At 38.2% G+C, this 288,358-nt stretch overlaps 5 protein-coding genes across 20 annotated transcripts; 3 read left to right on the top strand and 2 right to left on the bottom strand.

Annotated features, from left to right (window-relative positions):
* The first annotated feature begins 33,148 nt into the window (after nucleotides 1-33,148).
* CCT8 (chaperonin containing TCP1 subunit 8) lies at nucleotides 33,149-48,549 on the top strand. 2 transcript variants are annotated; one of them, XM_060010421.1, is made up of 16 exons: nucleotides 33,149-33,288; nucleotides 35,672-35,762; nucleotides 36,494-36,573; nucleotides 38,023-38,172; nucleotides 38,640-38,820; nucleotides 38,933-38,994; nucleotides 39,898-40,035; nucleotides 41,192-41,370; nucleotides 42,092-42,158; nucleotides 42,236-42,323; nucleotides 42,413-42,528; nucleotides 43,306-43,377; nucleotides 43,458-43,622; nucleotides 43,939-44,058; nucleotides 46,767-46,871; nucleotides 47,185-48,549. In XM_060010421.1, exons 1-15 carry the CDS (start codon nucleotides 33,229-33,231, stop codon nucleotides 46,857-46,859), a joined length of 1,662 nt encoding a protein of 553 aa, XP_059866404.1. In that variant the 5' UTR covers nucleotides 33,149-33,228; the 3' UTR covers nucleotides 46,860-46,871; nucleotides 47,185-48,549. The 2 variants fall into 2 exon arrangements, with proteins under 2 accessions (XP_059866404.1, XP_059866405.1); XM_060010422.1 differs by lacking the exon at nucleotides 46,767-46,871.
* Nucleotides 48,549-78,739, bottom strand: USP16 (ubiquitin specific peptidase 16). 8 transcript variants are annotated; one of them, XM_060010414.1, is made up of 19 exons: nucleotides 78,588-78,668; nucleotides 75,445-75,559; nucleotides 71,787-71,888; nucleotides 69,953-70,131; nucleotides 66,713-66,816; nucleotides 65,850-65,953; nucleotides 64,771-64,955; nucleotides 64,111-64,206; nucleotides 63,396-63,526; nucleotides 62,998-63,085; nucleotides 61,871-61,949; nucleotides 60,428-60,519; nucleotides 60,019-60,075; nucleotides 58,921-59,097; nucleotides 56,076-56,736; nucleotides 54,337-54,431; nucleotides 53,074-53,160; nucleotides 49,085-49,241; nucleotides 48,549-48,968 (listed from the first exon to the last, which is right to left on the bottom strand). In XM_060010414.1, the coding sequence occupies exons 3-19, from the start codon at nucleotides 71,845-71,847 to the stop codon at nucleotides 48,844-48,846; spliced, it is 2,478 nt and encodes an 825-aa protein (XP_059866397.1). In that variant the 5' UTR covers nucleotides 71,848-71,888; nucleotides 75,445-75,559; nucleotides 78,588-78,668; the 3' UTR covers nucleotides 48,549-48,843. The 8 variants fall into 8 exon arrangements, with proteins under 8 accessions (XP_059866397.1, XP_059866395.1, XP_059866396.1 ...); XM_060010412.1 differs by having other exon boundaries at nucleotides 64,771-64,958; XM_060010413.1 differs by lacking the exon at nucleotides 75,445-75,559 and having other exon boundaries at nucleotides 64,771-64,958; nucleotides 78,588-78,739.
* A 55-nt stretch (nucleotides 78,740-78,794) lies between these two features.
* Nucleotides 78,795-90,123, top strand: RWDD2B (RWD domain containing 2B). Of its 5 annotated transcripts, none has more exons than XM_060010427.1 (7): nucleotides 78,897-79,016; nucleotides 83,332-83,506; nucleotides 86,926-87,010; nucleotides 88,242-88,468; nucleotides 88,582-88,649; nucleotides 88,775-89,137; nucleotides 89,709-90,123. In XM_060010427.1, the coding sequence occupies exons 4-7, from the start codon at nucleotides 88,262-88,264 to the stop codon at nucleotides 89,953-89,955; spliced, it is 885 nt and encodes a 294-aa protein (XP_059866410.1). In that variant the 5' UTR covers nucleotides 78,897-79,016; nucleotides 83,332-83,506; nucleotides 86,926-87,010; nucleotides 88,242-88,261; the 3' UTR covers nucleotides 89,956-90,123. The 5 variants fall into 5 exon arrangements, with proteins under 5 accessions (XP_059866406.1, XP_059866410.1, XP_059866409.1 ...); XM_060010426.1 differs by having other exon boundaries at nucleotides 86,929-87,010; XM_060010423.1 differs by lacking the exon at nucleotides 83,332-83,506 and having other exon boundaries at nucleotides 78,795-79,016; nucleotides 86,929-87,010.
* Nucleotides 90,124-99,276: 9,153 nt separating this feature from the next.
* Nucleotides 99,277-164,505, top strand: LTN1 (listerin E3 ubiquitin protein ligase 1). Its single transcript, XM_060010428.1, has 30 exons — nucleotides 99,277-99,411; nucleotides 104,473-104,676; nucleotides 105,198-105,296; nucleotides 105,803-106,033; nucleotides 108,417-108,469; nucleotides 109,174-109,354; nucleotides 124,483-124,656; nucleotides 125,656-125,846; nucleotides 126,578-126,713; nucleotides 127,559-128,368; nucleotides 128,887-128,928; nucleotides 131,472-131,661; nucleotides 132,188-132,427; nucleotides 133,267-133,420; nucleotides 134,437-134,581; nucleotides 135,044-135,230; nucleotides 137,085-137,244; nucleotides 138,181-138,285; nucleotides 143,169-143,311; nucleotides 147,143-147,278; nucleotides 147,479-147,623; nucleotides 148,539-148,752; nucleotides 149,236-149,473; nucleotides 149,807-149,881; nucleotides 152,854-153,040; nucleotides 156,507-156,678; nucleotides 157,551-157,771; nucleotides 159,462-159,656; nucleotides 160,929-161,096; nucleotides 161,690-164,505. The coding sequence occupies exons 1-30, from the start codon at nucleotides 99,277-99,279 to the stop codon at nucleotides 161,750-161,752; spliced, it is 5,394 nt and encodes a 1,797-aa protein (XP_059866411.1). The 3' UTR covers nucleotides 161,753-164,505.
* Nucleotides 164,506-169,669: 5,164 nt separating this feature from the next.
* Nucleotides 169,670-207,482, bottom strand: N6AMT1 (N-6 adenine-specific DNA methyltransferase 1). 4 transcript variants are annotated; one of them, XM_060010430.1, is made up of 6 exons: nucleotides 207,086-207,482; nucleotides 204,795-204,881; nucleotides 202,735-202,825; nucleotides 198,951-199,034; nucleotides 194,374-194,515; nucleotides 192,323-193,297 (listed from the first exon to the last, which is right to left on the bottom strand). In XM_060010430.1, exons 1-6 carry the CDS (start codon nucleotides 207,256-207,258, stop codon nucleotides 193,191-193,193), a joined length of 684 nt encoding a protein of 227 aa, XP_059866413.1. In that variant the 5' UTR covers nucleotides 207,259-207,482; the 3' UTR covers nucleotides 192,323-193,190. The 4 variants fall into 4 exon arrangements, with proteins under 4 accessions (XP_059866415.1, XP_059866414.1, XP_059866413.1 ...); XM_060010432.1 differs by lacking the exons at nucleotides 192,323-193,297; nucleotides 194,374-194,515 and adding an exon at nucleotides 169,670-170,956; XM_060010431.1 differs by lacking the exons at nucleotides 192,323-193,297; nucleotides 194,374-194,515 and adding an exon at nucleotides 190,080-190,566.
* Between the last annotated feature and the right edge of the window lie 80,876 nt (nucleotides 207,483-288,358).

Genomic DNA, 288,358 nt, shown 5'->3' on the forward strand with positions numbered 1-288,358 from the left:
TGAAGTTGCAAATAACTTGAGCATTTCAGGAACCTCCTCAAAAAATTCATTTATCCAAGCACTAGACCTTTCACTGGTCCTCTTCAGAGCAAATATCCCCTTCTCAGAGCAACAGTTCCCTTAACCAGGTTTATCAGATGAATGTTTATGCTTCCTGACTGTTTTCACAACTCTCTTTATGTCTCCCAAGTCTCAGTTACTATATTACAAACTTTGCCCAAGCCCAGTCAACCCCTGCCGCATGGAAAGACCCACTTTACCCCAGACCCCCTAAATATCCCACCTTTACCATCTTACCCCCAGGAAGCTTCTTAGACTCTGCTTTGCTTTATCCACATTTTTGGAGGCTCCTTTCAGGGAGTCAGTCATCAATATTCCCTTCCCTTCCACTACCAACTCCAACCCGTTTTTCTCCCCTGCTCACACAATGCCGAGTAATAAGCAACCCAAGGAAAGCCTTGGGCTCTGTGGGGGGTTGCAGAGGAGAGAAGTGGTGCAGGGCTTTCTTCCTGTGGGTTGGAAGAGGACTTGGCAATCAGAGCTGGAGAACCCAGCTTGGCCTGCAGGGATCTATGGACCCCAGGGAGACCGTCTCCCTGGCCCTCGAGAGATGAGCTAAGCACTCACAGATCACAAAGCTGGGAAAGCATGAGACAGGAGGAAACGAGACTGTCCCAGGTGTCTCAGCAATGGGCCAGTGGTTTGCCTGCATTTATTCTGCTTTCCTAGGAGGCTTGGCTGCTGCCATTTGGAGACCTCCACAAGCCGAACTACGCCACAGCGGGTAATGAAGAAAAACTGACACACGTAAGAGGCTTAGTGGTCAGAGAAAGAGAGAGCAATCAATTGGATTGTTCCGATTCAGCACAGGCCAGGAGAAATAGAGGTGGAGGAGAATGCCTAGGGGAAAGAAATGAAAAGTCCCAAATCAGGTTCAAAAACAATCTGAAGCTAAAAATGATCATTTCCAGCTGACATTTCATGAGACGAGTTGGAGGAAAAGAAAGCCATGTTGAGATTCAAAATAGTGGTATAAAATATCTAATGGAATAAAAATCTTAAAGCACAAAGCAAAAACATAAATAGGTGGAACTCATGAAAGAAAAATAAAGAATTTGGAGAGAAAATGGCTACAATCCAAGAATTCTATAATCAAATATCCTGCCAGTAAAAACAATAACAGAGGTTCCAAGATACAGAGGGAGACAAAAAGAGGAAAAACAAATGAGTAATAAACTATGAATATATACATACATACATACATAATATAGATAGGTTAATATAAGCACTAAAACATTATATATATGTATCTGTATATATATATATATATATATATATACACACACACACGTAGTTACATACATATATATCTTGATAGTATATATGTAAATGAACAATGATTTAATATCTAAGAATGAGTTAAAAGTATTAATAAGTTAACATTGGGCTTCCCTGGTGGCACAGTGGTTAAGAATCCACCTGCCAATGCAGGGGATATGGGTTTGAGTCCAGGTCTGGGAAGATCCCACATGCCACAGAGCCACCAAGCCCGTGTGCTGCAACTACTGAAGCCTGTGCTCCTAGAGCCTGTGCTCTGCAACAAGAGAAGCCACCGCAATGAGAAGCCTGTGCACCTCAACAAAGAGTAGCCCCCGCTTGCTGAAACCAGAGAAAAGCCCGTGGGCAGCAACAAAGACCCAGCACAGCCAAAAATAAATAAATAAATAAAATAAATTTATTTTAAAATATAGGTTAACATTTACTTAACTATGAAAGAGGTGCTGTTTTAAGTTCTTGTCACGCAGTAACTAAACATTTGCAAAGTCCCTTATGAGGACAGCACTAGTATCACCCCCACTTCACCAAGGAAGAAACTGAGGCACAGAGTGATTAAGTTTACTTAACTTGTGACTTTTACCACAGTCACAAAACAAGGAAGGGGCAGAACCAGGATTCAGGCTCCGGATCCCAATGTTTTTAAACACAACAACCCTGCATCATTCTCAAAAAGGGACACTTGAAGAAGAAATATATGGCAAGGAGAAATTCTAACAGGAGTGTAAAATCAAAAGTTCTCAACTATTTCACCCCAAAGTAGTGGAGTTGAGAATTAAAGCTGGGAGGTAGGGAGGATTTACAGTAAAACTTCCAGAGGTCTCATTTGCTGGGCTGGAAGGTGGAAGGAAGAGTAAAATATTCCGGAGGAGTCGGCTAATCAAGATGGGAGGGATGTATGGTAAAGTATAAAGAACAACTTGATAAGAGAAATAAGTGATATCTTGTTTCCAGCAATGGTAAAGAAGTACATATATAATTATGAGGACCACATAGAGAAGATACAATGGAAAAGTATAGTCATTATCAAAGAAAAAGGAATGAATTGCAATATGATCAGATCTAACAAAGAAACAAAAAAGAAAAAAATAGAAATCTAAAATAAATAAAAAATATAAAATTAGGTGTGGAATAAATAGAATGCCTCGATCATTAAACTACAAAGCAGAGATTGTCAGATTGGGTTAAAAAAGAAATCCTAGCTGTATACTAATTATAAGAAAGACACACAAAGCAAAGTGATTAAGAAAGGTTTGCCTCTATAAGGATAGAGGATTGCATCTAATTTCAATTCTTCCAAAACTACAGCAAAAGGTCTTGTAATGAATGAGCACAGAACCTTAAGGAGATGGAGAATTGGAGAGGCAGCAACACAAAGTTTGGGTTTGGAAGTATCCAGATGTGAGAAAAACAGATGGCTTGGCTCACCGGAAGTGGTAAGCCATCAGCAGAGAAGGTCAGGAACCAACTTGAGGACTTTCCTGTTGGCACAGTGGTTAAGAATCCAGTCGCTGGGGCTTCCCTGGTGGCGCAGTGGTTGAGAGTCTGCCTGCTAATGCAGGGGACACAGGTTCGAGCCCTGGTCTGGGAGGATCCCACATGCCACGGAGCAACTAGGCCCGTGAGCCACAACTACTGAGCCTGCGCGTCTGGAGCCTGTGCTCCGCAGCAAGAGAGGCCGCGATAAGTGAGAGGCCCGCGCACCGCGATGAAGAGTAGCCCCCGCTTGCCACAACTAGAGAAAGCCCTCGCACAGAAATGAAGACCCAGCACAGCCAAAATAAATAAATTAATTTAAAAAAAGAAAAGAAAAAGAAAGAAACTCAATGGACGGGATATAGGTTCGAGCCCTGGTCCAGGAAGATCCCACGGAGCAACTAAGCCCGTGCGCCACAACTACTGAAGCCCGCATGCCTAGAGCCGGTGCTCTGTAACAATCACAGCAAGAGAAGCCACCGTAGTGAGAAGCCCGTACACCGCAACAAAGAGTAGCCCCCGCACGCCGCAACCAGAGAAAGCCCGCGCGCAGCAACGAAGACCCAACGCAGCCAAAAATAAATAAATTTATTTTTAAAAAAAGAACCAACCTGATACAATGCAGAATCCTCCAAAGGCTCAGGAATTGGTGGCAGCAGGTACCTCTGGAAGTGGGGACAAAGCAAGAAACTAAAATAAGAGGATGTGTTGAAATCTGCTTGAGACACAGGCAGGCCCTGAAGTCCCTTTTCTACTCCACACTCCTATCCCTCACCCCCCCCACCAGTGGAAGAGTGGGGCTTTGTTCTCTGGAGAAGGGGGAAGAGAGGCTATGTGGGTGCACGAACTGGAAACGGAGGGATTAAGTCAAAGTACACAGTGTTCCTGCCCTTCTCAACTTCCACAATGCTGATGAGCCCTTGCTCTCCAGACAGGCAGGAGACTGGAAGAGTCTTCTCAGGGGAACCTGACGGGCCCAAGAAGACAGATCTAAAGATACTGATATAGGAGGAGGGAGAGTTCCCAACAAATTCCACAGCTAGATCACCTCCAGCCTGCCAGCCTGAGAGTGCACTCGGAGCTGCCCTCCAGGATTTCAGCTCCCCACTTTTAAACAGGGGCAGACCATGGAGGATTACCAGATACCGGAGGAACATCTCTAATGTGGAAGACAAAGATCAAATATGGATATGTATAACTGATACACTTTGCTGTACAGCAGAAACTAATGCAACATTGTAAATCAACTATACTCTAAAAAAAAAAAAAAAAATCCCACAAAGAAGGCATCTTGGAAGAAACAGAGACTGATGAGTGATGAGAGAGGAAAAAATACTTTAAAATATACATATATATATATATATATATATATATATATATATACACACACACATTCAGGTTATATTTATAGAGAGAGAATATTCTCTCTATATATATATTCAGATTTAAAAGAAGATAATCCATCCATGAAACAAAATGGATAGCATAAAAAAAGAAACATTCAGAGAGGAAAAGAAGTTCTTTGAAATTAAGAACATGAAAGTAGAAATGAAAAAACTATGTAGAAAGGGTAGAATAGAAAGTTTAAGGCCTACCAGCAAATAGAGGAAAAAGACACAGAGAAGAAAAATGAAAAGCAGAGGTGGGGGACATAAGAAAATCTGAGAACTAGTGCCACCAACTTTGAATAAAGGAGTTTCAGAAGGTGAAAAAGTAGAAAATGTACCTCAAAATTAATGACTTTAGTTAAAATTTGTAATTAATATGGGTGATTGAAGTATATAATTGCAGAGAAATATGAATATATGTTCATATAATGAATGTGGTTTTTTATGAAGGAAAAACTAGATTAATTTTGTATTTAAAGTAAAATGTCTCATCCCATAATTTAATGGAAGGTAGCAAAAGAAAAAAAAAACTTGAATGGATACAAGTTGTAGAAGGTTTGAAGTAAAGTAAAAATATGCTCAAATTTACTGAGTCAAGGAAATGCAAATTAAATGCACAATACAATACCACTCTATACATCACTGGACTGATAACCTCTGAAAACAGATAACATCTCTTGTTAGCAGGGTTACAAGGAAAACACACAGTTATGCATTGACAGATTAATGTCTTCTTGGAGAGCAGTCTGACAACATCAATTAAAATTTAATTCTCCATACCCTTTGGCCCAGAAACCTCACTCCTGGGAGTCTGAATTATAAAATCAGAAAGCTGCAGTACAGAGGATTTATGTGAAAGATAGCTTATTGGACCACAGCACATGATGGCAAAAATAGAAACAAAGTGAATGCCCATCAGTAACAGAACGGTAGATTCACTCATATTATTTTTATATGAGGGAATGGTCTATAGCCATTTGAAAGAATGGATCCAAGCCATGGAAACTGGCTTGGAGGGACCAGTACCTGGAGCTGTTGAGTGAAAAGCATGTATAGTATGATTGCTTTGTATAAAATACATGCATAGAGATATGTGGGCTTCTGCATGTATATATTTGAGTAGGACCGTGTGAGGTTGGAGGAAAATGTGAAAGGACACTTGTTAACATGGATTGGGAGAAGTGGGTAATGTGGGGATACTAGTGAGGGGGAGAGGGGAAACTAAGCAAAAAAGAAAAGAAATTCACTTAAAAACAGAAGCAATCTTTGATCACCTTTATACATTTATGCACAGGTGTATACATTTTTTTAATTTATAGGAAAAAAAACTGCTTTATTTTCAAGAAAGGGAGAGACTGATTCGATAAGATGAATTCACTGTCACTTTGTGAAGCACAGAGAATCTCATGATTTGACATCCTGACTTGGTAAGTTTCGATTGTGAGGGCAAAGGTTGAGGATTTGGTTTAAGTGTCATGTCTCAGATGACATTTTAATATTGGGATCTAGAGGATTCCCTGGGCATTGTGCAGAAGAGGAATTATGAGTAACAGAAGAGGTGTAGAAAAGACAAGGAGAAAACTAAAGCTGAAGGAGTTTACCATTTTGCATAGGGCCAGCTTGAGGCACAACTGTTTATAAAGTTGGCTCTTCAACAACAGGAGCTGTTGAGGGTCCACTGTGCAGGTCCACTTATACGCAGGTTTTTCTCAATAGTAAATACTACATTAGTATATATGATCCGTGGTTTGTTGAATTTGCAGATGCAGGACCTCAGATACAGAGAAATCTCAGATACAGAGGGCCAACAGCGAACTTTCAACTGTGCAGAGGGTTGACCACCCTAACCCCGGCATTGTTCAAGGGCCAACTGTATAAATTGCAGTTTATCCGCAAATTCAGGGTACTATCACTTATAAACACACATGATTACTATACTAATTCTGTGTGTAAAGGAAAATTGCGTTATTTAAGTTAGATATGCAATTTGTAAATCAAGAAATGGATTTCAGTAAAGTGAGAGTCTTATGGAATCACCAGTCAAAATCCATTCCTAAATTTATGTCTACACCCATTGACCAAGAGAGAACAATTGGTAAGACCTTTGACCAAGGTCTCACACATATGAAAACCTTTACACCTCCTGGCCAAACATTTTTTTAAATTTGTAAGATTTCTCTAATTTCAAGGGAAAATAGACTTAGCCTACCTTTCTATTACTAATCAAAATTAAATTAATTACTAGAGGAAATAGTAATAATGACATTAATTAAATGGGTGTAAAATAAGCATTACTCAAATGTGCACTGTCATTGTGTGTAACGGGATTTCTTCTTTCTTGGAATTCACAGCACTTAATACTCATCCAGACCCCTTCCTAGGTCCACAGAGCTTTCTCTAGGAAAGGTCTAGAGCAAAAGAGGTTAGAAAAGAGGAGGGAATAAGCATCCTCTCCCAGTCCCAGTGGTGGTTGTAATTTGGAGATGGGATGACAGATGAAGCTTCTCGGATGGGGTCCATGGAGGGTAAGAATGTCAGCCTCGAAGGAAGATACAAACTAGCAGCACAGGAATATAATTCTTCAATGAAGAAAGGGAAGTTCTTGGACTCTTGAGCTACACTTCTGGAATCAGAAAATGGTTTGGGCCAGCCTACATTGAATTCAGATTCATCTTGAACTTTGGGACTTACCTAAGTATCTTTTCATGTTTCATTTTGACTAAATTTCACACAATTTGAGTCAATTAAACACTGCAGTATTATTTCAGACTGTTTTGTTTGACCTCCAAAACATTCTGTGGTTTGTTTACTGAGGCAGTAAGATGAATTAATACAACCACTATCACAGGTGTTTTACTTTACAGTTTACAAAATGTCTTCTCATTCTTTCTCTTGTTTACAGTTTACAAAATGTCTTCTCATTCTTTCTCTTGTTGGCACTCTCAATGGGCCTGTGAGATGGCACTAATAAAGCTGGGATAATTATCGTTATGTTAATTTGACAAATGGGAATACTGGGACTCAGAGGGGAAAGTGACTTGCCCAAGCATACCCAGGTGCTGGAAGGTTGACTGCCATTCAAATTCAGGTCTTCTAAGATTACATGCAGTATTGGTATAAGTACAGGGAATGTGTATTTTTGTATGTTACTGATGTGGCTGCCAATTGCTACAATGTTTCTGGAGGACAATTTGGCAATAGGTATCAACATCCTTAAAATGGGTGTCTAGGGAATTCCCTGGTGGTCCAGTGGTTAGGACTCTGAGCTTTCACTGCGGGGGCCTGGGTTCCATCCCTGGTCAGGGAACTAAGATCCTGAAAGTCATGCAGCAAGGCCAAAAAAAAAAAAAAATTGGTGTCTTAACTAGAACTGTCATAACAAAATACCATAGACTGAGGGGCTTAAACAACAGAAATTCAGTGTTGTTGGGAAAAACACATTATATTTCTGAACTTCATATCCAAAAGGAGAGATAATAGCAGTACATACTGCTTAGAGTTGTTATGAATATTATGAAGCTCTAGTACAGTACCTGGCAAGTCATAGTTTCCTTATCAGATATTTTCACTAGCCATTAACAGAACACTCAACAAAAATGGTTTAATCAATGGACATTTATTCTCTCAAATAACAAGAAGTCCAGAAACAGGATTAGTTAGTTTAGCATCTCAGTAAAGTCAAGGCTCTTTATTAGCTTTGCTGCTGTTTTTAATAACTTTATTTCTTCATGGCCTCAAGATGGCTGCTGCAGCTCTATAGCCCACATCCCCACATGACAACTTCCAAAGTTAGGTGGTGAGGGAGGAAAATCCTCCCCAGAAGCCCTCAGCAGATTTCCCCAGAATTGGGTCACACACCTACCCTAAATCCTAGTGCAAAATCCTGCTCAAAGCTGGGGCATCAGACTAGAAGGGAACTAGTGGGAGGGGTGATTCGATTACAAACAAGTCTTACAATTCTGGACTCTCCACCATAGATCATGCTTCAGAGCTGCCTCTTGTAGTTGTGCAGACTGTGATCAGTACAAGGGCCCTAGACCAAAAGAAGTGGATAGGGACCAAAACCCAGCTCAGCTCTGCTCTCTAAGCCATGACCCCACTGCTGAGCTCCTTCTACCTGAAGAAGGGAGCATCTTCTTCTTCAGAAGGGCCACCTTTTGGTGCTCACAAAGAAGGCTTAGGCTTGCTAAGCCCTGGACCACCCACAGGAAAGTGCTTCTTTCTAATACTAGTGGAGATTCCATATGGGCTACCTGTAGCCCTGTCTGGCTTGATCCTAGAGACTGGGGACTGGCATGTGCCTACCAATGGGAAGACAGAGAGATTCAAGGGACCCCAGCAGTGGGAAGAAAAGGTCAGGAGGCAGGCAAGGACTGTCTAGAGCCTACTTTCAGAGAGCTACCTTCAGCAATATTTTAAGGAAAAAAATTTCTTTCTGTGCTACCATAAAACAGAAACTCCCTCCATGTAGCCTCCTTCCTCCAACAAAGCTAGAGTGCAGGGCCATATGCCTTCCAGCCAAGGGGTAACTCTGGACAGGACACACCCTCAGTCCTAGGCAGCATGCGTAGGTGGTTTAAAGCACTCTTGAACGTCACCACCCCTATTCCTCCGCTGGCCCATCTACACTGAACTTCCAGAATAAGATCTATGAAAAGAATGTCCCTGTCAGGGAATTTCTTATAGCTTTCCTGAGTGTACCATGTGTTTTTGTGCCCCTGTACCTCTATATGTGATGTTTATCCCCATGGCCTGGAATCTCCCCCTACCCCACTTCTCCAGGTAAACAATTACTTGCTCCTTCCTTAAGGATTCAACTTGAATGTCCTTTAGCTCATTAATCAGATTTCACTGGGATTATGAGTTTACAGGTATGACTCAGCAACCAAGCAGGCCCTCCTCCCGGCCAAAGACCTCATCCTTATCATTTCAACTTTCAGCTCAGAGCACAAGAAGCTCCATGGATTGAGCCAGGATCAGAATGAAGGGCAGCACCTGACCTGTTGAAGGTTAATAAATTAGCATGGTGCGGGGGGAGGGGTGGAAGAGAAGCTACAAACCACCTACAGGAGGATTGAGAAGGATCAGAGAGAAAGGCCTCTTAAACCTAAAATCCTCCAGGGCAAGCTCTACTTCCAGTGTTGGGATCCTAGAGGCAAAGCAGAAGATCAGGATTGGCCCAGAAGTTAATCAGACTCTAATCCCACTGGACCTGGATACCTGGGTGGAAACCAAACGGCTACAGGTTAGCTTCTTCCCTCCCCCTCTGAACACATTTTTCTCAGTGTGACAAATCATACCTGGGGCTCTCTAGGGCCCTGTGCATGGCACTTCAATGGGACCCAGTGTTTGACTAAGGAGAGCTGGTTATTCACAAAAGCTATCGAATAACTATTGAATGTATCTGATCGGGGCAAAGCTAGGCCCATGTGCCCCAGAGGATGGCCAGTGAGTCTCCAAGGCATGAAAAAAGACTGCAGGAAGGATATGGTTTAGAAGACAATACAGGCAGAAAGAGAATCTCCACCTCAGTTAATGAGGATGAACCGGAGTTCATAGCAGTCGTACTTTGGGGGTGATGCTTCCTGGAGGGCTGTAATTAGAGACGGCCACACACACATTCTGTCATGCAGGCAGGTCAACAAATACACAGCCCTTTCCTGTGTGTGATTCCAAATACTGCCGGCCCGGGACAGTGTCAGGTTTCTACACAGGACTTTTCTAATCCAGACAAGCTTTCCCTTTGAGCAAAGGAGGTTCTCAAATTAGCATATGTGGGTAAGTCTGGTCAGCGCAGAGTGGAAAACAGCAAAGCTCGCCTCCATGTGGAGAATTTGCTTATGGGTCAGTCTGCGGTGCCGTTGGAAATGCAATGACTACTGTGAGCTTCCCAACTCACGCTTCTTATGACGGGGTGGGGAATAGTGAACACATTTAAGGGAGTGCAAAGGGGTTTTTCTACTGGGACAGCAATAGTTTAAATGTAAACCATAGCTCTGGTTGAGAGGAGACGTGGAGAATGTTTCTGAAAGTAGAACAGAAGGAAACTTGACAGGAAAAAAAGTTTTGGTTTTTTTTTAATTGAGATGTAATTGACATATAACATGATATTAGTTTCAGGTAGACAACATGATTCGATATTAGTATATGTTTTGGAATGGTTACCACAGTAAGTCTAATTAACATCCATCACCACACACAGTTACAATTTTGTGTGTATGAGGAGAACCTTTAAGACCCACTCGCTTACCAACTTTCAAATATACAGCACAGTATTATTAACTACAGTCACTATGATGTACATTACATCCCCAGGACTTCTTTCTTTTTTTTTTAATTTATTTATTTTATTTATTATTTTTGGCTGCATTGCGTCTTCGTTGCTGTGGTGGGCTTTCTCTAGTTGCGGTGAACAGGGGCTACTCTTGGTTGTGGTGCATGGGCTTCTCATTGCGGCGGCTTCTCTTGTGGAGCACGGGCTCTAGGCACACGGGCTTCTGTAGTTGTGGCACGTGGGCTCAGTAGTTGTGGCTCACAGGCTTAGTTGCTCCACGGCACGTGGGATCTTCCTGGACCAGAGCTCGAACCCATGTCCCCTGCATTGGCAGGCGGATTCTTAACCACTGTGCCACCAGGGAAGCCCCCCAGGACTTATTTCTTTTGTAACTGGAAGTTTGTACCTTTGACCACCTTCACCCATTTCACCCACCCCTCTCCTTCTGCCTCTGGCAACCACCAATCTGTTCCCTGTATCTATGAACTCAATTGTTTTTTTGTTTTTTGTTTTTCGTTTTAGATTCCACATATAAGTGAGATCATACAGTATTTGTCTTTCTCTGTCTAACTTAGTTCATTTAGCATAATGCCCTTAAGGTCCATCCATGTTGTCACAAATGGCAAGATTTCTTTTTTTTCTATGGCTGAATAATATTCCATTATATGTATCACATTTTCTTTATCCATTCACCCATCAATGAACACCTAGGTTGTTTCTATGTCTTGACTATTGTAAATAATGCTGCAATGAACTTGGGGGTACAGATATCTTTTTGAATGAGTGTTTTCATTTCCTTCTAATAAATACCCAGAGTGGAATTATCTGTTGTTTTTACAGGATCATTTGACTTGATGTTGACACTCACCCTCTGAGTAGCATGCCCTTGGGGGATACAAGGTCTGAGACTGGTTTGCGGGGGGAAATGTGTATCAAGAAGGAAAAAAAAATGTAAACAGCTTCATGGCAAGAGTTTGTGCTGATGGGAACGCTCCACATAAATTAGAACCGCTGCATGGCCAGACGGTTGGAAACCTGGGAAGGATGAGGACCTGTGTAATACAGAGGAATTTGGCAAAGGGGCCTAAGAGAGACATACAGAAATATCCTCTGATATCCTTAATATCCTCTGATATTCATGTATCATATGACCCCTGGAACTCAGGGTTTCTTACTGGGAAAACAAGCAAGAGATGTCTTTTGTAAGAGAAAGAGCCACAGAGCTGTTTTGAGTTAAAATCCAACCCAAGACATGAAGTCCAAGACCACTGAGTCTTGGGAATCTCCATTGTTTAAGAAGCTGATGCAGACAGCTTCCCGTACATCCCAACGTTGCCACTCAGAGGATAAAATGGGGGTGAAGTCTGTTTCTTAGGAGAAAACAAAGAGCCTCCTACTCTGACCAACTGCTGTGTTGCAGTCTCTTCACAGCAACAGCAAAGATCCCCCAGCAACAACAAAGATAGTAAAAGTAATAAGACTTACTCTTGCTGTGGCATGCATACTCTGAACACAGTGATGTGACAGATGGAACACGTAGTCCAACGCAGAGAAAGAGGTGGCATAGTGTCAAAGAGGGACACCATGACTGACAGTGTGATAGTTGTGGTTGTACTTACATATATTGAGATGTTTTACTTTATTATGCTCCATTATCATTTTTACTGGCTTTCTGTGTGTATGTTGTTTTTAATCTCTCAACTTCTTTTTGTATGCTTTCAAAAATTCTAGTATACCTCAAACCCAGAAAAGTGGAGAGCCACTGCTTTAAACCCTAGGATGATGTCAGGGAGAGAACCCTTTCAGTATAAGTCATGTCAAAACTCTGCCGGTCACTTTGGCATATTTGGAAGTTAAAGGAATAGAGACCTTCAATTCTAATCTGATCAAGAGACTGGTGTTCTCAACTAAAGATGCAAAGTCCAGATAAATAAAGATATACAGTAGATAAAGATACAAAGAGTCCCTCTCTTCCTCAAAAGAAAGAAGCTCAATAACAAATCTCCTTTAGGGTTTAACAACGTTTGGCAAGTCAGTCTCATTGGAAGCTTGTGGACTTTGCTGTCTGATCATTCACTCATTTCTTCAACAGCTCTGCCACTTACCAGCCAGGTAAACACACACAAGTTATTTGCCTTCTCTGAACCTTAACATCCACCTTTGCAAGAAGAAAGAAATATCTCCCTCATGTATTATTGTAAAGATTAAAGAAGATAGTTTACTTAAAAGAACAGCGCACAGTGGTGCAAATAATGGTAATTCAATAAATGTTCAATTTCCTTCTTTTGCATTCCTTTTTTTAAAAAAAAATTACATTTGATCTTTTTTTTTTTTTGCCGTACGCGGGCCTCTCACTGTTGTGGGCTCTCCCGTTGCAGAGCACAGGCTCCGGACGCGTAGGCTCAGTGGCCATGGCTCACAGGCCCAGCCGCTCGGCGGCATGTGGGATCTTCCTGGACCGGGGCATGAACCCGTGTCCCCTACATCAGCAGGCGGACTCTCAACCACTGCACCACGAGGGAAGCCCAGCCCTGATCTATTTTTAAAAAATCACCCTGCTGGTCTATGGTGACCACATATAAATGGAATGAATGGAAACCAGGTGAGTTCAGGAGGCAACAGCAGTTGTGCAAATGGGAGTTAATAATGATTTGGACTCAGAGGATAGCAGCAGAAGAGGAGAGAAGAGACTTCCCTGGTGGTCCAGTGGTTAAGAATCTGCCTTCCAGTGCAGGGGACATGGGTTCAATCCCTGGTTGGGGAACTACGATCCCACATGCCGCAGGGCAACTAAGCCTGCACGCTGCAACTACTGAGCGCGTGTGATCTGGAGCTCACGTGCCACAATGAAGACCCAGTGCAGCTAAAAGAAAATTTTTTTAATTAAAAAAAAAAGGAGCGAAGAGGTTAGATCTGGGAGTGTGTTTTAAGGTGGAGCTGACAGAACTTACTTTGGGGCACGAACAGAGAGAAAAATCCCTTTTAAAATTTGTATTTGGCTTATTTCATCCCAAAGAAAGGGAACTTGACCCATTGATGGTGTCGAGATTAGTGTTGTCCAGTAGAACTTTCCATGAAGATAGGAATGTTCTTTACAGGTGTTGTCCAATATGTTAGACAGTAGCCACATATGCCTATTAAGCACTTGAAGTGTGTCTAATGTGACTAAGGAACTGAATTTTTGATATTATTTAATATTACTTAATTTAAATTTATATAGTTACCATATTGGACAGCACAAATCTAGGTAATAGACCCACTAGATTATGTTTTCCTCCATAATCCCTTCAAGTTACACAGACACAATTTACAGAACCTACAATTTGTTTTCGTATACATTTTTATGATCTTATCTAATCTTAACTGCTTGACCAGTTTCTGTTGACTGAGCTAAAACCTGAAAAACACTAGCAAGACTCTTCTGCTTATGGGACTTCCTTGGTGGTGCAGTGGTTAAGAATCCGCCTGCCAATGCAGGGTACATGGGTTTGATCCCTGGTCTGGGAGGACCCCACGTGCCATAGAGCAACTAAGCCAGTGCACCACAACTACTGAAGCCCACGTACCTAGAGCCCGTGCTCCACAACAAGAGAAGTCACCGCAATGAGAAGCCCACGCACCGCAATGAAAAGTAGCCCCCGCTCACTGCAACTAGAGAAAGCCCGGGCGCAGGAACGAAGACCCAACACAGCCAAAAATAAATAAATAAAATAAATAAATTTTAAAAAAAAGACAATTCTGCTTCTATTAATCCCAATATTATAACATTAATGGGTAATCCATTTTGACATCATCATATAAATTATATCCTTGCATGTTTTAATTAAGTTGGAATATTGCTCCCCTGCCTAATTCATGTGAACTCAGTTGCTGTGGTAACTACATATCATGTGGTTGACCATATGCCTATAGGAGAAACGATTAATTTCAAAACGATTCAGAAGGAAGGCTATGACCTAAACAAACGGGTACTAAATCTGACTGTTTTCTAGCCTAAGAACTGGAGTTGTCATCAAACCACAGGTACTTAGTGAACATCTCAAGGTCAACGTAAGGGGATTGCAGTGGTGTTATTAAAATTGAAAGCAAATTTTAATTTTGTTCTATCTCATATTTTGTGTGCAATAGTAATATTTTCAATTTATTTGAAAATCTTTTCTTTTTCTTTTCTTCCTTTCTCTTCTTTTCCCATTCTCCTTAGGTGAGCTCCAAATATCTGCTGGCTACCATACAGTTCACATACAGTTCAACAATGTATTCAAAACTAAACTTTTCATCTAAGCTACCTTTAGGGAAAAGTTCAAGGTCTTATTGTGCTATGTATACTCCCTCCATATTCCTACTAGATATTTCTAGTGAATATCTTTTGGTTCTGTCTGCTCAGCCTCCCCTTGTCCTTTTTTTCTAGATAAAAGCAACTCTTTTCTCCCTAAGGTAATATCCCCTTCCCAGTACCTGTGCTTTTGGTGGACAGACAATCACAGTAAGCCTTCCATCCCCAGCCACAGTCATTGGCTAGAATGGCATATGTTGCAAATAGAGTTCTTATCTGGGATTTTATACATATTCTGGAAGAAAGAAGACCTCCCTTTCCTTTTTAGTAGCTAAACTGGGATGCTGTAAACCTTGAGCTGCCTCTAATCATGCCCTGCCATTTCCCATCCATATGAAGGACATACCTCTGAAATGGAGGAGAGTAAGACTAACACACAGAGGAAAGTAGAGTAAGAGAGCAAAGAAACAGACCTGATGGTCTCATTTCACTGCCCTTGAGGCCAGCTCCACTCATGGACTTCAACCAGCCAACAATTTCCCTTTCATACTTCAACTCCTTAAGTTGGGCTTCTACTGCCTGTAACCAAATGAGTCCTGAATATAGTACCTGTCCAGATTCATAAGAATTCACACTTTCCTCCACTCTCCAGGCTCCAGCCATACTCAAACATTCTGTTTGAGTTTCCATGCTAAAAATTATAAGCTCCTCAAATGCACCTGGGTTGAGCACCACTGTTCTAAAATCACCTCATTTTTTAATATTAGAAACAGCTGATACCACTGAGTGGCATCACTGTCGTTGTTTTGTATGTCTGTGTATTTATGGTAATTCTCTTAATGAAAGCATTACTTCCTTGAAACTTTAGTCTTGCCACTCAAAGTGTGGTCCCTGGACCAGCAGAATTGACATCACTTTGGAGCTTTGCAGAAATGCAGAATCTCAAGCCCCACCTCAGACCTACTGAGTTAGAAACTGCATTTTAATAAGATCCCCAGGTCATATCAATGTACAGCCAAGGTTGAGAATTGCTTCTCTGGAGTAGGCAGTGACACCACATATTTTTACTATAACATTTGTATTGACAGCACATGGGTTGAGGGGAGACTACAGGTAAAGGAAAATACTTAATACTTACTGTTGAACAATCAGGTTTCAAGGGGGTCGATTAGGACGATGAGTCAAACTGAGAGTAACAATCAAGGCTTTATTCACTTACTATGACAGTGCAAGTAAGAGGCAAAAGAGAAAAGCTTCAGCTCCCCTCTGTTCCATTTTCCGCCAGGAAACAACACAGGTGAGGCTCATACGACATGCAGGACAGTCAGAGAAATCAACTCACAAGCAAAAGAAGCCCTAAACCAAAGGCTCCTCCCTCTTTATGGACCCCATAAGCTGGAGAAAGGGGGAAGGGGAAAGGCTAGGAATGGAAAGGTGAGTCGAGGGGAGAAGTGTCTTAGCCAAGACCCTCAGTAAAGAGGCAGTAGAATGGAGGCACCTGGGCTAGGAAGGCAGCTATGTCTATGATCATGGAGAGGTGGGGGGACCTGAGTCCTTGCATGCAACTCTCTCCAGAAAACTGTCATGCACCAAGTCTGGAGTGGGGAGGGCAGCTTCCCTCCATGAGGCCTGCCAAGCAAAGCTTTGTAATTGCTTCTAGTCACACAGAGATCACACAAGGGATTTGGACCTGAAGCCAGACTCCTCCACTAGCTGGTACAAATTTTGTACCTTTTAACAAGGAAAAACACTAGCTTACTTGGTAGGCTCAGCAAAGCAGCCTCTGAAATCAACCAGTGCATATTGATAGAATCATCTCCAGCAGTGGTTCTCAGGGTGTGGCTCCTGGACCAGAGACATCATCATCACCTGGGAACATCTTAGAAATGCAAATTCTTGGACCCCACCCTGGACCCTCTGAATCAGAAAATGTAGGGATAGAGTCCAGCAATTTGTGTTGTAACGAGCTTCCCAGGTGACACTGATGGATGCTAAAGTTTGAGAAGCAATGCCCTAAAGGAGGGTTTCTCAAACAGATAATTCTTTGTTGTGGGAGCTAACCTGTGCATTGTAGGATACATTTAGATGAGTCTCAGGCCTCTACCTACTAAACTTCTACACCATCTCCCTAAAGTGACACTCTAAAATATCTCCAGACATTGCTAGATATCCCCTGGGATACAAAATTGCCCCCAGTTGAGAACCACTGCCCTAGAGTGATAACTATGACCTGGACTGGTCCAAGTCTACATCATGACATATAAACAATCATGTCCACAACATATATGTATTCACATGTTCACAGATACATGAAAATGTGACATAAACTAAGGTTTGAATAGTTTGTACTTTACAAAGCACTTTCATATGTGTCATTTGTTCTTCATATTAATCCTATGAGGAAGGTAATTATCATCAGTCTCATATTACTGGTAAGGAAACTGAAACTCATAGAGGTTACTCGATGTGCCCAAGGTCATTGCCTGCTAAGTGGCAGAGCTGGAACTTAAACCCAGATCATCCTTTTTCATAAAGATAAAGAGAATTATCTAATTAAACAGGTTACGGATGGGATATTTCTAGCCTTGAATAATATCGTCACTCTTGGAACAAATTCAATATTAGCTGAGAAGTAATAGTTGGAGGAATACTTAAATATACTGTTTAATATGAAAAATGTGTTGTATATCCAAGATTAGAGGAAGCCTATTTATACATGTTGGCATGAACTATTACTTGGAAACAAAATCTTTATGAGAGCTATCATGAGCCTTTGGCAAGATGTTGGGGAGATCTGTACTCAAATCAGAGAAGAAAAAAAAATAGCACAATTAACAAATTCAGGAATAGTCTTTCTCCTCTAGACCACAGCCCCTGATGAGAAAGTGAAAGAGAATCAGAATCATTGACTGAATGAGAGAGAAGGAGGATGCCCAGAACACCAGAGAGCCATCCACCTGCCGCGACCCAGGTCCCAGCAGGATGAAGTGCTGATGGCCAGCGTCAGGCTCCCAGGGAGCAGGGTGCGAAAAGCCTGCAATGCCCACAACTTCCAGAGAGTGGACACAATACTCCTGCAGAGGTGAGCTGGGGATTTCCACGGCACAGTTATAGACTTTGGCTTCTGAGGGAGCATCCAATCGTCAGCAGCCAGCTCTCTGACCTTTGGACGGTCCTCCGACATGGCCAAACTTGTCGCAGAGCATAAAACTGAAATGCTAAATAAAGACCAAGGCCAAATCAAAGTCATGATGAAACAAATGACCCCAAACAAATCTTTTGATGTCAGTTCTGTTTTGCCCTGAGAAGAATTTGAAACCTCTTGCCTCATTTTTAGAGAGGACTGTTAATGGTCCTATAAACTGGAGTCCAAATCTGGAAACATTTCTAATCAGAGGAAAGAGCGCTGGGCTTGGAATCAGAAGGCCTGGGTTCTAGACCTGAATATTCAAAGGAGAAACTACTCAGCCTCCCTCAGCCTCAGGTTTGGTTTTGTGTGTGTGTGTGTGTGTGTGTTTCCTATAAAACAGAAAGGTGTGATTACAGGAACTTTAGGATTACTTCCATTTGCAGAATTCTACTCTTTACTGACATCCTAAACTTGCAGTTAATATACTCACAACTTGGGAAAATACCATGCATAAAGTTAAAGAAGCTGGGATTTGGAGCCCTGCAGACCCAGCATGAAAGCTTTCCTCTGCTGTGTTCTAGCTGGGTCACATTGGACAATTCCCTAGCCCTTCCCCTCCTCAGTTTCCTCATCTTTAAAATAGAAGTGATAATAATAGTAACTAACACAAAGGGCTATTGTGACAATTAAATGGAATCATCTGGGTAAATAATTAGCACACAGTCCTCGGCATATAGGAAATACACAGTAGATTGTAATTATTATCACGTATTTGAAAACAAAGTCAGAAAAATAAAATTGAAAGTTTTGAGTCAAATCTACACCTCCTATTGTGCTAGAGAGAATTAGAGCCACTTAAAAATCAACAGGCTAAAAAATATTATTACATTCTATTAAAAGATCTCAAAACTGGTAGATGACAGTCTCTCAAAGCAATGCAGGTCATTTGTCATGTTTCCTTCATGATCCAAATTAGTAGATAATTAGACCTAAAGAGTCCCTGCACACATAGCATCATTTTGTAATACACTGATTTCTGCCAGTTTAGGTAGAGATGGGGAAATGATGAAAGAAAGGGGGGAGGTGTAGAGCTGACTGTCCAATACTGTAGCCATTGGTCACATGTAATTATTGAGCAGTTGAAAGTGACAGGCCAAGTTGAGTTGTGCCATTAACTTGTGCCATAAAATACACATCAAATTTCAAAGACTCAGTACCCAGAAAACCCCGGAAAATTTCTTATTAATATTTTTATTTTGGCTATACATTAAAATGATGAAAACTAGATACACTGGAGTAAATAAAATATATTTAAAATTAATTTCACCTGTTTCATTTTACTTTTCTAATGTGACTACGAAAAACTTAAATTACACGTGCAGATTGCATTATATCTCTATTGGACAACGTTGGTATAGAAAGAAAGGAAGAATACAAACACACACACACAAATTGAGGAAAAAAGGAATCTTCAAGAATGTAGCAAACTGAAAAAAACATCAGTTCATGAAGGAGGATACAGGCTTGATAATCCTAGCTCCACTAAAGAAAGGAAGGCATCAAGATTAGATTTTACTATTAGCAAAAAAAGCTGAAAGAGACTGCATCCCCTATGCCTTTTACATATTCCGTTTTGTAACATTTGGAAGAGGAAAGAAAAGAGAGGTTACAGGTCCTTCAGCTCTTTTCACTGGATAACAGTTTTTGATCTCATAAAAACAGCTTGTTCCCTTTTGGGAAGTGGTTGGAAAGACTTAAATTAAGGAAAGAGCACCCTCTGCTGGCTACTTAGTAACATTTTAAGAGAAAAATAGGCACAGAGGGGTCTCTAAAAATAATACAGAATAAACAAATGAATGAATGAGTTACATTTCACATTGTTGAACTTACAGCTTTCACCATGAATGCCGTGATATGGAAATTAGGGCAAGGAAACAGGTTTAATAATGTGAAAACTATTATTAGGCCATGTCCAACTCTTTCTTTTTTTCTTCCCTCCAACTGTCTTTTTCTTCCTTCCTTCCTTCGGTCTTTCCCTCCCTCCTCCCTTCCATCTTTTTTTTTCTTTCACCCTTTGAATAGCTCAGACCCTTTTTGTAAGTCCCTTTTTGTAAATCCTATGTAAAGACAGAAAGTATGAGGTTTCACCTTAGAAATCTATGCTGCTTATTTCAATACGATTTCTTTATGAGGTTAATACTTTGTTCCTGTGTCTAAGACCAACCTGGCAGACAAGGCCAAGAAATTAGAAGACCACTTAGGACTTCCCTGGTGATCCAGTGGTTAAGACTCCACGCCCCCAATGCAGGGGACCCGGGTTCAATCCCTGGTCAGGGAACTAGATCCTGCATGCTGCAACTAAGACCCGGCGCAACCAAATAAATAGTTAAAAAAAAAAAAAAAGAAATTATAAGACCACAAACATTCACCAGCTACAAACTTAATGGTGTCAAGTGCAGAATGACAAGCAGCCATCAACTTAGGAAAGGGTTATCTTCCCAGAGGAAGTTTATATGCTGGTTGTTTAGAATTAGACATCTTTTTCTCATTTGTTCCTGGGCCAGTTTGCAAATATACAAATACACATTAACCTAGAATGTATTTGAGGCAGATTACTAACACCATTATTTCTACTCTCTCAAAATAATATACAACAGTATTTTTATGGCAAAATAAAAGTCCCAACGTGGGATCTAAGGAGCCCATCCTACTTTCCCCAAGCAGTATGAGCAGCCGTCCACAGCTTCTTCATTTAGGGAGGAGAGGTATCTCTGGGAGACATACGCCCAATACTCCAATATCTTGTTAGTTCCCTCTGCACCAGCACCAGTTTCTTGTTGGTTCTCTCTGTTGCAAAAAAAGGTAGCTAACTCACTGGGACAGTTGCACCCCAAGATTCCAAGTTGAAGAACAAGGAAACAAAGGAAAGTTCACATCATCATGAGATCAGAGAAAGCAGGACCACAAAAGGTGGACTGTCCCTACCTTCCTCAACACACACACACACACACACACACACACACATACACACACACATGCTTTCCTCTGTGTCACCAAAACTCATTTCCTAAGTTGATCAATTGTAGGCTAAGATTGCCTGTAATGATAATAATAACTGGGCTTCAGCAGCCTCAAGAAATATAGCGTTAGTGTTATGGAATACATTTCCTATTAGCATTTATATTATTTGCAGCATAATTTATTTTAAAACTAATTTAATTCCTTTTAACCTATCAAATAAAACTAGCATGCTTAAATTAAACTTTGCAGGGTGTGAAATAACTTAAGGAGAGCTTATGACAGGGCACTTACAGGAACCCAGAAATTACATTTATTCCCTACACATAATTCAAAACAAATTATTTTCAATGACACAAATGTAATGCAAGCCTGCAAACTTGTGTGCTTTTTGTCAAAAATGGATTACATATTTTAAAATAAACACTTGCAGGAAAACATAACAAAAAGTGACAGTATTTGTTATTTGCTGTTTATGCTTATGCTTAAACTTCTTAATCATATTTAGAACAGCCTAAATTGTGTGTCTATTTAAGCTTCACTCTTCTTTTTCTTTTTTTTTTTTTTTTTGCAGTACGCGGCCTCTCACTGCTGTGGCCTCTCCCGTTGCGGAGCACAGGCTCCAGAAGCACAGGCTCAGCGGCCATGGCTCACGGGCCCAGCCGCTCCGTGGCATGTGGGATCTTCACGGACCGGGACACGAACCCGTGTCCCCTGCATTGGCAGGCGGACTCTCAACCACTGCGCCACCTGGGAAGCCCCAAGCTTCACTTTTCATAGTTAAACTGCTGAAGAAGATAAAAGCATCTATGTTGATCAAAAGTATTAGAACAAAATTGAAATATTTTTCCAGCTCTGCTCTTTCCTGAGTGCATAGTCTTGAAATTCAGCACTTTTGAGAAATATGGGCACTATTTAATGCATAGTGGTTCAATAAAGTGGTTCAATAAGTTAACTAATTAACTTAGTAGATTACAACACAACCAGAATCCCTCTCCTGGGCATCTAAGTTTAGTTTTCAGCTATTACCTCTACATGAGTCCAGGTTTGATGTAAAGAGATCTCTTAATCAGTGTCTTAAAGCATGGTGGTTAAGAAAATGAGCTTTGGGATTAAGCCTGAATAAATACTGCATAAGCCTTTAGAAGCTGGGTGGCCTAAAATAGGTAACCTCTCTGTGCTTCAGCTTCCTGATCCAAACATTGGGGTTCATTGATTTATTGATTGAATACCTTCTGTGTGCCAAGCACTGTTCTAAGAGCTGGAAACATAAAAACAAAGAACATGTTTGGTCCAAATTCTCAGGAAGATTACATGCCTGAGAAAGTAATTCTTACATTACATTGGTAGAGATAGTTTTAATTAAGCAACATGAAAATTTTCAGGGACCATTAGGTGTTGTGATGAAAATAAAACAGAGTGATGTGAAGGAGGTATAGAGGAGATGCTTTAGATTGGAGTTGTCAAGGAAACACTTTCTGGGAGGTAAGATTTAATCTGGGACCTGAATGACAAGTGGAGTCATCCATGCTTAGGTCTAGGAGAAGAGACGTCCAGGCGGAGGGAACAGCTGGTAGAAAAGCCCTAAGGAGGGAAGGAGTTCGCATGTTCCAAGAACAAAACAGAGGCCTATGTGTCTGTGGCAGAGTGAGTGAAAAAGAAGCAGGACGGGGCTTCCCTGGTGGCGCAGTGGTTGGGAGTCCGTCTGCCGATGAAGGGGACACGGGTTCGTGCCCTGGTCCGGGAGGATCCCACATGCCGCGGAGCGGCTGGACCCGTGAGCCATGGCCGCTGAGCCTGCGCGTCCGGAGCCTGTGCTCTGCAGCGGGAGAGGCCACAACGGTGAGAGGCCCGCGTACCGCAAAAAAAAAAAAAAAGAAGCAGCAGCAGGACAAGCAGTAGATGGGGACCAATCATGCTGGGCCTTAGAAGCCCTGGTGTAAACCGTGGTTTTTATTTTAAGTCCAATGTGAAGTCATTAGAGGCTTTCCATCAGGCTGGCTGTGAAGATTAAACGAGACAACAAACATGAAGGGCTCAGTACAAGGAACGCATGGCACAGAGTAAACACGCAACAAGAGGTGACCTCATCATCATCACCCTTAAACCCTGACATATAATATTGGAAGGTCCAAAATATTCATTCTTATAAAATTCAGAGTCAAGATATAGGAAGATTAATGTAGCAAGAACAGGGCTCAAGCAGGGGATAGGACTCCATTGCCAATCACCATAAAGCCAAATTCTCATCACTGTGGGGCGTGTTTTACTGTACTATCTTTCTTGTCATCATTATCATCAACCAAACTGAAGTCAAATCTTAGGCCAGCACTCTCCACCATTCTTGATTTTTGCCATCTGCCTATGGCAAAAGGAATATGAAGGAACAATCCCAAACACAGTGGTCACTATGAAATGACACAACCATTTCTTAATTTCTCCTACCACCTCATCGGGTAAGTGGAATTTCTATTTCCCAGGCTTGGTGAGAATTCTTCCACCCACTTCCCAAAGCAGGTGGGCAGCAAACACTAGGCTGGGAATTTTCAGAAATCCATGTCAAGTTGGAACTCACATGGGTGCGTCAAGGATTTTTTTCCTGGTCACACTCGATCCTCTGTGCCTTCTGTTTCTGTGAGAACACCATATAAAGCAATCCTTACTCCGTGGATCACTCTGTTTACTAAATCATGGTTTATTTTTTCCTCAGGATATCACATGCTATTCTAGAGTCAGTTTTCAAAAGGTCTTAAATGGCTTGGCTCAAAATTGGTTTTGTATTAAGGGAAAGAACCAGTCCCAGAGTTTCAATCAGCACATCAACAAATAGGCGACTGACCTGCCCCAGATGGCCCAGAGGTTGCCAACAGCAGCAGTTGACTCAGAGACTTCCAAGGTTCATTTCCCTCTGCTACTTTTCTACATTTTCCTTACCCTATTTCTGATGAAATACAGTTGTCAGTCTTATAGGAAGAGGTTGGAGCAGGGCATGGGGTAAAATCTGTCGCCACCTCCCACATAACTACTGAATACAAGTAACTGAAATGTTCGGTTACCTTGCAAGGAAGCGATTTAACTACCTGAGGTGTCTTTCACAGAGAGTGATAAAGAGTTATGATTCTGCATCAAAACCATCACGACATTGCTTCGAACAACACACTAACCGTGTCACTAGCACTCAATTAATGTTAAATATAATGGCCTTTCAGTCGTAAATAATATCGGAGGAATGAGTTGTTTTTATAAATGAATTTTCCAGACAACTGAAGCTCCCCCATCAAGAACCAAAAGAGATGTTCAAATTTTGCCATCATTTTTGATAGAACTTAAATATGTTTCACATATTCAATGACCACTTAAACAAGATGCAAGCATCATTATTTATTTTGCTTACTTATAGCCAATGATCACCATTTTTAAATGCAAAACACTGATACACACAGTGGCTTCTCTTAACAGCACCGATTATGTTGCTCTAGTTCTTCAAGTCTCCTTTAAGTATTTCAGGCCCTTTTTCTGTCTGGCTATTATCTGTTGGTCTGACTGTTCTTAGGTTGTGCTTTCTCACACCTGTTCCCATTTGCTCTATCTGAGAAATCAGATGATAAAGTTTATGGCAATGAGCTGCATTATTTCGCAATTCTCAGTCCAAAGGCCCCAGGTAAGGGCCTAAGAGTCATTCCATATTTCAAATAAGGAGAAAGTGCATGGGCTTGGAGACAGGTATTTTCCTTGCTAATTTTTTTTTTCCTTTTTCCTTTATAATTTTTTGCAAAGTTTGAGAGTCATCTTGAGATAAGTGATTGCGTATTTTCACATTTTCTAAATTGTGCTAATGTTTTTTTCCTTTTTCCTTTGTAATTTTTTGCAAAGTTTGAGAGTCATCGTGAGATAAGTGATTGCATATTTTCACATTTTCTAAATTTTGCCTTGTATTTTCTAACATATTGCCTTGTATCTCTTCTTTCTAAATAAATTTTCTTATTCATCTCAGGAAGTTAATTTCTAACTGTTGTTCGACTGTTTTCCTAAGTTGTCAAAAGCCCTGTTATGATGATATATGGGGATAAAAAGATCTCTTGGAAGGGATTTTTGGTAGCCATTCCCCTCTTTCTTCATCAGGATTCCTGAGGTAGCTTAACTTTCACCTCTGCAGTGCAGTTTGGAACAGAGTCAGAAAAGTGAATATCTGTTAAGGAACAGAAAACAGCTCAGATAGCAATGAGAAAACATAATTGCTCTAGCCAACCATTACATAAATAGACATGAAGATCCTTCTTAATTTAATTCCCCTGAGACTAATGACTGACCCTATTGAAAATCCTAGTAGAAATCATTGTAACAAAAATAGCCAAAACATTAAGAATAGGACAAGTGAGAATGACAATGGCTGATAAACATTTGAACCATCAAGCATCCTTGCTAATCCAACCACAAAAATAAGTACTAGCTCATGGGCTAAATAACTAAAAGAAATCGGGGACCATCTTACCTGAATCAGTTAATGTGTGTACCTTAAGGAAAAAATTTCTACAACAATCTTTGATTCCCCTTACTGTTTTTAATGGAATCAATGTATAGTAATATAATAAGGTCTCAGACTTTTTTTTTTTTTTTTTGCCGTACGCGGGTCTCTCACTGTTGTGGCCTCTCCGGTTGCAGAGCACAGGCTCCGGACGCGCAGGGTCAGTGGCCATGGCTCACAGGCCCAGCCGCTTTGCGCACGTGGATCCTCCCGGATCGGGGCACGAACCTGTGTCCTCTGCATCGGCAGGCGGATTCCCAACCACTGCGCTACCAGGGAAGCCCTCAGACTTGTTTTATACTTTGGTTTTGTGTTACTTTCAGTGTGGTTGTGTTTCTAGCAAAAATGTAAACTCCTCAGTTTAAATTAGTAAGAAAAGAAAGAATGAAAGAGAAAGAAAGAAGGAGATAAAGAAAGGGAGAGAGAGAGAAAGGAAGGAAGGAAGGAAGGAAGGAAAAGAGAGGGAGGGAGGGAAGGAGGATGGAAGGGAGGGAGGGAGGGGAAAGGTCACTCTACAGAAAAGCTTCTAACCCCTTTAATTATCCCCAAACCATCTGTAAATCCACAAATTAGCACTTAAAAAATATATTTATACCCCATCTCATTCCATAAAGAATTTGATGTGACTTATAAAACAAATAAAATTGATAAAAAAATTTTTTAAGTTGAGATGGTCTGGACAAAATAAGAAAGAAGAAGCAAGAAAATAAAACAAACTAGTGAGTAGTACACAGAAATGTCACACCATAGTCATATAGGTGGTAGAGCTGGGCTACACATTGGCTCAAAGTTTCTAGTAATTTAAGAGAGAAACAAAGAAGTTGTAAGATTCATAGAGATCACAAAATAAAGACAATTGTTGGATGGTAAGTTTTCCCCACAGGTCATATAAAAAGGATACTGTGTAACGAAATGTTTGACATCCACAAAAACAGGCCTAGAGTAAAGATAAGAGTCCCTTACCTCTGGCCATTCCTTTAATATTCCTTGTTATAAGACAATGGTAAGGTATCAAAATGCGTTTTTTCAAACTCAGTTCTCCAAAGAACTAGAATGTTGATGCTCTGGCTTGATCCAAGGGCAAAATTTATTATCTAAATGAGAGTGCATGGAATTTAGGGAATTTCCCTCAAATGTTAATTTTTGCAGTTAGGCTTTTGATAAGAACTTGATAAGAGATGGTTAAAAGTTATATTCTCAAACTAGAATCCAGGGTGCAGATATTCTGTAAAGTCGAGAAAGTTGAGGAACTAACTGAGGCAAACACCTAAATATCTTTAGAAAGTACCAATTTGTGCCTTCCCAAAAGTTCTTCATTTATTTCAAAATACAAATAAAAGGAAAAGTAAGACACCAAAGCTCTACAACGCAAAGAACAACCACACTGATTTTTAGCCTGAATCTTTTCAATATAGATATTACCAGCCATTCACTGTGGCTCAAGGATTAAAAAAAGAAAATCTCAGTAGCACACCAAAAGAAAATTTTAATTTAAGTAATGTTGCTTCCTAGTGAATCCTACAAGGTAAATTGGTTCTGATATTTTCCTAAGATAACTTTCTGAGTGGAATTGTTGAATACAAAGAAAATCAATATTGGAAAACTTGCAAAAAGGATAGTTGGGGTTGAATAGCTATGGTAGATTGACTGCACTATTGTCCTCAATTTTCATGCTCCTTGTGCCTGCACTCTTTGATACTGCCCTCCTACACTGACTCTGGGCTTGGCCTTATGACCTACTTTGGCCAACGGGATAGTAGCAAATTTGACAAGGTACTTGCACATTTCTGCTTGCTTTCTTGGAACCCTCATTTCCATCAGCACCAGTCGAGGTAGCCTGCTGAAGCATGAGGACTGTCCCAGTTGAGGCCTCCTAACCTACCAATGCTCAGTCCACCTGCCAGCTGACTGCAGATACATAAGCAATCCCCACCTAATACAGCAATATCTGGTCCAGATCAGCCAAAGTGTCCAACCAGTCCTAGGTTTGTGAGGAATAATTAGTGGCTGTTGCTTTAAGCCACTAAGTTGTGGAGTGGTTTGTTTTTGCTAACTGATACAGCAGTTGCTAACAGCTACAGTGCCTGAACTTAAGCTAATCCTTTAGGTAATGGGAAAGAGAATCAAGAGCTGGTAAAGTCATTTCTAGAGCTTGATGATATTAGCAGATAATATGTATTACTTTTACTCTCAGGGGGAGTAGGGAGGGATTCAACTGGTTTATCTAAAAGTAATACTGAATCTTAAGAAACAAGTAAAAGGAAAGGGGGTAGTCAAAAATCTCTATTTTACTCATCTTGAAATAATTACTTTTCAGGAGACTGTCCTTCCAAACCCAGATCTTTGCACTGGTGTTAAAGATGTAAATTCTACATAAGAATCAGGACTAAAAGCTCAATATTACACAGTTTAGGCTACACCTGGTTCCTAACCACAGAGTCAAATACTGAGTAAAGAGCAATAAAAGCTATAAACAATCTTATCTTGTTCTTGAAAATTTCTGCATAAAACATACAGAAAGGAAAAAGTAGTTTACTGTGGAATAGCCTTGTCAAAATCTTGCTCCTTGCTTAAAATACTAGCTTGAGAAATCCGGTTTGCAATTTGTCATGGGAAACTGGCTAAAATGTAAAAAAAAAAAAAAAAAAAAAAGTGATCTGATAAAGCCATAATTCAGATAATAAATAATCTATTTTTTCCAGAAGGGGGAAAGGTGGGGAGTGATATGCTATACTTTGATCCATTAGAACAAAGTTAGAAAGGCTAGTTACTAGCAGACCATAAACAATTTTAATAACAGAAAATCTTCACTGGGTAGCATATTTAATTTAACCTTTTTAATCAGTAAGACTATGAAAAGAAATGTTTTCTGCATGTACTAGAGAGAAGCAATTTATTTCAAATTATAAACGTGAGAAAAAGGGTGGTCTCTCATATCACTTGATATTGGGCCTTCTTCAGTCTTCCTCGATATTGAGCCTTCCTCAATCTTCCTCATCAGGTTCATCTCAAAATCTTTTCTGACTCTCAGTTCTGGGCCAGCCAAAAAGAATTGATTTTTAAAAACCATTTTTTTTTTTAAATCAAGAGTAAAAATTAGTTTTGGCAAGATCCTGAATGACTTCTGAATTTCATCTCACATGTTAGCTCACAAGCCTGGCCGTGACTGTTTTTAGCTTCCTAACAATCATAAACACAGGAATTGTCTCAATCAGCATCCCGTGTAGGAAACAGAAACCACTCTAGGTTTTAGAAGCAGAAAGGGTTTTCATACAAGGAATCAGATGCTTCAGAAATCTACCATGGGGGCTTCCCTGGTGGTGCAGTGGTTGAGAATCTGCCTGCTAATGCAGGGGACACGGGTTCAAGCCCTGGTCTGGGAGGATCCCACATGCCGCGGAGCAACTAGGCCTGTGAGCCACAACTACTGAGTCTGCGCGTCTGGAGCCTGTGCTCTGCAATAAGAGAGGCCGCGATAATGAGAGGCCCACGCACCGCGATGAAGAGTGGCCCCCGCTTGCCACAACTAGAGAAAGCCCTCACACAGAAATGAAGACCCAACACAGCAAAAATAAATAAATTAATTAATAAACTCCTACCCCCAACATCTTCTAAGAAAAACAAAAAAATCTACCATGGATGGATGGAGAAACAAGTTCTCAGGTGGGCCTCCAAGAATAAACCCCAGATGTCACAGAACTGACCCACCTTGGGAGCCATACTTTCTGTATGATCAGAAAGGTGGGAATGAGGAATCACCACTGGACAGCCTGAGATCAAGAACACACCACCACAGCTGTGATGCAGAGAGCAGGAAGACAGGATAAGAAGCCTTCGCTATCACCACAGCTGCCCCTCCACACAGAGTAACTACTGGAATAGTAATGCCAAAACAGCATCCTCTCATAATTCTGCTTGCTGGAAGAACTACCAGAGCAGCTTGAAAATAGACTTTGTCTCCCTACCACCTTCAAACCCTCACATGAAGGTATCTTACTGGTGGAGACTTATTTCTATCCTGAACCATAACAGCAAGGGAAACTGGGAAATAATTTCAGCTCTCTGGCCTCTGCAATACAGGACTGCACAAGTGTGCCAGTCTAGCACATCCATCAGAGGAACTAAGGCAGTAACTTCTAATTTTACTAAAAGAGGGACTGATAAACACAGTTTTAGTTTATCGACAATCCATTCATAACAGCTGAAGGGAAACTTCTCTCTGAAGTCCTCTATGAGATTTCATCAATCTTCAGAGATCTAAGGCATCACTAATAGAATTTAAATGCACTGTCTCACTCCATTTCACCTTTCTCATCCCCATAACCTAACCAGCTCAATCATGGCCAGGCACCAATAGTCACTGGGACAACTAAGCCAACATTTAAAGTGAGGGGGAAATGATCACTTTCATCCTGTCCAAGATCTCCATCCTCAGAATGGTAATAACCAGGGAGTAATTAGCTAACTATACAGTTCATTACTTTTTACTTTGCCCTAATCCAGAAAGCTTTAGGAGAGCTACTAACTACAGCATAGCCTTGGACAGACTGACTAGACTACTGATGAAACTCTGAATGTTGGCCACGTGTACAGCTCATTTTCATACAAAACAGCCACAAGGCATTCCTTACACTAAGGTCACAGATGATCCTGGCCCCCTGGTCAACATTAAGTGCACCAGGAATTCTTGCTTCATGCAAGGCAGCCATAGAGATTTGTAGTATCCTTGATGAGAATTTGACAGGACCTGGGGGCTTTTTGTTAGATGGCAATAAATTGAATGAACCAGATCTTTTTTCTTGGTATGTTTAAGTATGAAACACACTGAGGCCCACCTGAAGGGGGTCAGGAAACTAAGAGACACAGAGAAAAGGATGCCAGCCAAAGCTAAGATGTAGAAAGAAGAAAAAGCAGTTGAAAGAGGTAGAGAATCAGGTGCCACCTTGGTGGAAGCCATAGAAACAGAGATAAACTAAGATATGAAAATGGTAACTTAGAGACACCCAACCTATGGCCATATACATGAAAAGTCATCTGGCTCTAGGATAGTTGTGCAATTTTGTACTTTTTTTGTGATCCTTAATAAACCACACCCTCTAAAGTGATCTCAGCATTTCTTTTCCTTGCAACCTCAATGATCCTAACTCATATACCACTATTCCCAGAGTAGAGGGAAGTGACCTCTCCAGGTTTATCCCATTCGAATGAGCAGTCTCTGTATGCAAATGAAGTTGGTGAGGAATTTACCATTCAACAAATCCCCATAGAAGTGGCTCATGGGAAGGTAAATCTGTCATTTGGTACTTTGAGGTTTAAGGAAAGTCTTCATCTGTTCTTTAACAGACCAGGTGTTTAAATGTTCTTCTTGCTATGGGATTCACAGAATAAATTCCCCAAAAGACAGAAATGTGGTCCAACACCTAAGCAGACAGTGGGTGATCGGATAAGGGTAATATATTCATCAAGGCAGATCTCATCGATTTATCAGATAAATTAATCAGGACAAAAAAGCTACTATGAGCATGTAGAATACGAGGGATGAACTGTGTCTCCTTGGCCTTTTGCAAACTCCTGGGCAAATCATCTTGATTGCTTTGTGTTGTTCCCTGATTTTATAGCAAGTACATCTGGAAGGGATGAATAGAGACCTCATCTCCCAGTTCTTTGGTCTTCTTTTCTGACACCCATTTTGTCATCCGTTAAGTCTCCACTTCATGCAATGCCCAGTGATAGATGCTGGCAATACAGCACCTACCTACCAGCTGGGAAAGATTGCAACTAATTTTGTCATTATAACTATGGTAAGTGCTCTGAAGGAGGAGCACAGAAGCTGTGAGGATGACTAACAGGGAATGTCTTGGGAGTCATCAAAGGTTTTCTAACCTAAGTGTTTGTTTACTGGAGTAGAACTAACTCAGCCAAAAGGGACCAGAAGAGCTTTCTAGGTAGACAACAGCAGAGGCTAAGACCCTGAAGCAGAAGAGGTAAAGCAGACAGGATGAACTATTCAGGCTATTGCAGCCAGAAGACAGAGAGGAAGGCCAAGAGGGCAAAGATACATGTGCTGAAAACAGGGACCAGAACCTAGTCCTTGAAGCCACATTGAGGATTTGTGTTTATTTTCTATTCTGGGTGAGGAATATTTGACCTACTATTTGGAGCCAGTGGAAATTTTGCCCTTGATGTTTTGATTCTGTAATTATGAATACACCATCTAACCCAAATAATACAAAATAAATGAATTTTTATCTAAAAAGCAGTCTTCTTAGCAATTAAATCAATTTAATTCTTGATAAATTACCATACAGATTTCCATTTCCTTTTTAATTTACTAAAATTAAGATCCATTTTTTATTATAAATTTTCCATGGAAACTCGATTCACCAATAGTTTTATCTTCAATGGTCCTTATCAAGACTTGAGACAATCATTTTTATTAAAATTTCATCAAGTGTCATCTTTAATCCCTTTCAGTTTTTGTTGTTATTGTTGTTGGTTATATTTATAAGCAATGCTCTCTTTGAGTTAGATGAATGAGTTTTTATTTATTTCTTAGCTAATCCATGAGAAAATCTTGTATTGTCCCTTTGAGAATCACTGATCTCTTGCATTGTTTCCCAACAGGTGGTTCACATACCAGTTGCTTTGAGGTGGCAAAAGTATTTTTTTAATAATTATGTATTTTAAGTGCTCATTAGAATGTTATAATACATTTGACACGTGATTATTCCTTAAGACACATTAAATCTGTCCCAAGTTAAGGAAAATAAGTCATTTGCAAGTGTCCAATCAAAGAACAAAAGACAAGTCAAACGTTCTGCTCAAGTTTTCCATATTTTCTACAAGGAGAGTGGATTACTTTCACCGTGTGAAATTATTCTTTAAAGTATTCTATTACCATTCAATTCTTTTGAAATCAGTCACGTGCTGATGTGGGATGACATAGAGGTCAGGTTTCAAAGGATTCTGGGAGAGTAAAAGGGAGTTATATTTCCAGGAAAGAGGAAGGTAGTTGGTTAACAACGTGCATTTTGCAGTCGATCTGATCTGGGTAGGAATCCTAGCTTTAACATTACTAGCGCTGTGATCTTGTACAAATTACCGTTTGTAAATTGCAAATTCCCCTTCTACCAAATGTAAATAATAAGAATTAACTCGTAAGATTGACCATTAGCTAAGATACCGCACATAAAACAAATAACAGATTCTGGCACATAGGAGTACTCAGTATACAGTTATCCTTACAGATTTTAATTATCACCTTCAAGTCCCCAGAGCTGCTACAGCACCCAAGTCAGAGCACACGCTCAACGAATAGATTTTGGGGATGAAGGCAGGTGCCCTGCCTTGGTTAAAAAAAAAGGGGGGGGGGGCGGCGCACACCTGCCCCAATGTTATGCGAGGGTCTGCAAGATTACAAGTAAGGTAATCTTGGAAGGTGTGGCTTCCAGGTCAGAACCAGCAGAATTCAAACGTCCAGGGCACCGAGCCTAGTCAAAGGGAAAAATCGCCAGCGTGCCACAACGGCCCGGCTGGCTGCGCGTGCGTCGGCCGGAAGACAGATGGCGCGCTCCGCGACCCGCCCGATCGATCGACCAGATCGAGGATCGTCAAGTCAGTTCTGACTGCTCAAAGTGCTCCTTCTCGCGAGGCTTCAGTCCAGGCGGCTGGGGGAAGGGGCGGACTCGGCTGGAGAGAGAGGAGGAGCGTGAAGCCGCCGCACGCTGCGTTCCCAGGAGGCTGTGCGCGCTCCTCGCTTTCTCCCGGATAGTCTGAGCGGGCGCGTGAACTGCTCCGTGCGTAGTGGTCATGGCTCTCCACGTCCCCAAGGCCCCGGGCTTTGCCCAGATGCTCAAGGAGGGAGCGAAGGTAAGGAAAGGAGAAAGGAGGAGTGAGGTGGGAGAGTCGGCGTAGGGCAGCGGCGGCCGCGGCGAAGGAGAAGGGTGTACTAACGGGCCGGGCGTGCTCCCCCGACACTGCGGTCGGAGGGAGAGAAGATTCCAGAAAGGGAGGTGTTCTCGGGAGGGCTCTGCCGCGGAGGCCCGCGGGCATTTTGGTTCTTTACGGACGCCGGGGAGGGTCGAGCGGGCAGAGACGGCGAGTGGGGGACGAGGCCGCAGACACCGCGTTCTGTACTTGGTTGTCGGACAGATGTAAGGCCGCTCCTGCATTTTATCTCCATCCGTAAAACGGGGGTGATGAGTCTCTCCTTTAGAAGGCGACACAGGTGAAACAACGTAGGTGAAATTGCTTTGGGAACTGCGAAGCTGATTGCCACAGTTCGGGGAGTGGGTGGTGCGGTTAAGAGAGGGACAAAGGCCTGTCTTGGCAACTTTTTTCTAAATGAGAAATAGCAGGCTCCCCATTTAGTTCGCAGAAGCAGTGCGTTATAGTAGGATAAACAGTGGTTACAATGCGGATGGATTCTGGTCGCAACTTAGGTTAGCTAGCTTGATGTAAAACTTACCCCTCTGGGTCTTGCTTTTCTCATTATTAAATTGAGCAGATTGGACAAAAAGGGTTGTAACGATCACAGTTGTAACCCACAAGGTAAGTGACACCCTGGCCTAAATAAAACTGCTTTGTTTTATGGCGAGATCTTGGACGTAATTTCAGAAGCTTAGTTTTTTAAAAATATCTTAAAGCACTACTGATAAATGTGTCTCTTGTGTTCAAATGGTAGTGTTCGTTTATTTGTCCCCCATATTTTCTGTGCTTAGTTAAAGGTATGTAGATAGTGTGGTTCCATTTATGGTAACAGGTTTAGGGAACTAGGTTCTTGTTGGCATGATGCACTTTTGGGATGTTGTGAATATAGTAAATATCAAGGTTTAATGTAAATATTGGTGAAAGAGCTTCGCTGAAAATGACATTGCTCACTTTTTTAAAAGGCTGAAGAACGTCCATGGTTTTTATTTTTCTGAGGCAGAAATAATAAATGGCCAAAGGATAATTTCAAATAATGATAAAGGAAATAAAATCTGCCTCGGAAAAAAAAATTAAAAAGCAAGGGTTGGGGTAGATAGAACAATTAAGATGTTCAGGAAAGAACTCTCAGCTCTGTGCTTAGTGGCGAAGATTAAAGGCAGAAGTGTTCCAGGCTGAGGGACCAGTGAGTACAAAGGCCCTGAGGATGGAATGAGTGTCACCTGCTAAAAGAAAGCAAGAAAGGTAATAGGGCTGAAGCTTACCAACGGAACGATAAGAGATGAATTGAGAAGAGTTGTAGGCAAGGGTTAGAATGTGCCTACACATTTATCCCTGACAGGGGCTTTACATTTTTTCCTAAGTGATGGGAAGTCATTAAAGGGTTTGACAGGATCTAATTTATGATCAGAGATGACTGTTCCTCAGAGAATGGGGATGGGGGAAAAACAATGTAAGGCAGGAGATCTTTAGAACAGTATTGTCTGTCTGCTGTGATGGAAGTGTTCTATATCAGGACTGTCCAGTATGGTACCCACTAGTCACAAGTAGCTACTGGGCACTTGAGTTGTGCCTAGTGCAACTGAGGGACTGAATTTTTAATTAATTACTTAAAATTTAAATAGCCACTTGTGGCAAGTGGCTACTCTCTTGGGCAAAGCAGCTCTAGAAAAATGTTCACATGAACAGTAGGCTCTTGAAATTTATCTGAGACCACGGGTAAATTCTAAGTCTAAAAGAAGTCCAGTGTAAAACTTGAGAATTTTAGTACTGTGACCAATTCAGTAGTTTTCAGTGTGTGCATGTTGGAATTATATTGCAGTTCAAATGAGCATTCAAAATCTGTATGCTTTGGTTCCTAAAAATTTATGAGGCAGATATGTTAATTCCCAGTGAACATAGAACTGCTGGATTTACAGTGCTCAGGTTTTAACACAATAAATATTCATGACTACATTTCAACTTTTAGAAAGTACTGATAAACTCTGAAAAGGTATTTTTATCTGCAAGAGCTCATTTGCTTTCTCTAATCAATCTTAGCACTCTTCCCTGCACTTTTCACTACATTTTTAAAAAATTACAGGTTTTATGTTTTGATGTGTAAGTAGGTACCTGTGGTCCCTAAAAATGTCTTGCTTTATTCATTCAACTAGTGGACAAATCTATGGATCATTTGTGAATACCAGGCATCATACTTTACATATATAAATCTTGCTTGATAGTTTTAACAATCCTCTGAAACAGGTACTATTATATTACCCCATTTTACAGATGAAGAAATTATTGAGATTCACTGTCCTGCCTAATCAGAAGTTTTTTTTGACAGCATTTTTCAGGGTTGGAAGAGGCTGTGTACAGGAACATACAGGCTTGCAAGGAGCTTGCCCAGACAACTCGTACAGCATATGGACCAAATGGTAATTTCTAAATTCATGTTTTAAAAGATACAGTACTGTAATAGAATTTTGTGCACTAGCTCTTTCAAACTTGTTCTGAGGATATTATATGTAAATTGAGAGTTTTCGCCATAATATAGTATGGCATTGAAATTTATTTCATAGCGCAGTGACACCAGTACAGTGTTTCTAATCTTTAGTCAGCAATTCATATCTTTTTAGAAAAGTTGGAATCCAAATGTTACGTTTTGTCCTATTGAGAGGATAGAAAAGTTATAGTGCTTTCACCATTGAGGCAGTACCTAGTGTTCACGGTTGTAGATGTGGAACAGATCTTTTACATAGAGCGACATTGTAATTTAAGGGAGAAAAATTCTCTCTTGTCTCCTACCATCGACTGAATTAATTGATACAGATTTATGGAATAAGCAAAAAAATAAGTGTACTTTTAAATAGATTATTTTAGTCTTTTTACATGTTAATATGCTGTGTTGATTGAATAAAAATATGACAAAATTGGCATCCTCGCTAATAAACATTATCAGAGATTAAAAAGGAAAGAGTACAGGTGTGCAGTCAGGCAAAGCCATAGGGCTATGAGATAACCTTAAAGAATAGATAATATGTTTTGAGTTCTTACAAAGTTATTTTTAGGAATGGATATAAATTTATATTTCTTGACTAGATTTTCCCAGTATTTGGAGAAGGGTTTGAGTAATAATGGATTTCTTTTTCTAATTGTTATTTTTGAGGAATGAACAAAATGATTATCAACCACCTGGAGAAGTTGTTTGTGACAAATGATGCAGCAACTGTTTTAAGAGAGCTAGAAGTAAGTTATTTCTTTAAAAAAGCCAAGAAATGTTTTGGTGACATCAAAAATTCAGTATATTTTAATGTAAAAGAACCTTTATTTCAAATTGAATAATAAGGGATTTTTTTATTCCCAACTTGAAAATTCATTATACAGATTTTCCTAATTATAAAGAGTCCTCTTTATGTTTAACATCTTAGCAACTCAAATTTTAAATCTCCTAAATTATTAATTTATGGAATGATTGGTTGTGATAAAAAATATATTTGCTCATAATCATATCAAATTGAATATGTTGTCTTGTTCTGTAGAGTGTTACACTGAAGTGAATTATTCCATAATGTAGAAACATCTGATACTTGAAAATAGTGGTGTGTTTTTTTTTTAATTGTCTTTGTGAAGATAAAACAATCAGTTTGTGGAATTTTGCTTTGTTCACCTGCAGTTTTGATGTTATAGAATCTGTAGAATAGATACTGCCAGCCGAGGTATGAGGACAGCCTGGCACCTGAACACATAGAGCACCATTCCTCAGCCAGCTGCTAATTGAAGCATATGTTCAATCTCAGGGAATTTTCTTGAACTTAGCTCTTAAAGCACCAGAGCTTAATGCTTTTAGACAGAACTCCATAGATAAGTTAACATTTCTTCAACTTCTTAAATAACAGTATAGTCTTGAAGTAATAATATTGAACAAAACAAATTTAATTCCACAAGATATTTATAGAGGGGCTTATTGTGAATGTGAATGTTGTACTCTGTGATGTTCTCAGGAGTTCAAGTGTGACGGGGATACTGTCCTCATAATAAACTATAATGTCAGCTTTTTAGTTTTCTCAGTGCTATCAGCTGTTACTCTGATTATTTCTTAGAAAGCATGTAAATCCTAAGAAACGATCACTTAAAATTTTGATATGCTGTTTTTAAGAAATGTTTTATATTCCCCTCCTTTTAAACCATAATTGATAACCCCTTACAAAAAGAATACATAAAAATTGAGACTTGTGATGAAGTTAAATGACATCTATTTTAGCACTTCTGAAGCCTTTTTTAAAAGTGCCTGAGGTTTAGTGGTTGGAATTACTTTGTTTTTTAATTTAGTGAATATGTAATAAAGTTATGAACCTTATGTATGCAGGTGTACATACTGGGTGACTGACCATTAAAAGAAAGTGCCTGTGAAGTTATTGTCATTTATGGTGATGCATTCGTGTTCATAGGCCTAGGTGGACTTGGATTGTCTTCTTGTGACCACACTATAAGTAGTGTGTAGCAGTGTGATCACATGAGTTACCTGTCTGACAGGTAACTGTTACTAGTCAGACAGTTACCTGTCTGTCTGACAGGTATCACCCATAGGGAGATTGGAGTCTATTAATTTAAGAAGAAATGGAAATGAACAATTTTATTTTGCTTTAAGGATCAAATGTTTTAGCTTGATATTCAAATTCAAACCCCTTCTGTCAGGTACAGCATCCTGCTGCAAAAATGATTGTAATGGCCTCTCACATGCAAGAGCAAGAGGTTGGAGATGGCACAAACTTTGTTCTGGTTTTTGCTGGAGCTCTTCTAGAATTAGCTGAAGAGCTTCTGAGACTCGGCCTGTCAGTTTCAGAGGTGAGTGTTCATTTTATAATCTACCCCTGTTTCATATTTGCTTATGTATATATACCTACTAAATAAAAGTCATTAGTAATAGCTGATTTTGAGCAGTTTTCTCTGTGCCAGGCATTGTAGTACATATGCTTCACATGCAGTATCTCATTCTATCCTTACAAGAACCCTATGAGTGGGGCCTATTAGAAGTAATCCTGTTTTGTTTCAGATAAGGAAAGTGAGCCTTAAGTTAGAAAAACCTTGCGCAAGTAGCTAGTGATGGCAGTTAGGATTCAAATTTGGGCTCTCACCAAAGCCTGCACCCTTAAATAGTAGGCTGTGCCGTGAATGTTATTCTGGAAGTGTGCTTTGTTTTTTTCTATTGAAAATAAAGATTGGTATTCATTGGGTTACCAAAATAAGCTACCTTATTAAGTCATGTCAAAATTACATCTTTTGAAGAAACATTTTTGCTTTTTACATTTAAGGTCATAGAAGGTTATGAAATAGCCTGCAAAAAAGCCCATGAGATTCTTCCTGACTTGGTGTGTTGTTCTGCAAAAAATCTTCGGGATGTTGATGAAGTGTCATCTCTACTTCATACCTCCATAATGAGTAAACAATATGGTAATGAAGCATTTCTGGCCAAACTTATTGCTCAGGCATGTGGTGAGTAAATATCAGTAAATGAAAAGATCCAAAATTAAAATGTCTTAATGTGATTAAGATATTTTCTCTGTTGTCCCAACATATCTTTTGATATGTCTCGTTTTCTTAACAGTATCTATTTTTCCTGACTCTGGCCACTTCAATGTTGATAATATCAGAGTTTGTAAGATTCTGGTAAGTTTAGAAAATGCATTAATGTTATCTAGATAGATCAGATTTTTTTTTGCAAAAAAAAAAAATTTCTGTTAATCTAAATTTTATCTTGTGGGTTTTAGGCACTTAGGACTTCCTGCCTTTGTTGTAGCATTTGGATATTGCTAGATTGTAATACACCACTTGTTAAATTTAAAAGGATATCAACATATTATCTTCTTAAGTCATCATTTTTCCATGATAGCTGGAAGGTTGAGAATAGTGCATAAACAAAATATTATTTGCAATCTTGATATATGCTGACTTATAAAAATGAGCTTAGAAGGCAATTTTGAATGAGGTTCAAGTTTTTCTGTTGCTCTATAATAATAAAATTCATACTTTTAATATTTAAAGAGTATGTATTTGATAAAAATATGGTGCTTGATGCAGTAAAACCTATAACTGCAGTGATTTTACACATGTGATTGTTAATGTAGCTGAGTTTAGCTTACATTAGTACATGTGTTAGCTGTAAATGTGTGTGTATTAATATACGTGCTGGGTGTTTTCTGACTTTATGCATGCACTGCCTTCCCCTTCGCCATTACATGGTAAGCTTGTGAAATCAGAAACTTGGCTTTGATCCCTATTCTGCCTGGTACATTGGTACAGAGTGAGTGAATGGCTTAGAGCAGTTGTTCTTTGATTCTTCCCAGTACACTGAAGGACCCCCGTCCATAACAGTGGCTCGTTGCCACAGTGATTCCTGCATTGAGCAGACTGGTATGCTTTATGTCCACCACCCTACTCATCCCCAGGAGTCACTGCCTTTGTATATTATATTATTTAGAAATGAATATTTTTGGTGCATGCAGAATCAACAAATTAGCCCTGATGTTATTTTCATGAAATCACTGGTGATTTTGATATCCAACTCCTTAGGGCTCTGGTATCCATTCCTCTTCAGTATTGCATGGCATGGTTTTTAAGAAGGAAACTGAAGGTGATGTAACATCTGTCAAAGATGCAAAAATAGCAGTGTACTCTTGTCCTTTTGATGGAATGATAACAGAAACTAAGGTATGTAGATTTCAGAACCTTAAAGGTAAAAATTTGCGGTTATCCTTTCAGATAGTTTTAATGATTCTAAAATTTTGAGGTAGAGTTTCCTCTTAATCCAGTGAATACTGCATAATTATTGAAAATTGCCGGGTCATGTTTATTTTTTAATCAGACTTATATTTGAATATCTAATTCAAATACTAAGTACAAAACTTGGAACATTAGATGATGACAGTATTGTTTATATTCTAATAAACAGCTCTTGACTTCTAGTAGAACTTACACAATTCAGCAGGTTAAATGTTCAGTGAAGAAAATGAGTGTGTGCTGTTCATTAAAATTTTTTTAATAACAAATTTATTTTTATTTTTGGCTGTGTTGGGTCTTCATTGCCGCGTGCGGCCTTTCTCTACTTGCGGCGAGCGGGGGCTACTCTTCATTGTGGTGCACAGGCCTCTCATTGCGGTGGCTTCCCTCGTTGCGGAGCATGGGCTCTAGGTGCGTGGGCTCAGTAGTTGCGGCTCCCGGGCTCTAGAGCGCAGGCTCAGTAGTTGTGGTTCACGGGCTTAGTTGCTCCTTGGCATGTGGGATCTTCCCGGACCAGGGCTCGAACCCGTGTCCCCTGCATTGGCAGGCGGATTCTTAACCCTTGCGCCACCAGGGAAGTCCCTGAAGTTTGTTTTTAAAAACACATGTTAAGAAGTTTGAAGCATATGTTTATAGGTCACTGTTGATTGCATCCCTAGAATTCTTGAAATCTGAGTTGTGGACGGTTTTTGAAGTTTTGCAGGGGTGGGGTGGGGTGGGGCTGGTCACTTAGTCCACGTTTTAGAAAAAGTTTGAGAACCACAACATTCTTTTGGTTGACATTCATCAGAAGACAGATGTCAGGATACCTGTCTAACATCTAAAAGTACAGTGTATTTCTCCAGTTTTTCCATCAAAGTGCCTGTCAAAGAGCAAATGCATCAGTGTTGGGGGCAGGGGCATTGGTCTAGGAACAAGCTGAATTTGTTAATTTCATACAAATTTTGTATTCTGCTTCATGTTTATATTTATCTTCATATTTTTCTCCCAAATCTTTAAATTATTTCTTCAATAAAGTATTATTCTGTGACTTTGAACAGCAACGTGGTGAAATGGTTTTAAAGAAAATCCTTACTTATTTTGCTAGGGAACGGTATTGATAAAGACTGCTGAAGAATTGATGAATTTTAGTAAGGGAGAAGAAAACCTCATGGATACGCAAGTCAGAGCTATTGCTGGTAGTGGTGCAAATGTCGTCGTAACAGGTGGCAAAGTGGCAGACATGGCTCTTCATTATGCAAACAAATACAATATCATGTTGGTGAGGTAAGAGGGGACTGCATTCTATTAACCTGGATTGTAAATGGCTTTGAGTGGTGAAACACCAAGCAGATAAATTCCACACAACATGAAGACTGTTAAAAGGGGGAAAGTATGAGGTATTAGATTGCATGGCAAGAGGACTTAACTTGATCTAGGGGAACAGGAAGCAGATCTGAGAAAACTTACCTTTAGGCCGAGAGCTGAAGGACCAGTTAGCAGATGTTAATTGAAGAGGGAGGGGGAGGAGCTTAAGAGACCAGACACAGACCTGGTACACACTGCCAGCTGGAGCGTGGGGTCAGGAACATAGCTTTAAATTTATGAACACGTTTGTGGCTTACACTAGACAGTTCACCCACCCGTTCCCACCTCTCCGAGCACATAATATAACGTGCAGAGTAAATCACTCTTCTCCTCACGGAACGTGCAGTTGCCCAAAGTAAAGCAAAAGTTTTCTGTGTACCAGGGCTTCCTTAGTATTTCAGAACTATGAACCCTTGACATCCTAAGGAGACTGGAACTCTCCCAGTTCTAGAATAATGCCCTAAACACCTGTGACTGGATTGCACAGTGCAGTCCAGACCCATTCTGAGCTTGAACCTTCAGGGTCAAAAGAAGGTGACCTGAGGCCCAATGTACAGTTTCCTGTTTAATCTCTTGTGTTTTACTTTGGTATCTCATGGAATTAAAACTTCTGTTAAGGTCTTTGTTTTGTTTTTTAAAGGCTGAACTCAAAATGGGATCTCAGAAGATTATGTAAAACAGTTGGTGCTACAGCTCTTCCTAGATTGGTATGTATTTTGGACAATATTAAAAGAGAGTTGAACCTATTTGAATTATTTTTATTACAAGAGTCATTTTTTCGCAGACTCCTCCTGTCCTTGAAGAAATGGGACATTGTGACAGTGTTTACCTCTCAGAGGTTGGAGATACGCAGGTGGTGGTTTTTAAGCATGGTAAGTAGTAGTGGTAAACTATATGTATGTGAAGTGTGGGGAGTTCATTTGCTTTTACTAATCCCCAAATATATTTAATTTATTGACAGAAAAGGAAGATGGTGCCATTTCTACCATAGTGCTTCGAGGCTCTACAGACAATCTGATGGATGATATAGAGAGGGCAGTAGATGATGGTGTTAATACTTTCAAAGTTCTCACAAGGGTCAGTATCAGCGTTCATCTTAATTTAGTATTTGTAAATCCTCAAAAACACAGTTGGCAGACATTCTGAGAACTTGAAAATGAATGGCTTGTGTAAAGCAAAGCACCTTCCTCCTTAAGGCTCCACTTAAGTATTTGTTGCTGATGAATTTTCTAAAATGAAATGAAAAGGAGTAAATAGCAAATCAAGGCTTCTTTTTTTTTTTTTTTTCCTGCGGTACACGGGCCTTTCACTGTTGTGGCCTCTCCTGCCGCGGAGCACAGGCTCCAGACGCGCAGGCCCAGCGGCCACGGCCCAAAGACCCAGCTGCTCCGCGGCATGCAGGATCCTCCCGGACTGGGGCGTGAACCCGCGTCCCCTGCATCGGCAGGGGGACTCAACCACTGTGCCACCAGGGAAGCCCAAGACTTTTTTTTTTTATATATAACTGTTTTAAAGAGATGGTTTATGGTGGTTTTCAATTATAATATACCTTCAGTTGCTTCAGCACTATTCTTAGTGCTATATCTGGAAATACAGATAACCACATAGTGATGTTCCCATTCTTAACTTTGGTCCTTTTTCGTATACCAGACACTATGGTGCAGTAAGGTAGTTGGTTCAAATCACGCCATTTTTATGACATTCATAATTGGAATTTGAATTTTATAAAACTTGTAATTGAATCTGATTAAAACCTCTAGTCTGGTGGAGTACTGGAATCTGAAAAGATTTAAAAAACTGGAAATTGCTTCTTGGTGACTTCTGTTGTTTTTTTGTTTAAACTACGTATTATAGGATAAACGTCTTGTACCTGGAGGTGGAGCAACAGAAATTGAGTTAGCCAAACAGATCACATCGTATGGAGAGGTATATGGCTTTCTATGTACAAACTGACTTTGTTGTCATTGTTCGAATAAAATTGAGTAATAAGCACATTTTTGTTTTAGACATGTCCTGGACTTGAACAGTATGCCATTAAGAAGTTTGCTGAGGCATTTGAAGCTATTCCCCGGGCACTGGCGGAAAACTCTGGAGTTAAGGCCAATGAAGTAATCTCTAAACTTTATGCAGTACATCAAGAAGGAAATAAGAATGTTGGATTAGATATTGAGGTATTTGAAAAAAACACTATGAACTTGTTTTATTTTGTGAATGCACAACCTAAAAATAGACGTATTAAGTTTAAAAGGAAAATCAGAAAATGTTCTGATTTGTGAACAAATGATTTTCATAACAGTTAGCTTTTTCATAGTTTATCTGATAGAGAATTTAGTATTTTATTAAAATTTGTTTTATAGTGTAGATGAGGTAGTACTTTTTCCTAGCTACTTATTCTAGTTTTATTTAAGTAGCCATGTTTCTATTGAGTACAGATATTTTCACATAAACATTTAAAGTGAAAGAATAAAAATAGTTTTGTGTTGACAGGCTGAAGTTCCTGCTGTAAAGGACATGTTGGAAGCTGGTGTTCTAGATACTTACCTGGGAAAATACTGGGCTATCAAACTGGCTACTAATGCTGCTGTCACTGTACTTAGAGTGGATCAGGTGAGTGAGAAGTGAAATTTTGATCTTTAAAAATACTAATTTTTATGTAGTTGGAAGTATATTTTCATGGAACTAGAATATAGCACAGTTATCATTCTATTCAAAGTACCCCCCCCAAAAAAAATTGTTTTAATTCTATTACAGTTTTAAATTGTTTTGAATGTATTTCAGCTAATTTAAAATGAAGATTTTGCCAGTGAAAGAATCCTTTGCCATTTGGGAACTGGAGTGGGTAAAATCTGATACAGATTCATAGTTTTCAAGACTTTTTAGACTAAGAACGCCTTTGTACACATAATCTAGAGAGGAAATTTAAGATGGAATATGGAAGGGCCATAAAGATCTGAGGCGGATATTGCAGACTACAGTATTCCCTCCCTTATATGCAGTTTTACTTTCTGTGGTTTCAGTTTACCCACAAGTCACCTGCAATCCTAGAATATAAGAAAGAAAATCCTAGAAATAAGTAATTCATAAATTTTAAATTGTGTGCCATTATAAGTATACTATGTGATGAAATCTCACACTGTCCTGGTCCAGGACGTGAATCATCTCTTCGTCCAGCATATCCACGCTGTGTGCACTGTCTGTTAGCCATTTCGATTATCAGGTCAACATATTTTACTTACTGGTCCCAAAGTGCAAGAGTAGTGATGCTACCAATCAGATATTCTCTTATTGTGCCTAATTTATATATTTTATCATAGGTATGTGTGTATGGGAAAAAGCACAGATATAGGGTTCATTACTATGCTCAGTTTCAGGCATCCACTGGGATTCTTGGAAGGCATCTAAGGGGGAACTACTGTATCACCTTCAAGGAAGTGTGGAGATGATAGGACCTGGCATTAAAATTTTTTTCTTCTGTGACAGATTATGTCTTGGGGTACTAAGATCTTAAGGTATAAAAAATCATAGTATTTCTGCCAATATTTTTGAGGAATTATGGCAGAGAAGAAAAGTGGTGAAGACTACTTTGGATTCACAGATAAACCAGAATTCATAGTTTTTCAAAAAGGTGTTTTCTAAACTTAATGAAATGTATTTTCCTACAAAATTCTAGAAGTGATTATTAACCAATGAATAATTTTTAAATACTGAGTAGAAAATTTTAATTGCTAGGGGCACAGTATAAGTCCATTAAATGAAAATCATGCCAAATTAATAGAAGCAAGTTTTAGGTAGAAATGGAAAGGAAATTAGACTTATTCTCAGATCGGTTGGTTGTAATTATAGCAAAACAAATTTCACTTCGGTAAAGGAAGAACTTTTTCTTAGGTAAGATGACCAAAAATGGAACCTGGAGACCCAGTTTCAACACATTGAAAATAATCAGACTGGATATCTATGTACTGGATTTATTAATAGTGTATTTTTATATCAGTGCCTCAAATAGTTTTTAGTGGAAGAATATGTTTTTGGAGTTTTTAAACAAGGATAATGTTAAAATGCCTTAAGGAAATGTTTGTTCTATAAGTTAACATGTGGCTAAGAATAAAAAGGAGGACCAAAAGTATAAGGGGACAGGAGAAGCTAAGTAGACTGAAGCATGAGGTAAGCAGAAATTCTAATAGTAGAAGTTCCTAAGGAACTTTTTGAATGTCAGTGTCCAAGCAAGACAGTAATGTTAATAACACAAGTAAGTGCCTTGCTCACACAGGTACTTCTGAATTTCGGTTTTAAACTGGGAAGGCTGTGTTTTGTTTTACCCTAGGGGAGGATGTTCATTGTTATGTGCCCTTAGCACTCTGTACATGAAATATGTATCTGAAGAACCCATCCAACTGTCTAATGAACACTCTTCAATATAGTTGTACCTATTTTGCATAGTACATATTCTGGAAAAGGACTTGTAAATCAAGTTTTAAGCATTGGAAAATGTAGTAGGGCTGGATTAATCTTGTTCAAGTGTTTATTTCACTAGTTCTCAAATTGCCTCCTAGTCAATAGCATCAACATCACTTAAGAACTTAATAAAAATACAAATTCCCAGACCCACTGAGTGAAACTCTGGAAAGAATCAGTCTGTTTTAAATAAGCCCTTCAGGTGATTGTGATGCCCACTAAAGTTTGAGAACTGTTTTTAGGTACTTTTTTCTTAAACTATACTTGGGTTCTAAAATTATACTTACTGCCTTTAATTCAATCTGAATTTATCCTCATTTGGTAAAATGTTCCTCCAAGAATTTCAGGTTAGGTTGTTTTATGAAAGCAGCTTCTGAAAAGGGGTGGGAAATCTATTGAAGGTGAAGATATTTTACGGTTTGTGTTGCATGAGACTCAAGCCAAACCCCTTGATGTTATACAGAAAGATCTCTTAATTATAAATTTGGGAAGCAGTGAATACTGTATCCAATTTTGAGATTTAGAATGTATATCAGAGTTTTACAGTTCTACTGTGGGGAAAGCCAACTGACTTTAACTTCTCCCAAATTTATTTGAGCCCAAAGCTACCACGCACCCCCAACACCGTTTTTTTTTTTTGCCCAAACATAAATCCTTTAAACATGCTATATGATTATACTTGGAAAATGCTGGATTAGTGCATTCTAGATAAATGAGGCTTCTAGCATGTTTCCAGGCAACTAGGTGCTTGGATTTTTTTGTTTATGAACACACATTTCCTGTATTTGAATGGCTTTCATTTATAGGTACTAGAAAATGTCATTGTTGAACTTTATATATATTTTACGTATCGACCACTTTAGATTATAATGGCAAAACTGGCAGGTGGACCTAAAGCTTCTAAACCACAAGGAAATTGGGATAAAGATGGTTGGCAAGACGAATCTCATATATAAATAGCAAATCAGGTGCCAAACTGACTGATTTATGCCAGTGATGCATGCAGATATTTTTCACATTCCGAGCATTGGGTTGTTGAAGTGCATGTCTTAGAATGCCCCTCGCTAATGTGTGTGAATTTTGTTGCTATTAATGTCCACAAAAGCGGAAAACTCACCTGCTGGACAATAACAATATGCTAGTGTTTCATATGCAGTGTAATAACAGATTGCTCATTGGTGATGATTGCCTAATAATGAAGCAGGGTAATAGAGAAATATTCTTTCTCTTCACTCTGGAGCTTGAGTTTATAAGTATACTCGTGTGGATTTTGTTTTGCAGATCATCATGGCAAAACCAGCCGGTGGGCCCAAGCCTCCAAGTGGGAAGAAAGACTGGGATGATGACCAAAATGACTGAATGGCTAGATTTTTACTGTAGGTGAAGGCTGTGTTTGTAGCAGTACTCTAGGAATTGCCTGATGTTTTCATATTCTCCTAAATTAAGAAGTGTTTTGTGTTATCTTGTATTCTCGGCTGGATGATACAATAAACATGTTGTTACTATCAAAGCCTCTTTGTCTGAGGACCACTGTTCTTGGATCTGGATGACCTGTTTTGTCTCAACCTTGTTAATGAAATGAACTGTGGCACTTGAGGCAAGTCACCTAAGTTATGAGGGGCCTGCTGCCTGTTTTTATACATAAGTTTTATTGGAACACAGCCATGATCAGGTATATTTATATATTGCCTATGGCTGCTTTTTACAAGGGAATGGCAGAGTTGCATAGCTGTGACAGAGACCAAGTGGCCTTCAAGGCCTAACACATTTAGGCCTTGACATTTACTTAGGCCTAAGACATTTACTACCTATAGGAAGTCTGTCAGTCCCTGGACTAGATGTATTTTTTCACAGCTCTGAAAATCCCTAAGACTGAGGTGACTTGTTTCAGTAACATTAAATGATGTGTTAAATAGCTGACTTAAAATACATATATTCTGGTAGCAAAGAACAAAGATACTTGTGATGCAGCTGAAAACATGCCTCCTGGCATATAAATGAAGCAAGTCAGTTTTTATACAGTGGAGTTTTGAAAAAAGCAAAGACCATAGTAAAAAGTTAATTTAACTTATTTTACAGAACATGTGCTACTGTATGTTTTGGTTATATAAGGTCTTTGAGTAACATTTTGAAATTTTATACTGTTTTTGGTATTTCAAAGGAATTTGGATGCAGTATGGCTGACTAGGTCTTAGGTAAACTCATCAAGGAATTCCTAATAGAGAACCTTACAGGAAGTTTATACAGGTTTGGTATTCTTAAGGCTCTTAAGGTTGTTTGCAACTTGGAAACAGTGGCTGGCTTGGGTTAAAAAAAAAGGAATTTATTAGGACAGTTCACAGACTTTCTGGCCAGAGGCTGGCATTAAGGGGATTTCAATGAATGTCTTCCTTGGGTCGATTAACAATTGCACAGAACAAGTGCAGAGTTCAGCTTACACCCCAGCTTATGCACACTGCATGGCATCAGAAGCATTATATATGTTACCACCAAGGTCAAATACCTATGCTTATAAAATTAACACTTTTTTGCTTTAACGAACACACTTGAAGTTTCAGTCTGAAACTTTTTCTTCTAAATGTTTTCTAGTAGTGTATGTCAGTACAACTTAAAATCTTCTAAGTAATAAAACAAGTTTTGGGGGTAATTCATTTTATTGATGTGTTGCAAACCACCACCCAGACGTATTAATAAGCACAGAGGACTTAAGTAATTCAGAATCCTTTCCAGAAACTGGAAGCAGGAATAAAAACCACTGTGACAATACAAAATCACTAAATTTTTAGGTATTTTCCCTTCAGTATTTCAATAAACATGATTTCTTCTGGCATGTATTTAATTTTAAGTTAACATGACTTACAGTTAGTCTTTACTTTTTTATTACTACAGCCATTATAAAAGCCATAAACATGTTTCCAGAGAAAGCACTTTTTGAAATTGTTACAGTATTCTCTCATAAAATAGGAGGTAAGCCTGAGAATTTAGTACTTTAGTTGTAGGCACAGCTTGCACATGTGTGTCGCTGATGTGAAACCACTGTCCTTTGGTTGAGTCCATTTCAAAATCTGTCAGGAGGAAATGTAAAATTAAATATATAAATGGAAAGATTCAAGTTCATCCTTTTTTGGTTTTGCCATAAATATCTGCTGAATACCAGAATTCTGTAAGACCTCTTTCTTACCCTGTAGAATATCACCGTGGAGAACAAGATTAGAGAGATGACTGTTTGCAGATCTTGCCTTGGCATAGGCAGTGTAATGCCCCGACCTCATGGTACCACTGTGTTCAACGACTCCATATAAGGAATATAGTACCCTTTTATTTTCTTCAGCAACATTCTTTAAAAATGAACAGGAGTCAAAAGTTAGTTCTAGTCCCATTTATACAGATGCCATCAACAAGACAATTTTCAACTATGCAGAGGGTCTCTAACCTTCAAGAATGCAGAAGTCCTGAGTCTGAAATGGACTATTATTTTCTCCCTACCTTTTCTCAGCCTACTGAGTGGTAGCACGCTTATGTTTTTAGTAGAAAGTTGCCATTGCTCTTGCCCTGCTGGAAGAACCATAAACCAGGGTCTACCTGCTATAATCACAGTTTCCTGGCCCAGATACTTAAATAACTGAACTTGCCAAAGCTTCTTTAGGAGTCTGGGATCAGATAATTCCTCAACAACTCATCATCCTATTTCCAGCCCAAAATGTACGCCTTTAACAGCAAGAGGATAGCATTTAGGTCACACCCAAGACCACCCCTTAACATTTTCAAATACCCCCTGCAGATTTGGTGAGAAGGACATGTGACCTCTCAGAAGCTCACATTCCCCATCTAACATGGAGGCTGCTTATTTTAAGATCACATGTGCTGTAGGGCTGGTCAGCAACAGGGACAGGTGTTCCAGCTGGGGGCCACTCGCAGACAACTACCCCACTTGCGTTCTCTTGTAAAGTCTTCCTGAACAAGCATCACTGCCCTTCAACAGTACTGTCACTACACTCTCTAATCTTTGCCTCCCTATTTGCTAAAGAACTCTTATTACATCACCCCAAATCCTGTCAGCTTCCTCAGGGATTTCAGTGGCCAATGAACCTCACAGAATTTTCCCTGCCATTCCATTTTAACCAACCACAGCCAGGACTACATTCTGGAATTGGTCATCACTCAGAACTCTTTAACTTCAAAAATCTTACTAATTTTCTAGTCTCAGTCTACAATTCCATTCTTCCAACTCTCACCTCACCTATACTAGTCAACCTAACAGGATCCTCCAACCCTCGTTTTCTCCTGGCCTATGAGGCCTGTTTTGGCCTCATTCCCAAAAAAAGCCTCTTCACTTCTCAAAATGTAATGGAACAGCAACATCACATTACCTGAGAGCTTACTGGAAGGCAGAGTCTCAGACCCCGCCTCACACCTACTGATTTCCATGTGATTTACATGCACATGTCATTCTTACAGACAACCTCTCAACACCCACCACATCCAGCTCATCACATAACCCAGCTCTGAATTCCACGACGCACCTTCCCCGACCCCATACACAGACAGCTGCCATTGCTAGGAAACAATTCTGTAACCATGCAGCCTCGAAAATTCATGATTTTCTACCTCACCAGGTCCTCGATGTGACTGTATAATTTATAATGTGTCCTCAGCTGCCTCTTCCATGGATGTCCTTCACAGCAACTAGACCAAACTTCCACCGCTCGCCTGTAGCCTCTCCTTAAGAGGTGACCTCACCTCCCACTTCAGGAAAACTGAGACACCACCCACCCAGCTGCATGTTGCCCGCTCTCAGGAATGTGAAGTCTCTCCCTTTGGTTCAGAGATTCTCCAACTTCGTGTCCTTATCCCAGCCTTTCTGGTCTTCTCCAGGATCTTTGCTCAGTTATCTCTCTTTTCTGTATCTTTTACTTCTAGATTTTCCTCTTTGCCTACAAACCTAATTAAGTCTCCTACTATTAAAAAAACAAAATCTTCATCGATGCACCACGTTTCCTTTTCAGCAAAAGCTCTAATGTATCTATATGCTCTATCTCCAATATTCTCATTCATTTCTCAACCTACTGAAGTTACCAACACTTCTTAAAAAATTTACCATGACCTCTATACTGTCTAACACGTTCTAGTTTTTTTCTCTGATATTCTGACACTGAGGCCACTTAATCCTTTCCTTGAAACCTGAACACAGGACAATGGCATTTTAGGCAAAAGATGGATTCCTGATGACCCCGTATTCAAAACTAATCCAACCAGAGCTATTTCTATTTACAGGCATATCTCATTTTATTGTACTTTGCTTTATTGTGCTTCACAAAGACTGCGTTTTTTTATAAATTGAAGGTCTGCGGCAATCCTGCACTGAGCAAGTCTATCGGTGCCAATTTTTTTAATAGCATTTGCTCACCTGGTGTCTCGGTGTCACAGATAATCCTCAAAATATTTCAAACCCTCCATCAGCAAAAAGCTTACAACTCACTGAACGCTGAGATGATGGTTAGCATTTTTTAGCAATATTTTTTAACTAAGATATGCACACTGTTTTTTTAGACACAATGCTATTACACAGTTAACAGGTTGCAATACAGTGTAAGCATAGCTTTTATATGCACGAAACCAAGAAATTCGTGTGACTTGCTTTATTGCAATATTTGCTTTATTGTGGTCTGGAACGGAAGCCAAAATATCTGAAGTATGCATATACCAGCAAAAGTGGCCCTGGCCTATGGTAGTAACATAAAAAGAATGACAATTCACTGAAGTATTTAAAATCTGGATAAAGAACAACAGTATAGCTTCTTTTATTCTCCAAATTCTTCAACATGGAGATTCGCTGATATCCTCGGTGGTGTCTTCTTCCACCTACACCTCTTACACTCCGATGCTCGCCAGAGTTTTGTCATTAAGCATCTCTTCTTTCTCCTTGTTTACACAAGAGATCCTATCCTCTCATAGTTTTAACCACCACCTATTTATTGATTTCCGAATCCTTATCTCCAGCCCTAACCCCTCTATTCTGGCCCTCAGACATGTACATCCAAATGTTTTCTAAACATAGCCACATGAATATCTCAAAACTATCTGAAACTCAATGTTTCCAAAACTGAACTTATTATTATTCCTTTCTCCGCCTCCCAACCTGCTCTTCTTCCTGTGTTTCTTACCTCAATTTATGGCACTCCCAACTGCACAGACACTCAAATCAGGCCCTGGGAATCATACTCAACTCCTTCTGTAGCACCCTCAGCATCCATTTAAAGGCCTCTGCCTCATCTTCCAGAGGAAAGAGATCAAAAGTCTTAATTTTACCTCCTGAAATATTCCTTCAATCTCCCCATCTCCAGCCCTAGTTTAGGCTGTCATCATCTACTGACAATTAACAGCCTCCTAACTTCCCTGCCTCTACTCTTGTCCTCCTAAAATCCAGCCTCCATTGCTTCAGCAAGTAACCTATGTAATATACAGACCTGGCTGTGTCACCCTGTTGCTTTAAGTTCTTCAGTGGCTCCCCACCGCATACCTAATAAAGCCCAAGTTTCTCATCACGATAATCTTCCAAAACCTCATTCCTCTCTCACTTCTCTGGCTTCATCTCCTAACGTTCCCAGACCTTGTACTGTAAGCTCTAGACCTGCTTATACAGACAGTCCCCGGCACCCGCCGTGCCACTTTACATGCCCTGCCTTTGCTCCTGCTGTCCCCTCTGCCTGGAAAACGTGCTTCCTCTTGATTCATTATACTAAGTCTTACTCCTTGAAGTAGCAGTTGAGGCAGAGCCTCCGAGGCAGAGCCTCCAGAGCCTTCCCTGAACCACCAACATGCTGGGTTAAGTGCATATCACCCCTGCTCTGTGTATACCAATCCTATCGCTCAACCATATTAAACTGATTATCCATTAATATATCTGCTCATCTTTAGTTATATGCCCTCAGCTCCCAAGACGTCTGCCACAATAATGGGGGTTCAAAAAAATGTTGAACCGAAATAACCACCTAATGTTCAACATGATTCATCATAGATCTTGACATTATAAAGGTACAAAGATCAAAGACCCAGTCTACTCAGTAGTTCCTATCAACTTCATATATATGTGAGTTGCTGTTGGAGTATTTGGTAATAAGCTATGATTTCCCTTTAAAGGATTTTCCCAAAAAGGCAAGTTCCACCTACCTTACATTTAAGGGTACAAAAAGGAGCCAAATCTAAGATTTCTGGAAATTTTATGTGTCTGTTAACTTTGCGTAGGTTAAAACCAGCCTATAAAAGAAGGATAATACATTAAGTTCTCTTCCTGGAAAAGCTGTACATGTTATGTAAAAACTATAGTCCCACCCCAATGCCCAGAAGAACACTAACATCTAGCCCTAGTTCAATCTGCTTAGAAGACTCTATCCCCCTGACTACTAATTGATTTCCAGTTGATTTGTTTTTGCTAAGTGCAACAGACACACACACACACACACACACACACACACACACACACAGAGTCCAACACGTTGAGATACCTGCTCCTATAAGAAAACTCTCAATGTTTCTGCTTTAAGCATCTGGAAAAGCCAGATTAGACAACAGGTTTTGAGTGCTTAAAACTCAGCAATAGCAGGAACTTCCCTGGTGGTCCAGTGGTTAAGAATCTGCCTTCTAATGCAGGAGACGCAGGTTCCATTCCTGGTCGGGGAACTAAGATCCCATAAGCCACGGGGCAACTAAGTCCGCATGCCACAACTACAGGGCCCATGTGCCACAACTAAGACCCGAATCAGTCAAAAATAAAACAAATAAAAAATAAACATTAAAAAAAACCCAACTCAGCAACAGCAGAATACTCTTCTGTGAAGCATACACTTTCAGCCTCACTTTCTAACCAAGCTTGGTGAACTGTTCATAGAGACCCACCCAATTAGTCAAACTCATACAGAAGAGAAAACACTACAAAGGTACTTTGGGACTCGAACTGAATTTACAACTTGTACTGCTCATAGGAAAAAGTCTTCCAGAAAAGATGGAGTCACCAAAATGATGAAAAGCCAAGGTACCAATCAATGCCTTTTTATCAAGGGTCAGTAAAAATAAGATACCACACAGATCACTAAATTTCCCAAGTGTGAGATATAACTAGTAAACTGGTCTTCTTTCTCTAACCTGAAAATAAGATTAAAGTAAAATGCTAATATATCTAAAAAGAGCAACATGAGTTCTAGTAAAACTGAGGCGTGATTGTGCCTAAATTTCTCTTCCACCTTGACATGCATCTTCATCAAACCCCTTTTGTATGGTAACATAAACATATGTATTATTTTACTTTCCTACTTCTTTGAAGTTAGAATTAAGAAATAACAGAAAGCCAAAAAATATAGTAATATGTTGAGACAATAACAAATAAAGCAGGTGTCACATATTTAAAACAAATTTTAGGTAACGAACAAGGGGTACCTGCTGAAATCTCTTTAAGTGAAGAGTGAGAACAGGAGGAGCAAGGGAAATTAGCATCTGCTTCTTAGCATTGGTGTAAACGTGTTTCTTCTCACCTACAGAAAGAAAGCAATTTTAGCAGTGTGAGGATCATTTTAGACCTCTATATAGCATTCACATCTGCTATAAATCATTCCAGGGGCTTCCCTGGTGGCGCAGTGGTTGAGAGTCTGCCTGCCGATGCAGGGGACACAGGTTCGTGCCCCGGTCTGGGAGGATCCCACATGCCATGGAGCGGCTGGGCCCGTGAGCCACGGCTGCTGAGCCTGCACGTCCGGAGCCTGTGCTCCGCAACAGGAGAGGCCACAGCAGTGAGAGGCCCGCGTACAGCAAAAAAAAAAAAAAAAAAAAAAATCATTCCAAACATCTAAAGCAAGGATCAGTACGCTTTCTGGAAAGAACCAAATAATAAATATTTTAGGCTTTTTGGACCAAGAGGCAAAATCAAGGATATTTTGTACGCATTAATACACAAATTTTATAGAATTCAAACTATAATAAAATAATTGAGTATGATTGCAATCTACTGAAAAGAAGAATGGAATCATTTTTGGAGAGGTAACAATTAGGGTTCAAAGTTCATGTTTTCTACTATAAAATCATTTTCAAATGTTCATCTGTAAAAAATATTTTTAGCTCGGAGATCACACAAAAACAAGAAGCAGGCCAAATTTAGCCTGCAAACCACAGTTCACTTACACCGGCTCTAAAGCAAATAGAAATGCTATAAAATCAACACGATTTACTTTTTGTATCAACAAGTAAATAAATAAAAAGCTAGACTTTCTAAATGTTTCAGCAATTCTAGTAAGAATCCTTAGGAATCTATGATGCCTCCCTATCCCACTTACCCAAGATCAAAAAAAAAAACAAGGTGGGGGCAAGGGTAGGAGGGGGATTATTAATATCTTTCTGTTCTGTATTTGAAGAAGATGGTAAGAAAGCACTGTCCTCCCAGTACCTTGCACTGGGCACGTCACTTCAGCACGCTGAAGAATTAAAGTGTGGTTTTCTGGATGCAAGAGAGATGAGGCTCATCACAAATGACAGGAAACTGAGGATACAAAGAAACAGCCCCTATCTGTTAAGGAGCCTGCTGTGATAACATCTCACTGGGATGATTTCCCTACAGGGAGTGGTATCAGAGAGCAAACTGCCCCACTTTAACTGCTGCTGGGATGCCACAGAGTACTAGCCACATCAACAAAGTTCTGCTTATCCATCCTTCTATTAAAGTATTTACACAGGGGGCTTCCCTGGTGGCGCAGTGGTTGGGAATCTGCCTGCTAATGCAGGGGACACGGGTTCGAGCCCTGTTCTGGGAGGATCCCACATGCCACGGAGCAACTAGGCCCGTGAGCCATAACTACTGAGCCTGTGCGTCTGGAGCCTGTGCTCCGCAACGAGAGGCCGTGATAGTGAGAGGCCCGCGCACTGTGATGAAGAGTGGCCCCCGCTTGCCACAACTAGAGAAAGCCCTCGCACAGAAACGAAGACCCAACACAGCAAAAATAAATTAATAAACTCCTACCCCCAACATCTTCTAAAAAAAAAAAAAAAATTTACACAGTATTTTGGGAAAAGAGAACTTATTGACACCATCCAAACCCTGATACAATTAAAACAGTAGTACTCTACTGATACAGTGCAAAATGTACCCCTAAACATTAATTTTACTTTCTGTGAAAAAATCTGAATACCTTTTATATTTGCCTTTGGTCCACTATATTGTCTCCGTGTGCACACTTCACAAAGCAGTTTATTAGCATCTCGAAGTTTCTCATTTCGGGTGAACTGATATAAACAATGTTGGATTGAACATTCATCAGTACTGAAAGCTTCCCTGTTTGCAAGAGTACAGAAAGCAGTTTCTGGATCTTCGTTTACAACCTCATATACTTTCGTCCCGGGAGTATGATCGTCATTCAGAATCTCTAAATTTATTTCGTCAGGTTGAAGAGCAGCATTCAAGTTAAGGTTCTTAAATCCACTGGAAATGTCCACTTCTCCATTGCTCCCTTCCTTCATGTAGGCACCATTTAAATTCCTAGTACATTCAGCAGGAGATGCCAAAACCTTCAGATCATTATCCATGTTGACATTTTTCATATCTACTTCCTCTGTGGATTTTTGATTGTCAGTTACACTTTCTATCATTTTTTCATGGCCATTCAAATCTTTCTGATTAACACAATATTCTTTATGTATAACTTCCTCTTGTGAAATATGGTTGGATTTAATATCCACTTCTCGCTGAAGTGACATTTCAACTTCACATTCATTACCTTCAGGATGGTCAATGGCATAGACATCATTTAAATGAAGAACCTTTCCTTGAATTTTTTGTTGCCTTCGTTGGTTCTGTGTAAAAAGTACAAAACATTAAAAAAAAAACAACGAGAGAGAGGAAGAGAAAAAGCGTACACGTATCACATCAGGTTTTCCTGTTTATCAATCAAAAATAAATAAGTTAATAAGGAAGAGTTCACTCCCAGAATTCCAACCCTAAAAGTTCCTTTACAATCAGGGGTCAAATAAATTATAGAGAAAAGTTCTTTGGGGCTTCCCTGGTGGTGCAACGGTTAAGAATCTACTTGCCAATGCAGGGGACACAGGTTCGAGCCCTGGTCCGGGAAGATCGCACATGCCGCGGAGCAACTAAGCCCACGTACCACAACTACTGAGCCTGTGCTCTAGAGCCCGCAAGCCACAATTACTGAGCCCACATGCCACAACTACTGAAGCCTACATGCCTAGAGCCTGCGCTCTGCAACGAGAAGTCACCACCACAATGAAAAGCCCGTGCACCGCAATGAAGAGTAGCCTAGCCCCCGCTCGTTGCAACTGGAGAAAGCCCATGTACAGCAAGGAAGACCCAACGTAGCCAAAAATAAATAAATTTAATAAATAAATTTAAAAGAAAAGTTCTTTGATTGAAAGCAGGGATAAAACATCACCAATCATCAAAAAATTGTCACATGGGGGCAAATAAAAATGTGCAAGACATGGTCTCTGATCTAGACAGAGCAGTAAGGCTGTTGAACCCAAGTAGCCATGTATTAAAGCAGGGGGCGAGTGTCTACACACACACCAGGAAGGGATATATCCATGTGAGTTATAATAAAAATAATAAAATAAAAATAAACTGAAAACACAAGGATGTATAAAAACAAACCAAAAATTCAAGGATGGGCAGAGGGATGGAGGAAAACATTCCAGGAAACAAATGGCCCAAAACTAGAGAAGCAAGGAAGCCACATATACAGAGGACAATAAAATACTCTACCCACTTAAAACACGTTCTTTGCCATTTGCTGCCTATGTCCAAGTGCGGGGCAGGGGAGTTGCATTTTATCCAGATTTCTGTTACTGGAATGCCTAAAGACTCAAGGGGTTAGCATTTTGAGTTGTCACTAAAAGGATAGTCCCTGTGAGGCTAATTCGTAATACCAGAAAGCTGAAGGGCAGCACATAGGGCTCTGGACAAAAAAATTTTCTGATATGCTTCAGTTAAAAATAGTACACATGAAAGAAAAATGGGGTAAGGATATAAGCAAATACTTCAAAGGAAAGGAAATACAAACAGCCCTTAAACATAAAAACATGCTTAACTTCACTTACATTAAAATAAATAGAAAATAAAACTGCACTGAGATACTATTTTCCATCTATCAGACTGGCAGAAATCTAAAAGTTTAATATTCTGCTGTCAAGGATCAGGAGAAACAGCAAGTCTCATATGTTGCTGGTGAGACTATAAATTGGTACAACTTTTGTGGAGGGCAATTAATTTATCAAACCACAAATACAATCCCTCTTCTCAAAATATGCCCAATCAATGACATATGTATAGGGTGATTCACAGCAGCACTGGCCATCATAGCAAAAGACTATAGGTGTTCGTATACCTAAATCAAAAGAGAAATGGTTACATGAACTATAGTACATCTATTATACTATATTTAGTAGTATGTTTACTACTAAAATAGAATACCATACAGCTGTTAAAAAAGGAATCTTTGTGTCCTGAAATGTAAAGATCTCCAACAATCTAAGCAGAAACAAACAAAAAGCAAGGTCCAGAACACTGTGCATAATTTTTAAAAGGAGTGAAAAACAAGACTACATATTTGTATTGTACTTGATCATATTTTCCAAAAAAACCTAGAGGACACGTAAGAAACTAATGAAAGTAGTATCTATGTCACACAAGGAGGGAGATTTTTATTGTACACATTTGTATTATATATTTAAAATTTTTTGAATGTCAATGTATTAGCAACTCAAAAAATTATTGAAAATGAACTAAAGTTTTTTTAAAGTTGTCACAAGTAATGCAGAATTTTTTTTAAAAAGCACATTTTCTTCACATATACTCAGAGAAACTTCACTGCAGAGAATACTAAATGAGCTAATTCTGTAATTGCCCAATGAAAGTGCTGTATATAAAATAACAGACATGTCTACCAATGTCACTCAGACTTTAAACTCAATAGTTCAAAAAATTAAAATGAGAAAAGTATGGTTTTCCTCCTAATTACCCACCTTGGCTTGCTTTTTGGCTTGCTTCTTTGCTTTTTTCTGTAAGTGCTTACTTGTTCCTGAAAGAATATCATTTCTCTCCTTTATGTAACTGTCATTATCTTTTTCTTCCTCACTTTCTTTATCTTCATCATCCATGGTCTTTTTCAGATTTTTATCATTTATACTTTTCTTACCACTCTTAAAATATGGAGAGAATATGGGCCAAAAATAAAACTTTACTATTGTTGGTGAAGAGATTTCATGTTACCTAAATAGTTTTCTACTCCTATTTTACACCAGATTTATTTTTCACAATGTTTGGAAACATGTCCAGGACAAAATTCATTCATCTCAAACACCAGAAAGCAATCTTCACATACTGAGAAAACAAGCAAACAAACAAGTAAAACAGTGAAAAAGGCAACTTAACATATGAGTGTAATAGAAAGGAATTTAATGAGTTGTATTAGACACATGCTGTATCATGCTGTAATTACGTCTATTTCTAAATGCACTCTCTGTTGGTAAGTGATTTACATGTCCCACTACAGGTATTCCTTTTCATTCTTTTCTTTCTTTGAATGCAAATGACAGTTTTAAAGAAAGAAAAAACAGAGCAAGTTTAGTAAGACTTTAATCACTAAGTAACAGTGATTTAAAGGGACCCCCAATTCATATTAAGTTGAATAACGATTTATCCAATACTCATAATATGTTCTCTTTTTCCTATGACTACTTGATAGGAACTAAATTAATATGGCTTAAAACTGAGATACTCTCTTAACATTTATAAACTTAAGTCTATAAGTGATTTGTGGCTAATCTTAAATAATGAAAATAAATAGTAATTTATATGAAGTAAATATTTCCTGATATGTAAACTAATCAAGTTAATTATCTATAAATAATTCCAGACACACTCTTTAAATATATATATATATATATTTATCCCATTCTCTTTTCAAATCTTTAAAATTCTTCTGCCTCATATACACTAAGAAAAATTTCTCCATGCTTGGCCTAGTAATGTACAGCTTGGAAAAGGTAGCAAGCCCTCCCCCATAAATCTAGCTCAGGAAAGAAAAAAATCTACTTAAATAAAATAAATGTAAGTCTTACCTGATCGTCTAAAACCGGTAGAGACAAATCAAGGAACGATTCATGAACCAAGGAGACCTTAACCAACCAAAAAAGAAAACGTAAAAAGGAGGAAAAGATTCATTTTAAACATTATATAGTAAAATCATGGGGGGGTGCTAAATTTTAAAATAAAGGCTTAGGAAAATGAAATGAAAAATTACACAGTGTTGAGGACTCTGGATTAGGGGAAATCAATTAAAATATTAAATAACTTCTTCCTGATATAAGGAGTGCTCATAGTTCCAGGAAAAAACTATGCATACTTGGACAGTTCAAAAAGAATATCTTATAAAACTAACTAGACATTTCTGTTTTTGAAAGAAACAATTGATAAACTGTACATTATTAATATTAATGCATAAATCCAGTCTGCACTACATCTACTTACAGTTCTGCATTCATCACACATGATTGTACTAGTTAGTTCACCACCAAATACTCGGTCCACGAAACTTGGTACTGATTTTTTCTTTTCATAATCTATAAGGGGAAAAAGTCTATCAATTATCCTTATATAATTAATGAAATAAATCAAAACTACTTACCAATCTAACTCTAAAATTTAATTTTAATTTCCTATCCTATTGACTTTTCTCTATTCATAATTACCACAATTTTATTTTTATGCTACAGTCAGCAGCGTATACTGCACTTCTAAGCATAACACATTTTAACATAATCACATATTGTGAAAAAGAAAAAAAAAGTTCTTATCCAAGATCTAGTCAGTGGAAAATAAATTTTGCGAGTCAATGAGACTTTCTGTATATCAGTATCTTACCTAGTAAAACAAGCAGATCGAGCTACACACAGAATGCTATTTTAGCTCGCTTCTAGCTCTAACATTCTAACACTGGCAGCAAGTTTGGGAGTAACTTGCTTTGTGAACTCCACTTAAAACAAAAACAAAAAGCCCTCAGGAGAGTATTTCAGACAAAATCCTCCTTTTATTTTTCTATGTTCCCAGAAATAACCTTGATAAGTTTAGCATAAGGTGACATAATTTAACTACCTAGTAGTTCAACTTTCTAATCACATGAAATGTGTAGGCCTTATTCAAATGACAGGTGTCATTTATACAGAAACACATTTTATGACAGACAGTGCAAACAGGCTTGATTCCCTCTCTGTTGCTGGCCAGGCCAGCACCAAGGGCACCAAGGAGGTAAACAGTTGCTATGTGTTGATTCTGAACTGTGCTTTACAATACAGTAGTTGCTAGTCATTGGGGCCACCTACATTTAAATTAGTTAGAATTAAATGAAAATAAAATTTAGCTCCTCAGTTGCACCGGTCACATTTCAAGGGTCACATAATAAGAAAAAAGTTATCTCCATGATTAATAAACGAGCTGACAACTCTCAAAGACAATCACTGCTAATTAAAGTCTAAGCTTTTGAGGGAATTCCCTGGTGGTCCAGTGGTTAGGATGAGGCGCTTTCACTGCCAGGGCCCGGATTCAATCCCTAGTCAGAGAACTAGCTGTTCCGACTAAGATCCCACAAGCCATACGGTGCGGCCAAATAAATAAAGTCTAACTTTTTGAAAAATAAAATTGTGATGTCATCTTAGCTCTATGTTTATAAATTTTACCATAATATTGCATAAAAAGAATACACCAGAAGTTAAATTTTTCTAAAGTATTTACCTTTGGAGTATTGAATAATTGTTTTAAATCAACGAAGATAAAGAGAAATTATAATAACTGTGGATAATATAAATAATATAAATTATTAATAACTGTGGATTTGAAATACATGTGTTAGCGATCTTGTCCTAAAGTACAGAGGAATTCAACTATAGTGCTTTAGTTCAAAAATTCAGACATTACCTTTAACTTTATTTTTTAGCTCTTCATCCAATTTTTCAGTAGAATTACCAAATGCTTTAAGAATTCCTTTACTCACTCTCTAAAAGTAATAAAATAGATATATATACCATTAAATTTTATAGTTATTTTCCTTTAAAAGTATGTAATCAAGTCAAGAAAGTGATCAAGAATTAATTAGCTCTCCAAACTTACTGAATAAAACTTAATATTTCTAAAATCACATTTTCAAAATTAATTCCAGGAGCTAAAAAGAATTATACTTAAAAAAACAATCAGTAACCCCTGAGCAAAGGCACCATCTTATCATTTCAAGATTTTAACCTACTCAAACCAAAGCTTTTCAGAACATGCCCACCTCCTTTGAAAAGACCACTGAAATACCATGTCCTAGAAGCAGAGTGGATAATGAGAGCTACAGGGACAAACTCCAGTGCTCAAAGTCTAGCTCCATCACTACTGGATGACCCTGAACCAGGCACTGAACTTCTCTATACTCTAGTTTCATAATCTGTGAAGTGAGAAAATGACTCACAGAATGGTTGTGAGGACTGAGTAAGGTAATGCTTACAAAATACTGAGAACAGTGCTTGACAAAAAATAAGAGCAACATAAATATTAGTTGTTATCACTGTGTTATTACTATTATTAATTATATCCACATCCCCCCAAATTACTTTATATCCTGGTAATTAACAAAAAAATTAAAATACAAATGTTCCCTGATTCTTACAAAATAAAAATACTTCTTAGATTCAAAAAGCAGTGTTAAATCACACTCAGAATGAAGAGTAAGGGTGCGCTGCAACTGGGAATCGTTTGGGGGACACACATTTTCCAGTACCTTATAGCTCTCCTGGTATAGGCTAGTACAATAGAACCCTTAAAGAACAATAACGCTGTAAACATCAAGCAAAGTAGAGCATTATGAAAAGGAGACTCATTTCTAATTCCCTTCATTCATTCTAATAATTAAAATATACTGGTTGAAAAGGCTGGTGAAGAAAAAAAAAAATTTTAATATAATGGCCTCAACTAGTTTTCACTGCTCTAATAACTCTTAAGACATCAAATGACAAAGAAGTTAATGAAGATCAGATTATAAAATACACTGGTCAAAATATGCTAACTTGATGTTCTTCTGCTCTCATTCCATCCAATAAATAGCGAAGCAGCTCCTGGCTGTCTTGCTGCTGATAGCCTTTAAATCGCACTGCTCTACAGAAAAAAGAAAAAGAAAGAAAAAAGAAAAACAATGGTGAGTCTACTAAAAGGAAACTATTTTTTTATAAAATCTCAGGATCATATCCCAAATCTTGGAATGTTCACTAGTTTCTCAAAAGTTTGTTTAGTCCAACAACATCCTTAGTAGATTTAATTTTCATACAAAGTATGTATTTTTTAATCCAAATGAAATAAACCATGCTTTAATATAACTACTGAATTAACTCTAAAGCTAATAATTTTTTCATATTATTTCCCAGCATTCTACTGATGCACTGAAAGCACAATCAAAACAGATACTCACTTTTTACAGACCTGAGAAAAGAGTTCTCTAGGTGTCACGATTCCCTTTTTGGTCTCTTGCATCTCATTAAGAAACTGGCTCATGGCTAAAGTAAGAGGGCCTGGAGGCTCAAGGTTTATTTCTAAGGGTTCCTGAATATGGGAATAAAAATTACTTTTTTCAGTCAAATTTTGGAATCATTTATTTTATCAAAATGTAACTAGTCAACCTTTATTCCTATGTTCCTGACAGAGCTGTCCCAATTAAATTCTCAAAATGTACATCAAAAGATGGAGAAGGCTTCTGGTCATAGACTTTGATAAAGAATTCAGTTCTACTGTTTTAGATTATCAGGAACTTACTACCTAGGAACTGAAAGAGCCAAAGCAAAATGTAAATAATAAAAATGGATAAGGTAAAATTCATTTGGCTCTATAGCATTTAAGTCACCTGAAAAGATGTCAAAAATAAGAATGCATGCCTAGGGCTTCACAAACATCAACAGCATTCCCAAGAAAGAAGCCAAACACTCAGCACAGCAGTACATGGCATACATAGAGCAAATAAATGTAAAGGCCCCTTATAAATTTCCAATAGCCTGAAAATCCTTAACTTGGTAGCTTAAAACCAAATAAACAAAAGAGGTGAAAATGAGCATCAATTCTTAAAAATAATTTAAAATGCTGCTATTCAGAGAGGAAAAGTACTGAATAAAAGAAAATTTTAAAGTACGTACTGTTAATGCCAAATCAGGTGGTTCAATTTTTACAATTGTTCCAGACATTTTTACTTCTTTTAGTAGTTCTCTAAGCACGGGTGTTTGTGACAAATTCTGGAATGTAGTATGGAAAAGAAAGGGAAAATTATTTAAAGGCAAACCAATTCATTCAAATGTTTTTTAAGTGCCTATTCTACCAAAACAGAAAATCATTATCAACACTGCAATTTTTATTGCGACTGTCAAACAAAAAGTAACTTCATGCTCTTCCCCCCACTCTAATTGGTTCATAAATACTTCAGTTCTGAGCTGCTTCATCACCTCAGAAGGTCATTCTCCCAACCACCCAATATGAAGTAGCTACCCTACCACCACCACTACTTACCACTACGTGCAACTAGGCGTTTGTTTCTGTACTTGGTTCTCCTGTTTCCCCCACCCAAGTGAAAGTTCTTTGAGGGCAAGGGCCATGTTTGTTTTGAGCCCTATTGCACCCCAGTGCTTAGCACAGTGTTTTACTGTCATGCAAAGTAAACATTCCCTTGAGTTTTTTTTTGAAAACATAGAAATAAACTACTTACAAGGGAAAAGCTCAAGCCTACAAGTAGCAAATAAGCAAAAACACCCTATGAGGAAAACACTAGATTTCCTTAAAGGGGGAAAAATTAATATTGGCACCTGCATAACTGCATTGAAGAAACATGTATTTCCCAAATTACTGAGTCCTTTCACAGTTATTTGGGAAGTAGAATTCATGGAAGGATTTTCTTTAGCCACGTTTTCCTTTTTTTCTCTCTCTTGTTCATTTTTACTCTCCTTTTCTAGTTTTTTATTTTCAAGTTCAATATTACCACTATCTTTTGCTGCTTTAAAAAAAAAGAAGAAGAAAAGACTTATTAGCAAAATGTATAACACAGCCATACCAAATGCAAAGTTATACTGGGGACCAGAATTTGTGAATTTTACCTAATAACATGATTTGCCACCTGTTTGATTTTAAATGTTTTCTTACAAATATAAGTAAATTACCATCAAGAGAGAAAAACCAATAAACAAAAAATATTCAGAACTGATGTAAGCATTACTTTGACAAATGAAACCAAACAGTATATGCTTCAATATAAATCCCTTTTTAATGCACAAATGTTTTCTACAAATGAGCATATATTACCCTGTGAAATCAGAGTATAAAGCAATCAAATAAAGAATGTGGACATGAAATAAATTTTTAAATGAAGTCAGAGGGTCAAAAACCAATCCTGAAGTTAGGAACAAACAATTCTGGCTCCACAAAAGATACCACTGTGACAGTAAAAATGTAAACAAGCTTTTAAAGCAAATGATGAAAGCCAACCCAATTAATTTAATTATGTATGAAAAAAACCTGAGAAGTATCTGGCCTTTTGAAGGAGTTACAGGCACTTTACTTTCACATCATCCAAACAAATGTAACAAAATAAATTCATTATAAGGTAGGTCTCCCTTAAGCCCCTGTGCCAGGGTATGGGAATAGGGTGTTACTGCCCATTACTTAGTCCAGACTCTACGTCACATTTGACTATTGTTTCTCAGATTCCCTTCTAACTCCTTATAATTATCTATATTCTCACTGTTTTACATTCTTAACCAAAAATAGTTTGAAATCAATCATAATTAATGTTATTCAGCTATATGTAATGCTATGGTATGTTAAACTAAATATCAGCAGATTATATAAATCAACATTACAGTATATATTAAGAAACAAATGATTTTACCTGATTTTGGAGCTGTAATACCGGCTTGTTTTCTAACATAATCAACCACCTGACCCAATCGGTTTGAATTACAATACTGGACCTCATCATCACATAGGTAACACCTGTGTCCCAAAAGATCCCAGAGAAGAAAAGTAACAAACTGACAACCACAGAAGGGCACTAATTTTAATTCATGGAACCCAAAGTGTGTAACCCTCAAATTATTCTACTAAAGAAACTGAAAATTCTGTTTTGAAGGAGACTATACATATTAACTCTGGTTTACTGTTAAATAAGGTTAGCCTGAATTATAGCTACATATAAATACTGTGAAAATACTCCAAATATTTTACTGAAATGGCTATTTATAACATTAAAGTGAAAGTTTTTTCTAATATTTCAAATCACAGACCTACATCATCAAAATTAACAAATTTTACAACTGACAAATGTTCAGTGAACACTGCTATGTAAATGGTTTTTAAAGATGTAAAATTTTATTTTAATGAGGTTAAAAGAAATACCAGCCTGACATTTTCATGCAAATTCATTGCCAAAATTTACTATATTCTCAGTTTATCTGGAATTTGTTCTTAGTGTCCCAATTTTTAAAAACAATCTACCATACACTTTGTAATATCACAAGAAAGAAAAACAAGTGTAAAAATTCCTATGTCTTTTCCATGCTATAATTTTTGTGTTTGTACAATACGAAGCAAAAGCTTCTCATAACATCACATTCTCTAGCCTTCTGAAAGTGATGGTATTTAAACAAATACTACAAAAATTTTAACCTTCTTGCTCTTTAAACATTTCAAACACCTCCATTCTCCAACATTTCAAATGATTTCCAGCAAATGGGCACAGGAGTTGAAACTCACCATACACTCCAGTTGTCCAAACTAAGAACCAGACAATGAGGTTCAGATCTCGGAGTCATATAGTGCTTCAAGGCATGCTGCTCCTGAGAATTTCTGCCGCAGCCCTAGAGAATTATAATCATAAACCTCAAAGCCACAAAAATTCACCAGGAGAGAATTCATAATCTACAATGAATAAGGAAGTGGGTCAAGAAATTCTGCCATTCTTATAATATTGAAAATAAAACTTTAGACTCTAGAGAGTCCAGATTTTGTTAAAACTTAAATATGAATAGGCAGCTGAGGACATTTAAGGAAGAAGGTATTTATAAACCCAAGCACTAGAAGGACTCTTCCACTCCAACTTGTCATTTCCAGTCCCAACTAAACCATGCTAATGTAGTCATTCACTAGTTCTAGTTTAGACTCCTTAACATCTTCCTAAGTATTTTCCTAACTTCAACCTTTCTTCATATACATATTTTTTTAGTTTAATATTCCTAAAACAAAGCTCTGTTCATATACTCAATTCAAAAGTGATGAATTGCTCTTAAACTCCTACTCACCAAACCTGATACCCTCTGATCCCAATCCACCTTTTCAGGATTATCCCCCATAATCTCCTATTTGAATATCATCTACCAGCTAAAACCACAGCCCTTCCACAATACAATTTTGTTCACATTATTCCATTTGCCTTGAAATTCTTTACTGTTACTGCCACTGATCAAATCCCACCCAGTCTTCAGGATCTTGCTCAAAGGTCACTTCCTCTCAGAAGCCTGTGCTTATCCTTCAAGATAAGAAAACACTATATTCTTCCTCTAAACACACTCCTACAAAACATGGTATAAATTCCTGGTGGCATTCCTTATTTTCTACCTTATATTAAAGTTGTTAATGTTGATATCCTTCCTCCCCTGGAGTGTAAGTCCTGAAGGCATGAAAAACAGAATTAACCTATTACCAAGAACCTAGCAAAGTGAAGGAGGTCAATAAGCATTAATTGAACAAGTAAGTGGGAGATTTTCACCTACATCTGCATAGGCATATTCATAAAAGAACACGACCATATTGTGTGTCTCCAGGTGATTAAATCACAGCTAAGAAATACATCTTCACTGTGTATCTATCTGAACCAGGCTTCCAACTCTCTTGGATAGCACTACAATAAGTGGTCCTGTTTCTATTGTAGCTACTAAAAATATCCTTCAGAGGGGAAATATTTATCAATGGCTTCTAATCCTTCAACTGTGATATCAAACCTACTGACTCAATTTATCCTGCTCAACATTTAAATCTAAAATAAACTAACATTTGATATTAATTTTGAAAATTTTAACACCATTTGAGATTATCTGAAACTTAAACATGACATGAGTTATCATAAGACAACAGGTGAGAATCCCTTGCTAACAGTGCAAAAGATAACTCTACTGGGATAAAAGTTAACAGTTAATACTGACATTGTCTTACCCTTAGGAATTAAAAAGATAGCAAAATAGATAAAATTTATAATAAGAAATGTATTGTGGAAAATTTGAAGTAGTAAAATATATTCACCCTCATCATATGTATCTAACAGGTTAAATGAAAACTTTTCAAATATAAATAAACAATAAATATGTTCTTTACTAGCATATAAAATTTTTTTAACTGTCTGACCACAATAAGGTACCACCTATCAGAATGTTTAAAATAAAAAACTGTGACAATACTAAATGCTGACAAGGATGTGGAGAAAGTGGATCACACATGCTACTGGTAGGGATATAAAATGGTACAGCCATTCTGGAAAAGTCTGGGAGTTTCTTAAAAACTAAACATTTAAGGGGATTTCCCTGGTGGTCCAGTGGTTGGGACTCTGCACTTCCACTGCGGGGGGTATGGGTTCAGTCCCTGGTCTGGGAACTAGGATCACATGCTACGTGGGGCAGCCAAAAAAACCCAAAAAACTAAACATTTAATTATCATATCACCCAGCAATTGCACTCTTGGACATTGTCCCCAGAGAAATGCAATCTTAAGTTCACGCAAAAACGTGTACACAAATGTTCATAGCAGCTTTATTCATAATCACCAGAAAAGTGAGATAAGCCCCAATGTCCTTCAACAGGTGAACAGTTAAGGTGTGGTACGCCCATACCATGTAATACCACTCAGCAATAAAAAAGAACTATTGATACACACAACTTGGGTAAACCCTCAGGTGATTAGGCTAAGTGAAAAAAGCCAATCCTAAAATGTTGTATATTACATGATTCCATTTATATAACATTTTTAAAATGACAAAATTTTAGAAACAGAGAACAGACTAGTGGTTGCGAGGGACTGGGGGGAGGGATGGCAGTAGAGAAGTGAGTATGATTTTAGAAACGCAACACGAGGTCCATGTAATGTTGGAACTATTCAATACCTTGACTGTGGTGGTGGATACACGAAACTACATAGGTGACAAACTGTACAGAACTTAATACACACATACTCACATGCACAACACACATATACCCACACAAACGAAGAGAAGTAAAACTGGGGAGACCTGATTAAGACTGATGGATTGCAACAATGTTAGTATCCTGGTTGTGATATTATACTATAGTTTTATAAAATGTTACCACTGCCCAGTAGTCCAGTTTCCTAACATATAAACTTACCACCACTAAGGCTGACTAAGAGGCTCTCCTGACCTCTAGTACCAAGGTAATACCTGTGAGCTGTTCTGCAACCCAGATACCACCCAACCCCAAGGTATTCATTCCCCCAGCAGCCAGAAATGTGGCCTGGTGACAGCTCACAGCTCAGTCCGTCGACCCCCAAGAATTATCCTCAGTGGAAGGAAGCCGCCTTGCCCAAGGTTAGTTCCCCTCCCCAAGGTCAGCCCATATCCAATGGCTGGTCTATGTACAAGTACAAAGGCCTGGCCTCTTGCCTCAATTCAGGACCTCTCTGAAGGCCAGAGTTCACTGTGGGATCAGCTGAGACCCCGTAGCACTGCCTCTTTGCTCTCCCTCTGCCTAAACTTGCTTCCCTCACTGTTTTCCTTGGGTGGTACCTGAGAACACCCCCCAATAAACCACCTACACACAAATCTCACTCTCAGAATCTGTTCCCCAGGGAACATGACCTATGCCAGCTAGCATTCTGGTCACCCATACTGTACTTTTAGGTAATATCTTCTAAAAGAAGTTCATACTTATATAAATTTGTAAGTTCATACTTAAATAATAAAATTCCATATCAATCAAAATCTAAGCATACCTGATGGCCACATTTAAGACACAGCCAAACTGAAGAATTTTCTTCCGTTTCTTCTTCAGATTTATCTTTTACTTTATTGTCTGTCTTACAATCTTGGCAAATGTTCCATTCCACATTCACTAAAGCCTTTTTCAAATTACCTTGTTCCAATCCTTTTCTAATGTGTCTGCACATAGGTTCTATTAAAACAAATAATAAAGGAGTACGTGAGGTAAAATATGTCTTTCTTCAGTTAATCTCAAAACTTACACTTGATTTGAACTTCAAAAATGAATTTATAAACAAATTTTTAGATAACCTGAAAAGTTAAATTTTTGTTTGATATTTGATTATAAGACGATTACGTAAGAAAGGGATGTTATACAAATTTTGAAGTCCTTGGTATAACTACCGCCACCCCAAATCACTTCAATTTATTTATCACATCTATTATTCTCTTTATTTTAAAAGGTTTGTAGAGAAAGTCCCTCATTCAGTCAACAATACAACTACTGCACACCTGGCACTGTGACAGATGCCACGGAACCTAAAAAGTGACCAACTCACAGCTCTTTCTTTAAGCAGCACACATTCTGGCAGGAGAAGCAAATAAATAAATAAATGTACAAGAATCTCTGAAACATGCTATAGCAGCACGAGAAGGTTGATGTCAACGAAAGTTTCACAGGGGAGGTAATGTCTGTATAATCTTGGAAGATATTTACAGTAACAAAAACTCATATTAATTAAGCACTTAACTATGAGTGTGACACTGTGCTACATTATCTCATTTAATCCACACAACCACCCCAGAAGGAAGACTCTACTATCCCCAATGACTGATAAGAAACCTCAAAGTTAGTGCCCAAGGTCACATAACTACTTAACAGCTATGCCAGAATTTGGATTCAAGTCTTTCTTATTTCACGCTCATACTTTAAACTATGACCTCATGGAGTAAAGAACAATCTGAAAAGGCCACATCTCATGAACAAAGGGATGGCGGCGTAAAATGTAAAAGTGCATGCTGTCTCCTGAGAATGGCAGTCACGCATGTTTAAAAACGAGCAGCTGGACCTGAAACTGAAAACCCCCGCTGGGGCTAGATCACTAACAGGCTTCACAAGCCACTCTAAAGGGCTTCAGTTCTTTGAGGGCCCCTGGAGGTTTAGAAACTCATCAAGTGACACAATTAGCTTTATGTCCAATGAATGTGCACCAAGAGAATATAAATGCAAGTGAGATCATATGAAAAACTACTAAATCCAAGTAAGTCATCAAAAAAACACAGACTGGAAAAAGAAAATACTCTTTTTCAACTAGCAAATCAGGAAAAGATTTTTACAAATGATACTAACCTGTGTCAATAAAGGTTCAGAGAAATGGGCACTGTGTTACGCTGCAAGGGGGCCTGTAAATTAGTAAAACATTTCTGAAGGGCAATTTGGCAATAGATCCAAAAGAGCCTTGAACACGTTTACACCACTTAATTCAGCAATTCTAATTCTAGGATCTGTACCAAGAAGAAGATAACCAGATGTGCACAGTTTTAGCTACAAAAATGTTTACTATGACTCTATTCATAACACTGAAAAGTTAAAGATTTATCTACATTTGTAACAGTAGGGGATTACCTAAATAAATTATGAAATGTGCAACCATGGTCTTTTACATCAATGGAATAAACATCACGCCATTAAAAATGTTGTGCTATTAAATGACATGTCTATACAAAGATTAAGTTAAAATGCAAATTACAGAATAATGTACACTTTGATCCCATTTTTGCATATTAAAATAGATGTCCATTTAGGGATACAAACAGTACTTTAAAGATTTAGTTTGTGAAATATACCTAAAGATTCAGAAGAATCATCAATTGGAACAGTTTTTCCCTTTGTCCGTTTCTTTCCCATGTTGGCACTTTATGGATTACTTACTGACACAAAATAACAATCTAGAAAACAAGATAAAGTTAGCTTGACAAAAAAAAAGTATGTTTTACAGTTCTCTTGGAGACAGTAACATAACTAAACCACATAATTTTGTGTGTCTATTAAGTTACAAAAACCATTCACATGTATCATCCAGTTTTCAGTAAGAACCCTGAAGTAGGGTATTACCTCTGTTTTTCATAGCCTAGGAATCTGATTCTTAGTAAGGTTAAAAGGTTTTCAATAAATGTAAAGGTCAGGAGAGAACCTACACCTTCTTACACAGATCTTGAAAAGTCTCAGCCCCTTATATTATTAGGAATTCAACTTCTCACTAGATAAATGTGGAATGGTGGTGGCACTTTGAAACAAGATAATTTCTCGTCCTTCAAAGCCATCTTTCTTAGCTCCTGCAGGGAATGCAATTCGATTGATATTTCTCAAAGAAAATTAAAAATAATTCTGAAAACAATCTCCTAGAGGGAGTTAGAAAATTCACAAAATAATTCAAAGCCAAATATAAAAAGTGACACACGGTTCTGCATTTTTCCACACCAGGATTTCCTACGGATGTTAGCTGAAAATCGATTACATCTGCATTCTCAACCATTTACATTATATTCTTGACAAAATCAGTTTGGACTATTATGATAAATCTAGTTCATATCAAATCACCTCCTTAGTCAACAATTAAAAATTAGAAAACATGAAAAATACTGAAAGTACATACATGTCTACCTAATAGCGGTTTTGAAAAGTATATTTTACATACATTAGAATAACTTAGTGTCAAAATCACTTAACTGACTAAAATAATTATTTTACCTGGGATGCTTATTAAAATTCTGATTGCATAAATGGAAAGTAGGACCTGGGACATACGTTTTTAAAACACTTGCCAATTAATTGATACTTAGCTGTCATCGTGCTCTGGCTTAGAGTATTAGAAGTATTGCTCCTTTAGCTCTTAATGGGTTAGGGTAACTAAAGGTAATTCCAAAAGGTTTGGATGAAGAATGAGTGGCAAATTAAATAACTGTTAACCTTTTCAAAGATAATATAAAACGTAACAAAGTTTCATGTTTACAAAATAAATTAACTACTAACAAAAGAACACAACTATATGGGTATATATAAAATGAGCGTATATTTTATGTAATTTTCTCACCCCAAGATAATATTTAACATAATTTCTCTTATCTAGAATTGCAGATTTTAGGAGAAAAAAACAGCATCCAAGTTCTTGCCTCCAATCCAACTCCCTCTAATCTGTGCTGCATGCCAGTACCAGACATATCTTCCAATAATGCCATTTTCCTCATATCACCCTCTTTTTTTTTTTTTTTGCGGGGTACGCGGGCCTCTCACTGTTGTGGCCTCTCCCCTTGCGGAGCACAGGCTCCGGACGCGCAGGCTCAGTGGCCATGGCTCACGGGCCTAACCTCTCCGCGGCATGTGGGATCTTCCCAGACCGGGGCACGAACCTGTGTCCCTGTGTCCCATGCATCGGCAGGTGGACTCTCAACCACTTTGCCACCAGGGAAGCCCCATCATATCACCCTGTTGATTCAAAGTATTTAACAGTTTTTCAACCCACCCTCCTATGCTGTGCACTCATGGTCCCTTATAAATTGTTCCCACCGCTGTGGTAATCCTTACTCTCATTACTTCTCAACAAAGAACCACTAATGTTTGATCATATAGTGCTTCTGATCTTCAAAACCTTTTCATAAGTATTATCTCATTTGATTTTCACAAAACCCTTTAAATGGAGCATTTCGCTAAAGAAGGAAACTCAAGCAAAACGATGAAAGATCACAGGGTGGCAGAGATGGAACTAAAACGCCAATATTTTGGTTCCAACACAGAATCAAGCCAGTCTCTTCAGTATCCTTCACTCCAAAACACCCTGCCCCTACCTCTAAGCCTTTGATCTCCAGATAGTTCTCTCCATCTATCCAAATGTTCCCAATTTCTCCAAGATTTCCACTTCAATGGAGACTTAGGCAACCATTCTACTCTAAATGAACCACTCAACTCTACTTCCCCAGCTAGTGTGCACTATTCATCTTGTACCCTAATCAGATACATAAATGGGCTGCTTCTTAAATCTTTAACCTGGACATGTGTTATTTCCCTATCTGGAATCTAAAGTTCTAGAAGCAAGAAATGGTTTTCAGTGTTACTTCTGAATCGCCTATAGCATTTAGCATAGTGTTAGTACATAGTAGGTCAAGAAATACTTCTTGCATTGAAATAGAAAAAGATAATAGTACCTGAGGAATTAAGGATGATTATAAGGTGCAAAGGTAGGTACATAAGAATGAAGCACACAAGTTCCAGTGAAAAAGAGAAAGGTAAAGAATGAAGAAATCTGCAGTAATGAAGACAGCACTAGCAAATCTGGTTTGAGGACTGCAGTAGCCCAGACTCCAAAGTAAAACTTGAAAGACGAACTGTAATTGCTGCAGGCAGAGGACAGTAAGGGGGTTGCTTCAATGATGTGGAAAAGCTCCAATAAATTATTTTTAATTTATTTTATTTATTTTTATTTTTTGGCTGTGTTGGGTATTCATTGCTGTGTGCGGGCTTTCTCTAGTTGTGGCGAGCGGGGACTACTTTCCGTGTGGTGCGTGGGCTTCTCATTGCAGTGGCTTTTCTTGTTGCGGAGCACGGGCTCTAGGCGCGCGGGCTTCAGTAGTTATGGCACGTGGGCTCAGTAGCTGTGGCTCGCGGGCTCTAGAGCGCGGGCTCAGTAGCTGTGGTGCACCGGCTTAGTTGCTCCGCGGCATGTGGGATCTTCCCGGACCAGGGCTCGAACCCACGTCCCCTGCATTGGCAGGCGGATTCTTAACCACTGCGCCACCAGGGAAGCCCCTCCAATAAATTTTTGACAACTATAAAGGGCATCTAATGAGTCGTGAGAAGAGAGTACTGTGAGTACCATCAGCTATAATACATCAATAAATCTATACAATTTTTCAGACGAGTCTTCAGATGAGCGTTACTTTTTGCAGGACTCCACACAAAATTTAAATCAGAGCTGGTTTTGCCGGCTCTCATATTATCCAGTTCCCTTCCCTCTCCGCCCTCCCAGTCTTCCCTCGGTTCCATTAAAAATGCAAACGTCTGGAAAACTTTGCAAGACTAGAACACGGCTTTCAAGTTTTGCGTACATTTATCCTACCCTGGGAACACTGAATTGGTTAGGTGACAGATGCTGCCTATCCTACTAACCACCACACGGACGCGGCAGCCAACTCAGCCCCAACCCATAAGGTGCCCCTAGCCGCGAGGCGCTCGCCACACCTCCCTTTCCCTTCCAACTGCTCCGCACCCACTGGGGAACCTCGGGGTCCACCGGGTCGAGGAGGGCGCCAGCACCAACAACTCATTGGTCAGCTCCTGGAACGGACAGGACACGAGGCCAATGAGAACGCGGTACCGGGCCGAGGCCAGGGAACGTGCTTAAGGACGAGGGCCTTCAAGAGGAGAACGAAGTCGGGCAGGAAATTCGGACTCCCGGCGCGCAGGAAGTCGTGCGAGCGGTGACTGCGAGGCAGTGGGAGCAGAACTCACCCACGGCGACAGCGCCCATAACTGCATCCCTTAATGGGCCCTCGGGCTGGGCAGCCTGCTCCGTCTTCCTCCGGGTGACGAATTGAGAGCGACAGAGCGGAAGCCAGCGTGACCCCTAGAAAGCAACAACTTCCGTTACGCAGCATTATGGGAAGTGGCTTTGGCCCCAGGGTCCGGCGGCACTGACGACAGTTAATCAGCGCCTGCGCGGGGCTCACACCGGAAGTCTGAACGCGGCAGCCCCTGGAAGCTTGGCTGTCAATGAGTATTTCCCGCTCGCGTGTGACTCTGGGGTTATTGAAATACTTCCAAAGTATGGGTACCAGGTGGTGGTGGTCAGCACTTTGGAGTCTCCTGGATAGATACCTTACTCAAACACATCGCATCTGAAGGCTGGCTAAGAGGGGACATTTAAAGTTCACGCTTTTTTCCCTAATTCTGTCCAGTCGACTTCTAAAGTTGAATATGTAAATAGTCTTGAACTAACCTTGCCGACACAGGGTAAAATTTACAAATATTTACTGTTTACTCGTTAGAAATAGGTAAGTGCCAAGCCCTCTGTAAAGTGAAATAAACATAGGCCTCATCGCCCTGGACTATAGTCTTATGCAGAAGACACAATAATTGCTAGGAAAAAAAGATGCAGGTGGCAATAGAAAAGCAGGCAAGGGATATAAACAGGTAATTCACAATAAAAGAGCATGATATGAAGAAATATTCATCCTTATTAGTAATCTGATAAAACTAGGTTAAAGTGGCATCCTAGGTACTTCCCTGGTGGCGCAGTGGCTAAGTATCCGCCTGCCAATACAGGGGACACGGGTTCGATCCCTGGTCTGGGAGGATCCCACATGCCGCGGAGCAACTAAGCCCATGAGCCACAACTACTAAGCCTGCGCTCTAGAACCTGTGAACCACAACTACTGAAGCCCGCGTACCTAGAGCCCGGGCTCCACAACAAGAGAAGCCACCGCAATGAGAAGCCCAAGCACTGAAACGAAAAGTAGCCCCTGCTCGTTGCAACTAGAGAAAGCCTGTGCGCAGCAAGAAGACCCAACACAGCCAAAATAAATAAGTAAATAAATAAATAAAAAGAAAGTGGCATCCTAATGTGTCCAATCGGGCAGAGTAACGGTGGTTAAATTTGGGGGGAAACTGGCTCTCCTGCTCTTTACTGCTATAAGTTTTCTTCATTCAGCACATAGGCTTTTTTTTTTTTTTCTATCCTAAAACAGGCTTAGGGCCATTGTACCACCTGCTTCCTCTTCCTAGAATGCTGTTCCCTTTTGATCTTATTCTAATTTTGCTCACACTTTAAAAGTCACTTCCTCACAAAGAATTTGGCTGCACAATCTAGGAAACATAGCTACCCGATCACTCACATCACCTTATTTTACTTCTCTACCCAGCAATTATCACTATCTGGTATTTTTCTTTCATAGTTACCTACATTACCTCCTCCCCCAGCCTATCCCCTTGCCTCCATAGATACACAGAAACAAGGAGATATAAGTTCTTTGAGAAATGGGACATCTTTGTCTTGTTCATAGCTGTATCTCTAATACCTGGAAGTGTTTGGAACACAGTGCTTAATAAATACTGAAGAAATATAGTCATGAGAAATGCTTGTACAAGAATGTTCATAGCAGCCTTATTCATAATAGTTTAAAAACTGCAAACAGCCCACATTTCCATCAAAAGAGGAATGGAAGAACTGGTATAGTCACAGTGGACTACAGCAGTCACTGTGGTATAGTCACAGTGGAATACAACTAAGCAAAAAAAAGAAATTACTGATACACACAAAAACATGGATGAATCTTTATACTGAAAGAAGCCTTACACAAATGTACCTACTGTATAATTCCATCCATATGAAGTTTTGGAACAGACAAAACTAATTGTGGTGGGAGAAAAAATCAGAGTAGTGGTTGCCTCTTGGGTTGGGTGGGGACTGACTGGGAAGGAGCATTTAGGAACTTTCTGGGGTGCTGGTAATGTTCTATATCTCAATAGGATTTGAGTTACAAAGGTGTTTGCGTTTGTCAAAACTCAGCAAATATACATTTAAGATGTTCATTTCATTTTTACTTCAAAAGAAAAAACTGATAGGGATAGAGTAGGATAATCAAATAGCTCAGAAATCCCATTAGGGGATTGCAGATAAAGAGGGAACTTTAGGGGGCTTTGGGAGACCACAGTAAGTTAATGATCACTCAAGAATGCAGGTTTGCCTAACCACAAAACCATACAACAGAAGTATGAGGCATGCCTCAAAACAATAAAACAATGGTAGCATGAGACTCACATCCTGCCCAGTGAGCTCAGTAAGTTAATGACTCCTAGGACATGCTCTCTGCACACATAAAAAACAATAATTTATGGAAAGGTGACACTTCAAAGTGAAAGACCCTCATTGTACTGAGACCTAAAATAATTTTCCATAGTGCCATAACAGTCCCGGCTTGACCATGTAGGGACAAGAAAAACTCCCCTGCCCAACCTGGAGGAGGAGCTGATGATGGAAACATGACATCTACTCAAGAATGAGGAAGAAGGTGGTCTTTTTCCCCTCCCCACTTTTCCTTTGATTATAAAAATGTAACCCACGAAGTACTCGGGGCAGCACAACGCTCGCCTGCCCGCCTGTAAGCCTCACAAGCGTCCTATTCTAATAAGTCACTTCTTATCCATCACTTTGCCTCTGGCTGAATTCTTTCTGCCCTGAGACATAAAGGAGCAGAGCTCCTGGGAGCGCCCCCCCCCCCAAAAAAAAAAAAAGAAAACGCCACCTAGCAGTTTCAGTAGTACCTGACATCAATGGATATCAGTTTACAAACCTCATTTATGAGATTTCTACAATGAATATGTAACATAAAGGAAAAAGTGCATTGTGTATATTTAGTTCGTGAAGAAAAACATTTTTAATTACTCTCGTGTTGGAGTCGCGTTCAAACTGTCCTTTTATTAGCCGGGACAAGTTTCTGTGCATGCACAGGGTCCTTCCTAAGGTCGCCAAGGCCAGCATCCACGCTCAACTGTTCCTATTGCCTTGCTACTCAGCGTCCTTCAGGGACCAAGAGGATCGTTACTGCTCGGGAAGACCTTAGGAATGCAGAAAGTGGGACCCCACCACTACCTACCGAATCCCGAGCTGCATTATATACCAAGATCCCCGAAAGATTCCGCTGCAAGTTCAAATTTGAAGAGCGTTATTTTAAAGGACCATTTCCTGACTCAGGAAACTTGCCGGCTATGCTTCTCACTGACAGTGGCAGCAGCTGGGAAACGCCAATCCGGGAGAACAAAAACTCCGCGACCGAGAAGAAGGAGGCTGGGCCCAGGAATCCCACTGGTCTCTGCTCGGGCTTCCGGGAAGAGCGGGCCTACAAGTGCGCATGCGCCAGCCCCGGAGGAGTCGGTCTCGCTCTCCCAGGCTGCCGGGCCAGAGCGGTTCGTAGACTTCCGGTTGCCTAGCCCTAGAATTTTGAGGCTCCCTCCGCATGCGAATTGAGCTGTCCGTACAGCCAGGACACTCGGGGTTACAGCACCGAGGCGGTCCATGGCTCGAGGTGAGTCCCTGTCCACTGGTGCTCAGCGGGATTGGAGGGGTCCCTCGCCGCAGCGGCCCCTTCCACGTCCCGGGAAGTTGGCTACCTGGTGGCACCCCCTTCCCACGACCTTCTCACCGCTCATTGGTTAGAGCTAGCTTCGGGGTTTCATGGCCCCGCCCACCCTCCCCGCACCACCCCGCTACCCTCGCCCTTCCCTTCACCCCCGCCCCCGGCCTGGTCAGTCGTTAGGGGCGAGGGTGCCTGCGTATCTGGCTTCGGTAGTGGCCCTGGCAACTTTCTGAGACGGTTAGGACTCGGGCAGCGAGACGCGCTCCTCCCTTAAAAAAAAAAAAAAAAAAAAACTTGGTGGGGGGGTGAAAAGGATTCCGCTCAGGAAACTCAAGGTTCATTCTGCGTTCTTACAACATTCATTAAAATCTCGAGTCAGAAACTTCTCATAAGGGTGTTTCTGGGACTGAAATCTCATCTACGAAAATAATTTGACAAATCACTTATTGTGACATCACTCGCGTAGTTGTCCACCCGTAGGTCTATTAGTCCCAAACTTTACTGGTTCCATTTCATCTTCCAGACCTCTAAACTCAATGAGGCCTCCTCCCAAATTCACTCACTCCCTGACTGAGTAAACAAACGTGCCTTTAAATAAATGTCGATTACTCCCCAAATTATATCTTCAGCCGGATCTCATAATTGTACATCTAACTGCCTGCTGGACATCTCTGCTTATAGGTGTCCTGATCGGCACTTCATTACCTAGTATGTCTAAAACCAAACTTCAGATTTCCATCATCTTCCCCATCTAAGTAAATGGCAGATCCATTCTTCCAGTTTCTTAAAGCCTTCGAGTTATTCTTACATATCACATATAATTCATCAATAATCCTATTGGTTCTATACGAAATCTATGTCCAGAACATGAACAGTTGCTTACCACCTCCATCGCCATACCTTAATCCAAGCCACTATCCCCTGTCCTCCTATCATTGTAGTGCCTACCTGGTCACCCTGCTTCCATCGTTGTTCCCCTACCCTCTTCCCAGCAGTGAGTGCGGGCCTCTTCATAAGTAAGTCAGACCCCTCCAGTGGCCTTCCATATCAGTCAGGATAAAATCCCAAATCCTAGCCATCCCTATGAGTTCCAACATGAACTGCCCCATATTTCCTTTCTAACCTTGTGTCCTTATAAAACCCTGCCCCTGGCTCATTCGGCCCCAGCCGCCTGGTGTAGCACCATCCTCTTTCATGGACTTTGGACATGCTGTTCCTTTTGCCTGGAAAACTTTTTGCCCAGTTAAACACATGGCTTTCTTCTTCAGTGCCTTCAGGTCTCTTCCCTGCAGTCACCTTAGCAGAGAGGCTGTCCCTGACCACCCCGTGTAAAATTCAACCACCCACCCTGCAACTTGAGCCTTATCTTCTTTATCTTCTTCATAACCGTTATTCACTGGACATACATATATGTGTGGGTTTTGTTGTCATGGTCTTCTCCCACTAGATTAAATCTCTGAGAGCGGAGTTTTTTTTGTTACGTTTATCCATTGTTATAGTCTTAGTGCTTGACACACAATAGGTGCTCAGGAAACATTTGTTGGGCTTCCCTGGTGGCGCAGTGGTTGAGAATCTGCCTGCTAATGCAGGGGACACGGGTTCGAGCCCTGGTCTGGGAGGATCCCACATGCCGCGGAGCAACTGGGCCCGTGAGCCATGGCCACTGAGCCTGCGCGTCTGGAGCCTGTGCTCCGCAACGGGAGAGGCCACAACAGTGAGAGGCCCGTGTACCACACACACACACACACACACACACACACACACACACACACACAAAAATATATATATATATATATATACAAAGTCTCTAGAGAGTAAAGCAAACATTATATTTAATGGAGGGAGGCATGTGCAGTTCTAACAGTGTAGAGAAGAGCAAATATCATTAGGTCTGGAAAAAATGTTTGGGGGTCAGATAGGTTGGGATACTATGCATACTAAACCCTCTTGTTAGAAATTCATGGTGCATATTGGCATCTAACAATAAAGACTCTGAGAAATCACACACAAAAAGTGTGCCATATAATTTATTGTCCTAGACTTCTCTGGTGATCCAGTGGTTAACACTCCATGCTTCCAATGCAGGAGGCACGGATTCAGTCCCTGGCTGGGGAAGTTCCACATGCAGTGAGGTGTGGCCAAAAAAAAAAAGAGTTTATTGTACAAATGGGGTCACTTTTGTCTAGGATAAATACTAAACCAGTCAGGACAAGAAGATGACCCATGGTCACCCTAGAGAAACCTATTGAGCTTTGTGTCATTTAGCATTTCAAGAACTTATTTAAGAACACAATGCTTTATGTATTTTTTTTCCCCAGCATGGCATTGACACCCTGGTAAGGCATTTTAAGGACATGAGTTGAAAACCACTGGGATTAGGAATGATTAGGTGGTGTTGGCATTGGTTTATACTCTGATCTGTGGAGACTGCCTATAGTATACAAGGCATTATTTTCATATTTCCCTGATTCGTGTCCAGTTAATCCTAATGAAGTCAACACCCCACCACATTAATCATTCCCATAATCTTTGGTGTTTTTGACAGGACCCACTGCAGCTACTGACCTGACACCTCTGAGTAGTTTGCACTTCTTTTTAAGTGGAAGAACTTTTTTTGCTCTTTAAAAGTACCATAGAGTGAACTAGCTAAATTGTTGGCCAAATACCATTTTCTGATGTTAAAGAAATGACCCAACTATATTGGATGAAATAAAGAAGACTTGAATAAATAGACGTGTTCTTAGAGGGCTTATAATGGATCATGCAAGACACCCTTTGGGAAGTGGATCCGCTCTCAATACGCTGGCATTTTGTGATACTGTGTCTTTGAAACTAACAGCCAGATGGTGAACTGGGATAAATTCACTCTGTTACTGACCAGGGTTCTTGGCTTCCTTAATCAATAGAAATTGATAAGAGGCCAGACAAGAAATTCAGGCAGGGCTTTATTGGAACCCCTGCTGCAGCAGGAGGGAGTGAAAACAAGTAACAAGTTCCCTTGCTCACTCCGGGGGCAGGGGGAGCTGTTTCCTTATATGGGGTGAGGATAGGGGTGGGTCCAGGGGTCGGGGTGGTCTGCCTATCCCCTTGGTGGTGCTGTGTGGCTTTTTGGTCTTTTTGTATGTTGTTCATAATTTGCCCCAGTTGCGCCTGCATGTAGTCAAATTTTTAGTCCCTTATAGTTTCTTTGTATTTTTTTGCTCGAGGAGACATTTGTCCGCCTGCAGGCACTGCAGCAAAAGGTCCCAGGTCCCAGCCTGTCTCAACTCTATTGGGTAGCTGTCAGGGTTGTTAGCCAGTATGCCTTTCCCCCCATCCGCCGGGAACCTAACACACCTCCACCCCATTCTCCCAGACCACAACACTGTTGCCCAATCACCGATTATGTGACCTTTTCCCTAATAGATAGTTGGCGCCCTCTTGCTTGTTTCAGTATACTTCTATCAGACACTGCATACAATCAGTATAATGACAATGTGGAGTGTGAATTGATGGTTGATGGAGAGATTAGAGGTGGAGGCCAGGTGAGAGGAGTCATGGTTCTGGAAGGAAATAGATGCACACTCAACTTTGAAACTGAATAGGCTGTTTCATAAAGGGGCTATTTACAGAGGTGTGGCCACGTTTAAAGGAACCATGACTATCCCTTGGCTGAAAGTTCTGCTGGAGCTAAAGAAGAAGGGCTGCCTGCAGAAGCTTGGTCATAGAGGGTCACAGCCATTGTCAGAATACCACCAAAGCAAGGAAGGAGTAGTGAGGAAATACCCTAGCCTCTTTCTCCTCCCATCCTCCCACTTCCTGCCGGAGCATTGGCTGAACCCAACCACAAGGAAGGCAGAAGACTTGGGTGCTATAGGCTATAGAGGTCAGCTGTCCAGAGTCCAGGGCAGGGAAAAGAAGGGCCAAGAATGGATTTAGAGGATAATCAGAAAGTAATCAGCCCAAGAAGAAATATTCCAAACGATGTGTCCCTGAATTAGACCTTGGTAGTTGAGCTTGTGAAGAAGGGACAGGTTCCGGCCTATGCTGTTTTTCTTGTGCTTTCCTGCCTTGCACACCTGTTCTCTCTCCCCACTATGCCTCCTCCTCCCTTGTCTAAGTCTTACCCTTCCTTCAAGGCTCAACCCATATCTTGCTGCCTTCCTCAAATCTTTCCTGATGACCTATTTCATTGATTATGCTCTTATCTTAATCCTCGTGATAATACCTATACTGGTCATTAAGCACTTGGCCTTTTTACCTTCATTGTTCTATATTTTATTAGATATAAGTCCTGATCTTTGAACTAAATAGAAAGTTCCAAGAAGGAGTGAAGGATGAAGCTCTACATATAGTAGCTGCTTGATAAACCTTTACCAAAGATTAAAAGGAATTCCATGAAGACACCAGTAGCTGAAATAATGGTGTTTGATTTCACGGAGTAAATTCTCATTGAGAAGGTAAGCCATGTTTTCCTGTGCAACAATGGGATTGAGCTCTTCTTTTCCATTCGGAAGAGTAACCCTTATTTTTTTTCTGGTGAATTTAGAAGTACTACATGCTAATCATAAAACGTCAAACAATATAGAAGCACACAAATTAAAAAGTGAAAATCCTTCTCTTCTTCCCTCTACCCACATTTAGCCAACTGTTAATAGTTTGGTGAATTCTCTTTGTGATTTTTTTTTCAAGTATGTGTGATGGTATAAGAATGAATAGTAATATCATTATTTATTGATTAAGATTATTTATATTGCTCTACAATCTACTATTTTAGGTAACCATATAAAATGAACATCAGTGTTAATATCCATTTTTAATATTATCTCATAATATTCTACTGTTTGAATATACAGGCATACCTCATTTTATTGCACTTTGCAGATACTGTGATTTTTACAAATTGAAGGTTTGTGGCAACCGTTGAGCACATCTATTGGTGCCATTTTTCCAACAGCATTTGCTCACTTTGTGTCTCTCTGTCATCTTTAGATTGGTATCCAGAAATCCAAGGGTACCAACCAGAAAAAAAAAAAGAAAAATTTAAGCCCTAACAAAAACCTGCTGTATCTAATAAGGTATCAAGAAAAGTACAGTCTAGCAAAACAGAAAACATTTAAATAATAAATACTGTATACCAGGCAAATCCCACAAAAACACTGTGGCCTCTCCCCTACTAACACCAGCAAAGGGAGCCTAGATTCCATCTTCACTGAGCTGTAATAAGCACCTAATGCCCACCCCTTGTCAGAAAGGTGCCAAAAATGTCTGAGTTGGGACCCAGGACTTTCCTCCCTGCTAGGCAGTAACAAGGACTGCACTACAGTGTCAGTGTCAGCCCCATGTCAGGTCCATGTCAGACCACATGAAGAGTTTGTATGTCTGCGTGATGCAGCAATAACAAGGGACCCTCTTTTATCCCCTTCTGGGGTGTTGTCAGAGAGGTCTAGTGGAAAGTCAGAGCTCTCAACACCACCTACCATTAACAAAGCCACCCCTAACCCTGGTGTTAGTGGAGGCCACCTGGGGAGCAATAATGAGGCACTCCTATCACTCCCAACCAGGGAGGTATCCTTAGAGGTCTACAGTGGCACTAGAACTCCCATCCTCACCCAGCAGTAATGAAGAACTCTCTCCACTCCCTGCTTACCTTAGATGTCAATAAAAGCTGAGTAGGGAACCTGGATTTCTATCACACTTGGTAGTAATGAAGCAGCACCCACCTCTTCCCCTCCTGAAGCAGTATCAGATAAAGCATGCTAAATTGGAAGATTTAAATAATATCCAGAGTCTCTTAATACCCCATATGTCCAAGTTTCAATCAAAATCGCTCATCATACCAAGGACAATGACAATCTCAAACTAAATGAAAAAAGAAAATCAATAGATGCCAATACTAGAATGACAGAGATGGGAGAATTATCTGACAAAGATTTTAAAACCCCTATCATAAAAATTTTCAACAGGCAATTACAAACACACTTGAAGCAAATGAAAAAAATAGAGTCTCAGTAGAGAAACAGAAGACAGAAAGAAGAACTAAAAAGAAATGTTAGAAATGAAAAATATAACAACCAAAATTAAAAACACAGTAGATAGAATCAACACCAGAAGGAAAGGAGCAAAGGAAAGAATCAGCAAACTGGAAGTTACAACAAAAATTACCCAATCTGAATAACAGAGAGAAAATAGACCAAAAATAAATAGAGTTTTAGGGACATGTGAGACTATAACAAAAGATCTGACATTCATGTCATCCGAGAAGGAGAGGAGAAAGAGGACAGAACTGAAAATGTACTTGAAGAAATAATGGCTGAAAATTCCCCAAATTTGTCAAAAGGTATAAACAGATTCAAGAGACCAGATTAATGTCAAGCAAGATGAACCCAAAGAAATCCACATTAAGACACATCATAGTCAAAGTTCCGAAAACTAAAAGAAAGATATCTTGAAAGCAGCAAGAGCAAAATGAACCTTAGCTATAAGGGTAAACAATTCAAATAACAGAGCATTTTTCATCAGAAACTATGGAGACCAGAAGGAAGAGGCATAATACTGTTCAAATGCTGAAAGTAAAGAACTATCATCCCAGAATACTTATATCCAGTGAAAATATGCTTCAGGAATGAAGGAGAAATCAAGACATTCTATGATAAAGGAAAACTAAGAGAATTTGTAAGACTTACCCTAAAAGAATGGCTAAAGTAAGTTTTCTAAACAGAAAAGAAACAATAAAGGAATTATGGAGGAAATATCATGACTGAGCAAAAATATAAATGAATAAAATGGATTTTCCTTGAGTTTTCTACATCATATTTGATGGCTGAATCAAAAATTATTACACTGTTGTTCTAAATATATGTAGAAGAAAAATTTAAGATCACTATATTATTATTTTTTTAACATCTTTATTGGGGTATAATTGCTTTACAATGGTGTGTTAGTTTCTGCTTTATAACAAAGTGAATCAGTCATACATATACATATGTTCCCATATCTCCCTCTTGCGTCTCCCTCCCTCCCTAAGATCACTATATTATTAATGGAGGAAGGTAAAAGTAAAAGTGACATAAGTTTTCTGTATGTTACTGACACTGGTAAAATATGATACCAGTAGACTGTTATAATTTGTATATACATATGTGTGTAATTATATATATATAATATTATATATATATAATTTAGAGTAACCACTAAAAAAGCTATAAAAAGAAATACATGCAAAAACATTATAGATTAACCAAAATGGAATTGCAAAATATTTTCAAAAAGGCAGGAAAAAACCCCCAAAGAAATAGAAAACAAAATGGTTGACTTAAGACATAACATATTAATATTGCATTAAATGTAAATGTCTAAATACTATAATTAAAAGATAGAGATTGCCACACACATACACACAGAGTTATCTCATCCAAAATGTCAATAGTGCCAATATTAAGAGATGCTGAACTGAGTCTAATTAAAGTCTAGACCCTAGACTTTCAACAAATTCATGTTTTCTACTGCATACACACTGCTGCTTTCCAAGGTAGCTGGTGTTGACAGTACTGAGCCTTTCTGAAGTTCTGCAGCTCCCTTCCCCACCTGACCAAGTTAACAGAGGGAAGAAAGCTGAAATCTGTCAGTTATAATTCATTCACCCCTTTCCATCTTCCAGAATTTTGTTGACAGCTTTTATCTATTATTTCCTCTCCCTTTGTCTTTAAGAATCTGTTCCTTTACTCTAGTTTAAATGGGGGAAAAATAGAGAAAGAGAAATAAATACCTGTGCTCAGCCTTCGTGTTTTATTAGAAAGCCCCACAATTTTTCTTGCAAATGAAATTAAAATCAATTTATCAAATTCTAAAAAACTTTTTTAAATCATATTTTAATTAGCAGATTGGTAACCTTTATAACCTTGGAGTGAGGAAGACTTTTCTAACAAAGATTCAAAGTCCAGAATCTGTAAAAGAAAAGGCTGGTGAGTTTGCATCCTTAAAAATAAAAACTCATGAATGGCACACACAGACACAAAACACCATAAAAAGACTATGTATTAAGAATTTTTTTAAAGGAGGGGACTGTGTAAAAATTTTAAACTTCCATGTAGCAACTTTCTGGAAGGCAACTTGGCAATATCTACCAAAATTTTTAAATGCTGTATCAACCAGCCACCTGTACAAACTGATTCTTGAATATACAGTATTCACAGTTCAACATGCAATATATATAAACTACCATTATAGAAGTATTCATAATAGAAAAAATCTGGAAGCAACCCAAGTGCCCATCAGTAGATAACAAAAGCAATAAATTATGACATATCTACATGATTCAGTATGACAGTCAATCACTAGAAAGAATGAGATAAAACAATATGTGCTGACAGTGAATAGATCTGCAAAATATATTTGGGGGGAAGAGGGATAGGAAGTAAGGAAAAAAGATGTGCATATATGATCCCCGTAGATACATTTTAATTATATATTTAATTTATTTACACATACCAACATGTGTTTTCCATATATGTATAATGCCTAAAATGTTTTCTGTTTCTGAAACACCTAAAACTCTGCCTTGGATCGGGGACTTGGACAGATAGGGGAAGCAGTCACCAGCAGCAAACTGTATCTTCATTTTATAACCTTTCTCTGCCATTTGAATTTTATAATCTTGTACTTTTTTTTTTAATGTTAACATGGGTTACTTGAGCTGTGGGATAATTAGCCTTTATTCTCCTTTTTTCACATTCTTCTACTTTTTAAAAAACTAACTAATATTAAGAAGGAAAAATTAACCGTCCACATAACTAACTCTCTTCCTTATTCTTTTCATTCTAATTTTCCAAGGTAACCAGTCAGAGCCTCTGTCCTTGTTATATCATTGATATGGTGTTTGACTACATAATTAGTTTACTTCAATGTAATTGCTCATTGTGGCAGCTCAAGATGCCACATCAACTATCTAGAAACAGAGGAATTTGGTGCCTGCTTATTATTAGAGTTTTATGGCTCTCATTGGATTGTCCTGTTCTTTGGGTCCTTAGCATATTACATCTGAAAGTAGAATAGCCAGAAGGTATTCTGATTAACTTTCATATTTTATGAAGAAATCAAATTTTCAATAAGTTTCCATATTCAGTAAGTACCCATATTGAGTTCTCCCAAGATTGTATAATACTTGTAAATGTCTCTATTATCCTATCTTCCTAGAACCCTACAGATATCCAAAAATGGTTGAGATTGAACAGGCAGAGGCCCAGCTCTCTGAGTTAGACCTGCTAGCCAGTATGTTCCCCGGTGTGAATGAGCTCATAGTGAATGACCAGCTGGCTTTAGCAGAACTAAAAGATTGTATTGAAAAGAGGACAATGGAAGGACGATCTTCAAAAGTTTACTTTACTATCACTATGAACCTGGACATATCTGAGGAAGCAGTGGTAATTCAGTTTTACTTTTGGAAGCATGTTTCGTGTTTACTTTTGAAACATGTCTCAACTTAAAACAGCCCTTACGGCATTTTTTTTCTCTCTCTTTTTTTGTTTTTTATCAGGTGATGTTTTCTCTGGCCTGTGTTCTTCCCTTTAAATACCCTGCAGTTCTGCCTGAAATTACTGTCAGGTATGTTACAGAAACTGGCCAATTCTAGAGGTCAAAACTAATCTGAGAATAAAAGCAATTCTCAAGTTTGTTTTCTGTTCCAAGAAAATTGATTTAATTTTTTAATCCCATATCTTTTCCATCAGATCAGTATTATTAAGTAGATCCCAGCAGGCACAGCTGAATACAGATCTGACCACATACCTACAAAAGAATTGTCTTGGAGATGTCTGTATATTGAATGCCACAGAGTGGGTTAGAGAACACGCTTCTGACTATGTCAGCAAAGACAACACACCTTCCCCTGTTCCAGGAAGTACAGTCCAGCCAGTTGACCTCATTCTCACAAGACTCTGGATCTACAGCCATCACATCTACAACAAATGCAAAAGAAAGAACATTCTAGAGTGGGCAAAGGAGCTTTCCCTATCTGGGTTTAGCATGCCTGGGAAACCTGGTATTGTTTGTGTGGAAGGCCCACAAAGTGCCTGTGAAGAATTCTGGTCAAGGTTGGCTTTCACAACTTTTGTATGCCTTGTCAATAATTTTAGTACTAAGCACGATACTAGAGATGTGGAAATCGGTATGTATGGGGACTCAGTCTAAAACAGCACTCACATATGATCAGCATCACTCCCTTCACCTGATACAGGGCGCAAAGAAGATGCTCTGTAGATAGATGTTAAATCGAGCCCCTGCCCAAGATGGTGTCTACTGTTCTCTCCATGTCTATGGATCTGATTCTCCCCTCATCTTAGTGATGCTGTAAATTGTGAACCCTGTGAAACAAGGGGGTTTCTAATCTTCTCATTTCTGAGAAGTCCCTTTGGGAGGTCGAGATTCAGCAATTTCCACATTTCTAAAATGCTAATACAAGGCAGTGATAATGGCAATAAGTGAGTTTGGGGGTGGGATTATAACCAGAATCATATTTGATTAAAATAAAATCCATGTGAGATAAAAGTAGATTTCTTTACTTCTAGGAAAAGGCACTGAGAAATCTGTTTCATAACTTCTATTTTCAGTGCCTTAGAATACACAACACATTTTCAAAATTTCTACTCTGAAAATTTCTTTCAGACTCAGAAAATTAAACTGGAAGAGAATTTTAATTCGCCATCGAGAAGACATTGCTTTTGATGGTACAAATGAAGAAATGGAAAGACAAAGAAAATTTTCAGTTTTTGAAGAAAAAGTATTCAGTGTTAATGGAGCCAGAGGAAACCACATGGACTTTGGTCAACTGTATCAGTTTTTAAATGCCAAAGGATGTGGGGATGTTTTCCAGATGCTCTTTGGTGTGGAAGGACAAGGAGTAGAAGAGTAGTTGAAAGTGTTTTGCTACTGTTGGTCTTTTGACTTTCTCCCTGACTCTTTCTTGAAAGATTAAGTAATTTCCCTTTAGTCCCATTCTAAAATGTTAAGGGGGAGAAAAAGAGGAAAAGTAGTATAGCTGAAATGCATCTGTTAAAAATATTCATGATTGAATGCGGAACTGAGTTTGGTTTTTTTTGTTTGTTTGTTTGTTTTGCGGTACGCGGGCTTCTCACTGTTGTGGCCTCTCCTGTTGCGGAGCACAGGCTCCGGACGCGCAGGCTCAGCGGCCATGGCTCACGGGCCCAGCCGCTCCACGGCATGTGGGATCTTCCTGGACCAGGGCACGAACCCGTGTCCCCTGCATTGGCAGGCGGACTCTCAACCACTGCACCACCAGGGAAGCCCAGAACTGAGTTTTAAATTATAATCTTAAAATTGTTTATAGACATGTCTTGACATATAAACTACCTATTTTGAAAGAGAAGTTAATTATATTTGAGGACGATAGAGTTGGTGTTAACTTGCCACTTATTCCCAATCCCCTTCCCCTTTATCTGCCTCCACTAAGAACCTGGGAAAGCTTAATGCTCACTCTCTCCAGGCTCTCTTGCAGCTGGTGGGGGGGCCAGGGAACCTTTGGGAAAACTTTTGCTTCCCTGATTAAAATGATAGATGCAGCTAGGGCACCTCTTCCCTCTCCTTCTGTCCGAAATACCAGAGTGATGGCTGGAGCTGCAGTAGTCCTTTCAACCACGAGGGAAGGAAGGGCCAAAAGAGCCACAGAGATGCCAGTCCTCAAGCTGTTAAACTACTGATCGGACACTAGCCGCTGCCTATCTCTAGACAGCTTATTATGAAATAAAACCAGTTTATTTATATTTCTGTGTCTGTTACTAGCAGTTAAAAGCGAGTTTGCCAAATAGATTTTTTTCAAAGCATTAGTTTTGCATCTGCCCCAGGCACTTGATACAAAGATTAGTGAAATTTTTCTTAAACGGAGTTTTCAGTTCATCTCTATTTTTGTATACTCATGCTCTGCCTCTGCTCCTTGGCTCACCTCACAGAAGGCTTTGAAGCACGAGCACAGCTCAGACTTTTTAATAGGCCTCAACTATTCATCAAACTGGTAATTTAAAGCATTCGTTTTTGGAAAATTGGATTTTGACAAATTTTTCTCTCTGGAAGTGGCTTTCTGTAAATTTATTTTCAGCAAATTGACTTAGAGTCAAATAAACACACTATCTGGATTTTTTTTTTTTTTTTTTTTTGGCGGTACACGGGCCTCTCACTGCTGTGGCCTCTCCCGTTGCAGAGCACAGGCTCCGGACGCGCAGGCTCAGCGGCCATGGCTCACAGGCCCAGCCGCTCCGCGGCATGTGGGATCTTCCCGGACCGGGGCACGAACCCGTGTCCCCTGCATCGGCAGGCGGACTCTCAACCACTGCGCCACCAGGGAAGCCCCACTATCTGGATTTTGAGGCCCTCCATAAATCAGTTTCCAAAGTGTTTATTAAATATTTACTAATTGCTAGCACTCAGCTTGGTACTGTGTGTTGGGTATTCCTTGAAAAGTCAGACTTGGATAGAGGAGTGGGCATGGGGGACATAATGCATTGTTTATCTTAGTAAAAAGTTGGAGGCAATGTACCGTGCCCATCACTAAGTGAATTAGTAAATACATTATGCTACATACTACCCAAGTAAAAATCAAAAGTAATAAAGTGGAACTAACAAGGCAATGTGGATAGATCTTAAATATAAACACAAATAAGAATCCGAGTGGTATTCATAGCACAGTGCCTATATTGGCTGCATATCTCACGGTGCCTCCTCAGATTCCCTCCATGCTGCCCACCTCCCCAGTGCCCTGTCAGTTGGCCTGGAAATACTAGTCCTTCCTCTGCTGCCACCACACAGCCAGCTGGACCAGCTGGACGTTTAGTTTCTGACTCCCTCCAGCCACTTCCAGATTTGGGTGAAATACCCCACAGCGCGTGAGACTGACATCCCTAGAGGCCACCAAAGGGGCCAAATGATGCACATGTTACTTTCAGTAGGACTAAATTGCTATAATTTTTTTAGTCTTTATACATTATTTTAATTAAAAACACATTGTTATGTGTAAATATATAGATCTCAAGTATAATATAAAAACATAGACTACAATAATGTAGCATTATAAGTTTTCTTCCCAGACAGACCTGTCAAATTTAGACATTGGACTATCAACACAGTGACCAAGAAAAGTACAGATTTTCCAACCTCATGATTAATAAATTTTTTTGAAGAGTGGATGGAAGTATTAGAAAACAGCAAATTAGATGGTCCTGCCTACATTATATAATGTAAGAGACACAATAAAAGCTGTAAGAAACTATAGTTAAATGTTAGAGGCAACATAGCTTTCTTAGACTTTTACCAATGATGATGTACTTCATATATAGACATCCTTAAATGTAAAATTGTTCAGTATGTATCTTTATTCCACAGTGACAGTTTGTCATGTATTAATCTGAAAAATATCTTGAACTGGAATCATCTATAAAGAAATAATGACAAACCTTTAAAAGAAACTTAGTCCCAAATCAAATCATGTTTAAAAATTAAAAGATCTATAGAAAGCAAGAGTGGAGGCAGGAAACATTGGCTACATGTCCATTTTTTATTTGTAAAAGTAATACCTGTACAAACAATAGTATTATTGAGTCGAGTAAAACAAAACAAAATTTAAACATTCTAAAATTAATCCCACAAGCCCAAGTGTTCAGTTTGGAGTAACAAAGTCAAAGCCAGTCCTACCATCTGCACATTAATTTGATAAACTGCATTAAAACAACAAAAATACCACATCTGCTGTGGTGCACAACGGATGATTACTTTCGGCACTTGTATAAAAATAACTGTGACACCGTTTTGTTTTTGGTTTTGGTTTTAGCTGTGTATCAGGGAAACCCAACATAACGTATCATTCATGAAATTCCATTAAAGCTACAAGGCAGCCAAGAGTTAAAGGCATATAAGGGCAGGTGCACATACATAACTTGCCAGTCCGCTGCCCCCCAAAACAATTATTACAACTACATAGTACAAACTGGGCCCGCAAAAATTCTGCAAAAGGGGGTACAAGGAGCATGTGCTTCCACTTAAGCACAATCTGGCAATCTGATCCCACCGCGTCGAGGAAGGATGGAGACCTTAATGACCTTTGCGGACCACTTCGAGGAACAGGGCCTGGCGAGGGAAGATTCCGGCTCATGATGAAAGGCAGGTGCCTGGCTACCTACGGAAACCGGGGTCCCGAGCGGCTCCCAAGAGCGCTGGGCCTTAACGGACACCACGGCCTTCTCCTACAACCCCGCACCTCCCCCGTGCAGGACCGCCGCACATGCAGCTACAGAACGCAGCTGGGAGGGGCCCTAGGACTCTTCACGCATGCGCCCCGCCTTCGTCGGCGCGCCCCAGAAGCACTAGCCCGTGAGGGTGGGAGACGTGGTGAGCGCAGGTAGCGTAACCGCAGCTGGGACAGCTGGATTCGGGTCTGGTGAAAGGATTCTGACCCCGGCTTGAGTCCTGCGCTTGTCTTTCGGAAGGGGTTCCTGCAACCGTGCCAGTTGCAGGCCTGGCACTGAGATACGGTTTTTGTTGGGTTGTTGTTGTTGTTGTTGTTTTTTAATACTTATCTTTTACTCTCTTGGGATTTCCCGGATGTTGCTAACAGCTGGGATGATTGGAGGAATGATGCTCTCTGGGACCTGAGTGGCACCTTCGAGGTTCAGGGTGTCCTCCGATTTTAACCAGGGAATTACTGAAATGAAGGATTAATTTTTTTAATATTAAAAATATATATATTTGGTTTTAAACTGATATATTTTTTTGAAAGAAATTTAAGTAGTTTCAGAGAAGTTTAAATGACATGTGTTCTCAACACTATTGTCTTCCTGAGATAGTTTGAGGTTCTAATTTATGATTCTTTAAATAACACTAAGTTTAACCCAAAATGCAAATGATAGGAAAAAGTGATTTTTTTCATAAAGAAAATTCTTAAGTTCATTGGCCTAAAGTTCTTATTTTACCTGAGTTCTTTTTTAAAAATTTATTTTTTGAAGTATAGTTGATTTACAATGTTGTGTTAACTTCTACTTTACAGCAAAGTGATTCAGTTATACATATACATACATTCTTGGAAAAAGTAATTTTTGATACACCATCACTTTTGTTCTTAAAATATTTTCAAATTATGTATTTTCAAATAGTTCCTAAATAATAATTTGCTTTGGATGATTGAATATAGGCATTTTGCTCATACCGTATGGAGGCTTAATTCCCCCCCCCGCTCCCCAGGGTGTTTGGCATTTTGGATTTTGTAAACTTGTTCTCTTGCTTTTCCCCACCCCCCAAAATATATGTAAATAAGTGTAAGCAATATATTTTTACTAGAAAAGATGACCATTGTAGAAAATGTACAAATAACTGGATGTAAAACTCACCCATAATCTCCTGCCTAAGAAGACAAATTTTCGTTTTATGTTTTATTTTTTAGTATATTACTTTTGCATATATGTGTATGTCGTCTTCCTTTTTTAAACAAGTCATACTGTACATGCTGCTTTGTATCTACCTTTAATTAAACAATAGGTTGTAAACATTTCCATTATATTAAATATTTTCAAGACTGTCTTGTATTCGGTTGTCTGAGTGTACCGTAATTGATTTCAGCAGTTCACTGTTTTGGTCGTGAGATTGTAACATTTTTGGTTTGGTTTGGTTTGGTTTAGTTTAGTTTCAAAAACAAAGCTGCTCTGAGTGTCCATTATTATTCCTTCAAGTTAGATTTCTAGAAGTGGAAATTCACTCTTAAACTCTGGATTTGTCTTGCCGATTGCACTTGTGAAAGGTTGAGAAATGAACATTGCAAGACCTCTAAAATTTACTTTGCCCTAGATTTTTACCAACACTGATTATTATTTTGCCAGTTTAATAGATTGAAAAATCTACATTGGTTTATGTTATTTCAGTTGACTTTTAGAATGGGCTAATACTTTTTACACGTGTACTGGTCAATTATATTTCCTCCGTGGTGAATTGCCTGTTTATGCCTTATTTATACCTAAATGAGAAGCCTTAAAATATTTATTTGTAAGAACTTTTTTTTAACAGTAAGCATATTAACACCTAGTTAATGTTGCAGATGTTTCCCATGTTTGTCTATTTGTTTTTTCTGACATAGAAAAAAAAAACTTTCAAATTAATGTTACTGAAATGTATCAATCATTTTCTTTATGGTTTTCTGTCTTTGGAGCATTGACTGGGAATGCTTTCCCTACTCCAGGATAATTTTAAAATATGTCTATATAACCTTATAACATTTTTTGTTTTAAAAAATTTTATTGTGAAGTAGATATGTAACATTCATACTATTTATCTTACTATGAATATTTACCTTATACAAAAAGGTAAAAAGAAGTAAAAAATGAATAGTCATAATCTTACCAACTAGTTTAAGAAAACTTTACCAACAAGTAAAACTTTACCACTCTACTACACAAGTGTGGTTGAAATCCTCTTGTGTACTTCTGCTGATTACAGTTCTGTTCCTTAGCAGTATTAACCCCACCCTAAAGTATTTATCATTCCCATATATTTCTTTTTTTTAAATTAATTAATTAATTTAATTTTTGGCTGCGTTGGGTCTTCATTGCAGTGCATGGGCTTCCCATTGTGGTGGCTTCTTTTGTTGCAGAGCACAGGCTCTAGGCACGTGGGCTTCAGTAGTTGTGACACACAGGCTCAGTAGTTGTGGCTCACGGGCTCTAGATCGCAGTCTCAGTAGTTGTGGCGCAGGGGCTTAGCTGCTCCGCGGCATATGGGATCTTCCTGGACCAGGGCTCGAACCCGTGTCCTCTGCATTGGCAGGCGGATTCTTAACGACTACGCCACCAGGGAAGTCCCCCCATATATTTCTTTGTACTTTAATGACGTGTGTGTGTATCCCTGTACCACATCTTATGGCTTCATTTTTAACATTCAGTCATCAGCAATTCATTTTAGAGTGCTGCATGAAGTAGGTACTAAAGTTATTTTCTCAGAAGGTAAGCAGTTGTTCCAATGATATTTGCTGGATAATCCATATTCTTCAGACATTTGAGATGCCACTTTTATCAGAGCCTGAATGTGGGTTCTGGATTTGCCATTCTATTTCAGCTTATTCCTAACAACACTGTTAGGATTGTTACGGCAATATCTTGAGTTTTGAAGTTTAGAAGGACAAATCATTGCTATGCCTGCCTTTCAAAATATCTTTAGCTATTCTTTCATGTTATTCTTTCATGTGAACTTTTGAGATAGTTTTGTGATATCTGAAAACAAAATCTTACTGAGAATTCTTTTGGGAGTACATAAGTTACAAACTTAACTTTCAAGATTTGACATCTCAGCTATTGTAATTTCCCATCCTCTCTCTAGTTATAACTCTTTAAATTTTTGTAGCTTTTTTCCTCTACGTACTGCACATATATATTGTTTAATTTTTATGTATTTTGGATTTTATAATTATCTTTAATTAGGTCTTTTATTTTAGAACTTGTTTATTATTTTATAACATCAAAATTGATGTTACAATCAGATAGGACAGACTTCTCTCTTCATTGTTTACCAAAAATATCCTTTTGATTCTCCTTTTATTCTTCCAGATAAACTTTTAAATCATGTGTCCAAAGTTTATTAAGACTTTGGTTTACATTAGAGTTATGGATATTTTGATTAGAATTGACATAACATTACCACTTTGGTAGGCACTGTTTAGAGTACTCTGGTTTACGAGGGTCTCATCTTCAAAAGAGACAACCACTGGGAACTGTTACGTAACGGAGACTATTTTCAAATGCCCAAACCAATTATAAAATGGTGTTCTAAGGGGCTTCCCTGGTGGCGCAGTGGTTGAGACTCCGCCTGCCGATGGAGGGGACACGGGTTCGTGCCCCGGTCTAGGAAGATCCCACATGCCGTGGAGCAGCTGGGCCCGTGAGCCATGGCCGCTGAGTCTGCGCGTCCGGAGCCTGTGCTCCGCAACGGGAGAGGCCACAACAGTGAGAGGCCCGCGTACCGCAAAAAAAAAAAAAAAAAAAAAAAAAAAAATTACATAATAAATACATGAATATATTCTCCTTGTATAAAATAAAATCTTACAGGGAAGGCTTAATTTCCTTTGACTATAATTCTTAACCCTAATCTCTTTTCTTGCCACCTCTTTCCCCTAAGGATTAACTTCAATTATCAGATTGGTATGATCCTTGCAGCCTTTTTTTCTGTGTATTTACATAATATATATGTATCCATATAATACTGTTTTATAAATTTTTTAGACACAAATGGTATTATGCTGTACATATTACTCTATTTGCTTTCAATTTAAGAATGTCTTAGAATTCTTCCCATGTACGTACAGATAAACCTCTTAACTGCTGCCTAATAGTCCATAGAATAGATATAATTTACTTAGCCATTCCCCCAATGGATAGACACTAGGTTGTTTTCAATTATCTTGCTATTATAGTGTTTTAGGGAACATCCTGCAGCATGTCTCTGTATGTTTTTTTTAATCAGGGTCCAGTCAGGAAAACAGAAACTTCACTACTTATTTAAAGAGAAAAAAATTTAACATGGGAGATTGGTTAAAAACGAGTATAAAAGCAAAAGGAGAATCCTGAGGTAACAGAGGTGATTACTGCACAGCAGTTACTATCACTAGGGCTAGTAAAGGAAAGAAGGAAAGAAGAGGTTGGGGTAATTCGAATTTAGAAGTTTGGAGGAGGGCCTGGAAAAGCTGGGGCTCAGTTCAAGCCTCTGAAGAGAGGGTGGTGCCTGGCTGTAGTTGCTCTCCGGAGCTCAAAGAAGGTACTCCGTGATGCTGGGCCTCTGACTTCTGAGAAGGGGGCACCACTGGCCGTCTTAAGAGCTCAAAGGAGAGGGCCCATGGAGCTAGGACTCATACTTCGGAGGGGAAAGGTCCTGCCTGGCTGCTGCTGGTACCCCTGAGGTGTGCAATTAGGTTGACTCTGGTGGTCGAAAAAAAAGATGGAGACGGAAAACAACTGCTGCCTATACCAATTGCTGCTACCAGGGCAAAGAGCTGCTGCTGAGATGATGCTAGCAGTATGCAGAAAGTCGCTTCTTCCTCTTCTCTTTCCGTCTCCTTCTAGTCCATTGTCCCCCGCCCCGCCCCCCCCCCCACGTTGAAGGAACCTAACAGGAAGACGGCTGACTAAAGGAGAAATAGTCTGCAGAGCCTCCGTGTCATGGAGTCGATTATAATAGGGTGAGTGTGTGCGCATGAGATAATAACCAGCAACATGTGCTTATGTTTCTGTGCTGTGATTCTGAGGAGCAAAATCACTAACTACAAAACCTGTAAACTTCAAATTTTAAGAGAGACTACCACACTACCCTCTTTTCGAAAAGCTGCACTAACACTTTTGATATGGGGGGAAAAAACGCGGGGGGGGGGGCGGATTTAGAGAATATTGCCTAGAGCACTACTTTGCAAATTTTAACAAAACCTGGGAACATTGTTAAAAATGCAAAATCTGATTTAATAGTCCCAAAGTGGGCCTGACAGTCTGCATTTCTAAGAAACACCCAGGTGATACCGATAATTGCTTTTTTGGGGGGCGGGGGCTGCGTTAGGTTTTAGTTGCGGCACGCGGGATCTTCCTTGAGACGTGCGGGATCTTTTCGTTGCGGCACGCGGGGTCATCTCCAGTTGTGGCCTGCGGGTTTTCTCTCTAGTTGTGGCTCGCCAGCTCCAGGGCGCGTGGGCTCTGTGCTTTGTGGCACGCTGCCTCTCTCGAGCTCAGCGAGCTCAGTAGTGTGGCACGAGGGCTTGGCTGCCCTCTGGCATGTGGGAATCTTAGTTCCCCGATCACGGATGGAACCCTCGCCCTGTGCACTGGAAGGCGGATTCTTTACCACTGGACCACCAGGGAAGTCCCGATAATTGCATTTTAAAAAGTCTAACATTGTCCCATCTTCCTTCAGCCACTACTGTGTCATTCTATTGCTACCCTTCTATGAAAACACCTCCCTTATGGCCCATGCCGATTTCCTACCCGCTAAGCAGGGAACAAATCTTTGCTGCAGGAAAGGGAAGAAGCAGGATTTAGCGCTATGCTTGGCTTCCTATTGGGCAGGGGTCACGTCAACTCAGATGGGCGTGGCTCCAAGTGCGACATATCCCGCCACGGATGGCCGGGACGCGGCAGAAGGCGGGAGCGGAAGTGGGGCGGCATGTGGGCGGGTGGGTGACGGAAGGGGAGGGCCAGGGGAAGGCGTTCCTATGGGCCCTTTTCCGGTGCAAGGGGCCGGAAGTTGTGGCCCGGCCGTGTCAACTGGGGGTCTGAGGTTCGAGAGTGCCGCTGAGACCGCGACCATGGGCGGGAAGAACAAGCAGAGGACCAAGGGGAACCTGAGGGTGAGTGCGGGGTGGCCCAGCCAACCTAGGAGTCCTCGCCTCGCAGTGGCTGGCTCCGCCCGGCGCAGGGCCGGAGGATGTGTGCAGCGCGGCAGTGGGGAGGCGTGTGTTTGCGTGTCGAGTGTGACCTCTCTGTTGTGTGTGCGTCCCCGCGGGCGGGGTGGATTATCTCTGAGCAGATTGGGGAGTCGTAAGAGAAAAGATGTTCCGTGCCAGAGCTGTCCCCACCCGAGCACATCCCCCCCGCCCAACATTTTCATTAAGAATTGGTTCCGTATCGGCTTCAAGAGGAAGGTTATCTGCCCAGGGTGGCAGGGGTGAACAAGGGAATTGGGTGGGAAGCAGTTAAGGTGAGCCTGGTGTGCAGGGTATCTCGGATCGTGTCGCTCCTTCGCTCATAAACCTGCTGTGGCTGCCCACATCCCTCGGGGTAAAGGCTAAAGCCGTTACGACGATACATACACGGTGCATGGTCTGCTGCGGCCCCTTTCCACCTCCGACCCCATCTTCAACTCCCTCCGCCTCGCTCACTCCATCTGGCCACGCTTATCTCATCACCGAAACTTGACCTTGCCTGGCAGGCTCCCCGACGCTCTTTTGTTAGGTGCCTCCAAATTTTGCCCGAGATATCTCAGTGAGGTCTCCGGTGATCACCCTATTTTAAGTTGTAGCCCTCCACCCCGCTCCCTTTTCTCCTTTCCTGCTTTATTTTCTTCCGTTGCATTTATGACTTCTAACATATTAGTTGACTGTCCCGCTTCATTTACTGTCTTGCTTCACTAGGATATTAGTATAGGATATAAGTATCATGAAGGCAGGCGTTTTTATCTGCTGCTGTTATCCTCGGAGCCTGGAACAAGGATTAGCATATAGTAGAAGTTCACTAAATACTTGTTTAAACCCCAGAGTGGACTAAACCTACAAGATTGGGGATGCCGTAATGATATTTTTTATAGTACTAGGTTTATTATGGCACAGTCTAATTTTATGAGGATGCTTTTTTCCTGTTTGTGAAACAATTCTTGTGATTCCAGTACCACATTTTCTTAGATCTGTCACTTAATCTGTTTTGGAGGTTAATAATAGTAACAGTGATAATAGTAACTTACCTTAGTACTCTCCTAAATGCTTTACTTGCATCCTCATTTAACTTTAAAAAATGTTCTCAATGTTTACTTTTGAAATATTCCAAATATTAGCAACAACTCATAATTCTTTACCTAGAATTACCAATTGTTAATCTTTGGTCACTTTTGCTTTTTCTTTCTAAATATATGTATTTTGCTGAACCGTATGAGAAGTAGTTGCAGAAATCATGACCCTTAACTTCTAAATACTTCAGCATGTATATTCTAAAAACAGCGCCATTCTTCTACATAACCGTGAGCAATTATAACATGCAGAAAATTCAACTTCAGTATAATACTATTATCTAATAGTATACATTATTGTATTCAGATTTCTGTAGTCATCTCAATATTGTTCTCTATAAGTTTTATTTAAATATAGCATTTAAAATTTTTTTTAAATTTATTTTTGGCTCTTGGTACACGTGGGCTTTCTCTAGTTGCAGTGAGCAGGGGCTACACTTCGTTGCGGTGCACGGGCTTCTCATTGCAGTGGCTTCTGTTGCAGAGCACGGGCTCTAGGCACGCGGGCTTCAGGAGTTGAGGCACATGGGCTCAGTAGTTGTGGCTTGTGGGTTCTAGAGCACGGGCTCAGTAGTTGTGGTGCACGGGCTTAGTTGCTCTGCGGTATGTGGGATCTTCCCGGACCAGGGACCGAACCCATGTGCCTGCCCTGCATTGGCAGGCGGATTCTTAACCTCTGAACCACCAGGGAAGTCCCTAGATATAGCATTTTAAAAAACATCCAAGATCCATGAAAGGATCACTCATTCCATTTAGCTATCATTTAGATCTAGGCAGTTTTCCTAGTGCCTTTTTTTGGAGGAAGATTCTTTTATGACATGGACAATTTGGAAGAGTCTAGGCAATTGATTTCCTTAACTTAGATTTGTCTAATTGTTCCTTATAATTACATTCAGGTTAAACAGTATTTGACAGAAATGCTTCATAGATGATGTGTAATTTCTCAGTGCCTCTCACACCACGGGGACACATAATGTCTGTTTATTAATGAGACACATAATCCCATTATTGGTGGTATATGTGTAATCACTTGATTAAGGTGATGTCCATTGTATAAGTGTCTCTTTTTATTGGCTATTAACAAATAATATGTGGAGTAGTAATTTCAGAATAACCTGTTCTCTCATAAACTTTCACTTAATGGTTTTTAGCATCCTTTGATAATTCTTGCTGGAATCAATTATTATTATGGTGGTTTGAAAACTTATGTTTAATCTTGACTACACCTAAGTAATGATTTAGTGACTGTTGTCTCATTTTAAAGATGATGATTCTGAGGCTTTGAGAATTAACTTGCCTAAATTCATGTAGTCAGGAAGTTGTGGAGTTGGGATTTGAACTTCAGAGTGGCAGTCATTCATTCAACAGAAGAGTTTGAATACTGAATGCCGTGTTTTCAAAGATGACAGAGAAATTTTCTGTTCTTGAACTATTAGTTTGATGATAGATAAGTAAGCAAATAATTATAATATATTAAAGAATTATGATACAGGTATCAGAAGCAAAGTGGGAGAACAGAAAAGAATGGTGATTGACCGGAGAGGCAAATGTTGAAAACATGAATGTGTTTTCAGGGATAAGTGGGAGTTTGTCAGGGAGAGAAAAGATTACACAAAGACCAAATTGTGGATAACTAATAAGAACATGCTGTGTAGCACAAGGAACTCTACTCACATACTCTGTAATGGCCTGTATGGGAAAAGAATCTTAAAAAAAAAAAAAGTGGATATATGTATATGTATAATTGATTCACTTCGCTGTACACCTGAAACTAACACAACATTGTAAATCAACTATACTCCAATAAAATTTTTTAAAAAAAAATGTGTTTGCTGTTTGAAAAAAATGAATAAAAAGACCAGATTGTGAAAAGGCATGACATATTTGGGGAACTTTGTATTGAGTTTGGAACTAGAACATAAATGGTGGGAACAAAAGGGAGCAGGGAGGAGGAAGTGGGACAAGGGAAGAAAAAAGTGTTAGAAAGATGACTGGAGAGGTCGAGGCCAGATGGTGAAAGATCCCGAAAGCTTCCTGAATTTGGTCTTTAAACTGTAGACTCAGGATTGCCACCTCAAATGTTATACCTCTAGAAGCCAGGCACAAAAGAATGAAGTAGGTGTAGTATAAGAAAATTAACTAAGGGCTTCCCTCGTGGCGCAGTGGTTGAGAGTCCGCCTGCCGATGCACGGGACGCGGGTTCGTGCCCGGTCCGGGAAGATCCCACATGCCGCGGAGCGGCTGGGCTCCTGAGCCATGGCCGCTGAGCCTGCGCGTCCGGAGCCTGTGCTCCCGCAGCGGGAGAGGCCACAACAGTGAGAGGCCCGCGTACCGCAAAAAAAAAAAAAAAAAAAAAAAAAAAGAGACAATTAACTGCCAGAAATAGTATCGAGGTTCTTAATTTTTGAACTGTGGGTATGAGCATCTAACGTACAGTGGAGAAGGTAACAAGAAACAGTAACTACATTTTAAGTTCAAAGTAGGCATTGAAAAAAAGATACAATTAGTTGAAAATAATTTGTTTCTGTGAAACTGGACATCTGGTATCTTTTCTGTGCTTAGTTATCACTGTCAGTTCTGGTCTTCAGGTCAGTTCAGAATTCAGCCTTGACTCCTTTAGCTTTTAGCTTTTTATACTATTGCATTATTCTGTTTCATAATAAAACTGTTTACACATGAGATTATAGGTAAAACTCCAATGTCTTAATGTCATCATAGTTTTCAGAATTATAATTCACTAACTTCCTTTGTAGCTCTTTATTCATGTATCAATATTGAGAAAGGTAAACTGAATAATGTTAGTTCATTTTAATAAAGTTTTAAAATAGAGAACCTTTTTTGAAATTAGGCCAAGTGCCACTGTTTTGAAAAAATATCTAGTCCATCATTTTCATTTCTGGTCACTCATTTCAGTTTAGAAAGTAGTACAGATTATTATTCCTTGATAAATGATTTTCCCAAACACAGTTTTGCTAGGTATGAACAAACTGAATCACACATTTGGATTTTCAGACATTCTTATGGAGGAATAAGAAATAGGTGAGTTTAGATGGGTTGTGATGTCATCCTGGACATTGAACTGAGACATTTTCCTATTAGATGACAATGAATACATTAATTTCTTTCAACAGTTCAAGTACTTTCTTTCTTTGTCACAAAGAATCCTTTAATGTTTAGTACTGGAAGCTACTATATTGTGTATCAATCAAACAAGCCACTGACTGTTTCAAAACAAAGGAGTGTATCTTATATCCTGATCATTGTATTGATTTTTATGTACATACTAATGTAATTTGTAACCATTTTAGCCCAAAGAGACTTGGTTAGGCTTTGGGTATGTGGAAATGAGTGTGTCTGCCCACAAGGAACTCCTGGTCTAGAAGTTGCTATCATTAGAGTTGTCCTAGGGTAGTTGCTTAATAAATATTTGTTGAATGAGTGGATGAATAAAGAGATATCCATTTATGAGTTAATTTTGCATCACTACACAGTATACATATATGTGTATACATACTATTTATACAAAAGTTGGAAATAAAAAATTTCATAAAACAGTACTTATTCTTACCATATGTGATGCATTCTGATTTTTAAAATTTTGTTCTATTTCTTTAAAATGTTGTCATGGCCCATGAGCCTCTAATGGCTTGTAATCGCAACTTTAAAAACATGGTTCTGATGTTTAGGAAACTAGGAAATAGCTCCTAGGATCATTATTGTTAAATTCTTGGTGACAAAAATATTTATCTTTGGCAGACATTGCAATAGATGCATAGGCTAGGGGGAAAAAGCCCTCAAATAGAAGTTTGCTTCATTGTGGGAATTGTCAAGTAATTACTCCAAAGAACTCAAAGTTAAATTTTGAACTTTTCCTTGACTCTAACTTTTTTTCTCCCTACTTTCTTACCAGCCTTCAAACAGTGGCCGAGCTGCAGAACTCCTTGCCAAGGAACAGGGAACAGTGCCTGGATTTATTGGTTTTGGAACATTTCACAGTGACCTAGGCTATGTTCCTGCTATTCAAGGAGCTGAAGAAATAGACAGTCTTGTGGATTCTGATTTCCGAATGGTGCTGCGAAAACTTTCAAAGAAAGATGTCACGACAAAACTAAAAGCAAGTTTTATTGTTTTCATTAAAATGATCAAGAAAATCTTTTTGTTAAAATGTCATTGGCATATTTTATGTAAAGAAGAATGAAGAATCATCACTAATAAGTACTTTTAAATGAAGAATCATCACTAATAAGTACTTTTACAATTGTACTTTTTGCTGATACAGACTTTAGGTTATACTTATCTTCTGGGTTATAAGTTAGTTTGTTGTTCTGCACTTTTTAGAATCACTTTGGAATTCTGGCTTTACATTTTTTCCTATTAAGTAATGTAATTTTGACTCTATAATTTTAAATGGGTTTTTTTTTGTTTGTGTACGTTTTATATATTTTTTAAAACAACTGAAAAGTTTCTACCATAGTACCCTATAAAGAACTCTTCGGATTAGTCCCATGTGACACAAACAGGGATGGTGTATTCTCACGTTACATAAAATAGACTAAGCTTCTAGAACAGCATAAATATAATCAACAGCCAATATTATGGCTGTTGATCCTTAATGATTTTAATAATTTATTTTAGGCTATGCAGGAATTTGGAACCATGTGTACAGAGAGAGACACGGAAATTGTAAAAGGAGTTCTTCCATATTGGCCAAGAATTTTCTGCAAAATTTCACTAGTAAGTATTAAGACTTGACTAGTTTATTTCTGTTGTGGTTTTTTTGTTTTGTTTTTTGTTTTTGTTTTTGGTTGAAGTTGTGGGGACTGTCAAGTTTATATGATTCATTTTTGGTGAGGGTTATGGAATGTTATGTCAATATTATTATGCAGATTGGATCATGTTGGGTTGTAAAAAGGAGTCTGTTAGGTCCTTACAATAGAATTACCTAGATACTTTTAAGCCATAGTAAATTTTGACAATGTAATTTCTTTGTATACTTGCTGCAGAAGAATGAGAATGAATTGCTTATTTATTCCAGGTTTAGCCCTGACTCTTTGAATACAGTCATTTTTATCTCATTGGGAAAAGGAAAAATTAATCAGTTTTTTAATATAATTATTGATTTTAGTTTAGCTTTGTGCATAGGTGAATTCTTATTAATGGGTCTTCATCGCATACCCAGAAATGTCAGTATTTATTTTTATGGGTTAGAGCTGTTTTAAACCATATTATATTTTCAATAGGATCATGACCGCCGGGTTCGAGAAGCCACACAGCAAGCTTTTGAAAAACTTATCCTTAAAGTTAAGAAACACTTGGCTCCTTACTTAAAAAGTTTAATGGGCTATTGGCTAATGGCTCAGTGTGATACTTACACACCAGCTGCATCTGCAGCAAAAGATGCCTTTGAAGCAGCTTTCCCTCCAAGCAAGCAGCCTGAAGCCATAGCATTTTGTAAGGATGAAATTACAAGTGTAAGTCCTTGGAACCTTTCTGTATCTATTTTCAAAGTATTTAAGGGATATAAAGCGTATTACAAAGGCAGCTCTTTTACCTAGCATTGTGAGGGTATGAGAAGTGAAATATTTTCAGTGGAAGATTGCGTTTTTTAAATGGTGTTTATCAAAGTTGACCATTTTGGCTTTTTAAAACATAATTAACTTTTTGGATTGGATCTTTCTAAATGATTTAAGTTTTCCCTGTTTATTTTAATGTTTTAATTTACTGTATCTAAAAATATTTAGATATGTGCTTTGTAATATATAATCTAAAAAAAGAATACATCTATAAATCAAATCTAAACTTTTTTTCCCCATATTTTCAAATCAATACATGTATACAGATCTGTTTCATCCTGGTATTCCTTTGTATATATAGATATACAACAGTTTATTTAACTTCTTTCATTTTAATACACATTTGGGATTTTTCCCCAGTTTTTTTTTAAGAATAGGTTTATTTATTTATTATTTTTTAAAATATTTATTTACCCGGTTTTTTATGATACTCCCATTAACAGATATACGTTTCTCCAACACTTGGCCAGCAGTTTTGCCAGACCGATATCAGCCATAACTTCTGTGGCTTTTAGTTTGTACACAATACTGTCCTTCCTCATTTTTTCTCTCCTTCTTTTCTTCCTTATATATGGACTGGAAAAAACTAGACGCCAATTTGTTAGTATTATACCAAGAAGTAAAAATAGATGGGCTGTGAGTCCATTGAGGAGAAGTAAAAATTTTTTTAAAAAAGATAATGCTTGCATTTATTTCTCTATTTAGTACTCTTATATTTCCATAGCACCCTATGTATAATCCTACTTAAACACCTTCCCTCCTCCTCCCTTGTTTTCTCCCTGCTTCCCTCCTTTCAGTTAGTCGACCTTTCTGTGGCTTCCCATTATACTTACAAGTCTAGATTTCTTATCTTGGCCTACAAGGCTCTGCATGATATGGTCCCTTCTTACCTATCTGATCTCTTCACCCAACATCTCTCTACACACACATGCATTCTAGTTCCCCCTTTAAGTTCTTGGTTCTTACATTCTTTATTTTTCTGTTGTACCAGAGTTGTTTTTCTAGGGTGATGCTTTGTAGTTGTGTGGATTTTTTTGGCCACACTGCGCGGCTTGTAGGATCTTAGTTCCCGCACCAGGGATTGAACCAGGGCCCCAGCCTTGAAAGCGCTGAGTCCGAGCCACTGGACTGTGAGGGAATTCCCTAGGGTTTGTAGGTTTAATCATACTCTCAAAGGGAGTTCTTTATCCCAACTATAAATTAAATATCATTGGTTTCTTTAAAATATCAAGTGATGAATGTTATGAGTGAAGTATCATGAGTTTGGACACTTAAGAGTTTTAGAAAATGGATTTTGAGATAATTAATTTGGCTATTCATAGTTTTGTTTATTTGGTTGTTTTTTTGTTCTTGGTTTTATTATGGATGGGTAACTGATCATTGGATATGTGGATTATTTCCTCCATTATTTTACCTTTAGTTGGCTGTGTCACAGATATACAGATATTGGGTTTGAACTTTCCTAAGTTCAAAACAAATTTATTAGAGAGGAGTTAGGCAAATGAGATCAAAATGTCATAGTGTCTGTAAGAGAACATGGGCTCTGGGTCATACCACTGGGTTCTAGTCCACTCTGCCATTAGTTGGGGTCTTTGACCATGGGCAAGTTTCTGTGCTTCCATTTCCTCATCTGTTAAAGTAGGAATTAACTTGTACTTCATCGAGTTGTTTTGAGGATTTCATTAATGCATGGAATGTGCTCAAAGCAATACATGGTAAATGGAAAAACTCAGTAAATATTGGTTATTATTATTGCTGATAAAATTGATACTGGAACAGTGGACTTGCTAGTACTGTACCCCAGAAGTAAGCAGACTTACTCAGCATTTCAAATGGAGCCTTAAACCTTCCTCCATGATGGAGCAGAGCACAATGTGTGTACTCTGTGAGCAGGGAGGTGCTCAAAAAAGAGGGGCGAGGAAAGCAGAGCCTAATTCACTCCCAGACTTACTAATCGGACATCCCATTCACTTCACTGCTGTGTGCAAGAGGAATGGAGAAGCAAGAGGCCAGGAGTATTTAAGGGAAAATTCCTCTCAGTGGAAACTGGAGGTGTTTGGAAGAAGTACCTTATCCTTCTTTACCCCAGCAGGTGCCAACCTTGGGGATTGATAGGGGAAAAAAATTGGTAAAATTCAAACCTTTTAGTTTTGCTACTTAATTTTGCTACTTTTGTGAGAAAGGGGATAAAAACTTTTAGTTAAGATGAAGTTTATGTTCTGTCTCTTCACCACTGACAATTCAATAAAATCTCAAGTCTATGGCATTTTTCCCCCCATAGGTGCTGCAGGATCATCTTATAAAAGAAACACCTGATACACTCAGTGACCCACAGTAAGTTGTATTGTTTCTGTGTAACTCAGGTTAAGTGAAACTATGTTTCTCTCATAGGTAATAAGATGATAATTTCAATGTGACATTTTTTAAAAAAGGGATGCTAAATGTAGAGGTGAAAATACTTAATATAGTGTTATTTTCCAGGTGCTGTTTTAAGTGCTTTTACCTGCAAGTTGTCCCGCTATTTAACTTGAATTATCTGGGAGCACATGTGTTTGGTTCTTTTACAAAGAGATGTTTTTAGGTTTTTTCCACATTTCCCTTTTGACAGTCATAGCAGGAACCATTTTAAGGTCTGGATGAAAATAGTTGAAGAACTATGAATAGTTCTATTGTAAGAATAGTAAGATGTTCCATTTACTTTTTACTCTTGTGTTCTAATCAAACTATTAAGAATCTGTAAGGGAAAGTACTCTTAGGTGCAGTGTTATTTCTTCTCTAATCATCCAATTAACTGCTACTGAGAGCAGTGTACATGCACATTATTTCAAGCCACAACTCTTGATTTACTTTCACCTTTTATTATTCGAATAATATGTGATTAAAATTCTATGTATATTGGCATTTTGTGGGGGTTTGGCACAGAGAGAATGAATATAGAGATAAAGCAACTTTGGTAGATATTCAACGATAAAACGTTTAAAATAGAAGTTTGTCTTATTCTCAATCCTTATATGTATTTATTTTCTTTTTACATCAAGAACTATTCCAGAGGAAGAAAGAGAAGCTAAATTCTATCGAGTTGTAACTTGTTCCTTATTGGCATTGAAAAAATTGCTTTGCCTCCTACCCGATAATGAGTTTGATTCTCTGGAGGAGAAATTTAAGTCTCTTTTATCACAGAATAAGTTTTGGAAGTATGGAAAACACAGTATACCTCAGGTATCGTAATCTTTTTTTTTTTAAGACATTCCTCTGATTCCTTTTTCTCCTCTGATCTTGTTATTTTTTATTTAGGCTTCATGTTTATTGTTTATGTTTAAAATTCTGCAGACACATTTTTGTGGTGGGACTGAATTACCTCTCTTACTAGAATGTTCTTGTATTTTCATTTTTTTATTTAGTAGTTTGGACCTCAGATTCAGAGTTGGATCATGATCTTCCTCTGTTCATGGCACCTTAAAACTGCTGGGTGTGTGCAAGTCTCTTCCTTTTAATGTATTTATTTTTTCCCTTTTGTCTGTCTGTCTCCATTTTCCACCTCCACCAGCTGCCCATTCTAAGTGTGATTAATGTATGTGCTTTCGTCTGTGCAGTCGATTCTCATTACTTACTGTGATTATATTCTGTGAAGTCCATGAACACTGAATTAGTGAACACCGAAGCATTGCTCTTAGGGGAAATGCAGGCTTAGGTTCCTGTTAGTCTCTTGTCACGACATTTTTGACGGTTAGTACATAACCTTGTTTTATGTGTATCTGTTTAAAGACACCTTATTTAATGTATATTGTTGATTCACTAACTTTGAATTCCCACACAACAGCACTAGACATCATGCCTGAATGAAGTTTATCTAATTTTCTCTGTTAGGCATGTCACAGCCTTTTTGCATGTGTTTTTAAGTCACATAAATGATACTAATGATACTGTGTTATATTTCATCCCATTTATTGCTTTTTACTTAGTAGTTTTTTTAATTTTTTTTTTTTTTGTGGTACACGGGCCTCTCACTGTTGTGGCCTCTCCCGCTGCGGAGCACAGGCTCCGGATGCGCAGGCTCAGCGGCCATGGCTCACGGGCCCAGCCGCTCCGCGGCATGTGGGATCTTCCCGGACCGGGGCACGAACCCGTGTCCCCTGCATCGGCAGGCAGACTGTCAACCACTGCGCCACCAGGGAAGCCCTTTAATTTTTATACATGTACTTTTTGTTTGTTTGTTTAAAGAAATATTTATTTATTTATTTAGGCTGCGCCAGGTCTTAGTTGTGGCATGCGGGATCTTTTTTTAAATTAATTAATTAATTAATTATTTTTTTGGCCGTGTTGGGTTTTCTTTGCTGCGCGTGGGCTTTCTCTAGTTGCGGCGAGTGGGGGCTACTCTTCCTTGCACTGTAGGTGCGAGGGCTTCAGTAGTTGCGGCACGCGGGCTCTAGAGCACAGGCTCAGTAGTTGTAGCGCACGGGCTTAGTTGCTCTGCAGCATGTGGGATCTTCCTGGGCGAGGGCTCGAACCTGTGTCGCCTGCATTGGGAGGCAGATTCTTAACCACTGCGCCACCAGGGAAGTCCCAAGCTCACAGGGTCTTTTAGTTGCAGCATGTGAGCTCTTAGTTGTGACATGCGTGCAGGATCTAGTTCCCCGACCGGGGATCAAACCCAGGCCCCCTGCATTGGGAGCACGGGGTCTTACCCACTGGACCACCAGGGAAGTCCCAGTAGTTTTTTAAAAAGTACTAAGATATTTAAATCCATTACATTCCTGTATGTATATCTGGCCCATGGCTTCTAACTGATGTGTAGTACTCAGAAGTTTGCATACATTCCATTTTACCTGTTCATTCCCCCAGTGGTAGACACCCTGATTGCCTTCGACTCCCTGCTCTCACAAATAAGGCAGCAGTGAGCATCTTCATTCGTGTATCCCCAGATCTGTGAGAATTTCTTTTTCTGAAATTCTCTTAATTTCTGAATTGCTGAGTCAAAGAGTATAGGCGTACTTAATTTTCTGAAGTAGTGCCAGATTGCTTACCTGATTGGCTGCATTAGTCTAGGCTCAACTATCAATACATGATGACTACTATATATCCTTATACTGTAGCCAGGGCTGGGCATCATTCAACTTCCTATTTTTCAATAGTCTAATTAGGAGTTCAAATGATACCTTTCTTTAATTTTAATTACTCTGCTAACTAGTGACTTTTAACATCTCTTCATAAGCTTTTTAGATTTTTATGTTTCCTCTGTAAACTATTTATTCATATCTTTCACCCCTTTTTTTCTGTTGGAGTACTCTTTTTCTTATTTTACTGGAGTTCCTTGTATATTTTAAATATTAGTCCTTTTGTCATTGTTAGGCATTGTAAATAATCTCCCATTCTGTCACCTTTCATGTGTCCTCTTTTATAAAGAAATCTTAATTTTGATGTAATCAAAACCACTGATTCTGCCTTATGAAGGCCTTTCTCACTTTTAAACCATAAAAATATTGTTGTATTTAATAGTTATATCTTTTTAAACAGCTATATCCTTTTTTAATAGTTATATCTTTCTTAACAGTTATATCTTTTAATCGCTTTAGTTTTATCTTTCATATGAAGTTTTTAATCCATCAGTAACCCACCTTTTTATGTGGTGTTAAGTGGAGATCTATTTACATTTCTCTTCATGTACAGTGAGCCACTTTTCCTAACATCACCTAGTTAAACTGTTCATTCTCTCCCTATTGATTTATGGTCCTGCCATTACGGTATATTAAGTTCCCATATGTTCATGAGTTTTTCTCAAAACTCTGTCTTCTGATCTATTAGTCTTTGTTTCTTCTTACACCAGTACCACTGTTAAAATGACATTATGATATGTCCTAATAATTGCTCAGGGGAGGCACTCTTTTCTTCATCTTCAAGACTAAGTTGTTTTAGAACTTTATTCTTCTGTATAAATTTAAGTAAATTTATTGAATTCCTCAAAAAGAACATCTAACTGGAATTTTGATTGGGGTTCCACTGAATGATTTGGGGAGACTTGCTGTTTTTAGGTTATTGAACCTGATGTTAAAATTATCTCACAATTTATTCAGGTATTTAAAAAATATCCTAGAATATCTTTTTAAACAACTTTTATTAAGGTATGATTTACATACAATAAAATGCAGTCATTTTAAGCTTACAGTTTAAGATTTGACAGATGTATATACTCATCTTCATGTACATACCCACATAACCACTAAAATCAAGAAGTAAAACATCTTTATCACTCAAAACTTGGTTCCTTGTGTCCCTGCAAGTCATCCTCTCCCTTAACCTAGGCAACTATTTATCTACTTTTCTGTCACTTAGAGATTCGATTTGTCTTTTTTAGGTTGTCATATAAATGGAGCCATATATTACTCTGTATCTGGCTTCTTTTCTTTTCTTCTCTTTTCTTTTTTCTTTTCTTTTCTTGCCGTGCTGCACAGCTTGTGGGATTTTAGTTTCCCAACCAGGGATTGAACCTGGGCCCTCGCCAGTGAGAGTGCAGAGTCCTAACCACTGGACCACCAGGGAATTCCCTGTATCTGGCTTTCTTTTGCTCAGCGTAATGTTTTTAAGATTCTTTGTTGTTGCTTGTATCAGTATTTCAAAGTGGTTATACTATTTTACACTCTTAATCAGCAGTGTATGAAATTTTTAGTTCCATATCTTTACTTCAATATTGTCCGTTGTTTTAAGTCATTCTCTTGGGTGTGGCATCGGGGATCGGCAAATTACAGCTCATGGGTCAAAATCTGGCACACCTGACCTGTTTTTTTTGTTGTTGTTGTTGTGTTTTTTTTGTGGTACACGGGCCTCTCACTGTTGTGGCCTCTCCCGTTGCGGAGCACAGGCTCTGGACGCACAGCCTCAGCGGCCATGGCTCACGGGCCCAGCCGCTCCGTGGCATGTGGGATCTTCCCAGACCGGGGCACGAACCCGTGTCCCCTGCATCGGCAGGCGGACTCTTAACCACTGCACCACCAGGGAAGCCCCGTGACCTGTTTTTGTAAATTGTTTTTGTATTGTATGTGCCTGCTTTGTGCTAACATAGCAGAACAAAGTAGTTGCAACACAGTCTGTATGGCTTGCAAAGCTTAAAATATTTGTTTTCTGGCTCTTTAAAGAAAATGTTTGCTGACCTCTGGGGTAGAGACTTTACATTGTGGTTTTAATTTGCATTTCCCTGATGGCTAATGGTATTGAACATCTTTTAATGTGTTTATTGGCCATTTGTATTTCTTCTTCTTTTTTTTTTTCATTTTTATTTGGGCGCACCACTTGGCTTGTGGGACCATAGTTCCCCAACCAGGGATTGAACCAGGGTACCAGCAGTGAAAGTGCTGAGTCCTAATCTCTGGACTGTCAAGGAATTCCCTATCTTCTGTTTTTTTGAGGTGTCTGTTTAACCCTTTTGCTCATTTTTAATTTAATATGTTGTAGTTTTTATATCTAAAATTTCAACTTGGTTTTTGTATTTTCTATTTCTTTGATGAAATTTTCTACTTTTTTAAGACTTCTTTTAAGAGCAGTTTTAGGTTCACAGCAAAATTGAGGAAAAAGTACCAAGATTTCCCATATATCTCCTGCCCCTCACATACATAGCTTCCCCCTTTATCAACATCCTCTCACCAGAGTGGTACCTGTGTTTTTTTTTTTAAACAATTGACGAACCTATGTTGATACATCATTATCGTCCAGAATCCATAATTTACATTAGGGTTCACTGTTGATGTTGTATATTCTGTAGGTTTGGACAAATGTATAATGACATGTATCTGTTTCCTGTTTTTTCATTCATTGTTAGCATATTTTTCTTTACCTGAGTATAGTTATAATAGCTGCTGTAAAGTACATGTCTGATAATAACATCTGAGATCACATTTTCTTGGCTTTCATATGTTGAGGGATTTTAGATTGTATCCTACACATAAATATTTAGATTGCATCCTAGACGTATATATTTAGATTGTATCTTGGAATGTTATGTTTTGGAGACAGGGTTATTTTATATTGCTCCAAAGGGCGTTGATGTCTTTGTGTTAGTGGGCAATCAACTTGGTTAGACTCAACAAACTCTCATGCCTGCAGCGGGCATGGTTCAAGTGTCAGCTGTAGATTTAGACTGTTTAAACACAGAACGTGGGGGTTCTTTTCTTTGGTTCTCTTCTTTCTGGAGTTCCCTACTACTCTCTTGCCATCTTGGTTACCCTGGGCTCCTTTTCCTGGTTCTTTCAGTTCCTCCAACCAGAGGGATGTCAGGCTTTCTGTTGCAGTTGTAGCTGCCCCAGTGCCTCTGTGGTGGTGACTGCATCCACCTTCAGGGCAAAACTGCACAAAATGGGAACTCAGTATGTGTGATTGCTTACTCCAAGTTATGATACCGGCTCCAAAATGTGTATTTCAGTCTTCAGAACCCTTGGATAGTTTTTTTGTGTCGGGTTCATAGAGTCTATAGTTGTTCTTTGCAGGAAGATCAATGTATCAGTCTGTCACTACTTGATATTCTTTTGCCTATTTTTAAGTTGGGTTTTTGGTTTTTGTGAGTTATGAATATGCTTTAGTTATTCTGGATACAAGTATTTTGTCAGGTAAAGTATCATGAATGTTTTATTATAGTTTGTGGCTTGCCTTTTCACTTTTTTCCCATGGTTTTTGGAGAGTAGGTGTTTTAAAGTCCCAGTTATCAATTTTTTTTTTTTTACACTTCATACTTTTCATTTCTTATATAAGGAGTCTTTGCCTACTTGAAGGTTGCAAAGATGTTTTTATATTTTATTCTGGAAGTTTTATATTTTAGGTTTATTTAGAGTTAATTCTTGTGTATGGCATAAAGGTGAGAGTCAGATTTTTTTCACATAGGTATCCATTTCTTGAAAGACTATCAGCTCCTCCTCACCCCACCACCCTGGCACCTTTGGCAAAATTAAGTTGAACATACGAGATTTTAATTTTGGACTCTTACTCCCTTACATTTTATGTCTATCTTTACACCATTACCACACTTTCTTGATTGTTACTGTTTTACGGTAAGTCCTGAAATCCTCCAACTTGGTTCTTCTTTCTCAAAATTATTTAGCCTATATTAGGCCCTTGCCATCCTGGAATAGTATTTTATAATATACTGCATACTGAACATGACTTCATGGTTTCTGTTACTATTGCGAAATGGGGTTCCTTTTTTGATTCCATTTTCTATTTTGTTTCTACTGTGGTATAGGAATGCTATGCTTTTGTGCATTAATTTTGTATCCAGCAACTCTTCTGAGCTCCTGTTATTTCTTTTTTTTTTAATCCTTTTATTATTTACAACAATCTTTTGATAATTTCTGCCAAATTTGTTCTGATATATTCTTATTTTTTTTACATCTTTATTGGAGTATAATTGCTTTACAATGTTGTGTTAGTTTCTGCTTTGTAACAAAGTGAATCAGCTATATGTATACATATATCCCCATATCTCCTCCCTCTTACATCTCCCTCCCTCCCACCCTCCCTCTCCCACCCCTCTACATGGTCACAAAGCACCAAGCTGATCTCCCTATGCTATGCGGCTGCTTCCCACTAGCTAGCTATTTTACGTTTCGTAGTGTATATATGTCCATGCCACTGTCTCACTTTGTCCCAGCTTACCCTTCCCCCTCCCCATATCCTCAAGTCCATTCTCTAGTAGGTCTGTGTCTTTATTCCCATCTTGCCCCTAGGTTCTTCAGAACTTTTTTTTTTTAATATTCCGTATATGTGTGTTAGCATACGGTATTTGTTTTTCTCTTTCTGACTTACTTCACTCTGTATGACACATTCTAGGTCCATCCACCTCACTACAAATAACTCAATTTCGTTTCTTTTTATGGCTGACTAATATCCCATTGTATATATGTGCCACATCTTCTTTATCCATTCATCTGTTGATGGACACTTAGGGTGCTTCCATGTCCTGGCTATTGTAAATAGACCTGCAGTGAACATTGTGGTACATGACTCTTTTTGAATGATGGTTTTCCCAGGGTATATGCCCAGTAGTGACATTGTTGGGTCATATGGTAGTTCTGTTTTTAGTTCTTTAAGGAACTTCCATACTGTTCTCCATAGTGGCTGTATCAATTTACATTCCCACCAACAGTGCAAGAGGGTTCCCTTTTCTCCACACCCTTTCCAGCATTTATTGTTTGTAGACTTTTTGATGATGGCCATTCTGACCGGTGTCAGATGATATCTCATAGTTTGGATTTGCGTTTCTCTAATGATTAATGATGTTGAGCGTTCTTTCATATGTTTCTTGGCAATCTGTATATCTTCTTTGGAGAAATGTCTATTTAGGTCTTCTGCCCATTTTTGGATTGGGTTGTTTGTTTTTTTGATATTGAGCTGCATGAGCTGCTTGTAAATTTTGGAGATTAATCCTTTGTCAGTTGCTTCATTTGCAAATATTTTCTCCGATTCTGAGGGTTGTCTTTTCGTCTTGTTTATGGTTTCCTTTGCTGTGCAAAAGCTTTTAAGTTTCATTTGGTCCCATCTGTTTCTTTTTGTTTTTATTTCCATTTCTCTAGGAGATGGGTCAAAAAGGATCTTGCTGTGATTTATGTCATAGAGTGTTCTGCCTATGTTTTCCTCTAAGAGTTTGATAGTGTCTGGCCTTACATTTAGGTCTTTAATCCATTTTGAGTTTATTTTTGTATATGGTGTTAGGGAGTGTTCTAATTTCATTCTTTTACATGTAGCTGTCCAGTTTTCCCAGCACCACTTATTGAAAAGGCTGTCTTTTCTCCATTGTATATTCTTGCCTCCTTTATCAAAGATGAGGTGACCATATGTGCGTGGGTTTATCTCTGTGCTTTCTATCCTGTTCCATTGATCTATATTTCTGTTTTTGTGCCAGTACCATACTGTCTTGGTTACTGTAGCTTTGTAGTATAGTCTGAAGTCAGGGAGCCTGATTCCTCCAGCTCTGTTTTTCTTTCTCAAGATTGCTTCGCCTACTCAGGGTCTTTTGTGATTCCATACAAAGTGTGAAATTTTTTGTTCTAGTTCTGTGAAAAATGCCAGTGGTAGTTTGATAGGGATTTCATTGAATCTGTAGATTGCTTTGGGTAGTAGAGTCATTTTCACAATGTTGATTCTTCCAATCCAAGAACATGGTACATCTCTCCATCTATTTGTATCATCTTTAATTTCTTTCATCAGTGTCTTATAATTTTCTCCATACAGGTCTTTTGTCTCCCTAGGTAGGTTTATTCCTAGATTTTATTCTTTTTGTTGCAGTGGTAAATGGGAGTGTTTTCTTAATTTCACTTTCAGATTTTTCATCGTTAGTGTATAGGAATGCAAGAGATTTCTTTACATTAATTTTGTACCCTGCTACTTTACGAAATTCATTGATAAGCTCTAGTAGTTTTCTGGTAGCATCCTTAGGATTCTCTATGTACAGTATCAGGTCATCTGCAAATAGTGACAGCTTTGCTTCTTCTTTTCTGATTTGGATTCCTTTTATTTCTTTTTCTTCTCTGATTGCTGTGGCTAAAACTTCCAAAACTATGTTGAATAATAGTGATGAGACTGGGCAACCTTGTCTTGTTCCTGATCTTAGTGGAAATGCTTTCAGTTTTTCACTGTTGAGGACGATGTTAGCTGTGGGTTTGTCATATATGGCCTTTATTATGTTGAGGTTAGCCCCCTCTATGCCTACTTTCTGCAGGGTTTTTATCATAAATGGGTGTTGAATTTTGTTGAAAGCTTTCTCTGCATCTATTGAGATGATCATATGGTTTTTCTCCTTCAATTTGTTAATATGGTGTATCACATTGATTGTTTTGCGTATATTGAATCCTTGCATTCCTAGGATAAACCCCATTTGATCATGGTGTATGATCCTTTCAATGTGCTGTTGGATTCTGTTTGTTAGTATTTTGTTGAGGATTTTTGCATCTATGTTCATCAGTGACATTGGCCTGTAGTTTTCTTTCTTCATGACAGCTTTGTCTGGTTTTGGTATCAGGGTGATGGTGGCCTTGTAGAACGAGTTTGGGAGTGTTCCTCCCTCTGCTGTAATTTGGAAGAGTTTGAGAAGGTTAGGTGTTAGCTCTTCTCTAAATGTTTGATAGAATTTGCCTGTGAAGCCATCTGGTCCTGGACTTTTGTTTGTTGGAAGACTTTTTTTTTTTTTTTTAATTTTTGGCTGTTTTGGGTCTTCATTTCTGTGCAAGGGCTTTCTCCAGTTGTGGTGAGCGGGGGCCACTCTTCATCGCAGTCCGCGGGCCTCTCACTGTCACAGCCTCTCCTGTTGCGGAGCACAGGCTCCAGACGCGCAGGCTCAGTAGTTGTGACTCACGGGCCTAGTTGCTCCATGGCATGTGGGATCTTCCCAGACCAGGGCTCAAACCCGTGTCCACTGCATTGGCAGGCAGATTCTTAACCATTGCACCACTGTTGGAAGATTTTTAATCACTGTTTCAATTTTAATCACTGTTTCAATTTCAGTGCTGGTGATTGGTCTGTTCATATTTTCTATTTCTTCCTGCTTCCGTCTTGGAAGGTTGTGCATTTCTAAGAATTTGTCCATTTCTTCCAGGTTGTCCATTTTATTGGCATAGAGTTGCTTGTAGTAATCTCTCAACCTTTGTGTTTCTGCTGTGTCAGTTACTTCTCCTTTTTCATTTCTAATTCTGTTGATTTGAGTCTTCTCCCTTTTTTTCTTGATGTCTGGCTAATGGTTTATCATTTTCATTTATCTGCTCAAAAAACCAGCTTTTAGTTTTATTGATCTTTGCTATCATTTCCTTCATTTCTTTTTCATTTATATCTGACCTGATCTTTATGATTTCTTTCCTTCTGCTAACTTTTGGGTTTTTTTGTTGTTCTTTCTCTAATTGCTTTAGGTGTAAGGTTAGTTTGTTTATTTGAGATGTTTCTTTTTTTTTAAACTTTATTTATTTATTTATTTATTTATTTATAGCTGTGTTGGGTCTTTGTTGCTATGCACAGGCTTTTTCTAGCTGCGGTGAGTGGGGGCTACTCTTGAGCGGGGGCTACTCTTCATTGCGGTGCGCGGGCTTCTCATTGTCCTGGCTTCTCTTGTTGCAGAGCACCAGCTCTAGGTGTGCAGGCTCAGTAGTTGTCGCGCTTGAGCTTAGTTGCTCTGCAGCATCTGGGATCTTCCCGGACCAGGGCTTGAGCCCGTGTCTCGTCATTGGCAGGCGGATTCTTAACCACTGCACCACCAGGGAAGCCCCTGTTTCTTGTTTCTTAGGTAGGATTGTATTGCTATAAACTTCCTTCTTAGAACTGCTTTTGCTGCATTCCATAGGTTTTGGGTCATCGTGTTTTCATTGTCATTTGTTTCTAGGTATTTTTCGATTTCCTCTTTGATTTCTTCAATGGTCTCTTGGTTATTAAGTAGTGTATTGTTTAGCCTCCACGTGTTTTTTTTTTTTTACAGATTTTTTCCTGTAATTGATATCTAGTCTCATAGCGTTGTTGTCGGAAAAGATACATGATACAATTTCAATTTTCTTAAATTTACTAAAGCTTGATTTGTGACCCAAGATATGATCTATCCTGGAGAATGTTCCATGAGCACTTGAGAAGAATGTGTATTCTGTTATTTTTGGATGGAATGTCCTATAAATATCAATCAAGTCTATCTTGTTTAATGTATCATTTAAAGCTTGTGTTTCCTTATTTATTTTCATTTTGGATGATCTGTCCATTGGTGAAAGTGGAGTGTTAAAGTCCCCTACTATGATTGTGTTACTGTCCATTTCCCCTTTTATGGCTGTTAGTATTTGCCTTATATATTGAGGTGCTCCTGTGTTGGGTGCATAAATATTTACAATTGTTATATTTTCCTCTTAGATTGATCCCTTGATCATTATGTAATGTCCTTCTTTGTCTCTTGTAATAGTCTTTGTTTTAAAGTCTATTTTGTCTGATATGAGAATTGCTACTCCAGCTTTCTTTTGATTTCCATTTGCATGGAATATCTTTTTCCATGCCCTCACTTCCAGTCTGTATGTGTCCCTAGGTCTGAAGTGGGTCAGACCTAGGTCAGACAGCATATATACGGGTCTTGTTTTTGTATCCATTCAGCCAGTCTGTGTCTTTTGGTTGGAGCATTTAATCCACTTACATTTAAGGTAATTATCGATATGTATGTTCCTATTCCCATTATCTAAATTGTTTTGGGTTTGTTATTGTAGGTCTTTTCCTTCTCTTGTGTTTCTTGCGTAGAGAAGTTCCTTTAGCATTTGTTGTAAAGTTGGTTTGATGGTGCTGAATTCTCTTAGCTTTTGCTTGTCTGTAAAGGTTTTAATTTCTCTGTCAAATCTGAATGAGATCCTTGCTGGGTAGAGTAATCTTGGTTGTAGGTTTTTCTCCTTCATCACTTTAAATATGTCCTGCCGCTCTCTTCTGGCTTGCAGAGTTTCTGCTGAAAGATCAGCTGTTAACCTGATCCCTTGTTTGTTATTTTTCCCTTGCTGCTTTTAATATTTTTTCTTTGTATTTAATTTTTGATAGTTTGATTAATATGTGTCTTGGCATGTTTCTCCTTGGATTTATCCTATATGGGACTCTCTGTGCTTCCTGGACTTGATTAACTATTTCCTTTCCCATATTAGGGAAGTTTTCAACTATAATCTCAAATATTTTCTCAGTCCCTTTCTTTTTCTCTTCTTCTTCTGGGACCCCTATAATTCGAATGTTGGTGTGTTTAATGTTGTCCCAGGGGTCTCTGATACTGTCCTCAATTCTTTTCATTCTTTTTCTTTATTCTGCTCTGCAGTAGTTATTTCCACTGTTTTGTCTTCCAGGTCACTTATCTGTTCTTTTGCCTCAGTTATTCTGCTATTGATCCCTTCTAGAGAATTTTTAATTTCATTTATTGTGTTGTTCATCACTGTTTGTTTGCTCTTTAGTTCTTCTAGATCCTTGTTAAATGTTTCTTGTATTTTCTCCATTGTATTTCCAAGAGTTTTGATCGTCTTTACTATCATTATTCTGAATTCTTTTTCTGGTAGACTGCCTATTTCCTCTTCATTTTTTAGGTCTGGTGGGTTTTTGCCTTGTTCCTTCATCTGCTGTGTGTTCTCTGTCTTCTCACTTTGCTTAACTTACTGTTTTTGGGTTCTCCTTTTTGCAGCCTGCAGGTTTGTAGTTCCCGTTGTTTTTGGTGTCTGTCCCCAGTGGCTAAGGTTGGTTCAGTGGGTTGTGCAGGCTTCCTGGTGGAGGGGACTAGTGCCTGTGTTCTGGTGGATGAGGCTGAATCTTGTCTTTCTGGTGGGCAGCTCCACGTCTGGTGGTGTGTTTTGGGGTGTCTGCGGCCTTATTATGATTTTAGGCAGCCTCTGTGCTAATGGGTGGGGTTATGTTTCTGTCTTGGTAGTTGTTTGGCATAGGGTGTCCAGCACTGCAGCTTTCTGGTCGTTGAGTGGAGCTGGGTCTTGGTGTTGAGATGGAGATCTCTGGGAGATTTTCGCCGTTTGATATTATGTGGAGCTGGGAGGTCTCTTGTGGACCAGTGTCCTGAACTTTGCTCTCCCACCTCAGAGGCACAGGCCTGATGTCTGGCTGGAGCATCAAGAGCCTTTCATCCACACGGCTCAGAATAAAAGGGAGAAGATAAAAGAAAGAAAAAAAGAAGATAAAATAAAGTAAAATAAAATAATTAAAATAAAAAATAATTATTAAAAGAAAATTTAATTTAAAAAAAAGGAAAGAAAGAGAGCAACCAAACCAAAAAAAATTCACCAATGATAACAAGCACTAAAAACTATACTTAAAAAAAAAACAAAAACGGACAAACAGAACCCTAGGACAAATGGTAAAGGCAAAACTATACAGACAAAATCACACACAGAAGCATACACATACACACGAAAAGAGAAAAAGGGAAAAAAAAAATATATCGTTCCTCCCAAAGTCCACCTCCTCAATTTGGGATGATTCGTTGTCTATTCAGGTATTCCACAGATGCAGGGCACATCAAGTTGATAGTGGAGCTTTAATCCGCTGCTTCTGAGGCTGCTGGGAGAGGTTTCCCTTTCTCTTCTTTGTTTGCATAGCTCCCGGGGCTCGGCTTTGGATTTGGACCCACCTCTGTGTGTAGGTTGCCGGAGGGCGTCTGCTCTTCGCTCCTACAGGACAGGGTTAAAGGAACAGCTGATTCGAGGGCACTGGCTCACTCATGCCGGGGCGGGGGTCGGGGGTGGGGGGTGGGAGGGAGGGGCACGAATGCGGGGCGAGCCTGCTGCGGCAGAGGCTGGCATGACATTGCACCAGCCTGAGGCGCTGTGCGTTCTCCCGGGTAAGTTGTCCCTGGATCACGGGACCCTGGTAGTGGTGGGCTGCACAGGCTCCTGCGGTGTGGGGAGTGACCTGTGCTCGCACAGAGGCTTCTTGGTGTCAGCAGCAGCAGCCTTAGCGTCTCATGCCCGTCTCTGGGGTCCGTGCTGATAGCCGCGGCTCGCGCCCATCTCTGGAGCTCGTTTAAGCAGCGCTCTTAATTGCTTCTCCTCGCGCACCAGGAAACAAAGAGGCAAGAAAAACTCTCTTGCCTCTTCGGCAGGTCCAGACTTTTTCCCGGACTCCCTCCTGGCTAGCTGTGGTGCACTAACCCCTTCAGGCTGTGTTCATGCCGCCAACCCCAGTCCTCTCCCTGCGGATCTAAGCTCCGAAGCCCGAACCTCAGCTCCCAGCCCCGCCCACCCCGGCGGGTGAGCAGACAAGCCTCTCCGGCTGGTGCGTGCCGGTCGGTACCGATCCTCCGTGCGGGAATCTCCCCGCTTTGCCCTCTGCACCCCTGTGGCTGCGCTCTCTTCCGTGGCTCCGAAGCTTCCCCCTCCGCCACCCGCAGTCTCTGCCCGCGAAGGGGCTTCCTAGTGTGTGGAAACCTTTTCTCCTTCACGGCTCCCTCCCACTGGTGCAGGTCCCGTCCCTATTCTTTTGTCTTTGCTTTTTCTTTTTTCTTTTGCCCTACCCAGGTACGTGGGGAGTTTCTTGCGTTTTGGGAGGTCTGAGGTCTTCTGCCAGCGTTCAGTAGGTGTTCTGTAGGAGTTGTTCCACATGCAGATGTATTTCTGATGTATCTGTGGGGAGGAAGGTGATCTCCATGTCTTACTCCTCCGCCATCTTGAACCTCCTCTTCCTCCTGTTCTTATTATTTGTCTTTAGCTTTCCTTTTCCTAAATTTTAAAAAAAATACTAATTAATTTATATTTTGGCTGCTTTTGGTCTTTTGCTGGGCGTGGGCTTTCTCTAGTTGTTGCGAGCGGGGGCTATTCTTCATTGAAGTGCGCGGGCTTCTCATTCCAGTGGCTTCTCTTGTTGCGGAACATGGGCTCTAGGCACGCAGGCTTCACTAGTTGTGGTGTGCAGGCTCAGTAGTCATGGCTCACAGGCTCTAGAGCGCAGGCTCAGTAGTTGTGGTGCACGGGCTTGGTTGCTCCATGGCATGTGGGATCTTCCCAGACCAGGGCTCGAACCCATGTCCCCTGCATTGGCAGGCAGATTCTTAACCACTGTGCCACCAGGGAAGTCCTGTCTTTAGATTTTTTGGAATATTTTTTATAGCCTTTTATTTTGCTATGATTATAAACAGTAATTTGGGTTACTTTCTAGTTTCTTTTTTTCCCCTTTTCTCTGTATTAATTAGGTTCTCAGTACCACGTTGAATAGAAGTGGTGGTAGCGGGCTTCCTTTTCTTGTTTCTTACTTTAATGGAAATAGTTGTAAACTCTTAATGTTGAGTATGACGCTGTTAAACTATGAATTGTGCTCTTATTTATTTGTGTATTTATTTTTAGTTTAGGAATTGTGCTTGGTTCTTTTTCAGATCTGCTGTGCTTTTTCTAAGATCGTTTTCCGTTCAAATTTCTTTAAACTTTTGTTTCTTTAAATATAATAAACATTGTTGATATGGAGCTTGTAACTGATAGATAATTATAAGATTTAAAGCCTCAGGTCTCTGTGTTATCTTTTGTTTCTGCATAGTGGCTCATGGTGTCTTATTTTTTGTTTGGCTGTATTTAACTTTGTGCTGACTAGTATATTCATAGGGGTAATTTGAGCCCCCAGATGAAGGCTTCTTACACTAGAGAGGATTTGTATTTGCTTGAGCCAAAGAAATAGAAAGTTGAATTCTTTCTGCCTTCACTTTTGGCTTGGTAATTCCTAATGTCTTTTAAGCTCTGTGGTGTTCTTCAGATTTTTAAAAAGTATTTTTTCTAGCCCCTTTAGTTTTATTAATGGAAGGGTTAGTATGAATAGCCTACCTGCCATTACCATAAATAAAATTTTATCATACCTTGACTAGGCTTTAGTTTAATTCAGCTTTCCATTTTTTCTTTCAGATCCGCTCAGCCTATTTTGAGTTAGTTTCTGCTTTGTGCCAGCGTACTCCACAGTTGATGAAAGATGAAGCATCCAAAGTGAGCCCATCTGTCCTTCTTAGCATTGATGACAGTGACCCCATTGTATGCCCTGCTCTCTGGGAAGCTGTGCTTTACACACTTACAACTATTGAGGTAGGTTAAAGAGGTACATTTAGTACAGCTGGGAATATTTGTCTTCTTAGTTGTATTTTAGAAGCCTTAGATACCATGTGAGAGAGCCTATCAGATTGTAATATTTAAAACTTGCTAGAAAAATGCTTTCCTGGGAATAAAATATTTAATCCAAAGCTTTGTATAAATCTTAAACTGACTATAAAATGGTATAGCATTTTTATTTTACTTTCAGTTTAGTCAATATCAATATCCTTTAAAACTTACATGGCCCAATGAAATCAACATATCTGAATATTATATTTAAGATTAAATATTGCTGTCCCTTTTAGAAAGCAGGTTTTTTTTGTTTGTTTGTTTAGAAAGCAGCTTTTATAGAAGTCTTTTCAGTTAAATATTACTTCTTTTTTGGCTGCCTCAGACCTTAGTTGCAGCACGTGGGATCTTCATTGAGTCATGCAGGATCTTTCATTGCTATGTGCGGGCTTCTCTCTAGTTATGTCGTGCGGGTTGTTTTCTCTTCTCTAGTTGCGGTGCGCAGGCTTCAGGGCACGTGGGCTCTGTAGTTGTGGCACACGGATTCCAGTGTGTGCAAGCTCTGTAGTTTGCTGCACACAGGCTCTCTAGTTGAGGTGTGCGAGCTCAGTAGTTGTGGCGTGCGGGCTTAGTTGCCCCGCAGTATGTGTGATCTTAGTTCCCTGACCAGGGATCACACCCACGTCCCCTGCATTGTAAGGTGGATTCTTTACCACTGGACCACCAGGGAAGTCCCTAAATAGTTATTTCTGATCAATATTGTCCTGGAAGTATGTTGTATACACAATTACTAAATGTAATAAATTTCTTATAATTTCAGACTTTTAGTTTTTAATGGTGGTGAGAGATTTTGACCCTCTTTAGTTAGAATACTTGATTTTTATTTTTGAGAGTCTATATGTCTTCTCTCTTAATTGGGAAATGTATGTTTATGATCTCTAATTATTATTATAATCTTTTTTTTTTTTTTTTTTTTTTGGGAAGGACTGTTGGCTTCATGTAAATGCAAAAAAAAGTGTGTTTCCCAAGCTGTCAGCTATGGTTCGTGAAGGAGGTCGGGGTCTGGCTGCTGTCATATATCCTTATCTTCTGCCATTTATCAGCAAACTCCCTCAGTCTATTACAGATCCAAAGTTGGATTTCTTCAAAAATTTTCTCACCTCCCTAGTTGCAGGGTAAGGAATTTAAATTCTTGACCTTTAAAGCAAAATAGATTTTTTCTTATTTTCATAAATGGGCAGAACGACATACTTGTTATTATCATATGTAAATTTCCCCAAATTGTTTTGCTGTTCATTAAACACTTTTAAAGTTTTCAGAGAATTACAATTGGAATTCTTTTTTTGGGTACTTTCAACACTTCAGTGGTAGTATGCAGCAGAAAGTGAGATAAATTATGGCAAGGCCCTTAGGTGGAAATAGGCTCTTTTTCAATGACCCATTTTTTGGTATGTTGATAAATACAAATGCCCAAGTGCAGAAAATGAACCAGTGAACTTTTCCATTAACTTAAATATAATAGCTGTTTAAAGTCACACTTAAAACGTCATTTCAGCGTATTTGTTGAACTTAGTAAAAGATACCCAGTTTTATTAATGATTAAAATTTTTTTTTTCCACTACAGTATTATCTTTATTTGGTTAAGTCCTCTCTTTGAAATTTGCACATGAATTGGTCCATGAATAGAAAATAAATGTTATCTTTTGTTGATACATTTTTGAAGATATGCTATTTTTCATAGTTCTTCAAGTTTATATTCTAATCGGGCTGTATTTTAGTTGTTCTTAGTTTTTCATTGAAGAAATTATTTTTAGAAATTCTTTTTCATGCCTTTATTTTGGTATTTTTGTATTGCTTATTTTCTTTTTCATGAAGGAATAAGCCACAGGTATTTATTATTTCTTAGGCTATCAACAGAAAGAACCAAAACCAGCTTTTCAGAGTGCTCAGCAGTAATATCTGCTTTTTTTGAATGCTTACGTTTTATAATGCAGCAAAACTTAGGTGAGGAAGAGATAGAAGAGATGCTCGTCAATGATCAGGTATTTATAATGTAAAAATCATCAGTGCCTTTGCACACTAACTATAAAGAATCAAGCTCATTGTGTCTTGTTGCCATTTTTATTAATTAGCCTTCCTTGTAAAGATTTCATTTTTATGATTTACAAATTAGGTAATGTGTATTGCTGACCAATAAGCGAAAATTTCTGTATTGTTAGTTGTTATCATGATACCATAATGCCTAAGTACTTGTCACTCTCTGGTTCTACAAACTCTGTTTTAGAGAGTCGCAATGCAAAACAATTTAGAAGATGCAATTTTCAACATTTTGTATTTTAGTTTATATTATAATCATCTTGTTCCTTCTAAAATATGTAGTACATTTATCCTTTTGTGAGCAATTGTGCTTGGCTTTTAGAACTAGTGATGAGAGCGGGTCCTGGAATATGGTTCCTTATGGTAGGAAATTAATATGATTACATAAGCCTAGATCCTAGTTGATGTCTCAGATAGTTAATTTCTCTTATCTTTGTAATTTAAGAGAAAGCATTCTGAATTCTGTGGGTCCTATATGTCTTTCATATTGGTTTAGAAAAAAGCAAAACACTTTGAATAAGTTCAGAAGATCCAAAGAGTTGATGACCAATGATCTTCGTCAATTATATCATAAAAAAGAAGTAATTCGGGGAGATACAGTGAAATCGTTAGGCTCTCTGAATGATATGGAGATGATTTTCAGGTTCAAATTAACTCTTTTCATAGTTCTGGGAAAAAATTCATGTTTTTCAGTTATTAAATATGAAAATTTATAATGTTTTACAAATACCTTGTTTAAATTTCATTTTCCCTGACAACTGAACTTTAATATGTCTATCTTCTCTTTTAGTTGATTCCTTTTATTGATGCAGTTCTCAAAGACCCAAGATTGCAAGATGAGCAGCTATTTAACCATTTGGCAGAAACTTTAAGTTCATGGGAAGCCAAAGCAGATTTGGATAAAGATGATAAAACAGCTTACAGTTTGGAGAAAGTGCTACTGAATTTCTGGGAAAGACTGTCAGAGATCTGTGTTGAGAAAATCAATGAGCCTGAAACCGATGTTAAGTCAGTTTTGGGTGTTTCTAACCTATTACAGGTCCTTCAGAAGCCAAAGAGCTCCTTGAAGTTAAATAAAAAAAACGTTGGTAAGGTTAGATTTGCTGATGAGATGCCTGAAAGTAATAAAGAGAATGAGAAATATGTCTCCTCAGAAGGAGAGAATAGTGGAGGCTCTGAATTAATGGCTGAACCTTCTCTCACTCACAGTTGCTCAGACCTTATATCACCCCTAAGGAAAAAACCTTTGGAAGACTTAGTCTGTAAACTAGCAGAAATGAGTGTTAATTATGTCAATGAACAAAAGTCAGAGCAACATCTAAGGTTTCTTTCCACTCTGCTCAACTCCTTCTCTTCAAGCCAAGTATTTAAAGTGCTGTTAGGTGATGAAAAACAGAGTATTGTCAAAGCCAAACCTCTTGAAATAGCCAAACTGGCACAAAAAAATCCCGCGATACAGTTTTTATACCAGAAAGTAATAGGTTGGCTAAATGAAGATCAAAGGAAGGATGCTAGTTTCTTGGTGGACATTTTGTACAGTGCCCTTTGTTGCTGTGATAGTCATATGGAAAGAAAAGCTGTCTTGGATGATCTAATTGAGGTATTACTGTTCTGTATCTTTTTATTTTCATTTATTCATTCATTCATGCATGCCTGCATGCAGGGTCTTTCTTCCCCGACCAGGGATCAAACCCGTGCCCCCTACAGTGGAAGCATGGAGCCCTAACCACTGGATCACCAGGGAGTTCCCTGTATCTTTTTAAACTATAATGGTTTACACTGGCACACTGATTATGGATGAGTAGAACGAGACCTGTATGGGAGTTATTTGGGGACTGTTTCTTAACTATGAATGTCAGTTTAAAGACAATATATTCTTGATTGGGATTGGGAAGTATGTGAGACTTCTGGGTAGCTGTTCAGTAAGAGTAAATATGTTAAAATGACAAAAGCTTGGTAATAAAAGGGTAAGTTCTTTCAGTCCATACTTTTTAAAGCTGGACTTGGTAAAAAAATGTTTTAGTTTTGTAGTGGTTCCATGGTCACTTCATTTACTTATAAAAAATTTTACCAGTTACTGTTTTTTCTAGCAGATTGTTTCTCTTTTTCTTCTTTTAGGTGGATCTGAAATGGAATTCTATTCTTCAGGTCATTGAAAAGGTATCTTAGAGATTTTTCTCTTTTTTTTTTTTGTATTTATAGGTATACAAAAATTAAACCACAGCTATATTCACATAATGGTATGTGATTAGGTGTCTCTGTTAGAGAACTTCCTTATTATTGTAACTTTCTTCTCATAATTTGAGAAGCCATGGTGTTCACCTTTCTATAGTATTATTTTTCTGGTTAGGAGTATCAGGGAAGAATGAACAGGTTCTGGAAGATCCAGCGTCTCTTCCCTAGCGGGTAACAGAGGAAGAGTTAAGCATTTATCTTAGTTTATCTTTTAAACTAAGGTTTCTGCTGTTATCCTAGTTATTTTTTCTTCTGTAGAAATGGATTGAATGGTTCTTTGAGTAGAACGCATCAGGAAATTAAGTTTGTTTTACCCTGGAATACTGTACAGGCAAACTAAAGTCTTCCCACCTTTATTTAATTGCCATTTGACTAAGTAAGAAAATTAGTGATGAAAATGATACAAAGAAATCAAGAAACATAATTCAGAAAAATTTTTAAATGGCTTAAGTATTCTTTCCTAATGAAGATGTAAATGATATAATGTAACACTTTTCCAACCATAGAAATGTTATGGCTAGCTGCCTAAAAGTCTTCCTTTTCTTAAAGAATTTTTTCATTATTTTAAAATTTTACTTACATAACTCTAATTTACAAGTTTCTTTTTTTCTGTCTTTTTAAATTATGTTGAAAAAAACATATAATTTGCCAGAGTAACCATTTCTAAGCGTACAGTAGTGTTGTTTATTCACATTATTGGTCAACCAATCTCCAGAACTTTTTCACCTTGTAAAATAGAAACTATACCCATTAAACAATAACTCCCTATTTCCCCCAATAGTTTATTTTTACAAAATAAATACAGAGTATTAATTTACTCTTTTTCAATGGGAAATATAACTTACTGGCACACCATTTTGAATTACTTTATTCAGTACCTCCTCTCCCTATAGGCAGGCTACGTGAAAAGCCAGATTATGAGAAAGCTGCTTGATAAGTCTAGAATCAGAGCAAAAGTATATAGTTAATAATTTGGTAAGATAAAGATGGATATATCCATTTCCAACTTAGGAATGTACCTGCCAGGTTCAGGTACATCTGTAGTTCAGGTACATCTGTTTGGAAGACTCTTCCTGGGCAGTGTTTGGAAGTTCATAGCCAGTGTTTGCTTCCTGTACTTCTGTGACTAACTAGTCTCCCTAACCCCTGTTAGATTCTTTCTGTGGATATGTTAAAACATTGAGAAGTTGGACTTCATGTCTTCTTAACCTGAGAGACATTTTATTCAGAAGTTTGCTTTTTGGATTCTGTAGGATTCTATAAAATAGATTGGTTTTATTTGGTAAGCTATCGTAGGAAAGCCAATATTATAGCCATCTAAGTTCTAGTTTTTCTCGTTTTTATGCAACATCATACTTTATGAGCAGAGTCCTAAAGTCAGCTTCCTTAAAAACAAACCTGATTTTTGTAACCAGAAAGAACCTTAGAGATTTTCTAAGTTAACCTTCATTTTTCAAATTAGGAAATAGGCCCAGGTTGGTTAAGAGCTTTGGTTAAGAGCTTTGTCTAAGGTCATAAAGCCAGAATAGTGGTAAAGCTTGGACTAAAATAGAAGCTCTCATTACCTACAATTTTTTAAATAAGGAGATAAAACAGTTTTGGGGGCACTACCCAATCTGCACTTGGATTTTTTTTTTTTTTTTTCCAGATTGCTTTGAAATGAGCCAAGTTGCAAATTCCTTTCTTCTCAGCCCTTAAACCAAAAGAAGCTCTGGGAACATGGATCACCATGCTTTTGGGGGTGGATTTACAGTTTTTTTCCTTGCTTCCCCACCCCACGAAAATAAACCAGTTGCTGTCAGCTATCTACCCCAGTAACTATTTCAGAAAATTTGGGCAAATGATAAGTCCCATTGTTCATATTGAAGTAATTTACCACTATTATATGTTAATTGTTCTTTAGCAAAATTAATGAACAAAAATTTAATATTTGTAGAGCATTTTAAAATCTGTCTTTAAAGTTCATTCATTATTCATTGAATATATCTGCAGTGTTGATAGCAGGTATCAAAGAAGTTTAAGACAGTCTCTGCTCTCAAGGAACTTACAGTTTCATTGGAAATAACACATACACAGATGAAACATTATAAATAATAATACAACCTAGTGAGTGCTCTAGAGATTCAGAGAAAAGCAGTGATGAGTATGGGCTGGCATGGATGGGGGAGACTTCACAAAGCAGGTGGGATTTATACTAAATCTCAAATAATGGATGTGATTTTCATAAATAAAGAAGAAGGGGAATATTTATGGTTGGGAAGATAGAATGAACAAAGCATGGAAGCATACATAAGCAAGGCTTAGTGGGGAATAGGGAAGATACCAGCCTTCTTAGAACTTGAGGAGGAGGCATGGGGGACGATGTTGAGGCCACGATGATGAAAGGAGGTAATATGGTACAAGTAATATTTTGGCAAGTCTACTTTTTGATCTTGCTTCTAATCTTTGCTTTAATTTTATGGTTTTAGGCATGTTCTAGTTCAGATAAACATGCTTTAGTAACTCCTTGGCTAAAAGGAGATATCCTTGGCGAGAAATTGGTAACCTTGGCAGATCATCTTTGTAATAAGGACTTGGAATCCACAGTACCTTCTGAATATTACTTCTCAGAAAGATGGTCTCTTTTAAGCTTGGTATTATCCCAACATGTTAAAAATGGTAGGTAAAAATATGGCTTTTGTTTTTTAGTAGGGAGGGAGTAGTTTTTTCACCTTTTGGGAGGATTCCATGCTGCTCAGTTTGCATAATATTAGTTGAGAATAACAAGATTTAGTTCACTCAAATATCTGAATTTTGTAAGCACCCTAAATGTTTATAAATCTCTGTAACATGACTTGGAAGATATTTAATACTTTTAGTTTTATATTTTAAAGGGTTTTGAATTTAGCCATTCACTCTAATTTTGTCTAGCATTGCTTTTTTACTTAATTTAAAATAGCTTTTTTTAATGTGAGGGCTTTTATGTGTGGGGAACAGATTGATTTGTTGATGTGATTTTCTTTTATATAAAACATAAACAACTTTTTTAAAAAAAAAAACAACACATGGCGAGACCAAGATGGAATGTTAACCCCAAGTAAAGTATTAAAATACATTGGTTAAAAAATTAAAAACAAAGATTAAAAAAAGGAAAACACACTGTTAATATTTCTTGTATTTTGTCTGTTTGAATTTTTTTCTGTAGATTACTTGATTGGAGAAGTATATGTTGAAAGAATTATTGTTAAACTTCATGAAACTTTATCCAAAGCAAAGAAATTGTCAGAAGCTGAAAATAATGACTCATCAGTGTCTTTTATCTGTGATGTGGCCTATAACTATTTCAGCTCAGCAAAAGGATGCTTGCTAATGCCATCATCTGAAGATTTATTGTTAACTCTCTTTCAGTTGTGTGCTGAGAGCAAAGAAAAAACACATTTGCCAGGTAATAGCCTACTGCTCAAATGTTTTGTTGGGAATCTCCGGCTCTGATCTTCATAGTGTAAGTGCCCAGGCTTTATTAATTGAATCATAATGTGTTTGAACTTTGAAAGCATTTTGAGTAAAGGACTACAAATCTTAAACACTTTCAGCTTTAGAAACCAAGTTAAAGGTGTATGTAGACATTATGTCTAAAGTTTTTACTTGATATCAAGGAAACGGTTTTGAAAGGGGCCATGATAGGTGAGTTAGCATCTTAGCTCCTTCACTCAGTAGCTCTCACAAGTTGCTTAATTTCTTGTTGCCTCAGTTTCCATATTTATAAAGGGGGACATTAATACCTTCTTCTCTTATAGTTAAAGACATTCAATCTTGGTGTATAGTAAAATGAAATTGAGATTCCCTTTTTAAGGACTATATTCCTGTCTTATATGTTAATTCAGACTTATTTGTGAAAGGAATGTAAAAAATACTCTTAAAAAAAAAAAGGTTTTAATGGAAAAGCCTCCTCCCCAACCCTTTCTTTAATACTAACTTTTCTATTTGAAAATGGTATAATATTTTTTATATCTCCAAAAGGTCAACTCTCTTATAAATAAGTTCAGAGCAGAAAAAAGCTGACTTTAAAAATCTTAGCATTTTTACATTTATATGGCATGAGTTAGCTTACATTATTGTGTATTTATGACATAGTTATTTTGTTTTAGCCGTTGAATAGTAATTTTATGTTTTCTTAATGGTACCTTACAAATCTCAGATCTGCAATGAGTTCTTTCAGACATTTTGTACTGATTATAGTTACTTCATAGGGATTATGAATCACTGTTGACATCTTGATTTTAGACTTTCTTATCAGTAAACTGAAAAATACTTGGCTCTCTGGTGTGAATTTATTGGTCCATCAAACTGGCGACACATATAAACAGAGTACCTTCCTACGTTTATCTGCTCTGTGGCTGAAAAACCAAGTTCAGTCTTCATCATTGGATATCACAAGGTAACCTTTTTTTGTGCTCAGTTGCAGAGTGTCTCTTTAGTAATTGATCATTGTCCTTAATAAGGTTCCATGATTAGTGTGAATGCCTATGAAAAATGACTTGTTGGGCTTACCTGGTGGCACAGTGGTTGAGAGTCCACCTGCCGATGCAGGGGACGCGGGTTCGTGCCCCGGTCCAGGAAGATCCCACATGCCGCGGAGCATCTGGGCCCGTGAACCATGGCCGCTGAGCCTGCGTGTCTGGAGCCTGTGCTCCGCAACGGGAGAGACCACAACAGTGAGACGCCCGCGTACCGCAAAAAAAAAAAAAAAAAAAAAAAAAAAAGACTTGTTATGTAAGAAATCTACAGGATTCTAAGGGAAGATCCAAACAGATTTTTTCAAAAGGATTTTGTTTTAATGATCATGCATTTAAGCTCAATTAATTGGAGAGTGATTTGTTTTGACCATAATAATTGATGGTTAGTGATGTGATAGGGGTGCTGTCCTGTGTCTTAGGCTGGTATGGATTGTAACCGTAAACTCTTATGGCCACCACGGACAATGATTGTCCTTCATTGTTTATTTTTTGGGGGAGTCTGGTAGCCACTGTTGTAAGGCGTTGAATTGCAGATGTATTTCACATTTCATGCCTAAATCCATATATAAAAATGAAAACTAAGAGAATGCATCCAGAGCTACTGGGGTTGGGTTAAATCTTTTTCTGATTATCATACTCTTTTAATGGAATAAAGTAGCTATATTTCAGAAATATCTGATCTGAAATAGGTCATTCACCTTCTTTCTGAACTAGAAGCAGCACTTGATTTCAATTATAAAATGTTGGATAAAATCCCCTGTTTGATTGTGTGTAAGTCACGAGGGGAGGGTGGAGAGAGAGACGATTTACTTTTATTTTGAATTGTCTTTTTTGTTCATTAAATACCCTATCTTCCGTAGGGTATTTAATGTATACCAGGGTATTCAAATTGGTTATAACATAACTGTAGTGGTTAAGTTATTTGCATTATTTTCAGTCTTCAGGTCCTCTTGTCTGCTGTTGATGATTTGCTAAATGCGCTTCTAGAGAGTGAAGATACTTATCTTCTGGGAGTTTATATAGGAAGTGTAATGCCAGACAACAGCGAATGGGAAAAGATGAGACAGTCTCTTCCTATGCAGGTATGTTTGAGATTGGAGAGTACTTATTTTATTCTGAAGTTTGGATTTCATGCAAGCTTAAATATTTTAATTTTATTCTGGGGAAGAAAAAAAGTAAATGAAATGAGTATCTTACTTTGCGTTTCTGCCTTTGAATGCTCCTGTGTTGGGTGTTTGCTGTTTGCAAGTTACCAGTTGACACTTGGCAGTTGCCATGGTACAAGGTAAATAAGACCTTGTTCTGTCCTGAAGGGATCCTAAAGAAACACACACGTTGATAATTTCTGTTCGTAGAAACCAAACTTCTAGGCTTCTGTGGTTTTACTAGTAAACTAGCAATAGCTTCATTTTTGAAGTTATTCTAATAACATTTTGAAGATATTTTAATAACTTTATTTTTGTTCGCTTCTTAATTGCAGAAGTAGTAATTAATTGAACTATTGAATGCTTTTGTGTATAATTTAATGTATTCTTTTTTTATAGTGGTTGCATAGACCTCTTTTAGAAGGAAGACTGAGTTTGAATTATGAGTGTTTCAAAACAGATTTTAAAGAACAAGATACAAAGAAACTTCCCAGCCATTTGTGTACTTCAGCATTATTGAGCAAAATGATATTAGTTGCACTGAAAAAGGAAATAGTCCTAGAAAATAATGAGCTTGAGAAAATAAGTAAGTATATATGAGCATTCAGATAAATACATATAAACCTTGAAGTAATTAAAATGTAATTTTGAAATAATTTTGATTATACTTCAATCTAAATCTTTAAAGAATCAAAAATCCTCAGCTCCTTTTAATTATTTTAGCAATGAGAAACTTGAGGACACTTAAGAGATGAATGTTAAATTGCAAATCAAATGGAATCATACTGAATATCTTGCTGTAGTCTTGTTAGCAATAGAGCAGAGTTTGATATAAGATGTTACTCTAGTTGGCATGACATCAATATAAGCGCATCCTATGGCACATAACCCTAAAGAAAATGGTTAAGTGAGTCTTGTGTTTCATCAAGGATTCTGAATTTTCAATTAACTTTGAATCAATCTACCCTTGTATAGGGCAATAATTTTTTTTCCCAGCAAGTGGAGCTTCAAATGTTGAATTTCAGAAGGATTTAAAAATTCCCCCATTCCAGGAAATGGTGTAGAATTGTAGGTAGCAGTGTGACCTGTACAAAATGGCCTGAAAGGACTTGCATAATTCCTGTATCAGTTTTGATTGTGAGCCCTCAGCTGAGTACAGTTACTAGCAGAGGAGAATATTGTGCTCTGTGGAAGAAAGCTGGAACACCTCTCGTGGTGAGCGAACTCCACGTGCAGTTGAGGTCGAGGAGATTAGCCTGCTCTTTACTTTACTCATAGAGTGAATCTGTCCAAAAACAACAATGGAAATTAGAGTAATAATTTTTGTTGTTTTTCTTATCTGGAACTTGCAAGGGATGGGATTTGATTTTTGAACGAGGTTTCAAGTCTTCTAACTCCAAAATCCATACCTGGCTTTATAAAAGAGAGTTGTGACTAATTATGTATTGAAAACCTGTGACATGCCAGGTTTTGTGATACTTGGTCATTTACTTCTCACAGTAGTCCCGTGAGGTAGATTTGTATTATCCTAGCTGATAACGATGTGTGCAGCTCATTTGAATCCAGACTAGTCTGTCACCTAGGCCCATGCCCTGTGTACTAGATCGTGCCCTCTCCCATTTCTTTTTTCTTTTTTTTTTTTTTGCGGTACGCGGGCCTCTCACTGTTTTGGCCTGTCCCGTTGCAGAGCACAGGCTCCGGACGCGCAGGCTCAGCGGCCATGGTTCACGGGCCCAGCCGCTCCGCAGCATGTGGGATCTTCCTGGACCGGGGCATGAACCCGTGTCCCCTGCATTGGCAGGCGGACTCTCAACCACTGCGCCACCAGGGAAGCCCCTCTCCCATTTCTTAACACATTGACTTGAACTTCTCAGGTCTTGGGTCACTTAGTTGTTTATCCTGGATGCAACTTCTTATCATTTGTGGCAAAAATAGTAGGAAGATTCTTCCAGTATCTCTCTCTGATAACTTAGGTTACTGTCACATTCTTAACTAATCAGAAAAGGGACCAAGTAATGTTTGGGAGAGGAGTGATATTTTGTATTAGGTATTCTCAGCTTTCATTATAGTTGAACATCAAATAGTTGAAAATCAGTTCATAGATATTGATTGATTGATTGATTGGCTGTGCTATGCGGCATGTGGGATCTTAGTTCCCCGTACTTGAACATCAAATAGTGGAAAATCAGTTCACAGATTATTGATTGCTTGATTGCGCTACGTAGCATGTGGGATCTTAGTTCCCCGACCACGGATCAAACCAGTGACCCCTGCATTGGAAGTGCAGAGTCTTAACCACTGGACCACCAGGGAAGTCCCAGTTCATAGATATTTTGAAATTAGTGGGCATAACAATGTTAGGGAATGGGGGGGACAAGTGAAAACAGTTCAAAGGTCTGTTCACAAAGTATACTCAATAATGTGTTGTCCATTCTGTTAGTTGCAGAACTGCTCTATTCATTGCAGTGGTATGAAGAATTAGACAATCCACCTATTTTTCTAACTGGATTTTGTGAAATGCTTCAAAAAATGAATATTACATATGATAACTTATGTGGACTTGGTAATACTTCTGGCCTTTTACAGCTGTTATTTAACAGGTAAGAATCTCTTTCAATTTCCATTTTTTTATGACTGTTTTGCTAGTTTATGGCTTGTGTCTTTAAAATGTAAGCCCACTTCATGCTAATCTTTGAATCAGAGAGTTTATCTAAATTAATCCCAATTCTTAATGATAAATACTTTGTGGATACTAAGTACTTGATTTACTCTTCTGGTGAGATATTTGGACTTTGCCTGTGTTATTAAATCCATAAATACATTCAAGGGCCAGATGACAATCCTGTAGAAGTTATTTTAATTTGACATATGTAACCCATCCTTCCACTACTCTAAATTTAACCTTTTACCTTGCATGTTGTTGCAGGTGTGTCTTAATATCATAACCACAACACCCTCTCCCCTAGACGAGGAAGTAGGTATGAAAACAGAGTTATTGTAGAGGTTATAGCAGTTTGATGGTTAGCTCATTGAAATTACTGTGTTGAACTGCTCTCTTGAAGAGTTTTTCACTTGCCTGTAGTATTTTTCGTATGCTTTGCAGTATCAGAGGCCCCAGGCTGAACAGGTCTTCCTTTCCAGTCCCACTCTACATACTTGACACTCAGAACTTTCCTCAGTGGATATCAATACCTCCTTGCTTTCTCAACTTCAACAATCCTCGGTGTCCTCTGGGATATGTCCTCTTTCCAGCTGCAACCTCTGGTCCTCAAGCTTAATCTTTAAGGTCATCTCCCCTATTGGAACTTGAGGGGCTTTGGGATTGCCTTGGATGAGAGCTCAATATCAACTGTAAAGGAGTTTCAGAAGTTAAGTTCCCAATCCTTTTGGTAACAGCAGTTGTTTGGGTGCAGAAGTGCTGTGTGAATTGATACCCTTACAAGGTGATTTATTTAGTTCTGTATAAGGAATCCAGGTAAGCATTGTTTAAAACTCTTAAGTACACTTTAAAAACGGAATTTTTTTTCCTCTTTTAGATCCAGGGAAAATGGCACCCTTTGGTCTCTTATTATTGCTAAGTTGATCCTTTCCCGAAGTGTTTCATCTGATGAAGTAAAACGGCATTATAGGAGAAAAGAAGGGTATTCTTATTGAAAATACTTTTACTTTGAAATTTATTATGAGTGGTCACTTTGGCAACCCCAAACTAACAAACAGTCTCTAATGAGTCAGGAAAACAAGACTTAGGAAATGAGGAAATTAAAGAAAATGAGACTTAACAATTTAAATTGCATTAGGTTGCGACACGTCTTTTTTTTAATAAGCATTTTTAACCTTATAACATTTTGTTGAGGAATTTTATACGTGCTTTAAATAATTAACATTTCATAAACATGTTCTATTTTCCCCAGAAATCTCTCTGGTAAAATCTATCTTTTCCCCTTCCCTATCCTTCTTGCATCATTTTATTTTCTAAATGGAAATGATAAGGAAAGTTACTTACTCTTAACTTTATTCAATATCCTGTGATAAGCCATAATGGAAAAGAATATGAAAAGAATGTATATATATGTATAACTGAGTCATTTTGCTGAACAGCAGTAATAAACACAACATTGTAATTCAACTGTACTTCAATAAAAAATAAATTAAAAGAACTAAATTAAAAAAAAAGGTTACTTACTCTTAAATAAGGATCATCCTATTGAAGAATATTCTAAAAACGCAATAAATGTGTTCTTAAGACAAATAGTGAGGTTGGACATACTAGAGATGTACTAGAGTTGATCATACTAGAGAAGCTGAACATTCGGATTAAACACCTAGCTGAAATTTACCAAGAGGCATTTTGAATTTACTGATTTACCAAGAAGAATTCAGAAATTGTGTGTGTGTGTGTGTGTGTGTGTGTGTGTGTGTGTATGTATTCTGGTGCAGTAGAGTTGTAAGCTAAATTTTGATATTTTTAATCTTATTTAAAAATTTAAAACTATATTTTAGAAGAATTTATATATATATAAATTTATTTATTTGGCTGCATTGGGTTTTTGTTGCTGCACGCAGGCTTTCTCTAGTTGGTGATGAGCATGGGCTACCCTTCATTGTGGTGCACAGGCTTCTCATTGTGGTGACTTCTCTTTTTGCAGAAAACAGGTCTAGGTGCACAGGCTTCAGTAGTTGTGGCACGTGGGCTCAGTAGGTGTGGCTCGCCGGCTCTAGAGCGTGGGCTCAGTAGTTGTGGCACATGGGCTTAGTTGCTCCGCGGCATGTGGGATCTTCCCGGACCAGGGCTCGAACCTGTGTCCTCTGCATTGGCAGGTGGATTCTTAACCACTGTGCCACCAGGGAAGTCCTAAATATATTATTTTGAGTTCAGTTATTAATGTGGATTATAGGTTCACATGCAATTATAAAAAATACAAAGAAATTCTGTGTACCTTTCATTCAGTTTCTTCCAGTGGTACCAGTTTGTATAACTTTAGTACAATTTCACAACCAAGAGAATGGCGTTGATACAATTCACTGACCAAGTTTACTTGCACTCACGTGTTTGTGTGTGTGTTCTGTGTGGGTTACCACCACCACATTGCAAGCTACAGAATAGTTTTATCATAAGGATCCCCTATGTTACCCTTTCTTGCCTCAGCCACCTCCCCTCTTACCATTCTCCTCACCTCTGGCAAACAATAATCTGTTCTCTATATAATTTTATCATTTGGGAATGTTATATAAACAGAGTCATATAGCATATGATCTTTTGATGTTAGCTTTTTTTTTTAAGTAATTTAATTTATTTTTGGCTACGTTGGGCCTTCGTTGCTGTGCGTGGGCTTTTTCTAGTTGTGGGGAGCGGGGGCTACTCTGCATTGCGGTGCGTGGGCTTCTTATTGCAGTGGCTTCTCTTTTTGCAGAGCACGGGCTCTAGGTGCGTGGGCTTCAGTAGGTGTGGCTCGCGGGCTCTAGAGCGCAGGCTCAGTAGTTGTGGCACACGGGCTTAGTTGCTCCACGGCATGTGGGATCTTCCTGGACCAGGGGTCAAACCCGTGTGCCCTGCATTGACAGGCAGATTCTTAACCACCGCCACCAGGGAAGTCCTGATATTAGCTTTTTTTATTCAGCATAATTTTTAATATTTTTCTGATTATAAAAGTCATAGGGAATTAACTAAATAACTATTAAAAGTAATTGCAAATGAGATGGACATATACTTGACATACAGAAGTCAATATCTTTCTTATTCACCAGTAATAATCAGTTAAAAAAGGGCATAGGAAAAAAGAAATTCTGTTCACAATGACAACAAAACTGTAAATACCCAGAAATAAATTTAACAAAAATTTAAAATTGTAAAACTTAAGATCACAAAAGAAGGTGGGAAGATACATTATAAAAATTGTTGTATCTATAATTTCAGTGTAATGTCAATCAAAATTTCAGCACCATTTTTTGAAAAACTTGACAAACTGTTCTAAACATAGTATGCATTTGAAGGAAGAAAATGCTTAAGAATAGCTGGGACATTTATGAAAGAGAAAAGTGAAAAGGACTTGCCCTACCAAAATAATAATTAAGCACTATGAAATTGGTGAACACGCAGATCACTGGATCAAAATAGAGTCCAGAAACCAGTCCACACATATATGAAAATTTAGTTTTTGATACAGGTGGTCTTTCAAATCAGTGAGATGAGTCAATAATAAATGACATTAGGAAAATTGGACATGTGTTTGAAAAAAATTGTGAGACCCACTCCCTTACATTATACATAAAAGTAAAGCCCAGATGAAAACTAAATGTAAAGAACAGACCTATAAAAGTATTAGGGGAAAATGAGACTGTATAATCTTGGCATGGGGAAGATCTTAAGCAAAGCACAAACCCAGAATCCATAAAAGAAACAATAGATACCTGATTTTGTAAAAACAAAAACCTTTGTGCCCATCAGCAGATAAATGGATAAACAAAAATGTGGTATATACATATAATGGATATAGTGGAATATTATTCTGCCTTAAAAAGGAAGGAAATTCTGACATGTTAAAATGTGGATGGGGAGGGTGGGCGGGAGACGCCAGAGGGAGGAGAACGGGGATATTTGTATATGTATGGCTGGTTCACTTTGTTATACAGCAGAAACTAACACCATTGTAGAGCAATTATACTCGAATAAAGATGTTAAAAAAAATGTGGATGAACCTTGAGGACATAAGCTCAGTGAAAACAGTCACAAAAAGACAAATACTGTATGATTCCACTTATATGAGGTACGTAGCATAGTCAAATTCATAGAGACAGAAAGTAGAATGATGGTTGTCAGGAGCTGAAGGGAAGGGAGATGGAGAGTTCTTAATTAATGGATAGAGTTTCAGTTTTGTGAATGAAAATGTGGGGATTGGTTGCACAACCATGTGAATGAACATAACACTGCTGAACTGTACACTTTAATATGGTAAATTTTACATAATGTGTACTTTACCACAATTTAAAAAGAAAACTTCTGTATGATAAAAGTACAGTAAGCAAAGGTTAAAGGGCAGGTCGCAAAATGGAAGAAAACACTTGCAAATTAATAAAGAATTAATATTCATAATATATAAATAGCTTCTATTAATAAAACTATTCAAATTGAAGAATGTGTCTAGGACTTGAACAGGTAATTCATAGGTGAAATAGGCAAAGATAATTCATTTATGAAATGTGAAATACGAAAGAAATACAAATTAAAAGTAGTATATTTTATCTACCATATTGCCAGGAATTAAAAAGAGTCATTAAGTGTGTAGCAAACCAAGCTTGTACATTTTTAGTGAAAATGTAAATTGATTATGCTTTTTTGAAAAGCAACTTGAAATTATCAAAATATAATACACTCAAATCCTTTGATTTTGCAATTCTACTTCCAGGAATCTAGCCTGAAGAGGTATTTGCACATATGCAGAATAGTATCTGCTCGAAGACAGTTATTACAGCATTATTTGTAAGAGCAAAAATTTTGGGGGAAAAACCTAAATGTCCACTAACAGGGAAATAGTTAAATTATGATAGTGTGGAATATTGGGGGGTTTCTTTTTTAATTTATTTTTGGCTGCGTTGGGTCTTCATTGCTGCGCACGGGCTTTCCGTAGTTGCGGTGAGTGGGGGCTACTCTTCCTTGCGGTGCGCAGGCTTCTCATTGCAGTGGCTTCTCTTTTTGCAGAACACGGGCTCTAGGCACTCGGGCTTCAGTAGTTGTGGCACGCGGGCTCTGTAGTTGTGGCTCACGGGCTCTAGAGCGCAGGCTCAGTAGCTGTGTTGCACCGGCTTAGTTGCTCCGCGGCACGTGGGATCTTCCCGGACCCGGGCTCGAACCCGTGTCCCCTGCATTGGCAGGCAGATCTTTAATCACTGCGCCACCAGGGAAGTCCCTGGTTTTGTTTTTAATCTAGTTATATAGCTTTAAAGTGGAAAGAATGGACTTCCCTGGTCCAGGGAGGATGGGAGGGAGGCTCAAGAGGGAGGGGATATGGGGATATATGTATATGTATAGCTGATTCACTTAGTTGTACAACAGAAACTAACACAACGTTGTAAAACAATTATACTCCAATAAAGATATAAAAAACAATCTACAAAGTATATAAGTGGCAAATAATACAAAACTTAGGTAAATAAAACCCAACTATATATGCACATATATGAATATCAGTTCATACAAACAACATGCAACTGGTACTCTTTAAATTGAACCAGTAGACTCTTAAAGAGAGCATAATCATGTATAATTTAAAAAAATTATACATGGTGAAAGTTATTTTAAAAATTAGAAACATGTGAAAAAGAGAAAGAAGCAGCAAAAAATAATTATCCACAGTTCGTCATCCAGACTCAGCAAGTGTCAGTCTCTTTCCTAGTTTCTTTTTTTTCTCTACAATTATTTTATATAGTGGAAATACTAGTCTTTCTGAATAGTCTGAATAAGAAGAATTTTCTGAAATAACTATTTAGGATAAATATAATTCATACCTTTTTTTTGTTCTTTAAACAGTTTTTTTCCACTAACAGAAGGTAATATGCATACCATTCAAAGTCTCTGTCCATTTTTGTCAAAAGAAGACAAGAAAGAATTCATTGCTCAATGTATACCTGCCCTTTTGGCCTGGACCAAGGAAGATGTTTGCAGTATTAATGGTTAGTTGCTTGGTAATAAATATTTCACTAATTATTGCTTGAGATGAAAGAAGTGTTTCTTAATATCTAAATCCAAATCTAGCAGAGATGAATTATAGTTAATTTTTTCCCTAGTTTATACTTTTGCTATATAACAAGTTGACTCAGTAGGACGAGTGTCATTGGAGAGTGGCTGTTACCATTTTGCAGGTCAGAAATGCTGCTGCCTTACGGGAAGATTCATAACCACAGATATCCTCTAATCATTTCTTTTCCATGTATAGCTTATTTTAGCTGTGCGTCATCTCTCCCTAGTCAACCAGTGATTGAACTTACAAAGGCAAAAGAGGGAACAGCTTTTGTTATGTTTTAAACTTTTCGGACATTCTGTACTCTATTAGTTCATTTGCTTATTAATTTAACAAGCACTTACTGACCCTGGCTATGTGGCAGTTCCTTTTGTAGAGAAGGTAGACATAAAGTTGTATGATAACTGACGTAGCAAAAAGATGTCATATGTGTGGAAGTGCAGAAAAGGAGTTTTCCACTTTGCTTTGAGGTGTTCTGGCTATTTCACAAAGAGAAATATTTCAACGGAGTGATGAAAGATAGTTTTCCATATGGACACGACTGGGAAAGGTATTCCAGGTACACAAAAACATAGGAGAATGTAGATAGTTCATTTTGGTTGGCATTTAAGGTAGAAAGTTGGGGACAGAGCTGTTAGGGTTCACAAGAATATGGATTTTTGAAGAACAGATCATAAAGGCCTAGTTTTGTCAGTTATGGAGTTTGGACTTTAAGTGGTAGGAGGTAAGGAGCTATTGGCCCAAGTTAGATAGGAAGGTAGTAAGACTATCACATTTACGTTAGAAAGATTATTTTGACAACTGTGTGAAGGGTGAATGTGAGAGAAGAGAGATTAGGGGCAGAAGACTAGGTAGAGAGCTATGGGAATAATCATGATGAGAGATAAGAGAGCTTGAATCAAGGCACAGATGGAAAAGAGATGGAAATGAAAGATGCAGGAAGTAGAATTGATGGGGTTCTGTGATTATATTTCTGGATTGGGTATATGGAAGTACCTTTAGGCCTTATAGGAAACCCTATAGGAGACTTGAGTATTGGAAGGAGCATGGGGAAGGAGTATACAGGGAGCTAATGTTGAGTTTCAGACACATTAGGTTAAGGGGTCTTTGGAATAAATACTAAAATGGAGATTGTCAGTAAGCAATAGACTATTGGCTGGATGGAAATACTGCTTTCAAAGTTCATGTCATGTAGGTGATAGTATAACCTATAAATGAGTATGAGCTTGTTTAGGGAGATTGAAGAGTGAAAAGAACATCAAGGGATCACCAGTACATAGATTTAATAGGTATGTGGATGGAGGCACATTTGAGAATAAGGACTAAAGAAAAAAAAAGATAAGCAAAAGCAGAGTTTTAGGTAATATTCATCACCCGTTAAATGCCACAGTTCAGCCATTGGCTTTGGCATTGTTGGAATGAATAGTGGTGAGAAAATGGGAGCAGATAGTCTGTTCTGCGTGTTTGGCAGAAAGGGACTTTGAAAGAGGTGAAAGCTGGAGATGAACACAAGGTCAAAGGGGAAATACATGTGGGGACGGAGGGGGAATAGAAAATAGAGACGGAATAACTGATGATAGCTCCCACTGAGAAGGTGAGAGGGGAGGGCATGTAGGGCTGGATCTAGAGCAGTTAGAAGATACCAACCACGTATAGGTGGAGACAAGATAAGGAGAGGTGTAGGATGGACGCACATGTAGGTATAGAGGGGGTTGGGAACTTCATGGCTTCATGTCTCTTTAGGTCATTTAATAAGTAAAAACTGGATTGTAGATTTTAAGAAGGGTAGGGAAAGTTTGAAATAGTGGAAGAAGAATATGTCCATCAAAGAACATAATGAAACAGAATTGCCTTGATAGCACAAAGGGCCAGCCGGTGTCAAAAATAAACTTTTGTGGCATTAAGCTTTACCGTTGAGCTCCCTTATGTAGTTAAACTGTGGGATTAGGTTGGGATTTGCAGTTCTGGAACAGGGATACAGTTGAACTTATTGTGCATGGAAGAGAGGATTACCTGATGGAGGTGTAGGTTATTTCTCCAGCACGGGTTATAACTGAAGGATGGCAGAGAGGGGGAAGGGGCAGGAGACAGGACCGCGGTGCCACACAATTATGTGCTGTTCGCACAGACCAGAGGTGCCCAGCTGTGCAGAGGCCAACAGGAAGGGGAATGTTTTTAAGATTTGACAGTCAATTTTGCTCTTCCAGCCAAAGTGACAAAACAGAATTAGCTAAGAAATGCTTTTCAGTTATTAGAAAATCAGTTGTTTCTGATTGAACTTGAGCCTCTTCTATTTTGTCAGGAAGATTTTTTAAAAAAATTCTTCCTCAGCCTTTAAAGGAAGATTACGTTGTTATTAATTAATTAATTTTTGCTTTTTTCCTTGGTTCCCATTTACCTGCAGGATAAAATCCTAAGTCCTTAGTTTGGCCTATAAGACATTTTACAATCTTACTGCAACTGATTTCTCCGGTTTTACCTCTTTTGCTTCCATCCTGGACCCTGACCACGCTAAATTCTCATGAATTTTGAACACTATACTTTCTTACAACTTTGTGCCTTAGCATTCCTTGGAGTGTCCCTTTTCTAGGCTTGCAGACTTTGATCTTTTGATAAATCCCAGTTCACACACCAACTTTAGGAAGCCTCTTCTGACTCAAATCTGATTTCCTGTTCTGGGCTCTCAGTTTGTGTCCATATTATATTCTAATTTGTTTTTAAGTCTGCCAATACTGCTAGATGAGTCCCTTCAGAGACTGGACTTTGTTCAGCTTTCTCTCCCCAGCATCTAACAGTGTACCTTGTATTCACTCATTTATTTGTTCTTCTTCATTTAATCAGTCAAAATAAATGTCTCTGGATCTCAAGCATCATGCTAGGGGGACATAGGCTAGTGGTAAGTAAAACAGACAAGGTTCCTGCTTTCACGGAGCTTACTTTCTAATTAAGATAATAAATAAGTAAACATGTACAGCTAGGGAATAAGGTCAATAATATTTTAACAACCTTGTATGGTGATGGATGGTAACTGGTCTTACTGCAGTGGTGATCATTTTATAATGTATAAAAATATCAGAAAAGCTATGTTGTATACCTGAAACTAATATAACATTATTAATTTTAATAATAAAAAAGTAGAGCTCCTCCCCCCAAAATAAATAAATAAACAAACAAGTAAACATTAGTGCTATAAAGGCAACAAATAAGGGATATTAGAGAAATGAGGAGGTGCATACTTTGTATACTTGGGAATTTCAGTGTGGAGGCAGTATTTAAGCTGAGAGTTGAAGGATAAGGAGCAACCAGGGATACTAAAGAGTAGGGAACTCTTAAGAACTTTCCAGACATAGCAGATGCTTACTGAGTGAATGTATGAATTATGAAATAGGATGTTCTATCTTCCAACTTTATTTAACTTAGCACTCTATCTAGGGTTTGTTTGTTTTTTGAGAGGTAGGTATGCTGAATAAGTACTATACTTAAGAAAACAAAAAAGTAGCATAGGTTAGTTTAATGCACAGTATCATTTACTTGCTTCCCAGCTTCCCCTCCAAACTTTCTTTTCTGCACTGGGTGTGGAGACAGGGTCCCTGCCCTGTGGAGTTTATAAGCTCATTTGTTGACTCTTTCATGTAAGCCCTAATTTTCAGGGTTCTTAACCTGGACACTTCTGAAGAAAGTTTTTAACCTATCTCAAAGTAGACTTTCTTTTTTATAGTAGCAATACAATTTAAAACATTTTTAATTTTTTATTTTGCTTTAGGAGGTTTTGGACATCTCGCCATTTTCAATTCTTGTCTGCAAACCAAAAGCATAGATGATGGAGAGCTATTACATGGTATATTAAAAATTCTGATAACCTGGAAGAAAGATCATGAAGATATTTTTCTTTTCAGTTGGTAGGTAATACTTTATACAGTTTTTTTCCCTCTATTTATGATGTGGACTGAGATTATGTATCTTATAGTCACAGTTTTGTAGAGCAATAAGATGGTAGACATTTCAGTCAGTCTATTGTAAATATATGAGATTTAAATGTTTCCAATTGAATGTCTATATAATTCTTCACTGTTTTGTTTTGTTTTTGTCTTTATCACAGTAATCTGTCAGAAGTAAGTCCAGAGATACTCGGTGTAAATATAGAAATAATCCGGTTCCTTTCCCTATTTCTGAAATACTGCTCATCTCCTTTGGCAGAGAGTGAATGGGACTTCATCATGTGCTCCATGTTGGCTTGGTTGGAGGTAAATTAACCTGCTGGGTCATCACAGCTACTGGGTCTTCGTGCATATCTGTGTACCAGAACTATTCGCTAATCTTCTTCAAGTAATGATTGTAGTTAGCTCCTTTGCAAATGTTTAAACACTTTATAGATATGTTCCACACCAGCTACTACTTGACAGATCAGTAAAATGATTGAGGTTTAATGTCTGTCAAAATCATTCAGTAACAAATCTGCTAATTGCTTTTAAAATGTTCTCTCCGTTAGCTCATCCTGGTATAATATTTGCAGTACAGCCCATTAAGGTTTTATCTTTTCATGACAAGTTTTTAGGTCTTTTGGTTCTAATTAAATTATTCTTAAAATGTACTGTTTCAGTATTGCCAGAGTAATGCATTAAAGATTAAGCAAATTCAGAGGGAATTAGTGTTCTTTTTATGACCCAAAGCAACCAGATGTGTAATACTTATGGGCTGTCACATAGCAAGTCAGTCAGAGTTGAATTTGTCTGAATCTCTGCTTTGCCTGCTGTCAGCTGTGTGGCTTAGAGTATTAAAGTTTACCTAGTTGAGCCTCAGTTTCCTTATTTTAGAATAGTTTAACAATACCCAATTACTAGGGCTCCTATAGGGATCCTGAGAAGATTATAAATGTGCTTTTAATGTACTCAACTTGGTAAATGGTAATTGATAATATTTTCTTTCATAGTTTTAGAAATAAAAAACATTTTAGAATAAATGGATTGATTCTACCGATAATTCCTAATATTTAGTTTTGAAACGAAGTTATTTTGATGTAAAATATATAAATGTCTTCTGAGACTATGCATTTCACCTGCTTCTTTTCAAATTTAGAGAAATGAAAGGGACTTTTCTTTATTGCCTTGATTTGTAGTATTCTAGAAGTCTGCTTACTTATTTAATTTTTGTTTCTTCAGACAACAAATGAGAATCAGACATTGTATTCTGTTCCACTTGTACAACTGTTTGCCTGTGTCAGCTGTGATTTGACCTGTGAACTCAGTGCTTTTTTTGATTCCACAACTCTGGATACCACTGGCAGTCTTCCTGTAAATCTAATCAGTGAATGGAAAGAATTTTTTTCTCCAGGCATCCACAGTTTGCTTTTACCTCTTTTGGTGACTGTTACAGGCAAGTGAAAAAGGGAATAATAGTGAGATTCATTGAAAATGACTTGTTGAAAAGTTAAAAAAAAAAAAAAACAACTCTGGATGTTTAAGTCACACAGTACAAAATAGTAAAAGAGCCAGAGAGAAAGCTTGGCATCTCAGAAGCATCGTATATGCTTCTGCTTTACAGACAAGAATTGAAAAATGGCAAGACATCCGAAGACCATTGAAAATTAAAATAATACTAATTCAGATAACAAGAATAGATTTTTTTAACTCACATGTCTTTTTTTTTTTTTTTTTAGGGATGAGATAATAGAAGTCATTAAATAGTTGAGATTATCTGAAATATATATTCAGTTCATGTTTCTAGTTAGGACTGCTTTAATGTTTGTCAAGTTTTTATTTCATTTTCTTAAGTAACATTTGGTTGTCTGTGAATGGGTCAAGCTGTATTACTCACTTTGTTTTGGGGTATGAATATTTCTTTCCTTTTTGTCATCAGGAGAAAGCAAAGATACATCTGAAACATCATTTCAGAATGCAATGCTGAAGCCCATGTGTGAAACATTAACTTATATCCCAAAGGATCAGCTATTGAGTCAAAAACTCCCTGCAAGATTGGTTGCTGGCCAAAAAACAAACTTGCCAGAGTATCTCCAGACTTTGTTAAATACATTAGCCCCATTACTCCTTTACAGAGCTCGGCCTGTGCAAATTGCTGTTTATCACATGCTATACAAGTAAGAATTCTTTCAATTGAATCAGTGTCGTGGTGTTCTAAAAAAATGGAATATATATTTAGCTTTAACTTTTAGTCATTAAAAAAAGTCACAGTTAAAACAACAACAGAGTAAGCTTGACTATGCATTTCAATAACAGGGATGCCAAGTTTTTGATCTTTTAGGTCACTGTTCTCCATGCACAGTTTACATTTAGATAGTCCTGGCCATAATGGGTTATTTCAGAAAAAACTCAGTAAAAATACTCATTACAGAATAAGTATTGGTCTTTTTGCTTTTAAGCATGATTTAACAATGAACCATTTAATATAATTTAAATATTCTAACTTCCAGATTGATGCCTGAATTCCCACAATATGATCAGGATAATCTAAAGTCATATGGAGATGAAGAAGAAGAACCAGCCTTGTAAGTTTTTTTTAATACAAAGCTTCTTTGACTTACGGGGTTATATCCCAATAAAGTCATTGTAAGTTGAAAATTGTGTTGAGTCAAAAATGCATTTGAGGGCTTCCCTGGTGGTGCAGTGGTTAAGGATCTGCCTGCCAATGCAGGGGACACGGGTTCCAGCCGTGGTCCGGGAAGATCCCACATGCCGTGGAGCAACTAAGCCTGTGCACCACAATTACTGAGCCTGCGCTCTAGAGCCCGTGAGTCACAACTACTGAGCCCGTGTGCCTGGAGCCCGTGCTCCCCAACAAGAGAAGCCACCGCAATGAGAAGCCCACGCACCGCAGCAAAGAGTAGCCCCCACTTGCCGCAACTAGAGGAAGCCCACATGCAGCAACGAAGACCCAACACAGCCGAAAATAAATTAATTGATTAATTAATCTTAAAAAATTCATTTGACACCCCTAACCTACCGAACATCAGCTTAACCTCACCTACTCAGCCTCAGAACACTTTACATGAGCCCACAGTTGGGCACAATCATCTAACACGGGGACTTCCCTGGTGGCGCAGTGGTTAAGAACCCACCTGCCAATGCAGGGGACACGGATTCAAGCCCTCGTCCTGGAAGATCCCACATGCCGCGGAGCAACTAAGCCCGTGCGCCACAACTGCTGAAGCCCGCGCGCCTAGAGCCCGTGCTCCACGAGAGAAGCCACTGCAGTGAGAAACCTGCGCACCGCATCGAAGAGTGTCCCCCGCTCACTGCAACTAGAGAAAGCCCGCACGCAGCAACGAAGACCCAAGGCAGCCAAAAAAAAAAAAAAATCATCTAACACAGAGCCATCTTATAAAGTGTTAAATATCTCATGTAATTTATTGGATACAGAAAGTGAAAAGCGGGTAAGAATGGTTGTGAGCGTATTGGTTGTTAACCCGTGTGATCGCGTGGCTGACTGGGAGCTGTAGTTCGCCACCACTGCCCAGCATCATAAGAGAGTAGTGTACTGCATATCGCCAGCCTGGGAAATGACCAAAATTCTTAGTATGGTTTCTATTGATTGCTTATTGCTTTCACACTATTGCAAAGTTGAAAAATTGTAAGTCAAACCATCGTAAGTTGGGGACCATCTGTAGTTTGCTTTATTAAATTCTCATAATCCATCATAATGACTTTAGAAGACTGAGGCAATACAAAAGCTCTAAATTTAGAGTATATGTTCCTTCAGATCTTGTAAGTTTATCTGTGAGATACAAATGAAATTTAGAGTTCACCCAAAGAGATAGTTACTCTCTCTTCTTAATTGTTCCTAAATCATTTTCAGTTTGCTACTGTTTAGTAAAACTGTCTTTGGCCACATGGGAGCTGTGGAAAGAGTATATCAATTCAAAAATCCATTGTGCACCCCTTTGTGCAAAGTATTAATTAAACATTGAGGGGAGAATACAGTGTTAGGTAAACAGTATTTTTCTTAAAGAGTTTATAATCTAATTTAGATGATATTACCCTATAATAGAAGACAGTGTATGACAAGTGCTAAGAAAAAGGATGATGTTAGAGGGACACAACTGCTGTGCCAGGAAGAGAAGACATTCTTGTGAGGAAGAGACATTTATGCTGGACATTTCAGATTAGGGAGCACTTTAGTAGGGCAGGGAAAAGTTGTGTGAACACCATGTGCAAAGGCATTGAGGCATGAGTGTTCAGGAAATGCTTGGGGAATATTGAGTAGTTGCCATTTAATGTATTTTTTAATTGTCTAGATCTTCTTCCACTGGAATATAAGCTCTGTGCAGGCAGACATTTTTGTCTCTTGTTCCTGACTGTATTCACAGACCCAGGTTTTTTGGCCTAAAACAGTCATAAATAGTGCTCATTTGTTGAATAAAAGTATAAATGAATATGTGTGGAGTAGGCAAGGAGGGTAGAGTGGAAGATGAAGCTGGAAGGGTAATGAAGGGCCTTCAAAATGACATTTTCTAGGAGTTGGGGCATTGTTTGGTAGAAGATGGGATACTACCAGCTGATTCTGGCAACAGTATAAAGCCTAAACTGTACGAAGAAGCAAGCAGAGGGGGACGCCATGCCAGAAGTCGTAGCAGTGCATGGAGGTTAGTGTAGAAAGTGGAGAGCTGTTGTTTGTAAAATCTAGTGACGGTTGGTATGGAATGGAAAAGGGTTGGTACATGAGATGGTGGTATTGAAGGTAAAAACTTAAGGGTAGAAGCTTAAAGAAGACTTGTTTATGGACTGGTAGTAGGAAGCCACAAGGGAAGAAAGATCACAGAGGTGAAAGGAGAGAACCAAGCTAGAATGTCAGAGAGAAGAGAGTTTGACAGGAGATGCACGCAAGTATTTCACTTTTTGAGAATCTTATAAGCTCATCTGTAAGTGTTAATGAGTGCAGTACTTCCGTAAAGAAGAAAATTACTTCACATTGTCATGAATTAATGTGAATGTTAAAATTTACTTCATTGAAGAAACATAGAGTCTTATGATCTTTTTACCCTTTATAGGATGATAAAGGACCTGATAGAATTTGTTAGCCCTAATCATTCCCCTGACTAGCCAAGGGACTTCAGACTAATAATTTAGCTTCTCTGGGTATCTGATTTTTTTTTTCATCTATAAAACAGAAGGTTGAAATATATGTTTTCTAAAAGGGTCTTTCCTTTAAGTGCTAACTTCTAGAGTTCATATTTTATAGCATATTTTATATATTTATAAATATAAAAATTATATTTTAATTTTTTTATATTTATAAATATGGAAATGTAGGTATATATTTATATAATACTTTATGTCTTTCAAATTCTGTAACTGCCTCTATGTGAATTAGGGGTCAAAACTGAATCTATAAAGGGGGACTTTTAAAATGTTTTTTGGAAAATAAAGATTTTTTTTTAAATGCTTGAAATTCGTACGTGCTGTCAATTTGTTAAGGGACAAGTTATGAAGAAAATTGTGGTGCTTAATCATTGATTCTTAGGTCACCACCAGCAGCACTGATGTCTCTTCTTAGCACTCAAGAAGACTTACTAGAAAATGTTTTGGGATGTATTCCTGTTGGACAGATAGTTACTATTAAGCCACTGAGTGAAGACTTCTGCTATGTTCTGGGATACCTCCTCACTTGGAAATTAATACTTACTTTCTTCAAAGCTGCTGCATCTCAGGTAAATAAAGTGAGACGACTTTTGGCAGTTCTGTCCTATATGTATTTCTCTGTTACTGTCCTAAACCCTTTTCTTCCCCTCCTTTTGGAAAAAAAGGGGAAATGCCTCACATTTTAATCTAATCTTATCTGGCTAATTTCAGACATTCTGCTAAATTTATTTCTCTCTCTGCTTCCTCATCCTCCTACAGGTTTTTACACACACACGCACACACACACACACACACACACACAGTTTTTTTGCAAAAGTAATTAATCTCTGGAATGTGCTTAGATTATTTTTTTTTTTCTAACTGAATGTAGCCACCAAGTCCTTTTATTGCAGGAAACCAGATTTCTATAATTTAATTTTGTGCTACCACAGTAAAGAGTTTCAAAAGAATCGGATCTTGCTATTCTTTTTCCTTTGGTCAACTTCTGACTCTTGTGGAGATGTCAATTACTACATCATTGGAAATTGCCTTACTTGAAAATCAGTGTTCAGAGAAAGATCTGTGAAATACTACCTTATATAATTCAGACTATTATTGCTAAATATAGAAAATATCCTATTGTAATTATTTTGACCAAATTATTTTAGCAGGCACTAGGTGTCTCTGTTGTCTCATGTTTAAGAAGGAAGTTGGAGAAATCTACTCCATTTTTAAAAATTCTTTTGACAGATTCCCACTTTTAAAAAGATTAACACATTGATTGAATCAGTTTAATAAAGTAGGTGGCTTCTTTGACAGGTTAATACAAAAAGACTTAATTATTACATATTTAAAGTGTGACTAAACATCTTGGCATTCATTTCCAATGTAATTTTTTAGAATCCTTAAGTTATAATTTATGTTGCTAATAACCCATACCTTGGTATAAATATAGAAACATAAGCACTTTTGCATTTTTTTAAGGGGAAAATCAAATCACAGAGGCAGCACTGATCTAGATGTTCAAATTATTTTATTTCTTTTCAGTCCTACCACTTATGTTTGTGATTTGAGCTAATTTTAATTCGCTGTATGATGTATTTCAAGAGCTCCTTGTTAAGCTTTTAAATTTGTTTCTTAAAATATTATTGGTCTCTAAAAAACTACAGCAAATTGAAGTTTTTATGTGTAAGAATTTCGTTCTCGTTATCGTATATTCAGAAATTAGGAATCTGGCCACGCCTCATCTTTCCCATTAGGCCAGAGTGGGGGAGGGGGAGGGGGCACAAAGCATTACAGCAGCATTTACTGAGCCTAGAAATTGAACTGAGCTGTCAACAGATAAACCAGCATAACCCAGTAAATAACACTAATTAGAGGAATCCTTAAAACAAACCGAAAAATTTTAAAAAACTTTGGTCCTTAATCTGAGTTGTTTTTAACGTTCTTCTTAAAACTAGTGAATCAGATTGCATTAGAAGCAAAGGTGTGTGTGTGTGCACGCACGCGCATGTGCACGCACCTGTATGTATGTTTTTTATAGTTTTGTTGAGATATATTTCACATATCATCAAATTTATTTAAAGTGTACAGCTTGGTGTTTCTAGTGTATTCACAGAATTGTGCACCTATCACCACTATCTAAATTTAGAATAGTTTCAACATCCTTCCACCCCCCAAAAAAATCCCTTACCTATCTGCAGTCACTTCCCATTTCCTTTCAAACTCCCCAGCCACTGGCAACCACTAATCTATTTTCTGTCTCTATGGATTTGCCTACTGTGGACCTTTCACATATGTGGCCTTTTGTGTCTGGCTTATTTCATATGGCATAATGTTTTCAAGATTCATTCGTAGTATAGCATGTATCGGTATGGCATTACTTTTTATGCTTAAATAATATTGCGTTGTATGACTATACCACATTTTGTTTATCCAGTCATCCAGTGGGCATTTAGGTTGTTTCCACTTTTTGCCTATTGTGAATAAAGCTGCTGTGAGCATTTGTGCATAAATTTTTTTGGTGTACATATATTTCTCATTTCTCTTGCGTTGTATACCTAAGAGTGTGATTTCTGGGTAATAGACGTGGGTTTTTAAAAGCCCAATGCTATATGTATTAAGTTTTTTAAGAAATTCTACTTTGCTTCCAACTTTTTATTTTGAAAAATATTCGGATTTACAGAGAAGGTGGACAGCAGACATCATGATGCTTTACCAAAAGTATTTAAACATATGTCTCCTAAGAACAAGACATGTTTCAACATAAATGTAATATAAATATTACACTCAAATTTGATTTCAATGCAGTAATATTATCTAATTTGTATTTAAATTTTCCCAGTTGTCAGATGTCCTTTATAGTTTTATTTCCTTCTATATTGAGGTTTCAATCAAGGGTCATGTTTGCATTTGTCTGTCATATTTCTTTAGCTTATAATTCCTCTACTTTTCTTTGGTGTCATTCACCGGATCAGTTATTTTGTAGACTGTCTTCCAGTTTGGATTTGTCTGGCAGTTTCCTCAACATTAGATTCTGGTTGCTTTTCATCAAGAGTATTTACTGCACAGTGGTGATGTATTCTCAGTGCCTCACCTCAGGAGCACAGAATGTCATCTGTCCTTTTATTGGTGATGTTAAGTTTGGTTACTTGGTAAAGGTAGTGTCCTCCAGATTTCTTCATTGTAAAGGTTCTTTGATCATTTTTTTAAGAATCAATTCCAAATACTATGGCTTGATCTTTGTATTTGACCATTCATAGTGTTCAGAAAATGGTATATTTGTACTATGAAGAAACATAGTGTAAGAAATAATTTTAAAACGGGTACAAATACCAAAGAGCTACAAGGTAAATGTTAATGAATGAAAACTACATTACTGAGGAACAAGTCTAAAGCACATGTCTCACATAGATACCTGTAGTACACCCAACGGTGCCAAATTTTCCTGTTTTTTAAAAAGAAACCAGAAAAAGAATCCATATTTTTTGTGAAATGTCCTGATTTATAAAACAACTAATGAGAAGACCCCAAGACATTTTGAAATACTAGTTTGTGCTGTCATAAAGGGATGCTGAAATGTTTGATATAGCATGAGGTCAGCCATAAAAATGGGATTCGTTTTAAGCAGAATTTTGAAAGATTAGGGATTATGTTGTGGAAGGAACTTGTGGAAGATTTGGGAGGAGAGTGAGCAAATCGTCTCTGGGGAATGGTGAATAGATTTTTCTCAGCTCAGAGACTCCAAGTGGATGTGAACTTATCAACAGGGAGACAGTTTGAGAAAGATGTTAGAGGCATATGTCTGATAATGAGGGGATAGTGAAAACTTCTGCTAGTTTATGAGAAGCGGGAGCAGTGCCTTCAAATGACACAACTGGAAAGTAAAACTGTGGCATATATTTTATAGGACTCTTCCATGTCATTCTCAGTGTTCAAATGAATTCATTTTTGTATTGTGTTCTTGTACAGTCTGTTACACGTTAGTTTGTTCATATCTACTGATTTTCTTCGTTTAATTGGGTTTCCTAACAAAAATTGTTTACTCTCCACCAGCTTCGAGCTCTGTATTCAATGTACCTTCGAAAAACAAAAAGCTTGAATAAATTGCTCTATCACCTGTTCAGGCTTATGCCAGAAAATCCGACCTTTGCAGAGACAGCTGTTGAGCTCTCCAATAAGGACCCTAAAACATTCTTTACAGAAGAACTCCAGTTGGGTATTAGAGGTCAGTATGATGTGTGTTTGTGTTCTTTCTTAGAGACTAGGTTCAGATCAGGTTATCCTGAGGGCATGGAGAATAATCCCAGATGTGTGTCCTGGCTATGAGAGTGTTGAAGTGCCAGATTTTCCGTATTTCTCTAAATAGGACATATAATTAGATTTTGTGCATAAGGTTGTTAAGAATTTAATTAATTTTTGAAGTTTACTTTGTTGAGACTATTATCTTTTACTAAGTAAACAAGTATTTGTTACACAGTATGTTTTGTAGGCCTGTAAATAAATAGTCTTCAGTTGGGGAAACAAAGATAAGTAAAATTTATTTTTCACTCCGGGAGCTCACATTTTAGCTGAAGGAATAGACATGCATGCATCTAGCTGGGCCGCAGTGTTCTAAGTGATTTCCTGAGAATAGGAATTTTTTAAATGCCTTGGAGATCTGAGGATGGGACTTTGTCTTGTGAGTACTGAGGTGGGATTCTAGAACTTTTGCATAACACATCAGTGAGCTCTGGGAAAAGTAAAGGAGGCCAGACTCTTTTTCATAATTTATAAGAAAAAGAATCTTTATAATTCTTCCTCCTCTTTGAAGTGTGTGTGTTTCACTGTATTTGTGATCTTTAATGTGAAATAAAGAGTGCTATTTCTAAGCAGATTTTTCAGTGTCATTCAGGATTTTCATTATTTTTACAATTCTGATTGTTCATTTTGAATGTGTGAGAAAAAGCTAATACTCGAGTTCTGGTTTCTTTGGTATGTTTGTTTTATGAGCACTAGTGTTAAGGAATTGAAAATGATTTTCTAAGAAAATACTAATATTAGTCTGTTATTCTATGTAAGAAATATATGTTACTAACTAAGAATTTGTTTTTTCCTCAGATACCTCAACTCTTCCATACCATATTCCACATTTGGCTTGTTCAGTCTATCACATGACATTAAAAGACTTGCCCGCCATGGTTAGGCTGTGGTGGAATAGTAGTGAGAAGCGTGTTTTCAATATTGTAGATAGATTTACAAGCAAGTATGTTAGCAGTGTTCTTTCTTTTCAAGAAATATCTTCTGTGCAAACAAGTACACAGCTATTTAATGGCATGACGGTTAGTATTGTCTTGGATTTTTTCTAGAAAAGTTGTTTCAGTATTGGTTATGTCTATCAGTTGTAGTGAGTATCATCACAATTGTAACTCTTGGTTCAGAATTTACAGAAATTGTCCACTTTATTTTCGGATTATTGGATATCAGATCTCAAATTAATGCATAGGTTAAAATGATGTTATAATTTTATTTACCCCCACCAAATAGTTTTTGGACATTCATTAGTTAATTCAAAATATATATTGGAATGCTTACATATGCCAGGCACTGTGTGCCAGTCACCTGCAAAATGAACAGTTTAGAACGGTCAGATTCCTGTCCTGTAATAACATACAGTCTAATAAAGGGAAAAGAGCGATACTGATAATGGTTTTTTTGCATTGGAAACTGGAAAGTGGCACATTAAGAGGAATAATGCTCTGCGGTCAGAGTGGGAAAAGTTCATCTGGCTGAGGGGATTAGGTGAGACTTTATGGAGGAATTTTATTTTGAGATAGGCAGGATTTTCTTATGAGGAAAAGCATTTAATATAGAGAAAACAGTATGGTAAAAGCAAAAAGCTTGAAGATGGGAATGTAATTTCTGAGATGGCCTAAGAAATGATGAATAGCCCAGTATTCATATGGAGTAGGATTCATGAAGGTAAATAGAGAACAAACTGCTTCTATGATGAATTGGGGACATACTGGGAAAGGCCTCAAGTAACAGTCTAAAATATTTGGGCCTATGTAGCCACTGAAATTTTTCTTTTCTTTTTTTTTTTTTTCCTTTGGCTGTGTCGCGTGACTTATGGACCTTAGTTCCCTAACCAGGGATTGAACCCGTGCCCTCAACAGTGAAAGTGTGGAGCCCTAACCACTGGACTGAAATTTTTCTTTTGGGGCAGTGACACTGTCAGAGTTATAATCTGTGAAATTTCTGTGACTGAAGTCTTATAACATGGGCTGTTGGCATGGAGCTTGGGTTCAGGTGAATAGTTAGGGAGACTTGTAATGTGTAGACATTATGAGGAGGGCCCGGGGAAGGCAGTATCAGTGAGAATAGTCCTTAAAGGGGGAGGGATGTGAGAAATTTTGTGGTGATTTATCCAAACTTGCGACTAGTTAATATCTGGAATGTGGTAGAAGGAGAATTTTAAGAAGATGCTACGGTTTTTAGCGTGGAAATAGGAAAGCCAGAGGAATAAATCTTTAAAGGATGATAATTTGTGTTTTATGTTGAGTTTGCAATGCTAGTAAGAAAATCAAGATCAGGTATAAATATTCTGGCAGTTGCTGGTTGGCTCTAAAGCTCAGGAGAATTCTGTGGTAGAGAAAGACTTGAAAAACATCTAAATAGAAGTGATATTTGATACGTTAGCTTTGGAAAAGAAAGAATAATTAATAATAACCCATTCTGTTATTGGTCTATGCAAAAACTATGATGTGACAAGCCTAATATACTAAAACATACTTTTTAATGAGTAGTGCATTTCTTTTTGAAACATCTTTGAATGTCATAACATCACTATAAAACATTTCAGGTATTTGAACCTATTTATTAAACATCTCATGTCAGATAAGTGAACACTGTTTACCTGTGTTTTGTTTGAATGAGGACTGGCTGCTAGCAGTCAACCTGTCAAGATGGTTTTTGAATGAAAGGGAAGAAAAGAAATTTGGCAAAAAAAATATTACCTTCCATGTGTTGCAGGTTAAAGCTCGAGCTACTACTCGAGAAGTCATGGCCACTTATACTATTGAAGATATAGTTATTGAACTTATAATACAGCTGCCTTCAAATTATCCATTGGGTTCAATAACAGTAGAAAGTGGGAAAAGAGTTGGAGTAGCTGTTCAGCAGTGGCGAAACTGGATGCTGCAGCTAAGCACTTACCTTACCCATCAAGTAAGTGTCTGTGTACACATTTGGCTTTCTAAACTAGAGAAAGATTGCTGATTTACTATTTGAAAGGGCAATAAAACAAAAATATATCTCTTCTGCTTAAGTAGAAATAGTTACTGTATTTTGTTAGATAAACAGATACATGCCTAAATGATTTGAATCTGCCAAGCTGGTGGGGTTTTTTTTGTTTTTTTCCCGCTGCTTTGGGTCTTCCTTGCTGCGCACGAGCTTTCTCTAGTTGCAGTGAGTGGGCGCTATTCTTTGTTGTGGTGCGCGGGCTTCTCATTGTGGTGGCTTCTCTTGTTTCGGAGCACGGGCTCTAGGTGCGTGGGCTTCAGTAGTTGCAGCACGTGGGCCCTAGAGCATGCAGGCTTCCATAGTTTGTGGCACATGGGCTCAGTAGTTGTGGCACATGGGCTCAGTAGTTGTGGCATACGGGCTTAGCTGCTCTGCGGCATGTGGGATCTTCCCAGACCAGGGATCAAACCCATGTCCCCTGCATTGGCAGGTGGATTCTTAACCACTGTGCCACCAGGGAGGTCCCCTGCCAAGCTGTTTTAATTTTTCAGGCTCTACAGCTTTTTCTCTTCTGGTGTTTGAGAAGAATTGACTTCACTTCATTGACATTGTAGATGATACAGAACAATACATGGTATTAAAGTTTGAGAGGGAATCATTTTGTGAGACATGGGACAGATGAATGTCTTCTGAGCTACTTTACTTTAACATTTCAACTTTCCTTCTGTGGTTAGAGAAATCCCAGTACTTTCAAAGACCTTTGCCTTTTAAACAAATTGTAAGTTTCTAGTTTTGTTTGCACATTGTCATGTATCTCAGACATTCTACAGTAAAGAAAAATTATTTTAAAACAAGTATATTCACCAATATTGTAGAGCTGGAACAAATCAGCATTTGAGTAGGTGAGATAGTTAATTTCATCATTTTTAGTTAAAAGTTAGGAGAGCTGATCCAAATGATTTAATTATTTAAAAAGTTTCATCAAACAATAAGCTAAGACTATAAAACTTGAAAATTGGGGCAGGAGCCTTTCTTTCAAGTCTGCCTTTAATGTAGAAAAATTACATCTGGTTCCTAAAACCTGGGAGGTCATTTTAAAAACGAGTATTCTTAAAACTTAGAATCGTGAATATAGCCAAGCAGATTCTCTTCTCTCCAAATTATAATACAACTTTAAAATTTGTGAAACTGAATAAAAATAATACTGGTGGTCTTCAGTGTGTATTGACTTTATTTATCTATTTTTCTTGTTAACAGAATGGCAGTATTATGGAAGGCTTAGCATTATGGAAAAATAATGTAGACAAACGTTTTGAGGGTGTTGAAGATTGTATGATTTGTTTCTCAGTCATTCATGGTTTCAACTATTCTCTTCCCAAAAAAGCCTGTAGAACATGCAAGAAAAAGTTCCATTCAGCCTGCTTGGTAAGCTAAAGAGAAATTAACTTATTTATATCTTATATATAATATATATATATGATATCTAACCTTGGAAAACAGTAGATGTTAAACTCTTAATTGTGGTTAATGGGAGACATATTAAAAATGATTTTTCAAAATTTGTGAAAGATAGTAATTTACTGAGACTGGTGGCATCAAAGCCCTTTAATAAGTGGATGTTTCTAAAATAGCTCTCGGCACTCAAAAAATAGATGGTCTTGTAAGATCTACACCGTAAAGGAGACTGAAAATATTGGAACTGAGAGCCATCTGGCATCAGAGCTTTTTGCTCTTTTTAAACAGCGTATTGGAAAGAAAGCCACCCTATGTTCAGTTCCTTCACAGGAGGTCTTCCTCACACATCTTCGTGGTTGTGTGCATGAGCCTAGGTGGAAAGCGTCACAGTGTGGCCTTTGGAAGGAATACTGAGTTGTGTTGATTTTGGGGATGAGCGGAGGGGAGCAAACATTTCAGTATTCTCCCTTGTCTTACTTTATCATTTGAAGGTAACTTTAGATGTGTATGTAAAATGGCAATTTTAAAAGTTTTTAACATTTAAATACACTTTTCTTTTTCAGTACAAATGGTTTACGTCTAGCAACAAATCCACTTGTCCTCTCTGTCGTGAGACCTTTTTCTGAGATTTTTTTCTTTTCCCCATTGGAATTGATCCCTGAAGTAAATCAAGCAAAGGCAGTGGATTTGGATTCATCTTGAAGTGTTGATGTGAGAAGGCCAGTGAGCATTCTTTCAAATAGGACCTTCTCTGGAAAATTATTTTGGTTAATGTAATGATCCTAAAATCAGGTTTACTTACCTTTAGATTGCTTTGTAAATGTTCGGAAACCTTTTCTTTTACATAAGAATATTACATACTGGAGAGAAAATATTTATATTAATAGTTTAATCTCTTTGTACATTTAAAAATAAACAGGGAAAAACCCTAAATTACAGAACTGGAATTTGTGAAAGCGTTCTACAACTGTATTATACTGATAAACCCATTCAGTTTGTTGATCTATGTTCTAGAACAGTCTGAGTGAGGTAAATGAATTGAGAGGGTTGATTTACATTTACAGATATTTTAAGACTTATTTATTAGTTATGACAACAAAATTAATTAGTATTCTGATATTTATAGATTATTTTAATGATAAAATGACATTAAGCTATTAATATAGCTTATCTTAAGCTATTTAAAGCATGCTCTGAAATCCTATATAAAAGAGTATAAACTGAACTTTAAGGTGCCTCCATTTGTAAAGGGTTATGAAATTCAGAAAATTAAATTCACAACACGGACCTTTTACTGTAGAAGAAGAATTTCCTTGTACTAGTGAAATTTGAATTGCAGACTTGTCAGTGAATTTATTACTCAGTTGGAATGAGTCTCCAGAGGGTGAGAATTTGAGAGAAACAGGAGTTAGATTATCTTATTCGTGAAGCAGAGTGGTAGTTATTCCTCTATCAAGAGCAAAGAAATAAATGAGTTATTTCTGAAACTTAAGTGGTGGAAAAAACAAAAAATATAAAAATGTAGTAGGAGCCTTTCAATTTTGTAAGCAAATTTTGCTATTCTTACGGGTCAAAGTTACACTAAATTAGAGAGTTGCGGGGAGGTGATTTTTTCTAGCCTTCCGAAGTACAAGTTAAGAATTTTAATACCAAGTAAAATTCAGTTTAACAGGCTGAAATGGGGTAGGTGAAAACCTGCCTTTTGCCACAGCACTATTGCCCTTAAAAATCGTGCCCAAAATATAAAAGTGTGGAAGTTTGGAACTTGGAATAATTTTATTGCAGTCTTCCATCACATGGGAAATATTAGCATCTTTACTAGCAAGGTTACTTGAAGAATCAGCTAATCATCTCTGTTGCAAATGTTTAATTGGCAAAAAGCAACTCATGTTAAATAAAATTACTGCTTACCATCAACTGGGTAAAATGGTTATTATTGAAATAGTATGAATGTGGTCAGAGTATCGTAGTGGAGAGTGAAGTATTACGTGTGAGTTAAAGATCTCGAGTTGTATTTGTAGACGCAGTGTCCGGCCCAGTTTTGTCTGTCTCCTAAATTTTTCTCTGTAGTATTTATTATCTTATAGTCTTGAGGCTCAAGGAGTCAGTAAGTGAAGTACAGATAGCAAAATGCTACTACCTCTTCTTAACCCCTTTCTTAAAATATTCTCTCTTTTTCTGTGTCTCTCTCTGACATGGTAAACCCAAAGGATTGTGTTACTCCTCTGTGAAAATTACACACTTTTCCTTTAAAAATTGTTTTATAGTAAGACTTTGTTTATAACTTTTCCAGGATTGGTGCATCTTGATTTCTGACCCAAACCCCAAGTAGAAAAGAAAAGGGAATAATGGAGCATTGTTTTTCCACATTATTATTTAGGGCATCAGGTTCTTGGTGAAACAGTATAATTAAGTGGGATACCTACTCTTCATACTTAGGACTCTTAGCACATTTCTCTGAGACTTGTAAATATAAATGTAAAGCTTGTTATTGTTTATATGCTAAAGAAAAAGCTTTCCAAAATAAGACTGAAATTCAGAATATCACATTAATTAAAGTTCATTTATATATCTTTGTTAACTCGAGAGCATCCCTTAAAATTCTAGCATAAGGACATTTTAAAATTGCATGAGATTCAAAGCTCATTAGGAAAATTATTAATTTAAAACCCTAATGTAAATTGCAAATTTTAGAATTTATTTTTAACTCATATTTATCACATGCTGTAATGTATGTACATAAGTTCTGTGGCTTAAAATAATTAATATTATTACTTGACAAGTTTTTGTGGTGTGAATACTTAATGTTATTATTTGACTGTTATACCATATGTGCCCATTAAAATTCTTTTTAATTGCAAAATACTTCAAATATACATAATAATAATAATATAAATGCCCTTGTACTCTTCATAAACTATTTTGCCATATATGCTTCTGATTTTTAAAGAAATAAAATGTTACTCTTTTGTACTCTTCCCTGAGGCCATCTCCTCCTTCCCTCCATAGAGCTAACCCACTATTCTGAAGTTGGTGTGACTCCTTTCTACTTAAGATTTTATACTTTACCATGTGTTTACATCCATAAATAATATATAGCAGCTTTTTAAAAGTTTATGATAGCCTATCACAAGTGCTCTTTTGTAATTTGCTTTCTCATTCAACATAACTGCTGTTTAGTATCATTATATCAGTTTGCTTACCATTTCCCTCACTAATGGTCATGTCAATTGTTACTGTTTGCCATTTTGAACCGTGCTGCAAGTGTACATTCTTGATAATATTTTCTCATGCAAATGAAATGTGCTAGATATTCTGGACATATGCACCCACATGGAATTTAAGGTGGTAGATACTCTATGATTTTAGATGTATGCTCTGTGACTTTAGATGTTGTCAAGTTGCTCTCCAAAGTGGTGTGCAAGTTTGCACTCCCAGTGGTAGTGTAAGAGAATTCTGGTTTTCCTAAGTCATCACTAAAACACTTAGTCTCACCACTTTTTTTTTTTTTTTTTTTTTGTGGTATGCGGGCCTCTCACTGTTGCGGCCTCTCCCGCCGCGGAGCACAGGCTCCGGACGCGCAGGCCCATCGGTCATGGCTCACGGGCCCAGCCGGGCCCAGCCGCTCCGCGGCACGTGGGATCCTCCCGGACCGGGGCACAAACCCGCGTCCCCTGCATCGGCAGGCGGACTCCCAACCACTGCGCCACCAGGGAAGCCCTCACCACTTTTGAAGTTTTCCAGTCAGAGATGTGAGATAGTAGCTGTTTGTTTTAGTTTATATTTCCCTGGCTACCATGAATCTTAGCTTTATTCCATATATTTATTGGTCATTATTTTGTGAATATATTATCTATGTGCCTATTTTTCTCATGGATTTTATATATTATTATTTTGATCCTAATGCTGTATCTCTTACAGGGATTCTTCAAGTAGGTGCCTTGACTTTAACATGGTCTGTAGCTGTCTTTAATTATACAGAATTTTTCAGTTAAATTGATCATTCTTTTCCTTTACACTTGAGCTTTTTCTGTGTTAGGTTTAAAAAATTGGTTCCTTCCCTGAGGCTTAAAAAAATTCTTTTATACATATTTTGTTCTAAAAGTTATGAATTTCAAAATATACCGAATTCACCTGAAACTAAATTTTGTGACTGTTGTAAGGTAGAAGTCCTGCCCCATATTGATAGCCAGTTTTCATAATATTATTTGTTAAATAGTCCACCCATTGCCCATTGACTCTGTAGTGCCTCCTCTCTTATATTACCGAATCTTGTATGTGTATTGGTTTCTGGCCTCTGTATTCTATTCCATTGGTCTATTTATCTGTGTTAATTCTACACAAATTTTTTTTAATTTAAAAAACTGCTTTATAATTAATCTTGAAGAGTAGGCGAGTAGTCTTTTACTCTTGCTCTCCTTTAAGACTTTTCTTGGATAGTCATATCCTCTGCATCCAAGAACTCCCTTTCCTTCTGCTTGTTTCCTATCATGGCCAATTTGTCCTTACTACAATGAGTTGTCTTATGGAAGATTTTGGCAGGTGTCCATCCTAGGTTTTATCTGGTGGAACTTAGGAGGCTCTTTGGGCTTCACCAGATTTTATACTTTAGGTTTTAAAGTCCAGTTATTCTGTTTGCTTGTTTGGTTTCCAAAAGTAGAGGCCAAAACTTTGTGTATTTATGGTGGAATCCTTGAACCTCTCCATGAATTTTTCTTTCTGTTTTGTAAAAGTTCCTTGCAAAAAGGACTTTGGACTGAGCAGAGTGTTTGGCATGTGGGTCAGCTATTTCCAATTAAAGTCTTTTTTTTTTTAATCTGTGGTTTTCTTTTTAAGGACAGCAAGTTCTTTGTGTAGCACCAAGGCATCAAATAATTTGTATATTTGTTGTCCAGATTTTATAGGGGTACCTGAGGAGGTTAAGAAACTTCAGTTTCCATGGCATTCCAAATTGATGTGCTATTTCAAAAAAGTAGCTACAGTATATCGATTTACTCTTTTATTTTTAGTAATGTAATGTACCCTATAGAAGACCATAAGTTGGACCACTTGAGCCTATCTGGTTAAGTCCTGGATACTATTATATAGCCAGATAACATTCATTCTTTAAGATAAGACCCATTAACGATCGACATCTGTAGGAACTTAGTAGTGGAGTATTCAAAATTTCTGTTCTGGGCACGGACTTCTTGAACTGCAGAATCATAATCGTGGGAATCTCTTTTATCAGCTAAAGTTAAGAGAGTTTCTGGATTTGAGAAGGCATACAGTTCTGGTGTACAGTTGATAAAATGAGAAGGAGAGGGCTTCCCTGGTGGCGCAGTGGTTGAGAGTCCGCCTGCTGATGCGGGAGACACGAGTTCGTGCCCCCGGTCCGGGAAGATCCCACATGCCGCGGAGCGGCTGGGCCCGTGAGCCATGGCCGCGCTGAGCCAGCGCGTCCAGAGCCTGTGCTCCGCAACGGGAGAGGCCACAACAGTGAGAGGCCAGCGTACCGCAAAAAAAAAAAAAGAAAGTGAAAATATACATTATATAGTATCATCAGATTTACTTTTGCATATTGATCTTTTACCCTGCAACCTTGCTGAATTTGTTTACTAGTTCTAACAGTGTGTGTGTATTCCTTAGAATTTTCTATATATAAGATCTTGTCATTGGCCGTAGAGACAGTTTTATTTCTTTTCCATTCTGGATGCCTTATTAGGCATCTGGCTAGAAACTCCAGTGTTGAATAGAAGTAGTGAGAGCAGATATCTTTTTTTTGTTCCTGATCTTAGGGGGTAAGCTTTCAGTCTTTCAGCATTGTGATGTTAGCTGTTATTGATAAAGTCAGATTTAAAGGTGAACTAAGTACAAATTCTGAAGATACTTCAACTAATTACTCTAGGCTGCAGTTTCTCAGTGCACGAGAAAGTAAGCTATTGTATCAAAGGATAGGCTGTAAGAGGCAACAAATTTTTGATGTATGTGATGCTGTTGAAAAACCATTAAAGCAGAGTTTCTCAACCTCACTACTGTTGGCATTTTGAGCTGCAAAATTCTTTGTTCTGGGGACTGTCCTGTGCATTGTAGGATGTTTAGCAGCATCCCTGGCCTCTGTTTACTAGATGCCAGTGCAGTATCCCAGTTATGAGAACCAAAGATGTCCAAACATTGCTAAATGTCACCTAGGTGATAAAATTGTCCCCAGTTGGCAACACTTACCTTAGAGCATGGACTAATCAGGCACCATTCAATAGAAATATAGTGTGATCCACATATGGTATTTTAAGTTTTGCTAGTAGCCAAAAATGTAAGAATAGGTGAAATTTTAATAACAATTTGTTTAACTTGGTATCCAAAATACTATTTCAACATATAATCAACTAAAAAGTTTAGATATTTTACATTCTTTTTTCATATTAAGTTTTTGAAATCCAGTGTACTTTAAATTTATAGCATTTCAATTTAGATAGGAAATTTTCATCAGAAATACTTTATCTGTATTTAGATGTCAGGAAATTTACTGTTAAAAAAGTAAATTCATATACCCAAGTTTTCTCCAAACACACTTAACAGTTTTCCAATAACTGGATCTATTTTGAAATTTTAATTAATAAAAATTAAATAAAAATTTGAAATTTAGTTCCTTAGTCACACTTACCACATTTCAAGTGATCATTAGCCACATGTGGCTAGTGGCTATTGTATTGGACAGTGCAGGCCTAAACTTACATGTACATAAAAAAAGAAAGGTTCTTGATAATCTAAGAAGAATCACTCTGGACTCAAACTCAGCTACAAACACTTTTACTTATGTCTTGAGAGCCTTTTGCCTGTAAAATTCTGGGATCATAGCTTATCCTTTGGTTAATTTTTGAATCACACATAGTGTAGTCATATGTCAAAATCAGCTATACTTTTGTCACATGTAGCATTTTCCAGAATTTTAAAAAATAATTCTGCAGTAAATTTTAACTGGCAGTTCCGTTTATTAAATGGTTGTACCATGAGGAAAGTACTATATTCTGATAATGGTCCTGAAATAATAGTTATAGATTATTGGACATTTCCATTATTTGAGTGGTTTTAGTACTCTGATGGGTCTGATGTATTATGGTAATAGAATTATTAGTAGGTAAAGTTAGTAGTAGGTAAGTTACCCATATCAGTATATTGTTATCCATCTGTATTTATAGATCTTACTCCTTAGGGGTCTAGAAGAAGGTCGGGGAATTGTTAAGTGCTAGTGTTTACTGGAGTAACATTACTAGAGAGGTTTTGGATAGTTGTCCTGTTTCTTAGCCATGACTGTACATTAATTCTTTTCCTAGCCTTTCTGCTTATGGTATTCCTAACCACAGCTGCCCATTTCTCATAGAACAGAAAACGTTTTGGCCTTATTTTTGTTTTGATTATCAGTTGCTTTATCTTGAAGGTCAGAAGTTTGTTTTGATTTCTAGATTTTTGAAATGTTTAACGATGTGTTGGAGATCATCTAAATTGGCATTTCTGAGCAAACCCATGCCTTGGGCAGTGAAAGCCCTGCGTCCTAACCACTGGACTGCCAGGGAATTTCTTTTTCAGACAGAAAAATTCAAGAAATGACCTTGAAAGGGTAAGCAAACAGGAAATGCACTACTAAGGCCATTTCAGATGCCTTTCCCTTAGGAAAAGTCTTAACAACTCAACGGCAACAACAAAAATTCAAAACTATGAACAAATAGACTTGTCCTTTTTTTTTTTTTTTTTTGAAAATGAAAAAAAAGAAAAAAAAAGGACAAGCCTGTCTGTCTTTACATTAGCTTTTTAGGATACTCCAGAATATTGTTTGAAATTTTTTCTGGGTTTGTTTTGGAGTCTGCTACTTATTCATCTTTTTTGTTTGTTCATAGTTTTGAATTTTTATTGTTGCTGTTGAGTTGTTAAGACTTTTCCTAAGGGAAAGGCATCTGAAATGGCCTTGTTAGTGCATTTCCTGTTTGCTTACCCTTTCAAGGTCATTTCTTGAATTATGAAGAGCTGAGTTATTTAAACCATCACCTAATTTTTTGTGTTTTTTTGTTGTCATTGTTTTTGCTGCTTTTAAGCTTTTTACCCTCATCTGAGGGGCTGACAATTAAGTGAACTGGTTGGTACAAACCTGGTAGTCCAGGACAATAAATATCAAACAAAATTCTGGGGCTTCCCTGGTGGCGCAGTGGTTGAGAATCTGCCTGCCAATGCAGGGGACACGGGTTTGAGCCCTGGTCTGGGAAGATCCCACATGCCGTGGAGCAACTAGGCCCGTGAGCCACAACTACTGAGCCTGCGTGTCTGGAGCCTGTGCTCCGCAAGAAGAGAGGCCGCGATAGTGAGAGGCCCGCGCACCGCAATGAAGAGTGGCCCCTGCTTGCCGCAACTAGAGAAAGCCCTCGCACAGAAACGAAGACCCAACACAGCCAAAAATAAATTAATTTAAAAAAAAATACGGGAGTCCATGTATTTAAAAAAAAAATTCTGAATTCTGCATAAATTTGTCTTCCTAAGGGTAAGAAAATTCTTGATTAAAGCTGTCAACTTGACTCTAGATCAAGGTTCAAATATCAGTTTGTTTAGATCTGCATTCTGGTCTAATAGTTTTGAAGGAATATATATAATGTAAATGATCTGTGTTAAGAAAACCTTTGAGGAAAGGATTACTTGTTTGGGAGGTAAAAGAAGGTGCAGAAGGATAGAAGGGGTTTTAGTGGATGGTAAAGCTACAGCTGGGTAGAGAGAAAGGTGCAAGCAGGATGGGTTTAGAAGGTTTGAATGGGAACAAACTGGTATTTCTTTCACAGAGGCTTTCTAAGAGTCATTGTTTCATTTTGAGGCCACAGCATACCAATCAAAAGTTGACTGTTGAATGCTTTAGGCTTTTTTCCCCCTAATTTCTCTAGAGCTCCTTTGAAATGTATTAATTTTGATATATCAGAAGTTCCCTATAATGGCTATTGTAATTCTAAGACATTTTTAGCAAAAAAATTTGCTTTTATCAAGTTAAGCACAAGAGTTAGGATTGTAGTGAAAATTGTGCCAGGAGGAGGTTGTGTCTTTGACACAGACAAATCAGTGACAAACAAGAAAAAGGAACTATGTTCGTCGAGTGTGTTTGTTAATGATAGATGAGGTTCTTCAAGGAAGCAGAGGATAGGAAGGAGCCAAGTGATCAGTGACCCCAACAACTGATCCTGAAATACGGACTAAACAAAGTGAACTTCTTTCACAAATTGCCAGGTCTTGGGGAGAACTCTTAAGAGGATCTCACAGGGGACCCAAAGCAAAGTTTGACCCATCATTTTAACAGCCAGTTTTCATCAGTCTAATGAATCATTAGTCTTTAGGGCCAACTTGTGTTGATTTGGAGACTTAGTTTATGCCTCCATCTGTTCCCTATGAAGTCCTTCCTTATATGTTCAACAGACACAAGACAGTAAGGGACAAAATAAGAAAACATAAGACAAGAATTTGTATAAATAGATGAACAGGAAAGTGAAAGCAAACCAGGTAGTGGGTTTGATTATCATAAAGACGGAACTAAGTGTACTAAGTAACTTTATATGAAGATCTATTTGTTTAGAATTCTTAGATAAAATAAATTCAGCAATTAGAGCTCAGTGAACCCTAGTCAAAGTTCAGATTGTTTTTGAGAAACTCACCTGGCAACAGATGTGAGGACTATTGGAGTTTGGGACTCAAGAGGCCGCTGATCTTTCCTGTTGGTCCAGGGGTCCACTGGGATACTGCCAAGTGAGGTATTATAAATAATCTTGATGTGAGAATTGTCCAAGGAAGAGATCAAGATTACTACTTGATATCTGAAACAAAGCCTATATTAAGAAAGGGAGAGTTATGCTGGTTTGGCCCGTCATTTTGAGTAAATCCAGTTGCTAATTTTACATAAGGTTTTTGACTCGGGTATTGTTCTGGTGTTGTGTTGGTTACAGAGGTGGAGTGGGTTGATGTCACTCTTACAGTCATGGTTATTCTGGCCAGCTGGCTTTCAGAAGATTTAGTGATAAGTTTATTGTTGACTGGTTGACCTTCAAAAGTGTGAGACTGTCACTGAATGATTGGCTTGCAGAGGCAAGGTTGCTGAATCGAGTTATTGTTGATTACATAGATTTTGAATTGGTTCTAATTTACTTGTTACTGGCTGTAGAACAGTCTGTTATCAAGACTGGAGAGAGAGGCTTTTTTATTCTTAACAGGTTTGTTGGTTGTATAGTTATTTTTTAAATTAAGTGAAATCCACATAACATAAAATAAACCACTTTATTTTAGTGTTTTAAAGTTTAGTTTTCATTTTTGGCTGTGCCATGCGGCTTGTGGGATCTTAGTGTCCCAACCAGGGTTTGAACCCAGCCCCTCAGCAGTGAGAGCCTGGAGTTCTAACTACTGGACTGCCAGGGAATTCCCAAAATTAACCATTTTTAAGTGGACAGTGGGAATTCCCTGGCAGTCCAGTGGTTCGGATGCAGCGCTTTCAGTGCTGTGGGCCTGGGTTTGATCCCTGGTCAGGGAACTAAGATCCTGCAGGCCTTGGGGCATGGCCAAAAAATAAAAAAATAAAATAAAGTGGACAGTTCAGTAGCACTTAGTACATTAAACAGTGACTTCCCAACCTCCCACCCTACCCCTAGTAACCACCAACCTGCTTTCTGTCTCTATGGATTTACCTTTTCTGGACATTTCATACAAATGGAATTGTATAACATGTGACCTGTTATGCCTGTCTTCTTTCACTTAGCATGTTTTTGAGGTTCCTCCACATTGTAGCATGTATCAGTACTTCATTCCTTTTTTATGGCTGAAAAACATTCCATAGCATGTATATACCACAATTGGCTTGTTATTCTTTTGTTGATAGACGTTTGGGTTGTTTTCACTTTTTCACTATTGTGAATAGTACTTCTTTGGACGTTCGTGTACAATTATTTTTATGAGTACTTGTCTTCAATTATTTTGGGTGTATACATAGAAGTAGAATTGCCGGTGATTCTGTGTTTAACTTTCTAAGGAAACACCAAACTGTTTTCCACAGCAGCTGCCATGTTTTACATTCCCACTCAGCCAGGTATGAGGGTTCCAGTTTCTTTACAGTCTCTCCCACACTTGTTATTTTGCATTTTTAAAAATTATATATAGCCATCCTAGTGGATATGTAATATTATTTCATTGTATTTTTTTTTTTTTTGCAGTATGCGGGACTCTCACTGTTGTGGCCTCTCCCGTTGCGGAGCACAGGCTCCGGACGCGGAGGCTCAGTGGCCATGGCTCACGGGCCCAGCCATTCCGCGGCATGTGGGATCTTCCCGGCCCGGGGCACGAACCCGTGTCCCCTGCATCGGCAGGCGGACTCTCAACCACTGTGCCACCAGGGAATCCCTCATTGTGGTTTTGATGTGAATTTCCCTAATGACTAATGATGTTGAGCATCTGTCTATTCATATACTTGTTGATTGTATATCTTCTTTGGAGAAATATCTATTCAAATCCTTTCCTCATTTTTAAATCAGGGTAAAGTTTTGTTTTTGTTGGTACTGAGTTGTTAAGACTTTTTAATATATTCTGGATACGAGACCAAGATCTAGCCTAGAAGGATGTTAATATTCTTTAATTTTGGGAGAAGTCCTTGAGAATTCAGTATTGATCAGGTTTGGCTCTGAGTGACAAAAAATTCAAAGTAAATATGGTTTACACAAGAAAGAAATTGATCTCTTTTGTAAATGCAGTCTAGACATAGGCAGTTTGGGGACCTAGGTTTCTTATGTATGTATATGGACCTTGGCTTCTTACGTCTATATGTGGACCTAGGTTTCTTATGTATGAATATAGACCTAGGATTCTTATGTTGTTGCTCCACTATTCTCAATATGTGACTCCACTTCATGGTCCAAGGTGACTGCTCAAGCACCAGCCATTTTGGGTACTTTACACTCAGCACAAAGGAAGAAAGATGAAGCGGAGCATGCTCGCTTGCCTTAGGGACTGTCCTCATAAGTCGCACACAACACTTTTATTTATTTCTCATTGGAAAGAATTTGTTCTTATGTTCACCACTAGCTGCAAGAGAAGCTGGAAAATATAATCTTTATTCCAAGCAGCCACATATCCAGCTAAAAATCAAGAGTTCTATTGTTGAGGAAGATGGGGAGAACAGATATGGGAGGACAACTAACAGTGTCTCTTGCAGCTCCTCTGGTATTTGTGTAAGCACTGTTGTTGCATATGCCATTAAAATGTACAATCTTGGGCTTCCCTGGTGACACAGTGGTTGAGAGTCTGCCTGCCGATGCAGGGGACACGGGTTCATGACCTGGTCCGCGAAGGTCCCACATGCCGCGGAGCGGCTGGACCTGTGAGCTGTGGCCGCTGAGCCTGCGCGTCCGGAGCCTGTGCTCCGCAACGGGTGAGGCCACAACGGTGAGGGGCCCGTGTACCACAAAAAAAAAAAAAAAAAAGTACAATCTTTTCTATCCAATTTAAGTCTTTGTTTTTTAATTGTAATATTTAGCTCATTTACATAATACAGTTGTGGATATATTTTATAATTAGTTTTCTGGTTGTCTCGTCTCTTGTTCCTTTGTCTCTCTCTTTCTGCCTTTTGGTTTAATGAATACTTATTTTCATTGCCTCCTATTGTCCTATTTTACATTATAAATAAAATCCATATTAGCTTATTATTTAAGGTCATCCTAGAGATTATAATGTTCATACTTGACTTAACAACATCTCATATATTAATACCTTTACCGCTTCCTGGACAATTCAAGGACCTTTATATAACTTCAGTACTATTGTTTTCTGTACTGCTATTTTCAAGTATTTTATTTTTCTTTATGTATTAAAACTAATAACGAGAATTTCCTGGTGGTCCAGTGGTTAGGACTTGGCGCTTTCACTGCCATGGCCCAGGTTTGATCCCTGGTTGGGAAACTAAGATCCTGCAAACTGCATGGCACAGCCAAAAAACAAAACATAAGATGTTATTGTTTTTTAAGTCTGTATATTAATTTATATGTGTCATCATTACTATTTGTATTGCTTTTCACTCTTTTCTGCATCTTTGGCAGTTCTTTTCTTTCATCACCTTGACAGTATCATTCATTTGTCTTTTGGAGTTCCATTGTTCTGTTGCAAAAAATCTGTAAGTGCTATTATTCGTTTTAAAGAAATGTCACCCTTGCCCCACCCTACCCCCAGCTGCTTTTAAGATTTTTCTCTTTGTTTTGTTTATGGTGTCAGATCTTTTCTGCTAGGAGTTGCAAATGTACTTGAATCTGCAATTTGATTTTTTTAGTCATTTTGGGACAATTCTTAGGCATGAATTCTTCAAATATCATGTTTGCTCTATTCTTCTTTCCACTCCTACTTAATTAGGACTTTCACAATGAACCATACGTGTCTTAGATTCTCTTCTGTTTTGTTGTTGTTTTATTCTTTTTCTTTTCATGTTCAGCCTGGATTTTTTTCTATTGACCTATCTTCTAATTCACCAGTCTTCTCTTCAGCTGTGTCTAATCTGCTGTTTAACTCATCTACTGAGTTCTTAATTTCAGTTGCATTATTTTTCAATTTTATAATATCTATTTAATTCTTTTATTGATTTGAACACTGCTAAAATTCTTCATCCTGTGTCTTTTCTTGAACATATTACAGTTACTTAGAAGTTATTTGGAAGCCCATGTTTGATAATTCTTAATGCCAGTTTCTCTTTTTCTCTTGATTTTCAATCATTTGTTGTTGCCTCCTGGTATGGTAGGTAATTCTTGCCTGAATGCCTGACATTGTACATGAAAAATTATTGAGATGGTGATATTAACTCTTGATGATGTTATCTTCTTTCACAAAGGATTTACTTTTTTGCTTCTAGCAGGCAGTTCGTATAAGAACAGATCAGTGTAAGAATTAGCTGGTTCAAAGCTGATCTTTGGCCCCCTTTTTTTTTTTAATTTTATTTTTTCTTTGGCTGCATTGGGTCTTCATTGCTGCATGTGGGCTTTCTCTAGTTGCGGCGAGTGGGGCTACTCTTCCTTGCAGTGCGCGGGCTTCTCATTGCGGTGGCTTCTCGTTGCAGAGCATGGGCTCTAGGCACGTGGGCTTCAGTAGTTGCAGCATGCAGGCTCAGTAGTTGCGGTGCATGGGCTTCAGTAGTTGTGTGAGGGCTCAGTAGTTGTGGCTCGTGGGCTCTAGAGTACAGGCTTAGTAGTTGTGATGCATGGGCTTAGTTGCTCTGTGGCATGTGGGATCTTCCTGGGCCAGGGATCGAACCTGTGTCCCCTGTATTGGCAGGTGGATTCTCAACCACTGTGCCACCAGGGAAGTCCGATCTTCAGTCCTTTTGAGGGTTGGTATATTTACATTTCATCTAGCGCTCTTTTACCTTGGCTGATCCTGAACTCCAATTTTTATATCCCCACACCTCTAAGAATGCCTTAAACTCTACTTACCTTTTCAACCTCTGGGCTGCCACTTTCTGCTCAGCTTTTCCCACCTTTAGCTTTTCAGCCTTGGGCCCCTGCTTATGAATAGGCCGTTGCCTTAAGGGGAAAACAAATGCTAAATATCAGTCTCACTTCCATGCTTCCCTTCTGCACATGATCTGGATTCTTCAGGTCCTTACTGCCTTGGTGGCCCTGGTCTTTTCAAGCAGACCACAGAGATCTCCATCTTTATATCTGTATCTATAATTATATCTAATTTTTGGCTAGGGTAGTTGGCCTGATAAAAGTTAGTCTACTGTAGCCAAAAGCAGAAGTCCCCATAATCTGTTCCATGACAAAAACTCCTACTAGAGGAAAGCAGTTATTCCTAGATTATTCCTAGAATTATTATTATTCCTAGAATATCAATTCCATTCATTTTCTCCTCTCTCTTCTTTTAAAAACTTTATCGCCTTCATAGCAATACTCTATACATATGCAATATTTGGGTAGCTCTGCTTGAGCACGCTCTGGAACCCTTTACCCCTCTATGTCATGTCTCAGTCTATGTAGAGCTTTTATATACTTTCACCAACTCATGCTTGGATGGAGAGAGGCTGTGATGCAGAAGCACTGGCAAAGCCAGCTGCAGATTACACTTCCCGTTTTCATTTGATCTCAAACTAGAATCCGATCTGTCTTGGTTCAGGAACTTTCACTGTGTGTTTTACTTTGCATTTAGCTTAGTCTTTTCGCCTGGTGTAGACTCTATATCGATTTTAGTTCACAAAAGTGACTCACCCTGAGAGGCTGTATATATTCAGTTTGTTGCCGGGAAGAACATAGATATGCCAAGTCAATCCTTGAGTTAAACCTTTTTTTTTCTTTTTTTCCTCCCAAATGCTCACCAGTGTGAAAAGGCTTCCTGAATGATGGGTGCCTTTCACTGTCCACCTCCTCCATCTCTCCTTCAGATAAATTTATCAGTATAACTTGGGACAATATGCAGAAGTGGCTGCATTTTAATTCATAAGCAGAGACCCTCATTGATACTACATTTACTCCTAAATCCGAGATACAGCAATTACCCTAATTTTACCTAAAACAGAATTTAACAAATAGAACACACCAAGACTTTTCAAGAGGTACTTGTACATGGAGAATTTTAAATGAATCTATTTTCATTTTCTCAACTCCCATGTACTCTCCAAAAATCGATCTTCCGTTAATATACCTGTCTCAGACTGATTCTCTTTCCTGCCATCTCTTGGCATATTTGTCCTTCTGTTTACAGAATTAAGAAATAATTCTCACCCATCTATCTCTAATTTTACAGTGGCCAAGGTAGGGAAAACAGAAAACCCCCGGGAGCCTAGAGAGGTAATTTTAAATATGTTGAGAAAGATGTTTGTAAGGGCTAACAAATCCTTTCTTGCAACTCAGTGGTTTTCAGTTGCTTACTTTTGATAAAATAAAAGCCTAATAGAGGGACTTCCCTGGCGGTCCAGTGGTTAGGACTCCGCACTTCCACAGCTGGGAGCATGGGTTTGACCCCTGGTCGGGGAACTAAGATCCTGCGTGCCGCCTAATAGAGCTGTCAGTCAATACATCATTAGAAATTATTTCATGTTTAGCATATTACTCAGAAAAATTTAATGAATGCAATGACATTGAGTAACAAAGACTGAGTTACTATAAAACTCCATTTTCATCTACTTATTGACATGAAGAGTTTTCTCAGTGATTTTATTTATAAATAGGAAAAATAGGGATAGAATTTATGTCAACTGCTATATATAGCAGTTGACATAATATATAAATAGTTATATATTTAATATATAAATAGTTATATATTTATAAGTAATTTATAAGTAATTATATATTTATAATATATATAATTACTTATAAATTATAATTTATAATTTATAAGTAATTATAGTAATATATAGTTATAAGTAATATATATATATATATATATATATCTGTGGAACTATGAACTAAAAAATATAAAACTACAAACCAGTCTCAACTCTCTAATAAGAGATGAATTTCCAGTAAGATTTAAAATATTTTATGCTTAATTACCTATAAAATTTTTAATGTTTATGTTTTTATTATTTGTGTTCTAATAGTTATTTAATAACAATCTAGAAAAATATTAATACCTATAGCTTAGTCACAGGAAATCAATATTTAAATTTTTAAATTTATATTCATATTTTTACTATACAGCAGTATTATAGGGGGATAAAGAAAATATTTTAAGCATTCCAAATATACTATAATTCTATAAGGGAAATGGAGTAAAAATACAGATCCAGTGAATGATGTTAAATGTCTGTTGAAGAGTTTTCTTGTATTATTTTATTGATGATGGGAATCAAATTGCTATAGCATTTAGATTCTATTAGGTATATTTAAGGGAATGATATAACAGTTTCTATTTTTAAAAATGCAAGTGTTTATAGTATGCCCCTGGAAATTATCTTATTTATACCTATTTAAACTTACGATGATAAACTTTAGTTATCAATTTTAAAATATGTGAAGTGGTACATACTTTCCCAAAATTTGTTTGGGAAATTCTGTTCTGGCAGATGGAAACAGAAAGGTTGGCAGCAGGTTCCCATACAAGTTAAACAGACCTACACAGACAGCTCTTTATTGATAGTTTTAGAGACATTTTAAAATGTTTCTTAATTTTAGATTTGGTGCTAGAGAGTTTGTCAGGAATAGCATGTCACACTATCTTCCAGGTAAGCCAGTCAAGTCATGGTGCTAGAAATGTTGAAGAAACTTCTGTACTGCTTGGGTCAGATCTTTCAAAGGCTACATTGCTAAGATTCTAGCCGTTGCCTGAAAAAAGAGAGAAATCAAACAGAACTCTATGTAGTCAAAGCCTAATTCTTCCATAATAACAGAACAGACAGCTCTTACAAAGTGAAAAGTTTACATTTTCCTTTTTTTAAAAAATACATATTTATTAATTTATGTTAAATAACAATAGCAAATCCATCACCTGTTAATATAGAACTGGCATGTTTTTATGACAAATAATTATATTTTCCGAAATAAAATGTTTAGTGAGAGAGCAACATAGTTTTACAATTTTTGCAAATTTCTTTAATGTCTGACTTGTTAGAAGGCAGCTGGATTCTCATGTCTGCTTCTGCTTTCAATTGGCTGCCATCTGTTGTTTTGGTTGAAGTATATTTAAAAAAAAACAAAACAAAACTAGCCCCACACAGGTATGTAAAGGTTACATTTTCTACAAGCAAAAGAGTATACATTTTGACATGTCTTACTAGAAGTGAGTTTTTAGTTGTCACAAGATTACAATTAAGTAGTTACATTTTTTGGAAAGCACTTTCCTTAATTTAATACCCTTTCATGCCTGTGTAACTCAAGGTTTGTCATAATCTGCTTGACAGTAGTTCTGAGAACAGTCCTATAGAATTTCACATCTTCTTTCCTCATCTTAAGTCCTGAATGGATGGTGAGTTTAAGCAAATACTTAACATCTAGTTAAATGACAAGGTTTTCTTTTTTCATTCTCTTTATCCTTGTGGTGATTACCTAAATAGATTTTCTAATCTTGAACCATCCTTGCATTCTTAGTATAAACTCTACTTGGTCATGATCAATACTATTATTACTAATAATATATTTGTGGATTTTAAAGATATTTTTTCAAAGTCTGCTTCTTTGTTCACAAACCACCCTATGATAATCTTTATTGTACTGTATTTATATTCATAAGTGAGATTAACCTATAATTTTCTTTCTTATATTGTTTCTGTTTGGTTTTGGTATCAATGATATACTAGTATATCAATGATATAATAGCTCATATTAAAAAAATGAGTTAGGGTTCTTGAGTGTTTGATAAAACTCACTTGTAAAGTCACCTGGGCCTGGTGCCTTTGTTTTGTGGAGTGGAGTGGGCAGATACTCAACTAACTTTCTTTAATGGTCATAGACTCTTTAAAATGTTCTATTTTTTCACAAGTTAGTAAGTTTTATTTTCTTAGGAAATTATTCATCTGTTTTTAAATGGATTGGTATAAAGTTATTCATGGTATTTTCTTATGATTTTTAGTATTTATACACTATTTGTATGATTTTTCATCCCTAATATTATTGATTTGTGCCTTATTTCTCTTTTTTCTTTTTTTTTTCTTTTTTTTTTTTGTGGTATGCGGGCCTCTCACTGTTGTGGCCTCTCCCGTTGCAGAGCACAGGCTCCGGACGCGCAGGCTCCGGACACGCAGGCTCAGCGGCCATGGCTCACGGGCCCAGCCGCTCCGTGGCATGTGGGAGCCTCCCAGACCAGGGCACGAACCCGCGTCCCCTGCATCGGCAGGTGGACTCTCAACCACTGCGCCACCAGGGAAGCCCTCTCTTTTTTCTTGATCAACCTAACTAAAGATATATCTAGGTAATCTTTTCAGAGAACAGGTCTTTGTTTTGTTTAACCACTCAGATTCTTTTATGTTTCATTAATTTTTTTCTGTTATTTTGTTATACTTGTAATAGTTTATTCTTTTTGTAACTTCTTGAGTTATTCATTGATCTTCTATAGTTTTTGTTTTCTAATAGATGTATTTGAGAGATATATTTCTCTCTTTATATTACTTGAACCCTTTTCCACAAGTATTGATATGTGGTACTTTTTCATTTCATAATTTTCAATATGACTGTTAATTTGACTCAGTTATCTAAAAGTGAGAGTTTAAATTTTTTTTGTTGTTGTTTAAAAAATATACAAAGCATTTTGGCCTTCATTTTTATTTTCACTTTTTGAAATAAATTTCTATGTATACTTCATTGTGTTTATTATTTCTACTTTGTTGTGGTTACTGTTTTTCCCTTTGCATACTCTAATCCTTAGAAGTGAATCACTAAGACCAGCTCACACTCGAGGGGTTAAAAAGTAGACTCCACGTTTTGAAAGGAGGAGTGTCAAAGAATTTGTGGACATACTTTAAAATCCCCACAGTGGAGATAATGCACATACAGATTTTGGTGGAGCACAATGTTGTGCTAAAAACAGTGTTCTTTCTAATTTATCAAAGCTATGAAGCAGAAGTGAATTTGAAATTGGTTGCAGTGACTGTATTATTTATTATAACAACTAAAGTGTGATATACTGCCAAATAGCCCTGTAGTTAATTTACACACACATACACTTTACACTAACTGAACTATTAAACATTTAAGCTAATATTAAAACAAAAAATAAAAATTAATTTTAAAAATATGATATTTACAATACACTGTGGGAGCCATCCACCTACTTCAAAAATGTATAATTATTTTAAAGTGACTGCTCATAGACAATTGTTTTATTACATGCTACTGCAAAAAGTGCATTTATATATCACTCAGTCTGTGAAGCATGACTTTCCATTTAAATTAAGTGATTATTCTCAAGTAATTTCATTATTTTCTGTTCTCATTTTTATTTCACACATGAAAAGCAAAGCTATCATTGTTGATGTGTTGCAGTTAAATAATGTCAATATCATCAGCTATGTCAAAAGAAATCAGTTAAGTCAATGCCAAAATTGGTCCAAAAATTTTAAAATTCAATTCAAGGAACTGAATAAACCTCTTGGATAGTCATTCCGTTGAAGATACAACCAACATCTGACAACATTGTGCATGTTACAAATTAAGTTAAAAAGCTCCACATTGAATAGAAAGCTGTTTGACGGTTTTATTAGTTATTACTGTGTAACAAATCACCCCAAACCTTAATTTAAAACAAACATTTATTTTCTAACACAATTTCTATGGGTCAGGAATTTGAGGCTGGCATAACTGGGTGGCTCTATTTTGGGGTCTGTCATGAAGCTGAGGTCAAGATGTTGGCTGTGGCTGCAGTTATCATCTGAAGGCTTGATCGGGGTCTGAGGCTACTCTTCCAAATGATTCACTCACATGGCTGTGGGCAGGAGACTGTGGCCTCTCACCACTTAGGTGTCTTCAAGGGGTTGAGTTTTCTTACAAACATGGCATCTGAATTCCTCCAGAGAGAGTGACCCAAGACAGTAAGACAGAAGCTGTAATACCTTTTATGGCCAACTCTGAAAAGTCTACCTCATCACTTTTGGGCTCTCTAATACTTACACTCCTAGCTGTGGCATGTTTAGCCCCACTCTGCACTAGTGCCATGTTACACATGCCAGTCACTGTATCTTGTGCCCTCCATTTGAGCATACTTCACTAATGATTACTTGTACCTTAGATAGAATAGGTCTACCAGGTCATCAAGGACTGACTTAGCCCATCAACGTAGGTTATGCCTTCCTTCTGAAAGCAGAGGTTGGCACCATCAGCCAGTTCTCTGACTCTTGTGTAAACTGCTCTAGTGAGATGCTCAGCTAGCACTGAAGCAAGGGATGTAATGGCCACTGGTTCATGTTCTCTTCTTAGGTCCAGTGTCTGTATTCCTAGGGCCAGTTCAGGGTAAGCCCAGCCCTTGCCAGTGTAGGGGCCCCCTTTTCCTCTGCTGAGACAGGGGAGTTGCTCAGACTTCTACAACCATTACTGCACCTATGAAGGGGGATGGGCATCCCTTACCAAAGCCTCTATTCCTGTGGTTATCAATCCTGGCTCCATATTAGAGTCATATGGGGAGTTTTAAAAATATACTGATATCCAGCTCTCATCCCTCAAGATTCTGATTTGATGGTGTATGGTGGGGCTCCTGGCATCATTATATTTTGAACTACATTCAGGCAATTATAGTCTGCAGTGAGGGTTAAGAAGCATTGCTTGATTTTCTCCCTGGTTAACTGGAACAGGGGTTGTCAAACTTTCTGTAAAGGGCCAAGTTGTAAATATTTTAGGCTTTATGGGCAACTATTTAACTCTGCCAGTGTATCGCAAAAGCAAATGAATGAATGAAAAGCTGTGGTCCAATAAAACTTTATTTACAAAAGCAGGTAGTGGGCTAGATTTCACCTGTGGGCTGTAGTTTGCCAGCCCTTGAACTAGATCAACACAACATGAATAGCACCCCAAAGCTGTTAACAGAAGCCTCTGTCAGTGCCACCAAACTTCAGGAGACTCACTAATGTATTCTGAATTCTGGCAATGGTGAATGGTTAAATTTCACTGGTTGTCACCTGTTTGAAACCAGCTGGTTATCATAGCCCTAGCTGTAGTGTCTTGAATAGGATTGGACCCGTAGGACCTAACCTTTAACCAAAATCTCAACTATCACCCTATTGTGGCAGTTATGCTCAGGGGCTCTGAGCCAGAAGACCCAGTCTGTGGGACTCTTTTGTCACACGAGCTATGATATTCACTGCAGTGTCTCAGCAGAAGGCCCTGTGGACATGCAATCACTGTTCTTAGTCCCTGGTATCTCTCCCACTTGGCTGAAGATGCATGTTGGAAGATAAATCTTCATGGATCTCTTGTGTTTCTTCATGTCTTGAAATTAAGGCACTAACTTCCCTTTGTTCTGGATTATCTCTTCAAGAATATTTGTATAGGGCTTCCCTGGTGGCGCAGTGGTTAAGGATCTGCCTGCCAATGCAGGGGACATGGGTTCGAGCCCTGGTCCAGGAAGATCCCATATGCCATGGAACAATTAAGCCCGTGTGCCACAACTACTGAGCCTGCGCTCTAGAGCCCACAGCCACAACTACTGAGCCTGCGTGCCACAACTACTGAAGCCCGTATGCCTGGAGTCCATGTTCTGCAACAAGAGAAGCCACTGCAATGAGAAGCCCATGCACTGCAATGAAGAGTAGCCCCTGCTCACCGCAACTAGAGAAAGCCCGCGCGCAGCAACGAAGACCCAACGGAGCCAAAAATAAATAAATAAAATAAATAATTTTTTAAAATACATTTGTAGAGCAACAATCCTTTAGAAAATAGTGATAGTGTCTCTCTCCAAAGCAGAGAGAAGACATTTCTCAAAGAGCAGTTACTCTTACCGTCCAGTCTAATAAACACAGTGTCTCCACAGCAAAGGGAAGGCATGCTTAATGCCCACACGGAAAAATTGGGGTTCCCTTAAGTTCAGGGTTTCTCTTCTATAATGCAACCCACTGTGTATACTAGTTATCCTTCTGGGTCCATCCATGTTACTCCCATAGGACTCCAGGGCAAGGAGAAGCTGATGAAAATATGCTGATGCTCATATTAATTGATAAGCTGAGTAGTAAAGTTCTCTGTCTCTGATCGAGAAGCATTCTTTCTTCTGCCAACAGTGAGAGTGTGTCAGGTTAACCTGTTAGCTTACAAGTAGGGTAAAATCTCAGATCCTTTACATTTCTTGACAGTGCCATGTCCTGCAGTGTTTTCTGTGGAACCGCCATTAGTGCTGGCTTACTGGAGCCAATGGGCCTTCATACGGTAATCCACTCCCCAAAATGTTATGGCACGTTTGCAAAATTACTGTCATAGGACCCACAGCCAAGGGCTATAGGTTGGAAACAAGTCTCCCTGGTGACCTGTACTTCACACTCCTTTCCCACTCTTCACTTAAATCATGAGGTTTTTCTTACCAATTCTACTGCCTATGCCAATGAGCTAAGCCAATCTAGTTGGAGTTTATAGATCTGTGAGAATGACAGTGAAACTCAGCCTAAGTTGTTTTCACTTTGCCATTTGGAGCAAAAATCAAATTCATGGCCTAAAGATGAAATTAAAGGTATGACTATAAAATCCTTCACTAAGACCTCGGAAAGATCAAAGGTGGTGTCTTAGAGCATTTTCAGTCAGAATAAAGGCTCTTTAAATATTTTAAGGATGAGCCTCACAGATTCTCTTAAATAATAGGGCCTCTAGGAAGCTTAAGGGCATTAACCCTAAGATATCTCAACAGAAGCCCAAGGTAGAGCAGAGCTTATCTTTAAAAGATTTATGTGTGTGGCATATATCTAATCGAGTTAACCCCAAAATGATTTTCAGGAGACCTTAAAGTTTTAAAGAGAACTACGTCAGCGGAAATACAACTTGGACTGAGACCATCCAAAATGAAAAGAGATTTTGGACCTCTAAACATCTATAAGCAGGGACCAGCCTGAGAAAACGACTCAGATGCAAACATGTGCTACCTTTATCTTGTGGTTTAACAACCCATGCAGGATATTGTAGTGAATACTGAAGCTTGAGAAAGTTCTAGGAAGTGGTCCATTTCATCTCTATGTAAAAATTAGTGGCATCCAAGTGTTCATATTTTTCATTTGTGACTTCTCTTTTTCATTATCAATATAATCAGAATTTCTCATTTTTCAGATATTTGTCCTTTGATATATTATTGTATCTTTCTTTTAAAATCAATTTTTGGGAATTCCCTGGCAGTCCAGTTGTTAGGACTCAGTGCTTTCACTGCCGAGGGCCTGGGTTCAATCCCTGGTCAGGGAACTAAGATCCCACAGGCTGCACAGTGCAGCCAAAATAAATTAATAAATAAAAATGAAGTCAATTTTTGCTCTCATCTATATTGCCAATTTTCCTACTTTTTTAGAGAATTTATTCTAGCTTCTCAAATTGGACACCTAGTATATTAATTCTAAGCCTTTCTTCTTTTCTTTTATAAGCATTTAAGGCTGTAAATTTCCTTCTAAGTTTTACTTCCACTGAATTCCCTAAGTTCTGATGTTGAAATTTTCATATAATTCAGTCATTTAAAAAATGCCCATTATCACTTAATTTTGACCTATAAATTATTTAGAAGCATGTTTTAAATTTTGCAAATGTATGAAGTTTTAAAATTTATCTTTTTCTTAGTGATTTATAACCTAATTACTTTATAATCAGAGAATATGAGCTATATGATACTGATTCTTTGATTATTACAGGGACTTGCTTTTGGCCTAATAGGTAATTATGTTTGTAAACATCCCATGTATGCTTATGTATTCTCTAATTGTTGGCTCCAGAGCTCTATTGTACGTTAGTCTATAAATCAAACATTTCTATTGTTCAAATCTACCTTTATGTTTTTTGTAAATCTTGATGTTGTGGTAATTGAGAGGGGATTTGAAATCTTCCTGTATGACTGATTAGTCAGCTTAAACTTGCATTTCTCTTTTTATTTTATATAGTATGAGGCTCTTTTACAGTTACATTCAAGTTTATAACTGTGAATATCTGCCTGTACACCTTTTATCATTCTTTAGTGTTCATTTCTATCCCTAGTAACGCTTGTAACTTATTGTCAGTGTATTAGTTTCCCAAAGCTGCTGTAACAAAATACCACACAGCTGGGTGGCTTAAAACAATAGAAATTTATTCTCTCAGAGCTCTGGAGGCTAGAAGTCTGAAGTCAAGGTGTCAGCAGGACCATGCTCCCCATGAGGGCTTTGGGGAAGAATCCTTTCTTGCCTCTTCCAGCTTCTGGTAGTTGGTGGCAATCCTTGACACTCCTTGGCTTGTAGACTCATCACTCCAATCTCTGCCTCATCTTCATGTGGTATTTTCCCTGTGCCTGTGTCTCTACATCCAAATATCCTTCTTCTTACAAAGACAACCATCACATTGGATTTAGGGCCCACCCTAGTCCAGTATGATGTCACCTTAATTACATCTGCAAAGACCCTATTTCCCAATAAGGTCACATTCACAGGTTCTGGATGGACGTGAATTTTGGGGGGAACACTATTCAACCCAGTATAGTCAACTATTAATGTAGCTATCTCAGCTTGTTGATTTGTCTAATATATCTTTTCCCATCCTTTTATTTCCAATCTTAAAATGTACTATACTTCAGGTAAGTCTCTTAGAATCACTGTATAATTGAAATTAAAAAATTATAACATTTTCTTTTAGCTAGTGAGTTTAATTCAATTACTTGGATAACTGAGATATTCTAAATTATATCTCATTACCTTGATTTACCCCCTTTTTTTATTTGTCTTTTTTTTAGCTTAAAAAAATTTTTTTAAATTAATTTATTTTATTTTTGGCTGTGTTGGGTCTTCATTTCTGTGCGAGGGCTTTCTCTAGTTGCGGTGAGCGGGGGCCACTCTTCATCGCAGTGCACGGGCCTCTCACTGTCGCGGCCTCTCTTGTTGCGGAGCACAAGCTCCAGATGCGCAGGCTCAGTAGTTGTGGCTCATGGGCTTAGTTGTTCCGCGGCATGTGGGATCCTCCCAGACCAGGGCCCGAACCCGTGTCCCTGCATTGGCAGGCAGATTCTCAACCACTGCACCACCAGGGAAGCCCTATTTGTCTTTTTTTTTAATTGAGTCTTTTTGTTTTATAATTTTCTGTTTTTCTCTCCTGTTTCTAGTATTTTGGTGGTTACCCTTGAACTTTGACCACACTGTATTAGCTTCCTATGGCTGCTGGAACAAATTACCGTAACCTTAGTGGCTTAGAACAACAGGAACTTATTCTCTTGCAGTTCTGGTGGCCAGAAGTCTGAAATGGGGTTCTCTGGGCCAAAATCAAGGTGTCAGCAGGGTCTCACTCCCTTGGAAGGCTTTAGGAGAGAATCATTTCCTTGCCTTTTCTAGCTTCCAGGGCTGATTCCTTGCGATCCTTTAGTTCGTGGTCCCCTGTTCCACCTTCAAAGCCAGCAGCATCGTCATAATAAACTTCTCCTCTTTTGTATTAAAATATCCCTCTGCCTCTCTCTTTTGTTTTTCTTGTGGTACGCGGGCCTCTCACTGTTGTGGCCTCTCCCATTGTGGAGCACAGTCTCCGGACGCGCAGGCTCAGCGGCCATGGCTCAAGGGCCTAGCCTCTCTGCAGCATATAGGATCTTCCCAGACTGGGGCACGAACCCGTGTCCCCTGCATCAGCAGGCGGACTCTCAACCACTGTGCCACCAGGGAAGCCCCTGCCTCTCTCTTATAATACACTTGTGATTACACTTAGGGCCTACCTAGATAATCCGGGATAATCTTCCCATCTCAAAATCCTTAATCACTTCTGCCAAGTTCCTTTTGTTGTATAAAGGAACATTCAAAGGGTTCTAGGGGTTAGAATATAGATATCTTTGGGGACCATTATTCAGCCTACCACACATACATATTAAGTACTACTTTTACCTCCTGAACATTGCAAAGAATTTAGAACACTTTCACCCTAATCAAAATGCCCTACCTAATTTAACACAGCTGTTCAATATTTATTATTTCTATTTTCAAACCAATTAAATCACACTGTAATTACTAGTAGTATTTTATATAATGTTTGTTTGCATTTATGTACATCTTTCACATTTTATTTGCTATCAGTTATTTTTTCCATTTGAGACCCCTGGGATGTTTTTCCTTTTTTTCTGAAATACGTTTTTAGAAGTTCCTTTACTGTAGATCTCTTATTGGTAAACGCCTTCATTTTTACCTGTAAATGTTACTTTTTAAAACCTCACTTGTAAGAGTTTTGCTGGAAACACAATAGGTGGACCACTACTCTCAACATTTTGAAGATCTTACTCCACTGGCTTCTGGCTTCCACTGTAGCTGTTTAAGAATTCTGTTGTTGTTTCAATTATAGTTCTTTTATAGCAGGGGTTGGCAAACATATTAAAGGAACAAAGAGTAAATATTTTGTGGTTTGTGGGCCATATGGTTTCAATGGTAACTGTTGCAGTTACTCAATTCTGCCACTGAAGTCCAAAGCAGCCACAGGCAATGCAGAAATGAACCGGAGTGGCTGTGTCCTAACATTTTATTTACAAACACAGTTTGTCAACATCTGCTTTATAGTGATGTGTACCTTCCTTCTCTTTGATTGCTTTCTAAAATCTCTTTGTCTTTGGTGTTTTGCAATATCACTACTATATGTCTAGGTGTGGATTCTCCTTTATCCATTTTTTGCTTCCAGGATTCATCTTCTTTTTAATTAATTAATTAATTTATTCTTGGCTGTGTTGGGTCTTTGTTGCTGCGCAAGGGCTTTCTCTAGTTATGGCAAGCAGGGGCTACTCTTCGTTGCAATGCGTGGGCTTCTCATTGCGGTGGCTTCTCTTGTTGCGGAGCATGGGCTCTAGAATGCAGGCGTCAGTAGTTGTGGTGCATGGGCTCAGTAGTTGTGGTGCATGGGCTCAGTAGTTGAGGCTCACAGGCTCTAGAGTGCAGGCTCAGTTGTTGTGGCACATGGGCTTAGTTGCTCCACAGCATGTGGGATCTTCCCGGACCAGGGCCTGAATCTGGGCCCAAACCCATGTCCCCTGCATTGGCAGGGGGATTCTTAACCACTGTGCCACCAGGGAAGACCTATAATTTCTATCACTTTGAAAAATTTTGGCTATCAGCTCTTTAAACACTTTTTTTTCAGTTCTCCTACTCTTTCTCTTCTCTTTCTGGGAATTTGACTGCATATATACTGTCCTGCTTTATATTGTCCCACAGATCACTGAGGTTTTGTTCCTATATTTTCAGTGTTTTTTGTTTGGTTTTAAATCTCCCTTTTTGTATTTGGATCATGCTGTCACTGTTTTCTCATTCACTGATCTTTTCCTCTGCTAATCCCTTGTAGTGATAATTTTACTTCAGATATCAGATTTTTGATCTTTAGAAGTTCCACTTAGTTCTTTTAAAATGTTTACTTCTCATTATATTCAAGTTTTTCTTTATATCTTTGTACTTATTCATAATATTTATAATAACTATCTTAAAGTCCTTGTTTAGTAGTTTATAATCTATCATTGTTGGGTCTGTTTCTACTGATTGATTTTCCCCTGGTTATGGTCTATATTTTCCTGATTTCTTCACATTGTTGCAGGAAAGAATCCAAGAGCGAGCCATAGTAAAGTGAAAGGTTTATACAGGGAGATACACACTCCAAAGACAGAGTGTGGTCCATCTCAGAAGATGAGAGAGGCCTCATCTTCTTTTTAAAAGGTCAGTTCAGGAAAAACATTAGCCATTACCTTTCCAAACAGTCTCTTTCTTACATTCTTTTTGGGATTCTTGTTTTGCTAGACCTTTGCATTCTATCCTCCATAATCATTATTTTTCTTCATGTTTTCTTTTTGTCTCTCAGAGCTACATTCTGTGAGTTTCTTTCAGTTCATTAACTCTCTTGTTAGCTATCTTTTTTACCCTCTCCACAGTAGCTTCTTTAAAAAAAATTATTTATTTTTGGCTGCATTGTGTTTTTGTTGCTGTGTGCGGGCTTTCTCTAGTTGCAGCGAGCAGGGGTTAAACTTCATTGCAGTGTATGGGCTTCTCATTGCGGTGGCTTCTCTTGTTGCGGAGTACAGGCTCTAGGCGCGCAGGCTTCAGTAGTTGCAGCACGTGGGCTTAGTTGCTCCATGGCATGTGGGATCTTCCCAGACCAGGGCTTGAACCCATGCCCCCTGCATTGGCAGGCAGATTCTTAACCATTGCACCACCAGGGAAGTCCCCATAGTGGCTTTTGATTTCAGGAATTCTATTTCTCTTTTCTAAAAGTTGCCTTGAATTTCTTCTTTCCAAACAGTATCTTCTTGTGTGTCTCCTTCGTGACTATGTTAGCTCTAAATATTTCAAATATTCTATATAACAATTCCAGTATCTGCATTCCTTGGGTGACCAATTCTGAGTTAATTTTTTTCCCTCCGCTCTAATTGACTGTTTGCAGAATATGGGTATTTCCCTGGCTTTGGCTATTAGCTTGCTAGGGTTGCCATGACAAAATAACACAGGATGAATGGCTTAAACAGCAGACATTTATTTCCTCACTGTTCTGGAGTCTAGGAGTCCAAGATCAAGGTAGAAGCAGGTTGTTTTCTCCTCAGACCTCTTTCCTTGGCCTGAAGGTGGCCACCTTCTGTGTCCTCACATGGTCTTTCCTCTGTGTGCAAGCATTCCTGATGTTTTTTAATCTCCTTTCCTTAAAAGGATACCAGTCACACATGCATCCCAATGTTCACTGCAGCACTATTTACAATAGCCAGGTCATGGAAGCAAATGTCCTTCATCGACAGACGAATGGATGTCCATCGACAGACGAATGGATAAAGACGATGTGGTGCATACATACAATGGAATATTACTCAGCCATAAAAAGGAGCAAAATTGGGTCATTTGTAGAGACGTGGATGGACCTAGAGACTGTCATATGAGTGAAGTAAGTCAGAAAAAGAAAAACAAATATCATATATTAACACATATATGTAGAATCTAGAAAAATGGTACAGATGAACCAGTTTGCAAGGCAGAAATAGAGACACAGATGTAGAGAACAAATGCATGGACACCAAAGGGGAAAGGGGGGGTGGGATGAATTGGGAAATTTGGATTGACATACATACACTAATATGTATAAAACAGATAACTAATGAGAACCTGCTGTATAGCACAGGGAACTCCACTTCACTGTACAGTAGAAACTAACAACATTGTAAAATAACTATACCCCAGTAAGAAAAAAAAAGAACACCAGATTGGATTAAGGCCCACCCTAATGGCCTTTTTATTTAACTACCTCTCTTAAGGCCCTATCTCTAAATACAGTCATATTCTGAGGTAAGAGGGGATTAGGGCTTCAACACATGCATTTGGTGGTGGTGACAGGGGTGGGGTAGCGGGGGAGACACAATTCAGTCTGCAACAGCTATGTATGTGAAGTCCTTGGTGTTTTATATAGCATTTCTATGTTTAGTTTCCTATGTTGATAGAAGTCCTCTATACTCATTTAAAAGTATTTCAAACATTATTTGAAAAAGTATTCAGGACCTCATTCCCCAAAACTATGACTAAGAGCCCACAATAAAATTCTAAGGTTAATTTTTTTTTCTCCTGGGATACAAGAGGTTATTTACTATAAGACTTCATTCAGATGGCACTGTTTCTGGGAATGGAAATTTATTTACAGATATCAGATTTAAGATAATACTAATTTTGACATTTTTGCTGCTGAAAGCAGCATAAGCAAAGAAAAAGACAGCTTTTGGAGTCAGATCTGTGTTTGAAATGTTGCCATACTGTTTTCACTCTTTACTACTGTGCTTCTTTGAACAAATTATTTAACCTTTCTGAACATCAAAGGTGGATAATTCTATTCTTTCTGTGGATTATCCAAAGGATTAAATGAGCATGCCATCTAAAGCAATAGTTCTAAAATTTGACAGGGTGACTAAAGAATGTTGAGAAGTACATTTTGAAAAATACAGTTTTTAGGTCTGGTCAGCAGAATATTCCATGGGTTTATGGTGGGGCTTAGGAATGCATAATCTTTAACTTCCTCAGGTGATTCTGAATGTAGCCAAATTAAAAAATTATAGATTGCTCTCACTCTGGTCCTACACAGTCCTGCTAATTGATTTTGATAAATACAGCTGACCCTTGAACAACACCAGGGTTAGGGCACTGACCCCCCTCACAGTCAAAAATCCACATATAACTCTACAGTCAGCCCTCCATGGCATCCATGGCTTTAACCAACCACTGATAGTGAAATACTGTAGTGTGTCTTTATTGAAAAAGATCTGTGTATAAGTGGACCCGTACAGTTCAAACCCATGTTGTTCAAGGGTCAACTGTATATTTTAAATGGTGGGGAAGTTACAGAAGAGGTTCCTAAATTTAGTAAAGGTAATTTGACATTTCTTGAAAGATACATGTGGGCTCTTAAAAATGTGATTAATTTGAGTGCTGGGTTTATTTACATACAACTCTCCGGGACCTAAGAAAAAAATGAAAGCAGTCTGCAATATATATGCAAGAAGAAAACAGAAATATATGATAGAGGATAAAAAGTAAGAAAAACGTGACCAAGGAGAAGAATGGAGGAAGAAGCCATTCTAAATAATAGAAAGAGAATGGAGACAATAAGTAAAGGTAAACTTAAAACATTTTAAATAAACGATTGTGTTTAATTACAGAATACACTATGATTGTACAAATGCCAACACAAAAGAATGAAAGTTCCTCTATTCCCACCTGTTATTTACCTTTTGAGAATTTCTTATACACACATACACACAAACTTTCTTTGTTAGTTTTTCAAAAATATACATATAGGTTAGTACTATTTTGCAACTTGATTTTTTTCACTACTCAGTAGCACATCATGAACCTCTTCTGGTTCAGTATATACAGAACTTACTTGTGTTTAATGGCTGGATATGTCACTCATGTTCAGTAACATGAACATACTGTAATTTATTTTACCAATCCCTTTGCTGATGGACATTTAGGTTAACTTCATTGCTTTGCCATTACAAGTAATGCTGAAATGAACATCCTCTTCATATACAAATATACATATATATATATATATATATATATTTTGCGATACGCGGGCCTCTCACTGTTGTAGCCTCGTCCGTTGCAGAGCACAGGCTCCGGACGTGCAGGCTCAGAGGCCATGGTTCATGGGCCTAGCCGCTCCGCCGGCATGTGGGATCTTCCCGGACCGGGGCACGAACCCGTGTCCCCTGCATCGGCAGGCAGACTCTCAACCACTGCGCCACCAGGGAAGCCCTACAAATATAATTTATTATATATTCTCCACATATATGTAATATATAAAATTCAAATTATATATATATTATATATATTTACTTGCATTTGTGCAAATATTTCTGTAGGCCTGATTCCTGGGCAAAAGGAAATGCCTTACTCTTCTGCCTTTTTCTATATGACAAATTTCTGACTTTATTTGTTAACTAAGAAATGACTTCTGTTTCAAAATATGCCAAATGCATGCAGCTTTCAGTAGCACACACTATAGATTAGGACTTGGTGAACTTGAGGACTGAAAGGATTTCTTGGCCTGCTTGCCTGGAAAGTGCAGTGGTCCCTTGTAGACCTTTTGTCTTCATTATTTTCAAAATTTCTTCTAAAACGAAAATTAAAACAAAAGGTAAAATCCAATTAAATCATATGGTGAAGTACATATTATCACTAAACAGTTTAATAAGATGATAGACAGACTATTTACAAATTCTATTTATCTAAGAAAATAGCATATACCATGTAATTTCTATTGAAGTGAACTTGGACTTCAGACAGATGAGAGCACCTTGGATTTTCAGGGTGTTGCTGAGAATTCTAATCAGACTGAATAACTGCTTTGCAGTGGTAGCCTACTCTGGACTCAACAGAAACGTTAGTTATACTTACTATTACAGTAAATGATTCATTTTTTAGTTGCTTGGCTCTAATCTCTGCCCTATATCCTCCCTTTTGGATGAAAAATGCCAACAAGCGTGTGTGCAAATCATATACTGACATTGAAAAGTGGTAGTAAATGAAGTAGCTTATTTCTTTAAAGGTACTGAAAAAAGCAAGACCTTCTCTTTCTAAATAACTAACACTAAAAAGATGAAACCAAGAAACTGGGGTCACAAAAAACAAACCCTCAAAACCAAACAATCCGAAAACCCTAGTTAATTATGATGTGATTTGAGGGGCTGAGAATGTAACATATAAGATAATAATCAAACCTGAGATGTACAGAAAAGAGAAGAGAGATTATGGTCGATTTAGTTAACCAAGTAATCTGAAAACCAAGATATAAAAATCCTATCAGGAGATAACTTTCATGATAAAACTTCAGATGAACTAAAGAGTATGCAGCAGAACTGCCAAGACATGAAGACTAGAATATAGAGAGAAAATTCACAGAGTGAACTGAGGGTGAGGTGTTTTAAGAAGATTATAGATTCTGTATTTGAATATTAGTTGATAAATTAGGGAAAAAAATCTCCCTCACTCCAAAAAAGACAATACTCTTTAAAATCAGAAAAATCTACCTCTAAAAAATCTCTCTCCTCTTTCAACATGAATGTTATGTCTGTATTATCTGTTGTCAGTGATTACATTCATTAACATTCTGGGTTACTACCATCTTTGACATAATTAGCCTTGATTTCAGCAAAGTAAATGGTTAAAAGATAAACTGGTCTGTATTACCTGGATTGTTTTCTTTAATGGTGACTAAATAGAACAATCCTCTTGGTGAAAGGAGCTCTGGAGCCAGTGGAAACAATCTGTCCATGACTTCACGACCATTTCGGCCACCAGCCCAAGCTGCCTCTATCCCGTGACTCCTTACCTGTGACCAATTAGAAAGATTGTTCTGTTTTGACTTAAGTTACATTAAAAAAAACAATCTTTTTGACAAGTAACGTTCACCAAACAGTAATGTACTTTTTATTTTACTGCTGATGAGGAGGCAGCAGTAAAGCTGAATCTGAGCCCCATCATTTCCTAGCATGTGTGACCTTGCATAAGCCTGTAATCTTTTTTTTCTTTTGCCCTTGGGATAAATCTTTGAGTGATTAGCAACATAAAGCTAAAGGTCCTAAATATCTGTCACCATTTCACATTTAATTATGGCAGCTGGCACTACAGGAGAAAACTCCCTTACAGAACCCTTCATGTCTCCAAATCTTATATAGATAAGTCTGTAATCTTGATGAATTAGTTTCCTCTCTTACCTGTAAAATTAGAAAAACAACAGTTTTATCTGTAAAATTAGGAAAATGGTAAAAAATTATTTTTGTCCTTTAGGAATAAATGAGGAAGTATATTTAAAGTTTGAGAACAGTGCTCTGTGCATAATAATGTGGTTTAATAATAGTTGATACTATTAATACAATGTTTAAATTCTTAATATAGAACAATTAGGAAGAAACTAAAAGGGAGAACTTGTATTATAAGAGATCTACTTTGCAGAAACAAAGTTTCAAAATGTCCCACTGTATCTGGCTGTCTTCTAGATTACTGAGAGTACTACAGCCCTTTTTCAGGAACCCACTTATTACATAAAAGTACATTGAAGCATTTTTTCCTACAATGATCTAATTATAGTATAGAAACAAAACCCATGAGTTTATATAGCATTAAAAATCTTTAGATGCTTAACACTGTATATTGTTTCTAAAACTTAAGAATACATCGAGAGATGAATGGATAAAGAAGATGTGGCACATATATACAATGGAATATTACTCAGCCATATAAAGAAATGAAATTGAGTTATTTGTAGTGAGGTGGATGGACCTAGAATCTGTCATACAGAGTGAAGTAAGTCAGAAAGAGAAAAATAAATACCGTATGCTAACACATATATATGGAATCTAAGAAAAAAAAAAAAGTGGTCATGAAGAACTTAGGGTCAGGACAGGAATAAAGATGCAGACCTACTCGAGAATGGACTTGAGGACACGGGGAAGGGGACAAAGTGAGAGAGTGGTAGTGTATATATGGACATATATACACTACCAAATGTAAAATAGATAGCTAGTGGGAAGCAGTCACACAGCACAGGGAGATCAGCTAGGTGGTTTGTGACCACCTAGAGGGGTGGGATAGGGAGGGTGGGAGGGAGGGAGACGCAAGAGGGAAGAGATATGGGGATATATGTATATGTATAACTGATTCACTTTGTTATAAAGCAGAAACCAACACACCATTGTAAAGCAATTATACTCCAATAAAAATGTTAAAAAAAAGAATATCTTGATGAAATCACTCAAAAACTACTTAAACCCTAATACAATTATTTTCTTCCTAATCCCTTTAATGGTTTTTGTCCACATTTTAGTTTAAATTATTTACATACAATTATACATTCTGCTTTTATTCATTTATCATGGCATATATTTCCCCATTAAAAATAATTTCTTGGGAATTGCCTGGCGGTCCAGTGGTTAGGGCTCCACACTTCTGCTGCAGGGGGCATAGGTTTGATCCCTGGTTGGGGAACTAAGATCCCACAAGCCCGTAAAAATGAATTTCTTTATACCTATAACCATATACATGTACAATTAAGAGAAATATGTTCGTATACCTCCTTTTAAAAAAAAAACTGTACTTTTCCCTTTTCTGTTTTGCTTGTCTGCTACCCTCCCATCTTACATACACACACACACGTTTTTCTTTTTTGTCCGTGTTTTACAAAAAAAGGATTATATCTACATTCTTGCCTGTATCTTGCTTTTCTCAACAGTACCATATGGAAATCTCTTCATGTGATCAGGTATAGTTCAATTTCCTTTTTAATGGCTGCATAATATTTTATTGTGTTAGAATATCATTTCTTATTTAGCTATTGATGGGCATTCAGCATGTCCATTTGCTTAATTTTTTTGTATCTAATTTAAATTATTCTCATATTTATCATAAGCTCCTCAATATAATTTCCCACATAGTTAATAATACTAGGGAATTTATCAGTTCCTCTGCTTTTTTTGTCATGCCTTTCATCCTGGAGACTTCCCTTTTCTAACATTCCAAGAATTCCCTTTTTCTGGGGCCCATATCTTCCCGTTTCTTGGCTTACTCCCTTATTTTGGTGGAGCCCATTCTCTGGATGTTTCACAGGGTTAAGTTACCCATGGAAAGAGTGCATGGTGATGACAGCTTTTGCCAAGCCTGTCCCTTGTCACTTCTGTTTCAGTGTGGACTAGGAGCCCTCTGTGCTGGACCCTGTTTACACGCCCCCCAGGGATGCTCAGCCAGGTTTGTCTGCTTGCACTAGAGACCACCCTCCAGGAGGATCTCCTGGCGACAAGCACATTCTCACAGGCCATGGAGGGGAAGTTTTCATCTCTGGAAGGAGTCATGTTCGGTGGTCTGCTGACTGCCTACTACCTGGGCTTTGCTGTGCCTTCCCCTGATCCTTTATAAGTCACAGGTACAAACCAACAGTACCTAACGTCATGTTGAGGGATGTAATAGTAAGTATAGCCACAACTTTTTACAAACTTCTATTATTTGTATGTCTCCTGGATCTAACCTCTAAGTCTCTTAACTTTTACCTTCATTGTTTCCTTTTTTTTAATCTTCATGCTCAATGCACTGAAATATTTTCATTTGGTTTCCATACCACTGATTCAGGTCTTGACAGAGACTACATTATCTTTAAATTCATTTCCTAATGTTTTACATAGTAAAACATATTTTCAGGCTCCAGAAAATCTTTGTTGTGCTGTATTTAACCCTGCTCTCCAGCTAATTGCTCAGCTAATGGAAATTATGACACTAGCTCTCTCTGTTGCAACTGTGACAAAGCCCAAGTCATTGCCCACACTCAATTACGTACATAATTACACACACAGCTTAGGAGTAGGAATGTGGGAGAAAGGAAGCCCATTCATCTCACCATGTTCCCAGAATCTCCTCCTCATTCACTAGTCTTCCCAGTAGTCTGTAGACCTGATAAACCATGATTTACTTAACTGTCTCTCTTCTGTTACATATATAGGTTCATATTACTTGTTATCATAAATAAAGGTGCACTAAACATATTTTTGTAAATTACAATTTATATTCTATTGTTAATCATTTTCCTAAATTAGATCTCAAAGACTGAGATTATTGGTCACGCTTGATATTTATTTCCATAGTGCTTTTCTAAAGAGTTTTATTAAGCTGCAGGGACTTCCCTGGTGGTGCAGTGATTAAGAATCCTCCTGCCAGTGCAGGGTAGACGGGTTCAATCCCTGGTCCGGGAAGTTCCCACATGCAGAGGAGCAACTAAGCCCGTGCGCCTCAACTACTGAGCCTGCGCTCTAGAGCCTGCAAGCCACAACTACTGAGCCCACATGCCACAACTACCGAAGCCCACGTGCCTTGAGCCCTTGCTCTGCAACGAGAAGCCACCACAATGAGAAGCCCGCGTACCACAACAAAGAGTAGCCCCCACTCGCCGCAACTAGAGAAAGCCCGCGCGCAGCAATGAAGACCCAACGCAGCCAAAAATAAATAAATTTATATATTAAAAAAAGTTTTATTAAGCTGCATTTCCCTCCACTGCTGTTCACCTTATGACAATGACTTTCCTTCTCACATGAGTTCATATGTCAGGGGAGCAACAACTTCTCAGTAGTAACAGCAGCAATATAGACCCTTCCCATCTTGGTAAAGGTGAATGTAATATTTATCAGCCTTGCCAGAGAGTGATCATCAAAGAATAAAATAGGTACAATAATTCAGAGGAAAGCTAGCTAGTCCATCACTAAACTTTTGTCTGCTTTGACCATTCTTTCTTTAAACTGGGAAATGGTTACTGCGGTTTTCCTCTTCATCACTGGAAATGCTACAGCAATGCATGTCAGGGTTATAGCTTTTTCCTACCTGAGATGAGGACTGCTTTCCCCCACCCCCACTTCCTGACACCTGTGAAAGGAGGAAAGCTAAGGCTTTCAGAAATAATTCCTATGTGAATTTAAGGTGATTAAAAATATTTTTTTTTGCAAATTTGTTATTCATGATAAAGGTACACACAGATACATGAATTTAAACACCATGGCTTGATTTGGATGGGATTTTAAAGAATAGATATGGACCACAGTTTGTATTTCCATTAGTTTCAGGTTCCTTTCCTATGTCTACCAATAGTATCCAATAATTGACAATTACAAGTAAAATGAGAGCAGTCTGTGTTATTAGCGGCTGACTGATGTCATATGATGAAGTATGTTTGACTTTTAGATAGAAAAAAGCTGAAAATATTAGTAATTAAATTTTGTTGTATGTCTTACCTCTTCAGGTGGAGTCACTACATAGGGAGGATTAAACACCAGAAGATCAACTTTTTCCTTCAATCTTGGTAGCAAGCCTTTGACCTAAAAAATGTTCAAAATAGTCAGAATTTTAAGCTGGACCCAGAAATAATAAATAAGTAGATGGATAGATAGATATCCATCTAATCAATCTTTAAATATACTCCCTCATGTTTTTAGAAAAAAATGTGTTAGAGAGCCAAATTTAAGACAGAAATGGAGATAAATATCTTCACACTTTCATTCAGATAAAGATTATATGCATTTACCTAAAAATAGGGAAAATAAACTATTTATCAGAATGAACACTCTGCTCTTCAACAGCTCACATGTTTACATTCTGGGCTCACTTTTAGAAGACGGAGGCAAGCTCTCACATATTCTGCATAGATTTGTGCACAACTTTAAAGTTATAGCTGCTAACTTAAACATTTATTTTCTATAACCAAGGGAAATATTTTACAAGATGACAGAAAACATACATGAATGACAAAAATATCAGAAGACAGAATTTTGTTTTTCTTTCTACATCTTTAATTACTTGTATATGTATTGGCTAAAACAATTAGATATCAAAGAAACAAAGGACTAAAAATAGTGGGAAGAGACCTGAAAACATCAGTTGTTTGGCATTTTATAAATATTTGAACTGATACAACTTTCTATAGAATAAGAAAAATGTCTTTTTAAAGAAAGTATATTTAGGGCAAAATGTCATTTAAAGCATCCCTCTGATTGAATTAAATAACTAAGTATTTAAAAAATTATGTCTGATGATGTCATCCTATACCTTCGCAGGCACAGTAAAGTAAAAATGCTGTATCCGGATGAGTTCTCACCCCTAAAGCCATTTCCTTCAAATATTACTTCACACTGACTCTCACTCACGAATTCCAACCCTGTTATTCTTCAAAGGTAATTTCTTTCTCTACTCATTTAAAAAGAGAACAGATAACTATTTTGTGGAACATAATTCAGGTGTATCTTCTGCAAGTAGAAAGGCGACTAGTTAATCTGCTGTTCTTTCTAGTAATAACATTGGTGAGGAAGTACATTTGAAATAACCAAAAGCTTTATTTTCAATTCCATAAAGAAATTAAGTTTCCCAATTGTAAAAAGAATTCAAAAATGTAATTTTCAGGAAATGCTGAGTAAGGAAATTAGAAAAGAATTTGCTGTGTAATTACTTATGATGGCCCTGAGGTACTATATACTAATAATCATTTCAGTACTGGACTTCAAATAAAGGAACAAATTGATACTAAAAAAATAGAAAATTACGGAGTTAAAAAGAAAATGGATTTAAATGAGAAGTCACTGTGGACTGGATATAAAATCTAATTACAGGCAACCCTCACTCATCTATATCTACCTTTTGAATAGTCTCACAGCACTAGAATAAACCCAAGAATTAAGAAGTAAGCAAAAAAGGCCTCTGACAGCAAGTTTTAAATCCATACAGCAAAAGGTACTCTGTGTGAGAAGCACTTATTCAGAATCCCTTAACTCTTAGTTTAAATACAAGTCTAACTAAATTAATTGTTTGGTATTCTAGCACAAAGCACATGAAAAGAGCCAGGAAAGTGCTATCAATGGGTAGCAGTGAAACATGACAACATAAAGCAAGTGAAAAGACAGACAAAGAGGAGAGAAAATAAAAACTCAAAATCACTGCAGGCTATAGCTACTTAATGTAAAGGCAGAAACACCTGAATAAACCTTAGTCATTATCACGTATAGTACAGAATAATAACTGATATTCATATTAATGACCCTGAATCACTAAAAGGTAAAATTATGTTCATTTTGTTTTAAGAATGTAAGGAAATGCATAAGACATATTTGAAAAAGGTTTTTTTCTAAAACTACAGAAGAAATACAATGAAAGTACTACTTTGTGAACAAACTCAGTTAACCAAAACAATGATTTTCTTTTATATGATAGCTGTGACACCCTATGTCCAGTGTTCTGAATACAAGCAAATGTAAAGAGTTTTGTAATCTGATCACAATACCTATGCTCATACCTATCTCTTCCTACCTTCTTTGCCACAAGTCAACACTCCGCATCATGGTCAGCTTTCGTTACTGAAAGAATGGATTCTGACAGCTTTAGAACTGACTACCACCAGTCATGTTATAAAACAGCTGTGAGACCTCTCAACTTTGATTCAGAAGATGTGGGCTTAAATTCTGGATTTATCACTTTATTAGTTATGTGACTTTCAAAAGTGTCCCTTACCTCTGTTAACAAAAATAGATATTCTGAATTTCTTGTATCTCTAAAGTTTTATTGTTCTATCAAAAAAAATATAATACTAATTATGGACACATTAAAGAAACAACTTTAAAAATTTAGGGACTTCCCTGGTGGCACAGTGGTTAAGAATCCGCCTGCCAATGCAGGGGAAATGGGTTTGATCCCTGGGTCCAGGAGGATCCCACATGCTGCGGAGCAACTAAGCTCGCAAGCCACAACTACTGAAACCCGCGTGCTCTAGGGCCCATGTGCTGCAACTACTGAAGCCCGCATGCCTAGAGCCCATGTACTGCAACAAGGGAAGCCACTGCAATGAGAAGCCTGTGCACCGCAACGAAGAGTAGCCCCCGCTCGCTGCAACTAGAGAAAGCCCGCGCACAGCAACAAAGACCCAACGCAGCCAAAAATTAGTAAATTAATTAAAAAATAAATAAAATAAAAATTTAAAGAGTAAAATCACCACATTGATTGAGTATCTTTCTTGATAGTCTAATTTTTAATGGCAGTAACAACTTCTAGTGGTATGTACAGAACTTCTTAGATCTTTGGCTTAATTCCTTCTAAGCTGCAAAATCATTTGTGAGTTTAAAAAAGAGAAAAGCTCAATACCCTTACCAGTACAAGAATAATACATGTCAAGAAGCATGGAAAGCATTTTATATTTCTTATGCCCACCTGTACATACTATTATGATTTTTGCTTATAAAAAGGCATTCACATTTATAACTGAAAAAAAGTTCAGAATCATCCAAATCTTACTAATATAATGTAAAATGTTTCAAAAACTGGAACTGAAAAACGTACGATGTGTAACTTAAAATGATGGTTCTGTAGTCGTCATTTGTTGTTTTTACCTGCCCAGGACCCATTCTGCCTTTCATCTGATTACATGTCCTTGACTTTCATTGGGGAAACTCTACCTCCTCTCATTCTCAATCCAAGTGGCTTGGATTATCCCAACCGAGCTGCTGGAGTGGGACTATGACTCAGGCTCAAGCCAATCATGTGCATATTCCAATCCCCCTTGAGAGATAGGCGTATGACTAAAGCTGATATAAATGGCACTCATTCTGGGGCTTCTGCTAGAGTAACTGAATAGAAAGTGTTTCTTTCCCTGTGAAGTTGCTGAGAAACAAGATACATACATGCAAGCATCTTGTTACCATGAAGGGAACGACTGCTGAGGAATACAGCCACTAGAGAGAAGTTTACAGTTAAGAAAAAGATGCCTGTAACATCATTTGAGTTCCTGAAACTGTTCACTCTTTTTATTAAAGCCAGTTTGAGCATTCTTCTGACTGAAAGATACCTGATCTATACAGGCCAAGAGAAAGTTCCCTTGAATTGTGGAAAAGATGGATTATCTCAGTCAAGAATTTACTTTGTTCAGCGGGTTAAAAGTTAATTAATGACTCAAGTTTCTTTGACCTAAATCACCTTGACCTTAACTTACTTGAAAAGAAAATTAATTATTACAGTACTGGACAAGGACTAACAGCTTACCAAATCGGTAATTATTGGTTGAATGTGGACTTTGTTACAGCGTGCTGTCTCCAGGGTACATGCTGCTGCCTCAGGGTTGACATCAGTGCACCTATAAACAGAAAAAAACCAACTACATCCTGTGTCTACGGACAAAAATTCAAGGAATGCTCTACTCCTTTTACATAAAGTAGATCTATAAAAAAAATTGGAATGCTTTAATAATGGTGAATTAAAAAAAAGAACTCAGGGGCTTCCCTGGTGGCGCAGTGGTTGGGAGTCCGCCTGCCGATGCAGGGGACACGGGTTCGTGCCCCGGTCTGGGAAGATCCCACATGCCACGCAGCGGCTGGGCCCGTGAACCATGGCCACTGAGCCTGTGCGTCCAGAGCCTGTGCTCCGCAACAGGAGAGGCCACAACAGTGAGAGGCTCACGTACCGCAAAAAAAAAAATTGTTATATTGATATAATGTCCAAGAGTAGAAGAATACACTTACATGCACACATATCTGAAGGAATTTATTAAATTATGAATCCAGCAGGAGAATACTATGTAGCTACCAAAACTGAAATTTAAAAGGAAAATGCTCATCATACAATATTAAATGAAAAACATGGGAAATGAAAAAACAATAGAGGAAACACAGTTGGACCATGTGTGGTAAAATTTATAGGTGATTAAAAAAAATTATTTGGTTGCACCTGGTCTTAGTTGTGGCACGTGGGCTCCTTAGTTGCGGCAGGTGGGTTCCTTAGGTGTGGCATGCAAACTCTTAGTTGCGGCATGCAGGTGGGATCTAGTTCCCTGACCAGGGATCGAACACAGGCTCCCTACATTGGGAGCGTGGAGTTTTAAACACTGAACCACCAAGGTGATTTTTATTTTCTTCTTTATATTTTCTATATTCTCAAATATTCTAAAGAGAAATTTTATTAACTTCCAATTTTTTCTGATAATCAACTTATTTATCTGAAATAAGATTCATTTTTTATTCCAATAATTTAATAGAAAATTAAAATAATATATAATATGAAAAAAATTGAGAAGATGCTGAGCTGGTGCAGGCCCAGGCCGGCCTAGTACAAAGTTAAGGAGGTAGGGAGGAAGGTGGGGAAGCAGGAGGGAGGCAAACTGCCCTGCACAATGGTGAGGAGGCAGCTCAGAATGTGGTGGGTGTTATCAACGGCTGGCTTGACACTTTGGTGCGTACAATGTACTAAAAAAAACCAAAGGGAATTCTAAATCCTTCTAAACCAGCTGGTGAGGGAAGAGGGCAGGACAAGGATGGGGATGAGGGAACCAGTGTAGGCCTTCTGAAGGCCTCTGAGGGGAGGGGCTGGAATGTACTGTGTGGTTAGCAATGAGGTGGGAATGGATGGAAAAGGGCCAAAGTGAACTGTAACATGCAATGAAGGGATGGAAGAAAGACCCACGACTTGGCCAGCAAAGCTGGGGCAAAGGTCTCGGAAGGGGAGGAAGAGAGCGAGGAACTGGGTCCCAGTAGCTTGGGTGCAGTGGTTAAGAATCCACCTGCCAATGCAGGGGACACGGGTTTGACCCCTGGCCCAGGAAGATCCCACATGCCGTGTAGCAACTAAGCCCATGCACCACAACTACTGAGCCTGCTCTCTAGAGCCTGCAAGCCACAACTACTGAGGCTGCATGCCACAAATACTGAAGCCCACACTCCTAGAGCCTGTGCTCTGCAACGAGAAGCCACTGCAATGAGAAGCCCGCGTACCGCAAGAGTAGCCCCCACTCGCCACAACTAGAGAAAGCCCATGCGCAGCAACGAAGACCCAATGCAGCCAAAAATAAATAAATAAATTTTTAAAAAAAGATTCAAATTTAGAGATGACCTAAAATTATTATGCTTCTTATATAATTATGCAGTATGATGGAATGGTTTTGAACACGCAATTATAACTTTTAGGGAAGCATAACTTGCATCTGAATACTTACTACGCTTAAATAGACACTATCAGATACATATTATTTACTTACAAAAATGATTTAATTCAAGCAGTTATCTCCATAGTGAATCTCTTAGACCAAGATGTGGATGAATTTGTATACTTACATGTACAATGCTTGAGGACCTATCATAGAGGCTAGGAATGCAGATACCACTCCAGACCCTGACCCTACTTCAAGGCATATTTCCACTCTAAAAAAACAAAATAAAACAAGTATTAGTAGTGGTATTAAAATACACATCTCGGGGGGCTTCCCTGGTGGTGCAGTGGTTGAGAGTCCACCTGCCAATGCAGGGGACACGGGTTCGTGCCCCAGTCCGGGAAGATCCCACATGCCGCGGAGCGGCTAGGCCCATGAGCCATAGCCGCTGAGCCTGTGCGTCCGGAGCCTGTGCTGTGCAACGGGAGAGGCCACGACAGTGAGAGGCCCGCGTACCGGGAAAAAAAAAAAAAAAAATACACATCTCGGAAAATAACTCATGCTACTTTTATGTCTGTTTCTCCAGCATCATCCCTCACCTACAAATATATGGAAATATAAAAGAAATTTATAAATAAGCTGATTTCCAACAACCACTTTGTGCTTAATACTGCATAGTTCAAAACTGTTTGGGGGTATGTAATTTATTTTAAGTCTGTAAAATAGTAATATAACAGGTAGCTTTCAATTAATTTCTATAAAACATTACATAAACCATGGAATGTTAATTTAGGGTTGGAAATATTAATATGGAAGACATCAGCCCTTCCCACAAGGAGCTTCTAGTTTGGTATTTCCTAAAATGATAGGATATTATTACAATATTTATTTATGAAAAACATTTTCTCTGTCACTTTGAAGTAATTCATAAGTCCATCAGCATATCCCAGGGAAATAAAAGTTCCCCCATTCTACTGATAATAGATGTGGAGCAGCAAAGAAATTCCATATTTGTACAGCTCTACACTGAATTGGGAAAATATCTGAGTATCTGATCTTAGAATATTAATAATACTCCTAAGAATGCTATTGAATATAATAAATTCTTGATTCTACTGTATTTGTCCTTCCCTATAATCATATATATACATCAAAGGCACGAATTATCCCCATTACAGAAATAGGTTTGATGGGATATAGGGGCCTCTCTAGCACCTAACTTTCCAAACAACTATTCAAAAACAACAAACTCCAGGGGTTTCTCACTTTTGGAACCATTTCTACACATCTGACAAGCCTTTACTGTGCTGTAGGAAGGTCTGTTGAATCTTACCAGGCGGCTTCTACTTGAAAATAACTATTGTGGCCTCATAAATAATTAAAACTCCAAGACCAGAAATACCCAAGACTTTAAAACAAAATCAGTTCCTTTTACAGCACACTTTGCAAGGCACTTTGTGCTTGTAAATCTTTCTGTGATATCTTGATAGTAAAAGACAAGTTATAAAACAGTACTGTTCCATTCTACATTCCAGTAAATCCAAAAGTTCCATCGTTCACAATGAAAAACTAGTTTAATAATAGTTGGGGCATTTTACACGTGGAAAAATCTGACCAAGAGGGAAAAATAAACACAATATGGATCTTTGAAGCCTGACAACTCTGTTTCATCCTGAGAAAACCCATTTCAACTCTTGATCTTTACATAAATCTAATTATCCAAATTTCCTTCATTTAAAAAATGACAATGTAAGTATTCACTCTTTTTATATTATTAATTTAAAACTTATATGAGCACTTCAAAAAATCAATTTTAATACTTATTAGGAGCTAGGGTATATTCTATAGGCAGCTAGCTGCATGTAACTTTAAATTTTTTACAGTTAAATGAAAAATTCAGTACTAGTCACATCTCAAGTGCTCAGTAGTCACATGGGGCTAATGGCTGTTGGTAGATAGCTGAGTATGCTATTCAGTGGGTTTAAATACACTCCCCTACTCCAATATTTTACAACTTCATTTCCTTTTTGTGCCCTTCCATTGCTAGAGGATGCTTTTATGCACTGAGTAAATTAATGCCATGCGACACTGATATCTACTAAAAGTTGTAGTATTAAGACGCAGCGTTTTCAGAATGTTTTGCTTTTGAACGTGTTATAATATCGCTACTCTCAGGGGCTTAGGGTCCTCAGTTAACAGCTGATAGGAAAAGATACATCCCGGCGTGGTGAGGAAGCATGGAGCCCCTGAAACCAAAACACCACCTTGGCAACTGCGGACAGATCCCCGCTAAACTGACTACGTGTATCCACGGAAAAAATCCTCAGTTACGGTGTTCTGGTGTCAACTGTCGCCAAGTGGACCGACACCGCCTCCTCTCGGGGACGGCGGCGACAGTCCTTGCCTTGATCGCCCGCGGCCGCCTCCCCAGGACTCCCGAGCCCTCTCCCGCGGGGACCCTCGCCCTCCTCGCACCCCGTGAGTTCGGCTGCCGCCGCCTCGAGCGCGTCCAGCAGCAGAAATGTGTCCTCCGCGGGCTCGTACACGTCGCTGAAGGAGCCACGGCCCACATGCCTGTGCAATGGCGTAGGGAAACAAGGCGCCGCCATCTTTCGCTCCTCCGGCCCACGCTTATGCGCAATGCGCATGCGTACGTGCAAGGGCGCAGGCCCAGCAGTGGGGGCGGGGCACCGGGGGGCGGAGGGTCACCTCGCTTACAGGTTGTCAACAGATGCACCTGGAATGTCTAATTAGACGGTTATATAATCTGCAGCTACTAACATTTACTTTCTTCTTTAGAGTATTAAAATTTGTTTTATTTTGTGGACTAGCACCGGATAGAGGCAGCCTCTATTGTTTCTGATTAAGGGGAATGTTTTCTCTCTTCTACACTTAGAAGTTTCCTTCTATTCCTAGTTGGCAAAGATTTGAAAAAATACATAATGTAATGGTTACTAAATTTAACCTTTTTTTTTTCTTTTACATCCATTGAACTTTCAACGTTGAGCCTTAAGATTAAGATTTGTTTTCCTTATTTCATTTTTTAGTAGTGCAATATAGTACAGAAATTGCCTTTCTTATGTTGAATCATGAATGCTCTTTTTATAAACCTCACTCGAGCAAAACGATGCATTTTTCTTTTATTTAATACACTGTTAAATTTGAAATGCTAATGATGTAGCTCTGTTTTGTATCAGGGTTATGCTTCCTTAGGACATCGTTTCTGGAGCATTTGATAGAACTACCCATAAAACTGATTGGGCTTGGTGCTTTTAGTGGGTGGTTCTCTGGTGTTTGGGGGAATCTTCTATAGGTTATTAGACTATTCAGGTATTTGCATTCTTTTCGAGTCAGTTTTTGAAATTTCTTTCTCACTAAAATATTTAAATTTGAGAAATAAAAATACAAAGTACTTGGATAACATTTTTAAAAACCTTGAATATCCAACACCCAGAATTGACAATTGGTAGTATTTTCTCATGTTCCCTTAAAATAGTTCTAAAATATAAGAACTAAAATATTACAAGTGAAGTGGGTGTTCTTTCTGTACTCACCTTCAGTTCCATTTTGTAATCCTCAATCCAAAATAATTTATTTCATGGATTTAGGATCCGTCTAACCCATGTTTTCATGCTTTTATTCATACATTCATAGACAACATCTGGTTTATGTGTTTTCATATTTGTGTAACTGGTGATAGGTTGGATGTATTGTTCTTCAAATTTCCTTTTCACTCAACATTATCTGAGATTTGTGTTTTGGTATGTAAAGTTAGTTTACTGCTCTGAATTGCCACATAGTTTTTTTTGAAATTATAAAACAATTGCTACCTGGCATGGATAAATATCAATTGGTAAACATTTAGTTTTTTCCAGGTTTTCACTGTTATGAATGACACTGTAATCAACTTTCTTAAACATGGCTTTTTCTGGTCTTTTACAGAAATTTCCTGGGATTCAACCCAGCGTGGATCAGCAGGGTTGTAATGTGTACACATTTTAAAATTTACTTGACATTTTCAAATTTCAAAATTTCTCCCCAAGCTAATTGTACTTATTTATATTTCTGCCACCTCTTTGTGGCAGATTTTAATATTGTTAGATTTATTTTTTGTTTATTTTAAATTAAATTGTTCTAATTGGTAACTGAGGTTAGGCATGTGTTCATATTTTCATCATTTGAGTTTCTTCTTTTGTGAATTGTCTGTTCATTTTTGCATATTTTTCCTTTTTGGTTTTGTTTTTATTTTTACCGAGGTTGATAACATACATAGGCCAAATAATTCTACATGATTTATTATGAAAAAACAATCCACTCTAGCACCCCAGCACCCAACTTCTCATGTCTCATTTCCCAGGGGAGGCCATTTTCAACTTTTAGCTGTTTCTTTGGCCATCTATTCCCATCTTTCTATATACCAAGCTTATAATGATATTACTTGATTTCTCAACTTTAGCATTATCTGTTGAGTTCCCATAGTAGGAGGTAAAGTTCTCATGATAGAAGGCAAGAATTTAATTCTTCTGCCTCAAATAAACAAATGTAATTGCCACTCCCTCTCTCCCCATGTTCTCAATATGATTATATCGTGATTTTTTTACATTATTTTTTTATATAAATGCTACTCAAAACAGATGTGTAATATACTAGTTACATTTGCTTTCTTGTACAACTTTTTGCTTTTCCTTAAAGTTAATAATTATCCAGTGTATTAGTTTCTTAGGCCTGTCATAACAAATTACTACAAACTAAGGGGTTTAAAAGAACAGAAATTTATTCTCCCGTAGTTCTGGAAGTGAGAAACTCAAAATCAAGTTGTTTGACAGGCCATGCTCTCCATGAAGCCTCTAGGTAAGAATCCTTCCTTGCCTCTCCTAACTTCTGGGGGTTACCAGCAATCCTTGACCTTCCTTGGCTTGTGGCAGTGTAGCGCCCATCTCTCCCTTAGTCTTCACGTGGCCTTCTTTCCTGTATGTCTTTGTATCTCCCAATCTTTCCTTATTAGGACACCAGTCATTAGATTTAGGGCCCTACCTATTCTAGTATGACCTCATTTTAACTTGATTGTATTTGGAAAGATTCTATTTGCAAATAAGGGCATATACACAGAGGTGGGGGTGAGTGGATGGCTTAGGACCTCAGCATGTCTTTTGAGGGAATATGATTCAACCCACAACACCTAGTGATAAGTACTTTTTCACTTGCATAGTTTTCTGCATATCAAAGTTCAGCCTCAAAGTCTCTTCTAATTGTTTATCCTCTGCCTGCCCACCACCCCGCCCCACATATATTTAAAGACATTGAGAATACTGATTATTTCTATCTAATCTGTTTAGGCACCAGTATATGGCTCTGGGGTTCATTCCTTAGTTTTGCCTCTTCAGCTTCATTCTCAGGCTAATCCTCCTTTTGGTACCAGGATGGCTGCATCTTTACAGCTTCATGCCACCAAATTCAGTGGAAGAGTCTTTTTTTCCAGTTGCTTGCACAGAAGTCCTTGTCATTCGCTCTTTCTTACTGGCTCCGAATAGGTCATGTGCTAATGATTGACTTGATCCTGTGACCAGGTAGATGACATGAGCTCCCCCGCCTCTCTTGGGACGCAGAGGCGGGGGGGGCCCAACACAACCAGAGAGCCAGAATGATCCACCAAGCAAAATTGTGGTACTGATATAGATGCTGGGCAAAAAACATGACCTGTCTACTACATGAAAGTTTTTCATATGTTTGGTAATTATTTGCCTTCAGTTTGTTATTGCATTTTGATTTTCAGTATTTTTTGCTATGCAGATATTTTAAAATATTTTTTTTTTTTTTTTTTTTTTTTTTTTTCCGGTACGCGGGCCTCTCACTGTTGTGGCCTCTCCCGTTGCGGAGCACAGACTCCGGACGCGCGTACCCAGCGGCCATGGCTCACGGGCCCAGCCGCTCTGCGGCACGTGGGATCTTCCCGGACCGGGGCACGAACCCGCGTCCCCTGCATCGGCAGGCGGACTCCCAACCACTGCGCCACCAGGGAAGCCCAATATTTTAAAATATTTATTGAATCTACTTTTAAAGTTTCTGATTCTTGCATTGTGCTTAGTAATGTCTTTCCCACTCTCTGCACTTTGTTTTCTGGTTTTAAAGTATAGACTTCACTATATTAATTGGATCTACCTTATTAGTTAGGTCGTTAGATCTTCTAGAATCTTATTTTATATGTACTTGATTTTCTATGGCCTGAATGAAGTGATTTAATTGTTTATAATTGACGCAATCAAAAGTCTTTCATTATTAGCATGCTTCTGTCTACTTATATATTTTTTGGTAGTTTTTCATGATATACCAGTTGGGTCATTGATATTCATGATCAATATATCTTATCTGAGGATTATGTTTACTATAAAATGTCTTTGTCTTGCTTACTGCTTTTTGTTGTGAATTCAACCTTGCTTAAGATTAAGAACACAGCACTGCTTTCTTTTTGTTTCCATTTGCTTACTATGCCTTTGTCCTTTTTTCACTGTAATTTTTTCACCCTTAAACTTTGAAACACACACATGCGCACAAAGACATTATGTTCTCACGGTGTTCCCACTGATCAGCATCATATCCTCTCTTAATAAAGATAAAAAGTTTAGCATGTTTTCACTGGTTTCTCCTAATGTCTCCCAACCCCACTTCCCATGTTGGGATCACCTGAGAATTTAGATGATACTTTTGTTTTTTTAAAAACAGCTGACAGTGATTTTAATTTAATGACTCTACTGGCTCTCTGACCCACATATTTATAGTATCCCATGTTTTTTCCTAGGACTCATATTTAGCTGGAATACATCCTTTATTAATGATTACTGATGGTAATATCCCAAATATCTTTATTTTACTCTTCAACCTAAGAAGTAGTTTGTGTGTATAAGGAATTCTAGGTTGAGAATCACTTTCCCTTAGGATTTTGAAAATATTTCTCCGGTGTCTTCCTAACATCCAGTGCTGCTGATGAGATGTAGTGCCAATCTGAGTCTTATTCCTTTATGGAAAATTTAATTTTGGCCCTGGAAATGTATATTTTTGGTTTTCTGAAAGACTCAAGGTAGGAGATGCATATCCGTAAGTATATCTATCTGTGTGATGGTTAATTTTATGTGTCAGCTTGGTTGAGACATGGTGCCCAGAAACTTGGTCAAACTTTATTCTGGATGTTTCTGTGAGGGTGTTTTCAGATGAGATTAATATTTAAATCAGTTCACTTGTATTAAAGCAGATTGCTCTCCCCAATGTGGGTGGGCTGACACCCACTCAGTTGAAGGTCTGAGTAGAGTAAAAGACTGACCTCCCCAGAGCAAAAGGGAATTCTGCACCAGATAACCTTTGAATGTACACTACCACATCAGCTCTTCTGGGGTCTCCAGCTTGCTGGACCACCTTGCATATCTTGGGACTTGTCAGCCTCTGTAATTCTGCAAGACAATGCCTTGAAATAGAACTCTTGCTATATATACACATCCTGGTTCTGTTTCTCTGGAGAACACCAACTAATACTATATGTGTATATATACTTTTCATTTTGTTAAATACTTGGTGGACTCTTTCAATGTTATCAGTCTTTCTTCCATCAGTTTTGGGAAGTGTATTTCTATGTTTTCTTTGACTTTCCCTCTCCTTCATTCTCTGTTCTTGTCTCCTGGAAATCCAGTCATATAGATGGAGATACACCTAGGTGTCTTCAGGTCTTTTTATTTTTCTTCTTTCAATCTGTCTTAGATTGGGCTACCTGAAATGGACTCTGTGGTGTGTGTACAGGAAGTTTACTGCCAAAGTTCTCTAAGAAACAATATCTGTGAGGGGGAGAGAGGCAAGGTAGGGAAAAGGGAGAAGTTGAGCCATGATGCAGTTGCAACCAAGGCCTCAGCTGACCTTACATGGAGCTCTGGAGCTGGGATGACCCTTCAGATTGTCCCAAATTCTAGCAAGGGGACTTGTGTGCCTTTGGGGAAAGGACATATAACCTTGGGCAGGCAGTTCTCTTTCCTAAGGACAATTCCTGCAGAGAGACTTGGCTGTGAGCTGTCAGCAGCCAAAGGTGGTGGAGTGCCTTGGTCCCTAAGGGGGAATCTGGGTGACATACTACAGCACTCTCTACACCATCTCTGTCATTTTGAGGGAAATTTAGGCTTCCAGCTAATGTGTCCTCTCTTTAGTTGAACGTATTTTGCTTTTTGCCTTCTCTAGTGAGATTTTTATTTGGTAAGCCTTTTTCTTCCTAGTATAGGGTTTTAAAAAATTATAATCTTTTGTTTCATGGAGGCAATATCTATTCTCATCCCTTTGAGATTTACTTTTTTTTGAAGTTTCCATTTGTTTGCTGTATAAATTCGAATTTGGTGAAGTTTCCTCTTTTCATTATGTTGTATGTTTCTCTTTCATGGTGTTTGTTTACCTCAGTTGTTTAATTTTCAGTTGCATGCTCATCTTTGTAGTTGATGTTCTGTTAGCCCACGTATGAAAGCAGTATGCATACCACAGTTAGCCTCCAGGGATTTTGAGAAGATGAGGTGTTGTGCTGCCAGGCAGGGCATACCAGTAACTTCTCTTAAGGAAGTGGAGCTCCCTGTTTCTCTTAAGCATGGCCTCTGGCCCAACACTCATACCCAATACTCCAGTCTGTGTCTGTTATCTACTCAACAGAGGGAGTTAGAGGGGAGTTAGAAATCGCCTGCCTACTGCTCTGATATTGATGGAATCAGCCACCCTGGTGGTTGCTCCAGGATTCCCTCCAACTCCTAGTGTCCACAACCTGTACACTTGGCATTCTCTAGTCACTCCTGACTTTCCTCTGACAGTCACATCCTTCCTGCTCCCTTTTTAGGATGAGTGGGACACTGTGTCACCTCACTCCCTGTATCCTTTCTATCTTCCTTATAGTAAGTCTTCCTGGATTACTGAGGCTGCAACCCTCAAAAACTACATTTTTTAGATTCCCCTGAAGCTCCAGTTTTAGATGTGATTTAAATCCCACCAATCATTTACAACCACGTAAGTTTTGGAAGGAAGAGTGGAACACTCTGATGTAGAGGCTGACTTCTTGCCTGTGTTATTTCTGCTGGCAAGCTGAGTTGTAGAGGAGTTTGATTTTTTTGCAACAACTGTGACAGGATTCTCAGTGTTAGGCCTCTAGCTTCATGGGTATCGAGAGGCAGAGCACAGTTCCTTCATTTGGCAGCTGTAGATGGGGGTATATGTGAGTTGAGTCTGCAGTTAGCAGCTGCAGCAGCTGATTCCTGATTCCATGGTTTCCTGACTGTGGCAGGGCCAGTAGCTCAGTTCTGTAATGTGCCTTTAGGAGGTGTTCCTGGAAGTTCAGCTCAGAGCTGATCTTTAAGCCTTTCAATGATTATAATACCCATTGGATATCATATTAAAAAAAATTCCTTTTAGCTTGAACTAACTGGAGTGGATCCTATGGTATGCAACAAAACCCTCACTGATACATGGGGATTCCCTGCATTTTCTGGTATGTTGTGATAATACCTTCTTATTTCAGAGATGTTTTACATTTGTTATTTTAAGGATATTTGGTCCCATCATTACTGGTGGTTTTGGTGGTATGGTAGTAAAATCAAATGCTTAGGCATTTTGATTTCATCTTCTTAGTGAGAATTCTTTTTTCTCAGTGGCAATGGAGTCTAATAGCATATTGCAACAAGGTATATTTCTACTCTTAAAAAGGCTTTGGTATAAGCCTCTTACATAAGAGAGAATATCTCCTCGTTTTTTCTGGCAAGATATATTTAGCTGGTTCTTGTCTCATCTTAGCCTGGCTTGCATTTTAATAGAAACCACAAGTTGCAGCTGGCTCTCTTCATGATATCCAAGAGTGGAACCAACCTTGATTAGTTTACAAGTCTCCTCTTGGTGTAAGGGGGTTATGTAGATTATTTAAGTTAATTCCACTATAGTTTAGTAGTTAGTGAAATAACACACGAGTCGAAAATAGAACATTTTTAGTGCATCTTCAAGAATGACTCTAAATCTTTCCAACAAAAGAATTCTTTTCAAAAATTTTTGTTTGTTTGTTTTCATAAAGCATCAACATTTCAGGGTTGTTCACTACACTTAAAACACTATGACACAGACTGGGAGAAAATATTTGCAAAAGACACGTAAAGTACTGTTATCCAAGATATACAAAGAACTCTCAAAACTCAATGATAAGAAAACAAACAACCTAATTAAAAGCTGAGCAAAAATCTGAACAGACACCTCACCAAAGAAGACATACAGATTGTAAGTAAGTATAGTTAGGAAATCTCAAATTAAAATGATGAGGTATGAGTATACACCTATTAGAATGGCCAAAATCCAAAACACTGATAACACCGAATGCTGGTAAAGATGTGGAGCAATAAGAACCTTCATATGTTGCTGGTGGGAACGCAAAATGGTACAGCTACTTTGGAAGACAGTTTTGTGGTTTCTTACAAAACTAAACATACTCTTACCATATGATCCAGCAATCATTGATATTTATCCAAAGGAATGGAGAACTTATATCCAAACAAAAGCAGCTTTATTCATAATCGCCCACATTTGGAAGCAACCAAGATGTCCTTCAGTAGGTGAGTGGATATATAAACTGTGATACGTTGCAGACAATGGAATATTATTCAGCTCTCGAAAGAAATGAACTATCAAGCCATGAAAAGACATGGAGGAAAATTAAATGTATATTTTGAAGGGAAAGAAGCCAAACTGAAAAGGTGATATATGGCATGATTCTAACTATATGACATTCTGGAAAAGGCAAAACTATAGAAACAGTAAAATATCAGTGGTTGCCAGGGTTTAGTGGGGAAGGAGGGTGAACAGACAGAGGCTAGAGGATTTTTAGGGCAGTGAAACTATTCTGTATGATACAAAATGGTGGATACATGGCATTATACATTCATCAAAGCCCATAGCATGTGCAACACTAAGACTGAAGCCGAATTGTAAACTATGGACTTTGGGTGATAATGTGTCAGTGAAGGTTCATCGATTGTAGCAAATATCTCGCTTTGGTGGGGGATGTTGATTGTGGGCAAGCAGTATGTGTGTAGGGGAAGGGGGTATATTTAAACTCTGTACTTTCCACTCAATTTTGCTGTGAATCTAAAACAGTTTTAAAAACATACTATGACACACTAAAATACATATATATATATATTTGTTATTGGTTAGATTTAGAAGTATAATTTTAAATATTTTAATGAAAATTACAGTTAAATGTGGAGTCAAAGATAAGCATGTTTTAATTAATGAAATGCCTTCTATTATTATTACTATTATCATAATTATTATTGACTTAAAAATCCTCAGTAGACCTTATAAATTTAGTGATCAATGATGTTCATATTGAAAAATACATATATATATACTTGACAGAATTGGTTTTTGTTCTTCTGACATTGCTGTTGTTAATATTCTTATGCTATAAAAATCTCAGTTAAAAATGTTAAAAAGAATCTCTCCAATACTGCACAGCCAGCACAGTAAGCGGTATGGTTACCTGCCAATACAGCTCTTTTTGCATCAGCCAGTTGAACTGTTAAGATGGTTACTCATCCACTGGATAATTTCACAACCCTCTTCTTAAATTTGGTTGCTTTGGACACATTCTACCCTGGAAACAAAATCTAGGCTCCATAATACATTCAGAAATAGTAGACTCACGTCTCTTTTCCAGCTGGTCAGTACCAGGGTTGACACATTTACTTCTGCACCATAGGAACGGCTGCTAGAAAAGCTCAAGTATGCATTCAATTCCGTTACTTTGGCACAATGCAAAGTCACGTAGAAGAGGGAGACTCTCTCAGCCTCTCTATGTTGGAAAATTAATTCTTTTAACTGCTTTAAAAAATCTCTACATGTGCTCAGATCTTATGAACTTAGGATCAGCAATGACCTCATCACCTTCAGCTGGTCTAAAAATTGTCTTTGGCTGCTGTGTACTTTATGAAATCTTGTTAATTATGACTGTTTTTCCTAGTTATAAGTCCTTCTGGGTAAATTTTTATAAAACATTCATTTTTATCACTTACATAACCACATAAAATATTTTCATTGGTGTCAAAATGTCATGTTATTGCCAAACAGATTCCATTTCAATTTCTAGAAATTATTGGAAAGTTAATATTCACATTTTAATGGCACCCTTGCTGTAGTTTTAAGTCATGTTTTATTGAAGTTCCCAACAGAAGTCATAATTACATTGTGTTTATACAGGATAAAGCACAGAAATAGACAACATTTCCAGTTAATCTCTGTGGTTAATGATTACCCTTTCCTTTTTTTGTAAAAAAAGACAAATCATGAATAAAATTCAGGGTCTTTTTGAAACTAAGTTTTCATGAAAATGATCATCATGGATACTCATCATTCACTTCTCTTTTCTGCACAGTGATATTTTAGTTTAGGAATCATAAACTGAATCTTTCCCCTGGCTTATGAAACTTTACCCCATCCATTTCTATTTAAAGTGAGGTTAGGTAAGAAAGTCATATTCCTACCTAGGCTTTTGGTTTCTCCGTAGAGATGTCAATTCAAGAAAACTCAATCTCGACATTGTTACTGAGTCCCAAGCTCATACAGTTCACTGCATGACAAGCCAATAAATCTAGAGAAGAGTTCAGGAATAGCAGCTTTATTCAGAAAGCCATCAGTCTGAGAAGATGGTGGACTAGTGTCCCAAAGAACCATCTTACTTGAGTTAGAATTCAGGCTTCTTTTATAGTAAAAGCGAGGGGGTGTGACTGATTGTTGCAAACTTCTTGGTGCTGTAATTCTTTGTTCTTGCGGCTGTCCATGGTAGGTCTGGTCACAATGTTCCTAAATCAAGACAAATTATTCTTTGTTCTGCAACATTTTTTCTCTATATGAATGAAAAAGTGTTATACATTGTCCCCTACATATGAACCTTCAAGTTGTGAACTTTCAAAGATGCGAACCTGTGCTCCCATGTCCAATCACGTAAATTAGTTCACGTGTCTGGTGTACATTGTCACGTGTGTGCATCCTCTCCAAGTGGTTGTGCTTTTGTGTTCTTTACAGTACTGTGTAGAGTACAGTATCTTTATTTCAAGCCCAGGATGTGAGTGAGTGAAATTGCAGCTTGCCTTCCATCTCCTATTGCTGACAATCCTTCAGCTCTACCATCTCCCACCTCCTCTCCCTCCTCCAGTCAGTAACTCTTCTTGCCTGTTCACTCGATGCCAGCCCCTATATGCCAGCTGTTGTACTGTACTGCTGTACTTTTCAAGGTACTGTACTGTAAGATTAAAAATGTTTTCTTTATTTTTTTTGTTTGTTTTTTATGTATTATTTGTGTGTGAAGTATTATAAACCTATTACAGTACAGTACTATATAGCCGATTGTGTCAGTTGGGTACCTAGGCTAACTTTGTTGGACTTACAAACAAATTGGTCTTAATGAATGTGCTATCAGAATGGAACTCGTTCATATGTAGGGGACTTACTGTACCTTTAAAGATTAGAGCCTTGAGAATGAGCTATCCTGTATGTTTCAGGCTATAGGCAACTTTCTTTTACAAAAGGTGCAGAGACAGCATGACTAAGCACAGGCAACAGAGCACAAAGATTAGAGCTAAAGGAATACATCCAATATGGAGTCAGGTTTGTTCTTCTCTGTTACAACCTCATTTCAAGAATGTAATTGTTTAACTGCAAAGCTACACATTTTTTTCCTTTTTTTTGCAGTACGCGCGGCCTCTCACTGTTGTGGCCTCTCCCGTTGCGGAGCACAGGCTCTGGACGCACAGGCTCAATGGCCATGGCTCACGGGCCTAGACGCTCTGCGGCATGTGGGATCTTCCCAGACCGGGGCACGAACCCGTGTCCTTTGCATCGAAAGGCGGACTCTCAACCACTGCGCTACCAGGGAAGCCCAAAGCTCCACTTTTGGGTAGAAAACACCCTTTGGAGGTTGTACATTGAAGCCATGTTTAGAGATCTGGAGAAATGAGTTTTTAGCAGTAATCACATTTACTTTGTCCCCAGTCTGGAAGAAGTCCCCACGAGAGCTGGAGGATGACTAAAGGGCTGACTTTGATCATGGTTGCCAGAACATGTACCATCACTCTGAGACTTTTCTCTGCCTGGATCTTGCACATCCCCTCCTATGGACCAAATTGTGGTGCCCCCTCCCCACAATTCTTAGGTAGAAGCCATAACCCCCAATGTGATGGTATTTGGAGGTGAGGCCTTTGGGAGATAATTGGGCTTAAATGAGGTCAGGAGAGGGCAGGCCTTCATGATGGGCTTAATGTCCTTGTAAGGAGAGACATCGGAGAGTTTGCTGTCTCTCTCTCTCCCTGCCATGTGAGTATCTCGTGAGAAGTCAGCCATCACAAGCCAGGAAAACGGCTCTCACCAGAACTCAACCATGCTGGCACCTTGATCTCAGACATTCAGCCTCCAAAACTGTGAGAAATATGTTGTTTAAGACTCTCGGTCAGTGATATTTTGTTATGGTAGCCCTAGCTTACTAATATGTCCTCCAAGGGTAAGATACTTGGAGCCAGAGCACACACAAAGGGTCTGGTGGGGAATTCAGGTGGTGTTCCAGGCAGTTCAGGAACACATGTTTTACAATTTGAATTACTGCCTCTTTTAGTGTATAAATAGAACCTCAGAAGATGGTTAAGCTGAAGAGAGAGCCTTAAGAGGACAGCATTCCAGCAGGATCAATTAACAGTTTGTAAGTAAAATTATCATTTTTGCCTATACTGATTGCTAATGAAATTCTTAAAGTAGTTGTTATTCTTAAGAAAGTTGAATTGATAGTTTAAGTTATGGAATGTTCTGAGCTGGGCCCTATGCCTTCCTCATATTATTCTCATTAAATATTTGTTGATTTTATTAAAAATGTTTTCTACTTCATGGCATAAATTTAGCAAAGAATAGGAGGCCTATTCAGAAACTTTATTACATTCTTGTGAGAGAGTATACCTTTATGGCTCACTTATACTAGAAGTGGCACTAATTACTTGGGAATGTGAGTGAAAATTTTCCCTGGCAAATTTGGAAAAGCAGGTTAAAATAGCTCATATAGGGACTTCCCTGGTGGTGCTGTGGTTAAGAATCTGCCTGCCAATGCAGGGGACATGGGTTCGAGCCCTAGTCCGGGAAGATCCCACATGACACAGAGCAACTAAGCCTGTGCGCCACAACTACTGTGCCTGCATGCCACAACTATTGAAGGTCACGCACCTAGAGCCCATGCTCCACAACAAGGGACACCACCGCGGTGAGAAGCCTGCGCACTGCACTGAAGAGTAACCCCCGCTCACTGAAACTGGAGAAAGCCTGCGCATAGCAACGAAGACCCAGTGCAGCCAAAAAAAAGAAAAAAAAAAAAAAGCTCATATACACATGGAGAGTTTTTCTCTCCAGTCTTGATTCAGGCACTTATTATCTTGACTTTCTGTAAGTCATCAGAGCATAAATGTAAATTACTTCTGTTTTCCCCCAGTTTTACTGAGATGTAATTGCCATATAACATTGTATAATTTTAATGTGTACAACATCATAATCTGATATATGTGTATATTGGGAAATGATCACCACAATAAATGTAGTTAACATCCATCACCTCACATAGTCACACATTTTTTTTCTTGTGCTGAGAACTTTTAAAATCGACTCTCTTGGCAACTTCCAAATATACACTACAGCATTATTATCTATAGTCATCATGTTGTACATTACATCCCAGAACTTAAATGCCTGGCATTTGTCTTTAATAAGTAGGATTTGGCAGTTTTTAGAAGTAATTTAAGGTGGAAGTTTGCACCTTTTGACCTTTTGTACCTTTTAAATTGGGTGAAGGTGATCAAAAAGTACAAGCTTCCAGCTTAAGTTACTTCTAGAAATTGCCAAATCCTACTAATTAAAAACAAATGTCGAGCACATGTCTAATATATATTGTACTACATATTTATGCTTTTGAAATATTGCTTGAAACAGCTATCTAGGACATAGCTAGTTTTTGTCACATGTAGATCTATGTCACAACTAAATGTGTTGTGACAGAATTTTCCCTGTAGGCCTGAGTTGCCTACATTCAATTGTGGTGGACAGAATAATGGTCCCCCAAAGATGTCAACATCCTAATCCCCAGAGCCTGTGACAATTTTAACTTACCTGGCAAAAGGGGACTTTACATATGTGATTAAATTAATGATCTTGCAATAGGGAGATTATCCAAGTGGACTTAATGTAATCATAAAGCTCCTTCTAAGAGGGAGGGAGCAGAGTCAGAGTACAGGTAGGAAATGTGGTGATGGATGTAGCAGTCAGATTGAGAGAGATTTGAAGATGCTGGTTTTGAAGATGGAAGAAGAGAACAAGCCAAGGAACATATGTGGCCTCTAGAAGCTGGGAATGGCCAAGAGATGGATTCTCCCCCGGAGCCTCCAGAAGGAAGGCTGCCAACCCACTTTAGACTTCTGATCTCCTGAATTATAAGATAATAGATTTGTGTTGTTTTAAGCCACTAAGTTTGTGGTAATTTGTTATAGCCGCAATAGGGAAATAATACATCAATTACCATTGATTTTATTTTCTTAGTGTGGTACAACTAATAATTAAAAGCAGTTTAAACTTTAGACCCTATTTCGAACCTCTAAAGACACAAGCATGGCGGATGTAAAAGACAGGCTAATCTAAAGTTCTAACATGTACTGGCCCCCAGTTGAAAGCTGGGGGAGATGGTAGTGGGTATAGTGTGCAGCCCTTTAATATCCAGCACCCTTAGACCTGCACCGTCTACCCACCTGGGGCTACTGAGCCCTGAAAATTCAGCCAGTGTGAAATGAAACGTGCTGCAAGTGTAAAATACACCATGAATTTTAAAGAAGACTGTAACATATTTCATTAATAATTTAAAAATATTGATCACATGTTGAAACATTACTGTTTTGAATATATTGGGTAAAATATAGTATTAAATTAAACTTCAATTTCTTTTTACTTCTTGATTGGGAAATGAAAACATTTTCATTACAAATATATGGGTGAGTCATATATATATATATTTTTTTTTTTGGCGGTACGCGGGCCTCTCACTGTCGTGGCCTCTCCCGTTGCGGAGCACAGGCTCCGGATGCGCAGGCTCAGCGGCCATGGCTCACGGGCCCAGCCGCTCCGCGGCATGTGGGATCTTCCCGGACCGGGGCACGAACCTGCGTCCCCTGCATCGGCAGGCGGACTGTCAACCACTGCGCCACCAGGGAAGCCCGAGTCATATGTTTTTATTGGATAGTGCTGCTCTAAACAGATAATGCTATTAATGATGTAATTAACAAGATATAGATTATTTACATGCCAATTAATGTATTATTGAGTAATGAATATGCAAATGCAGTCGAGAGTTAATAGGTTTATTTATATACATTTAATGCATTTTACAATTAATATCTCCATTTTTTATAGTCACATCCTCCTAGAGTCTGATCTCCATAATCAGATTCGACATTTGGGATACATGCGCCTTTTTACCTGCAGGCAGTAAGGATAGTTTTGAATCGCTTAGATTTTTTTTTGTCTTCTCCCAAAGACCCCATGGACATCGCATCTTTCTTTTTCTGAAGAAATAGAATTTCTTTTGAAATCCAGTCAATGTTTCATAAAGGCATCTAGCCAGTGTAATTTCCTGGACCAGATTAATGTTTGTAGGATCAAGAAATCTTAGGAAACTAAACAGAATCTGTAAGCAATTATATTTTGGGTGATGATTACCTTAGAGTTCAGTGAAGAAAAAACTATATATGTGTGTGTTAAGAATATATATGTAATGTATATAAATACATATATTATGTATATATACATAATTATGCATAAAGAATACATGTGTTATGTGTTATGTATATGTGTTATGTATATATATATCAGTATATGTGTTATGTGTTATGTAACACATGTGTTATATGTGTTATGTATATATATATCAGTACCTATATATTATGTAATATACATATATTATGTGTATATATACATTATATATACACACACATATTCCTAATACACATACATATATAGTTATATAAATGCAAAACCAAAGTGATGAATATTTGATAAAAGGCAAAGACTTTGCCTTCTGGGCACTCCATGACATTTTGGGGTGCCAAATATCACCTAGGACAAGATGTTCATGGTTTGACCCTCAACCTGAGCAAATCTATGTATTAAGGAAATTTATACAAACATTACAATTTCAATAAGTGAGTAAATGTTGTAAATGATTCTTAGTGGGTTGATTTCTCCTTAAATTACTTGGATAATCCTTCCCTACCTCCAGTTCTCCCCTGTATTTTGTAGGGGCTACCACACCCAGTATCTCCTGCTTGGTGTGAGTATTGACCATCTAAAGCGGTCTGTAATGAAATGGTAACCTTTGAAGGGGTTTCCCCACTTTCTGATAATATTCCTGTGTACGCTTATCATTGTGGTATATGTTCAGGAAGTAGGGAAAGCTTTTCAAGGAATACTTGTATTGGATGGAAGTCAACTACCAGAAGCTAACATCCAACTGAAATTCTATTGGCAAAAGGTCTTGTTTCTTTCCCAGTGAAAAGTGGAATGTATATTTCTTGGCTTGCCAAGAGTACAAAAACATCTCATTCATTAAAAGAACTTAGCTTTCATGTTTTAAATAAATAATTCTCCTGATTTCTTAGATAACACACCAATTAAATATAAATGCACTTATGAAGAACCTGGTGCAAGGAGTTATCCCAAATAGCACTTCAAGTCTAAGTGCCCTTGGTTAACGTTGTCAAGGCATGAGGCTGAGTGAGGACACGGCAAGTTTACCTGCCTTGGGGCATTACTGAGACCAGCTGGCTCTCCTAGAGCCATAAAACTTTTTACTATTTTTTTCTGCATATATTATGCCATGGAACTGTGTGACCTTCTGGGACTTCTGCTCCTTGTAAAAAGGCCGAACATTTTTGTTGGCTGAAGTGCAGGGTGAGAATTGCTCATCATCCTTGCAGAGCAACTGGAGACCTCTTTCGGGGTTCATTGGTTAACCTGCACTGGAGGGCAGTTAATGAGCCAATGAGGGAAATGTTAACATTAAATTAAAATATGTGAAGAAGGTTCCTATGAGCATCAGAAGAGCTAGATGCATTAGGGGCATTGAGAGTCAGAATTCAGGGAAAGAACAAAGTGTTTTGTTCTTTTCTAAGTCATGCAGAGCTCATTATTCTTGATGGAAATGAAATTTACAGGGCTGAGTGCCTTGAATAAGTCAGAGGCTGGAAACCCTTTGACTCAACTTTATTGGCCAAAAAATTTCTCTAAAGAGAAGCTTGCTTGACCTACTGTGAGAATATTTATTACTTTCATAAATAATCAATACACATATTTCTACATATAGTTTCATCACATTTGAAAAAACTTCTTATTGGTATAGAAGGTATAGATGAATTAAAACCAAATGCCCAAAATTTGCTCCCAGAGATTATGGAATTGGCCTTAGAAGAATGTGATCTTTGGGCTGATAGATAAAGCATGGTTTTAGATGTCTCTTCCTGGTATATCCTACTGAATTCTTAAGAATCTCAATGGTTATCATGGAGCCAGTCCGATCAGCCCAAAGAATGACAAGGCAGTATAATGCAGCAAATTAATTAGGCCTTGAAATCAGCAAACCGGTTACCAAATCCCTGTTAATTTCTGTCTTATTTGACATAGCAGAATTTAGTAGTATAGAGTATAACAAAATAGTTTACTATTCTACCCAATAGACTTTATTCTACTAAATAGAATTCTATTCTACTAAATAGAATTTAGTAGTATATAGTATACTAAAATAATTGTGCAGAGTTTTATTCAGCTCTTTTGGTTGTAAAGACTAGAGAGTCATCTATTCCAATAATATAAAAAGTTTTAATGTAGCAGTATACATATATTGTTTAGAAAAATAGCCTCTCAGAAACCCAAGCACAGGGTTCACAGTAGAAGAATCTCTATAGAAAATGGAAGAGGAACTGGGAAATGATTTGGAACCTAACACAAGTCTGGGATTCTCAGAACAGATCCTGGGTCTGTTCATTTCGATCTGGGTGCCTAAGTTTTTTTTTGTCTCTGGCTCCCTCTGCCCAGATGGAGCACCCATGACTTTCATTTGCATTGTGAACGCATCTCCTTTCACAGGCTATGGAACTGGTGTGGTAATCTGCTGGGGGCTGCAATTCTGGTGTGGGTAAGTGGGGGCTGGGACCACAGTTGGTACCAGTGACCCAGGATGCACAGGACAGTTATGTGGGTATTGCCATGGCCATCGTCTGCCAAGGCCCAGGAACTGTCTAGGGAGCACAGCCATGGGGAAGATGCTGTGGACCTTCAGCAGGCCCCACCTGCTTGGCCAGAACCGGCACCCCAGCTCCTGATGTATTTTGTTGGGTGTCCAACTTTAATATGAAGGCACCATGTGTCCATATGAAGACACTCTATATCCAGTACCTTCTCTATGGCTACCAAATGACCTACTTTTTCTGTATGTCACTACTCAGATTCCTAGAACAGGCATTCTGTTCTGGATACGCATTTACTGGCCAGGCCATATTGTAGTCCAATGACAAGACTATGGATTGGCCAGCCATAGGACAGGTCTTTGCCCCAAACTTGGGTGGTAATTAAGGGACGATCCCTTTAGCAGGGAGAATGGGTGGATATCTTACTTTTGCTGGGGTTGTTGGTATAACTGGCACAATGACTGATATGTCTGATGGTTCCTGGGAGATTGTTATGGTTGGATTTGATCTACATGCCATCCTGTTTTCTGATTACATTTCTCCACCATCACTGGGGCACAGGTGGAAATAAGGCAAAGGCCTTTATTTGAGAACACATCTTCTGAATGTCCATTCAGTGAAACTCAGAGACCGTCTCTAGGTAAGACTCAACTTTTTAAACTATTCACTTCACAAATGTAAAGCATAGAGGTTTTCCTACAGGGAAGTGACAGAGCAGAGCTAATCCTGGGCAAAAGGGTCAAGTGGGCAATGAAGTTTTGTTATCAGGAACCTTCTTTCTTCTCCAACCCAGAGCCATTTTATACCCCATTACATTAAAGGCAGCTGTAGCTTGGTAAGAAGAGGATGTGACTTAGAATCAGAAGATATGCTTAAATCGCACCTTTGACCCATATCCTGTGCCTTGGGTAAATAAACGAGCTTCTCTGAGCCTTAAATTCCTCATTGTAAAATGCAACTATCATACAAGGTTGTTTTTTCTACCGTGTGAAAGTGATGGGCATACGGTACATGATTGTTTAATAAATACTTTAAAAAATCAGAGGTCGAAGGGGCACCTAAGAGCTCTTATTTTATAGATGTGGGAACTGGGGTCCAGAGATGTTATTTCACTTGTTTAAGTTCAACCAGCTACTTAATTGCAATCAAAACTAGACCCCAGGTCTCCTGATTTCCCAGGCCAATGTGTTTGCAAATTCCCTCTAAGTTTCTCCACAATTCTCAAAACTTGCTCTTTAGAAAGACTGTGTAGGTGTGCAAAGTTATATCTTCTAGTTTCTTAAATGAACAAAACATATTTTTATAATTAGAGTAGAAATTCCCAAGGTTATTTTTTTTTAAAAAAAAGAAAATATCTGATTCTTATTTACTGTGAAGAATGAATTAAAGTTAAATAAATTACTGTCCTAGGTGAACATGTGTTTAGTAACTCAAGCCTTAGAGAAGTGAAACTCCTTAACTAGGCATTCCTGGGCCTCCCTGGCCTCTTACAGTCACTCTGGCCACATGATTTCCTCCTGTGGCTCTAAGGCTGAGAGCAATGCCAAGCCTTCTAATTGACAGTCAGATGCTTCAGACTGAACGACCACAAAACCCAAGGTGATCTGGGCTCACCTGGCTGAAGTGTGCTCTGTGCCATGCATTCCTTTGTCTTGTGAGCAAAATGTGGCATGGTTCAGTGGAAACTTCGTGTAATCCTCTATATTTTCAATTACCAAGGAAATCTTTTAAGAAATGTTAAAGGACTAGATTCCAGAGTTTCTTAGCAGAATACAATTGGTTTGTCTATACATAATTGTTATTTTCTTTGTCCAGGAGTGCAAGATTTTCAAAGCATGTCTTTTTTCTTCCACTGATTATAATTTCCTCACAAACACCTATTGTCTATTTTGTGCAAAGCACCATGGGATATACAAAATGGTATTTGATACTCTCTTTCCTAAAGGAACCCATTTCCTTGTTGAGATAAGAGCAGAAGCTCCATGGGACCTTATCTGTCTTATTCACTGTTGGAGTTCAGTGCGTAGACCATTATCTGGCACAGAATAGACACTCAGGAAATATTTGTGGAATGCATGAACGAATATACCTATATCAAACGTTAATTATAGCTAATGCTTATGTAGCTAATATTTACGCCCACTAGTTTTCCAAGTACAATTGCTACTTCATTTGATCTTCACAACTCTATGAGGTAGGAACTATTAATACACCCATTTTGAGGATGGGGAAACTGAGGCTTAGAGAGATTAAGTAACTATGCCAAAGTTTCACACTGGTGATGCTGAGATTTATTTCAAAATCATCTGGCTCTGAAGTCTGTGTTCTTAACCACTATGCTCTGTTGCCCCTGCATGTTATGCTTCCTTAGGGCTAAAGACACTCCTTCCATGATTTTTAGAACTAAAATCAAGGAGTGTTGTATGGGTGAGGGATAAATCAGGAGCTTGGGATTAACATGCACACACATATCTATCTGTGTAAGATAGATAACCAACAAGGACCTGCTGTATGGCACAGGGAACTCTACTCAGTATTCTGTGGTAACCTACATGAGAAAAGAATTGAAAAAGAATGATTATATATATATGTATGACTGAATCACTTTGCTGTACATCTGAAACTAATACAACATTGTAAATCAACTATACTCCAAAAAAATTTTAAAAAATCAAAGGGTATTTATAATGGAATCACATATGCAGCATTAACAACAAGAAAGCTGGAAAGTTTTGTAGAGTAAGAAACAGATGTAGGACCAAAGCCTAAGGGGTAAGAAGGATTTAAACAGATGAGAAGTAGAATTCATCTCTCTTTGACTTCTAGGAGAAGATGACCTTGGAAATTCTCTTTATAATATGGTTATGTTATAATCTTATACAATATTATAGTATTATTTAAAAATTTTAACCAGTTTCATCATCTTAACTAGTTAGCGTGGGTGAGAATCCAGTCTTGTTCATCTTTCTATGCCCCCTTAGTGCTAGGTTGGGTCCCTTCCCATTGATTTGAAAGAAATTGAATTATCACTAGGTGGTAACTTGATGGGCTGGAGAAAGCTAGCTACACCAAAATACCCTTGCCAAATTTGAATTCTGATAAGCTTGCCTCTTTCATGCTTTTCTCCAACTCTTCTTTTTAAGAAATCCTCAGAAAAGAACACAAACACAATTACTCATATGAAATCATTTTTGACATCTTCAGAGATTTCTCTAGGTTCTGGCCAAAGTCTGACTGTTGTTCTCTTCTACCTACATTCTTCCTACACTTGAGGGATTTCAAAAAATGTGCTTAATGATTGGACCTTGTTTTAATTTTCTCTAACTTATTTATTTTCTCTTGAGGTTAAGAACATTTTGTAAATTTGCAAATACCAAAAGTATTTTGCACACATGTAATAAGTTTAAGAAAACAATCAGATCAGATTCAGAATATCTCCCCAAGGAAAGGAAGTGCACAAAATAGTCAAATGAGTAATTGAAAAACAAAGCAAGGGGACTAAAATATCTCCCCGAACTAGTTCCTAAGATATGCCTTTTTTCCATTATGAAACACTGACTAGTCTGCACTGTTTTTTTTAAAAAATATATATATATATTTATTTTTGGCTGCATTGTGTCTTCGTTGCTGTGTGTGGTCTTTCTCTGGTTGCAGCGAGCAGGGGCTACTCTGTTTCAGCCTGCAGGCTTCTCATTGCGGTGGCTTCTCTTGTTGCGTAGCATGGGCTCTAGGCACGTGGGCTTCAGTAGTTGTGGCACGCAGCCTCAGTAGTTGTGGTGCACGGGCTTAGTTGATCCGCGGCATGTGGGAATGTTCCCGCACCAGGGCTTGAACCCGTGTCCCCTGCATTGGCAGGTGGATTCTTAACCACTGCGCCACCAGGGAAGTCCCTGCACTGTTTGTTTTTTGAAGTGAAACTTTGACGGGAAAATTCATAACTGAATCCATTGTGTATTTCACACTACCATTAATATTCTTTTTCTTGCCAGATATTTTGCTATGAACTTAGGCATTTGTCCTCGATATGTTTTCCAGCTTCTTCAGGTGTTCATTTTTCTTGTTGCCAATAAATATTCCACTAAATTTTCAAGGCACACTTCCTGAAAGGTAGGACTGGTTCACCATATCTCTGTAGAGACTAATAATAAAAGCATATTTTCTTTTGTTAATCCATAATGAATAACACAAGCTCCTGGTTTGAATTTTACTCCACTGAGTATGATCTCCTTAGTCTGAAGGTTTGATGTTGATAAACAAGTCAGTTTTGGAAATGCCTGGGATCTGAAGAAGAGTGGCAGGCTATGTATGACGTAACTGACAGGTTGATAAAATGACTGAAATTGCTAAATTGACAGAAGGACCAAAGTTGATAAATTGATAAATAAACATTTCTTGAGCACCGACTATATGCAAAGCCAACTTCAACTTGAGATTTGCTATCCATTAAACAGAGGTGAGGATGTAGGGGCTTGATGTACAGACCTCCTTAGTGATGTGTTTCCTGATTCCCTACCAGCAAATCACGGACAAGAATGAACTCTTCTCAGCTTGCTGTTCTAACTTACTTCAACTGGGCAAGAATTTGACTTCCACATGCAAATCAGTGGGTCTTTGTAACTGACACTTTAATGCATTCTGCACCACAACGGTGCCACCATGTACTACTTCTGGCTTACTTTGGAGTTCACACAAACTTTTTTCTTGGTCTGGATCTCATCTTGCAAAGAGCCACTCCCCATGTCTGCAAGATCTAATTATACCTATTTGCGTAAGTCAGGCTAAAACAAATACTGATAGTCTTATCATGAGTTCGTTCATTATGTCTGGGATTCAGGAGACTATAAAGAAACATGAATAATGGGAGTAGAAACAGTAGTAAAAATAATAGTAAAAATTGGTAGGAATGGTAAAAGATGTAGTTAATGTTTACTGAATGCCTAACCCTGACATTATGCTAGTTTCTTTATGTGCAATAACTTCCTTTTACAGAAGAAGAAATTAAAACTCAGAGAGGCAAAATAACCTCTCCCAAAGCTCACACAGTCCCAGTGGTGGAGCTGGGAAATGCATTTTTATTTAAAGTTTAGCAGAACTCACCATCTGGGTGTGTTTTTTTAAGAGGAGAAGTTTGTGAATATCATTTCAATTTCCCACTTTCCATTGGATACATTGAGTTTTCTTCTCTGTGCTTAAAAGCTGTACATTCATAGGGAGGGTGGGAGGGAGGGCGACGCAAGAGGGAAGAGATATGGGGATATATGTATATGCATAACTGATTCACTTTGTTACAAAGCAGAAACTAACACACCACTGTAAAGCAATTATACTCCAATAAAGATTTTTTTTTTTTTCGGTACACGGTCCTCTCACTGCTGTGGCCTCTCCCGTTGCAGAGCACAGGCTCTGTACACGCAGGCTCAACGGCCATGGCTCACGGGCCCAGCTGCTCCGCGGCATGTGGGATCTTCCCGGACCGGGGCACGAGCCTGTGTCCCCTGCATCGGCAGGTGGATTCTCAACCACTGCGCCACCAGAGAAGCCCCAAATAAAGATGTTTAAAAAAAAAAAAAAAGCTGTACATTCTATTTTCATTCTTATGGTGGTTACTCCTTTGCCTAAGCTTATTGTCATATTTATTTATCCTTTTATGGACATGTGGCTTGCTCGGATCTCCCCAACCAGGGATTGAACCCAGGCCATGGCAGTGAAAGCCTGGAATCCTAACCACTAGGCCACCAGGGAACTTCCTGTCATATTTATTTTTTTCTATTGAGTGCTGAAAATTTTCAGTGTCTGTATTTCCCCTGAACCAGACAAGTAATGCTCTCATGTCACTTTGTTCTCTTCCCCCATCACTACCCCACATCTTATGCTGATATTCTCTAGAATAATTCTAGGTCACTAAGGGCAAATATTATCTTTTTTTTCTTTGGTTCTAGCCTTTTTTTTTTTTTTTTCTTTTGGCCACACCACGCAGCATGTGGGATCTTAGCTCCCTGACTAGGGATCAAACCTGGGCCCTGGCAGTGAAAGCACTGAGTCCTAACCACTGGACCACCAGGGAATTCCTGGTCCTAGCCTTTTAAAGACAACTTTCATGTTGTTTAAGTCTTCTCTGCCCTGATTGTTTTTGTCTGCTTGTTCTATCAGTTATGAAAGAGGTATGTTAAAAATCTCTCATTACGATTGTGAATATTCTATTTTTTGTTTTAGATTTTTCAATTTTTACATTATAGATTTTCAACCTATGTTAATAGACAACCAAGTTCAGAATAATTATGTATTCTTGGGGAATTGAATCTTTATCATTGTGAAATGTTCCTTTTCATCTTTGGTAAAGCTTCTTACCTGAAAGTCTGTTTTGTGTGATAGTAGTATAGCTACACTAGGCTTTGTTTGGTGTTTATCATGTTTTAGCTTTGTCCATCATATTACTTTTACTCTTTCTGTTTTTTTTTTTTTTTTCTTTTTGGTTAAGGTGTATGTCATGGACAGAATGTTTCTTCCTCCCACCCAGAGACACATGCTGAAGTCCTAACCCCCAGTGTGGCTGTACTTGGAGATGGGGCCTCTAAGTGATGTTGAAAACTCTGTGACTGGTGGCGAATCGAATCTCGCAGACAGATTTTTGGGTGAAGTAAAAAAGAATAGCTTTATTGCTTTGCCAGGCAAAGGGAGACACAGCAGGCTCGAGCTCTTGAAAAACTGTGTGTCTCAACCCGGGAGGTTTTGGTGAGGAATTTTATAGCAATGGTTCAAGGGAGGGGTTACTGATAAGATTAGGGTGTGTGCAGGGCCTGCAGTCCTCTAATCTGGTCTCAGGTAATCTTTTGATGAGCTTCTCTGATTCCTTTAATCTGGCCTCAGGTCGTCTTCTCTGGAATGAAGAATGCTACATCTTCCATTTGTTGGGGGTTTTAGTTCTATAAAGAGCTCAAAGGTATTGATATGTGTATCCCTTGAGGCTGAACCAGGACCCTGCCCCAAGGCTGCACTATTGTTTCTTGGCTGTTCCTCCCTGGTCTCTGCATTCACTCCCTTCTCTGATTAGCAACTGTTCAAATCTGCCCTTTGGAACTCAGGGAAGATCATGGAGGCTGGAGTCTGCTCCCTACAAACAAGCAATGTGGGACACAGAAAGGCTTCCATGCCCAGGAGCCCCACAAGGTCCTGCTCATTTTCATAAGGAAGTAATTAAGGTTAAATGAGGTTTTAAAGGTGGGGCCCTGATCTGATAGGATTAGTGTCCTTATAAGAAGAGACCTCAGAGAGCTTGCTCTCTTTTTCTCTGCTTGTACCCAGAGAAAAAGCCATGTGAGGACACAGCAAGAAGATGAAAATCTATGAGCTAGGAAGAGAGCTATAACCAGGAACCTTAATCTTGGACTTCCCAGCCTCCAGAACTGTGGGAAAATAAGTTTTTCTTATTTAAGCCACCCAGTTGATGATATTTTGTTATGGCAGCTGAAGCTGACTGATACAGATTTTGGCACTGTGAGGTAAGGGTGCTGCTGTAACAAAAACCTGAACATGTGGAAGTGGCTTTGGGCCTGGGTAGTAGTCAGAGGATGGGAGAGTTTTGAGGTGCATGCTAGAAAAAGCCTAGATTGTGTGAATGGAGGGCTGGTATAAGTACAGACGCTACAGGCAATTTCAGTGAGGTCTCAAACGCAAAGGAGGAACAGATTATTAGAAACTGGAGGCAAGGCAAACCTTGTTATAAAGTGGCAAATAATTGGCTGAATTATGTTTCAGTGTGAGCAATGAAATTGGATATTTAGCTGAGGAGGTTTCTAAGTAAAGGATTGGGAGAGCAGCTTGCTTTCTCTTTACCACGTATAGTAAAATCGGAGAGGACAGAGATAAACTTAAGGAATTGTTAAGCAAAAAGCAACCAGAACTTGAAGATTTGGAAAATCTCAGCTTATTCATGTTGCAAAAGATGAGGAACTGCATTCTGAAAAGAACAATAAGTGTGTGGCTGAACAACCATTTGATAAAGAGATAATGGGTGCCTCCGAATTTGATCAACTATCTCAGCAGAAGACAGGAATAGCGATGAGATTATACTAACAGAGACACTGCCAGTTTGAACTAAAGGGGACAGAGAAAGTAAAACAGAACGAAGGCTGTTATACTTCTAGGATTCTACAGGACTGGATGATTCAGTGGCAAACGTGGTTTACTCTTCAAGAAAAGGGAAGTACAGTTGACCTTGAACAACATGGGGAGTTAGGGGCACTGACCCTCCCTGTAGTCAAAAATCAAGTATAACTTTTACAGTGGATCCTCTGTATCCACAGTCCTGCAACCTCGAGTTCAACCAACTTCTGATCATATTCAGTGAAAAAAATCTGCGTGTAAATGGATCCACGCTGTTGAAACCCTGAAGGTGATTCAGAGACCATCAGGGCTGCCACTCCCACCACAGGACCAGGGGGGCAAGGCTGCTTCCTCCTTGGTTTCAGAGGGTTGGGCCCCCTCCTTGTTTTCAGCAGGCCAAAATGTGGACCTTAAATCCCGTAACAAGTGTCCTTATAAGCGTGAGACAGCAGGAGATTACACACAGACACACAGAGGAGAAGGCAAAGTGGGCATAGCAGCAGAGATTGCAGTGATTGATGCAGCCATGAGCCAAGGAATGTCTGGAGCCACCAGAAGATGAAAGAGGTAAGGAACAAATTCACCCCTAGAGGCCTCAGAGTGAGTATGGCCCTACTGGCACCTTGATTCCAGGCTTCTGGCCTCTAGAATTGTAAGCAAATAAATTTCTGATTTTGGCAATTTGTTGTTAGAGGAAACTAATACAACAGGAAACTAATATAACCCACTACCTTTTCTAAAGTGATTCTCCCCTTCTCTCCCAGCCATTTGAAATCCCATTATCTTGTTTATTTCACCTTGAGTTTAACCTCACTTCTCTGAGCCTTAGCTTTCTTATGTATAAAATAAGGGGGTTGACCTGGATATAGTACAATAATAACTTGTGTATCAGACAGAAGGCATGAGCTAAAATAAATGACCCCTTCAAACTCTATCTTTATTTTGTCAGAATATTCTAACCCCCCAATTCAAATAAGTTTACAAATAACCCATTCATTTTTTTAAAATTTATTTTATTATTTATTTTTGGCTGTGTAGGGTCTTAGTTGCAGCACGTGGGATCTTCGTTGAGGCGTATGGGATCTCTCCTTCTGGTGTGCATGGGCTTCTCTCTAGTTGTGGCATGTGTGTTCCAGAGAAAATGAGCTCTGTAGTTTGCGGCACATAGGCTCTCTAGTTGCAGTGTGGGCTTAGTTGCCGCGTGGCATGTGGGATCTTAGTTCCCCGACCAGGGATCAAACCCGCATCCCCTGCATTGTAAGGTGGATTCTTTACCATTGGACCACGAGGGAATTCCCATAGCCCATTCATTTTATATTAGGCAGTTTTTTGTTTTAAGTTACACCCAGATAAATGGAAGCAGTGAGAGAAAGAAAGAAAATGCAGGGAAAGCAGTTCTGTTTTCCCAGCTTCTGTTTATTGATTCCAATTTCTGGCTCAAGGATCATCAGCCTCTGAAGCCCCAAGGATCCCCTTTCAGGAATTGTTCAGTATTTCTGGGTGCTCCTGGCAAGCTTATTGCACAGACAAGGATAATTGGAGAAAAGTTGGGAAAATGGAAATTGGTAAAGGGAAGGAATAATCAATAAAAGAGATAAAGGAGAGAGAAATAAAGGAAGGCAGTATGCTGAGGAGAAAGAGATTGGAAAGTAGTATTTTGCGGAAAGTAGCATGTGATGACCCCACCTCAGAAATGCAGATTACTTCATTAAAAACAGCACTGTCATATTAAATTATATTATGAAAAAAGGGCATTTCAGGTTGTTGAATTATGAGAAGTACAAATGGTTTAACTCTTAAGGGCATGGCTTGGATGAGAATCCACCCTCTTCCTAGCTCTGGTACCTTAACTTCTTTAAACTGTCATTTCCTCATTTGTGAAATGAGTGTCATAATAGTAGCTACATCCGTTGGTGTTCTTGGGATTAAATAAAATATTCATAGTTAAAATCCTGGGGACTTCCCTGGTTGTCCAGTGGTTAAGAATTCACCTTCCAATGCAGGGAACTCGGGTTCGATCCCTAGTCTGGGAGCTAAGATCCCACATGCCATGAGACAGCTAAGCCGTGTGCCGCAACTACTGAGCCCACGCTACACTGGAACCCACACACTACAACTAGAGAGAAGCCCGCATGCCACAACAAAAGATCCCACGTGCTGCAACTAAGACCCGACACAGCCAAAAAAAAAAAAAAAAAAAAAAAAAAAAATCCTGGCACATCGTAAGTACTCAGTAAGTGTTACGTACTTTATTATTATTATTGTTATAGTGATTATTATTGGCATACTAGGTCAGTAATAGAGAATTATAAGCCTCAAATTTTAATTCAGTCCTAACTAGAAATTATAACTCAATCTAGCAGCTATGTGTCAGTTAGTTTAATGAATCAATTAGTTTAATGTATGAAATCTAAATTATATCTATCTGTATCTAGTTTCTTTTTATAATAACATTGAATTTTCTTTTTCAAGTCTGTTTGCTAAGAATGGAAAAGAGCTTCCCTATAATAGAAAGAAGTTTTGTTTAATAGTTTTAAAGACCAATAATTTCTAAGTTTGTGAACTTCTGACTTTAAATGTGGTTGTAGAATGTAACCTGTGTGTTTATCATCATGGTTTGTTATGTGGCGTTGCATATGTTGGTTAAAGTAAATTATATTTATTAGAATGTGTTTGTTATAGGAGTTACATTTATCCACCAAACCTTATAATATACATGCCAGCACTATAATCCTTAGCTCACTATCCATCATTTCTCATTTGAATCTGTGACTTCATTAGAACATCAGTGACCTTTGTCTCTACAGGCATATTTGTGATAAACTTAATTATTCTAACAGATTTAATTGACAAAATAAATGCAAGACTTTCTCTGTCATTAGAAACACAGAATTCTAGAAAGAACATTATGTCTTTAGGAGATGTCTTCCAGGAAAGACAAATCTGTAAAAATTCTTCATGTCATCAGAGTTTATACTATTATTCTGGAGTGGGAGGTTATTATTCCTATTTTGCCAAAGAGTACAAGGGGATCAGTAGCTTCATGAAGGCCAATAGCTACTCTCTGGTGTGACCAAGACCATAATCGGAATCATCTGTTACAAATTCTCCTTCTAGTCCATAACATTACTGTACAAATTGAAATACTTAAGTGACACCAAAAAAACAAATAAATCTTAAATCAGATGTAAACTCTTTAAATAGTCTCTGGATACGAGAGCTACTTAGAAACTAACAAAAATTATTTTCTTTATTGGATGGAATGCTAATAAGTCATTTTGGTTGTGAAAATTCATTAAAGTCTCTATGTGAACAGCATTAAAAGTGTACTACCTATTAAAAGTTACCTATTTGCTTATTTTGCCCCCCATTTTCAGAAATGAGCTTTGGCATTTCAACAAAATTAATGACCAACTCATTTTAGGTCACCAATTCCTTGCAGTTGACTATTATTCCCCAGAAATTTCCCTGAGCCAAGTCTTATAGCCAAAGTAATTCTTCAACAAAAAAGTCATAATTGTGAGTAGGCATAATAACTCCAAAAATTTACATGAAATAGATGGAGCTGCCAATGTTCAACAAATAAACAGGATAAATGAATGGTTTATATGTAAAAGAGTAAATGAATAAGAAATAGTACACTCACATTTTCATCTGCCAAAAATAATCGACTTTGGTTGTTTTGGGTAATGTCAATTATTGAAATAATTAAGGGAATATGGAGAAATCCAGAGACTAAAATATTGAATGACCAATCATTGTGTAAATGTCTATTCTGTATATGACATTTCCATAGATTCTGTGGCAGATAAAAACAAGTGTAAGGCACAGCTGCTGTTTCCAAAGACTTCACAATTTGATTTGCAAAACAATATTTGATACAGAAATAACAGAACTTTAGAGCATGAATCAAATACAGCAAGTTTTATAACTGAAAGACATCTTAGAGATCACCTACCTAATCTTCATTGTTAAAAAAGCAATTTAGTGAAAACTTAAAATGATTCAGCTCCTTATATTTGTAACTGACATGACAGGCTCACTCCTTTTATATGTTTTATTTTCTCCCTTCATACTGAATGCTATGGTGTCAGTTGACCATATGAATTAAAACACAAATTCAATGAATAATTCATTGACTTATGAATAAAAATTGAGTTTTCAATTCATATATTGAAATTCTGACTCACAAGGCAAAGGTGTCAGGAGGTGGGGCTTTTGGGAGGTGATTAACTCATGAGGGTGGAGTCCTCATGAAGGGGATGAGTGCCCTTATAAAAGATCTCAACCTTAGAGATCTCTTAACCTGAAGTTCATGTACTTCTAGAGATCTGGTGACCATCTGAATGTCCAAGAGGGCATTTTCTTCTAGAGAAAGAGTGTCTAGCTTTGTTCAGTTTCTCCCTGATGCCTGTTATCCTCCAGAAGTTAAGGACCCTTTATTTCCCTAAAGCCTGGTGATAGAGGCTTATTGCAACCCAGTGTTGCAACCCAATAGAATAAAGTGGAACCTCAGTATACCTTTTTTCAAAAGCTAAAGTTCAAAGAGTTCATTTATTAATACATTAAAAACAAACAAACATTGAGGAAAAGGATAGATAGCAGTAGGGCTTTTGGGGACATGGTGACATGAATTTGGTTCCTTTTCTCTCTACAAGGAGACACTGTGGGGGATAAGAGGCTGAGGTTTCCACACTCAGGCCTAGGGGGCCAGAGGATGCTTCTCCTTCCAATACTCATGAGAGTCCAGCCATTCAGAATTCTCCACACCATGACTGGGGTCCCAGTGAACTGTCAAAGATAAAGAACAACAAATCTAAGGTTCTCATAAGTGAGAGAGAAAAAAATATCAGGAGGAAAACCTAGAGCACAAATTCAGCAGAAGCGAATTGTTGGAAGAGCAGAAGAATAATTAAATTAAAAAAGGAAATGTGCTTAAGAGCAGCAGATAAAAGGCTTCTTTGAACTTGACAACATGATTTCTGAAATAAACAATTCAGTAGATGAGTTGAAGATAAGGATGGTTGTTGTGGATGTTTGAATTGGTCAGCTGATGATCAGCTGAAAGGACTCTCTCAAAGCACAAATGCAAGCCCTAATTGAAAATGTAGGCAACCTGGATATATAATTTGAGGATCACTATCATGGAAACAATCAACATTCCTAAAGGGAAAAAAGAGCAGATGGAAGAAAAGCATAATTAAACAAATACTAGTAAAATATTTATCTGAAATAAATAAAGTCTTGAGACTGTCAGTTGTAAGGACTGCCCAAATTACAGGCTTTACTGATGAGAAAAGACACAATTACTGATAAAGAGAGAGACACATATACTGATAAAGTCCTCCCAACTTTAATAATGAAGAGAATATTATAATGTTCTAGGCAGGAGGAACAAACAATCAGCCAAAGCAAATATCCAGGAAGCACTGGACAAATGACATCCTTTATTTATATTTCAAATTAATTTACTGAATGCTGATAGATAGTGGAGTAGCACCAATCAAAGAGTTGCAACCCAAAGTATTCTCAAATAAGATATCATTGGCCTGTCAGAGTGAAAGAAATATATGTGAGCATAAACAAGAATTCAGAGAGTATATCAACCATACACCTCTTTAAGAAAAGTACTTGTGGAAATCCTCTAACTGAACAACAAATGAACCACAACAGAAGTCTTAAGATGGAGAAAATATAGCGGCAAGGTAACAGTGGTGAGCAGCAGTAAATGTCTTTTTCCTTCCTTCCTCCCTTCCTTCCTTCCTCTCTCCCTCCCTCCCTCCCTCCCTCCCTTCCTTCCTTCCTTCCTCCTTCCCTCCCTCCCTCCCTCCCTTGTTTCCCTCTATACATCTACCTGAATAAGAATATGATAGCTCAAAATGTGATCCATATGTACCATGCAAGGTCTTTGAAACAGGAAGAATAAGCTTTAAGTAAATTTCCTTTCTTTTTTTTAAACCACTTTATTGTGTATACACATTTAATGTATAAAACTTGATGAGTTTGGAGATACATACTTGTGAAACCATCACCGTAAAGAATACCATAAATACATCCATCACTTCCAAAAGTTTCCTCCTGCCCCCTTTATTTATTTTTATTTTTTATTTTTGTGATAAGGACACTTAGCCTCTTAGTAAGGTTTCAAGTAGAGAATACAGTATTGTTAACTATAGACACAATGATGTACAGAAGATCTCTAGGATTTATTCATCTTGCATAAGTGAAACTTTGTATGCTTTGACCAGTACCTTCTTGTTTTCCCCTCCCCCCAGCACCTAGTGCCACCCTCTGCACTCAGCTTTTATGAGTTTGACTATTTGAAATTCCTCCTGTAAGTGGGATCATGTAGTATTTTTTCTTCTGTGTCTGGCTTATTTCACTTAGCATAACGTCCTCCAAGTTCACCACGGTGTTATGTGTGATAGGATTTCCTTCTTCTTTTTTTATTTTTTATAAATTTATTTATTTTATTTTATTTATTTTATTTTTGGGTGTGTTGGGTCTTCGTGGCTGCATGCGGGCTTTCTCTAGTTTCGGCAAATGGGGCTACATTGTGGTGCACATGCTTCTCATTGCAGTGGCTTCTTTTATTGCAGAGCACGGGCTCTAGGTGTGTGGGCTTCAGTAGTTGTGGCACTCGGGCTCTAGAGTGCAGTCTCAGTAGCTGTGGTGCACAGGCTTAGTTGCTCCATGGCATGTGGTATCTTCCTGGACCAGGGATCGAACCCGTGTGCCCTGCATTGGCAGGTGGATTCTTAATCACTGCGCCACCAGGGAAGTCCCAGATTTCCTTCTTTTTAAGGTGGAATAACATCCCATTGTGTGTATATACATTTCTTTGTCTATTCATCTGTTGATGACATGCAGGTTGTTTCCATGTCTTGGCGATTGTGAATAATGCTGCAATGAACATGGAAATGCAGATATCTCTTTGAGATCCTGATTTCAATTCTTTTGGATATATGCCCAGACATGAGATTGCTGAAGCAAATTTATTTCTATTTTTAACTTTTTGAGGAACTGCCATACTGTTTTTCCATAGTGGCTATATCAATTTAAATTCCCACCAACAACATAAAAAAATTTCCTTTTCTCCATATCCTCACGAATACTTGTTATCATTTCTTTTATTGATAATAGCCATCCTAACATGTGTGAGGTGATATCTCATAGTGGTTGTGATTTGTATTTCTCTGATGATCAGTGACGTCGAGAACATTTTCATATACACATTGACCATTTGTATGTCTTCTTTGGAGAAATGACTATTCAGGTCATTTGTCCATTTTTAAATTGGATTTTTTGAGGGGTTTTTGTTTGTTTTGTTTTTTGCTATTTTGTGCTTTGAGTTTCTTATACATTATGGATATTAACCCTTTATCTATAAGATTTGCAAATATTTCCTTCCATCCTATAGATTGCCTTTTCACTTTGTGGATTGTTTCCTTTGCTGTGTAGAAGTTTTTAAATTTGAAATTTCTAGTATGTATGACACTAACTCAGAAAGACCTAGGAGTTTGGGACTGTGGAGAACAGTGGGAAGTAGAAGCACTCCAAGGTTCTCACTGGAGGCAGAGGGTGCAGGAGGAGAGGAGTGAGGGGAATGAAGATATTCTATGGGCCTCATCTTATCAGGGTTGAGAAGGAAGTAGAGATGAGCTAGAGCATCCTGGTGGGGGAAAAGAGCAGTTAGGGACATCATTGACAGAGAGCATAGACTGGGGTAAAAATAACACCTAGTTATATGCTATTTACAAGAAAATAAAACCTCATTTAGGCAGTGTTAATGGCTAAAATTGAAGACTGAACAAAGAGATATGAGACAAATTCAAATAAAAGGAAAGGAGTGTGTGGTGGAAATTTGCAGCTGTTTTGTGGTCCAGTTGCAAGAAGATAAGAACAAAGATAGAGGGTCTTAATAGTGGGATTACAGGCTGAGTTGTGTCAGCGTGACCTGTAAAACAAGAGTCTGTTACTGTCTAAAAGTCAAAACCAACCACAATACCTGACACAATCTGAAAAGTTTTTAATGAGCATCTGACCATTCAAGAACACTGTTTCTAGAACATATATAGCTTTGTGACATGAATGCAGGCTAAACAGTATAAAGACTTAACATCGACAGTATCTCATAGAATCCTTTTTCCAAAAGGAGAGCGTTCTTTGGCCATTCTTTACAAAACCCAGAACATCTATTTTCTGACACAAGTACAATTTATTTTATGCAACAAATGGCAATATTAATGACAGACAAGGTCAAATTTAAAATTAAATGCATGGAAGAAGTACATTATGTAATAATGTTTATGAAGAGTGTATTACACCAAATAACATAGCAGCTAACTATACAAAGTAAAATATTTTAGGAATAAAGGCAAAATTTGAAAAAAATAAAATTATTTGGAAGACAAAATATTCATCTTACATACTGGGACAACTCTAGTTAAAAACAGAAAAAGGACATAGAAAGAATGATACAATCAATAAACTTTATTTAATAGATGTGTATTAAACCTTAAATACTTCTAAGGGAGAATAAATATTTTTCACATATTTACAGAACATTTACAAAGTAGATCTTGCTCTTGTACTGTACTTGGTCTCAGAAAACTTCAATAACTTTATTTTTTAAAATTTTTAATTATTTATTTTGTAGTGAAACAAGAAAAGTGTTTATTAGGAGGAAAAAGAGTATGTGTGAATAGGCACACACTGGCAGACTCAGAGAGAGAGTCGCACAGTTGTGGTAGTTTAAATCACTTATATGGGGCATTTCTTCTGGGTTTCCTTTGGCCAATCCTGAGTTTGTATTTGGTTTATCTCAGGGTCCTCCCCTGTGTGCATGGGAGCATCTCCTAGCCAAGATGGATTCTAGTGAAGAGGCCTATGGGTAGGTTGACATCACTTACTATGGGGTGGTGCCTCTTCCCTTTTGACCTCTGAGGAGCCTTTCTGTGCCTGTGTAGTTGGGAAGGTCTTCTTGACCTTGAGAATGAGGACTATGTGGTCTCTTTATCTCTTATCTGGGCAGGGCTCAACTTCTCCTCCCTCCTGCTATTGTCTTTGTCTTGGAGTATCTGTCCCCAGGGGACAACTCCAGCTGCTCAGCCTGGGGCCCATCCATCTCCTGCCTCAAATCCCCCTGACAGATGTAGACAGACGCAAGAAATATTTATTGGGAAGATGAAGGCTGAAGGTCTGTCTTCTGTAGCTTCTTTAGGCTGGCATGGGCCTCATAGACCCTACCTAGCTGGGGTCATGGAGCTATCACCCTATCTCATTAAGGGGCCCCAGGGTGACTTCCATTGTTAGCTCATCAGTATCTGCTGTGGGGAGTGGCTGGAAGTTTTTAAAGTTCAATACTTTTATTTTATTTATTTATATTTTTGGCCACACTGTGTGGCATGTGGGATCTTAGTTCCCTGACCAGGGATTGAACCCGTGCCCCCCGAAGTGGAAGTTTGGAGTCGTAATCACTGGACAGCCAGGGAAGTCCCTAAACTTCAATAATTTTAAAGTAGAAATTTTGTAGTTCAAAATCCCTGATCAAATTCAATAAAATTGAAAAACAATTATAAAAAGTTGGCTTAAAATTTCAGTTTCTTTGGAAATTGAAAAGTATACTTCTAGATAATCTTTGGATCAAATAAAATATTAAAAGTGAAATTACAGACTGTGTTGAAAACAGTGTAAAGGAGAACATTTCATATCTAAACCTTTGAAAGCTATCAAAATCTGTAATCAGGAAGATTTTTACTTTCTTTCTTTCTTTCTTTTTTTTAAAGGGCTTCAAATACTTGGCTTTTTATTTATTTATTTATTTTTGGCTGTGTTTGGTCTTCATTTCTGTGCGAGGGCTTTCTCTAGTTGTGGCAAGCGGGGGCCACTCTTCATCGCGGTGCACAGGCCTCTCACTATTGCGGCCTCTCTTGTTGGGAGCACAGGCTCCAGATGCGCAGGCTCAGTAGTTGTGGCTCACAGGCCTAGTTGCTCCGCGGCATGTGGGATCTTCCCAGACCAGGGCTCGAACCTGTGTCCCCTGCATTAGCAGGCAGATTCTCAACCACTATGCCACCAGGGAAGCCCAGATTTTTACTTTTAATGCCATCATTATTAAAGGAGAAAACGAAACAGATGAAAATAATAACTCCACTTAAGAAATTAGAAAGAGAAGTCCAAAGTAAACCAAAAGATATAAGTTATAAGAAATGAAATCTAAAATTAATGAATAACAAATAAAAAATTAGAAAAAAGAAAAACAAATCCAAAAGAAAATTTAAAAATACCCATAAAATAGATGAGCACCTTATAGCACTGATTAAGGAAGTTAGAAAAGGAGTAAATATTAAGAACAAGAAAAGAAACATAAACACATATAGAGAGAAATTTAAAATAATTATAATATAAAAATGTAGAGAAAAACAAATACCATATGCTAACACATATACATGGAGTCTAAAAAAAAAAAAGGTTCTGATGAACGTAGGGGCAGGACAGGAATAAAGACGCAGACATAGAGAATGGACTTGAGGACATGGGGAGGGGGATGGGTAAGCTGAGACGAAGTGAGAGAATAGCACTGACATATATACACTACCAAATGTAAAATAGATAGCTAGTGGGAAGCAGCCATAGCACAGGGAGATCAGCTCAGTGCTTTGTGACCACCTAGAGGGGTGGGATAGGGAGGGTGGGAAGGAGACACAAGAGGGAGGGGATATGGGGATATATGTATATGTAGCTGATTCACTTTGTTATACAGCAGAAACTAACACAACATTGTAAAGTAATTATACTCCAATAAAGATGTTAAATAAAAAACAAAACAAACAAATAAATGTATGCACTCTAGAGTAATAAATTCGAAAAACCTAGAAAAAAATAAAGGATTTCCTAACAAAATAAAAGTTAACAAAACTGACCTAAGATTGGATTAAATTTTAAAGGTAATATAGGAAAGATGATTATAACTTTAACATTGAGAAAGGCACCATGATCAGACGTTTTCATAACAGATTTAGCTAATCTTTAAAAAGTAGATAACTGCAGTATTATTTGAACAGTTGAAGGAAATCTTTCAAATCCACTTTTTCAAGCCAAAATTACTTTAAAATTAACTTGCTAAAGATGGCCAACCAAAAAACCCATAGATCACTAAGTAGTGTAGAGGGTAATTCTTTTTCTTTTTTTTTTTTTTAAATTTTTTGCCACACTGCGAGGCATGTGGGATCTCAGTTCCCCAACCAGGGATTGAACCCTCGCCCCCTGCATTGGAAGGCAGAATCTTAACCACTGGACCACCAGGGAAGTCTGAGGGTAATTCTTAATAAATTTTACCAAACAGTATCTGCAATGCATTTTACAGAGCAGATTCCCCATCCCAGATTTTCAGGAGTTCTTCAGTATCAGGAAATCTATCAACATAATCTATTATATCAACACATTGAAGAAAAAAATGAAATTTTATCAATAGATGCTTAAAAGACATTTGATAGAAATCATTAGTTACTTCTAATAAAATTATTAAGGAAGATAGATGATGAAATAAGAAAATATAAACCACTCAGCAAATGCTTTAAATTTTAAAACACAAAAACTATTTTAATTAAATTAGTTACTAGATAGGGATATCCACTATCACCATCATACTTAACATTATCTTGGAGGTGCTAGTGGATATAGAAGGTAAGAAACTAAAATAAATGATATATTGAGAGTTCCCTGGTGGTCCAGTGGTGAGGACTCAGCACTTTCACTGGCGTGGGCCTGGGTTCAATCCTTGTTCGGAGAAATAAGATCCTGCAAGCCATGCAGCGCAGCCAAAATGAAAAAAAAAATGATATGAACTTTGAAAAAAGTAATAAAATGATTTTTTTTTTTTTCGGTACGCCTCTCACTGCTGTGGCTTCTCCCGCTGCGGAGCACAGGCTCCGGACGCGTAGGCTCAGCGGCCATGGCTCACGGGCCCAGCCACTCCGCGGCATGTGGGATCTTCCCAGACCGGGGCACGAACCCGTGTCGCCTGCACCAGCAGGCGGACTCTCAACCACTGCGCCACCAGGGAAGTCCAAGTGATCTCTTTTTGATGATGATATTGTATACCTAGAAAATTCAAGATGCCCTAGTAAATATCACCAGATTTAAAAAGAAGAACTTGGTGAGGGCATGGATACAAGATAAATTTTTTTTAAAGCAATAATTTTCAAAATGTACTTTAACAAAATACTTAGAAACAGAAATGGGAAAGACTTCCTATTTACAGTCATTGAAAAATGTAAAATACTTAAGAATTAACTGAATAAGAGACAAATTTTTTCTGTAAGGGAAATGATAAAACCTTACTGAAACAAATTAAGTAAGATTTGAACAATGGAAAGCATACCTGTGGAACAGGAGTACTTAATAACACAAACATCAAATACATACACCTAATAAATGTGTAAGCATAATGCACTAAAATAAGAATTGGTGTTTTTTGGGAGGATCATTCGTCAAAGAAGGTTAAAGTCCATATTGAAGAACAGATGCACCAGAATAGCTAAGAAAATATGCAAGGGAGATTTGTGAGAGCTCTTATCTTACTGGTATTAACATGTATAATAAAGCTACTGCATCTCAGTCATGTGGTATTGGTAAAAGAATAGAAGAAACAATGAAGAAGTAGAGTCCAGTGTAGATGATAGTTGAATATATTTCTAAAGTGGTAGATCATTTTAGTGAGAAATCAGTCAATTATTTAACAAATGATGTTTAGACAACAGACTACCCATCTGGAAGAAAAGTATGTCCCTATCTTATTCTACATTTAAATTTAAATTCCAATGGCTGAAAAGCTTACCTGGTCAAAGTAAAATTGCAAAAGTCATGTAAGATGACCTAAAAACTGAATGTATAAAATCTATGCACTGAGGAGCTATAGAAATCCAGAAGCTATAAAAAGAGAGACATGTTTAAATTTATAAAAGCTAAGAACCTTGATATGACAAAAGATACCATAAAAAATAACAGATGAACATTCAATTTAGAATAAAATATTTGTAACTGATTTGTCCAAACAGCTAAATATTTGACAAAAAGAGAAACAACCCAACTGAAAAATGGACAAAGAGTAGTGAATCCAAATGGCCAATACATTTATAAAAAGATTCTCAAATTCATTATTAGCAAACAAAGTTCAAATAAAAGTAAAAATAAAATGTCATTTTACACCAGACTGACAGGAATGGAGGAGAACTTTGATAACTATTACTGGTGGTGATTTAGGGAAAGGATTACTCTCATGGTCATGGCTGGTAGAAATATGAGGTGTTATAGGTTTGGAGAAATCCATCTGCCAACATCTATTAAATTAAAAAAAATATGTATGCTTTTTTTGCCCAGTCCATGCATGGACTCTGTTCCACAGAAAGAAATGCATCAGTGTGTAAGGCTTTATGTTGTAGTGGCAAAAACCTCATTAGAAATAATGCATTAGTGTTATATCTCTTGACCTATAGTATTTTCCACAAGGTATTTAAATTTTTTAAAAATTTATATTGAAGTATAGTTGATTAACAATGTTGTGTTACTTTCAGGTGTACAGCAGATTGATTCAGTTATACATATACATGTATCTATTCTTTTTCAAATTCTTTTCCCACTTAGGTTATTACAGAGTACTGAGCAGAGTTCCCTGTGCTATACAGTAGGTCCTTTTTTGTTTTCTATTTTAAATATAGCAGTGTGTACATGTCATTCCCCAATTCCCAATGTATCTCTCCCCCTCCACCCTTCTCTCCCTGGTAACCATGAGTTTCTTCTCTAAATCTGTGAATCTATTTCTGTATTGTAAATAAGTTCATTTGTATCATTTTTTTTTGTAGATTCCACATCTAAGTGATATCACATGATATTTTTCTTTCTCTGTCTGACTTACTTCACTTAGTATGATAATCTCCAGGTCCATCCATGTTGCTGCAAATGGCATTATTTCATTCTTTTTAATGGCTGAGTAATATTCCATTTTATATATGTACCACATCTTTATCCATTCATCTGTCCATGGACATTTAGGTTGCTTCCATGTGTTGGCTATTGTAAACAGCGCTGCAATGAACATTGGGATGCATGTATCTTTTTGAGCCATGTTTTTCTCTGGATATATATATATATTTTTTTTAAAATATTTATTTATTTATTTATTTGGCTGTGCTGGGTCTTTAATTGAGGCATGTGGGATCTTCAGTTGCGGCATGTGGGATCTAGGTCCCTGACTAGGTATTGAACCCAGGCCCCCTGCATTGGAAGCATTGAGTCTTAACCACTGGACCACCAGGGAAGTCCCTGAATATATTTCTGAGTGAGGAGAGCAAGGTATAGAAGTTATACGATCCCCTTTTGTAAAATAACAATGCTCATATATGTAGACATATTTACATGTACATTTCTGTATAGGATTATATGGTCAGGGATTATATGGAAGGTTAAGCTAATGTGAGGAGTGAAGAGAAAGGCAATAGGTAGCTAGAGAAAACTATCCCTTTTTCAGAGAATGAATACCAGCCATGGTTAAGGTTATTTAAAATTGCATAATATTGACTATGAATAAAATTCCCAATGAGGAACTTAAAAAATTAAAGCCTGTCAAATCAACTGTTTTGGAAGATATAGACTTTGTGATATTTGTGAATGAATATGTACCATGTATATGTATGTATATATATATATATAATTTTTTTGTCATGTTTATTTATAGTCTCACATTTTTGTAAGTAGGTGTTATACCATACCATATTATGTTAAACCATAAATAAGCAATAGATTTTTAAAACCTTTTTTTCAAAAACAGTCATGCCTATAACACCCTAAATAGTGCATATGAACATACATTTTATGTTTTATTTTTAATAGCTGATAGAAAAATAAAAATAAGAAATTTACAATTTTTTTTTTTTGGCCGTGCCACATGGCTTGTGGGATCTTAGTTCGCTGACCAGGGATTGAACCTGGGCCATGACAGTGAAAGCTCCAAGTCCTAACCACTGGACCATCAAGGATTAATCTCCAAAATTTACAAGCAGCTCATGCAGCTCAATAACAAAGAAACAAACAACCCAATCCAAAAATGGGCAGAAGACCTAAACAGACATTTCTCCAAAGAAGATATACAGATTGCCAACAAACACATGAAAAAATGCTCAACATCATTAATCATTAGAGAAATGCAAGTCAGAACTACAATGAGATATCATCTCACACCGGTCAGACTGGCCATCATCAAAAAATCTAGAAACAATAAATGCTGGAGAGGGTGTGGAGAAAAGGGAACCCTCTTGCACTGCTGGTGGGAATATGAATTGGTACAGCCACTATGGAGAACAGAATGGAGGTTCCTTAAAAAACTACAAATAGAACTACCATACGACCCAGCAATCCCAAGGAATTTACTCTTGATATTAGAAGACACTCTGTTTCAGACAAATAAAATAAGTTTGTTTGCTTCATGTTCTTTTACTTCCGATGTTTGGAAAATTCTCTATTGGGAATTAAAATGGGACAATAGAATGCTTTTCAAGGAATATGAAGAATGAAAGCAAGGAATTTCCTAGGGCAAAAGTATCCTGCCAGCATCAACTTTGGAAGATCTTCTATGGAAGAAAAATTAAGGATGTTCTTTTGCTGTCTGTCCACTAATTATTTAAGGTATGTAAGAAATCAGCAGAGTTTCACCTCAGAGAGGTTTCACCACTTAGATCTGGCAATTCTCAAATTCATATTCCAATTTCAGAAGTACTTTTAACTCAAGTTTTGGACTAAGGTATGGGATGGAGAATTTCTCTTTATATTCATATAGCATCAAGTTAAAATCTTGGGTCGGGGAGGGAAGGACTGGGAATGTGGGATTAGCAGATGTAAACTATTATATATAGGATGGATAAACAACAAGGTCCTACTGTATAGCACAGGGAACTATATTCAATATCCTGTGATAAACCATAATGGAAAAGAATATTAAAAAAAGAATGTCAAAAGAATACATCTTAGAGTATATTGGCAGAAAGGTGGCAGGGTATTTATAATAAATATATCCATGTGAGTTTGTAACATCAACTAGTAGTTTCCTTTTTCTTTTATAAATTTATTTATTTATTTATTTTTGGCTGCATTGGGTCCTCGTTGCTGCGCGTGGGCTTTCTCTAGTTGTGGCGAGCGGGGGCTACTCTTTGTTGAGGTGCACGGGCTTCTCATTGAGGTTGTTTCTCTTGTTGTGGAGCACAGGATCTAGGCGCGTGGGCTTCAGTAGTTGTGGCACGTGGGCTCAGTAGTTATGGCTTGCAGGCTCTAGGGGGCAGGCTCAGTAGTTGTGGTGCACGGGCTTAGTTGCTCTGCAGCATGTGGGATCTTCCCGGACCCGGGCTCAAACCCGTGTCCCCTGCATTGGCAGGAGGATTCTTAACCACTGCGCCACCAGGGGAATCCTAGCAACTAGTACTTTCAACCCTAGCAGTGCATTAGAATCACCTTCAAGTACTTATTAAAAATGGGAATCCTTGTTAAAAATACACACACACACAAAAAGTCAAAATCTTGTCAAGCCTCTTTTGAGGTAGTGTGACATAGGTATAGATGTCTTCCTCCTCACCTGTAACTCCTCATGATAGGAATGAAAAATGTAGGTACTGATACATTTTTCTTTAATAAATGCCATGAATTTATGCTCAGCAGCACTGAATTTCAAAGAAGCATGTATTGCCAATTTCAACTACTAAAGAATAATCTACAGGAGAACCAGCATAAGTCTTCTACAAAATTCAAGTATCAATAACCATCTTTGGAGCAGGTGACCTAAAGCCAATTTTGAAAAGGAAATTAAAATATGTAAACATTGGAAATATACCCAATTCACTCATAGGTTAAATGCAAATTCAGATTATAATAAAATGTCATTAGTATTCTCCTACTAATTTGGCATTGAAAAGTGCATCTTGACAAAGGTATTGAAAAACAAAGACTCTCATGTTTTGCTGGTGGTTAAACTCGCTCAACTTTTTAAGAAAGTAGTTGGCAATATCCATAGTAATTGAAAATACACAGAATATTCAACCCAAAATTCACTCTTCTGAGAGTTTTCTACAGATAAGCTCTCACATGTATGCACAAGGATGCTCATTATAATATTGTTTTTTAGGTAGCAAAATATTGGAAACACCTTGAATATCTGTCAGTAGGAACCTAGTTAAATAAATTATGGTATATCCATAAAATAGAATATTATACATCACTTGTAGAAGAATGTGGCAGATATAAATGTGTCAATATAGAAATATCTTCAAAAATATTTTAAAGGAGAAAATCAACATGTGTATGGTGTACTTATATTTGTGAAAAAGTAGAACATGCACGCAAGTCATATGCACATTATATATAAATGTGTATACATAAGTATATGTATTTGTGTCTGTCTGTGGCTGTATAAAAGCATACTTCAGAGATATTGTGGGTTTGGTTCCAGACCCCTGCAATAAAGAAAATATAGCAATAAAGAGAGTGGCAAATTTTTTGTTTCCCAGTGCATATAAAAGTTACGTTTGCACTGTAGTCCATTAAGTGTGCAATAGCATTATGTCTAAGAAAACAATGTGTATACATTAACTAAAAATACTTTGCTAAAAAATGCTAACCATCATCTGAGGCTTCAGTGAGTTGTAGTTGTAACATCAAAATCACTGATCACAGATCACTATAACACAGATAATAATATAATATAATAATAATGAAAAAGTTTGAAACATTGTGAGAATGACTAAAATGTGACACAGACACAAAGTGAGCAAATGTTGGAAAAAAGGTGCTGATAGACTTGCATGAAGCAGGGTTGCGTTCAATTTGTAAAAAACGCAGTATCGGGCTTCCCTGGTGGCACAGTGGTTGAGAGTCCCCCTGCCGATGCAGGGGACACGGGTTCATGACCCGGTCCGGGAAGATCCCACATGCCGCGGAGTGGCTGGGCCCGTGAGCCATGGCCGCTGAGCCTGCGCGTCCGGAGCCTGTGCTTCGCAACGGGAGAGGCCACAACAGTGAGAGGCCCGCGTACCGCAAAAAAAACCCCAACCAACCAACCAAAAAACCCCCTCAGTATCTGTAAAGCACAGTAAATCGAAGCATGATAAAACGAGGTATGCCTGTATACGTAGAATAACTACGTATACATAGATTCTCTCTTTATCTGTCTCTATCTATACCCATCTCTATATCTATCTATCTATCTATCTATCTATCTATCTATCTATCTATCTATCTATCTATCTATCATTTATCTACCTAAACTGATACTACAGTTTATCCCAGGGAAGGAGAACTGAGAAACTGGAGGACATGGATGGGTTTAATTGTATATTCCTTTATACTAGTAGAATTAAAAAAAAAAAGGGAAGCATTTATTTAGTATATTCCAGATTTTGTTCTAAGCACTTTATACCCATTTTATGGATGAGGAAGCTGAATCCCAGTAAAGCAATACGCTTTTTTCCATAACCACTAGGTAATAGAGCCAGGGTTTGAATCCAGGCAGTCTAATTTCAGAACCTATGCTCTTACCTAAACATGTGTATATGGCCTCTTTCCACAAATTAAAAAGAAAAAAATAAAGTTAAAAACCTCACTGAGTTAGAAATTTCAAAATAATGGAGCCAAGAAAGAGGTATAATTAAATTTGTACTTGTTTAATTGGGAAATGATTTCTTTTTGATTATCCTGTTGGGATGAACCTGGTAAATCATTCTCAGTCTTGGACAAGTTGTAAGAGTCAGTTAGAAAAATCTAGATATTATGTAACTGCCATTTCTGGAATATGTCACATCCATCTGTTTATATGTCTCTGCTGCAGTTATAAGTAGCAGCCTTTGGGCACCATGCTCCCAAGAACTGAAAAGATTTGATGTGTGCCATGTCTCTGGGGTTTGTGTTTGCTTGAGGTGGTGTGAACTAATCTATCAGCTCATGGGCAAAGCTGATTCCAACAGTTAGTGGTTTCATTTCTTCCTGATCAAAGTATAAGTGGCTTTCTTTCTTCCTGATCAGACACCCTTTTACATAGAGCAAGGATGTTAAGGCAGGATCATGAGACAGAAAATATTACCAGTTGGAAAGAGCCAGAGGACTTAGGGCTAAAAGACCAGTTTTAAAGCTTGGATGATTATATGACTTTGGACAAGTCACTTAACTTTTCTGAGTCTCAGTTTGCTATCTGTAAAAGAAAAATGCTAGTGCCTACTGCAGAGGTTGTTATGAACAGATGAGATAACTCCTTAAAGTAACTAGCTCAATACCTAGCATGTGATCAGTGCCTACATAAAGTGTTCAGCTCAATACCTATTAAATGGTGGATACTCAAAATATGTGAGCTGAATCTGCATTTCAGTTCCTTGTGAGCAGGCACACAATTCAGTCGTTGCTTGAATGTATGAATCAATGAATGAATGATTATGATTAACATAATCTTCTGCATGTAGTGTAACACCTGTATGTTGAATCTTCTAATGATGGAAAAGTGAGTCAGATCAAAGATCCAGAGCGTGAATATCTGTCACCCAGGTGTGAAAACCGGAGAGTTAATGGTTCTTAGGTGGAGCAGGATGTTTTGAGAGAGTTTTAACTCTGAGTATAGTATATAGTTTAGAACAATCTTCTTAATTAATATCATAGTACAGGTTCTTTGGTGTAATAGAATCTGCCCTCAATTCAGTGATTCTTTTGTGAGTTTATTACTATTATTACATTGTGTTCAAAAGAGCTCAAGTGTCCCAAAGCTTTTGCTTCCGGCTCTTATTACTAATTATTCCCATCGGTGGTAAGTGAGACTTGCAGAGTTAGAAAGGAAAAAGAGCAGGGAGACTCCAGGTATTAGGAACACACTCAAGACAACTGATTGTCATTTCCTCTCTTAACCTAGCCTTGTGATCATATCACCTTTGGCTGAAACCACATCCTGCAACATGACTGTGCCTCTTTGTACTGGTTCCAGAATGTTTGTCCTATAATGTGAGATTTTGTGCCCCTTCCAGGGAAGGATACTTAAGTCCAGCCCTGATAATAAGGCAAAGTGACTCCAGGGAGAAATGCCCAGTGTCTGTGCCTTGCTATGTGAGGTTTATGCTGAAGAACTGAAAATCAAAGGCCTTAAGCACAATAATTTGTGCTTTTAGAGTCTGAAAGAGCTGCATAATATATGAACCTTTTAAAAAAGAAATCGTGTAGTTAATAAATTCCCCCTAGCAATTTGCTAATAAATTAAGCCCTATTCCCCCTGCAAAAAATTTTTTTTAAAGTAAACATTTATACAATGCTGATTGCATTAAAAAAGAAGAATCTGAACTAAACAGTGTTTTTTTGTTTTCTATTAACTTGTGTCCAAACACTGAAAATGACATAGAATACCTACAGCCATGGACATGAGTCTGACAATACTTGGCATGTAGATGTCAGGGACCAATTACTATTTGAAAGGTGATACTGTTCTTTTCTGTAACTTTAAGTTATCAACCTGCTGCTGTTTGTGTAGCCATGACATCATGTTGTATCCCTTCTGTCCCCACAACTTGATGTCTATTAATATACTGAATACCAGTGGTTATTAGCTCGTGGACCCATAAGTTGCATCCAAAAGAAATCAGAGTAGAAGACAATACACATTTTCAAAGGTTTTTTTTTTTTTCCATTGATGGATGGAATATTTGTTTTTCCCTTCCTTCTGCCTTCTTCTCTCACCCCTTTCTATCTTCTACCCACCCATTAAAAAATATTTTGAAGATATTTTCTCCTATAATTGTGTGGATGTACCATACCCAGGATTCTTGGTTTCAAATGCAGAAGTTGACTCTGGTTAACTTAGGTTTTAAAAGAATTTAATAAACCTACATGGAGGACCACCCTCTGGCAAGAATTCAGGGAGGCAAAGTCTGGCTTAGACCTTGGCGGAGGAAAGGCCTACTCTCTGGCTGGGAGCAGGCAGATCTTCTGCTTGTAGGCTTTTCCATACTGGGAGGTGGGACTCTGCCAGCCACCTGTCCAGGGATTTCCTCCAAATGAGCAGAACATTTCATTTTCAATGTCCAGTAACTTCTCAATTTGGAAGAAAAACAAAACAAAACCCTTAAGCTTCCATTTTTTCCCCCAAATGTATTGTTTAGAACTAGCATGGCTATTGTGAGCGTTCACCTAGTAGGTTGTAGAGCCTAGTAGGTGTTAAAGCCACCTACATCCTTTACTTCTTAGTGGTACATTAAACGTGAAAGCAGCACATTCAATGTCTGATGAGGGCCTGTTTCCTGGTTTGCAGATGGCCACCTTCTCACTGTATCCTTACATGGAAGAGAGAGAGAGAGCAAGTTTGCATGTGTTTCTTCTTATAAAGGCACTAAACCCATCATGTGGGCTCTACCTTCATGACCTAATCACCTCCTAAAGGCTTCACCTCCTAATACCATCACATTGGGCATTAGGGCTTCAACATATGAATTTGGGGGAGACACAAGCATGAATATCCATAGCACCTCGGATCTGGCATATAGATGCCACTTAATAACTATTTGTTGAATGAGTGATTGCATGAGTGAGTAATCTCATGTTTACCTGGCGCTCTTTCCAAGATTATCTGGGAGATTTTCAATCTTCTTGTCTGCTCTGAACTCTCACTAGGGCTCTGTGAGGGCGTCTTCCTTGGGCCCCTCTGTTGCAATTTATCAGACGAATGGCTCGTCCAGGAGGAACATACTTGCATTTTTTTAAAGAGATTGGTTTTTTTCCTTGATGTGGACCATTTTTAGTCTTTATTGAATTTGTTACAATATTGCTTCTGTTTTATGTTTTGGTTTTTTGGCCCCGAGGCATGTGGGATCTTAGCTCCCTGACCAGGGATCTAACTGGCACCCTCTGCATTGGAAGGTGAAGCCTTAACCACTGGACCACCAGGGAAGTCCCCATACTTGCATTTTGAAGACCTTGGTTATATCAATTTCTTCTCAATCCATGAAAAATCAGCATACTGGGGCACTCTTCTTCCTCATCCATTTAGGCTGAAGTTCATCACCATAGTGACTATTTTAAGTATGACTGAGGAGATTATTTCCATGTATGCAGCATTTAGCAAGGTTTACTTGGTCACTGGAAAGATGGGTTAGTTCAGCATTGGCTTGTGGATTCTTTATGCTGGTTTTGGTACTTTCCTTAGTGATGATCCTTGTTACAGTTGGAAAATTTTCTGTTGTCAATTTATTTTTATACAGTTTGTGGATGACCTTCACGAAGAACAACTTAAAAATCTATTGTTACTCGTAGGATGTGCTGTTGTCCATAGTGGCCTCGTGCTCGCCATTCTGATGGAATGTTAATTAATATTCAGTCCTGGAGAGATTTGAATGGCTCTGGCATGCTAGCTGATTGCACTAAGGATCTTAGGTAAAATCACTTTTCAACCAGAGAGACTCTTTTCCTAGATTTAAATATTCTTTCATGTTTCAGTCATCTTGAACTGTGTTTACTTAGCTAAATTTTTTTTTTTTTTATGGTGGGGACCCAAAATAACACGGGATACCTGCCAATATTTACAAAAATTTTTCCCTATTGGAGTGTGTGTGCACATATCAGGGCCCTTTAAGGTTATACTTACAGTGGGATCTTAAGTGTGTGTGATGATTGTCAAAAGGCAGTGAGAGTGACTTCCATCTATGGGGTGTCTGGATTATTCTGTTTGTGCTGAACTTTTCCCCTTTCATGAGTTTAGAAAAAGTGAAGGCCTGTGGAGTCATTTAATGTTTTTTGACCATTTAAAGCAAATGCATTTCAACATTTATAGACTACTTTCCTGGGTGCCCTTTTTCCCTCTCTTGAAGGCCATGGGCTGAAATGACCATCCTTGTTCTGTGCCTCTATCTCCAGCTGGCCTCTTCTCTTCCTACCTGTGCCTTCCTTTCCTATGGCTGCAGCCATCTGACCAAGAGATGGAGGTGGACCTGGGCTCCAGTCTCCTGAGATCAACTGTCCTAGGACCGAGGAATTACCCAGGCCTTGGCCTTTCAGTGCTAAAATCAGGAAAGTCCTGGGAAACAAGGATGGTTGGTCCCCATACTTTTATTCTTGTTAGGGGATCTTTAAGAATTCCTAATCAATAGCTTCACTGACTGGACATTAAGTCTGTGACCTTGCATTGTTGCCCCGGAACTGAATTTTGCCTTGATCTAAGGTTGAGGAGCCACCTTGCACCTACATCTAGTAGAAAGGTCTTGGTCATACTTCTGTATAATGGAGGTCCTCTTGTCATTATCTGTCTAGTACTCCAGGTCCTTATAGCCTGGGTCCTGCCATGTTAGCCTTGGCCCCCAGGCTACATCTCTACCTAATGTGGTCTGCTTCTAGCTCTTTGGTGCCAAGACACCATCTATACCGCCTGTTACCTATGCTCAACTTGAAGTCTACCTAGCATCTCTAGTACTCGTTCTCAAAGTATGATCTTGCATCCCATCTATGCATTAGCATCACATAGGAACTTTTAGAAATGCAAATTCTCAGGCTCCATGATCCTTAAAGCATGGCTACTTCCACTTTTGATAGAGATTGTCCAGGTTTTCCCAGGACTGAGTGGTTTACTGGGTATGGGACTTTCAGTACTAAAACTGGGAAAGCTCTGGGAAAACTGGACAGGTGAAAACCTTAACTGAGTAAGCCCATTAGTTCACTCAATGCTATTGACTTATGGGGACAGTAAAACAGGGAAATAAAAAGATTATCAAACCTTCAGGATATCCCCTCATTTACAAACAAAAGAAAGAATGCCAAAAGAAAGACAGTCTATTATGGGATATGCATGTGCAAAATGTATATTTGAATAATTTTCAGAATTGAATAGGTTCATTTCAACCAGCACTGTTTAAAGACTATTTTTTTTTAAAAAAACTTTTCTTGGAAGCAAACTCAGTGGAGTCAGGTTTTTAGAATGAACTTGCTGTGTAATCTTGGGCAAAGTACTGATCTTCTGCTTTATTTGTATTGGGGACAGTAATAAATTCTTCTTCTAATTACATTACAAGGGATGAATTGAGGATAAATGAGATTAAGTAGTGTCTATAAAAATACTCTATTTCTTAGATGGATGCTGTATAAGTATTTCATTTTATTAACAGTAATAAACCCATACACAGACACTTTCCAAAGGGAACATAATGTCTCTTACAAGATATGAGAAGAAACTAAAGGTAGCACCCGCCTTCCCCAGATGGGAGTCATTTCTCTCTTGTGAATTCCTGTAAGGCTTACTGTCCAGGCTTCTTCTCAGCCTTGACTGCGTACGGGAATCACTCCAAGAGCTCTTAAAAAACAAAAACAAAAACAAACACAAACTGATTCCAGGAACCCTCTTCCCTCCAGAGGGCCTGATTTAATCCATCTGCTGTGGTACTAGGTCTTTGGGTGGTTTTGTTTGTTTGTTTTACATTTTAGAGTTTTATTTATTTTTTTATAGAGCAGATTCTTATTAGTTATTCATTTTATACATATTAGTGTATATATGTCAAACCCAATCTCCCAATTTCCCAGTTCACCACACCACCCCTTGGGTGGTTTTAAATTCACCAGGTGATTCAAATATTTAGCCAGATTTGAGAGTCATGGGCCTAGAATAGTTTTCAAACATTAGTCATAAGAATCACTGGGGAGCATGTTAGAAATACAAAATTAGCCTCCCCCTCAGTCTGGTTAAGTAGATCTAGGGTAGGATTCAGCAATCTGCTTAGTATATAAACTTGTCTGAGGGTTCTGATGGAGCTGGTTGGAGATCTGGTCATTTTTAGAAACTTTTAACTGGATGTTTATTTATTTTTTTGCACAACATGGGACACATGGTTAGTAGAGTGTCTAATACATTACAGGTATTTAATAAATGTGTGCTGAATGAGGCTTGCTGATTTGTATCCATCGAGTGACATTGATTTTCAGCTCTTAGATTTTCAGCACTGGGCCTCAGGACTTGGGGCTACTTTTTAAATGATCTGTGCCTCAGTTAAGCTTGACACAGATGAGGTAATGTAAGCGCTTAATACACATCTCCACAATGCCGAGAACCTTGCCGAGCTGGAGAATGCCCCGGCAGTAGAAAGATAACCCCACACTGCTCTTCACCTTGAAACTCAGCCTTGTATTCTGGTTTCTGAAACGGTTCAGTGGAAACAGAGATCCGATGTCCAACTCAAACTTTAAAAAAGTACCAGCCAACAGAAATTAGCAAAGCCCACTGTCGTATCCAAATCAATGATTTTATTCGATTATGTTTTCCTCTTAGAACCCCATTTCTGAGCCTGCATTCAGCAAATAACAATCACCTAGTCTGCTAAGTGTTATCACGGCCTCAGAAACAAAAGTCCCAGAGCACTTTGAACTTTGCTGTTGAAAAATCACAACAGAGAAGCAAAGCCTGATATAAAATGGTCAAAAGCCTTTGGATATAAAATTGTGGAACTGGCAGTTTAACAAGGCCCACCCTGCATGCAACAAAAGGCTGAAAGTCCAAGACAAGCAAAGGTCTGTAGCGGTCGCTTAACAGAATTAGCCCTGCTGCCCTGTTCACATTACACTGCATTTGTCAAGCTGGATAGCCATCTCTTTCTTCCTGGAAGAACCAACTTTTTTTTTTTAAGTTGACTTTTGTTTTCTGAGCCATGCCAACATTCCAGCCACATGAGAAAGCCTGAAGAGATCTAAACCCCAAATTCAAAGTACTGTTTGTACTACAAACATGTTACAGTTGTCATTGAACAGTACACAAACACATTAGGGGGAGGGAATGGAAACTGAATGGACATTAATTTCTGGGGTTAGCTGCCCAGGTGGAATGCTATATTTCAGGGGGCCCATCCAGATGGCAACAGCCTTCCCTAAAGTCTAATTCAAGTCACCATAGGACAAAGTTTGTGGATACTAATTACAGCAGCTCAGCTAGATAATTAAATCAAACATTCAGTAACAATTGAGGACAGAATCCAGCTGTAGTTCTTCAGTCTTTCATAGCAAAACTAGTCTACCAACAATTAAGAGGGCCCAGGGATATATTTACATATATAAAAGTGTGTTGTAACCACTTTTATGGTGTGGCTCATTTGAAGGAAATAAACTAGAGAAATTCTTCACATATTTCATTCCACAAATGTTCTATAAAATTCCTGCTGTAATCGGTCCCTTATAATATTCTTTTTTTTACAACATAGGCCAAGAAACCCAGCATTTTTAAAGAAAATGGCTATTTCACATGATTTGTGATTTAAATTATGTGTTTCTTAATATTGTCAGTAGGACTTAAAACACAAATTGCCAAATGTTTAAAATAACTTTACCTTATTCTCTGCTTAATTTGGATTGATACCATTAGGTAAATTTGTAACTTCTAAGGAAAATAAGGAAGACCTTATTTCCTTTCCTTCTCTTTTTTTTTTTTTTTTTTTTTTGCGGTACGCGGGCCTCTCACTGTTGTGGCGTCTCCCGTTGCGGAGCACAGGCTCCGGACGCGCAGGCTCAGCGGCCATGGCTCATGGGCCCAGCCGCTCCGCGGCATGTGGGATCTTCCCGGACTGGGGCACGAACCCGTGTCCCCTGTATCAGCAGGTGGACTCTCAACCACTGCGCCACAAGGGAAGCCCGACCAGGTTCTTTTAAAGCTAATAAACTGTACAGTTTTTATTCGGTTCAGATGGCACGTTTTGACTCCACAACATAAAAGACTATGTGTATCCTTACGTCATGCGTACCCAATAATACCCATCTAGTTTTACTTGAGGCTTTTCTGTACCCTGTTATTTGTTGACTCTCTCTCAAGCAACTACCAGAGCTTCAAGAATTCCCAGTTTTGGTGGGAAGCAGCAGCATAGCACAGGGAGATCTGCTTGGTGTTTTGCTATGACCTAGAAGGGTGGGATAGGGAGGATGGGAGGGAGACTCAAGAGGGAGGGGATATGGGGATATATATATGCATACGGCTGATTCGCCTTGTTGTGCAACAGAAACTAACACGGTATTGTGAAGCAATTATACTTCAATAAAGGTCTATTAAAAAAAAAAGAATTCCCAGTTTCTTCAAATATTCACCAACTGAGGGTAATGAAAACATTAAAGGCTGATTATAGATAACCCACAGTTCTTAGGTTTGGAAATGGTAAAGAAAAGACAGATAAGGAGGAACATTTAAAACAAAACTACAGGGCTTCCCTGGTGGCGCAGTGGTTGAGAGTCTGCCTGCCGATGCAGCGGACGTAGGTTCGTGACCCGGTCTGGGAAGATCCCACGTGCCACGGAGCGGCTAGGCCTGTGATCCATGGCTGCTGAGCCTGCACGTCCGGAACCTGTGCTCTGCAACGGGGGAGGCCACAACAGTGAGAGGCCCGTGTACCGCAAAAAAAAGAAAAAAAGAAAAAACAACAACAAATATAGGTGAGAATTTGACATACCGAAAAGCAACTTTTAAATCAGCAAGAACATGCCTCTGTAGTTCTATTACTTTTGGCATTAAGAAATGAATCCTAGAGCTCTTCTCTGAGGTCCTACCCACTGAGGAGGTTGTGAAAACAATAGTTCTTTGCCTCAAGATTGTGGTGACCAGTGGCAAAGCTAAGCTGAAGCTACCAGACCTTTACACTACGTCCTCTGGGCTGTGATGAAGCTCTTGAGGGGTTCTGGGGAAGATAAAGTGAGGTCCGGCTGCAGCTAGCCCACCATGAAAATTTCTCTGCACAACTGTCCCAAAGTTTGGATCACTGAGAATTCCTAAGGAGAGTGAGGAAAAAGAAGAGGAAGAAGGGAAAACCAGAAGGTTGTTTGGAGTGGGGAGGGTCTCAGGCTCTGTCTAGACATCATTCTATATTCCTGTCCAGAAGTGCACATGGTTGGTCCCCAAGAGAGGCTTATATTATTTTATTTATGCAGCAATTTTACGTGGTGGTATCAATTTCACTTTAACAATGGACAAACCATAGTTCTGGGAAGGTAAGTATGGTGACTAAGCTCACACAGCTAATAAATGGGAAGCTGGGACTTAAACACTATACTTTTGTCCAATGCACTGTCCATCTCCCAAAACATAGAGCCAAGGAATGGAAGGGGCAATTAAGGAAGGTCATTGCTCTCTGTTCCTCTCATAGGCCCATTTTCTTCACTCCATCAGACATGTATTAGTAGCTACTTGGTGCAATTAGTAATCTTAGTAAGGCCCCTTATTTCTCTTCTTTAATTACTCCCTCAAGGTATATATTTCTCAAAAATGAATACTTATGAAATGAACCATTTCAAACTTATGTTTTTCAAGTGAAGTCTAGAGTTAATAAGTATCTAAACATTACTCCCAAACAAGAGATGTGCACTTTTTCTTTCTCCCTCTTTGATTAACCCCATACGTACCTAACATGTTGAGGTTTCTTGTAATTTTGGTTATAAATGGTTATTAAATTTTAAAAAGTCAATGATTTTTGAAATAGCTACTGTTTTCTTTGTTGTCTACAATGTATTGTATTCCAAAGCTTCCTCTTTTTATATTTACTTTAAAAAATTTTTGGAGTAAATCTTGAAAAATTATTTCAGAAAGGATGAACAATTAAGTTTTCTGAGTTCTTCTGTATCTAAAAATATCTTTCTATTGTGTTTGCACTTGAAATTTGGCTGACATAGAATTCTAGGTTCAACTCTTAATTTTTCTTAGAATTTTGAGCATAGTATTCCAGCATTTTCTCACACCCAGTGTTGCTGGGTCTGAGAAATGACAGATAGGTAGTAATCTAATTCTCATTCCTTAGTTGATAACCTTTTCCACTTCTCTGGAAGTGCTTAGGATTTTCATTTTATCACTGGAGTTCTGAAGTTTCATGTGGATGTGATTTACTGTTGTTCATTCATTCATTCTCATAGGCACTTGATGGACCCTGTGAATGAAAAGATGCATATGTTTCTTCATCTCTGGGGAAGTTTCTTCAATAACTTCTATGTCGTCTCCTTTTTTCTGTGATCTCTGTTTTTGCTCTGGGATACCTATCAGACAGCCGCTGAAACTTCTGGATCTGTCCTCCAAGTCTTCTTCTCTTCCTTCATGCCTTCTGTCTCATTTTTCTTTTACACAGCATTTTGGGAGACTTGCTCAGCTTGAGCTTCCAGCTCGCCAATTCATTCTTCAGCTATGTCCATTCTACTTAGATAACTTAAAAAAATTCAACAATAAAATTTTAAATTTCTAAACCCTTTAGTTTGTTTTTCTTTTTGGCTATATCCTCTGATTTCTGAGAATATCACTATTGTATTAATTTGCTAGGGCTGCCACGACAAAGCCATAGACATGGTGGCTTAAACAATAGAAATTTATTTTCTCATAGTTCTGGAGACTGGAAGTCCAAGATCAAGGTGCTGAGCAAGGTTAGTTTCCTCTGAGGCTTCTCTCCTTCACTTGCAGATGTCCATCCTCTTGCTGCCTCTTCAAATGGTCTTTCCTCTGTGTATGCACATATCTGCTTTCCCTTATGTGTCCTAATCTCTACTTATATAAGGACTCTAGTTTTGGATTAGGGACCACCCAATAACCTCATTTTAACTTAATTACTTTTTTAAAGGCTCTATCTCCAAGTATTCTATACAATCACATTCTGAGTTACTAGGGGGTTAGGGTTTCAAGATATAAATTTTGGGGGAATTCAGCCCTTAATGACTATATACAATTTTTACTTAAAGACATTTCCCTCACCTTGTTCTATTAATTCTCTTTTCTCAGATGTTAGTTAATCAGTTAGTTGGATTTGGTGCCATTCTTTAGTGGTATTGCTTTAACTCAAATGTTCAGTAATTTTTAGTTGTTTTCTTATCTTTGTCCTTGTTACTTGTATGAAGATGCTGATTGTAGTAACTGTAGATCACCTTTAATGATAGCATGGGAAGGGTGGAATGCTCTGCTGGATGAGAGGTAAGGAGGTTCCCTGCTCCTCCTTGGGTCAGTTTCTTTTATTTTTTTATTAGAGTGTAGTTGATTTACAATGTTGTGTTAGGTTCAGGTGTACAGCAAAGTGAATCCGTTATACATATACATATATCCACTCAGAATATTGAGTAGAGTTCCCTGTGCTATACAGTAGGTTCTTATTAGTTATCCATTTTATATATAGTATTGTATATGTTAATCCTAATCTCCCAATTTATCCCTCTCCCCGCCTTTTGCGCCAGTAACCAGAAGTTTGTTTTCTACATCTGTGACTCTATTTCTGCTTTGTAAATAAGTTCATTTGTACCATTTAAAAAAATTCCACATATAAGCGATATCATATGCTATTTGTCTTTCTCTGACTTACTTCACTCAGTATGACAATAACTAGGTCCATCCATGTTGCTGCAAATGGCATTGTTTCATTCTTTTTTATGGTTAATATTGCACTGTATATATGTATCACATCTTCTTTATCTGTTCCTCTGTCGATGGATACCACCTGGGTCTTGGACCCTGGAACGGACATCAGTGCTTTACCTCAGTTCCCAATGTTTCTCCTGGCAGCTGTTTAGCAGGATGTGGGAGGGACTAACCAGTTTAGCATCTTCAAAGCTGCCTTCAGACTCTTCCCTATTATTTTATCTGTTGACTGTGGAACTCCCAGAACTGCATGCCACCTTCTTCTGCATGTGTTTCACACTGAGGCTTTTTTCAGTTTTGTGACTCTGCAGATATGATTCTGTCTGTTTGCCACCTTTTAGAGATTCCTCAGAAATGTCTTTAGATGGCACACTTTCTTTTCTTCTAACATGTGGTGAATTTACTGTCTTCTATTTTTAATTGATTTGCTTTTCATGAAATTTGGGGTAAGAGTGATAATATGTATAATTGCTTCTAAATTTTTACATTATTATCAAGTAAATCTGGAAATGCCATTATATTATCATTCAGTATCAGTAGATATTCAAATATGTTAAAAATGCCCTCAATCCCTCTGGCTAGATCACAAATAGTTGTTGTCTAATGCCCAACCATCTCCATTTCTATCTTCCTAGAACATTTTTACTCCTTCCATTTTTCTCACGTCTTTTCTAAAACGTCTTCAACAGCCATGTAAAACCATAAAACATCTTGACCTTAGGATTTACCTACCTTTTTGATGAACTATATCGTTAAAAAAATCACTATTGACCTGTTGAGAGGAAAAAGATTTAAGGAACAGATGGATTTTGTTTTGGATATGTTGTGTTTGAAGTGACTAAGTGATATATACATAGGAACATTGAGCAGCCATTTGGAGATACAGTAGAAAACTTTTCAAGCTCCAGCTTACTGCTCCATTTATTCAAGGAAATCCTACTATATAAGTATTATTATATTATGTACCAGAGATACAAAGATTAGCAAAGCATGATACTTACATTCAAGTAGCTGAAAATCTAGTGAGAATTTCTATAAAAGAAGTGTGTACAATGGATACAGAGAGTGAGTGGAGTAGTGAGGACAAGCCAATCCCAAATCACTACCCACTCTGTAGATTCTCTTTGGGTTGGAATATGCCAAAGTTAAGTACTGTACACACTTTTGTTTTTGTATGTGCTTGGCTGGCTAACTGGGGCACTGTTCAGTGTGTATTGTACAACCTATCCTTTTCATGTTAGGGGCTTAATCTTGGGTTTAGTGAAAGTCTCTCCACACCATTCCTCCTCCACCTCTTCACCCACAACAATGCACAAACTGTTATTCAAACTCTGGAAAAGTGGCTCTTTGGAAGATGAGGTGTGGTTTTCAAGGGGGAGCAGAAGGCTCAGCAGAACATAGACTAGGGAAGAAGGAACACCCAGTTGAGTCTCTGGAGGGAAATCATCACAATGAGAATACGGTGGGGGGAATGAGTCTTGATTTCTTGGGAATGGTTTTATTTATGGGTTGTCAAGAGAAGAAAGGTGTGCTGGATGTTGTTTATTGGCTTTCAACAACATCCTTGCCCTTCTAAGCTCCATCCTGCCTTATAGGGCTGAAATGTTAAAAATTATATACAATGGAATATTACTCAGCCATAAAAAGAAGCGAAATTGAGCTATTTGTAATGAGGTGGATGGACCTAGAGTCTGTCATACAGAGTGAAGTAAGTCAGAAAGAGAAAGACAAATACCGTATGCTCACACATATATATGGAATTTGAGAAAAAAAATGTCATGAAGAACCTAGGGGTAAGACAGGAATAAAGACACAGACCTACTAGAGAATGGACTTGAGGACACGGGGAGGGGGAAGGGTAAGCTGTGACAAAGTGAGAGAGTGGCATGGACATATATACACTACCAAATGTAAAATACATAGCTAGTGGGAAGCAGCCGCATAGCACAGGGAGATCAGCTCGGTGCTTTGTAACCGCCTGGAGGGGTGGGATAGGGAGGGTGGGAGGGAGGGAGATGCAAGAGGGAAGAGATATGGGGACATATGTATATGTATAACTGATTCACTTTGTTATAAAGCAGAAACTAACACATCATTGTAAAGCAATTATACTCCAATAAAGATGTAAAAAAAAAATTATATTTCCCAGTTTACCTTGTCAGCAGGTTGTAGTCTAGAGTTCTCCAATGTGAGGCTCATGTGTGAATTTGGAGAAATAGGAAAGAAGGAGGAGCTGTTGATCTTTGGTTGTCGTGACAGGCAGGTGACTGAGCGTCAGCAGAGGATGGAGGTAAGATTTTGCAAAAGGCTACTGGGTGTCCTGAGAATTACTCACTCTGATGCTTGTGGAAATTTCTTGGGATTCCTGCCCTTTAAGACATAAATTATTTCTTGAAATACCCAGAATGGCTTCTGTTTTCCTGACTGAACCCTGACTGACTAAAGGGAAATGACTGCTGCCTGAACTGGCATGAAAGTTGCGTGTACAATTTGGGGAGCCTAAGTAATTGTCACTTACACAGATGGTTTCCCCAAGAACCAGAGGCATGGATGCTACTGAATAGATAGGACTGAATTTCTGACAGGGCAGGGCCTGGCACTGGCACTGGGCTAAAGGGACTCTCAGTTTTTCCCATGGCCACAGGGGATCCAGACATTCAGACTTTTTGGGCTTTTTCATATCCATGTGCCTTGTAGACCATGAAACTATGTGGGAGATCAAGGTAATGAGAGAATGCAAGGGAATTTATACTCAGATATTGATAATCCTCCAAGGTTTGTATCAATGGTTACTTATTCCTTGAGGCATTTCCCTGAGTTATTTCAGACTTATTTTTGTATTTCAAAAATGAAACTCCTTTTAGATGCACTCATGATAGGTCCAACTCCTTATGAATTCTGTCTGTAATTAGCAGCCTTACAATGAGTTTTCAGCATAATATATTGGAGTATTTTAAGAAAAGTGTTATGAATTGGGAAATTGGGATTGACATATATACACTAATATGTATAAAATGGATAACTAATAAGAACCAGCTGTATAAAAAAATAAATTTCTAAAATTCAAAAAAAAAAAAAGAAAAACGTTAGAAAGACTTTTTTCCCGAACAATTATATCCACTGTAGCAGAAAGTGCTTCCCCATTTTACAATATTGAATGGATATTAGGCTTGCATTAGGTCTTCTTTTCATTTTTAAAAAATATCTTTATTGGAGTATAACTGCTTTACAATGGTGTGTTAGTTTCTGCTTTATAACAAAGTGAATCAGTTATACATATACATATATCTCCATATCTATTCCCTCTTGCGTCTCCCTCCCTCCCACCCTTCTAGGTGGTCACAAAGCACCGAGCTGATCTCCCTGTGCTATGTGGCTCCTTCCCACTAGCTATCTATTTCACATTTGGTAGTGTATATATATCCATGCCACTCTCTCACTTTGTCCCAGCTTACTCTTTCCTCTCCCCGTGACCTCAAGTCCATTCTCTACATCTGCATCTTTATTCCCGTCTTGCCCCTAGGTTCTTCATGAACTTTTTTTTTTTTTTAGATTCCATATATATGTGTTAGCATACGGTATTTGTTTTTCTCTTTCTGACTTACTTCACTCTGTATGACAGACTCTTCATCCATCCACCTCACTACAGATAACTCAGTTTTGTTTCTTTTCATGGCTGAGTAATATTCCATTGTGTATATGTGCCACATCTTCTTTATCCATTCATCTGTTGATGGACACTTAGGTTGCTTCCATATCCTGGCTATTGTAAATAGAGCTGCAATGAACATTGTGGTACATGACTCTTTTTGAACTATGGTTTTCTCAGGGTATTTGCCCAGGAGTGGGATTGCTGAGTCATATGGTAGTTCTTTTTTTAGTTTTTTAAGGAACCTCCATACTGTTCTCCATAGTTGCTGTAAAACTTACATTCGCACTAACAGTGCAAGAGGGTTCCCTTTTCTCCACACCCTCACCAGCATTTATTGTTTGTAGATTTTTTGATGATGGCCATTCTGACTGGTGCAAAGTGATACCTCATTGTAGTTTTGATTTGCTTTTCTCTAATGATTAGTGATGTTGAGCATCCTTTCATGTGTTTGTTGGCAATCTGTATATCTTCTTTGGAGAAATGTCTATTTAGGTCTTCTGCCCACTTTTGGATTGGATTGTTTGTTTTTTTGATATTGAGTTGCATGAGCTGCTTGTAAATTTTGGAAATTAATCCTTTGTCAGTTGCTTCATTGCAAATATTTTCTCCCATCCTGAGGGTTATGTTTTCGTATTGTTTATGGTTTCCTTTGCTGTGCAAAAACTTTTAAGTTTCATTAGGTCCCATTTGTTTATTATTTTTTTTAAATTTCCCTTTCTCTAGGAGGTGGGTCAGAAAGGATATTGCTGTGATTTATGTCATAGAGTGTTCTGCCTATGTTTTCCTCTAAGAGTTTGATAGTGTATGGCCTTACATTTAGGTCTTTAATCCATTTTGAGTTTATTTTTGTGTTTGGTGTTAAGGAGTGTTCTAATTTCATTCTTTTATATGTAGTTGTCCAGTTTTCCCAGCATCACTTCTTGAAGAAGTATACTGTCATTTGAAACCTTCTGTCATTAGGTTCTAGTACTCCTCACAGCAGTCTGATTTGGTCTCTGTTTCTACCTTTGAAACATATTTTGTGAATCTCTCCTTTGGTACCCTTATTTACTCTATTCCTGTATCCTGCCTACCATTAATCTGAACACTACCTTTTCTTCAAAGGCCAGTTCAGATGTCTTGTTCTCCAAAAACATTTCTTCAGTTCACATTACTTATCAGCAATCCCTTCCACCTTTTGAAGTCACAAATTACATGTCACTTCTATAGGAGTACTGTCCATTACATTAGGACAATTCATCCAGGACAGAATCTTATTCTACTTTATTACCATACTAGGAAGAGAGTACATAAACATTTGATGAATAAAAAAACAACAACAACAAAAAACATTCAGCCACAACCTCAGTGATGCTTCTGTAATTGATTATTTTTGGTACACGAGTGGTCTGCATAAATGGTTATAATGATCTTGAGACACTTAGAATATATCGTTCAGCTGCAGGGACACTGGTATGCACCAAAGTAAAGCAAAATAACCTCATTATTAACCCAACAGTGGAGCTGGCTCTTGATTCCAAACAGGCAGTAGTATAATGGCTCTTGCTGTCACTAACCATTTTGGGAAACCATCATATGAGCAGAGACTGTCGTTCCCTACAAGGATTCAGATAAGTGGTGGTTGTCACCTTCCTTCCAGGATTCGAGAAGTCAACATGCCTGTTTTCAGCTAGAAAGTGCTTAGAGGTCAAGAGAATTTGGAATTATCACCATGGAAGAAGCCCACATGGTGCCAACAGTAACGTGATGGTATCGTGTGTGGGAACGGTGAGCTCAAGTGTTGAGAAACGTGAGCTGGGTAGAAATACAACTACTAAGAGGTAATTTCAGTTTCATAATTTTTTTAGGTTGAGATACATTTTTTCATAATGTTTTAATATCTAGTGAAGTAATACACATACAGCAAAGAAAAACAGGAAGGTACATGAATGCACAGGGAGAGGCACAGTCCCTGCACACCTCAATTCCCTCCCCAACTCTTTAACTTTCTGTTTTGAGTTCAGGTTGTTACCACCAAAATGCTCATTCAAAGCCTATTCTGCTAATTCTTTCATCTTAAAATAATTTTCACACAGTTTCTAGTAATCCTCTGATTTGAAATTTTAAAATTTAGGTCACCTGAACCAACTCTCTCTCTTCTCTCTAACCTCTTCCCAATTTTAGACAGTCCTTCTGTCAGTTACAGTGTAAATATGTCATATAATTAAGTGCACATTTTTAAAAATCAGATTTATATTTCTTGTCATCTCTATTTCTACACTCACTCTCCAAGAGCTGTTAACTGGGCCTTTGTTAGGGGAGATAATGTTTATTTTATATTCTGTACCATAATTATGTTTTGTCTACTTTGATTGTAGGTTGATTTAAGAGTTCAAAACAGTACAGTTCCTTAACAAAACTATGATAAAGTAAATGTTATTTGTCCAAAGCCAAAAAAAAAAAAAAAAATGACAGTTTTAATCTGTTGTCCTTGAGTGCTTTAAAAATAACATCTTGGCAAACATTAAAAATAACATTTTCATAATTAAAACTATTAAATTCAAATCAGTTAAAATACATTTAGGTAAAAGACTAAGATCAGAAGGAAGAAGTAGAACCATCTCTGAAGATAACAGGATTGTTCACATAGATAATCTTAAGGAATCTATAAACTAACCATTAGAATACATAAGTAAATTTATCAAGTTCACAGGATACAATGCTAATGTTAGCAAATCAATTTTATTCATATATAATAATAGCAGTAAATAATCGGAAAGTGAAATAAAAACAATTTACAATAACACCAAAAAGCATAACATATTGAATAACTAACTGTTGTTCAATTTGTTTGCCAACAAATCAGATAACCTAGATGAAATGGACAAACCCCTAGAAACACAAAACCTGCCAGGAATGAATCATGAGGAAATAGAAAATGTGAATAAATCTATAACCAATAAGGAGATTAAAAATGTAATAAAAACCTCCCAACAAAGAAAAACCTTGGATCTTATGGCTTCACTGGTGAATTTTACCCAATATTTAAAAAATAGTTAACATCAATTCTCCTCAAACTCTTCCAAAAAATTGAAGAGGAGGGAACACTTCTTAACCCATTCTGTGAGGCCAACATTACTCTGATATCAAAGCCAGAAAAAGATGCTACAAGAAAACTACAGAGCAGTATCCCTTATGAACATTGATTCAAAAATCCTCAACAAAATACTAGCAAACCAAGTTTAGCACCATATTAGAAAGATCACACACCATGACCAATGGGATTTATTCCTTGAATGCAAAGATGGCTTAACATATGAAAATCAAGCAGTCTCTTACACCACATTAACAGAATTAAGCAAAGAAATACATTATCATCTTAATTGAGGTAGAAAAAGCATTTGACAACATTCAACACCGTTTCATGAGAAAAACATTTAACAAAATAGAAATAGAGGATAACTACTTCAATATGATAAAAGCCATATATGAAAAATACACAGTAAATATACTGTAAATACCAATGTTTTATAAGATCAATGTTGTAAAACTGAAAGCTTTTCTTTCAAGCTCAGGAACAAGGTAAGGATGACTGCTTTCATCATTTCTATTCAACGTGGTACTGGAAGTCACAGCCAGAGCAATTAAGCAAGAAAAAGAAATAAAAGTCAAGCAACTCAGAGAGAAGAAATAAAATGATCTGTTTGTAGATGATATGATCTTATATGTAGAAAACCCTAAAGAGTGACCAAAAAAATGTAATAACTAATAAAATAATTCAATAAATTTATTGGATACAAAATAAACATACAAAAATCTGTTGTGTTTTTATACAATAACAGTGAACAATCCCCAAGGGAAATTAGGAAAACAATGCCATTTACAAAAGGATCACAATAATAAAATATGTAGAAATAAACATAACTAAGGAGGGGTGCAAGCCTCTAAGATAGCCCCATCCACCAGAGGGCAGAGAGCAGAAGCAAGAAGAACTACAATCCTGCAGCCTGTGGAACAAAAACCACATTCACAGAGAGATAGACAAGATGAAAAGGCAGAAGGCTATGTACCAGATGAAGGAACAAGATAAAACTCCAGAAAAACAACAAAATGAAGTGGACATAGGCAACCTTCTTGAAAAGGAATTTAGAATAATGATAGTGAAGATGATCCAGTACCTCATAAAAAGAATGGAGGAAAAGATCAAGAAGATGCAAGAAATGTTTAACAAAGACCTAGAATAATTAAAGAACAAAAACCTAGAAGAATTAAAGAACAAACAAACAGAGATGAACAATACAATAATGGAAATGAAAAACACACTAGAAGAAATCAATAGCAGAATAACTGAGGCAGAAGAATGGATAAGTGACCTGGAAGACAGAATGCTGAAATTCACAGCCATGGAACAGAATAAGGAAAAAAAGAAAAAAAAAAAAAGAAAACAAATGAAGACCTCTGGGAAAATTAAGTGCAACAACATTTGCATTATAGGCATCCCAGAAGGAGAAGAGAGAGAGAAAGGACCTAAGAAAATATTTGAAGAGACTGTAGTGGAAAACTTCCCTAACATAGGAAAGGAAATAGCCACCGAAGTGCAGGAAACACAAAGAGTCCCAGGCAGGATAAACCCAATGAGAAACATGCCGAGACACACAGTAATCAAATGGACAAAAATTAAAGACAAAGAAAAATTATTGAAAGCAACAAGGGAAAAATGACAAATAACATACAAGGGAGCTCCCATAAGGTTAACAGCTGATTTCTCAGCAGAAACTCTACAAGCCAGAAGGGAGTGCCATGATATATTTAAAGTGATGAAAGGGAACAACCTACAACCAAGATTACTCTATCTGGTAAGGATCTCATGCAGATTTGACAGAAAAATCAAAAACTTTACAGACAAGCAAAAGCTAAGAGAATTTAGCACCACCAAACCAGCTCTACAACAAATGCTAAAGGAACTTCTCTAAGTGGGAAACACAAGAGAAGAAAAGGGCCTACAAAAACAAATGAATAACAATTAAGAAAATGGTAATAGGAACATACATATCGATAATTACCTTAAATGTGAATGGATTAAATGCTCCAACCAAAAGACACAAGCTCGCTGAATGGATACAAAAACAAGACACATATATATGCTGTCTACAAGAGGCCCACTTCAGACCTAGGGACACATACAGACTGAAAGTGAGGGGTTGGAAAAAGATATTCCATGCAAATGGAAATCAAAAGAAAGCTGGAGTACGAATACTCATATCTGATAAAGTAGACTTTAAAATAAAGAATGTTACAAGAGACAATGAAGGACACTACATAATGATCAAGAGATCAATCCAAGAAGAAGATATAACAATTATAAATATATCTGCACCCAACATAGGAGCACATCAACACATAAGGCAACTGCCAACAGTTATAAAAAAGGAAATCAACAGTAACACAATAATAGTGGGGGACTTTAACACCTCACTTACACCAATGGACAGATCATCCAAACAGAAAATTAATAAGGAAACATAAGGTTTTAATGACATGACAGACCAGCTAGATTTAATTGATATTTATAGGACATTCCATCCAAAAACAGATTAAACTTTCTTCTCAAGTGCAAATGGAACATTCTCCAGGATAGATCACATCTTGTATCACAAATCAAGCCTTGGTATATTTAAGAAAATTGAAATCATATCAAGCTTCTTTTCTGACACAATGCTATGAGATTAGAAATCAGTTACAGGGAAAAAAAGGTAAAAAACACAAACACATGGAGGCTAAACAATACAGAACTAAATAACCAAGAGATCACTGAAGAAATCAAAGAGAAAATAAAAAAATACCTAGAGACAAATGATAATGAAAACACGATGATCCAAAACCTATGGGATGCAGCAAAATCAGTTCTAAGAGGGAAGTTTATAGCAATACAAGCCTATCTCAAGAAAGAAGAAAAATCTCAAGTAAACAAATTAACCATAGAGCTAAAGGAACTAGAGAAAGAAGAAAAAAAAAAAAACCCCAAAGTTAGTGGAAGAAAATAAATCATAAAAATCAGATCAGAAATAAATGAAAAAGAAATGAAGGAAATGATAGCAAAGATCAATAAAACTAAAAGCTGGTTCTTTGAGAAGATAAACAAAATTGATAAACCATTAGCCAGACTCATCAAGAAAAAAAGGGAGAAGACTCAAATCAATAGAATTAGAAATGAAAAAGGAGAAGTAACAACTGACACTGCAGAAATACAAAAGATCATGAGAGATTACTACAAGCAACTTTATGCCAGTAAAATGGACAACCTGTAAGAAATGGACCAATTATTAAAAAGGTATAACCTTCCAAGACTGAACCAGGAAGAAATAGAAAATATGAATAGACCAATCACAAGTAATGAAATTAAAACTGTGATAAAAAATCTTCCAACAAACAAAAGCCCAGGACCACAGGGTTTCACAGGTGAATTCTATCAAACATTTAGAGAAGAGCTAACACCTATCCTTCTCAAACTCTTCCAAAAAAATGCAGAGGGAGGAACACTCCCAAACTCATTCTATGGGGTCATCTTCACCGTGATAAAAAAACCAGACAAAGACACTACAAAAAAAGAAAATTATAGACCAATAAAACTGATGACTATAGATGCAAAAATCCTCAACAAAATACTAGCAAACCGAATCCAATAACACATAAAAAGGATCATACACCATGATCAAGTGGGATTTATCCCAGGGATGCAAGGATTCTTCAGTATAAGCAAATCAATCAAGGTGATACACCATATTAACAAATTGAAGAGTAAAAAGCATATGATCATCTCAATAGATGCAGAAAAATCTTTTGTCAAAATTCAACACGGATTTATGATAAAAACTCTCCGGAGAGTGGGAATAGAGGGAATCCACCTCAACATAATTAAGAGCATATATGACAAATCCACTGCACACATAATTCTCAATGGTGAAAAACTGAAAGCATTTCCTCTAAGATCAGGAACAAGACAAGGATGTCCACTATTGCCACAGTTATTCAACAGTTTTGGAAGTCGTAGCCACAGCAATCAGAGAAGAAAAAGAAATAACAGGAATACAAATTGGAAAAGAAAAAGTAAAATTGTCACTGTTTGCAGATGACATAATCCTATACACAGAGAATCCTAAAGATACCACCAAAAAACTACTAGAGCTCATCAATGAATTTGGTAAAGTTGCAGGATACAAGATTAATGCACAGAAATCTCTTGCATTCCTATACACTAATGATGAAAAATCTTAAGAGAAATTAAGGAAACACTCCCATTTACCATTGCAACAAAAAGAATACAATACCTAGGAATAAACCTACCTAGGAAGACAAAAGACCTGTATGCAGAGAACTATAAGACACTGATGAAAGAAATTAAAGACGATACAAACAGATGGAGAGATATACCATGTTCTTGGATTGGAAGAATCAATATTGTGAAAATGACTATACTACCCAAAGCAATTTACAGATTCAATGCAATCCCTATCAAATTACCAATGGCACTTTTTACAGAACTAGAACAAAAAATCTTAACAGTTGTATAGAGACATAAAAGACCCTGAATAGCCAAAGCAGTCTTGAGGGAAGAAAACAGAGCTGGAGGAATCAGACGCCCTGACTCAGACTATACTACAAAGCTATAGTAATCAAGACAATATGGTACTGGCACGAAAACAGAAATATAGATCAACGTAATAGGATAGAAAGCCCAGAGATAAACCCAAGCACCTATGGTCAACTAAGCTATGACAAAGGAGGCAAGGATATTCAATGGAGGAAAGACAGTCTCTTCAATAAGTAGTGCTGGGTAAACTGGACAGCTACCTCTAAAAGAATGAAATTAAAACCCTCCCTAACACCATACACAAAAATAAACTCAAAATGGATTAGAGACCTAAATGTAAGACTGGACACTATAAAACTCTTAAAGAACACTCTGTGACATAAATCACAGCAAGATCTGTTTTGATCCACCTCCTAGAGAAATAGAAATAAAAACAAAAATAAACAAATGGGACCTAATGAAACTTAAAAGCTTTTGCAAAACAAAGGAAACTACAAACAAGACGAAAAGACAACCTCATAATGGGAGAAAATATTTGCAAGTGAATCAGTGGACAAAGGATTAATCTCAAAAATATATAAACAGCTCATGCAGCTCAATATTAAAAAAATAAACAACCCAATCAAAAAATAGACAGAAGATCTAAATAGACATTTCTCAAAAGAAGATATACAGATGGCCAAAAAGCACATGAAAATCTGCTCAACATCACTAATTATTAGAGAAATGCAAATCAAAACTACGATGAGGTATCACCTCATATCAGTTAGAATGGGCATCATCAGAAAATCTACAAACAACAAATGCTGGAGAGGGTGTGGAGAAAAAGGAACACTCTTGCACTGTTGGTGGGAATGTAAATTGATACAACCAGATGGAAGTCCCTCAAAAAACTAAAAATAGAACTACCTTATGACCCAGCAATCCCACCACTGGGCATATACCCAGAGAAAACCATAATTCAAAAAGACACATGCACCCCAATGTTCATTGCAGCACGATTTACAATAGCCAGGTCATGGAAGCAACCTAAATGCCCATCGACAGATGAATGGATAAAGAAGATATTGTACATATATACAATGGAATATTACTCAGCCATAAAAAGGAACAAAATTGGGTCATTTGTAGAGACGTGGATGGATCTAGAGACTGTCATACAGAGTGGTGTAAGTCAGAAAGAGAAAAACAAATGTTGTATATTAACGCATATATGTGGAACCTAGAAAAATGGTACAGATGAACCGGTTTGCAGGGCAGAAATAGAGACACAGATGTAGAGAACAAATGTATGGACATCAAAGGGGGAAAGTGGCAGGGAGCGGGGGGGCTTGGTGTTGTGATGAATTGGGTAATTGGGATTGACATGTATACACTAATATGTATAAAATGGATAACTAATAAGAATCTGCTGTATAAAAAAATAAATAAAATAAAATTCAAAAATTCAAAAAAAAATAATATAGAACATTTCAGGAGTATTCGCCATTTCCATATCGAACTATCAATCATTTACAAGCATCCCAATCATGTTGATTCGTAAAATACATTAAAAGAAGCCCAATGTTCAGTAAATACCAACTGAATTTGAGACCTACTTTTGGGAACTTAGAGGCTGATCAAGAAGGAAGTTTCATTTAGGATTTTGTAATGTTTAAGTATTTGACCAAAATAAGTTACCCTCAAGTGGTATTGAAGGTTTACTTGAAATGTGATAAAAATATACATATATATATATAAAAAATAAACCTGATTTAGGAAATGATGAACAGTTTGGTTAAAGGTTGGTGGTTACCTTGGATGTGAAAGATAATATTAAAGACTCTTCCATATAAACTTTAGACAAAGTTTTGGGGTTTTTTAGTTTTTAAATTTTTTATTGAAGTATATTTAATTTACAGAGTTGTGTTAGTTTCAGGTATACAGCAAAGTGATCCAGTTATACACACACACACACACACACACACACACATTCTTTTTCAGGTTCTTTTCCATTATAGGTTATTAGGTAAAGTGTTATTTTTTGGGAGCATAATTAGTACTTTATTTCACTTTTTCCTTTACATTGATGATTTTTAAATTGGGATTTTCTTTTTGAAGATTAAAAATTATAGTGTTACAGTTTACACAGTTCCACAAGAGAGCTCTAATTACTTGTCATTGCCCTGAAAGAATTCCTGCATCTCTTTTTTTTTTTTTTTTTTTTTTGGTCTTTTCTTTTCTTCTTTTTGACCATGCTGTGCAGTGTGTGGGAACTTAGTTCCCCGACCAGGGATAGAACCCAGGCCCTCAGCAGTGAGAACTCGGAGTTAGACAAAGTTTTCTTTTAAGTGATTTAAATTTTTTTCTATTTTATTTATTTATATTTTTGGTTTACCCTGAGTTTTGTTGTGGCCCCTAAATATTCCCTAGGCCATTGTTTGGTCCTTCTGAAATTTCCAGGTTGAAAAATGTATCTTTTTCCCAGTAGAGCTGTGGAGTTGGTAAACTGCCTTGGAAGTCAAGATAGTGTTGTTTTATGCACTCCTTGCAGAAATCACCACCAACAATCTGTGGACACTAACTCTTCATCAAGGCCAATGCCATCCTCACTGTCGAATGCACATGGTGCCCCTGTCCTGAAGGGGCACAGGAAGGACAGGAGGTGAGCGATGGTGTCAGGCAAGGGAGTCAGCTAGGAAGAGGCTTTCATGATAAGTTTTAAAAAGAAAAAGAGGAACTTAGAGACTTAAAAATCCAATTCTGAATATTAAAGAGTTTGGGAGAAATGACTTGAGTGAGAGCTAAAAGCTTGAAAGAGACACAAGAAAATAAAAGCCAACTTCATAAGACTGAAGAAAAATGCCTAGTGTAATGCAGGATGTGATGGGTGGCAGATAAAAAGGCACTGCCTGATAGTCAAGGTAAAATAAGGGATTCTGTGATGTGTGGGTGCAGAAGGAACTACTGAAAGCCTTCAAGGAGCATTTGGACCTGATATAGACAACCAAGAGTTCTGTTGACTTCTATCTGTGTTCTTTTTTTTTTGCGGTACGCGGGCCTCTCACTGTTGTGGCCTCTCCCGTTGCAGAGCACGGGCTCCGGACGCGCAGGCTCAGCGGCCATGGCTCACGGGCCCAGTCGCTCCACGGCATGTGGGATTCTCCCAGACCAGGGCACGAACCCGTGTCCCCTACATCGGCAGGCGGACTCTCAACCACTGCGCCACCAGGTAAGCCCTTCTATCTGTGTTTTTAACCTGATTGATGCCCAGCAAACATTTCCCAGCCCCCATTCTTCGTGGCTTTCTGCCTGGAGCACCATGAACCCTGCCTTCTCTTAGGCTTAGTTTCTGCCAACAGCCAGTCCAGAGGATCACTCACCAAGGAAAGCGAGCCTGTTTTTCTGGAAACCATCTGGAGCATTCCAAAACCATTCTTCTGCTCTCCCAGCTTGAGTTGCCTCCTCTTTGCTCATCAAGCCGCAGCTTCCCAATGCCAGAGCTTCTCTGCACACTTGGGATAGAGAGGTTCTTGAGTGTGTAAACCTCAGGGCACGGTTTTGGGTGAGGTGTTAAAAACCACCATCTCAATCCCTCTTGACCCTTCCTGGATGAAATCCCAAAACAATCACAATATAAACAGAATGCTTAGTCCTACTTTTTTCACTTGGTAGCTCTGTGACTGTGGGCAATTTAATTGACCTCTCTGGGACTCGGTTTCCTCATCCTTAAAATGGGGATAATAAAAGTACCTACCTCGTAGAGTTGCTGTGAGAATAAGGTGAGATACTGTATGTTCAGCAGTTACTTTACAAGTAGACAGAATGCTAATAACTGGACAGATGGGACCAATTATTCTTATTCATTTATTTTCATTGCTGTATCAGCAATAAATTTTGGAACTTTGGAATGTAGATGGGAACTAAAATAAGGGGACTGGTGTCATTTTTCCTTTTGATCTCACTCTTTGCTTTTGGGGGGCCTGGACAGGAAAACAATGGCAGTGGCAGAGTGATGGCAGTCATAGCAGCAATAGTAATAGCTGATTTTTGTGGATGGCTTTGTGCCAGGGACTGTGCTGAGGACACAAATCTCCATCACATCTCTCATTGCCACTGCTCTTATAGCTAGAGGTGCAGCTGGTCCTGGAGCCAGCGTATCTCTTCCAGCAAAAGGCTGCCTAGTCTCTCACCCAGTGAGTTGAGATGCTTGAGCTTTTCCTTAGAGAATCTTTTAAGATGCTTTGCCTAACTGCTGGACCCCTAACTTGAGTGCTGTCCTAAGATTGTAAACGCTGAACTAGAAGTTCCAAATTCCATGGCATCTCCCGAGAAATGGAAGAGCAAGGTGGCATGACCAAGAACCTGGGTTCCAAGACCCAGATCCCTTCATTCAGAGTAATTCATTTTGGTCTATTTTCTGCATTGATACCCCCCACCCCCTGACCTCATTTGTAAAGCTTTTTAGACAAAAGGCTCATAGTTTTCAAAAAAAAAACTGTGAAAGCCACTGCACTAAACTTGGTCTCCTTATGTAAAATGACAGTTCTAAACTCTCTGCAGTATTGTGATAACCAACTCGGTGTTGAATTCTTGAAGGTTTGAAAAGCCCTATGAGGTTTTCAAAGGTGTTTTTAATGTAGAAAACATCATTTTTAGGTGTCATCTCATTTCTATGTTGGTAGCTTTATTTATACAAAACTGGACAGCTTGATTTTGATCAAGTATAAAGTTGTGCATGCCCAGATTTGGAATATTCTCTTGTGAGTCTCCTTCTTTTGTGGTTCAGTGATGAGAAAGCCCAGTTTCAATCAAATAACCTGACACTCATTTTTCTTGATTCTTCAAGTGATAGTATTTTCCAAGAACACTTGAGTTTAGCAGTGTACCCTCTGAGATTCACATCATAGCTTTGTCCATTGCGTTTTATGCATAGCATGCCGTGGTTATGTACAATAGTATTTTCCAAGACAGGGAAACTCCTCATGGTTGTATTCATTGGTCCAGATCTACAATTGGTTGGGAAATCACAACACTATCACCATGTATGAGTTATCTGCCTCTTGCTTTCAAGCAGACCCCTTTGTTTTAAAGCAGTGGCACTTATATAAACACCAGACTTACGCATCTTATGCTTACTTACATGTGAAATTCTCAAACTACACAATCTTGGATTGCTCAGTGTTGTGACAGACAAACCAATGCAAGCACTAAAAAAGTCTAGATAAAACAAAGCTATAATAGAATCTTTTTTGAAATTTGGTAGAGGCAGGGAGAGGACCTGGAAGGTCTGTGTTCGGGACCCAGAACTTACTCTATGTGTCTCTTCATTTGGGTGGTCCTGATCTGTACCGTTGATAGTAAAACTGTAATCACATAGTAAAACTGACAAAAATGTTCTGAGCACATGGGGTACATTCTAAACATTCATTAATCAACTGAACAGATGGGGGCATTTCCTAGTAGGAAATATTAGGTTTCTTTAAAGAAGTCTGATCACAGCTTTCACTTAGTTCCCTCAGTGTTTCAGTCAGGAATCTCCAGAGAAGCAGAATAAATAGGATATATATAGACAGAGAGATTTATTTTCAGGAACTGACTCATGCAGTTATGAGAGCTGGAAAGTCCAAAAGATATAGGGCAAGCCAGCAGGCTGGAAATTCAGGTAAGAGTTGACATTGTAGTCTTGAGTCCAAAATAGGGCAGGCTAGACAGGCTAGAAACTTAAGTAGGCTTTCTATGTTGCAATTGTGAGTTAAAATTCCTTCTTCTTGGGACTTCCCTGGCGGCACAGTGGTTAGGACTCCTCGCTTCCACTGCTGGGGGCACAGGTTCGATCCCTGGCTGGGGCACGAAGATCCTGCATGCCGCATGGTGTGGCCAAAGTAAAATAAAATTCCTTCTTCTCCAGGAAACTTCAGTCTTTTTCTTAAGGCCTTCAACTGATTGGATAAGGTCCGCACACACTATGGAGGGTAATATGCTTTTCTCAAAGTCCACTGACTGTAAATGTTAATCACATCTAAAAACTACTTTCACAGCAATGTCTAGACTGATGTTTGACCAGACAACTGGGGACCATAGAGTAGCCAAGTTGACACATAGGATAAACAATTACACTCATTATTCTCTTTCTACTTTCTACTGCTATGAGTCAGCGTCTACCAGAAAAAAAATCTTTACACAAATCTGCTCACACTGTACTTTTATGTCCTTAACTGAAGCTATCAGGACATTAAGACAAAAAGATTGTCCTTATTGGCATGGATTTTTCTTTCTTGCTAGATGTTGTTATGGGTCATGGGGTTGATCTTAATAATTAAAGCAGTAAGATATGAGCACAAGAAGAAACAAACCCATAGAAGTGACTAGAAAGTCTCAAAATAAACTCAAATTAACCTCCAAAAATATATTAATTTGCTGAAGAGGTCATGGCACTTGATTGACCGGTAGATCATAAACCAGTAACCCTATCCAAACATTTTATCACTCAGAACACTTGATAATTAGGAGTTAGAGAGATACTGATAGAATGATTCCACTACCTTGCTCAGCTGTGACCACATTACGTGACACATTTCCTTCATCTTTACATACTTGATAAGGGAAGAGGTGGAAAGATAACCAACATTCACTGAGTGCCTGTTACGCCACATGCCCTATTCTAGGTACTTTACATACTGCATGTAATTCATGTTTCTCAAACTACTCTGTATATTTAGTGACAACCAGGGTTGGGGCCCAGGAATCTGTGTTTTTAATGAAATTTATTCTTGGTTCCAATGATGTAAAAAGATTGTCATTGTTCTCATCTTGCAAAAGCAAGAAAATTGAAGCACCAAGAAATTAAACAATTTGTTAGGACACCCAACTGACACAAGGTAGAGCTATGTGTTCAGTCTCAAGGAAGTTGGCTTCAAAGCCAACTTCATCCCTAGGTGATGCCACGGGCCAGTGAAACTCTATTTGCACTCTGTGCTTGCAACAGTGGTTTCACTGCCATGTCCATAGCAGCTCTAGCTCCCCGATGCCTTTTTTTTCTTCCCATCACCTGCCTCTAGGACCCAGCATCATAGAGTCTCTTGAATTATACTATTGATTATTATATGATAAGATTTTGCTCAGTAGCTTGAGCAAAAAGATGAACTAATGAGTTCCATATCGTATTTCTTAATAATCTCTAGCCATACCTCTATAAGGGAAAAAAAGTTTGGGAATTACAACTAGCCATTTCTAATCAACAAAGCTTGTCAAGACTTTGGAGGCTTCCATCAGCTGAGGTGTTTCTCAAATAAAACACGGTCCCAAGTCCTAGAATCTTTCAGCTCGTTAATGTCTCCATGGACGCTTCTACATGACTTTACATTGTTTTATTTAAAATTTCTGCTTCCTTACCTCTGAAAATAGTGTATTTAGAGGTGCTACATGCTTTAAAAGTGTACAACTGTGAAAAATGACATGACGCCGAAACAAGCAAAACCTCTGGCAGAAAGTTGAAATTGAGGAGACCCAAGATCTCAGCCAGTACATAGTGTTTCTGCCTACTCCAAATCTTCAGCAGTTTTGTGAGCTCTTTTCCCTCATTTTTTTTTTTTTTGAGTACATACATCAATATGTACTGTGGCATAGTGTCTGGATTTCCAAAAATCCAGAAACATGAGTCAGCTCTTTGACTATTTTCTACAACTTTGGTAAAGTACTGTATTCACGGAATCCAAGTGTGTTTTTCAGGAATTACATCCCTGTGCCTCCACACTGAGAGTCCTGATCAGTGTGTGATGTTCTGAAGTGTTCTGCATTTACTTTCTAAGGGCAATGTTGTCAGGATAGATAATTATTCAGAACAGGTGAATAATGCAATGGTTTAATACATTTAATATTCCTGTTAATGTAAAATGTCATATACAATCATATATAATATGGTTCCAACTTAAGAATATCCTTTTAACTCTGTAAGACTGGTAGAAATCCTTGTAGGAGCATGTTATGAGTTGAACTGTGTATCCTCAAGAAAGATATGTTGACATCCTAACTCCAGGTAACTCAGAATGAATATGACTTTATTTAGAAATAGGGTCATTGAAGACATAGTTAGTTAGGTTAAGATGAGATCACACTGGAGTAGGGTGGAACTGTAGTCCAATATGACTAGTGTCCTTATAAAAAAGAGAAACTCAGACATAGACACAGACATGCACAAACAGAAGAGTCTGTGAAGAGACATATGGGGAGAAGACGGCCATGTGAAGATGGAAGCAAAGATTCAAATTATATGGTCACCAGACAAATAACGCCTGAGACCATGGGAAACTAGGAAGAGACAAGGAGGGATCTTCCCCCAGATGGTGCAGAAGGAGCATGGCCCTGTCATCTCCTGGATTTGAGACTTCTAACCTCCAGAACCATGACACAATACATTTCTGTTGTTCTAGGCCACCCAGTTTGTGGTACTTCATTATGGTAGCCTTAGGAAGCTAATACAAAGCCTTTGCTGGTATTTGCAGCTGTGACTGCCAGAAAATGTGTGAGGAGGCCAGAACTAAACTGAGGTCCCTGATTAAGTAAACTTATCCAGCTCAGGGCTCTAAACGTCATTTGCATCTAAGATTTCCAAAGGTAGTGTCTATATTCATGACTTCTCCCCGAGCTACAGGATCAAATCTCCAACTGCTCACTGGATAGATTTCTAAATGACATCTCAAAACTAGCATGACCAAAGCAGGACATTGAATTCGATGCCCACCCAAACTTCCCCTAGTCTACCCTATCTAAGTGAATGACACCACCATCTAAGTTATTCAAGCTCAAATCAAGAATCTTCTTCCTTCTTCCCTGCCACCATAAACAATCCATCTGTGTGTCATCTAAGTTCTACCTCCAAAATGAATTCCAAGTCAGTAGATTTTACTACAAATCTACTTCTCAGACTTCCTCTAAGATGTAGATTTGTAATAAAAGAATGAAAATATTTTTAAAAAAAGAATTAATTAAAAATGCCATTGGGAATTTGATACGGATTGCATTGAAAGTGTAGATTGCTTTGAGACATCTGGACATCTTAACAATACTAGGTCTTACAATCAATGAACACAGGATGTCTTTCCATTTATTTGTGTCTTCTTTAATTTCTTTCAGCAACATTTTATAGCTTTCAGTGTACAAGTTTTTACCTCCTTTGTTATGTTTTTGTTGAATTTTATTTTATTTTTTATACAGCAGTTCTTATTAGTTATCCATTTTATACATATTAGTGTATATATGTCAATCTCAATCTCCCAATTCATCACACCACCAAACCCCCTGCCACTTTCCCCCCTTGGTGTCCATATGTTTGTTCTCTACATCTGTGTCTCTATTTCTGCCCTGTAAACTGGTTCATCTGTACCATTTTTCTAGGTTCCACATATATGCGTTAATATACAATATTTGTTTTTCTCCTTCTGACTTACTTCACTCTGTATGACAGTCTCTAGATCCATCCATGTCTCTACAAATGATCCAATTTTGTTCCTTTTTATGACTGAGTAATATTCCATTGTATATATGTACAATATCTTCTTTATCCATTCGTCTGTCGATGGGCATTTAGGTTGCTTCCATGACCTGGCTATTGTAAATCGTGCTGCAATGAACATTGGGGTGCATGTGTCTTTCTGAATTATGGTTTTCTTTGGGTATATGCCCAGTGGTGGGATTGCTGGGTCATATGGTAATTCTATTTTTGTTTTTTTAAGGAACCTCCATACTGTTCTCCATAGTGGTTGTATCAATTTACATTCCCACCAACAGTGCAAGAGGGTTCCCTTTTCTCCACACCCTCTCCGGCATTTGTTGTTTGTAGATTTTCTGATGATGCCCATTCTAACTGATGTGAGGTGATACCTCACTGTAGTTTTGATTTGCATTTATCTAATAATTAGTGATGTTGAGTAGCTTTTCATGTGCTTCTTGACCATCTGTATATCTACTTTGGAGAAATGTCTATTTAGGTATTCTGCCCATTTTTTGATTGGGTTGTTTGTTTTTTAAATATTGAGCTGCATGAACTGTTTATATATTTTGGAGATTGATCCTTTGTCGGTTGATTCACTTTCAAACATTTTCTCCCATTCTGAGGGTTGTCTTTTTGTCTTGTTTGTAGTTTCCTTTGCTTTGCAAACGCTTTTAAGTTTCATTAGGTCCCATTTGTTTATTTTTGTTTTTATTTCCATTTCTCTAGGAGGTGGATCTTAAAAGATCTTTCTGTGATTTATGTCAAAGAATGTTCTTCCTATGTTTTCCTCTAAGAGTTTTATAGTGTCCAGTCTTACATTTAGGTCTCTAATACATTTTGAGTTTATATTTGTGTATGGTGTTAGGGAGGGTTTTAATTTCATTCTTTTACATGTAGCTGTCCAGTTTTCCTGGCACCACGTATTGAAGAGACTGTCTTTTCTCCACTGTATATACTTGCCTCCTTTGTATTAGCTTAGTTGACCATAGGTGCATGGGCTTATCTCTGGGCTTTCTATCCTGTTCCATTGATATATATTTCTGTTTTTGTGCCAGTACCATATTGTCTTGATTACTGTAGTTTTGTAGTATAGTCTGAAGTCAGGGAGTCTGATTCCTCCAGTTCCGTTTTTTCCCTCAAGACTGCTTTGGCTATTCAGTATAATTTGTGTCTTCATACAAATTTTAAGATTTTTTGTTCCAGTTCTGTAAAAAATGCCATTGGTAATTTGATAGGGATTGCATTGAATGTGTAAATTGCTTTGGGTAGTATAGTCATTTTCACAATATTGATTCTTTCAATCCAAGAACATGGTATATCTCTCCATCTGTTTGTATCATCTTTAATTTCTTTCATCAGTGTCTTATAGTTCTCTGCATACAGGTCTTTTGTCTCCTTGGTAGGTTTATTCCTAGGTATTTTATTCTTTTTGTTGCAATGGTAAATGGAAGTGTTTCCTTAATTTCTATTTCAGATTTTTCATCATTAGTGTATAGGAATGCAAGAGATTTCTGTGCATTAATTTTGTATCCTGCAACTCTAACAAATTCATTGATGAGCACTAGTAGTTTTCTGGTGGCATCTTTAGATTAATCTATACCATTTTTCTAGGATCCACCTATATGTGTTAATCCTGAATCTTTAGGATTCTCTATGTATAAGATCATGTCATCTGCAAACAGTGACAGTGTTACTGTTTCTTTTCCAATTTGTATTCCTTTTATTACTTTTCCTTCTCTGATTGCCGTGGCTAGGACTTCCAAAACTATGTTGAATAACAGTGGTGATAGTGGACATCCCTGTCTTGTTCCTGATCATAGAGGAAATGCTTTCAGTTTTCTACCGTTGAGAATGATGTGTGCTGTGGGTTTGTCGTATATGGCTATTATTATGTTGAGGTAGGTTTCCTCTATGCCCACTTTCTGGAGAGTTTTTATCATATATGGGTGTTGAATTTTGTCAAAAGGTTTTTATGAATCTATTGAGATGATCATATGCTTTTTACTCTTCAATTTGTTAATATGGTGTATCACATTGATTGATTTGCATATACCAAAGAATCCTTGCAAAACTGGGATAAATCCCACTTCATCATGGTGTATGATCCTTTTAATGTGTGGTTGGATTCTGTTTGCTAGTATTTTTGCATCTATAGTCATCAGTGATATTGGTCTGTAATTTTTTTTTTGTATTATCTTTGTCTGGTTTTGGTATCAGGGTGATGGTGGCCGCATAGAATGAGTTTGGGAGTATTCCTTCCTCTCCAATTTTTTGGAATAGTTTGAGATGGATGGGTGTTAGCTCTTCTCTAAAAGTTTGATAGAATTCACCAGTGAAGCCATCTGGTCCTGGACTTTTTTTTTGCGGGAAGATTTTAAATCACAGTTTCAAATTCATTACTTGTGATTGGTCTGTTCATATTTTCTATTTCTTCCTGCTTCAGTCTTGGAAGGCTATACCTTTCTAAGAATTCGTCCATTTCTTCCAGGTTGTCCATTTTATTGACATAGAGTTGCCTGTAGTAGTGTCTTAGGATGCTTTGTATTTCTGCGGTGTCTGTTGTAACTTCTCCTCTTTCATTTCTAAATTTATTGATTTGAATCCTCTCCCTCTTTTTCTTGATGAGTCTGGCTAATGGTTTATCAATTTTGTTTATCCTCTCAAAGAACCAGCTTTTAGTTTTATTGATCTTTGCTATTTTTTCTTTGTTTCTATTTCATTTATTTCTGCTCTGATTTTTATAATTTCTTTCCTTCTACCTACTTTGGGTATTGTTTGTTCTTCTTCTCTAGTTCCTCAGGTGTAAGGTTGATTGTTTATTTGAGATTTTTCTTGTTTCTTAAGGTAGGCCTGTATTGCTATAAACTTTCCTCTTAGAACTGCTCTTGCTGCATCCCATAGGTTTTGAATCATTGTGTTTTCATTGTAATTTGTCTCTGGGTATTTTTTGATTTCCTCTTTGATTTCTTCAGTGATCTCTTGGTTATTTAGTAATGTACTGTTTAGCCTCCATGTGTTTGTGTTTTTATGTTTTTTCCCCTTTAATTGATTTCTAATCTCATAGCGCTGTGGTCAGAAGAGTTGGTTGATATGATTTTAATTTTCTTATATTAACTGAGGTTTGGTTTGTGACCCTAGATGTGATCTATCCTGGAGAATGTTCCATGGGCACTTGAGAAGAAAGTTTAATCTGCTGTTTTTGGATGGAATGTCCTATAAATATCAAATAAATCTAGCTGGTCTATTGTGTCATTAAAAGCCTTTGATTCCTTATTAATTTTCTGTTTGGATGATCTGTCCATTGGTGTAAGTGAGGTGTTAAAATCCCCCACTTTTATTGTGTTGCTGTTGATTTCCTTTTTTATAACTGTTAACAGTTGCCTTATGTGTTGTGGTGCTCTTATGTTGGGTGCAAATATATTTATAATTGTTGTATCTTCTTCTTGGATTGATCCCTTGATCATTATGTAGTGTTCTTCCTTGTCTCTTGTAACATTCTTTATTTTAAAGTCTACTTTATGTGATATGAGTATTGCTACTCCAGCTTTCTTTTGATTTCCATTTGCATGGATTATCTTTTTCCATCCCCTAACTTTCAGTCTGTATGTGTCCCTAGGTCTGAAGTGGGCCTCTTGTAAACAGCATATATATGGGTCTTGTTTTTGTATCCATTCAGTGAGTCTGTGTCTTTTGGTTGGAGCATTTAATCCATTCACGTTTAAGGTAATTATCGATATGTATGTTTCTATTACCATTTTCTTAATTGTTATTCGTTTGTTTTTGCAGGTCCTTTTCAACTCTTGTGTTTCCCACTTAGAGAAGTTCCTTTAGCATTTGTTGTAGAGCTGGTTTGGTGGTGCTAAATTCTCTTAACTTTTGCTTGTCTGTAAAGCTTTTGATTTCTCCATCAAATCTGAACTAGATCCTTGCCAGGTAGAGTAATCTTGGTTGTAGGTTCTTCCCTTTCATCACTTTAAATATATCATGGCACTCCCTTCTGGCTTATAGAGTTTCTGCTGAGAAATCAGCTGTTAACCTTATGGAAGCTCCCTGTATGTTATTTGTCATTTTTCCCTTGTTGCTTTCAATAATTTTTCTTTGTCTTTAATTTTTGTCCATTTGATTACTGTGTGTCTTGTCATGTTTCTCATTGGGTTTATCCTGCCTGGGACTCTCTGCACTTCCTGGACTTTGGTGGCTATTTCCTTTCCCATGTTAGGGAAGTTTTCCACTACAATCTCTTCAAATATTTTCTCA

The sequence above is a fragment of the Delphinus delphis genome, chromosome 4 (assembly GCF_949987515.2).
Source record: "Delphinus delphis chromosome 4, mDelDel1.2, whole genome shotgun sequence".
NCBI lineage: Eukaryota > Metazoa > Chordata > Mammalia > Artiodactyla > Delphinidae > Delphinus > Delphinus delphis.

Coding starts and splice junctions, on each gene's coding strand:
- LTN1 (XM_060010428.1), top strand. CDS start 99,277: ATGGGCCCTTTTCCGGTGCAAGGGGCCGGAAGTTGTGGCCCGGCCGTG. Junction 128,369..128,886: donor TCTTGGATGATCTAATTGAG/GTATTACTGTTC, acceptor TTCTTCTTTTAG/GTGGATCTGAAATGGAATTC. Junction 137,245..138,180: donor TTACAGCTGTTATTTAACAG/GTAAGAATCTCT, acceptor TTCCTCTTTTAG/ATCCAGGGAAAATGGCACCC.
- RWDD2B (XM_060010423.1), top strand. CDS start 78,948: ATGCGAATTGAGCTGTCCGTACAGCCAGGACACTCGGGGTTACAGCAC. Junction 79,017..86,928: donor GAGGCGGTCCATGGCTCGAG/GTGAGTCCCTGT, acceptor TTTAATTAGCAG/ATTGGTAACCTTTATAACCT. Junction 88,650..88,774: donor CTGCCTGAAATTACTGTCAG/GTATGTTACAGA, acceptor CTTTTCCATCAG/ATCAGTATTATTAAGTAGAT.
- N6AMT1 (XM_060010430.1), bottom strand. CDS start 207,258: ATGCGCATTGCGCATAAGCGTGGGCCGGAGGAGCGAAAGATGGCGGCG. Junction 202,826..204,794: donor GGTCCTCAAGCATTGTACAT/GTAAGTATACAA, acceptor TTCTGTTTATAG/GTGCACTGATGTCAACCCTG. Junction 193,298..194,373: donor CATTAAAGAAAACAATCCAG/GTAATACAGACC, acceptor TTTTCGTTTTAG/AAGAAATTTTGAAAATAATG.
- CCT8 (XM_060010421.1), top strand. CDS start 33,229: ATGGCTCTCCACGTCCCCAAGGCCCCGGGCTTTGCCCAGATGCTCAAG. Junction 42,324..42,412: donor GGTGGTGGTTTTTAAGCATG/GTAAGTAGTAGT, acceptor ATTTATTGACAG/AAAAGGAAGATGGTGCCATT. Junction 43,378..43,457: donor AGATCACATCGTATGGAGAG/GTATATGGCTTT, acceptor TTTTTGTTTTAG/ACATGTCCTGGACTTGAACA.
- USP16 (XM_060010413.1), bottom strand. CDS start 71,847: ATGGGAAAGAAACGGACAAAGGGAAAAACTGTTCCAATTGATGATTCT. Junction 64,207..64,770: donor TCTTCAATGCAGTTATGCAG/GTGCCAATATTA, acceptor ACTACATTCCAG/AATTTGTCACAAACACCCGT. Junction 61,950..62,997: donor TGAGAGCAGAAGAACATCAA/GTTAGCATATTT, acceptor TATTACTTTTAG/AGAGTGAGTAAAGGAATTCT.